The 280000-nt window shown below is 43.5% G+C and overlaps 9 protein-coding genes, 3 long non-coding RNA genes and 1 other non-coding gene across 66 annotated transcripts in view; 8 read left to right on the top strand and 5 right to left on the bottom strand.

Moving 5' to 3' along the window:
• Positions 1 to 5249, top strand: part of LOC118369045 (nesprin-1-like) — a 95586-nt gene extending 90337 nt beyond the window's left edge. For 12 of the 13 annotated variants that reach the window (XM_052496584.1, XM_052496582.1, XM_052496590.1 and 9 more), the window contains 3 exons: positions 109 to 207; positions 2055 to 2125; positions 3971 to 5249. In XM_052496584.1, the coding sequence (XP_052352544.1) occupies positions 109 to 207; positions 2055 to 2125; positions 3971 to 4214 (414 nt within the window). In that variant the 3' untranslated portion in view covers positions 4215 to 5249. The remainder of the gene's footprint in view (positions 1 to 108; positions 208 to 2054; positions 2126 to 3970) is intronic. The other variant, XM_052496588.1, reaches the window with a different exon arrangement.
• A 12809-nt stretch (positions 5250 to 18058) lies between these two features.
• Positions 18059 to 30725, top strand: rmnd1 (required for meiotic nuclear division 1 homolog). 2 transcript variants are annotated; one of them, XR_008092611.1, is made up of 12 exons: positions 18059 to 18240; positions 18686 to 19154; positions 19451 to 19556; positions 19674 to 19749; positions 20491 to 20530; positions 21352 to 21452; positions 21698 to 21804; positions 21954 to 22018; positions 22191 to 22267; positions 29039 to 29159; positions 29461 to 29605; positions 29775 to 29807. XR_008092611.1 is itself a non-coding variant. In XM_035751819.2 (12 exons), exons 2-12 carry the CDS (start codon positions 18699 to 18701, stop codon positions 29805 to 29807), a joined length of 1299 nt encoding a protein of 432 aa, XP_035607712.1. In that variant the 5' UTR covers positions 18060 to 18240; positions 18686 to 18698; the 3' UTR covers positions 29808 to 30725. The 2 variants fall into 2 exon arrangements, 1 of the variants encoding a protein (XP_035607712.1); XM_035751819.2 differs by having other exon boundaries at positions 18060 to 18240; positions 29489 to 29605; positions 29775 to 30725.
• LOC127915867 (uncharacterized) lies at positions 24843 to 29046 on the bottom strand. Of its 13 annotated transcripts, XR_008092619.1 has the most exons (7): positions 28929 to 29010; positions 28704 to 28883; positions 27514 to 27648; positions 27176 to 27265; positions 26906 to 26995; positions 26771 to 26860; positions 24843 to 26725 (listed from the first exon to the last, which is right to left on the bottom strand). It is a non-coding gene; the product is annotated as an uncharacterized LOC127915867 (long non-coding RNA). The 13 variants fall into 13 exon arrangements; XR_008092616.1 differs by having other exon boundaries at positions 26771 to 26995; positions 28704 to 28838; positions 28929 to 29046; XR_008092612.1 differs by having other exon boundaries at positions 26771 to 26995.
• Positions 30726 to 33713: 2988 nt separating the features above from the next.
• LOC118368070 (A-kinase anchor protein 12-like) lies at positions 33714 to 52814 on the bottom strand. The gene is made up of 4 exons (XM_035751817.2): positions 52351 to 52814; positions 41414 to 41513; positions 35070 to 41155; positions 33714 to 34958 (listed from the first exon to the last, which is right to left on the bottom strand). Exons 1-3 carry the CDS (start codon positions 52465 to 52467, stop codon positions 35109 to 35111), a joined length of 6264 nt encoding a protein of 2087 aa, XP_035607710.1. The 5' UTR covers positions 52468 to 52814; the 3' UTR covers positions 33714 to 34958; positions 35070 to 35108.
• A 21827-nt stretch (positions 52815 to 74641) lies between these two features.
• On the top strand, positions 74642 to 74914 carry LOC118368069 (syntaxin-11-like). Its single transcript, XM_035751816.2, has one exon. The coding sequence runs from the start codon at positions 74642 to 74644 to the stop codon at positions 74912 to 74914; it is 273 nt and encodes a 90-aa protein (XP_035607709.1).
• Positions 74915 to 75759: 845 nt separating this feature from the next.
• On the top strand, positions 75760 to 79127 carry LOC118368068 (syntaxin-11-like). Its single transcript, XM_035751815.2, has 2 exons — positions 75760 to 75923; positions 76815 to 79127. Exon 2 carries the CDS (start codon positions 76820 to 76822, stop codon positions 77693 to 77695), a length of 876 nt encoding a protein of 291 aa, XP_035607708.1. The 5' UTR covers positions 75760 to 75923; positions 76815 to 76819; the 3' UTR covers positions 77696 to 79127.
• Positions 79128 to 80927: 1800 nt separating this feature from the next.
• On the top strand, positions 80928 to 81010 carry trnal-uaa (transfer RNA leucine (anticodon UAA)). Its single transcript has one exon. It is a non-coding gene; the product is annotated as a tRNA-Leu (tRNA).
• A 7582-nt stretch (positions 81011 to 88592) lies between these two features.
• ddo (D-aspartate oxidase) lies at positions 88593 to 96208 on the top strand. Of its 14 annotated transcripts, none has more exons than XM_052496572.1 (8): positions 88593 to 88728; positions 90285 to 90356; positions 92982 to 93165; positions 94184 to 94292; positions 94513 to 94689; positions 94876 to 95035; positions 95129 to 95227; positions 95435 to 96208. In XM_052496572.1, the coding sequence occupies exons 2-8, from the start codon at positions 90348 to 90350 to the stop codon at positions 95735 to 95737; spliced, it is 1041 nt and encodes a 346-aa protein (XP_052352532.1). In that variant the 5' UTR covers positions 88593 to 88728; positions 90285 to 90347; the 3' UTR covers positions 95738 to 96208. The 14 variants fall into 14 exon arrangements, with proteins under 14 accessions (XP_052352532.1, XP_052352528.1, XP_052352534.1 ...); XM_052496568.1 differs by having other exon boundaries at positions 92979 to 93165; XM_052496571.1 differs by lacking the exon at positions 88593 to 88728 and adding an exon at positions 89601 to 89749.
• Positions 96209 to 96349: 141 nt separating this feature from the next.
• LOC118369043 (SAM and SH3 domain-containing protein 1-like) lies at positions 96350 to 185384 on the bottom strand. Of its 6 annotated transcripts, none has more exons than XM_052496556.1 (18): positions 184054 to 185384; positions 119297 to 119347; positions 118743 to 118798; positions 117116 to 117153; positions 116254 to 116343; positions 115837 to 115952; positions 114513 to 114614; positions 103895 to 104030; positions 103304 to 103591; positions 102868 to 103082; positions 102408 to 102482; positions 102153 to 102299; positions 101825 to 101963; positions 101467 to 101636; positions 101183 to 101389; positions 99471 to 99621; positions 99222 to 99332; positions 96350 to 97338 (listed from the first exon to the last, which is right to left on the bottom strand). In XM_052496556.1, exons 1-18 carry the CDS (start codon positions 184630 to 184632, stop codon positions 96761 to 96763), a joined length of 3249 nt encoding a protein of 1082 aa, XP_052352516.1. In that variant the 5' UTR covers positions 184633 to 185384; the 3' UTR covers positions 96350 to 96760. The 6 variants fall into 6 exon arrangements, with proteins under 6 accessions (XP_052352516.1, XP_052352518.1, XP_052352517.1 ...); XM_052496558.1 differs by having other exon boundaries at positions 102958 to 103082; XM_052496557.1 differs by having other exon boundaries at positions 103895 to 104027.
• An 11092-nt stretch (positions 185385 to 196476) lies between these two features.
• Positions 196477 to 196905, top strand: LOC127915866 (uncharacterized). The gene is made up of 3 exons (XR_008092609.1): positions 196477 to 196626; positions 196679 to 196752; positions 196793 to 196905. It is a non-coding gene; the product is annotated as an uncharacterized LOC127915866 (long non-coding RNA).
• A 16-nt stretch (positions 196906 to 196921) lies between these two features.
• Positions 196922 to 256960, bottom strand: LOC118369042 (syntaxin-binding protein 5-like). 4 transcript variants are annotated; one of them, XM_052496549.1, is made up of 29 exons: positions 256010 to 256960; positions 254813 to 254910; positions 238736 to 238817; positions 238034 to 238134; positions 237558 to 237692; positions 235814 to 235877; positions 235588 to 235671; positions 231260 to 231383; positions 230975 to 231053; positions 230720 to 230874; positions 229618 to 229690; positions 229251 to 229398; positions 229065 to 229132; positions 227325 to 227365; positions 226723 to 226949; positions 218451 to 218638; positions 218059 to 218184; positions 212368 to 212519; positions 208485 to 208574; positions 206710 to 206775; positions 206484 to 206543; positions 206314 to 206361; positions 204359 to 204409; positions 203333 to 203572; positions 202498 to 202849; positions 202209 to 202374; positions 197937 to 198048; positions 197468 to 197688; positions 196922 to 197218 (listed from the first exon to the last, which is right to left on the bottom strand). In XM_052496549.1, exons 1-29 carry the CDS (start codon positions 256145 to 256147, stop codon positions 197177 to 197179), a joined length of 3531 nt encoding a protein of 1176 aa, XP_052352509.1. In that variant the 5' UTR covers positions 256148 to 256960; the 3' UTR covers positions 196922 to 197176. The 4 variants fall into 4 exon arrangements, with proteins under 4 accessions (XP_052352509.1, XP_052352510.1, XP_052352511.1 ...); XM_052496550.1 differs by lacking the exon at positions 208485 to 208574 and having other exon boundaries at positions 256010 to 256770; XM_052496551.1 differs by lacking the exons at positions 206314 to 206361; positions 206484 to 206543 and having other exon boundaries at positions 256010 to 256766.
• LOC127915865 (uncharacterized) lies at positions 205352 to 206304 on the top strand. 6 transcript variants are annotated; one of them, XR_008092606.1, is made up of 4 exons: positions 205352 to 205927; positions 205976 to 206023; positions 206072 to 206119; positions 206168 to 206304. It is a non-coding gene; the product is annotated as an uncharacterized LOC127915865 (long non-coding RNA). The 6 variants fall into 6 exon arrangements; XR_008092607.1 differs by lacking the exon at positions 205976 to 206023; XR_008092605.1 differs by lacking the exon at positions 206072 to 206119.
• Positions 256961 to 272716: 15756 nt separating the features above from the next.
• Positions 272717 to 280000, bottom strand: part of LOC118368065 (metabotropic glutamate receptor 1-like) — a 38402-nt gene continuing 31118 nt past the window's right edge. For 2 of the 3 annotated variants that reach the window (XM_035751798.2, XM_052496547.1), the window contains exons 7-10: positions 279807 to 279933; positions 277548 to 277936; positions 276038 to 276564; positions 272717 to 275321 (exon numbers count right to left, since the gene is read on the bottom strand). In XM_035751798.2, coding sequence (XP_035607691.1) covers positions 274334 to 275321; positions 276038 to 276564; positions 277548 to 277936; positions 279807 to 279933 — 2031 coding nt within the window. In that variant the 3' untranslated portion in view covers positions 272717 to 274333. The remainder of the gene's footprint in view (positions 275322 to 276037; positions 276565 to 277547; positions 277937 to 279806; positions 279934 to 280000) is intronic. The other variant, XM_052496548.1, reaches the window with a different exon arrangement.

Below are 280000 nucleotides of genomic sequence, written 5' to 3'. Positions count from 1 at the left end.
TCCCTCTGTGTGTATCTCTCTCCCTCTCTCCCTCTCTCCCTCCCTCCCCCTTCTCATCCTCTTTCTCCCTCCCTCTTGTCTCTCTCTTTCTCTTCTCTTTCATCTCAGGATCTGTCTACGACGTGGTCGTCAGCTGATGAGCTAGACTCCACCTCTGGTTCCATAAGCCCGGTGTCGGGCAGGAGCACGCCAAGTCGCCGTCGATCGGTAACGTATAGTAATACTCCTGACATGGTTACATGGTGCCCTACCAGAAGGAAGGTGTTTGGCACTTCCTCCCTAAGACTGACAGTGCGTCACTTGTGCCCCTGAATGCAACGCCCAGTTTGCTCCAGTTTAAGGCCATGCAAAGTCACTCCCTCCCACCCTCCCAGGACCTCTCTTTCTCACCTCTTCTCTGTACACCTTCCTACATGTATATACATTCCACACACAACTCTGACTCTTTTTCCACACCTTTATTCTTTCATGTTATATCATCTCCCAGAGACAAACCGACCAGAGCACTTGAGACATCATTATACCCCCTCTTAAAAATATATATATATATTATCTTATTTTATTGATTGACTTTCCCCCTAAACTGCAACATCTACTTCTGGTTTCTCCTGACCAAATGTGTCCCATCTTTTTCTTCTTTTCTTTAGTCCTGTGGTTTTAGAGTCCTGTGGTTTTAGAGTCCTGTGGTTTTAGAGTCCTGTGGTTTTAGAGTCCTTTAGTTTTAGAGTCCTGTGGTTTTAGAGTCCTGTAGTTTTAGAGTCCTGTGGTTTTAGAGTCCTGTGGTTTTAGAGTCCTTTAGTTTTAGAGTCCTGTGGTTTTAGAGTCCTGTAGTTTTAGAGTCATGTGGTTTTAGAGTCTAGTGGTTTTAGAGTCCTGTAGTTTTAGAGTCCTGTGGTTTTAGAGTCCTGTGGTTTTAGAGTCCTGTGGTTTTAGAGTCCTGTAGTTTTAGAGTCATGTGGTTTTAGAGTCTAGTGGTTTTAGAGTCCTGTAGTTTTAGAGTCCTGTGGTTTTAGAGTCCTGTGGTTTTAGAGTCCTGTGGTTTTAGAGTCCTGTGGTTTTAGAGTCATGTGGTTTTAGAGTCTAGTGGTTTTAGAGTCCTGTAGTTTTAGAGTCCTGTGGTTTTAGAGTCCTGTGGTTTTAGAGTCCTTTAGTTTTAGAGTCTAGTGGTTTTAGAGTCCTGTAGTTTTAGAGTCCTGTGGTTTTAGAGTCCTGTGGTTTTAGAGTCCTGTAGTTTTAGAGTCCTGTAGTTTTAGAGTCATGTGGTTTTAGAGTCTAGTGGTTTTAGAGTCCTGTAGTTTTAGAGTCCTGTGGTTTTAGAGTCCTGTGGTTTTAGAGTCCTGTGGTTTTAGAGTCCTGTGGTTTTAGAGTCCTGTAGTTTTAGAGTCCTGTAGTTTTAGAGTCTAGTGGTTTTAGAGTCCTGTAGTTTTAGAGTCCTGTGGTTTTAGAGTCCTGTAGTTTTAGAGTCTCGTGGTTTTAGAGTCCTGTAGTTTTAGAGTCCTGTAGTTTTAGAGTCTAGTGGTTTTAGAGTCCTGTAGTTTTAGAGTCCTGTAGTTTTAGAGTCTAGTGGTTTTAGAGTCCTGTAGTTTTAGAGTGCTGTAGTTTAGTGCTCATGGAATATTGGCTCTTTAAAACCCTTGGTTTTTATCAATTAAATTCTATAGAAGTTATGTCTTGTCTTCACTTCAATCCCAATGGTTGATCTCAGTGATTTGAAGATGCAGTACATGTATATCTTACATTTGTTACATCTGTCTTCCACATAGCAAATCATGCATCATATCATACGTTGTGCTTCAGCAGCGAATGAATTCCCTTTGTTCCAAATACCAGCATGACCATCCAGCTGTAGCTGTTCAAAGTAGCTGTACACTTTGAAAAAAGCTAGTTTATTTATTTTCTCTAGCTGTCACCTTCCTTCACATGTTTGATTTGTTCTAAGATCACCTTCTATTCTTTTATTTTGGGGTATTTTCTTTTCATCGGTAGCTTTGTTCTTTATTTGCCTGGACTGAAACATACTCTCTTTCTTTTACCCCCGTGTTCATTGCAAACAGCAACGGGGCAAATGTAGTATGTCACAGCAGACCTCTGGACCCTCTGTGAGCAGTCCACACAGATCACACAGGTACCTTTCTCCTGGTTTGTAGAACACCCAGAAGACAATAGAACTCCTGGAACATGTTACACCTGTTCTGGAACCTTAGTCCGTTGTGCTGCACTGCACTGACAACACATACAGTACATTGCAACAACTGTATTGTAAAAGAAAAAATATAAAACCCTGAATACTGATTTTTACTTACTTCCAAAGGTTCATAAAAGTTTAATGAAAAATTAATTCCATCATCTTCTACCATTCTAGACACTATGTAGAGGCTATAGGGTTTAGCAGAAAATGTGGTTATAGCCCAAACATCCTTTACACTACAGTTCTGCAATAACTAAATATATAGGCCTCTTTGTTGCCAATGTCCTCGGCTGCTTGATTAACTACGCTACCCAGAATGCACCGTGAGTGCTTAACATCCTGTCAACAGTTTCTGTAATACCTCTTGGTAACTATAGAGCTCTACCGCTCCTTCTCTACTGCTAGTGAGCACACGCAGTTGTTCTCTTGAATTGCCAAGCCAGCAAGCATCTGCAAGGAACAATATGATGGCAGCAAGTCTATCTCTCTATTTCTTTCTTTCTCTTGTGTGTGACATCTATTTCATCTATTTCTTCTATTTCACATACCTAATCCACCATCTCCCCCTCACTCCCCTCAATCAGCCATCGCCCCTATCATGTCTCCATTTGTGGAATGTTAGGGGGAACTTTGATCACAGTCTAGACAGACAGACCTGAGGGTAAAACGAACATCACTGTTATCTAGCTATGCATACCATGATTTATCATTTTAGGATTCCCTTTGGTGTGTAAGCTAATTCAAATAGGCCCCATTGTCAGCTATGCCAGAGAAACAGCAGGTACCACATTGTCGTAAAGTGTTGTTAATCAGAACGCTATAATTGTGTTACTGTAGTGTTCATCCCTTACCTGAGAAATATGAGTTAAAAGTGAATAGTACAAAACATGTTATTTAGCATGTTAATAGATTTAGTCTGTCTTCTCAGTTTGACAGCAGCCCAGTCAGATGAGGGTATATTAAGATGGTTCTGCTGCTGACTAATGCTAGAGCAAGCTTCACCTAGCTACACCCTTTAAAACAGACTGCTCTATGCTGCTATGCTTCTGTCTTGGCATGCTTTGCATTCATCAGGATATAAACTCCTCACAGAGAGGTCTTGAAGGACTATCTAAAACATTTAAACTGCTACTTCCTGCATGCATTTTGCCTCCCGTCCTAACACCTTTACATCCTTTTACAAAGGAATGTCAGCTCAACATCCTGTATTTGTTTTATGGGTTTGAAATTCATTTCTTGAAAATGTTTGTCAGTGTTTGTCAAGTGTCATTCAACTGACTGTGGGTGTATTTATTACCAATATAAACTGGGTGGTTTGAGCCCTGAATGCTGATTGGCTGTCAGCCGTGGTATATCAGACCGTATACCACGGGTATGACCCCAACATTTTTTTTACTCATCTTATTACGTTGGTAACCAGTTTATAATAGCAATAAGGCACCTAGGGGGTTTGCGTTGCATCGTGCCTAAGAACAGCCCTTAGCTGTGGTATATTGGCCATATACCACACCCTTGGGCCTTATTGATTAAATATAGTTTGGTAATTTGATCATGGCTGTGTCAATACACAGTTCATCATTATACTTGTAGAGCAATAACATAGTTTCTGTCTTGTAAACTACAAAGGAAATAGATATTTGATTCTGTTGAATCCAATGACAAAATGGATAGTTGGATGGATGGTCTGGTCTGGATGCATGTCCTTAGCTGTACAGTAGGTGTCATAACCTAAGTCTGCTTGTTGTTGTGTTGTTGTGTGCTCTCCGTGTCGTATCCTATCAGGTTTCCCGTCGCTGGGTCCGCTTCCTCCCCTTCTGAGGGGAAATCATCACCGTCATCGTCACGTTTCCTGTACCAAGTCCTATGGGTGGCGGTGCCCCTCCAGTTGCTGTTCCTCTTGCTGCTGGTGGTCATGGTCTGCCTGGTACCAGTGTGTGAGGGGGATTTGGACTGCAGCCAGTCCAATAACTTTGCCCGTTCCTTCCACCCGATGCTACAATACACCAACGGGCCCCCTCCTGTATAGTCTTTCATGACAGACCAAACATTTAGTTCTGGGTGCCGAGCGAGATTACAGCCTGGCCCTGGTATGGAGACGAACCTGAGGAGGATAGTTGGGCTTTTTGAACTTCATGACTGTTGTGGATTTCAACTCTATGGGTCTCTCTCTTGAAGTTTTTCCCCCAATAACAGTGCGGGAACTGTTTCAATGCTCCGCTAGTTTGCAGCTTCCATGAAGAATAGAGATATGGCCTTCCGTCATTCTGCACCTTGTGTTACCGTGCATAAGCAAGCATCATAGGATGCCAAAACCTTAGTTAGATCTTCTTTGTTCTGTATGGATGAAGTACAGCAGCACTCTTGTCTTTTCACTCGTGTCTTCTTTTAGTTTTCTGTTATGTTGTATGTATAGACGAAGAAACGTCTTAGGGGCAGCAAATGTAAGAACCAAAAATGTTTGTGACGGCAGTCAGTGGATATCCCCTGGATACCTGTAAAGGTACAACACATGCCATGTGTTGTCATTTGTCCTCTAGTTCAATGCAGAGCATATACTCTGTGAATGTGCCTGTTGTAACAATTGAACACTTGTGAAATAACATTTTAAGATGACTTATATTGCAATCTTTTTTTTTTACATGTGTTTTGGCATGCGGTAATGATCTTGTCTTATGGGTGTGTCCGTGATGAATATTTGATTTTTAATCTGAATTATACCTGGGCGTAAGAATCTATTTAGTCTGAATTGTGTATTGAATGTGTATGTAAAAGAAAGGCCATAATGAAGAGTTATTTGCTATAAACTGTTTAAAAGCATAAGAAACATTGAAAATAATGAACACTCATTTTTATTTTTCTAGCTGAAAATATGGATTCTACAAACAAACTATTAATCAACAGTATAACAAATTATAAATCTGTATATTTTCTATGGCTCTGTGTGTTTAGTATTAAATGTACAACAGTCCAGGATTACTTAACATATTCTGTACATAATATAAATGTATAGCAATAATCTATATCTGACCCTAAATTACAAATATTGAATGCCAAATTCTCATTTTGATTCTGTCTTTTATTTAACATAATTTCTCTCTGTGGGAAGCAACATTTCTAACTCTTCTACTCTGTCAAGTCAATAACGCTGAATCAGTCTTTGAATCCTACTTTCCATACATCATAAACTCAATTCAAAGCACAATTTCAATGGTCCAAAAAAACATATGATACCTCTCAAATGTCATTCAGGTGCCTGTCTTGAGCAGAGTCCTTTGAGGAGATTATGCATAGATCAGTGCTACAGTGCGATTGACATTCAATTCCATGACACGGATTGAATCTAGCCCGTACGCTTCATTCACGGGGAGAGCCACAGGGTCAGTGGACCTGTGAGAGACAGCTGAGAGGGATCCGGTGGTGGGTAGGACAGGACCAGGTAGTGGTGGTGGTGTTGGAGGTCATGGTGGTGGGTAGGACATGACCAGGTGGTGGTGGTGGTGGAGGTCATGGTGGTGGGTAGGACATGACCAGGGATTGGTGGTGGTGGTGGTGGAGGTGATGGTGGTGGTGGGTAGGACAGGACCAGGTGGTGGTGGTGGTGGAGGTCATGGTGGTGGGTAGGACAGGACCAGGTAGTGGTGGTGGTGGTGGAGGTCATGATGGTGGGTAGGACAGGACCAGGTGGTGGTGGTGGTGGAGGTCATGGTGGTGGGTAGGACAGGACCAGGTAGTGGTGGTGGTGGTGGAGGTCATGGTGGTGGGTAGGACAGGACCAGGGAGTGGTGGTGGTGGAGGTCATGGTGGTGGGTAGGACAGGACCAGGTAGTGGTGGTGGTGGTGGTCATGGTGGTGGGTAGGACAGGACCAGGGAGTGGTGATGGTGGAGGTCATGGTGGTGGGTAGGACAGGACCAGGTAGTGGTGGTGGTAGTGGAGGTCATGATGGTGGATAGGACAGGACAAGGGAGTGGTGGTGGTGGTGGTGGTGGTGGAGGTGGGTAGGACAGGACCAGGTAGTGATGATGGTGGAGGTCATGGTGGCGGGTAGGACAGGACCAGGGAGTGGTGGTGGTGGTGGTGGACGTCATGGTGGTGGGTAGGACAGGACCAGGGAATGGTGGTGGTGGAGGTCATGGTGGTGGATAGGACAGGACCAGGTAGTGGTGGTGGTGGTGGTGGAGGTCATGGTGGTGGGTAGGACAGGACCAGGGAGTGGTGGTGGTGGAGGTCATGGTGGTGGGTAGGACAGGACCAGGGAGTAGTAATGGTGGAGGTCATGGTGGTGGGTAGGACAGGGCCAGGGAGTGGTGGTGGTGGAGGTCATGGTGGTGGATAGGACAGGGCCAGGTAGTGGTGGTGGTGATAGTAGAGGTCATGGTGGTGGGTAGGACAGGACCAGGGAGTGGTGGTGGTGGAGGTCATGGTGGTGGGTAGGACAGGACCAGGGAGTGGTGGTGGTGATAGTAGAGGTCATGGTGGTGGGTAGGACAGGGCCAGGTAGTGGTGGTGGTGATAGTAGAGGTCATGGTGGTGGGTAGGACAGGGCCAGGGAGTGATGATGGTGGAGGTCATGGTGGTGGGTAGGACAGGGCCAGGTAGTGGTGGTGGTGGTGGTGGTGGTGGTGGAGGTCATGGTGGTGGGTAGGACAGGGCCAGGTAGTGGTGGTGGTGGTGGACGTCATGGTGGTGAGTAGGACAGGAACAGGGAATGGTGGTGGTGGTGGTGGTGGAGGTGATGGTGGTGGGTAGGACAGGACCAGGTAGTGGTGGTGGTGATGGTAGAGGTCATGGTGGTGGGTAGGACAGGACCAGGGAGTGGTGGTGGTGGTGGTAAAGGTCATGGTGGTGGCGGTGGGGGTGAAGCAGGCACTCCAGTGATTTGATCATGTCGTAGTTTGGAAGGTTCAGGGCTGTGACTTCCAGACCTAACATCTGAGAGACCACCAGGGCTGTGACTTCCAGACCTAACATCTGAGAGACCACGAGGGCTGTGACTTCCAGACCTAACATCTGAGAGACCACCAGGGCTGTGACGTCCAGACCTAACATCTGAGAGACCACCAGGGCTGTGACTTCTAGACCTAACATCTGAGAGACCACCAGGGCTGTGACTTCCAGACCTAACATCTGAGAGACCACCAGGGCTGTGACTTCTAGACCTAACATCTGAGAGACCACGAGGGCTGTGACTTCCAGACCTAACATCTGAGAGACCACCAGGGCTGTGACTTCCAGACCTAACATCTGAGAGACCACCAGGGCTGTGACTTCTAGACCTAACATCTGAGAGACCACCAGGGCTGTGACTTCTAGACCTAACATCTGAGAGACCACCATTCAGGAAGTCCAACTGAAACAATAGAGCAGATACACCTCAAGTCAGGTTTCTGATGTTATTTTCTGTACTCCTCAATCAAATGCCATTCTGTTTGTATGTGTGTGTGTGCATGTGTGTTTCTGTCTTTCTATGAGAGCATCCATTTGTGCATGCATGCCTGTGCGTGTTAATACGACTATGTATCCATTCCACCACCTCTTTCTCACTGTGTGTGAGCTGGGCCAGAGTCTGTCTGAGGGTGGTAAGCTGCTGCTGAGCCTCCCTGGCCTGGTGCTCCTGGCTCTGTAGATCTTCCTGGCTGTGGTCAGCCTCTCCTCTACCTGGGCCTTCCCCTTCTCCAGCTCCTCCAGACTCTTACTCTGCTCCCCAATGGTCTGGCTTTGCTCCGGGACTTTGAGCTTAGATACAGCATTCCAAATTTGATAGGAATGCCCTTTAAGTTTCATCATATTACTTCACAAAAACATAACATTGCGACCAATGGTATGTTATAACAATGTTATGCAGAAGTAGAAATTATACTGTCAGTAAACAATTATCACAGTTTACATATAATACAAAGTGCCAATTAGTGTTAATAACCAACATTTTTAAACTACATTTGGAATCTTGTACAGGTATTTCACAGGCAGTTAGAGGAATCAGACAAAGAAGAGTAGGTAGGTGAAGTTCTATGACTCTAGAGGATGTGTGGGCTGTAAGCATCCTGCCCTCTACCTTCAGCTTGTTGGTATTTGACAGCTGGGCCTTGAGCTCTGTGATGGAGACCATACTGGAACCCAGTTCCCCCTGCAGTCGCTCCACCTTTTTCTGTAGACTATAATTAAATAGAACAGATGCATTAGATAGAATATAATACACTGCTCAAAAAAATAAAGGGAATACTAAAATAGCACATCCTAGATCTGAATGAATGAAATATTCTTATTAAATACTTTTTTCTTTACATAGTTGAATGTGCTGACAACAAAATCACACAAAAATAATGAATGGAAATCAAATTTATCAATCCATGGAGGTCTGGATTTGGAGTCACACTCAAAATTAAAGTGGAAAACCACACTACAGGCTGATCCAACTTTGATGTAATGTCCTTAAAACAAGTCAAAATGAGTCTCAGTAGTGTGTGTGGCGGATGGTCTCCTGAGGGATCTCCTCCCAGACCTGGACTAAAACATCCGCCAACTCCTGGACAGTCTGTGGTGCAACGTGGCGTTGGTGGATCGAGTGAGACATGATGTCCCAGATGTGCTCAATTGGATTCAGGTCTGGTGAACGGGCGGGCCAGTCCATAGCATCATTGCCTTCCTCTTGCAGAATCTGCTGACACACTCCAGCCACATGAGGTCTAGCATTGTCTTGCATTAGGAGGAACCCAGGGCCAACCGCACCAGCATATGGGGTCTGAGGATCTCGTCTCGGTACCTAATGGCAGTCAGGCTACCTCTGACATACGCGGGGGGGGGACTTTGTGGATACAGGCCCATGCAGTAATATCTCTGCTATTCCAGTAACATCAAAATGCATTTGCAGTAAATGTGCCTGTGCCACTTTAATAAGAGGATGCTAATGGGCCTGGACCAGAGTCCCTTGACAATTTGGTATTAAGAAAAGAAAAGCCTGTAGACCGTACGCTGCTCCCCTGCTTTATTCCTGTACCAACATACAGCGCAGGAGCAGCATTAACTGTGTGTGGACTTTTCTATATTCCCTTTTTGTTGGTCCAGCACCAGTGGAGAAATATTGGATGTGCTTGTCACCTTCTACACACTGTCATAAATACATATCTGCTATTCCAGGAACATCTAAACACGTTCACATTTTCATAAGAGGATGCTAAGATCCTTGTACCAGGGTTCATTTGCCAACGCACTCACATGGTGCATGTTATGACTCAGCCTGTCTCGGTGCACGTCTGCAGTCATCAGCTCACCCTCCAGGCCCTGCAGCCTGTCTCAGTCACTGTGGTGGAGCTCTGTCTGCCTGGACACCTCAGTGACCTGGGACAGCCTCCTCTCCATCTCCTTCATGGTCTGACAGGAAATAACAAGGCACACCTGTTAATTGAAATGCATTCCAGGTGACTACCTCATGAAGCTGGTTGAGAGAATTCCAAAATAAAATATCGGCGGATACAACTTGAAAGCATCCCGATAAAGAATATACAATGTGTGACTTCTGTACTAACTTTCCAGTTTTCTGTACTGCATCTATTATAGTGTGTTGTGTTTGTGTATTTGTATGCTGATGTCACAGAATTAATTTCCATGTAACTGGACAATCAAGTGTATCGTGTCGTATTGTAATGTGAATCCACTGTATAGTGCAAAGACTGCATCCCATTGTAGGCCATCGTTCAAACATTGTACCTCCACGATTATAAATCCTGATGGATTATCTATCAAACGAGCATTATTTCTGATTGACACACAACGTATTAACAATTTAGTAGCATAAGAACAGAAAAAAACACAGAGAATAGAACTCTACTGCTGTCATGGTCTCCTCTGTGGTGCAAAGGTCCCTGGGTGTCTGTAGTATTTTCTCATCAGTGGGCATGGAGAGATCCGGCTGCAGAAGAGCCCCTATCTCCCCCATGAGGGCCTGCAGTCTCCCCTGTAAATAGGGTCACAAAATTAAGGAAATGTTCTCAAAATTGAAATCCCAGTTTGGAGGACTCTCGGCATCAGGAGGGAATAACCAAGGGTTTGGTAAAGTTTCTGGTCTCTTTCCAACAGGATTCATGGGAAAACCAAAAGCAAAAAGCAAAATACTGTAGATAACCATTTACTGTACATAATGCATGTGTGAAGATTTAACACATTAATTGATTCTTATACACATAACACAGATCACAGATGACAGTAGTACCCTACTGAGCCAAGCCAATTCCAAGCTGTACTGCGCTGGAAAAAATATACACTACAAGACCAAAAGTATGTGGACACCTGCTTGTCAAACATCTCATTCCAAAATCATGGGCATTAACATGGAGTTGGTCCCTCTGCTGCTATGACAGCCTCCACTCCTCTGGAAAGGCTTTCCACTAGATGTTGGAACATTGCTGCGGGCACTTGCTTCCATTCAGCCACAAGAGCGTTAAGGAGGTCGGGCACTGATGTTGGGAGATTAGGCTTGGCCTCGCAGTCGGTGTTCAAATTCATCCCAAAGGTGTTCGATGGGGTTGAGGTCAGGGCTCTGTGTAGGCCATTACAGTTCCTCCAGACCGATCTCGGCAAACCATTTCTGTATGGACCTCGCTTGCTGGACAGCTGAAAAGAGCCTTCCCAAAACTGTTGCCACAAAGTTGGAAGCACAGAATCGTCTCGAATGTCATTGTATGCCTTAGAGTTAAGATCCAGACTAACAGTTCTTGTGCTGACGTTGCTTCCAGAGGCAGTTTGGAACTCGGTAGTGAGTGTTGCAACCAAGGACAGACCATTATTACGCACTACGCGATTCAGCATCGACGGTCCTGTTCGGTGAGCTTGCGTGGCCTACCTTGTCTCAGCTGAGCCATTGTTGCTCCTAGACGTTTCCACTTCACAATAACAGCACTTAGAGTTGACCAGGGCAGCTCTAGCAGGGCAGAAATTTGACGAACTGACTTGTTGGAAAGGTGGCATCCTATGACGGTGGCATGTTGAAAGTCACTGAACTCTTCAGTAAGGTCACTCTACTGGCAGTGTTTGTCTATGGAGATTGCATGGCTGTGTGCTCGATTTTCTGGGTGTGATTTGAGTGGGGAGGGAAAAACTGAAAACTAGATGTTATTGGCAGAGAGGTTATGAACTCTCTTTCTTATTGGTCTATGAACTAATTGAACACCTGGTGATGTCACCAGGCAGGCCAAAACTCCATTCCACCACAACAGGCTGACGTTTCAGGCAGTCTTTTCATACAGCTCTTACACTAAAAGGACATTATCATAATTTTCATAATTTCATACTATTATTCCAACCTCATAGTGTGGAAATATATCTAAAACACAAGAAAATCACATTTTTGACTGCACTTGGCCTTTAAAACGGTGCACGTATGGATGCCTATACCGATCGGATCAGATCCAGAGCCTCTGTACTGCTTGCAGTGTTCCTCCTCTCCCTTCCACTTCTGTCACCAGTCTCATCACGTCTACCTCGTAGGATCTCACACTCTCCTCCAACACAGAGACCCTCATCCTCAGCCTGGTCCTCTCAGGTAAAGGCTCCACCTGGGGGCACGTTATAGCAGGGCATGCACAATGTTGGGGAACGTGTTAAATATGTTGTGTTATGTTGTGTCATCCTTTTGAGCACAAAGGTTGTTTTTTTTTAAGAAGAGTATTTTCAACATCTTTTGTGATCAAAGGGATATTATGTAATGTTGTCTTATATTATGGCAAAAATAATTATGACCACCATAAATAACAATAACTGTACCAACCTTGTGTTTATAAACGTGGATATTGACTTCACCACTTCTGCACGGTTTTGTAGCACAGTCGATGCCACGCAGGGCTAATGGGCAAGAAAGTTGAGGGTTCGCCGACCACCACGGACAAGTCAGCTATTCCTTTATCGTGTGGGTTTAAATTGAAAATGGCTGGAGATTTCATTGATTTTCCAGTGCATTCGGAAAGTATTCAGACCATTTGACTTTCTCAACACTTTGTTACGTTACAGCCTTGTTCTAAAATAATTAAATACTTTTTTTCCTCGACAATCTAAACACAATACCCCATAGTGACAAAGTGAAAACAGGTTTTTAGAAATGTTTGCAAATGTATTCAAAAAATTCAACAGAAATACCTTATTTACATAAGTATACAGACCCTTTGCTATGTGACTCAAAATTGAGCTCAGGTGCATCCTTTTTCCATGGATCATCTTGAGAAGTTACTACAACTTTATTGGAGTACACCTGTGATAAATTCAATTGATTCGACATGATTTCAAAAGGCACACACCTGTCTATATAAGGTCCAACAGTTGACAGTGCAGGTCAGAGCAAAAACCAAGCCATGAGTTCGAAGGAAATGTCCATAGAGCTCAGAGACAGGATTGTGTCGAGGCACAGATCTGGGGAAGGGAACCAAAAAATGTCTGCAGAATTGAAGGTCCCCAAGAACACCGTGGCCTCCATTATTCTTAAATTGAAAAGTTTCTAACCACCAAGACTCGTCCTAGAGCTGGAGGCCTGGCCAAACGAAACAATCGGGCGAGAAGGGCCTTGGTCAGGGAGGTGACCAAGAACCCAATGGTCACTTTGACAGAGCTTCAGAGTTCCTCTGTGAAGAACCTTCTAGAAGGACAACCATCTCTGCAGTACTCCACCAATCAAACCTGTATGTTAGAGAGGCCAGATGGAAGCTACTCCTCAGTAAAAGGCACATGACCGCGCGCTTGGAGTTTGCCAAAGGGCACCTAAAGGACTCTGAGACCATGGGAAACAAGATTCTCTGGTCTGATGAAACCAAGATCAAACTCTTTGCCCTGAATGCCAAGTGACACGTTTGGAGGAAACCTGGTACCATCCCTACGGTGAAGCATGGTGGTGGCAACATCATGCTGTGGGGATGTTTTTCAGCGGCAGGGACTGGGAGACTAGTCAGGATCGGGGGAAAGATGAATGGAGCAAAGTGCAGAGAGATTCATGATGAAAACATGCTCCAGAGCACTCAGCACTTTACACTGGGGTGAAGGTTCACCTTCCAACGGGACAAGTACCCTAAGCACACAGCCAACACAAAGCAGGAGTGGCTTTGGGTCAGGTTTCTGAATGTCCCAGCCAGAGCCCAGACTCTAACCCTCTCTCTGGAGAGACCTAAAAATTACTGTGCAGTGACACTCCCCATCTGACAGAGCTTGAGAGGATCTGCAGAGAAGAATGGGAGAAACTCCCCAAATACAGGTGTGCCAAGCTTGTAGCTTCATACCCAAGAAGACTAGAGGCTGTAATCACTGCCAAAGGTGCTTCAACAACGTACTACGTAAAAGGGTCTGAAAACATGCAGTACCAGTCAAAGGTTTGGACTCACCTACTCATTCCAGGGTTTTTCTTTATTTTTTAAACTATTTTCTATATTGTAGAAAATAATCGTGAAGATATGAAAACTATGAAATAACACATATGGAATCATGAAGTAACCAAAAAAGTGTTAAACGAATAAAAATATTTTATATTTCAGATTCTTCAAAGTAGCCACCCTTTGCCTTGATGACAGCTTTGCACACTCTTGGCATTCTCTCAACCAGCTTCATGAGGAATGCTTTTCCAACAGTCTTGAAGGAGTTCCCACATGCTGAGCACTTGTTGGCTGCTTTTCCTTCACTCTGTGGAGCACCATCTCAATTGGGGTGAGGTCGGGTGATTATGGAGGCCAGGTCATCTGATGCAGCACTCCATCACTCTCCTTGTTCAAATAGCCCTTACACAGCCTGGAGGTGTGTTGTGAGTCATTGTCCTGTTGAAAAATAAATTATAGTCCCACTAAGCGCAAACCAGATGGGATGGCATATCGCTGCAGAATGCTGCGGTAGCCCTGCTGGTTAAGTGTGCCTTGAATTATAAATAAATCCCTGACCGTGTCACCAGCAAAGCACCATCACACCTCCTCCTCCATGCTTCGCTGTGGGAACCACACATGCAGTCCGTTCACCTACTCTGCGTCTCACAAAGACACGGCGGTTGGAACCAAAAATCTCAAATTTGGACTCATCAGACCAAAGGACAGATTTCTACCGGTCTAATTGATCGTGTTTCTTGGTCCAAGTAAGTCTCTTCTTATTATTGGTGTCCTTTAGTAGTGGTTTCTTTGCAGAAATTCGACCACGAAGGCCTGATTCACACAGTCTCCTCTGAACAGTTGATGTTGAGATGTCTGTTACTTGAACCCTGTGAAGCATTTATTTGGGCTGAAATCTGAGGTGCAGTTAATTGCCGATTTCTGAGGCTGGTAACTCTAATGAACTTATCCTCTTCAGCAGAGGTAACTCTGGGTCTTCCTTTCCTGTGGCGGTCCTCATGAGAGCCAGTTTCCTCATGATGCTTGATGGTTTTTAAGACTGCACTTGAAGAAACGTTCAAAGTTCTTGAAAATTTCCGGATTGACTGACCTTCATGTCTTAAGTAATAATGGACTGTCATTTGTCTTTGTTTATTTGAGCTGTTCTTGCCATAATATGGACTTGATCTTTTACCAAATTGGGCTATCTTCTGTATACCACCCCTACTGTACCTTGTCACAACACAACTGATTGGCTCAAACGCATTATGAAGGAAAGAAATTCCACAAATTAACTTTTAACAAGGCACATGTTAATTGAAATGCATTCCGGGTGACTACCTCATGAAGCTGGTTGAGAGAATGCCAAGAGCGTGCAAAGCTGTCATCAAGGCAAAGGGTGGCTACTTTGATGAATCTCAAATATTATATATATATATATATTGGTTACTACATGATTCCATATGTGTTATTTCATAGTTTTGATGTCTTCACTATTATTCACTATTATTCGGCAATGTAGAAAATAGTCCAAATAAAGACAAACCCTGAAATAAGTAGGTATGTCCAAACTTTTGACTGGTACTGTATATGCTTCTTTTTTTGTAATAAATTTGCAAAATTGTATAAAAAGTGTTTTTGGTTTTTGGATTGTATGCAGATTGATGAGATGGAAAAAAAACTATTTAATCAATTTTAGAATAAGTCTGTAACGTAACACAATGCGGAAAACCTTACTGATCTTGACAAAACGATCCCACTACCACTATTGTCACTATGGACAGAGGGCAGGATAGACAGTTGACTGGTATTGACTTGTTGTATAGAAAGCATGCAAAAAGTAAAGCGCATGAGGGAGGTACCAAAAAACACCTTGATAGGAGAGGCCATGCAAACAGATGAGGAAATATGGGTATATATAAGACATTATATAGTAAAACCTGCAAAATGATTAATGTAAATCTGGGGAAACTCCCCCCACAGTAAATTTCAAACTGTCCCTAAGTGGAACAAACATGCTTCCATGACAGGTAGAATAAAGTCAGTTCTATTCATGACAATTCTATTTGACCTTATCCAGTTATCTGCCTTCTGTTGCTGTGTCCATACTTTACATGGTCTTTCTGTGGGTTAGGTCGCCTTATGAATAGAACAGAATATCTACATTTGAAGTCAGAAGTTTACATACACCTCAGCCAAATACATTTAAACTCAGTTTTTCACAATTCCTGACATTTAATCCTAGTAAAAATTCCCTGTTTTAGGTCAGTTAGGATACCACTTTATTTTAAGAATGTGAAATGTGAGAATAATAGTAGAGAGAATGATTTATTTCAGCTTTTATTTCTTTCATCACATTCCCAGTGGGTCAGAAGTTTACATACACTCAATTAGTATTTGGTAGCATTGCCTTTAAATTGTTTAACTTGGGTCAAACGTTTTGGGTAGCCTTCCACAAGCTTCCCACAATAAGTTGTGTGAATTATGGCCCATTGCTTCTGACGGACCTGGTGTAATTGAGTCAGGTTTGTAGGCCTCCCTGCTCGCACACGCTTTTTCAATTCTGCCCACAAATTTTCTATACCATTGAGGTCAGGGCTTTGTGATGGCCACTCCAATACCTTGACTTTGTTGTCCTTAAGCCATTTTGCCACAACTTTGTAAGTATGCTTGGGGTCATTGTCCATTTGGAAGACCCATTTGCAACCAAGCTTTAACTTCCTGACTGATGTCTTGAGATGTTGGTTTCCACATAATTTCCCATCCTCGTGATGCCATCTATTTTGCCATCTATTTTGTGAAGTGCACCAGTCCCTCCTACAGCAAAAAAAAAACGGTTGGGATTGTGTTCTTCGGCTTGCAAGCCTTCCCTTTTTTATTACAAACATAACGATGGTCATTATGGCCAAACAGTCCAATTTTTGTTTCATCAGACCAGAGGACATTTCTCCAAAAAGTATGTTATTTTTTTCTGGAGGTTTTGGAGCACTGGCTTCTTCCTTGCTGGGCGGCCTTTCAGGTTATGTCCATATAGGACTTGTTTTACTGTGGCTATAGATAATTTTGTACCTGTTTCCTCCAGCGTCTTTACAAGGTCCTTTGTTGTTGTTCTGGGATTGATTTGCACATTTCGCACCAAAGTACATTAATCTCTAGGAGACAGAACGCGTCTCCTTCCTGAGCGGTATGACGGCTGCGTGGTCCCGTGGTGTTTATACTTGCGTACTATTGTATTTATCCTGTCTTATCCGGTGTCCTGTGTGAATTTAAGTGTGCTCTTTCTAATTCTCTCTCTCTTTCACTCTTTCTCTTTCTTTCTTTCTTTCTTTCTTTCTTTCTTTCTTTCTTTCTTTCTCTCGCTCTGAGGACCTGAACCCTAGAACCATGCCTCAGGACTACCTGGCATGATGACTCCTTGCCTTCCTCAGTCCACCTGGCCGTGCTGCTGGTCCAGTTTCAACTGTTCTGCCTGCGGCTATGTAACCCTGACCTGTTCACCGGACATGCTACGTGTCCTAGACCTGCTGTTTTCCACTCTCTAGCGACAGCAGGAGCGGTAGAGATACTCTGAAGGATCGGCTATGAAAAGCCAACTGACATTTAGTCTTGAGGTGCTGACTTGCTGCACCCTCGACAACCACTGTGATTATTATTTTTTGATCCTGCTGGTCATCTATGAACATTTAAAAAATGTGGCCATGTTCTGTTATAATCTCCACCCAGCACAGCCAGAAGAGGACTGGCCACCCCTCATAGCCTGGTTCCTCTCTAGGTTTCTTCCTAGGTTCTGGCCTTTCTAGGGAGTTTTTCACACCTGTATTGCTTGCTGTTTGGGGTTTTAGGCTGGGTTTCCATACAGCACTTTGTGACATACATTTGATTGATTGATACAGATGAACGTAGTATCTTCAGGCATTTGGAAATTCCTCCCAAGGATGAACCAGACATGTGGAGGTCTACAATATTTTTTCTGAGGTCTTGACTGATTTCTTTTGATTTTCCCATGATGTCAAGCAAAGAGGCACTGAGTTTGAAGGTAGGCCTTGAAATACATCCACAGGTACACCTCCAATTGACTCAAATTATGTCAATTAGCCTATCCAAAGCTTCTAAACATCACGACATAACTTTTTGGAATTTTCCAAGCTGTTTAAATGCACAGTCAACTTAGTGTATGTAAGCTTCTGACCCACTGGAATTGTGATACAGTTAATCATAAGTGAAATAATCTGTCTGTGAACAATTGTTGGAAAAATTACTTGTGTCATACACAAAGTGGATGTCCTAACCAACTTGCCAAAACTATAGTTTGTTAATAAGACATTTGTGGAGTGGTTGAAAAACTCGTTTTAATGACTCCAACCTACGTGTATGTAAACCTCCGACTTCAACTGTATAGGGGGGAGTTCTTGGTTGATGGTTTCAACCAAGTGCTTGCGATACAGTGCGGTTTCCAGGAGTTTCCAGGCAACAGAAAACGTTGTCTCTCCTTTCACCACAGGGAGTGCTGTTGTTCAAAATCCTCTAGTCGAGGATGACGCAAATTTGCGTCACCGCAACCAGGAAATGCAGTAGCTGTTCAAATTAAACTTTATGCACAACAAGGCTGCATTCAAACTGTCATGACCATCTAATGCACATGTTTCACACCGAGTTAGATGTGACTCAACGCAGATACTGTAGTTATTTTAACATGACAAGCATCTTCTTGTTTTAGTAGCCTGATTTGGTGAGTTATTTTCTTTAAGCTAGCTAGCTATAACTCTCATTGATTTGAAGCTAACTAGCTACCTTGCAAGTGCTTGTGCACGAGCCTTTGTTCATGGACGGGTTGATGTGGCATACATGCCTCGTGCTTTATTGTGACCATCAGGAACAGCTACATTCTAGTAACCAATGACCATAATGTCCGGGAACCTTTATTGTAATCTGGCTAGCTACTTAGCTATTGCATGCATTTCCATTCAACCAAGGTCAATTGCCCTGATACAAGAAATGCATGCACATAGCTAAAACGCTAGTAATGTACAGTCCATTATGCATTTCTTTGTGTGAAAGTATTCAAATTGGTTCCTCTTGAGTAGAATAAACCTCATAGATATGTTGGTTCCATGATTTAGCTAGTCAATACAGTATGCTTATGTTTTCTCATCTCTTCGCATTCCTGTGTATAGTCCAATCCATAACATGTTCTGGACACTGTTGTGCCGACTGAGGACCCAGAAGCCTTTGGGGAGTAGGACATGTGCCTATAGGTCCACCTCTGTCAATCTGTCAGACCCTATCAAGCCGCATGTACCATCTAGAACTCTACTAGCTCCCTGGACCCACACAGGCTCTGGTCATCATAGGACGTGTCACTCAAGCACACACGTCCAACACCATGGCTGGACTGTCAGACGAGATGTTTTATATGCGGCACAACATTTTAAAACCTGTGTTCAGTCACTATCAGCTGTCCCTGGTCAGCCCACCTCCACCAGACACTGGAGTTTCAGTATACAGAGAAGGTTTTATTCAACAGTTCCTGTTAAATCAGTGATGAAACCAGTGACCGTGCTTGGAAGTGGGAAAAAAATTCCTAAAGGCCCCAGGACCAAACAACCATCCAGAACCAATCAGCCGACCCCAAAGGAGGACAAGGTGAAGCCGTCCGTCCATCAATCAGATTAGGGGACTGGGAGATGCTTAATAAATTAACGAATGAATGGATGGATGGATGGTGGGCTGAATGGACGTGTGAATGGAATAGATTTTATTGATGCCTAGTGAGGAAATTGTATGAGGTACATACAGGGACAGTACAGACCCACACACGTCAGAGCATATAGACTTGAGCCCTATCTTAACATCTGATATCACCCAATTCTGATTCTTGATAATGTGGGGTTAAAATGTCATTAACAATGTTTAAATCAATGTTCTATCTGACCCCATAGGATATGATGCAGTGCATTGCCTATGCAACAGCAGACCAGTACCATCTGCCAACACTCTGCCATGACCTCATAGCCCATGGCTTCTACGAAGTAGATTTACCAAGAGGTAGGCCAACACCTTTTTACTTTACTTCATGGATACTGTAGGCTAATTGCTTACTCTTTTCATGGCTGTGCAATGTAACAAAAGACACATTTTGATTATAATATATTTTAATTTCAGATGCCTCAAATGCACTCGTAATATGCACTGACAATGCCCAAAAACCCAGTGATAATGCAACAATGTTCTTCTTCAGGTATGTCCTCTTTTTTTCTCTGTATGTTATTGTTATGTCTTTTACACAGCTTATTGTTATGTCTTTGTGTCTTTTACACAGCTTATTGTTATGTCTTTGTCTTTTACACAGCTTATTGTGATGTCTTTGTGTCTTTTACACAGCTTATTGTTATGTCTTTGTGTCTTTTACACAGCTTATTGTGATGTCTTTTACTCAGCTTATTGTTTTGTCTTTTACACAGCTTATTGTTATGTCTTTTACACAGCTTATTGTGATGTCTTTTACACAGCTTATTGTGATGTCTTTTACTCAGCTTATTGTGATGTCTTTTACACAGCTTATTGTTATGTCTTTTACACAGCTTATTGTTATGTCTTTTACACAGCTTATTGTGATGTCTTTTACACAGCTTATTGTGATGTCTTTTACACAGCTTATTGTGATGTCTTTTACACAGCTTATTGTGATGTCTTTTACACAGCTTATTGTGATGTCTTTTACACAGCTTATTGTGATGTCTTTTACACAGCTTATTGTGATGTCTTTTACACAGCTTATTGTGATGTCTTTTACACAGCTTATTGTGATGTCTTTTACACAGCTTATTGTGATGTCTTTTACACAGCTTATTGTTATGTCTGTCTTTTACACAGCTTATTGTTATGTCTGTCTTTTACACAGCTTATTGTTATGTCTGTCTTTTACACAGCTTATTGTTATGTCTTGAGTGTGAATTAATTAAGACATTTTTACTTCTAGGGAGGGATCAGTGGTCTTTTGGAATGTTGAAGAGAAAACCGTAAGAAGAATTCTGATCCTATTGCACATAAGAAGTCACAATAGTAATTATAGTTCTGATAATAACAAAAAAAAGATCACATTACACTCGCTTAAAAATCACTAAGGGAAGTTGTGGTTCTCTTGAACCAGGTAGTCTAACATGCTGACCAAACCGCATGGGCAAAAGTTGATTTTGTTCACCCACACCAGACACGATCAGGACACACAGGTTGAAATATCAAAAACTCTGAACCAATTATTTTAATTTGGTCAAAAAGCAATAAACATTTCTGGCAATTTAGTTAGCTAGCTTGCTGTTGCTAGCTAATTTGTCCAGGGATATACACATTGGGTTGTTATTTGAGCTGAAATGCACAAGCTCCTCTACTCCGACAATTAATCCACAGATAAAACGGTAAACCAAATTTAATTTCTCGTCATCTCTCCTCCTTCCTTCAGGCTTCTTTTTCTTCTTTGGACTTTATTTGATAGTTGGCAACCAACTTTATGGTGCATTACCACAAAAGATGAACTGAGTGCGGACGTCAGTTCACCTTTCAATCACCCATATGGGTATATGCTCATAAAAACCAATGAGGAGATGGGAGAGGCAGGACTTGGAGCGCTTTGAGCGTCACAAATAGAACCAAGCGCCTGGCCGCGCAGACGCTTGCGAGCAGTGTGTGCGCAATGATTGAATAACATGTATGTGTACATTTATTTTGCAACGCCAGCGGTGTGGTCAGCATGTTAGCAGGTGATTTGTAGAGGGAGCTGCAGATATTGTCAGTTACAGATCAATAATGACATTTCTTGCTATTGAACTGCTTTGTTTTTCAGATGAAGAAAGTGATGAGGCTCTTGGAGCGGCATGAAATTCATCCCTACGAGGTAGCTCTGGTCCACTGGGAAAATGAAGAGATCAACTACACTATTGGAGAGTACGTCACCTGATATGGTTGGTCGTTACAGATCAATTATTGCAGTTTCAATCATGTTATATGGATTACAGTAAAATGTAATTGTAGATTTCTGAAAAATAAATGACTTGATATGATATGTCTTTAACATTTATCGTTTATTTAGTTTTCATTTGGATGATAACAATTTTATTACTCTCCTGGGATAGGGCACAATTTGTTGTCAATTGTTGTCTTTAGTGATCAGTGTCTTTTGTTCAACCCAGGGGAAACTCAAAGCTACAACGTGGTAACTTCCTGCTGAACAGTGAAATAGATCCTGACGAGGCCGTGCTGGATAAATTTGCATTTTCAAATGCCCTTTCTTTGTCAGGTTAGCTGGAACCTTTTTCATGTTACTGTTTTTTGTTAATGTATGAAAAATAGCATTACTGTTAAACGGTCCAGGTGTATATACACTACTGTGGTGATTTATCCTTACAGTCTGATACTGCTCTCCCGTCTGTCTGGGTTTTGTTTCAGTGAAACTGGCCATATGGGAGGTGGCTTTGGATGACTTTGTGGAGTCGATTCAGTCAATTCCAGAGGTAGGTTAACAATAATCTGTGTACAGTTTGGATCTCTGCACTTGAGAAACAATAATCTCAAATCTTGAGTAGAGAATCACGTAAAATTATCATTACAAATTGTTTGTCGCTGTAAAAATCATTTGCCAGAGGTTCCTCCCAACTGACTAGATTATATGCACTTCCCATTCAGGTGCTGAAATCTGGAAATAAAATAAAGCTGTCCAGAGCAGAGGTTATGCAGAAGATCGGAGAACTCTTTTCTCTGAGGTAAAGTCAATTTAAAGCTGTGACTCTTATTTAGGGCTGTCCTGGACTAAAACGAATCTTGGTCGACCGAAAGCCGTCTGTTCCAATCAATTGGTAAACATTTTAAAACGTGTTTTTTTTCTCCATATATAGACACTGTGTTTTAATGAAATCAATTATGTATACATTGAGCTTGTCTGATGCTTTAAGCTCACTGTTTAATGAAGTAAGACAGAAATTGCTCAAGAGGGAGCCAGAGATCAAGATGACCAGAAGATAAAAACCTTAACCTGTCCCGACTATCCTCCTCCCGCTCCTACTGGCTTTCGCAGATTCTGCCACTACTCTCCTGAAGATGTCAGTAATAGGCTACATGTGGAGTCTGCAAACTTTTTCATGTGGAATGCCAATTTATCTTGCCATTTCTACTGATCTGCGTGCCAGTTATGGTTTTCATATGCACATTTTCGTGGAACAGTTTAATTTAATTTATAATAAGTCTTTGTTTCTCAAAATCATTGTCATGTGGTTAATCAAAATTCTATCCCAGCGTAAAATGATACAAACCTAAAAGTAACTTATATTGCCAACTATGTAAAAATTGCCTTGTCATTCTCAATTAATGTAAAAACAGACTTTGTTAGCTTGCTGTTTGAGGTGGGAAAAACATGACTTTGAGAAGCTCCGCAGCTCATTAGGGGTGGTGCTTTAAACCAATCAGAAATACTGAGATGCCCAAATGGGCACATTTATATGCCTACATTTGTGAGCAGGCCAGGTAGCCTATAGGCCTACTTTTATGCGTAATCAGGTTACTCAATATTGACAGGAGCCCTCCAAACAAAAGACAATGACTAAATTGACAATCTCCTAAATGGAATAAAATGAACCAAAACTTGTTTCTCACAAGTGTAGCATAGGTTGTGTGCTCTGCAAACCTATGTGTCCACTCACTCCGACAATGAGAACGGTAAAAGACTGGAATAATAACATGTATTAACAGACATTACCTACCGTAAGCTGACAAACATTGTAGATAACAGTACATGTACTACTGGTGATATATGTCATGGGGAATTGATAGACGCTAACAATCAAACGCAAACAATTCACACAATTGAAGTTATGAAACAATGAATGTGCACAAATTGGCAGGAGAGAGCGCATTCTGCAGAGAGACGTGCATCTTGCAGCCACACTCCCCTTTTTCTTGGTCTGTGCCATTCTTGCAGCCTCCGCAATGGATTAGTCTCAACCTCCTCAATGGATTAGTCTCAACCTCCTCAATGGATTAGTCTCAGCCTCTGCAATGGATTAGTCTCAGCCTCCGCAATGGATTAGTCTCAACCTCCTCAATGGATTAGTCTCAACCTCCTCAATGGATTAGTCTCAGCCTCCTCGATGGATTAGTCTCAGCCTCCGCGATGGATTAGTCTCAGCCTCCGCAATGGATTAGTCTCAGCCTCCGATGGATTAGTCTCAGCCTCCGCGATGGATTAGTCTCAACCTCCTCGATGGATTAGTCTCAGCCTCCGCAATGGATTAGTCTCAACCTCCTCGATGGATTAGTCTCAGCCTCCGCGATGGATTAGTCTCAGCCTCCGCAATGGATTAGTCTCAGCCTCCGCAATGGATTAGTCTCAGCCTCCGCAATGGGTTAGTCTCAGCCTCCGCGATGGGTTAGTCTCAGCCTCCTCGATGGATTAGTCTCAGCCTCCGCAATGGATTAGTCTCAGCCTCCGCAATGGATTAGTCTCAGCCTCCGCAATGGATTAGTCTCAGCCTCCGCAATGGATTAGTCTCAGCCTCCTCGATGGATTAGTCTCAGCCTCCGCAATGGATTAGTCTCAGCCTCCTCGATGGATTAGTCTCAGCCTCCGCAATGGATTAGTCTCAGCCTCCGCAATGGATTAGTCTCAGCCTCCGCAATGGATTAGTCTCAGCCTCCTCGATGGATTAGTCTCAGCCTCCGCAATGGATTAGTCTCACCTCCTCGATGGATTAGTCTCAGCCTCTGCAATGGATTAGTCTCAGCCTCTCGATGGATTAGTCTCAGCCTCCACGATGGATTAGTCTCAGCCTCCACGATGGATTAGTCTCAGCCTCCGCGATGGATTAGTCTCAGCCTCCACGATGGATTAGTCTCAGCCTCCACGATGGATTAGTCTCAGCCTCCGCGATGGATTAGTCTCAGCCTCCGCGATGGATTAGTCTCAGCCTCCACGATGGATTAGTCTCAGCCTCCACGATGGATTAGTCTCAGCCTCCACGATGGATTAGTCTCAGCCTCCACGATGGATTAGTCTCAGCCTCCGCGATGGATTAGTCTCAGCCTCCGCAATGGGTTCGTCTCAGCCTCCGCAATGGATTAATCTCAGCCTCCTCAATGGATTAGTCTCAGCCTCCGCAATGGATTAGTCTCAGCCTCCGCAATGGATTAGTCTCAGCCTCCGCAATGGATTAGTCTCAGCCTCCGCAATGGATTAGTCTCAGCCTCCTCGATGGATTAGTCTCAGCCTCCGCGATGGATTAGTCTCAACCTCCTCGATGGATTAGTCTCAGCCTCCCGATGGATTAGTCTCAACCTCCTCGATGGATTAGTCTCGGCCTCCACGATGGATTAGTCTCAGCCTCCACGATGGATTAGTCTCGGCCTCCACGATGGATTAGTCTCAGCCTCCACGATGGATTAGTCTCAGCCTCCACGATGGATTAGTCTCAGCCTCCGCGATGGATTAGTCTCAGCCTCCGCAATGGGTTCGTCTCAGCCTCCGCAATGGATTAGCAAATAAGACCGGTGTCTCATGTGCCATAAAAAAAAGATAGATAATGTACCAGTCAAAAGTTTGGACACACCTACTTATTCCAGGTTTTTACTTTATTTTTACTATTTTCTATATTGTAGAATAATAGTGAAGACATCAACTATGAAATGACACATGGAATCATGTAGTAACCAAAAAAAGTGTTAAACAAATCAACATTTATTTTATATTTGAGATTCTTCAAAGTAGCCACCCTTTGCCTTGATGACAGCTTTGCACACTCTTGGTATTCTCTCAACCAGCATCATGAGGTGGTCACCTGGAATGCATTTCAATTAACGGGTGTGCCTTAATGTGTTTTCAGCCAATCAGTTGTGTTGTGGCAAGATAGGGGTGGTATACAGAAGAGCCCAATTTGGTAAAATATCAAGTCCATATTATGGCAAGAGCAGCTCAAATAAGCAAAGAGAAATGACAGTCTACCATTACTTTAAGACATGGAGGTCAGTCAATGTGGAACATTTCAAGAACTTTGAATGTTTCTTCAATTGTAGTCTCAAAAACCATCATGCTCTATGATGAAACTGGCTCTCATGAGGACCACCACAGGAAAGGAAGACCCAGTGTTACCTCTGCTGCAGAGGATAAGTTAGAGTTACCAGCCTCAGAAGTCACCAATTAACTGCCTCAGATTGCAGCCCAAATAAATGCTTCACAGAGTTCAAGTAACAGACAAATCTCAACATCAACTGTTCAGAGGAGACTGTGTGAATCAGGCCTTCATGGTCGAATTCCTGCAAAGAAACAACTACTAATGGAGTAGGATGATCTCAGCATATGTGGTTCCCACCGTGAAGCATGGAGGAGGTGTGGGGGTGCATTGCTGGTGAAATTGTCAGTGATTTTATTTAGAATTCAAGGCACACTTAACCAGCATGCTACCACACCGATATGCCATCCCATCTGGATTGCGCTTAGTGGGACTATCATTTATTTTTCAACAGGAGAATGACCCAAAACACACCTCCAGGCTGTGTAAGGGCTATTTGACCATGAAGGAGAATAATGGAGTGCTGCATCAGATGACCTGGCCTTCACAATCACCCAACCTCAACCCAATTGAGATGGTTTGGGATGAGTTGGACTGCAGAGTGAAGGAAAAGCAGCCAACAAGGGCTCCGCATATGTGGGAACACCTTCAAGACTGTTGGAAAAGCATTCCTCGTGAAGCTGGTTGAAGAGTGTGCAAAGCTATCAAGGCAAAGGGTGGCTACTTTGAAGAATCTCAAATATAAAATATAAAACACTTTTTTTGGGTACTACATGATTCCATATGTGTTATTTCATAGTGTTGATGTCTTCACTATTATTCTATAATGTAGAAAATAGTAAAAATAAAGGTGTGTCCAAACTGTGTGTTTATTTATTTGCTACTGCTCGACTAAAAATAAATATATCGGTCGACCAACAGCCTATCAACCAGTCGAATATTTGGGTTCAGCCCGAACCCTTGTTATATAAAACATTTGAACAAACTGAGTTGTATTACATTTTACACTGTATCAACCTGAGCTCTGACCTGCTGTTATGTTGTTCCAGACACTGTATCAACCTGAGCTCTGACCTGTTGTTATGTTGTTCCAGACACTGTATCAACCTGAGCTCTGACCTGCTGTTATGTTGTTCCAGACACTGTATCAACCTGAGCTCTGACCTGCTGTTATGTTGTTCCAGACACTGTATCAACCTGAGCTCTGACCTGTTGTTATGTTGTTCCAGACACTGTATCAACCTGAGCTCTGACCTGCTGTTATGTTGTTCCAGACACTGTATCAACCTGAGCTCTGACCTGCTGTTATGTTGTTCCAGACACTGTATCAACCTGAGCTCTGACCTGTTGTTATGTTGTTCCAGACACTGTATCAACCTGAGCTCTGACCTGCTGTTATGTTGTTCCAGACACTGTATCAACCTGAGCTCTGACCTGCTGTTATGTTGTTCCAGACACTGTATCAACCTGAGCTCTGACCTGCTGTTATGTTGTTCCAGACACTGTATCAACCTGAGCTCTGACCTGCTGTTATGTTGTTCCAGACACTGTATCAACCTGAGCTCTGACCTGCTGTTATGTTGTTCCAGACACTGTATCAACCTGAGCTCTGACCTGTTGTTATGTTGTTCCAGACACTGTATCAACCTGAGCTCTGACCTGCTGTTATGTTGTTCCAGACACTGTATCAACCTGAGCTCTGACCTGCTGTTATGTTGTTCCAGACACTGTATCAGCTCTGACCTGTTCCAGCTCAACCTGAGCTCCTGTTGTTATGTTGTTCCAGACACTGTATCAACCTGAGCTCTGACCTGTTGTTATGTTGTTCCAGCTGTATCAACCTGACCTGACCTGTTATGTTGTTCCAGACACTGTATCAACCTGTTGTTATGTTGTTGAGCTCTGATCTGCTGTTATGTTGTTCCAGACACTGTACCAACCTGAGCTCTGACCTGCTGTTATGTTGTTCCAGACACTGTATCAACCTGAGCTCTGACCTGTTGTTATGTTGTTCCAGACACTGTATCAACCTGAGCTCTGACCTGCTGTTATGTTGTTCCAGACACTGTATCAACCTGAGCTCTGACCTGTTGTTATGTTGTTCCAGACACTGTATCAACCAGCTCTGACCTGAGCTCTGACCTGCTGTTATGTTGTTCCAGACACTGTATCAACCTGAGCTCTGACCTGCTGTTATGTTGTTCCAGACACTGTATCAACCTGAGCTCTGACCTGCTGTTATGTTGTTCCAGACACTGTATCAACCTGAGCTCTGACCTGCTGTTATGTTGTTCCAGACACTGTATCAACCTGAGCTCTGACCTGCTGTTATGTTGTTCCAGACACTGTATCAACCTGAGCTCTGACCTGCTGTTATGTTGTTCCAGACACTGTATCAACCTGAGCTCTGACCTGCTGTTATGTTGTTCCAGACACTGTATCAACCTGAGCTCTGACCTGCTGTTATGTTGTTCCAGACACTGTATCAACCTGAGCTCTGACCTGCTGTTATGTTGTTCCAGACACTGTATCAACCTGAGCTCTGACCTGCTGTTATGTTGTTCCAGACACTGTATCAACCTGAGCTCTGACCTGCTGTTATGTTGTTCCAGACACTGTATCAACCTGAGCTCTGACCTGCTGTTATGTTGTTCCAGACACTGTATCAACCTGAGCTCTGACCTGCTGTTATGTTGTTCCAGACACTGTATCAACCTGAGCTCTGACCTGCTGTTATGTTGTTCCAGACACTGTATCAACCTGAGCTCTGACCTGCTGTTATGTTGTTCCAGACACTGTATCAACCTGAGCTCTGACCTGCTGTTATGTTGTTCCAGACACTGTATCAACCTGAGCTCTGACCTGCTGTTATGTTGTTCCAGACACTGTATCAACCTGAGCTCTGACCTGTTGTTATGTTGTTCCAGACACTGTATCAAGCTCTGAGCTATGTTGTTGACCTGCTGCTTGATGTTGTTCCAGACACTGTATCAACCTGAGCTCTGACCTGCTGTTATGTTGTTCCAGACACTGTATCAACCTGAGCTCTGACCTGCTGTTATGTTGTTCCAGACACTGTATCAACCTGAGCTCTGACCTGCTGTTACGTTGTTCCAGACACTGTATCAACCTGAGCTCTGACCTGCTGTTATGTTGTTCCAGACACTGTATCAACCTGAGCTCTGACCTGCTGTTATGTTGTTCCAGACACTGTATCAACCTGAGCTCTGACCTGTTGTTATGTTGTTCCAGACACTGTATCAACCTGAGCTCTGACCTGCTGTTATGTTGTTCCAGACACTGTATCAACCTGAGCTCTGACCTGCTGTTATGTTGTTCCAGACACTGTATCAACCTGAGCTCTGACCTGTTGTTATGTTGTTCCAGACACTGTATCAACCTGAGCTCTGACCTGCTGTTATGTTGTTCCAGACACTGTATCAACCTGAGCTCTGACCTGTTGTTATGTTGTTCCAGACACTGTATCAACCTGAGCTCTGACCTGCTGATCACGCCAGACTTCTACTGGGACAGAGAGAACCTGGAGATGCTCTATGACAAGACGTGTCAGTTCCTCAACATCAACCGCCGGGTCAAGGTAGGGGGGGGCTACAATATAATAATAATTATATGTAATTTACCAGATTCTTTTATCCAAAGCGATTTACTGTCATGGGTGCATATATTTTACATATGGTCTGTGTCTTGTTCATCATTAGTATGAGTTTATGGATCATATTTGATAATATTTGATTTGGAAGCAGATGCAGTATTACTTGTAAATGTAGATATGTTGTTTATTCTGTGATATAGTCCACTTTAGTCATAGGCAGCAAACCTTAAAAAATGCTTGTCATTATGCAAGAAATGATAGTGGCATTGAAATCCATGTGCAGCAGTGGGGCCTGTTGTCCTATTGTTTTTCAGGTAGTGAATGAGAAACTGCAGCACTGCACTGAGCTGACAGACCTAATGAGGAACCACTTGAGTGAGAAGCACAGCTTGAGGCTGGAGTGGATGATCGTCATCCTCATCACTATCGAGGTCAGAAACCCTAACGCGCACAAACCTCTAACTACATGGTTTATGTTCTGGTGATGATGATGGTTATGATTTAAGATTATATTGTTTCTCGCATTATAAAGAACAAAATGTAGCCTTATCATGAAATGTTTTATATCCTCTCGCTAATCTTTTGGTTTGGTTTCTTCAGGTGTTGTTTGAAGTTGGCAGAATGATTTTCTGAAGAGCTTCATCAGCGATGCTAAAATACAGATTTAAGGAAAGAAAAAGACTAACAGATACCTATTTATGTAAGTACATTACATTATGATCATAATGAACAAGACATTGAAAAGAAGGCTAAGCTTTGACCCCAAAGAAGGTAACTTACTGAACATAAGAAGATGGCACAACTACGTTAGACTTCGTTAACACTTGCAACGATGGAATGGGATTTGATTGATTAGGATCCACATTAGCCAACAACAGCTGATCTTAAAGGGGTCTTACACATAACAAAAAATACTTTACAATTTACATAGAGGACCACACACACTATGTTCTTACATTTATCAGTTACACGTGCATGTCAGTACATACATACAAGTAGGTCACACGGGGGAAAGGAGTCGCGCGGTGAGGCGTTGCAAGAAGTAACACATTTTCAATGGAAGGACAGAGCCTTGATACAAATTGAGATATCACTGTAGAAGACAGGATTTTGGTTGGTGGAGCGAGGCTAAAAAGAAGTTCACAACTAAGTAAATCACGAGTGTCTGCGCCACAAAATGTAAATGAGGAAGGAAATGTCTCACTAGCTCACTTTGTAACGGTTGGATTTCTGTTCAAAATATGTATCCAAATGTACTCATTAATATATAAATGGTGTTTAGGGCTTTATATGCTTGAGTTTCTTTGTATTAAAGTTCAAATTGCCTATGTGTATTGATTAACTGTATTTATTTATTTGGAGACATACATTTCTGTTTTATGTCTTCATTCTAGCAAACTGTATGATAATTCAAACAACCAATCCAATGTCTCATGAACCCAGTGACTGGTCTGTAAGAAGCTGAGCCCTATTAGAGCTTCAGGTCAATAAGAAGATGCTAATTGTCTATGGTCTTACCATGTCAAATGTTATTCAGAAGATGCTAATTGTCTATGGCAGGGGTGTCAAACATACGGCCCGCGGGCCGAACCGCCCCCAAGGAGGTTCGATCAGGCCCGCAGGATAATTTGAAAGTGGAAAAAATGCATAAAAGACATGGAATTAATATTTTTAATTCGCTGCAATTCATGGATTATCCGCTAAGGGGCGCACTCTTTCCATCAGAGTAGAAGACAAGCCGCATCACTGAGACAGACTGAAAACAGCAGACGGTATCAATGCGCCATCTGCTGCTTGTTACGACGTTGTTAATACCTTGGTCTCTACCTCTCCGCTACACCCTCATTAGCCAAAATGTCGTTATCAAACGGAGAAAAGTAGATAAGGAGTGTAGAATTTTCAAAGAAAAATGGACCACGTCCTATTTATTTACAGAGATGCACGGAAAACCTTTGTGCTTGGTGTGTTTGCAACAAGTTTGTATTGAAGGAATATAATATTCGACGCCACTACGAGACTCATCACAGCGAAAAATATGACGGCTTGCAAGGACAACTGAGAAGAGATAAGATTAACGAATTGCTGGCGGGTCTGAGGAAACAGCAGTCAACTTTCATCCAGAGCCGAGAAGTCAGTGAAGCAGTGGTAAAAGCCAGCTACCTAATTGCTAGCGAAATACATTTAGATTTTATATGCGTATGTGTAAGTGGTTTAAAATTCCTTTCTTTAAAAGTCTCATTTTAAAGTGCATTACTATTTTTCAGTACAATTAAAGTTTTGTGCCTTTGTACAATCAGTGGGATCAGTTGCAATGCATATTTGTGAATGATAAAGTAAATTGCACATTTGTCTAAGGAAATATGAGGTGTTTCATGAAATGTTTTGTAAAAGGATAGTTCATTAAATTTCAATATTTTCCTAATGTTCTTGTGCTTCTTTACACCAAAACAAAGGAAAGACATGATATTTTGGTTATTTATAGCAGAGTATGGTATAATTTTAATGGTCCGGCCCACTTGACATCTCCCTAGGCCGTATGTGGCCCACGATGCGAAATGAGTTTGACACCCCTGGTCTATGGTCTTACCATGTCAAATGTTATTCAGAAGATGCTAATTGTCTATGGTCTTACCATGTCAAATGTTATTCAGGTTCACGATGTGATCCATGAAAATCAACAGCACTTAAATGTAGTGACAGCTGTCATCTCCTTTGTGAAATCTTTTGTGTGTTTTGATTTTTAAAATAAAGTGAAGTAAACTTAATTCCATATTGTAAGTACTGTACGTGTCTTGCTTTATTTACTATAGGTAGAAGCATAGTGACAGAACCATAACTTGTATGTAAGAAAGGCCCTGAGAGGCTCGGAGTGGTCCTTCAAGCTGTATGTAAACCCCTTTATCTGGCTCGGAGGACTGCTCGGGGTCCAGCCAATATCTACAGTTGAAGTCGGAAGTTTACATACACTCAGGTTGGAGTCATTAACTTGTTTTTCAACTACTCCACAAATTTCTTGTTAACAAACTATAGTTTTGGCAAGTCGGTTAGGACATCTACTTTGTGCATGACACAAGTCACTTTTCCAACAATTGTTTACAGATTATTTCACTTACAATGAATTATATCACAATTCCAGTGGGTCAAGTTTACATACACTAAGTTGACTGTGCCTTTAAACATCTTGGAAAATGCATGGCTTTAGAAGCTTCTGATAAGCTAATTGACATCATTTGAGTCAATTGGAGGTGTACCTGTGGATGTATTTCAAGGCCTACCTTCAAACTCAGTGCCTCTTTGCTTGACATCATGGGGAGAAAAAAAAATGGACCACAAGTCTGGTTCAACCTTGGGAGCAATTTCCAAACGCCTGAAGGTACCACGTTCATCTGTACAAACAATAGTATGCAAGTATAAACCCCATGGGACCACACAGCCATCATACTGCTCAGGAAGGAGACGCGTTCTGTCTCCTAGAGATGGACGTACTTTGGTGCGAAAAGTGCAAATCAATCCCAGAACAACAGCAAAGGACCTTGTGAAGATGCTGGAGGAAACGGGTACAAAAGTATCTATATCCACAGTAAAAAGGAGTCATATATCGACATAACCTGAAAGGCCGCTCAGCCAGGAAGAAGCCACTGCTCCAAAACTGCCATAAAAAAGCCAGACTACGGTTCGGAACTGCACATGGGGACAAAGATCATACTTTTTGGAGAAATGTCCTCTGGTCTGATGAAACAAAAACAGAACTGTTTGGGCATAATGACAGTCGTTATGTTTGGAGGAAAAATAGGAGGCGTGCAAGCCGAAGAACACCATCCCAACCTTGAAGCACCGGGGTGGCAGCATCACGTTGTGGAGGTGCTTTGCTGAAGAAGGGACGGATGCACTTCACAAAATAGATGGCATGAGGCTGGAAAAGTATGTGGATATATTGAAGCAACATCTCAAGACATCAGTCAGGAAGTTAAAGCTTGGTTGCAAATGGGTCTTCCAAATGGACAATGACCCCAAGCATACTTCCAAAGTTGTGGCGAAATGGCTTAAGGACCACAAAGTGAAGTTATTGGAGTGGCCATCACAAAGCCCTGACCTCAATTCTATAGAAAATGTGTGGGCAGAACTCAAAAAGCATGTGCAAGCAAGGAGGCCTACAACCTGACTCGGTTACACCAGCTCTGTCAGGAGGAATGGGCCATAATTCACCCAACTTATTGTGGGAAGCTTGTGGAAGGCTACCCGAAACGTTTGACCCAAGTTAAACAATTTAAAGGCAATGCTACCAAATACTAATTGAGTGTATCTAAACTTCTGACCCACTGGGAATGTGATGAAAGAAACAAAAGCTGAAATAAATCATTCTTTCTACTATTATTCTGACATTTCACATTCTTAAAGTAAGATGGTGATCCTAACTGACCTACATTTTTACTAGGATTAAATGTCCGGAATTCTGAAAAACTTTGTTTAAATGTATTTGGCTGAGGTGTATGTAAACTTCCGACTTTAACTGTATATGACAAAACAGTTGTGCAAATGTTTAACATCGTAATAAAAAGATTAGCATTTTATTTTATTAACAGCTTTGAAATATAAAAATGTTCATGCAACTCTTATGTTTTGCATTTAGATATTAGTTAATATTACATTAACTGGAATATATAATTTCTACAAAGGTTATCAGGTTTACATCATTTGTTACAAGAAGTAAAGAGAAAAACAATACACATACACACACATTGAAACTATTGCAAGGATAAAAACAAGCTGCCATCATGACATTGCATTAAGCATTCAATAAGGCTATGTTCTGCCATAGTTTTCAAATCTGAAATTAAACTTACCAAATATATTTGTAGTTATAGACAAACAAAGCCAGTTTGTGTGACTTGTTAACAAAATAGCTTTACATATATGTTCACAGGCAAAGAAATTAATACACAAATATAGTTTTGTCTTTCAGATGCAACTAGTGATAAAATATGCGTTTTGTATCAGTATTTTGGTCTGTGTCAACTAACCATTACAGTGCATAGTTTGCAAACTTTGCATATAGTAATTCAACTATATAATTCCATAAGATGATGAAGATCAATGGCAATGTTTTGAGGAATGATCTCATTCATGCAAATGCAATGTGATAAAAATTCTAGTCACTATACATCTCTGAGCAAATGTTATATTACCGGCATGTGCTGATTTGAGCAAACATTTATTGTCTGGCAGAAGACTGATAAAACACAGAAAGATCCCGAACAAATCTACATACCTGTGTATCTAATCACAGTTTGTCTTTGCATTCTTTTGGTGAGCAGTGGGTAAATATGTTCTGTGTTGAATGTAATGTGACGGTATTATATGTTTATACAAATAAATGTTAGACTACTGTTCAATCCACAAATTACAATTTGAGTAAAGAAAATTAAACTCAGATACGCTGTGTAAAATAAACTTATCTGATGCAAAGGGAAGGACAAATTGTCTTAATTCAAACATAAATAATAAATACATTATCATACCTCCAACTTCCGATAATGTGACATAAAAAGGAACAAGAATTGTATTCAAAGAGGTACAAGTACTTAACAGACATACCGATATAATAGCATTGCAACTAAAGTGAATGTATTCAAAGAGCTGAAGAAGGTCTCTAGATGCAAAGGTGTGCTTGGTAATGGAAGTCAGGATGGATGCAGCTTTACCTCCGTTGTGGGGGGTCATCATTCGTGTATGGACTTCTACCTTCTCTTTCAGGGGTTCCTTGGTAGTCCAGCACTCTTTCAGCTTGTTGAATGAAAAAGGACAGAAACAATTCAGGAGGACATTATTTCAGTATACTCCTTCAAGTACTTAAAACCAAAAGTAATATAACGAGAAATAAAAGGACTGACTTACCAGTTCATAATACATCCGTTTGTTGGAATGGCTGAAGTCTTATTTGTTTTCACTTATAGATTGAAAGCTCTGAGGCTCGAGTGCAATATCAAAGACCTCTTCACTGATCTGCAGCGTCTCCTCTACTCCTCCACCTATTGTGTTGCTCAGAACTTCTAAGACATGGGATTTTACTGTGCCAAAATCTTCCTCAGCATCGAGCCACACTTCTTGGTCATTCTCGTCCTCTGTGTGTAGGATAGACTCTTCTGCATTCATCATTACCTGTTCTGCTTCAGGGTTTGAGGAGCACACCACTAGTTCAGTTCGGGTATGCAGTGGTGCTGGAGTCGCAAGCAGTGGTGCTGGAGGGATATGCAGTGGTGCTGGAGTCGTATGCAGTGGCACTGGAGGGGTATGCAGTGGCACAGGAGGTGCAGTGTCATCTGTTTGCTCAATTTGACTGACTTCACAAAGTTGAGTACATTCCATTGATTCTGTTGGAACACAGTCAGTATTCACAGCACTTTTTCCAGTAGTACTTAAAATTTCTATTGATTCTTTCAGACAGATATCAGTGTTCACTGCACTAGTACTTGGAGGTGGCCAAATAGCAAGTGGTGGTGAATCCAATCCCGCAGACACCACTCCAGCGTCTCTGGGTTCAATGTGAAGATGGATATGGACATGGGATTCAATAGATAATCTCTTTTCAAATGATTCAACTGATTCCTTTGCTGATTGTACTACCATTCCAACCAGTTCTTTCTCATGCCCACTGGTAGAGTCTGAATCTACTTCGGACGCAATAATAAATTCAGCCTCCGTTGCATAAACTTCTTGCATATTTGACTGCAAACAGGACTCTACAAATGTATTGGGAACTATGTCATCTTTGTCAACCTCGAAAGTAGACTCTGCAAATGTCTCCGGAGTTGTTCTATCCTCACATACTGTATCAACTTTGAGAGAAATTGAGGGCTCAGTTTCTTTGTCTGAAGGTTTGTGCGCATTTCCCTGAGTATTAAGTTCTACGTAGTTTTCAAACAAGTGAATTTTATTTTGCACCTGTGCAGCTACACCTGTACATCCTTGAGCATCTGTAACTGCCACCACTGGTATACCCTCTGGTGATTTAGAAACTTCGGCTTCACTCGTTAATTCCATTTCAGCCTTTTCATTTGATTGTGGTACAACATTGGAGTCAGCTTCTGAGAAGTTCTGCTGTACATGTTGGAGTATTTCTTGAGTTATAATACTGCTTTCCTCTTCAAACATGGCCTCTCTAATATTCTCAATGGCATTCTCACCCTCTCCTTTGTCCTCCATTTTGTCACAAATGTCTATGACTTCCATAACATCGGTTGAAGAAACCACCTCAAGTGCTGTCTCCAGAATCGCTTCAGCTGTCCCAATCTCAGCATTTGCATCCGTCACTTGCACTTGGATCTCATGACCCTTGACATCAGTTAAGACCACAAAAACTGCATCAACAATTGCTTCGCATGATTCAATCACTACATCCATCTCTTGTACTTTGATCTCATGATCAGTGACATCAGTTAAGCCAACTTCAAGCACATTCTCAATAATTACTTGAGCAGACTTTATCTCTGCATCCGCCACTTGTACTGTGATCTCGTGATCATCAGTTGAGCCCAACTCAAGGGTTGTCTCAACATGTGCTTCAGCTGATTCAATCTCAGTGTTCACCTGTTGTACTAGAGTCTCGTGATGATTGACTTCAGTTGAGACTACCTCAAAAACTGCATCAACATTTGCTTCAGCTGATTCAATCTCAGCGTTCACCTGTTGTACTAGAGTCTCGTGATCGTTGACATCAGTTGAGCTAACTTCAAGCACTGTTTCAATAGTTTCTTCAGCTGACTTTATCTCTGCATCCGTCACTTGTACTCGGATCTCAAGACCATCAACAAACTGTGCTGATGGCACATTCTTCCTCACAACCATGTCCCCTTTCTTTAGTGTCTGAACCATAGAAGAGTCTACAAGTGGGCTTAGAGCACCCACACGATCCATTTTCTCTGGGGATTCTACTTCAGGTGCCACTATGCCAATCAAAGATTCCAAAACATTTGATGATTCTAACTTCAGAACGTCAGGCATTGCAGTAGCGACATCTTGAACATCACATGTGATTGTTTCTGCAACTGGTGCATTCTCCATGTCTGCAGAATCCTCCGAAACATCCATGAATTCCTCTTTTTCTTCTTTAAGAGTGATCTCCGTGAGAGCCTGTGTGAAAACAAGTTTGTCTGTAACCGACACTTCCAGGCACTCTGTATCAGGCTGTGGAGTGTCTTCTGCTATGGCCTTTCCTTCAACCTGAGCTACACCCTCTTCTGAATTAACAGTGGCTACAAGTACTGGTCTTACCTCTTCTAACTCGTTTACCAATTCTGTTTGTTGGTCCTTTTCAATTTCTATATGCATAATTGGAATTGATTCATCTTCAGTTTTGTGTACCTCATCTGTAGTGATTCTTGCAGCACCAGACTCTTCAGTTTCCTCAGGTGCCAACTCTGTGGGTACTACCTTTCTGACTTCTAATGGACACTCCACCACATGAGTCACTGGGCTTTCATCAACAGCATCTATTTGTTGCGACTCTTCACCTGTGCAGATTGTAACTGCGTCTGATTTTTCATGAGCTCTCAAAACTGTTGCTTCCGTCTCTTTTGGTGTCTGTAATATTTGTGGAGAAACTGAAACGGTAACTGCTTCCAAGTGCGGGTCTTTTGTAATTACCGATGAGAGAGTTGGGGTTCTGTTAATGGTTTCAACAGCCTCATGCAGAAGTACCTCTGTGTCTTTCAACTCGTATTCTGCAGGCACAGGCGTTGTGTTGCCTGATGTTTTGGGAGACTCCTCTGTCAGCTGTGACACTGCTGAAACCATTTCTGTTGATTCATCATCTAGAGGTTCTGGGGCAGTGACTGCTTCAGATGTCAACTCGATTAGGTCCTCGGCTATGGTATCGTCTCGAGTGGCTTCTTCAGCAGTGGACACTTGTGTGGCAATGGTCTCCTCTATTACGCCTTCCTCAGGTATATCACTGAGTTGCTGATGTTTACTTATGAATTCCGTAAGGTCCTCGAAGTCTTTTGTAGCAGTGGGGGATGTTGATGGGGCCAACTGCTCCACAGTATCTTTGGCTTGAGCCTTCTCTGCTTCAGTGGGCAGGGTGTCTTTGGGTATGGCCGATTCGGTGACCAGCCTAGAGACATCTGGGTGGGTTATTTCTTCTGTAATGTGTAATGGAGTTTCAATAACAGCCTCAGTTAATATTATGTGTTTCTCTCCTAGGTCTTCTGCATCAAACTCGGACATGGGGACCACTGCTGGTGTTTCAGAGTCCTCCTCATCATCCGATCCAACACCTTTATCTGCCTCGTCAGAAGATATTGGTTCCTGCTTTCCTCCATGCTTTTGCTTTTTGCGTCCAGGGATGAGTTTCTTTAGAGAAAATGAAGACTCCTCTTTGGTGATTTCGCTGTCAGATGCCACCTGCTCTGGTGAGCTAACTTTGCTGGCCTCCTCGGTTTTTGCCTTCCTATTTGAGGTGACCAGTTTTTTAAGGGATTTCCATGTTGACCCCCCTTCACTCCCTAAGGGACTTACAGCCTCTTCAGGGGAAGAGGTCAAATGTTCATAACCTCCCTCCTGAGAACTGTCCAGTGGAGACTCTACAGTGTTTCCAGGTTCACTTAGTGTTTCACCTTCATTCATGGGTGCTTCCTCTTCTGAGTCAGATGTTTTTCTTCCCCTCCTCTTTGCAGATCCACATAGGAGGGCCTCCCAAGAAACAGATATTTCTACTTTCTTTTTGGTCTCTTCTGTGAAACGTTCTAGTACCTGCTCTCCTTCAATTTGTTTTGGCTCCTCATGTGCTAACTCATCCTCACTCTCAGAAGATCTTTTGGGACATCTTGTGGGCGTCATTAGCTTTTTGAAAGAAGTCCAGGTGCCATCCTTTTTCCTTTCACCGTCAGAGGTTACATCACTATCTGATTCGTGGCTTGACCCTAACAGAGCAGACATTTTTACCTGCTCTGCTGCTAATTCTTCTGTTGAAGAGGCAGGATGTTCTCCTCTCTGATACTCCTCTGACTCTGTGGATGACAGTAAATCCTCAGTGACATGCTCACCAGACCTGGTCAACTCATCTGATTTCTTGCCTCTCCGCTTCCTAGAAAGCTTCTTCAAACCAGCCCCATATAAGAGCTTCCTGAGTGGACTTCCTTGGTTTTTAGCTTTCTCTTGTGAGCTAAGAAGTTCAGCTTCATTTGAGATAACTGTGTGGAATTCCAAAGAAGGAGACTGCTCTTCTTGGACGGGACTTCCTTGGCTTTTAGCTTTCTCTTGCGAGTCAAGATGTTTGGCTTCATTTGTTTCAGCTTCATTTGAGGTAACTGTCAGTAATACCTCAGGAGCTGGCTCCTCTTCAGGAACATGTTCTGTAACTGTGACGAATCCCCATGAATGAAACTGTCCTTCAAGACTTTCCTGGCTTTTAGCTTTCTCGTGAGAGCTAAGTTTGTCTTCATTTGTTTCAGCTTCATTTGTTAAAACGGTTAATAATCCCAAAGAAGGAGATTGCTCTTCAAGAATATCCTGGACTGAACTTCCTTGACTTGTAGCTTCCTCTTGAAAGCTAAGAAGTTCAGCTCTATTTGAGATAATTGTCTGTAATTCCTCAGTAGCTTGCTGTTCTTCAAGGACATCCTCTCTGTTGTCACTAGTTTTAGGGACATTACTCACCATCAGTTCAGGGACATTGGATGTCTCAGCCATCAGGGAATCTGTTCCTGTCTCTTGAACTTCATTCTCATTTTGTTTCCCCTCAATGACCGGTATTGTCTCAACATCTGGACTGATCTCGTCTTTTGTTTGTTCTTGCTCAAGACCAGCTTCCTCTGGTGTGTTTACATACTCCTGTTTGTCAATGCTTTGCAGTTCGTGTTCTTTCTCAACAGTTTCGTCTTTGGGCGTTTCCTCTCCTAAATGTGTTTTCTTTTTCTTTAAACCAGCGAAGATTCCCGTGGTGAAAAACTTCTTAATCGGGGATATAATTTCTTCTTCAACATCCGGAATGGTTGGTGCTGGTGTATCTGTCTCTTCAGTAGGGATGACTTCCTCCTTGACTTCGTCCTTGGGTTCCTCATCGACTTCTTCCTTGGTTTCTGTCATGGGTTCTTCCTTGACTTCTTCCTTGGGTTCCTCATTGACTTCTTCCTTGGGTTCTGTCTTGGGTTCTTCCTTGACTTCTTCCTTGGGTTCCTCATTGACTTCTTCCTTGGGTTCTTCCTTGACTTCTTCCATGACTTCCTCCTTAGGTTCCTCCTTGGATTGTTTCATGGGTTGCTTGACCTGCTTGTGTATTTTTCCTGTCAGGAAAAAACGTTTAAATGGAGACATTTCCTCAACTATAGGAATGGGTGTGGGTGGGGCCTCTCCCTCTGCCTGTGCCACTTCTTCAGGTGTTATTTCCTCCTTTGATTCTATCATTTCAGTGGTCTGTTCCTTGGTGGTTTCATTATGGAACTCTTCAAATGTGAGGTCCGTCATCGTAGGGTGAGAGGTAGAATCATCAGCCGGTTCCACTGGTGAATCAGCAACAACGTTGTTCGGTGCTTCGTCAATATTTGCTTCTATTGTATCATCTACAAGCTCTGGTGTATGGCCAGCACATTCTTTTATCGTATCATCAGTCAGATCCTCAGGTGTGCTCTGCCCAGTATTCTCCTCAGCATTATCTATAGTGGTCTCCTCTGTATCCTTGCTGTCTTCGGGAGTACGTGCTTCGCCCTCTTCTTTCATAGGGCTCACTTCTGGTATTGTGTCAGAGTCTTTTTTCAACGTGAATTTTAAACCAATTGAACTGAAGAACTTTTTAAAACTATCATTGACTTCATTCAATTTAACTTCTGTTTCAGTCTCATTTGTTGATGCTTCGTCGTCTACATCCGGTGATTCCTTGTCATCACTGTCTGTGTTTTCCAGAGGAGGTACCTCCTCTGTGAGAGTCTCTATCATCTCCGGAATGTCCTCTTTCTGAGAAACGATAGATGAATTTGCCTCATCAACTGTAATGAGAAACAAATATGCATTACTCAAAACTGTTCAATTGCGGGCTAATTGCCTGATTCATATGAACAGCTAATAATTATAAACTACTTAACTCTTTACAGCCCCCTATAAAGCTTAATGTGAAGTGTTAACCAATATCATAACATTGTAAAAACTTGAGGAAACAATTGAACTCTTTATCAAGAAACCAAAAGCAAATCCTTTCTCATACAGACACACACAAACTAACGCTCTTCCAAACTGTGATGACTCACCCTCTGCAACGACTCCATCGTCACACAGGACATTGACCTCCTCAGTCTTGTCCTCTGCTTTTTCACTCAGTCCGGAGATCTGTCCATTCTTTTGGAGTAACTAAAATGGAGAAGGGAACATTTTAGATATACCAGTGCATTTGGAAAGTATTCAGACTAGAGGTCGACCGATTATAATTTTTCAACGCCGATACCGATTATTGGAGGACCAAAAAAAACCAATACCGATTAATCGGACGATTTTTATATATATATTTGTAATAATGACAATTACAACAATACTGTATGAACACTTATTTTAACTTATTTTAACTTAATATAAATAAATTCAATTTGGTCTCAAATAAATAATGAATATGAATAATGGGAGTTGATAGGCTTGAAGTCATAAACAGCGCAATGCTTGAAGCACAGCGAAGAGCTGCTGGCAAATGCACGAAAGTGCAGTTTGAATGAATGCTTACTAGCCTGCTGCTGCCTACCACTGCTCAGTCAGACTGCTCTATCAAATCATAGACTTAATTATAATAACACACATAAATACGAACCTTAGTTCATTAATATGGTCATATCCGGATACTATCATTTAGAAAACAAAACGTTTATTATTTCAGTGAAATACGGAACCGTTACGTATTTTATCTAACGGGTGGCGTCCATAAGTCTAAATATTGCTACATTGCACAACCTTCAATATTATGTCATAATTATGTAAAATTCTGGCAAATTAATTACGGTCTTTGTTAGGAAGAAATGGTCTTCACACAGTTCGCAACGAGCCAGACGGCCCAAACTGCTGCATATACCCCGACTCTGCTTGCACAGATCACAAGTGACACAATTTCCCTAGTTAATTAAAATAAATTAATGTTAGCAGGCAATATTAACTAAATATGCAGGTTTAAAAATATATACTTGTTTATTGATTTTTAAAAAGGCATTGATGTTTATGGTTGGGTACACATTGGTGCAACGACAGTGCTTTTTCTGCGAATGCGCTTGTTAAATCACCCGTTTGGCGAAGTAGGCTGTGATTCAATGACAAAATAACAGGCACCGCATCGATTATATGCAACGCAGGACAAGCTAGATAAACTAGTAGTATCATCAACCATGTGTAGTTAACTAGTGATTATGTTAAGATTGATTGTTTTATATAAGATATGTTTAATGCTAGCTAACACCTTACCTTGGCTCCTTGCTGCACTCACATAACAGGTAGTCAGCCTGTCACGCAGTCTCCTTACGGAGTGCAATGCAATCAGCCATAATTGGTATCCAAAAATGCAGATTACCGATTGCTATGAAAACTTGAAATCAGCCCTAATTAATCGGCCATTCCGATTAGTCAGTTGGCCTCTAAATTCAGACCCCTTCCCCTTTTCCACATTTTGTTACGTTACAGCCTTATTCTGAGAAAAAATAAGAATCCCACACACTGCTCTTGGTAGTATCACTGCTCTTGATAGTATCACTGCTCTTTAATAAGCTTACATATCGGCCTCACAACCTTTGTCAGAGCTTTACATTGCAGCCTTATACTAAAATGTATTTTTTTTTAAACATTTCATCAATCTACACACAATACCACATAATGTCAGAGGTGAAAACAGGATTTTAGAATTTTTTGCAAATGTATTAAAAATAAAAAACAGATGCAGTCCACCTGTGGTAAATTCAATTGATTGGACATGATTTGGAAAGGCACACCTGTCTGTATAAGGTCCTACAGTTAACAACGCATATCAGAGCAAAAACCAAGCCATGAGGCCAAAGGAATTGTCCGTAGAGCTCCGAGACAGGATTGTGTTGAGGCACAGATCTGGAGAGGGGTACCAAAAAATTTCTGTACCAAAAAATGTCTGCAGCATTGAAGGTCCCCAAGAACTAAACTAAACTGAGCAATCGGGGGAGACGGGCCTTGGTCAAGAACCCGATGGTCATTCTGACAGAGCTGCAGAGTTCCTCTGTGGAGATGAGAAAACCCTCCAGAAGAGCAACCATCTCTGCAGCACTCCACTAATCATGCCTTTATGGTAGAGGGGCCAGATGAAAGATTAACGGAGGAAAGTACAGAGAGATCCTTGATGAAAACTTGCTTCAGAGGGCTCAGGACCTCAGACTGGGGTGAAGGTTCACCTTCCAACAGGACAATGACCCTAAGCACACAGCCAAGACAACGCAGGAGTCTCTGAATGTCCTTGAGTTGCCCATCCAGAATCTGGACTTGAACCGGATCGTACATGTCTGTTGCGGCCTGAAAATAGCTGTGCAGCGACGTTCCCCATCCAACCTGACAGAGCTTGAGAGGATCTGCAGATAAAAATGGGAGAAACTCCCTAAATACAGGTGTGCCAAGCTTGTAGCGTCATACCCAAGAAGACTCGAGACTGTAATCACTGTAAAGGGTCTGAATACTTATGTAAATGTGATATTTCTGTTTTTGGTTTGTCATTATGGAGTATTGTGTGTAGATGGATGCGGAAGGGAAAAAACTATTTAATAAATTTTTAGAATAAGGCTGTCATGTAACAAAATATGGACAACGTCAAAGGGTCTAAATACTTGTCAGGACGTTGCCGTCTGTGGATACAGCAAGCCCCATCCCCCTCTCCCTGTCTCCTACACACAGGCTGCTGTGGTCAGAGAGAGGTTGTAAATTCCAGGAGGAGATTATCCCCTCATGGCCACAGGATAGAGACAGAGTGAATTTTCATAGAGAACAAAGGAATTTCTTCCACCTCACAGAACGTGAGGTCCGAACAACATTTATGTTCCGGAGAAGGTGGGATATGCTTAACACCCCGGCAGTCCTACAATCTAAGCTAGATGCCCTCAATCTCACACAAATCATCAAGGAACCCACCAGGTACAACCCTAACTCTGTAAGCAAGGGCGCCCTCATAGACGTCATCCTGACCAACTGGCCCTCCAAATACACCTCCGCTGTCTTCAACCAGGATCTCAGCGACCACTGCCTCATTGCCTGTATCCGCTACGGTGCCGCAGTCAAACGACCACCCCTCATCACTGTCAAACGCTCCCTAAAACACTTCTGTGAGCAGGCCTTTCTAATCGACCTGGCCCGGGTATCCTGGAAGGACATTGACCTCATCCCGTCAGTTGAGGATGCCTGGTCATTCTTTAAGAGTAACTTCATCACCATTTTAGATAAGCATGCTCCGTTCAAAAAATGCAGAACTAAGAACAGATACAGCCCTTGGTTCACTCCAGACCTGACTGCCCTCGACCAGCACAAAAACATCCTGTGGCGGACTGCAATAGCATCGAACAGTCCCCGCGATATGTAACTGTTCAGAGAAGTCAGGAACCAATACACGCAGTCAGTCAGGAAAGCTAAGGCCAGCTTCTTCAGGCAGAAGTTTGCATCCTGTAGCTCCAACTCCAAAAAGTTCTGGGACACTGTGAAGTCCATGGAGAACAAGAACACCTCCTCCCAGCTGCCCACTGCACTGAGGCTAGGGAACACGGTCACCACCGACAAATCCATGATTATCGAAAACTTCAACAAGCATTTCTCAACGGCTGGCCATGCCTTCCGCCTGGCTACACCTACCTCGGCCAACAGCTCCGGCCCCACCGCAGCTCCTCGCCCAAGCCTCTCCAGGTTCTCCTTTACCCAAATCCAGATAACAGATGTTCTGAAAGAGCTGCAAAACCTGGACCCGTATAAATCAGCTGGGCTTGACAATCTGGACCCTCTATTTCTGAAACTATCTGCCGCCATTGTCGCAACCCCTATTACCAGCCTGTTCAACCTCTCTTTCATATCGTCTGAGATCCCCAAGGATTGGAAAGCTGCTGCAGTCATCCCCCTCTTCAAAGGGGGAGACACCCTGGACCCAAACTGTTACAGACCTATATCCATTCTGCCCTGCCTATCTAAGGTCTTCGAAAGCCAAGTCAACAAACAGGTCACTGACCATCTCGAATCCCACCGTACCTTCTCCGCTATGCAATCTGGTTTCCGAGCCGGTCACGGGTGCACCTCAGCCACACTCAAGGTACTAAACAACATCATAACCGCCATCGATAAAAGATAGTACTGTCCAGCCGTCTTCATCGACCTTGCCAAGGCTTTCGACTCTGTCAATCACCAGATTCTTATCGGCAGACTCAGTAGCCTCGGTTTTTCGGATGACTGCCTTGCCTGGTTCACCAATTATTTTGCAGACAGAGTTCAGTGTGTCAAATCGGAGGGCATGCTGTCCGGTACTCTGGTAGTCTCTATGGGGGTGCCACAGGGTTCAATTCTCGGGCCGACTCTTTTCTCTGTATATATCAATGCTGCGGGCGATTCCCTGATCCACCTCTACGCAGACGACACCATTCTATATACTTTCGGCCCGTCATTGGACACTGTGCTATCTAACCTCCAAACAAGCTTCAATGCCATACAACCCTCCTTCCGTGGCCTCCAACTGCTCTTAAACGCTAGTAAAACCAAATGCATGCTTTTCAACCGATCGCTGCCTGCACCCGCATGCCCGACTAGCATCACCACACTGGATGGTTCCGACCTTGAATATGTGGACACCTATAAGTACCTAGGTGTCTGGCTAGACTGCAAACTCTCCTTCCAGACCCATATCAAACATCTCCAACCGAAAATCAAATCAAGAGTCGGCTTTCTATTCCGCAACAAAGGCTCCTTCACTCACGCTGCCAAGCTTACCCTAGTAAAACTGACTATCCTACCGATCCTCGACATCGGCGATGTCATCTACAAAATCGCTTCCAACACTCTACTCAGCAAACTGGATGCAGTTTATCACAGTGCCATCCGTTTTGTCACTAAAGCACCTTATACTACCCACCACTGCGACTTGTATGCTCTAGTCGGCTGGCCCTCGCTACATATTCGTCGCCAGACCCACTGGCTCCAGGTCATCTACAAGGCCATGCTAGGTAAAGCTCCGCCTTATCTCAGTTCACTGGTCACGATGGCAACACCCATCCGTAGCACGCGCTCCAGCAGGTGTATCTCACTGATCATCCCTAAAGCCAACACCTCATTCGGCCGCCTTTCGTTCCAGTACTCTGCTGCCTGTGACTGGAACTAATTGCAAAAATCGCTGAAGTTGGAGACTTTTATCTCCCTCACCAACTTCAAACATCAGCTATCTGAGCAGCTAACCGATCGCTGCAGCTGTACATAATCTATTGGTAAATAGCCCACCCATTTTCACCTACCTCATCCCCACAGTTTTTATTTATTTACTTTTCTGCTCTTTTGCACACCAATATCTCTACATGATCATCTGATCATTTATCACTCCAGTGTTAATCTGCAATATTGTAATTATTCGCCTACCTCCTCATGTCTTTTGCACACATTGTATATAGACTCCCCTTTTTTTCTACTGTGTTATTGACTTGTTAATTGTTTACTCCATGTGTAACTCTGTGTTGTCTGTTCACACTGCTATGCTTTATCTTGGCCAGGTCGCAGTTGCAAATGAGAACTTGTTCCCAACTAGCCTACCTGGTTAAATAAACTGGGTGTTCCCAACTAGCCTACCTGGTTAAATAAAGGTGAAATAAAAAAAAAATAAAAAAGGTATAAACGATCGATGTGAGTGAGGATGATACTGTTTGCAAAATTTTAAAGTGATTTTGGACTGTTTAAGAATCCAGCTTCAGAACTGGTCTGTTTGGTACAGGCCCTTTTTGCAACTCCTGAATGCAACTCATGGGAGACAATACGACCACATTACCATAACGCTGCTTATATAATAGCCTCAGATATGAGGTTTACATCTATTTGTTGTATAAGATGAATGAGTGAGGATGATACTGTTTGCAAAATTGTGTAAAGTGATTTTGGACTGTTTAATGAAGGAAACTACAATTCCCTTTTGAGTTTAACTAAATCAGAGGACCGCCCATGAGCCCAGTAGGGTCGGGCATCCTGAGACAGGCCCTTTTCTGCAACTCCTGAATAAAACCCCAACTTTGAGAATTTCTCAACAGACCATGTTTCCCTAATTACGAGAGGACAAAGGTTGCAGACCAGACTGCTGAATCTTTTAACCATCCCACTTGGTTAAACACTTAGACTATCGATACTGACAGAATAAGATCAAGTCTTTGATATTAATTACTAGTCTGCAGCTAGGAATTCGGTATCATTGAACGCGAAGAACGACAACCGCCGACACATCTATCCATAATAACATGAATGAATGTCACTCTGAACTATCCATTCTAACCACGACAGAGAGGGAGGACAAACTCTCCAACAGAAACTAACTTTTCAGCAGAGACCCCGACGACACACTGAGCGTAAATATATATTTTGATTGCAATTGTTCGCGAATGAGTGAGCGTTCATGTGCAAAGGATTAGTATTTCAATTGTTATAATTATCAACTGTGTGTTGTATTATCTCAGTCGACCCCCACTTCCCTTTTGTACACCAAGCCGCCATGCCGGTTTAGGCCACTAGGGCACATTCCCCTATCATTTCTTTAACCATATTTACTTTGTTTGTTTGTGTGTGCACTTCTGTGATTCTTTAGTTAGTTAATAAATAAATGATTTAAGACAATTGATGTATGGATGACTCATAGTGAAGACTGGGTTCGTGCAGATAAACAACAATTTACGACGTTTGGACTGAGACTAACGTGAGATAAAATAAATAAATAATTAACTCAGAAGACTATTGATCAGATTTGAAAATATCTGGAAAGTTATATTAGGAAAATTATAACTTTGTAATCTGAATATTTTCCTTGGTCCCCCGACTTCCTAGTTAATTACAGTTACATGATTAATCAATTTAATCGAGTAATACTAATTACAGAGAATCTTTGATAAAAACTAAAAGTCTTCATTTAATGATAGTAAAGACACGACAACCTTATACACAACATAGCTTAAATGTATGAGAAGTCACTTTGCTCAGTCATATTTCCCTTGGGAGAAAGGGGGGACAGCATGTTATCTTGTAAAACGATGTATTGCTTTTAACTCAGGAACCAGGATGTCCTCCATGAAGTTTTGCATTCTAGAAATCTGATAATTTACCTCCTCAGACAAGTGATATTGGAAAATGTGGGTTACTAACGGGAACAACAGTAACTTTTGTGCTGTGTTGAGATTAATTTTGAGGAGACACCTACAGTATGATGCTCGCCATTCTATGACAGCTAGACAACGATGAACTAAGCAAATGTGCATGGGGGGTGTCATGGGGGGTGTCAAATTAAATTAAACAATGAAATGTTTCAGTCGCCATGTTGCATCACTGTTTGGGGATCCAGTCACTCAATTCATGCATTTGTTTTGACCTTGTTGTCCTGCTGACCTATAACATTATAATAACATTGTAATGAGAAAATATAACATTCATTTATTTCTATAATATGGTAATGTGTGATGCTTGCTACACTGTTTTTGGACCAATATGCATGAGACAAGGTGCAAAATAAACATTGCACATTGGTTCTTCATTTCATGACATTGCTTTTACATTGTGACATAATCGCGTGACTTTTACTGACAGACTGAACAACCCACAGCTACTTTCCCTGTTTTTGCCGTCAGTCTTCACTGAGTAAAGCAAAGTGAAACCTTCTACAGACTAAGTACCTCTTCAGGTTCTGTCCTAAATGGCACCCTCCTATTCCTTATTTAGTGTATTACTTTTGACCAGAGCCCTATGGGCCTTGGTCAAAACTAGTGCACTAAATATGGAATAGGGTGCCATTTGGGATGCATACATTGTCTATTTATAGAGAAATTTGGCTCAGTTGGCTGAATCATAGCTGCTGCTGACTCATGATTTTATCCATCCCTGCTGTGGAGTGATCCTCTAAAACAGCATATACTCACTCACACACAGAGAGAAAGAGAGAGAAACCCACTAAAATGCTCTTAGGACAAAACCTGCTGTCAGCAACAAAGCCGTTGCTGTTGTTTACATGTAATTCCTTAAAGAATATCGAAATTGGTCATCAAATCAAAACAAAAGAGAGTAGAAGTGATCATGTTCGGTAATAACTTATCGTGAATATGCATTGATTAACTATTTATCAGTGTTCACATACCAACCAAAAAAAAACAAGTATTGAATTATTTTATTTATCAACGTTTGTTAAGCATTTATAAGCATGCTCATTTACACATGCACATTTAGAGGAATTTATAACAGCTTAGTCACGAAAGTTACAAGGTGTAACAAAAGTATTTATTTATGAATTTGAGTCCCCAAAGGCACAGCTAACAGACTTCCTGCACATCCACAGCAGAGTTCATCATGTCTTGTTACAGTATGTAGATAATCAATGTAGCTCTACACAGAGTGCAGATAAGGTCAAATTATATATCTCTCCCTTCCGGGACCCAAGCTTAACTTAGATACATCTAAGAATTAAAGGTCATCATTCCACTAGTAGCGTTTTCTACTGGAATTCTATTATATGGTCTCCAGCAACTGAAACAATATGGTAGAAAAACTGGCCCATGATAATGCAAAAAATGTACTTTCCAATGACACAGAAGATGGTCTATCTCTTTACCAGGTTAGTCCCACTGAGGATGACATATTTATCCCAGGGAAGACCTGGCTAAGAGGCAACGTAATAATATCAACACACAATCAAAAGCCAAACATTAACTTGCAGAGAAGCGACAAAAAGGGTAGTGACACAATGTGTGATGGAATTACTTGTTCCTTTTATTTCTTATTCATATTCGTAATTTTTAAAAATGCATTGTTGGTTAGGGGCTTGTAAGTAAGCATTTCATCAGTAAGGTCTACACCTGTTGTATTCGGCGCACTGTGACTAATACAATTTGATTTGAATGTGAACAGTCAGGTCCCTTACAGAGCTGTAATGTATTCCCCTGTCTTTGACCAGGCCTATTGACTTGAAGTCATAGGTCGCCTAATAAGATCAATAAAAATAATCTATGGTCATAGAATTAGGAATTGGACTATTAGAATGGACATGAACCTTCTTATGATGGTATAAAGATCAGCCATTGTGGTCAGGGAGTTGGTCAACCATGGTTTGCCAGTGCTGTGATAAGATATTGTGTAAAATAACATAATAGCCCTACAGCTTTAGAGGAATGATTCCATAAATGTTTCAAATTAACTGCCAATATGCCAACATTCCATTCAAACAGTGCAGTCAATCCACAGCCACACACTGGGTCAAATACTATTTAATAGGATCTCTATGGTTATGATAGCCTATGTATTGTGAGCATTATATTGACTCCATGTTATTGGAGGTAGCCTAGGAATTAAGAAAGTCTATAGAAATAAACAAAAGAATAGCCTACGTGTACTATATCTAGTCATATCTAGAACCAAAAATAGAACACATTTTACAATGGAGATACACTACATGAATCAACGTTTGTGGACACCTGATCGTCGAACATCTCATTCCAAAATCATGGGCATTAATATGGAGTTGGTCCACCCTTTGCACTAGATGTTGGAAAATTGCTGCGGGGACTTGCTTCCAATCAGCCACAAGAGCATTAGTGAGGTCGGGCGATTAGGCCTGGCTCGCAGTCTGCGCTCCAAGTCATGCCAAGGTGTTCGATGAGGTTGAGGTCAGGGCTCTATGCAAGCCAGTACAGTTCTTCCACACCGATCTCGACAAACCATTTCTGTATGGACCTCACTTTTTTGCATGGGAGCATTGTAATTCTGAAAGAGAAAAGGGCCTTCCCCAAACTGTTGCCACAACGTTGGAAGCGCAGAATCGTCTAGTATGTAATTGTATGCTGTAGCATAAAGATTTCCCTTCACTGGAACTAAGGGGCCAGAACCATGAAAAACAGCCCCAGACCATTATTCCTCCTCCATCAAACTTTACTGTTTGCACTATGCAGTGAGGCAGGTAGTGTTCTCCTGGCATCCGCCAAACCCAGATTAGTCCGTCGGATAGCCAGATGGTGAAGCGTGATTCATCACTCCAGTGTGCTTGTGTGGCCTACCACTTCGCGGCAGAGCCGTTGTTGCTCCTAGATGTTTCCATTTCACAATAACAGTAACAACACTTAGAGTTGAACGGGGCAGCTCTAGCATGACGGTGCCACGTTGAAAGTCACTGAGCTCTTCAGTAAGGCCATTCTACTGCCAATGTTTGTCTATGGAGATTACATGGCTGTGCACGTCGATTTTATACACCTGTTAGCAACGGGTGTGGCTGAAATAGCCGAATCCACTCATTTGAAGGGGAGTCCACATACTTTTGTCTATATAGTGTATATTGTATAATCTCAGATTTTAAAACGTCTTCTCTTTTTAGTCATGGATATGGCCAATATGTATCCTGGAAACATAATAGTTGGATAGTTTCCAATCGTGAACCATTTAAACCTTTGCATTTTATATAGGCCTATTTCCTGTGTCCAAAATACAGTACTTTAATTAATTCAAATAATTTGGAATGCAGTGGAATACTTAGCAGATAAAACCAATACTGTATCAACTGCAACTGGTTGTGTTTTTGTTCAACTAAATATTTGGCACTGGGGCTCACTCACTTCAATCAACTGAATGACAAGCCTTATCACTGCAGCCCGACCAGAATAACACTTCACAGACAGTTGAGAAGCATCCCCTCATTATTGTTGTGGGTTTAATTATCGATAGAAGCCTTTCACTAAATACCAGGAGACATAAATACATTATCTGATTAAAATAGGCTAATAATGACCGACCATTTGATAAGAATAAATAATAAGATACATATATCATTAAATGAATGTAACAGTGTGTTGATTGTTTATGCAATCCTCTGTCCATTCCTTTAAAACACTCCAAAAATCCCACTGTTGCTATTTAGGGATATAAAGTCTACAAATTGATGATGCTGTAGATAAATAAATATGTTTCCCGTTGGTTAGTTATTAATACATCAGTCTGCTATAATTTATTGTATTACCTTCGCATCAATACTCTCGCCATCCTGGACATTGTTCGCACTTTCCTCATTCGCCACAGTGTCCCCGTCCTCGCTCTTGCTGCTACCCTCCGGCCGCGTAGATTCAGTCGCACCCATGATCAGAACTATAGCGGATCTCGCTCCTGTCCTGTGTGAGTTGATGCCGACGTCAATGACACTGAATATAGCCAAAAATGAAAACAGCAGCAAAAGCTGTTGGGTATGATAGCTCTGACGCTGTGGCTTTCAAATGGTGCAGTCCGGCCCTCTTGTAAACTATTTGAGAAAAACACCCTCCCCGTTAACACATGTAGCCTACGACTCAGTACGGCACGCCTTGCCTTGCTGCATCAAGTCTTATGAGTGCAGACAGACTGAGAATCTGTCCTGGGATGACTATTGCAACAAGCATATCGGGCACTGGCAGAGAGGGCCAATCGCACGCAGCTATCTTCCATTTAAGACGGGCTCTAATACTCAAATAAATTCAATCAAGAGCTCCATTTAAAGGTGAATATTTGAATCTGATTCATACACGTACCTCATCATTATAAACTAGGCCTATATACACTCCCCATTTAAAGGTGTCATTAGTATTTTCGACACTTGTATATTTATTAAAGTAGTCAAACGTTTCGTATTTGGTCCTATACTAGCACGCAATGGCGACATGAAGCTTTTGACTCTACACACTTGTTGGATGCATTGCAGTTTGTTTTGGTTGTGTTTCAGATGACGTTGTGCCCAATGGAAATGAATGGACAATAATGTTTTGTGTCACGTTGGAGTCACTTTTCTTGTAAATAAGAATATAATATGTTTCTGAACACTTCTACATTAATGGTGATGCTACCAAGATTGCAGATAATCATGATTGAATCGTGAATAATGAGTTAGAAAGTTACGGAGGCATAATGATCATACCCCACCCAACATTTAACACAACATGAACATGGACTGTCTGTTTTAGTAACATCAGAATTTGGAAACTGCAGTCACCATTGAGTATTTACGTTTTGAAGAAAATAACCTGTGTGGGTTTTTTTTCTTGAACATAAACTAGAAAAACTAGCTTTTCCTTAGAAATGGAAAGTGTGATATTTATATGGGACTGTTATTGACAACAAACCATTACATTTTCATGTGAAATGATTGTAATTTTGTAACAAAATTGTAGGATGGCATTGTGAATATTAATGTCATTGGTCCAAGTTACTTAAGAGAGCAATTCTAATTGAGTTGTCAGGTTGAAAAGCCAAATGGGAAGAATGGCAAGGGTCGACACATTCAGTAGAAAGACTCTGGTCCCATCCAGGACAGTCCTTCTTAATGGATGGTTTATCTGTCGAGGGAAGCTGACAGCTCTAGGATTATTCTCTCCTCTTAGTTTCATCCCAAACTAACATATTTAAATCATCTCTGCTCATTAGCTAACACAGCCATGATGATGCACTTGGAAAAAAACTTCAACGACAAAAGGACCGTGTGTAAAGAAATGGGTTTGTATCCCAATGGGAACTTATCCACTTTATAGGCCACTACTTTTGACCAGAGCCCTATGGATGCACTACATGGGATAAAGGGTGCCATTTAGCCACAGTCATAAAAAGAGTAAGAATTTTGCTCCTCTGAAAAAAAAGACGTAATCCAAATCAACTGACTGGTCAAGTGTTATTCTGGAGACGAAGGAACAAACTTCATAATGAGATTTTAGGATTAAACGGGCATGTGAATGGAGCACCACGAGCAAGCAGGGTAGTAAACAACCCAACCACACAGTAGAACAAGTTTGAAACGGTTCTCTCATTTCGCCTGCCTTCCAAGGACTTCTCAGATAATTCAATGTTCATGAGTCTAACTTCCTGAGCAGTGAATTTCAAACACAGATTCAACCACAAAGACCAGGGATGTTTTCCAATGTCTCGCAAAGAAGGGCACCTATTGGTATATGGGTAAAAAAAAAAAAAGCAGACATTGAATATCCCTTAGAGAATGGTGAAATGATTAATTACACTTTGGATGGTGTATCAATACACACAGTCTCTACAAAGATACAGGCGTCCCTCCTAACTCAGTTGCCAGAGAGGAAGGAAACCACTCAGGGATCTCACCATGAGGCTAATGGTGACTTTAAATCAGTTACAGAGTTTAATGGATCTGACAGGAGAAAACTAAGGACGGATCAACAACATTTACATTTTACATTACATTTGAGCTATTTAGCGGACGCTCTTCAGATAGCTAGATGGGACAACCACATACAGTATCACAGTCATAGTAAGTATATTTTTTCTCAATAAAGTAGTTATCACTACTACAAAATAAAGACATTTCAAAACATGCATCCTGTTTACAATAAGGCTCTAAAGTAAGACTGTAAAAAATGTGGCAAAGACAATAACTTTATGTCCTGGGTACAAACCGTTATGTTTGGGGCATATCCAACACAACACATTACCGAGTACCACTCTTCATATTTTCAAGCATGGTGGTGGCTGCATCATGTTATGGGTATGCTTGTTATCGGTAAGGATTAGGGAGTTTTTTTTGTATAAAAATATATGGAATAGAGCTAAGCACAGGCAAAATCCTAGAGGAAATCCTGGTTCAGTTTGCTATCCAACAGACACTGGGAGACAAACTCACCTTTCAGCAGGACAATAACCTAAAACCATTTTTAGACAGTTGCTAATCAAGGAAGTAATAATCATGTAATAACCATGAAACAAAGTTATAACCAATAGCCATGTGTTGAATGCAGCATAAAAGCAGTAGTCATCTCATCTTGAGCCATTTAGCGTTATTACACTGACTAACTATGGGAAGCTTCATTAAGAAAAGCAACAAATACACTTTTATAATGCAGAACAGAAGCCTTTGGAAAGTAGTGGAGCGCAGAGATTTCTCTGAACATATGACAAACCTAAACGTTAATTCAATAGAAGGTCCCAGAAACACACTGGTGTTGCTGTGCTGTAGATCCGCATGCTAAGCTAATGGGATGAGTTAATTAGCTTATAGCTAGCTTCAAGCTAACTGAAAACAGCTGATGTTTTCCCCACTGATTACAGCGTTATAACCACCTTACCTTTAGGGTGTCAAACTCAGAGGGCCATACTGAACATTTGTTATATTTTATCATCATCAAAATGTACAAAAAATAAACCCTCTTTCCATTGTTTTTGGAATTTTCTATGCTGCCTGTCAGTTTCAATTTGGTTTTAGTTTTTTAAATGTAGATTGAATTTGTTTTATTACTCAAACAACCCGCCGGCCGCATTGAATCAGCCCTCAATATATAGTACCTAAACACGTCTAACTATCCGTTGGATATTTGGAATAAGATTATGGTGTCACATACTTTCTCAACATCAGTGGATGCTGCTAAGGCTTCATTGCTTTACTGTGGTAGCTAGTAAAAGCATTTGTGATTGGCTTAATGCATTTATGTCTTTGAGAAATTCCCATAGAGGAGGCAGAGCCTATAGGCCATACAGTTTACTTAGCTTGAATATTTTGTTTTGTAACATCATCCATAAAAACCCATGATCAGAACATGATAATCTATAACTGAGTCATCCATAAATTCTTACTGGACGGACCGAACGGACCAGCTGTGGTTCATTCCCACAAGTAATTGTACTACCTAACCAGTTGCTGTAATCCAATTAATCTGAATGTCCTCTTCTGCTTTCTACATGAAGTAGATCTGCCAAATTCTTTAAAGCTGTTTTCAGTCATGGGTCTGTGTTCCAAATGGCAACCCTATTCCCTACATAGTGCACTACTTTTGAGTCAAATTAGTGCACTATATAAGGAATAGGGTGCCATTTGGGACACAGAACATTTCTGTGGGATAACAGGACTGAACGTGTTTACCAACAGAAGAAAATGGGCTAGTATGTAGAGGTGCTATGTAGGACTCAGTATGTTGGAGAAAATGTATGAACATGTAGAGGGTTGGTACTGTATCAACATGTAGAGGGTTTGTACTGTATCAACATGTAGAGGGTTGGTACTGTATCAACATGTAGAGGGTTTGTACTGTATCAACATGTAGAGGGTTGGTACTGTATCAACATGTAGAGGGTTTGTACTGTATCAACATGTAGAGGGTTTGTCCATGTAGAGGGTTTGTACTGTATCAACATGTAGAGGGTTTGTACTGTATCAACATGTAGAGGGTTGGTACTGTATCAACATGTAGAGGGTTGGTACTGTATCAACATGTAGAGGGTTGGTACATGTAGAGGGTTGGTACTGTATCAACATGTAGAGGGTTGGTACATGTAGAGGGTTGGTACTGTATCAACATGTAGAGGGTTGGTACATGTATCAGGGTTGGTACATGTAGAGGGGGTTCAACATGTACTGTATCAACATGTAGACGGGTACATGTAGAGGGTTGGTACTGTATCAACATGTAGACATGTAGAGGGTTGGTACTGTATCAGGGTTGGTACATGTAGATGTACTGTATCAGCATGGGTTGGTACTGTATCAACATGTAGAGGGTTGGTACTGTATCAACATGTAGAGTTGTACTGTATCAACATGTGGTACTGTATCAACATGTAGAGGGTTGGTACTGTATCAACATGTATCAGCAGGGTTGGTACTGTATCAACATGTAGAGGGTTGGTACTGTATCATGTAGAGGGTTGGTACTGTATCAACATGTAGAGGGTTGGTACATGTAGAGGGTTGGTACTGTATCAACATGTAGAGGGTTGGTACTGTATCAACATGTAGAGGGTTGGTACTGTATCAACATGTAGAGGGTTGGTACTGTATCAACATGTAGAGGGTTGGTACTGTATCAACATGTAGAGGGTTGGTACTGTATCAACATGTAGAGGGTTGGTACTGTATCAACATGTAGAGGGTTTGTACTGTATCAACATGTAGAGGGTTTGTACTGTATCAGCATGTAGACGGTTGGTACATGTAGAGGGTTGGTACATTATCAGCATGTAGACGGTTGGTACTGTATGAACAAGTTATGGGCCTTCGCTCCTGGTCCAAAGAGGGCCTATTCTCTGTCAGCTACTCTTCAAAGATATATATTATTATTATCCTAAAACACTTGTGAATGTTTAGATGATCTCAATACGATTATTGTCTCTTCTGATCACAACAAATTTCTGTTCCAGACAGACGTACATTTTTAATTGAACCTTTATTTAACTAGGCAAGACAGTTAAGAACAAATGACGGCCTACCCCGGCCTACCCGGTCTACCCCGGTCTACCCCGGCCTACCCCGGTCTACCCCGGCCTACCCCGGCCAAACCCTAACCTGGACGACGTTGTGCGCCGCCGTATGGGACATCCAATCACTGCCGGTTGTGATACAGCCTGTAATCGAACCAGGGTCTGTAGTGACGACTCTAGCACTGAGATGCAGTGCCTTAGACCACTGCACCACTCTCGTGACCATACATCAGACAAGGAAATTAAATTAAAATAGTAAGCAAATAATAGATTAAATCACCTCAGGACCAGTGATATATTCTATAATTTTTTCCTGAAAGTAAACCAAATTAATTGTTTTTACTATAAATTGGATTTTGTAATCACAAGGGTGAAATGACTCAAGGTCAGATAATGGTCAGCGGAATCCATGAAAATGGAATGTAGGAAGATAAATCGGCTAAAGCAGTACAACTACAGCCTGAACTATTGACCTCTCGTGAGGAGGGATGATGGTGGCCTCTGATACAGAGGGTGAATCACACCTCCCTCTGCAACTGGATCATGGACTTCCTGACGAGCCGCCCCCAGGTGGTGAGAGTAGGTAGCAACACATCTGCTACGCTGATCCTCAACACTGTTCTCTCAACTACCGCATGGCAAGCAGTACTGGAGTGCCACGTCTAGGACCAAAAGGCTTCTCAACAGCTTTTACCCCCAAGCCATAAGACTCCTGAACAGGTAATCAAATGGCTACCCAGACTACTTGCATTGTGTGCCCCCAACCCTCTTTTTATGCTGCTGCTACTCTCTGTCTATCATACATGCATAGTCACTTTAACTATACATTCATGTACATACTACCTCAATTGGGCTGACCAACCAGTGCTCCCACACATTGGCTAACCAGGCTATCTGCATTGTGTCCCGCCACCCACCACCCCTTCTTTAACACTACTGCTACTCTCTGTTCATCATATATGCATAGTCACTTTAACTATACATTCATGTACATACTACCTCAATCAGCCTGACTAACCGGTGTCTGTATGTAGCCTCACTACTTTTATAGCCTCGCTACTGTATATAGCCTGTCTACTGTATATAGCCTGTCTACTGTATATAGCCTGTCTACTGTATATAGCCTGTCTACTGTATATAGCCTGTCTACTGTATATAGCCTGTCTACTGTATATAGCCTGTCTTTTTACTGGTGTTTTATTTCTTTACCTACATATTGTTCACCTAATACATTTTTTTGCACTATTGGTTAGAGCCTGTAAGTAAGCATTTCACTGTAAGATCCTACACCTGTTGTATTCAGCGCACGTGACAAATAAACTTTGATTTGATTTGATTTGGAATTGTGTTTCCTTGATTCCTTTGTGTCCTCTCTCCTCGCCCTTTTTCTGAAAAGGCATTGAAGGAGAAGGTCAGAGGGGAGGAATCTTGGATTTTTAGAAGGATGTGAGGAGAGAGGACACAAAGGAATCAATAAAATACAATTGAGATTCACCCAGAGAAGAGATTTTAAAAATCCCACCAACTAGACAATCAACAGCTGAGACACAGTTCCACACATCACGGCTGTGGGCACAATATGACACATTCAATTGCTGAAACAATGTACCTATTTAAACTGTAATACAACATAGTATGTACCACTGCACAGCAGGCCAATGATGTTCGTTTTGTGGTCAGTGGTACTCAGTACCGTAGTAAAGTCATCTCTCATATAGACAACCTTATTTGAATGGAAAAGCACAAATGTGTAAAGTAATTTCTCATGATAAAATGGTAAACAAGCCCATGGGACCGCTCAGTAAACATTAATGCCAAAATAACCTTCTTATTGTAGGAGAGGATTGGGGTAAAGTGTCACTGAGAAACACAGCAGGTAACAGAGTTCACATGATCATAGCAGAAAGGCTGATATCCCAGGGGAAAGGAATTGGATATCTAACACTCGTGATGCAGGACTCAGGAACACCGGTTCCATCAATCAATAACATCATCAGTATCATCTGACTGAAAATAACTCATCTGATTTGGATTAAACCACCAGAGTGCATGTCAGTTGATTAATGCAATTAGATTAATTTATGCTCCTTGAGATATTAGAAGTTGTGAAAGTGCAGAGGAGAGGAAAGGGAGGGGGAGAGGAGGGAGACGAGAGAGAGGGAGGGGAGGAGAGGAAAAGGAGAGGGAGAGGAAGGAGGGGGGAAAGGAGAGGAGAGGAGGGAGAGGAGAGGGATGGAGGGATAGGAGAGGGGGGAGAGGAGGAGAGGAGGGAAGGGGAGAGGAGGGAGGGGAGAGGAGAGGGAGGGGAGGGAGGAGGGAGGGGGAGGGAAGGAGGAAAAGAGGGAGGGAGGAGAAGAGGGAGGGGGAGGGAGGGAGGGAGGGAGGAGAGGAGGGAGGGAGGGAGGGAGGGAGGGGGAGGGAGGGAGGGAGGGAGGGGGGAGGGAGGGAGGGAGGAGGGAGGAGGGAAGGAGGGAGGGAGGGGGTGAGGGAGAGGGAGGGGAGGAGAGGAGGGAGGGGGGAGAGGAGAGGAGGAACAGGAGAGGGAGGAGGGAGGGGAGGAGAAGAGGGAGGAGAGGAGAGGAGAGGAGGGGAGAGGAGAGGAGAGGAGAGGAGAGGAGGAGGGAGGGAGGGAGGGGAGGGAGGGAGGGAGGGAGGGAGGAGGGGAGGGAGGGAGGGAGGGAGGGGAGGGAGGGAGGGAGGGAGGGGAGGGAGGGAGGAGAGGAGAGGAGAGGGAGGGGGTAGAGGAGAGGAGAGGAGAGAGGAGGGAGAGGGAGAGGGGAGGAGAGGAGGGAGGGGGAGAGAGGAGAGGAAGGGGAGAGGGAGGGGGGAGGAGGAGAGGAGAGGGAGGAGGGAGGGAGGGAGGAGGGAGGGAGGGAGGGAGGGAGGGAGGGAGGGAGGGAGGGGAGGGAGGGGGGAGGGAGGGAGGGAGGGAGGGGGGAGAGAGAGAGGAGAGGAGGGAGGGGAGGGGTGAGAGAGGGGAGGAGAGGAGAGGAGGGAGAGGGAGGGAGAGAGAGGAGAGGAGAGGAGAGGAGAGGAGGAGAGGAGAGGAAGGGGATAGGGGAGAGGAGGGAGAGGGGAGAGGGAGGAGAGGAGGGAGGGGTGAGAGGGAGGAGAGGAGAGGATCTCTTTGTGCTCTTCCCAACTCCATTGCTCATTGGCATGACAAATGAGTGACAAGGAGTTTCTTGATAGCACAACCAGACTGGCACTCAGACTAGTTCAACATCTAGTTTTGATTTACATTTGGTTGAGTTGTTAACTAACGTGAATTCAATGTGAACTCAACAACAAAAAAATCGTCATGTAAATGGTTCTTTGTAAAAAACTGGGTAAAAATGCCCTTACATTGATGAATTTTTCCCGAACTTTTTTCAAGTTGAGTCCACGTCATCACATTGATTTTTGGGGTTGAAATTATGTGGAAACAACATTGATTCAACCAGTTTTGCCCAGTGGGCTGTGATTACATACATGGGTATAGAAATGTTTCAGTCAATCCTGCTGATATCAATTGTCAGCAATGAGAAGTTAGTCCTAAAAAATACATCAACATTAGCTTTGTTTTGAAATTACAGTTGAAAATGTATTTTAGCTTGGGGAAAAAGTTATGAATGCCACCCCTGTGCAGTTATGTAGACAAACAGTGCAATTAGTGCAACCAATGTCAATAATGAGGGGTGTGTCATAATTGTTAAGTTAATTAGAATGAATTTAGTGAAACTGTTAAAAAAACAATAATTTACAGCATATTGAATATATTAGGCTATTGTTATCATATGGAAACATAATTAAATATTGTAGATCATATTTCACATATATATTTAGTTTCCTATTTTATATATTTTTGGGTTACATGCAATCTTTTGGTTCAACCATAATGCATAATAAGCATCATCAACAGGCGGATCATATTGGCTGTTCGCTGATAAGCTGTACAAAGAATATATCCATTGATAAGACTTGTTCATGTTTTAAATTCCTCGGCGTACACATCACAGACAAACTATAATGGTCCACCCACACAGACAGTGTGGTGAAGAAGGCGCAACAGCGCATCTTCAACCTCAGGAAGCTGAAGAAATGTGGCTTGTTACCCAAAATCCTGACAAACTTTCACAGATGCACAATCGAGAGCATCCTGTCGGGCTGTATCACCGCCCGGTACGGCAACTGCACCGCCCTCAACCGCGAGGCTCTCCAGCGGGTAGTGAGGTCTGCACAACGCATCACCGGGGGCAAACTACCTGCCCTCCAGGACACCTACAACACCCGATGTCACAGGAAGGCCATAAAGATCATCAAGGACATCAACCACCCGAGCCACTGCCTGTTCATCCCGCTATCATCCAGAAGGCGAGGTCAGTACAGGTGCATCAAAGCTGGGACCGAGAGACTGAAATACAGCTTCTATCTCAAGGCCATCAGACTGTTAAACAGCAATGACTAACTGACTAACTGCTGCCCACATTGAGACCCAATCACTGCCCACTTTAATAAATGGATCACTAGTCACTTCATACAATGCCACTCTAAATAATACCACTTTAATATTAATCACGTTTACACATCTTACATTACTCATATTATAGGTATATAATGTATTTTATACCATCTATTGCACCTTGCCTATGCCGCTCATCTCTATACCTACATGTACATATTCTCATTCACCCCTTTAGATTTGTGTGTATTAGGTAGGTGTTGGGGAATTGTTAGATTACTTGTTAGATATTACTGCACTGTCGGAACTAGAAGCACAAGCATTTCGCTACACTCACATTAACACCTGCTAACCATGTGCATGTGACCAATACCATTTTATTTTACTTTATCTGAGAAGGGCCTGAGAGCAAGGTCAATATTCAGACCACTAGGGGTCACTGTTTTTATATAGGTTATCCAGTAAGCCTCCCTTTGTAGTAGTAGGATCTCAATTGACCTCCTCTTCTTGGTAGAGCAACATGCTCAATGCCTGTGTATTGGAAGGAGGAGATGGGATGGTTAGCTTCAACAAAGTGAGCCACTGAACAGTCAATGTTTAACAGCTGATTGAGCTGCGGTGTTCAGCTATGTGTTGTTTTAATTGTATTTTTGTTTGTCCTATGTAGGCTGCACATTTAAAAAAATATTTTCATCATTGCAGTAACCTCCAAGAGTTTTGTAACCTATGTAACCTCCATTTTTTTTTTAGCATTGCTTCAGGTTATTTGTTTAACCCTGCATAACTGTCTATATGGTAGACCATTCTTGAGGGGAAGGGGATGCATACATCAGTCTGCATGGTACATTAGAGTTATTCCGAGCTGTTGTTTAGAAGAGTTTGGAATTAATTTAGTTCCTGCTGACTTTCTTCCCAGAGCACAAAGACATCATCTATGTATCTCTTCCATAGGAGGATTTTAGAAAGTAGGGGGGTGTGTCTCTGTTTTGTGAAGGAGTGCTTCCTCAAATTGTCCCACATACAGGTTTGCATAGTTGGGGGTCAAAGGGAGCCCATGGCTACTTTGAAACAGATGTCCATATTAAAATTAGTTGGAGCTGATTTGCTGGTGTTTTTACAGTCTTCATTTTTTTGCTCAGAAAACTTGGGGGCCAATAATATCACTGCCAGTTGGGAACCCTGGTTTTAATGGTACAATTATTCTCTACACTCTACATTGCTTGTTTTGTAACATAAACTGAAATTAGGCAAACTATTACAAAATGTTCAACCAGGAAATGGTGGAGCGATTTCTGCATATTGCATCTTTAAGAACAGTCTCTTTTGGTAGGCCAATAATTACATACACAAAATACTGTTGCGATGGTAATCTATCTTCCCAAAACAAATACACTAATTTATTCACTAAAGTCAGGGTCATTGTGGGCCACAAGTTAGGTCACCTGAGGTGCATTCAGTTCACTTGAACATTTGCTACGTTGAACAGACCTTTTCTCCCATTTGTTGGATGTGGCAAAGTGTGGCTTGAAGCAACGAGTGAGGTATTTAAAGGACAGTGGGAGGACGGGCTCATGGTAATGGTTGGAGCGGAATCAGAGTAATGGTAGCAAATACATTGATCACATGGTTTCCATTCCATTCGCTCCATTCCAGCCATTATTATGAGCTAGCCTCCCTTCAGCAGCCTCCACTGAAAACAGCTCCCAGTGAATAAAACATTGTTGCTATTTGGTCCGCTTGAACACAATCCTAGTCCAACTGAACACAATCCTGGTCCAACTGAACACAATCCTAGTCCAACTGAACACAATCCTGGTCCAACTGAACACAATCCTGGTCCCTGTTCCTGGAGAGCTACCCTCCTGTAGATTTTCACTCCAACCCCAGTTGTATCTTACCCGAATCAGTTTCAGTGGTGTAAAAATACTTTGAAGTACTACTTAAGTAGTTTTTTGGGGTATCTGTGTAACGGATGTGAAACGGCTAGCTTAGTTAGTGGTGGTGCGCGCTAAATAGCGTTTCAATCGGTAACGTCACTTGCTCTGATACCTTGAAGTAGTAGTTCCCGATGCTTTGTGGGTGTCAGTTGTTTATGTGTGCAGAGGGTCCCTGGTTCGCGCCCGGGTATGGGTGAGGGGACGGTCTAAAGTCATAGTGTTATCTGTACATTACTTTTTTTTTTTTTTACAACTTTTACTTTTACTCCACTACATTCCTAAAGATAATAATGTACTTTTTACTACATACATTTTCCATGACACACAAAAGTACTTGTTACATTTATAATGCTCAAGCAGGACAGAATTATGGCACTGATCAATATAACACTTTGTCATCTCTACTGCATCTGATCTGGCGGACTCACAAAACACAGCTACTGTGTTTGCAAATTATGTCTGAGTTTTGGAGTGTGAGTTTTGGAGTGTGCCCCTTTCTGGCTGTAATTAAAATATAATATGAAAATAGTGCCGTCTATTTTGCTTAATATAAGGAATTTGATGTACAGCGTTTACTTTTACTTAAGTATGACAATTTAGTCTTTTTTGACCACTGTACTTAAGTACATTTAAAACCAGATACTTTTATACTTTTACTCAAGTAGTATTTTACTGGGTAACTTTCACTTTTACTTGAGTCATTTTCTATGAAGTTATTTGTACTTTAAACTCAAGTAGTATTTTACTGGGTAACTTTCACTTTTACTTGAGTAATTTTCGATTAAGTTATTTGTACTTTTACTCAAGTATGATAATTGAGAACTTTTCCCACCACTGTTCAGTTGATCAACCAGCTAATTATTAGTAGAATCATGTGTGTAATGTAGTTGTGCTGGATAAGGAGGATTGGAGTGAAAACCAATAGCACTGGTTTTCACGCCAACCCAAATCTAGCACACCTAGATTACACACATGATTCTAATAATAATTAGCTGGTTGATCAACTGAATTGGGTTAGCTAGGACTGTAGCTCTTCAGGAACAGGGTTGGAGAGCCCTGGCCTAGAGTAACAAGTTGGAAGGGGATCACTTTTTTCTTAAACCTAAAGCTTGATAAAAAGGCATTTTGAAATAATACATGAACACATATTCATTAAGGTAGAAGGACCATGATATATGTTTTCTTCTTTGTTCTATTCCCAGCAATGGCTTCCTCCAGCATTGTCCCGCTGAAGAGCACTCCACTGCTCTATCTGTCTGGATGTGTTCACTGAGCCCGTCTCCACCCCATGTGGACACAATTACTGCAAGTCCTGTATCAGAGGATACTGGGATAGCACTGACCTGCGCCAGTGTCCACTGTGTAAAAATATATTTGATAAGAGACCAGATTTCTTTGTCAATACTTTCATTTCTGAAATGGCTGCTCAGCTCAAGAAGTTAGCTCCAGTTGAAGCCACACCTATCACCCCGGGACAAACCCAAACCCTCTCCAAACCTGGAGCAGTGCCATGTGATGTCTGTACTAAGAGGGAGCACATGGCCTTGAAGTCCTGACTTGTGTGTCTGGCCTCTTACTCACCTGGAGCCTCATCAGAAAGTGGCTTCCTTCAAGAAACACAAGCTGATTGAACCTGTTCATTAGATGATCCAGGAGTGACTAAAGAAGTTTAAGGGGATCAAACAGGCAGTAGAGCTCAACAAGAGACATACAGAGAGAGTGGTAGCAGACTGTGTGCAGGTCTTCACTGCTCTTGTGCGTTCCATTGAGAGAAGCCAGGCGGAGCTTATTGGGGTGGTTGAAGAGAAGCAGAAAGCAGCTGAGAAACAGGCTGAAGGGCTCATTGAAGAGCTGGAGCATGAAATCACTGAGTTACAGAGAAGAAGCTGGAGCAGCTCTCAGATATTGAGGACCACCACCACCTCCAGAGCTCTCCATCCCTCTGTAACACTGTTCCACCTACCAAGAACTGGTCTGAGATCATTTTTCACACAGGTCTGGATGCGGGGGATGTAAGGAGAGCTGTGTCTCAGCCGGAGGAGACACTGAATAAAGAGATGGAGAAGTTTTCTGAAATCAAGTGGAAGGGGATGCAGCAGGGTGCAATGGATGTGACTCTACTATGAGATGCAGGTAAAAGGGAAGACTGTTTGGGCTTTAGAAGTGGCTGGAGAGTCCATCAACAGGAAGAGAGATAATCCACTGAGCCCTGTAAATGGATACTTGACTGTGGGGCTGTCGAAATGAAATGGAGCTCGCACAGTCTGGAGTCCCCCTCTCCCTGAGAGAGAAGCCCCAGAGGGTGGGGGTGTTTGTGGATTATGAGGAGGGTGAGGTCCCATATCTACTTTGTCACTGGCTGCAACTTCACTGAGAGACTATCCACTCTTCTCTACAGCCTGTGATCCTTCTGGTGATAACTCAGCTCCACTTATCATCTCTCCCATCAGGTCTGAATGAGTTTAGGTAACAAGGAAATCAGTCTCGAGCAAGCACATAAATGTGCCTCAATTAGTGTTGATATTTGCGATAGAGACTATTAGCGTTAGTATCAGTTGATCAGTTTTTATAATGAAGAATCATTCTCGTCCAAATACGGCATATTACAATGTAAATTAAAACAAGTTACTTGTGAGTCTGTGATGTTTTGTTTTTCTCTTGCGTTACATATGACTACTCCTACATACCATTTATTTCTCCTCTCACTTTAAGGTGTGTATCCCTTTTCAAACGCACAGCATATAAAGATAGTTCAGACGGTGTAATGCTACTGATGATGAGCCTTCACCAAGATTAAAGCTACTTGGACTTAACCAATCCAAGCTCTAGAACACAGGAGGCTGCTGAGGGGAGGACGGCTCATAATAATGTCTGGAACGGAGCAAATGGAATGGCATCAAACACCTGGAAAGCATGTGTTTGATTTACTGGATACCATTCCACGAGCCAGGTCTTCCCAATTAAGGTGCCACTAACCTCCTGTGCTCTAGGATAACCTATAATGTCCCATACAGTAATCCATAAAGTGGTGACTCACTCTGTCTCATGATTCTTAGTAGGACATAGTTGTTTTGGTAATCATCCCTATGAAGTCTACCTGCCACAACACATGAGTGAAAACAGTATGAAAGCTGTCACGGTGGTATTACAGGAAGACTTATTAGTGCTCTTGACCTGAGGAAGGGGTTCCACTGGAACAGTGGAAGCCGTGTTTTGGACACAAATCATTTGTTTATTAAGACATGGTTGAAATTAGGGTGATATGGGCAGACTGGAATCAATCTAAAAGGTTGGAGGTTAACAGTGAAATGTACAAAAGGCACTAAACATAATGTAATAGACGTCTTTCAAAACAATAGCTTTCAGATAGCATGTAGGCTTTGCCTGAAACCCACCCTCATTCCATGGAACCATGTGATGTGAGACAGTGACATGACTGGAATGTTGAGGATAGAATGGAATTTAACCTGGCCAATCAGAATAGCTCACCTGTTTCTTCCACTTTCATCACGGGACATATTTCACACAGTGACTTTAGCTGTGTTGGCAGATAGAGTATTATGCATTCTTGAGGACAGTTTACAGTGAAAGAGAAGGAAAGCAACCAAACATATTTGGCCACCATCCTTCATCATATTGAAAAGATAACCAAACTGAACTCATTCTGATTGAAATATGTTGATTTGGAATATTGTTTTGACTATTCAAAGCAGGTCAAATGTTGAGTCCTAGAGTTACATGAGCACAGTCATTGCTTTCATTCAATGATTACTTGTGATCCCTTTCCTTCCTCTATATATTAGGCTACTGTGAGAAAAGGTATATGATAATAATCTTTGACAAATAACTTCTCACGTCTTGTTAGTAGTAATTTGCATGCTCATAATGTGTGTTAAAGAACTAAGTGTGTTAAATAGTGTAAAAATGTGTTCATTTTGTGGTTAATTTGCATTAAAGCAACAATTTGCCAGCTTAAGTACGCTTTTGAAAATTCTCGTTATGATCACATCTTTGCATTTACTACAAACTTGTTTGGTGAGGTCATCAAATCAAATCAAATGTATTTATATAGCCCTTCGTACATCAGCTGATATCTCAAAGTGCTGTACAGAAACCCAGCCTAAAACCCCAAACAGCAAGCAATGCAGGTGTAGAAGCACGGTGGCTAGGAAAAACTCCCTAGAAAGGCCAAAACCTAGGAATAAACCTAGAGAGGAACCAGGCTATGTGGGGTGGCCAGTCCTCTTCTGGCTGTGCCGGGTGGAGATTATAACAGAACATGGCCAAGATGTTTAAATGTTCATAAATGACCAGCATGGTCAAATAATAGTAAGGCAGAACAGTTGAAACTGGAGCAGCAGCATGGCCAGGTGGACTGGGGACAGCAAGGAGTCATCATGTCAGGTAGTCCTGGGGCATGGTCCTAGGGCTCAGGTCCTCCGAGAGAGAGAAAGAAAGAAGGAGAGAATTAGAGAACACACACTTAGATTCACACAGGACACCGAATAGGACAGGAGAAGTACTCCAGATATAACAAACTGACCCTAGCCCACCGACACAAACTACTGCAGCATAAATACTGGAGGCTGAGACAGGAGGGGTCAGGTCATCTGCCTTTGGCCTAAAGAGCAGGAACTTCATCGAAGAAATTAGAAATACAGACATTGTCATCCTACAAGAAACATCGTATAGAGGAGACGGACCCACTGGTTGCCCTCTAGGTTACAGCGAGCTGGTAGTCCCATCCCACTACCATGTGTGAAACAGGGAAGAGACTCAGGGGGTATGCTAATTTGGTATAGAGCAGACTTAACCCACTCTTTTAAATTAGTCAAAACAGGAACATGTTACATCTGGCTAGAAATGAATAAGGAAATGATCTTAACAGAGAAAAATGTCCTCATGTGCGCTACCTAGATCCTCCCAGTAGAATCCCCATACTTTAATGATGACAGCTTCTCCATCCTAGAGGGGGAGATCAACCATTTCCAGGCCCAGGGACATGCAGTAGTCTGTGGCGATCTAAATGCCAGAACTGGACAAGAACCCGAAACCCTCAGCACACAGAGGGACAAACACCTACCCGGAGGTGACAGCATTCCCTCCCCCATATACCCCCCTAGACACAATTACAACAACATAACCAATAAAAACGGGTCACAATTCCTGCAGCTAAGTCGGACCCTGGGTATGTACATAGTCAATGGTAGGCTTCAAGGGGACCCATATGGTGGGTACACATATAGCTCATCTCTTGGCAGTAGTACTGTAAACTACTTAATCACTAACCTCAACCCATTGTCTCTTAGATCATTCACAGTCAGTCCACTGACACCTCTATCAGATCACAGCAAAATCACATTCTACTTGAACAGAGCTTTGCTCAATCATATATATATATATATATGATTGAATAGGGAATCGGGTTATATATGATTGAATCATGAATAGGGTTGCACATTTTGGGGAATATTCAGAGGTGGAAACTTTCTGTGCGAATTAACCCTGAATATATGGGAATTAACGGGAATAAAGGGGAATTAACAGATATATATGCAAATTAATATTAATACAATTTCAATGTAGATGTTTTTTTGCATTAGATATATTTAACATTATACGGAGACAGAAACATAAACATTTTACCTTCTTATAAGTAGACAGAATTGCAAATAATTAAATCCTTCCAATTGAAAAAAAATAAGTTAGTTACGAATTTAACTTTAATTAAATGAGTTGACTGTTCACATGGAATGATTTCACTGAACAACAAAATAAAGGGAATATTGAATGATCCATCACATTTTTCAAAAATGTTTTCAACATACATCTGTAAAATGATAGTCTAGAAACTAAAGCTTTGGTTGTCTTCCTCTCAGGCTTCCATGTCTTCTCTCTGGACCTGCTCAATGTCCAGCTCTTGAATATCAGACTCTGAGGCCTCATCTGGGGTTATATCATTCATGTTTGGCCCTGTCCGGGGGTATCATCGGATGGGGCCACAGTGTCTCCTGACCCCTCCTGTCTCAGCCTCCAGTATTTATGCTGCAGTAGTTTGTGTCGGGGGGCTAGGGTCAGTTTGTTATATCTGGAGTACTTCTCCTGTCTTATCCAGTGTCCTGTGTGAATTTAAGTATCAACTGAGTCAAAAAAACTTCTGATTCCAGGAAGACCATGAGCTGTTGCTATCGATAAGGTGTCTGATTTATAATTTTCACCTCGAATAGAAGTAGAGGGACTTTTGTCAGAGGTTGCTTGTGAGCACTGAGGGAACTTTATGAACTTGGCCAGATGATTCTGCATTTTTGTTGCATTCTTCACATATGATTTGGCACAGTGTTTGCAAATGTACACAGCTTTTACTTTTACATGAGCTGTATAGTGAAATGTCTCCACACATCAGATAGTGCCTGTGGCATTTTCCTGTAAAGATTAGAAAATAAATTGTAAAAAAACAACAAATCCAATTCCATGTACTAATAAATAGTTAAGCAGTTAGAGTAAAACAACTCCTTTGTAAGATAAATGTTTTAACATGTAACATGTATGGAAACAGGTGAAATAACACTCCTCAGTTAGCAGGCCCAAGCAAGCTAAAACCCACATGGTAGCAAAAACTTACTAGTAGAAATTGTTAACAAGTTAGAAATGATTTAAAACACACTTTGCTGTAGGCTACTATTTGCTAGTTAACCGAAAATAATGTATGTCATAAAATATATTCACTGCAGCCAGTATTGTAATCAAAACTTACCAGAAAGCATGTAGTCCTTGATTTAGACAGTGTAGTAGTGTGGGCTCAATAGCATCTCATTAGTGTGTTAGATCTTGAGAATCAGCTGTACATGTGATGGAATAAAGCACAGTGCATGCAGAGGGTTGCAATTCCATTCAATTGGGGATAGTTTAACCATAATATGCCACAAGACCTAGAATATCCTTATGTGTATCCCACAAAAAAAAGGTTCACTATTATAAGCTAATGTTTTTGACGAATTTAAATAAAATTCCCTAAATTCCCGGGCTTAACTTCCCACGGGAAATTTCCGGAATAAATTCTGAAAATTTACCGGAATGTTTCCCACCCTTTGAAACACTAAACATGAGGCATCAAAGCCAAAGGATGTAACTAATATTGAGAAATGCTACAGATGGAAGGAAAGCAGTATGAAAATCTACCAAAAAAAGAATTAGACAACACATTCCATCCCATCTAGACAATTTCCTGGACAAAATGTTTCACAGTAATAGTGAAGGTGTAAATTTGGCAGTAGAAAACCTAAACAGTATATTTGACTTCTCAGCTTCCCTATCAAATCTAAAAATATCAAGCAGACAAACTAAGAAAATGAACAACAATGACAAATGGTTTAATGAAGAATGCAAAAACCAAAGAAAGAAATTGAGAAACCTGTCCAACCAAAAACATAGAGACACAGAAAACTTGAGCCTACGCCTTCACTATGGTGAATCACTAAAACAATACAGAAATACACTATGGAAAAAGAAGGAACAGCACGTCAGAAATTGGCTCAATGTAATTGAAGAATCCATAGAATCTAACCACTTCTGGGAAAATTTGAAAATTCTAAGAAAAACAACACAAAGAATTATCTATCTAAAACGGAGATGGATGGATAAACCACTACTCCAATATTTTTGGCTCTATAACAAATAGCAAAAACATATACAGTACCCAGGGCTCTACACTGACCTTTTTTACAAGGAGCATGTGTGCGCCCAAGTTGAAAAATGTAGGAGGACAAAAATTAATTTAGGAGCACAATTAAAAATTGTAAAAAAATAATTAAAAAACAAGCCAGGTTCTTTGTAGTAATGGTGCAAGCATGACGGTCATGATAATATAATAATATAATATTCTGAGCTCAGTGTATTTTCCACAGCATTTGGGGGGAGGCGGTATAGTGCAGTAATCATTGCAACAATATCATCTGGGTTATTTTATCTTATGCTCCTACATTAAAATTCAAGGTTGCACAGCAAAATACTCAGGCGCATATGCAAGTAAAAACGGTCGCACTGTAGAGCCCTGACAGTACCAGTCAACAGTTTAGACACATGTACTCATTCCAGGGTTTTTCTACATTGGAGAATAATAGTGAAGACATCAAAACTATGAAATGACACATATGGAATCATGTAGTAACCATGTTTTTTTTTAAACAAATCAAAATATATTTTATATTTCAGATTCTTCAAAGAAGCCACCCTTTGCCTTGAAGACAGCTTTGCACAATCTTGGCATTCTCTCAACCAGCTTCATGCGGTAGTCAACTGGAACGCATTTCAATGAACAGGTACCTTGTTAAAAGTTAATTTGTGGAATTTCTTTCTTTCATAATACGTTTCACCAAATAGGGCAACCTTCTGTACACCACCCCTACCTTGTCACAACACAACTGATTGGCTCAAAGACCTAGTCCATATTATGGCAAGAACAGCTCAAATAAGCAAATAGAAACAACAACAATAGAAACAACATTACTTTAAGACAGAACTTTGAAAGTTTCTTCGAGTGCAGTCTCAAAAACCATGAAGCGCTATGATGAAACTGGCTCTCATGTGGACCGCCACAAGCCCAAATAAATGCTTCACCGAGTTCAAGTAACAGACACATCTCAACATCAACTGTTCAGAGGTGACTGTGTGAATCAGGCCTTCGTGGTTGAATTGCTGCAAAGAAACCACTACTAAAAGGACACCAACAATAAGAGACTTTAGCAATGGACAATAGACCAGTGGAAATCCGTCCTTTGGTCTGATGAGTCCAAATGTGAGATTTTTGGTCCCAACAGCCATGTCCTTGTGAGACGCAGAATCATTTTTTACTTTTTATTTGTTGTATTTAATCTTTATTTAACTAGGCAAGTCAGTTAAGAACAAATTCTTATTTACAATGACGGCCTAACCCGGACGACGCTGGGCCAATTGTGAGCCTCCCTACGGGACTCTCAATCATGGCCGGTTGTGAAACAGCCTGGAATCGAACCAGGGTTTGTAGTGACGCCTCTAGCAATGAGATGCAGCGCAACTCGGGAGTCCGTGATCAAATACAACACTTAGAATCAACTATTAAAGACTACCAGAACACACTGGATTATCCAATTAAATTGAATGAACTCCAGGACAAAATACAAACCCTCCAAACCAAAAAGGCCTGTGGGGTTGATGGTCTCCTCAATGAAATGATCAAATATATAGACCACAAATCCAAAATTGGCTACACTTAAACTCTTTAACATCATCTTCAGCTCTGGCATCTTCCCCAATATTTGGAACCAAGGTCCAATCCACAAAAGTGGAGACAAATTTGACCCTAATAACTGCCATGAGATATGCATCAATACCAACCTTGGGAAATTCCTTTGCATTATCATTAACAGCAAACTCGTATATTTCCTCAGTGAAAACAATGTACTGAGCAAATGTCAAATTGTCTTTTTACCTAATTACCGTACGACAGACCATGTATTCACCCTGCACACCCTAATTGACAAACAAACAAACCAAAACAAAGGCAACGTCTTCTCATACTTTGTTGATATCAAAAAAGCTTTTGACTCAATTTGGCATGAGGGTCTGCTATACAAATTGATGAAAAGTGGTGTTTGGGGAAAAACATGACATAATGAATCCATGTACACAAACAAGTGTGCGGTTAAAATTGGCAAAAAAATGTCTACTGTTTCCCTCTCTCCGTCTCCCACCACACTCTCTATTTCGCCCCGTCTCCCCCCTCACTAACTCCTCTCTCTCCCTGTCTCCCACCTCACACTCTATTTCCCATCTCACTAACTTCTCTCTCCCTGTCTCCCATCTCACCCTCTCTCCCTGTCTCCCACCTCACTCTCGATTTCCCATCTCACTAACTTCTCTCTCCCTGTCTCCCATCTCACCCTCTCTCCCTGTCTCCCACCTCACTCTCGATTTCCCATCTCACTAACTTCTCTCTCCCCGTCTCACCCTCTCTGTCTCCCACCTCACTCTCTATTTTTCTCTCTCCCACCTCACTCTCTATTTTTTTCTATCTCCACCCTCTGTCTCCCACCTCACTCTCTCCCCCCGTCTCCCATCTCACCCTCTCTATCTTTCTATCCATCTCCCACCTCACTCTCTATTTCTCTCTCCCACCTCACTCTCTATTTCTCTCTCTCCCACCTCACTCTGTCTCCTACCTCACTCTCTGTCTCCTACCTCACTCTCTGTCTCCTACCTCACGCTCTCCCTCTGTCTCCTACCTCACGCTCTCCCTCTGTCTCCTACCTCACGCTCTCCCTCTGTCTCCCACCTCCCTCTGTCTCCCATCTCACTCTCTATTTCTCTCTCTCTCCAGATGAAGGACAGATTCTGAAACTGCAGGATGCGCTCGATGAGCCTGGAGGAGGATGCCATACCAACGGGACCTTCAACACTGTGGACCTGGATGACCTGTCTGCCCATACGGGCAGTGAGCAGGCAGCAGCGACCCCTGACCTCGACCTGAAAAGCATTCTCCTGGAGACCCAGCATGTCTGACAGGAGATCCAATAGATCCAGGAAGACCGTGCCCAGCTCCCGGACCAGAACTACCACGTTTTGAACAACATTGTCGGACGACACCAGTGATGTGATCCGGGACGCCAACGGCATCGCAGCAGACATCAAGGCCAGAGGAGAGGCCTTCTTAGAGGCTACACAGGATGAACAGGGAGCTGGAGGTTCAGCGAGGTAGCATTGACCACGTGGTACACATTGCCCAGGAACAGTACACCAACCTGAGCACCACCTTCAGGGAGGTGATGTTCAGCTACAACGAGATGGAGCTAGTGCACAGGGAGAACTGTAAGAGACAGATCCAGAGATCCAGATTCAATGCCCTGGCTGATGGGAAGACGGCCCAGTCGGTGCTGACGCAGATCGCTAGTAGACACAAAGAGCTGCTGGACCTGGAAAAAAGGATCCAGGGGGTTTAGGAGTTTTTTCTGAATGTGCCTATTCTGACAGAGGAACAGGGAGACCAACAACATGGAGACCAACGTGCAAAAGACAGAGGCAAGTATCGAGGATGTCAGGGTCCAAATGGACAAAGCCAAGAGATATGACCAGAACAATCCCATAAATAAACTGTTCTGTGGCTGCTTTCCATGTTACAAATGATTGTATATCTGATACAATTGTGTATCTTGATTTGAACGTAAATTATACATTTATTTAGGAAAGAACACTTAAAAACAGCTTTGCACTGTCTGCAATGGGACAGGGAGGTACTATAGGTCTACAAATTAGGCCAGGTACACATAAACAACATGCAGAACCATTCCGAAGCATCAAATATCAATTTGTGATCCGTCTCAAGATATCTACCCATAGAACAAGCATTTATTGGAAACAAACAGAAATAATTCAGAGACTGGAAGTGGCTCTGGAAATCACACCGTGGTGCGCAGCAATAGTAGACCTACCTTCATTGAAAATGCGCAACGGCCCACGCACTACCTATAGTATCATATCACACCAATATCATTTAAATATATGAGCGGTATAAAGTACAAAAACAACAATTAAATAGCTGTTTCCGGTGACATAAAACAACCACAAGGTGAAGTGACTAATGTCAATAAAGTTTCGAGAGTTTTCAATATGAAAACGTGATCATATTCTTCTGCTTGTTACACCTGCTACTGTTGCCATGAATAAACTGCGGTGGGGAACTCCCTCCCAGGGATGCATTTACTAGGAATCAAACGGAACCAAACGGGGAGGGAGCTACCTGAATATGTCCAATAAGAAACGTTTTGCCACGGGTTTCTACAGTTTGCCCTAATGAATATACCCAATAAATTAGGTAGTGGGCTGGTTGGTTCCTGGCAGACGCAGCTAGATGACAACACAAAGCATAAAGGGGAAATGATTCTCTGACTTTTTGTCTGTTCTGTTTGAATGCCTTTGTTCTTATAGGGAAGTCTACGGAGGAGAAATCAGGTAAAGTTTTTTTCTGATTAAGTTTTACAATGATTCAGTCCTGTTGTAATGTTATCATAGAACTACGAACGTTTGATGAGATGCGTTTTGCTCAGCGAGTTGAGTTTGGGTTGTTGTGAGCAAGTGAAATTGTGGGCAGCATTATTTAATTTGAATGTTAATTATTCCTTAAATGTAATGTGTTGCTCTCTGTTGCAATAAATACTGTCGCCAATATTTGTGGTGAGATTACCTTCACATGTGCTTTGGCCAGACAATTTTGCCAAGTTCTGTTTCGGCACAAACAAACTTTACATTTTTAAAGAAACTGCTGACAGTAATTTTGCGTTCTGTTGACTGTAACAGTAAAACACATGTAGCAACATGAAATATATTATAGAGCGCTGATTAGTCATAACCTACGCCTATAATTAAATGTCTGTAAAGGGTTAAAGGGAGGTAATTAAACGCCACACATTTGCTCATCCATGTCTTTCAGTGATCAAATTATTGTGAAAATCGTCACTTGTTTTGTTAGAAATATCCTGTGAGTCATTGGCCTGTAATCTAATACGAACTGATGTGTGTGTGTACTAGGAAGTCTCCTCCGCCCAGTGTATGTTCACATTGTTCTATTGGTTTAGGGATGAGATCCTCAATAGGTGCCACTTCATTTCCTCTTGTAGGATGATAATTGCCTCCTTGTTTTCTCTGTTTTAAATCAGAAATATACTACACTTAGTTTATGTAGCTAGCTTTTTGAGGAAACAAAATATCAACTTAAAGTTTCTTGTATAACCATGAAAAATTAACTTTATTGCTTGTGTAGGATTTTGCACTACAATATAAATATGATGGTGATTTGGAGATGACTTACTGCAGTAAACCTCAAACCTTTTCCTCCCATTCCAGGTAGTATGAGAGACAGACTAGTTGACCTGCAGGGGGTGGCCCCCACTCCTCCAGACACAGATGAAAGGGGTCAGGGTAGCGAGGATGAGGGAGAGCTGGAGCAGCAGTCAGTGGTGTTTGAAAATGAAGATCGGATGGACAGCATCTTCACAGAAGCCCAGTCCATGAGGAAGGAGATTGCTCTGCTCCGGATGGAAGTGAAGCGCCTGGGCAAGCAAAACAGCCGATTCCTCACCTCTGTGCGGCGGATCAGCTCCATCAAACGAGACTCCAACACCCTGGCCAGGGGCATCAAGACCCGGGGGGAGGGCATCTACAGACGGCTGGAGAAGATCAGCATGCAGCACAAACAGCTGGAAGAAGAGAACGGGGCCAATTCTACCCTGGTCCGCATGGTGCGTTCTCAGTATGTTTCTCTCACCGGGGCCTTCCACGAGGCCATGTCTGAGTACAACCAAGCAGAGATGTGCCAGAGGGAGAACTGCAAGACCCGGATCCAGCGCCAGGCAGAGATCATGGGCAAGGAGGTGACCAGTGAACAGATCGAGGAGATGGTCGAGACGGGGAAGTGGAATGTGTTCTCTGATAACCTCCTGACGGACGGGCGGACGGCACGCTCAGCGCTCACAGAGATCGAGAAGCGGCACAAGGAACTGTTGGAGCTGGAGAGTCGAATCAAGGACATCCATGAGCTGTTCTTCCAGATGGCTCTGCTGGTGGAGGAACAGGGGGCCATGGTGGACAACATAGAGGCCAACGTGGCCGCCACTACAGACTTTGTGGGCAAGGCCCAGGTTCAGATCAAGAGGTGTGTGAGGTACCAGAAGAAGAGCCTCTGTAGGAGAATGTTCTGTTGTTGTTTCCCTTGCTGCAACAAGTGAGACCGACAGAGACAGTGTTGTTGTATTTCAAGTCCCTCTTAGAAAAAGGTTTCTTCAAAGGGTTCTCCCATGGGTACAGCCGAAGACCGCTTTTAGGTTCTAGATGGCACTTGTTTTTCTTCCTAAGTGTAGGCTGCCTTTTCCTATCAAGTGTTTTCATGGCCATGAAAATGTACTTGTTTACACAAGCGCACATGCATGTACTTGATGCTGAAGATTTTCAGATGTACAGTATGTTTGTTTCATACACTGATTGTACAAAACATTATTGATGTCACTTGTTATCCACTTCAATCAGTGTTGATGAATGGGAATAGACAGGTTAGAAGCGTTGATACATGGATTGTGCACGTGTGCCATTTAGAGGGTGAAAGGGTAAGACAAAAGATTTAAGTGCCTTTGAACGGCGTATGGTAGTAAGTGCCAGGTGCACTGGTTTGTGTGCCAAGAACTGCAACGCTGCTGTGTTTTTTCACAAGTGTATCAACAATGGTCAACAACCCAAAGGTCATGAAAGGTCTAGCCAACTTGACACAACTGTGGGCAGCATTGGAGTCAACATGGGCCAGCATCCCTGTGGAATGCTTTCTACACCTTGTAGAGTCAATGCCCCGATTGACTTGAAGGCAGTTCTTCGGGCAAAAGGGGTGCAACTAAATATTAGGCTGGTGTTCCTAAGGTTTTATGCACTCAGTGTGCATTTAAAAAAATCTATATTTATACTGTTTTTGAACGTGACATTTTGTATGTCATGCAGCCTTCACTTCCTCTCACTGTAGAAGACACAGTTGATATTAACACCCTTGCCTAGCTGATGTTAGGAGAAAATACTTGATATCTTGATGTCATACCGCAGACGCTAACATGCAAATGAATAGTGTGATGGGGTGTTCAATGTCTCTGTTGGAAAAAGCTATCTGATGCTACAGGCTTTCAGTTAAAATAATAGCGTGCAGTTCCAATGCTTGTTGCTCCCACTTAGATGCCCTGTAACTTTCAGCTGTATTGAATTTAGGATTTTACAAATTATTTATGTTTTATGAGAGGATATATATATAATTTTTTAAATAAATAATAAATTCTGTATAATGGCCCTTACATTTGTTTTATTGTTACATTTCAGTTCCTTTATTTACAATTTGAGACAACTGACTGCAACCTCAATGACTCAACTGTATTTTACATTGAGGAAACAAGACTATGCCTCTCAATGTAGTATATTGTCCTGTACAGCGCCTTCAGAAAGTTTTCATACCCCTTGACTTATTCCACATTTTGTTGTTACAGCCTGAATTCAAAATGAATTCAATTGATATACTTTCTCATCCATCTACACCCTGCCCCATTTAGGACAGTCAGAACATGTTTTTAGAGATTTGTGCAAATGTATTAAATAGAATGCAGAAATATCTCATTAACATAAGTATTCACACCCTTGAGTCAATACTTTTTAGAAGCACCTTTGACACCTTTTACATTCCAGTGTTGCTTAGGGTTATTGTACTGTTGGAATGTAAATCTTCCCACCAGTCTAAAGTTGTTTGAATTCTGAAGCAGGTTCTCATCAGGGATTTGTATTTGGCTGCATTCATTGTTCCCTCTATCCTTACCAGTCTCCCAGTCCCTGTTGCTGGAAAGCATCCCCATAGCATGATGCTGCCACCACCATGCTTCACAGTAGGGGTGGTGTTAGACAGGTGATGAGCTGTGCCTGGTTTTCTCCAGACATAACACTTTGCATTCAGGGCAAAGAGTAAAATGTGTGTCTCATCAGACCACAATATTTATCCTTAAGATCTGTCTTTCACGTGACTTTTTGCAAACTCCAGGTGCTTTTTATCCCCCCTCATGAATGGCCTTCTTGCCCAGTTTGATTGGACGGCCAGCTATGGTGGAGTCTGGGTAGTTCCATATTTTCTCAATTTCCCAGTGATGGAGACCAATGTGCTCTTGGAAACTTTCAACACAAATAGTTTTCTACCCTCCCCCAGATATATGCCTCATCACCATTCTATCTCAGAGATCTACTAACGGGTCCTTGGACTTCATTATATAGTTTCTGCTCTGACATGCACTGTCAACTGTACGACCTTATATAGACGGGTGTGTTTCTTTCTAAAAACCTGTCCAAATGGCCACAGGTCCGATCAAGTTGTAGTGAGCTCAGTATGGAGTGTCAGCAAAGGTATGTAAATACTTATGTAAATTAGATATTTCTGTATTTCATTTTCAATAAATTAGAAAACATTTCTACAAACATGTTTTCACTTGTGTGTAGATGGATGAAATTAAAAAAACATGTTAATCTAATTTTAATTCAGGCCGTAACACAACCAAATATGGAATAAGTCAAGGGATATGAGTACTTTCTGAAGGCAAGGTATATTATCCAAGAGGCCATTGCTATTTTTTGTGTCCAGAATGAGTTAAAAACAGAGTAATAGAGTCCTCCACAGATTGCATTGACAATTTTTAACATTGTGTTCCATAACCCCACCAGCAAGTGTGGCAGGCCTATCTCTGTGACAATCACCCAACTCTAAATCAACCACTGCCCCTTCCCCATAGATATGTAACGGCCCTGTGTCGACGTACAAGGATTGTATGTGTAAACTGTGTATAGTAATAATTACACTAGTCTGTGGCTACAGTATATCAGTATAGGGGCTACAGTATATAATATATAGCACTAAATTCAATTCCACAATGAACTGAAGCAATACATACAATGCTGCTGAAGCCTGTGTTTTTGGGATAGATATACTCTGTGTAGAACCCCGTTTAAATAGGCTTGGGCTCGGCTACGGGTAGGCTACCTCCCTCCTTGGTAGGCTAGTCACAAAGTTATCACCAATGAAATCATTTCCTATATGTTGACTTTAGATCAAGAGAAAATAAGACAAACTGCATCATTCAAATTACTGTATAATTGACTGTATTAGTTTGATAGAACACATTGTCAAACGTTTTATTTGCGACTGTCAATCATTTTTGTTAACAAATGTCAGGCTACAAAGTAAGCTACCATTATGGTCAATGAAATTGACAGTTGACTTGCAACATTGTTACAATAATGGAACGTCAGACGAGCTATCTGCTTTGATGATCACAGTGGTAGCCGCAGCGTAGACGTGATATCATTCGATTGTTGTTACGATGGATTGTTACATTGTTGCGGATAATAAAACAAAACAACATATATAACGTGTTATTTTGACATAAAGCTACGCCAACCAGGATGGCCGAGTGGTTAAGGCGTTGGACTTAAGATCCAATGGACATATGTCCGCGTGGGTTCGAACCCCACTCCTGGTATAGTGCATAACATTTTTATGAAATAGTTGATGATTGTCAACGTTCACACGAATTTAAACGTACTACTTAATGTGCGGAAAATGTATCAACAACCTGAAAGCTACAGCGTTTTGGATGACACGGCCGGACAGTAGATCAAGCCACGCCCCTCGACTGCAAAAAACCCTCTTACAAAAGTACCATACTATTATTCTCATTAATGTGCGCTGATGTAAGAGGTATTGAGTTGGAATTGTATTAGGTGGTACAGTTAAAAAAACAAAGCTGAACAATGCATTTATTAGACCCCAGAATATATTATTGGATGACATGACTATCTTCTAAATAACTGACATGGTCCATGCACACACAGTGTGGTGAAGAAGGCGCAATAGCGCCGCTTCTTCAACCTCAGGAGACTGAAAAAAAGTGGCTTGTCACCAAAAACCCTTACTAACTTTTACAGGTTCACATTTGAGAGCATCCTGCTGGGCTGTATCACTGCCTGGTACTGCAACTCTCCCAAGGGTGGTGCGGTCTGCACAACGCATCACCGGGGGCAAACTACAACCCCCGATGTCACAGGAAGGCAAAAAAAGATCATCAATGACAATAACCACCTGAGCCACTACCTGTTCACCCCGGCGAGGTCAGTACAGGTGCATCAAAGCTGGGACAGAGAGATTTTTTTAAAACAGCTTCTATCTCAAGGCCATCAGACTGTTAAACAGCCACCACTAGCACAGAGATATCATTGGCCACTTTAATAATGCCACTTTAAGAACGTTTACATATCTCACATTACTCATCTCATATGTATATACTGTATACTGTATCCATCACTATCTATTCTTTACTATCTATTGCATCTTAGCCGCTCTGTCGCTGCTCATCCATATATTTTATACTTATATATTCTCATCCCATTCCTTTACTAGATTGTATGCAATAGGTTGTTGTGGAATTTGTTAGATATCACCTGTTAGATACTGCTGCACTGTTGGATTTAGAAGCATAAACATTTTGCTACACTTGCAATAACATCTGCTATCCATTTGTTTGTGACAAATAAAAATGATTTGATTTAACTATTTTATTGTAGCCTGAAATAATAGGTCAGTGAGCTTTAATTTATTGACATCGTGTGAGCCAGAAGATGTCAGTGTTACACAGAATAACCTTCTAGTTGGAATCATATTTTCTCTACCTCAGACAGTGACATTTTAACATCAACATCCTGCATAACTTAACCATTGTGAGAAATGCCTTTTACATTCATTGTCCTGCCAACATGAATTTGAACTAAGGCAAAGTCAGTTATGTTGTGCCAGAAATGGTTCTCCAAATCAAATAAAATTTTATTTGTCACATACACATGGTTAGCAGATGTTAATGTGAGTGTAGCGAAATGCTTGTGCTTCTAGTTCCGACAATGCAGTGATAACCAACAAGTAATCTAACTAACAATTCCAAAACTACTGTCTTATACACAGTGTAAGGGGATAAAGAATATGTACATAAGGATATATGAATGAGTGATGGTACAGAGCAGCATACAGTAGATGGTATCGAGTACAGTATATACATATGAGATATGTAGACAAAGTAAACAAAGTGGCATAGTTAAAGTGGCTAGTGATACATGTATTACATAAGGATGCAGTCGATGATGTAGAGTACAGTATATACGTATGCATATGAGATGAATAATGTAGGGTAAGTAACATTATATAAGGTAGCATTGTTTAAAGTGGCTAGTGATATATTTACATCATTTCCCATCAATTCCCATTATTAAAGTGGCTGGAGTTGGGTCAGTGTCAATGACAGTGTGTTGGCAGCAGCCACTCAATGTTAGTGGTGGCTGTTTAACAGTCTGATGGCCTTGAGATAGAAGCTGTTTTTCAGTCTCTCGGTCCCAGCTTTGATGCACCTGTACTGACCTCGCCTTCTGAATGATAGCGGGGTGAACAGGCAGTGGCTCGGGTGGTTGATGTCCTTGATGATCTTTATGGCCTTCCTGTAACATCGGGTGGTGTAGGTGTCCTGGAGGGCAGGTAGTTTGCCCCCGGTGATGCGTTGTGCAGACCTCACTACCCTCTGGAGAGCCTTACGGTTGAGGGCGGAGCAGTTGCCGTACCAGGCGTGGTGATACAGCCCGCCAGGATGCTCTTGATTGTGCATCTGTAGAAGTTTGTGAGTGCTTTTGGTGACAAGCCAAATTTCTTCAGCTTCCTGAGGTTGAAGAGGCGCTGCTGCGCCTTCTTCACGATGCTGTCTGTGTGAGTGGACCAATTCAGTTTGTCTGTGATGTGTATGCCGAGGAACTTAAAACTTGCTACCCTCTCCACTACTGTTCCATCGATGTGGATAGGGGGGTGTTCCCTCTGCTGTTTCCTGAAGTCCACAATCATCTCCTTAGTTTTGTTGACGTTGAATGTGAGGTTATTTTCCTGACACCACACTCTGAGGGCCCTCACCTCCTCCCTGTAGGCCGTCTCGTCGTTGTTGGTAATCAAGCCTACCACTGTTGTGTCGTCCGCAAACTTGATGATTGAGTTGGAGGCGTGCGTGGCCACGCAGTCGTGGGTGAACAGGGAGTACAGGAGAGGGCTCAGAACGCACCCTTGTGGGGCCCCAGTGTTGAGGATCAGAGGGGAGGAGATGTTACCTACCCTCACCACCTGGGGGCGGCCCGTCAGGAAGTCCAGTACCCAGTTGCACAGGGCGGGGTCGAGACCCAGGGTCGTTGAATATTGTAAGAGCTTTCAATGTCTGCTTATAGGCCTCCTTTATTCATCCTATGGGTTCCAACTTGGTTTACAAGGAGAATACAGTAAGAATGGCCCATGTTCTGAATTATGTTTCTGTACATTTCAAAAGTGCCAAACAAGTAGTTACATTGACTACGTCTGTCCTAGCTCGCCAAACAAGTAGTTACATTGACTACGTCTGTCCTAGCTCGCCAAACAAGTAGTTACATTGACTACGTCTGTCCTAGCTCGCTTATTAATGTCATTAAGCCAATGTAGGCTAAATATCCCAAGCAGAGCTAAAGCAACTTCCAGAGTGTCCGGCTCTTGGGCTTTGCGCTGGTGGTCACTGATTTGGGTGTCCTCGGCAGAACGGTGTTGCCATAACGAAGTGGTCACATATGGTTCTGGGTTTCACTGCGCAAGAGTAGAGGACCCGCAAGAGTAGAGGTGGGTCCGTGGAGTTTTATGAACGTGAAGGCAGACGCATGGTAAATTAGGATTTTTTTCAATGCTTTGATTGGCCAAAGTGGTCAAGCCTCCGAAGCCCTCCGCAGAGCACACATGTAGCCGATATACACAGTGCCTTAAAAATATTTGCCCTCTTTCCGATTTTCTCTATTTTTGACACTGAACGTTATATTAGATAAAGGGAAGCCGAGTTTGCAAAAAACGGGAAAAAAAGTATACATATTTTATTTAATTAACAAAGTTACGCAACACCCAATTCGCCTGTGTTAAAAAAAATTGATGTGCATCAGTTCTAGCGTATTAATATGTTTTATGGAAAAAGGTGTCTCCATAATGAATCTAAATCGCCTACCTACATCTGGTAAAAAGGTGTGCCTCTCGCTTACGTGACTCTGTCAATAGCCGTAGTACTCGCTCAAGAAACACAAATATGGGGGGTGATAAGTGTCAGAATTAAGCTAATGATACCTCTCACCAAGTTACCTAACTTCTTCCTAGCAATAAAATACCGCCATGAGTTAACATGGACAATCAATGGAGATACGTTTTTTTCCTAAGGCATCAAACTGCCCGACGCGTCACGTGTCAGTTTGCTTGTAAGTTTATTGTGATGCCCTGGGTGCCCTGAAGCCTTCTTCACAACAATTGAACCGCTCTCCTTGAAGTTCTTGATGATCGATAAATGGTTAATTTAGGTGCAATCTTACTGGCAGAAATATCCTTGCCTGTGAAGCCATTTTTGTGCAAAGCAATGATGGTGGCACATGTTTCCTTGCAGGTAACCATGATTGACAGAGGGAGAACAATGACCCTCCTTTTGAAGCTTCCAGTCTGTTATTCAAACTCAATCAGCATGACAGAGTGATCTCCAGCCTTGTCAACACTCACACCTGTGTTAACGAGAGAATCACTGACATGATGTCAGCTGGTCCTTTTGTGGCAGGGCTGAAATGCAGTGGAAATATTTTGGGGGGATTCAGTTCATTTGCATGGCAAAAAGGGACTTTGCAATTAATGGCAATTTATCTGATCACTCTTCATAACATTCTGGAGTATATGCAAATTGCCACTATACAAACTGAGGCAGGAGACTGAAAATTAATATGTCATCCTCAACTTTTGGCCATGACTGTACATTTATTCACTCTGTGATAGGGTTGGATCCTACATGCTACTTTTATTGTCCTGTACATGGTTCAGTGCCTATAATTTAGGCTGTGTGTAGAATGAGGCATAAAGGAAATTACCTCTAATAATAAATTACTACTAGAATATAGCAATAAGGAAAACAGCATACAAATTTGGCTTGTGTATTCATTTGCCTTTAACTAATCATAATCCCATTAGTTTTACATTAAAAAGAGAATACCTCAAAATGAGAAGATCCTGCCATGGAGAAGACAACTGGGTGGCCATAAAGTGGAAAGGAGGGGAAATAACTCCCACCATGCAGCAGGACACCTTCAGCTGAGGAGTCTTTGTAATGCAGGTTTGATAGTTATATTTTCAATAATGAATGGTTAGCTGTTGTGACAATTATGTCAAATATTTTTATTTTTTTATTTGTTGGTGTAGATAGCCAAGGAAGTTGCACAGAACTTCCAACATCCCAAATTGATATGGAACCTTCAAAAACACATGGAGCAACTGCAAAAAGAAATGGCTGAGGATATACTAAAAATGTCTGGTATGGAATTACATTTAATTCAAAATAAATGTAAATTCTTTATAAATATGTAGTTGTGTGGGACAGCCATATGTTCAGTTCATGCCTATGATTTCAGAGTTCAACAAAGTCAACAACTGCTTCATTTGTGCCACTGATAAAGAACCTGGATGTGGCCCAAAAACAGACTGGGTTAGTAACTTTATTTAACATGTCTATAATCTTTTGACAACAGTGACAGCATGTAAGAAATTGTATGATATAACACAATGGATGGCTAATTGGTCATACTGCATTTGGTTTTGATTGAATGTTTTGCATGCCAACTGAGGATCCATGTGCTGTCCTAGGAGTGAAGACAACAGAGTTCAACAGAGTAAAGAACAAACTGGATGTGCAGTCTTGTTGAAAATGTATGCTGTACCCCATACACACTGAAGAGGCTCTGACATGTACATCAACCAGACAAAGTTAGCACTGTGAAATGTTTCATACTTAATTGAAGTGTCGGACATGTTGGAAAAGATGAAAGGTCTACAATTTGTTTAATTTGTCAATATTATATTTTTTATTAATTGATTTACTGGCCACCATTACTGTGGTTACATGTTCAGTATATGTATTGACCAACAAACACACTGCAGCCTACCTCACTCTCTCTCTGCTTTAGACAATTAAAAGCTTGACTCTCGTACTTTGCCCTTTATGGTTTATATTAACGACAAAATTAGATATTCCCTCTCTCTCTCCCCCCTATTGTGTACCACTTAAATACTGTGAAAAAAGGGAAATAAGTACTTAGAACTACCAATTATTGTAGATAAATATTAAAGAAAATGGTAGACACAACAATGGACTGAACCCCCTAATTGTCAAATTAATAATGTACAACAATATAGAAGATACATGACCAGAGGTTATGCAATATGGGTGTAAATCCACTGCATGCTTCTTAGGTGTGTAATTGACATGACCAAGGAGCTATTGCAAATTTGAAACTATGAAAAATGTACGTTACACTGCGTAATTTTACAGTACACAAACAAGTGTGCAATATAGAAGGGTAGTCAGCAGACATTAGGTCACATGACCAAGGAGCTATTGAAATTATAAATTTTGAAAAAATTAATGGAAAACCAAGTGAGATGAAAATGGACCAACTAAAAGGGTGTGCAATGTATAGGGCCACCGAGTGGACATTCTGAACCTTGTTTGAAGTGTCTAGGTCACATGACCAAGGAGCTATTGAAATTTGAATGTAAAGAAAGTTTGTACTTTGTTTACGCTCCCTAACTAATTCAACTAGGAATACAAAACGCTGCTCACATTTCCACATGTTTATTAGCTTTGGAAAGCAAATTCGTGTCTAAATCGTGAAAATAACACCTGTGCAATGTTGTGCGCAATTTTTCCAACATCATGACACTTATTTGGAGTCTGTGGCTCAAGTGGTTTGAAAGCGCGAATATCCATTGAAATTAGAATTTGAAACGGTCTTTACCTCGGTGTTAGACCGACGGTGATATTTCATTCACTTAGCGATCTATACAGTATGTGAAGATAGATAGCTAGCTAATTTGCGTGTCTGCCCTGTAGCTAGTTAGCAAATAATACATCGTTCTTTTTACTTACTTGGACAGATTCTTCCAGCCATGTGGACAATTGGAAATAGGGCAGCAAAGTTTCTCAACCAGAGCGTTTTAGAGGATATTACCATTGAACTTATGTATCAATTGAATAACCAGACCTTCATACAAATTTGCTATGCTGAATTCTTGCCGCACGAATTTGCTGCCAGCACGCCCACAAGCAAGTTATAATGGGCGGCCTAAATGGCAATTTACCGTAATCTAGTGTAGATTCAACGCCATCACACTCCCTCATCCGATTGGTCGCGTATGCGGACGTTTACGATTTTGTGGCTGTGGTAACGACCCTTCTCTCGCCTTCGTTCAGACTATCGCGAGACGGAGATTGTTCTGTTGCTTTACACCCCCCCGTCAATGGGACAGATATTTCACCGGATGTATAAATGTGAAGCATCCGGTTGGCGTTTCCACTAACTATCAAACATGCTAATGAGGGGAAGCCCATTGGCCGGCAGAGGGAAAATAAGGATCGAGGTGGCTTTTGTCCAACTATTTGTCCAACTTTTGTCCAATAGCTTTTGTCCAGCTATTTTTGTCATTGATGGAACATTTGATCTTCATACAGTTCTGTTTCCAAAACTATTATATGTAACAAACAGACTGGACTGCGTTTTGTAGACTTTTACCCCTTTTCCAAAGTAAAAAAAAGAAAGAAAAAACGTGTTGTTTGGAAGGAGCGCAAGGGCTAGGTGTTCCCTAACGAAATGATCGAATACATGTTAAAACAAGCCAATAGGACCTCACTAGCCCGTGCTTGGCTCTGCCTATATCATTGGTTATTCTGTCCACTATGATTAATTTGCTCCCATTGGAAACGACAGGTTCTGGTCTGTCTTGGGTCAGTTAAAAAAAACTTTGGTTAAAATCCTCCGCATGTGCACATGTGTTACTCCTTTAAAAGTCCTTCCCTTGAAAAACGAGAAGCGGCAAACTGTTTGTCCATCTTGAGACGCCGTAACTAGTAAACATTTTCTCAAAATAGTCCGAATTAATCGAAGAAAACAAAACAAATCTGTCATTCATTGACGTTTTTGTCCAGGTTATCTTTAGTCGCACACTTTTACATCTAAGAAGTTTGGTGCAGTATTTCTCAATCGAAAAAACATGGAATGAAAACGATTCCTCTCTCGTTGAATGACAAACACAAACGCCGAAAAATTGTGGTGTGCATGAACAGCAGAAAGAAAACATTGCCGAATGGTGCGTTTAAAACAACTGGGAACTCGATCTCCGATTTCCTTGTGTTCAATAGAACTGGGAACTCGGAAAAAAACTAGCTCCGATTTGGAAAAACATTTTTTCCTAGTTCCCAGTTGGATTTCGGGCTGGAAGGTCGAGGGTTCGAGACCTGTTCCCTGCCTGTTTCATTACATTAGTGTCAGAAGTGATCGGACCTTGTGTAACGGATGTGAAACGCTAGTTTAGTTAGCGGTGGTGCGCGCTAAATAGTGTTTCAATCGGTGATGTCACTTGCTCTGAGACCTTGAAGGAGTAGTTCCCCTTGCTCTGCAAGGGCCGCGGCTTTTGTGGAGCGATGGGTAAACGATGCTTCGTGGGTGACTGTTGTTGATGTGTGCCCTCGCCCGGGTATGGGCGAGGGGACGGTCTAAAGTTATACTGTTACACTTGCATCCACGACAATGCGTGTGCTTGACAGGTGTGCGCGTTCCTGTAAAACGTAGTCCCAAATTAGCGCGAGGACGCGCTCTTCGAAAAGAGGGAGAAGTGCAACGACCCTGGGTTTATAAACGCGGATATCAACTGCCGTACGAGCATGCGTGTTTTCATTACAATACACACAAACTGTCGTCAAATGGGAAACATGTTTCTAGTAGTTACTACTGTCAAAGTCAAAATGAGCAAAATTGTAATAATTCACGAAAATAATTGCTTTATGGTCTTAATTGAAGGTTAGGCACAAGGTTAGCAGTGTGGTTAAGGTTAGGTTTAAAATCAGATTCTAAAATGATGAAACGGTAGAAATGGGCGGGGTTTGTGATTTTGTGGCTGTAGTAAACTAGTGACGACCAGCATGCGGAGCTGGGTTTATCATAGACCAACAAGTGTACGCACACCAACAGCAGTGTTCTTGGATATTGGACCGTTGGCTTTTATACTTGTCGAAGTCTCAGCGCAGCTCAAGCAATTTCTCCAACTGTCAACACCTTCAAATGAACATTGGACGTGTACCCGAGACGCGTTGGTTGGGAATTGTGGGGAGGTGCGTGTTCGGGCAGTAGTAAGCAGTAGGCTCCCTGGGGCGGCAGGGGAGCCTAGTGGTTAGAGCGTTGGACTAGTAACCGGAAGGTTACAAATTCATATCCCCGAGTTGACAAAGTACAAATCTGTCGTTCTGCCCCTGAACACTGTTCCTAGGCCGACATTGAAAATTAGAATTTGTTCTTAACTGACTTGCCTAGTTAAATAAAGTATTGAGTGGCTTGTGGTCTCAGAGCCGCGTTCACGTGCTAGCCGTTACTCGGAAATGTTCGACTTGCTAACTGGTTGTTCATAAATGTCAGTCTCCTAGTTCCGACTGGTATTTCAAGGCAGTATGTGGCAATGGGACGCCGGGAAATTGCGTCTGTGGACTATGTATGAGTGTGCTTAAAATATCAGGCATGCGCAGCAGTGAGCCACTGATCATAATACGATCCTTTGTTGTTGTCTCGCAAACAACTGTTTTTGTAGTCACGTAATTGTTTGAAATTTAGTTCAGGTTCTTGTTTAATTGTAGGCGAATCTTTGTATTATAGGCGATATGACGTCTGCTCTCTAAGGTCAACTTGAAGAATGTTGGACAACCTTTTACAAGAGACATGCAGTCGGTTAGTAGCCTTTTTCTATGTCATAACTGTGTTTGTAGTTCTCCTACAGTACACTATGAACACTATGGTTATTAACAGATGATTAAAAAATACTTCACCGCTTCATAGAGCATCAGTAGTTGGCTGGATGCAAACTCATAAAGGCACACAGGATTTATTTGAATCCTTTCAGGATTCCGCAGAGTAGGGTGGTTGCCTCTAGACTGATCTTGGGTCAGTTTTGCATTTCCCCCACTGATGTTTTAAGGTTGGGGGAGGGGAACTGATCCTCTATCTGCGCATCCCACAGATACAAACTAGCCGGATGGAGAATTCTATTACATAATGATTTGGCTGTTCATTATGCAGAGTAGTAAGTTAGTTTGATACATTGTGACCTTGCACAGCCTGCAGGTAGGCCAAAACATTCGTTGGAGAAGTTCTGTTAGGCATCATAATAGAATATGGGCAAATAGCAGTGTTTTATGTAAATGCCCGTAAGAAAAAATATTGCAGTCAGAATGCGGTATAACAGCAGTATCCTGCAATTACTGCATCCCAAATACCACAGGCGACTGGTTACTGAAGCTTCAAAGGGGTGATTATAATATTTTTCAACTTGCTCTATTTCACTTCAAAATCCCAAGCAGTGTTGGATACATTTAATCCAGATAAATCAAAATGTTGATTAAAAAAGGTTGAATGTTTAACACTTGAGTCAAGTGGAGTGGTTAGTGTATGTACAAATAACCCATTGTCATTTAATTGACATTAACCAACCAACGTATCCTTAAACTTTAGCCCCATGTTATATATATATATATGTAACCTTTTAACTAGGCAAGTCAATAAAGAACAAATTCTTATTTACAATGATGGCCTACCAAGAGGCAAAAGGCCTGATGCAGCGACGTGGCTGGGATCAAAAATAAACACGTAGGACTGGAACACTGCAATGCTGTTTCAGTTGTTCTTCCATCCCTTTCTCCCCACACACCCTCCCCTTTCTCCCCCACACCCTCCCCTTTCTCTCCCCCACACACTCCCCTTTCTCCCCCACACCCTCCCCTTTCTCTCCCCCACACACTCCCCTTTCTCCCCCACACCCTCCCCTTTCTCTCCCCCACACACTCCCCTTTCTCCCCCACACCCTCCCCTTTCTCCCCCACACCCTCCCCTCTCTCCCCCACACCCTCCCCTCTCTCCCCCCACACCCTCCCCTTTCTCCCCTCACACCCTCCCCTTTCTCCCCTCACACCCTCCCCTTTCTCCCCTCACACCCTCCCCTTTCTCCCCCACACACTCCCCCTACACCCTCCCCTTTCTCCCCCTACACCCTCCCCTTTCTCCCCTACACCCTCCCCTTTCTCCCCCACACCCTCCCCTTTCTCCCCTACACCCTCCCCTTTCTCCCCCCACACACTCCCCTTTCTCCCCCCCCACACCCTCCCCTTTCTCCCCCCACACACCCTCCCCTTTCTCCCCCACACACTCCCCTTTCTCCCCCACACCCTCCCCTTCTCCCCCCACACTCCCCTTTCTCCCCCACACTCCCCTTTCTCCCCCAAACCCTCCCCTTTCTCCCCCACACTCTCCCCTACACCCTCCCCTTTCTCCCCTACACCCTCCCCTAACCCGGACAACGCTGGACCAATTGTGAGCCACCTCATGGGTCTCCCAGTCGCACTGCGACACTTGCACTGCTATTTTGATATGGATTTTGCATTTGATCATACTCCCCTTCCTGTATCACCTACAGGTGCTTTAACAAGGTAAACAGTGCCTTCGTAAACTAGTCAGACCCCTTGACTTTCCACATTTTGTTAGGTTACAACCTTGTTATAAAATGGATTAAATTGAGGCCAATCTTGGTTACATCAAATCAGATAATCTTGTTACTCATGGTCAGAGTCTTTAGGTGCCTTTCTGGCTAATTCCAAGCGGGCTGGCATGTGCTTTTTCCTGAAGAGTGGCTTCTGTCTGGCCAGTCTACCATAAAGGCCTGATTGGTGGAGTGCTGCCTTCTCCCATCTCCACATAGGAACTCCAGAGCTCTGTCAGAGTGACCATCAGGTTCTTGTTTACCTCCCTTACCAAGGCCCTTCTCCCCCAATTGCTTAGTTTGGCTGGGCGGCCAGGTCTAGGAAGAGTCTTGGTGGTTCAAAACTTCTTCCATTTAAGAATGATAGAGGCCACTGTGTTTTTGGGACCTTCAATGCTGCAGAAATGTTTTGGTACCCTTCCCCAGATCTGTGCCTCGACACAATCCTGTCTCGGAGCTCTACTGACTATTCCTTTGACTTGTTTTTTTCTCTGACATGCACTTATACCTTTTATATAGACAGGTGTGTGCCTTTCCAAATCATGTCCAATCAACTTCTAGAAACATCTCAAGGAGGATCAATGGAAACAGGATGCACCTGAGCTCAATTTCAAGTCTCATAGCAAAGGGTCTGAATACTTATGAGGTATTGTGAGTAGATTGCTGAGGAAATGATTTTGTTTAATCCATTTTAGAATAAGGCTGTAACATAACAAAATGTATAAAAAGTCAAGGGGTCTGAATACTTTCCAAAGGCACTGTATACACAGTATAACGCAGTACAAGTATTACAACTTTCCCTTATGACGTTTTTCTCCCAGCAGAATCATCCTATGATGAAGAGTATGACAGTCGTGGTGGTGGGTGGAGGTGTGGTTGGCTTCTCCACAGCTGTGTGCATTGCTGAGGCCCTCCCCTACTGCTCTGTGACCCTCATAGCTGACAGGTTTACCCCAGACACCACCAGCGACGTGGCTGCTGGGATCCTGATTTGCTCACCGTTCCCAGGTATGGGCATCTCTTTATCCAGTGAATTAAGTTCATGAACAGTCATTCTTTTTTCCCTCCCTCCCTCCCTCCCTCTGTCCCTCTCCCCCCCTTTCTCTCTCCCTTCCCACCCATTCCCTTCCTTTCTGCCTCCCATTCCCTCCCTCCATTCCGCTCTCTCCATTCCTCCCTCCCTTCCTTCCTCTCCCTTTCTCTCTTCCTCCATTAATTCCTCACTCCCTCCAATTCCCCTCCATCCATCCAATCTCCTCTCCCTCCATCCAATCTCCTCTCCCTCCCTCCCTCCATTCCCCTATTCCCTCCCTCCATTCCCCTATTCCCCTCTCCCTCCCTCCATTCCCCTATTCCCCTCTCCCTCCATTCCCCTATTCCCCTCTCCCTCCATTCCCCTATTCCCCTCTCCCTCCCTCCATTCCTCTATTCCCCTCTCCCTCCCTCCATTCCTCCATTCCCCTCTCCCTCCATTCCCCTCTCCCTCCATTCCCCTCTCCCTCCATTCCCCTCTCGCTCCTTCCATTCCCCTCTCGCCCCCCTCCATTCCTCTCTCACCCCCTCCATTCCTCTCGCCACCCCCCTCCATTCCTCTCGCCACCCCTCCCTCATTCCTCTCGCCACCCCCTCCATTCCTCTCGCCACCCCCCTCCATTCCTCTCGCCACCCCCCTCCATTCCTCTCGCCACCCCCCCCTCCATTCCTCTCGCCACCCCCTCCTCCATTCCTCCCGCCACCCCCCTCCATTCCTCCCGCCGCCCCCCTCCATTCCTCTCGCCGCCCCCCCTCCATTCCTCTCGCCGCCCCCTCCATTCCTCTCGCCCCCCTCCATTCCTCTCGCCGCCCCCCCTCTCCATTCATCTCGCCGCCCCCCTCCATTCCTCTCGCCACCCCTCCATTCCTCTCGCCACCCCTCCATTCCTCTCGCCACCCCCCCATTCATTCCTCTCGCTCTCTCCCTACATTCCTCTCTCCCTCCCCCCCTTACATTCCCCTCTCCCGCTCTACATCCCTCTTTCCCCCCCAGATATCCCTCTGGAACAGCAACAGAGGTGGTTCAAGGAGTCGATTGATCACCTGCTGGCTATTGCCCAATCAGAACAGGCATCAGAGGCTGGGGTGTTGCTCAGCTCAGGGTAAGGATCCTCAACCATAAAGGAATGGATTCTGTACAGTGCACTATTTTTGACCGGAGCCAGAAGAGAAGTGCACTATAGGGAATAGGGTGCCATATGAAACACAAGTTACAGCCAGTTCAATAGTTCTCTGACATTTATTCATAAGTTCTACTGGTTGAAAATGCTCACCACTGTGAAGGGGTTTGGTTATAACTGGTATTGATAATATATTTTTTAGTTGGCAAATACACAAGGAGCTCCCTGTGGATAAGGTGCCATTCTGGTCTGCATTTGTGCTGGGTTTCCGAATCATGACAGACCGTGAACTGAAACGGTTTCCTGATCACAAGTTTGGCCAGGCGTTCACCACAGTGAAATGTGAATGTTCCAACTACCTGCCATGGATGGAGAAGAGGTCAATTCTTGGTCTTAGCTTGTTTGTACTTCTATACTAGTCTTGTGTTAATCTCTTAACAGTTTTACTGTATCAAAAACATTAACAGCTACTCTATGTACTTCCTGAATTAAAATATAGATGGCTTTTGCTTTTTTTCCTCAGTTTCAAATCTTTTATGACTGACTTTAAAAAGTGTTGTTTTAGGTTTAGAAAAGCAGGAGGCCAGGTTGTGAAGCAGAAAGTAAACGACCTCCAGGAACTAAGCAGCCAGGGATACGACGTCATCGTCAACTGCTCCGGTCTGGGCGCCAAGTCTCTAGTAGGGGACTCTCAGGTCTACCCTGTCAGGGGGCAGGTCCTCAAAGTGTGTACACACACACACACACACACAAAGAGAGCTTGTAAATAAGCATTTCATTGTGCTGTATATGACCATAAACGTCCATATGATTTGAAGGTCCAGGCCCCTTGGCTCCAACACTTCATCAGGGATGGGGAAGGGCAGTCATATATCTACCCAGGGATGCACAGTGTGACAGTGGGCGGCACCAGGCAAGTCAAGTTTATTAGAAAACAGAATTGCGTCATGAAATAAGATGCTCTTTACCCGAGGAATACTCTGGAAAAACACATTACATAATGATAATGTAGAAAGTGGGATGCACGAATTACCACAAAACATCACATGTTCACTACAAGTTCAGTCTGTATGCTCTGTAGAACAGACTTATCTTTTTGTGTGGCTGATTGGCTCTGTAGGCAGGTGGACGACTGGCGCCTGGAGGTTGACCCAGAGGACAGCCAGGACATCCTGGAGCGCTGTAGCAGCCTGGAGCCGTCCCTGAGCAGGGCCAGGGTCCTGGGGGAGTCTGTGGGGCTGAGACCCAGTAGGAAGAACGTCCGGGTGGAGAGAGAGATGGTCCTCCTGGGGAGCCGACAGGTACCGGTGGTGCATAACTACGGCCATGGGGGCTGGGGGGTCAGTCTGAGCTGGGGTACAGCCCTGGAAGCACTGGGGCTGGTCAGGAAGTGTCTCCATGAGAGGCCCCCCAGGGCCAGGCTGTGAACACTACGCTGATACTCTGCCATAGAAATAATTTATGAATAACTTTGATATAATTACTTGATCTGCACTGTTTTTTCACACAATTAGTGATACCTGCTGCCATTGCACATTAATGAAATTAAAGAAAGCAATGCGATTTTGCTCACTTGATATGATGAAAATTATTTCATGAAATCTCCACAGTGAAAAGTTATTTTAATTGTCATCTGAATGTTATGGAAGATACCAAGATGAATGACATTGACTCTTCCGTTGTGGCAAAACCCCCGAGAGAAGGATATTTCAGACAAGAAATTGTTAATGGTTGAGGTAGAATAGTTAAAGTTACAGGGACTTGACATTTCACTAAGTATTGTCTTATGTTCAGATTTAATCAATTCTAACTTTACAGAAAAATAAAAATCAAGACCTTGTTTTTTGTATTGCTTTAATGACACTCAAATCTTAATAAAACAAATTCTGTCGTCCTCAGTCACAGTATTTCATATACAGTATTAACATAACTTACTGCTTGGCAATGTTCATACTAGTTTAGAATCAAACAGGGTTAAAGGTGAAATATGATTGGAAACCCAGTAAGCTGCAGTAAGATCTATTTTTGTCAGTTATCAGTCTGTGAACCTCCAGCTGTGGTCTTTGACACATCTGGTCCTTCTTAGTACTACCATAGTACTGTGTATGTGGTGAGAGCCCATTTATCTTGTCAGATATCTCCAGTCTTTCCTCCAGGATGGATCCCGACCTGACAGGTGTAGTTTTCCTTCCCACAGCAGGCTGAGTCCTTGTCGGCTTCAGACTAAGGAGGAGTGTCTGCACGGTCAGTCTGAGGTGCAGGGCTGGGTTGCTGCTTGTGTCATAACTACATACATTCTCCAAAGAGGTGCTGTCTAAAGACTAGTGTTCAGAGGCACAATCCTAGTAACTTGTCATTGCTGGGGGGTGATGATACACATGGGTTTGGGTTTGACAGGGAAGGCTTGGCAAAACAATGCTTGGGCCTACATCCCTGCGATGGAGGGGATACTAAGGTGTGTTAACCTGGGAACTTCTATGTTCAACTAACATACAAGACAGAACACTACAAGGTGTGTTGAGCAGTGGTTGTGAGGGTGGGTAGGGTCCTTCTGAGTGTCTTAGTAGGTGTGGTTGAGCCTCTTGTGTAGGTTCTCCCTGCACCCCGGCCTTGGACATGGTGGTATGAGCTGGCTCTAGGTCTTCCAGGGTGTGTTCAGTGGTGTGGAGGCTCAGGTCTGAGTGGAGCTCCCCCAGGGAGAGGCAAGGCCGCAGCAGCCCCAGGGCTGTGGGACTAGGCCTACCTCCCAGCCACAGCTCCTCACAGCTCCAGCTCCTCAGCGTGGCTATATGGGTGTCTCTGTGATGGCTCTGGCCCTGCTCTGGTCTCAGGTTGTAGCTGGTCATGGGGACTATTAGAGATGGTAAGGTAGAGGCCTGGTTCTCTGATCTGGTCTGTAGGGTGGTTTTGCTGGGGTGAGTCAGGGAGAGGCTGAAGGGGAGGCTGGGGTTCTCTGGTGAAGGGAGGTGACTGGACTCACAACCTGACGAGGACCTGCTCATGGAAGATGTCTTCTTGCCCCTCCCTCCTGAAACAAACAGGCATTGTTAATGGATTAAGATGCCAGCCTTTTCAGAGGAGCTGAAATACATGAATGGAAACAGAACTGTAAGAAGCACTTCTTGTATTGTGAAAGCTGACAGGAATATGAGGCATACGGTCCAGTAGAGATGACTGATAAGGGAAATAAGCAGGCAGACCAGTCTAGTAAACCACAGAGTAGTTTATTCCATTCTCGGGCTCTCACTATGCCAGTGGCACACTTTAGAACTGTTCGGTTAGAACGGTTATGTCAAAAATGGCGCACCATTCCCCAATGTAGTAATCGCACCATGTAGTGCACTATTGGTCTTGATCAAAAGCAGTGGACTACATATGGAATAGGGTTCCATTTGGGACAGACAGATATACCAGTATAACTCCTAGCATCAGAAGAGCTATGGGAAGAGCTGAGCTGTATGTAACACTGATTTTAAGGTATCGTCAGTTATAACACACAGCTTATCTTATAAACATTAGTCTTTTTTCCCCCAATCACAACTATGTCTTTTGATGCGCCCACAATTAGTGTACAAAAATGTTGCGGCACCATTTTAACCAGTAAATATTTTTTATTTTTTTTACCCCTTTGTCTCCCCAATTTCGTGATATGCAATTGGTAGTTACTCTTGTCCCATCGTTGTAACTTCCCGTACAGACTCGGGAGAGGCAAAGGTTGAAAGCCTTGTGTCCTCCGAAACACGACCCTGCCAAGTCACACTGCTCGCTTAACCCGGAAGCCAGCTGCACCAATGTGTCGGAGGAAACAATGTCCAACTGGTGACCGTGTCAGCGTGCATGCGCCCACAGGAGTCGCGGCCAGCTGCGACACAGCCCGGGATCTTTAATTGAACCATTTACTAACTCTGAATCTTGCATTAAGCATGTCTGTCTTTATGCACATCATATTGTTCTACATTACATGATTCTGAACTAGAAAAATATACACACAAAAGCAGCACATCTTGAGAAATATACAGGTGTGGAAAGTCCTCGTCATAAACTCTCCACCAGGGCTGATGACATTCACAACAGCCTTCATATATCACTGTAATTTTAAAGACCAAAACCAAAGCAAATAACCACAATAAGAAAGGTACAGTTATCAAATAAAGCTTCCATAGTAAATATATGTAAGTAGTACTGAAGTCTTTTTCTTTTTACTAAAGCAGTCATCATTTTCAGCCAATGCAAAGACAGATCTATTCCTGTGTAGGTCCAGAAGCGGCTCTACAGAACACATTGTACAGGTCTCTGGAGATAGTGGAGTGAGTGAGTGTAGGAGCATGAGAGTTAGCTCTCCTCCCCCTTCTACACAGGCAGAGCTAGATCGATACCCTTATCAGTTCTACTCTGTTTTGGTTGAATGAAAAAAGAGCCAGAAGAACAGGACCCGTATTAAAAGATAGTCTCAGAGTAGAAGTGCTGATCTAGGATCTGGTCCTCCCTGCTGTGTATTAAATCAGATCTAAATGTCAAAACTGATCCAATATCAGCAGTCCTACCCAGAGACACTGAATACAGGCCCAGATGACTAAAGATGCCTGCAGATGGAGGGCAGTAGAGTATAGAGTTGATGAGAAGAGAGTCCTTTACTCCCACTGTGCAGAGAAACAAAAGAAAGTCACATTGAAAAAAAATGAGCTACAGCCAAGTCTCTCTCTCAGGGGCCTTAGAACTCAGTTTGGAATGCTCAAGCTATGAATGGAGCCCATGGCATCCCTTAGAGGATAAAGAGGTTGTAGAAGACTCATGGCATCCCTTAGAGGATGAAGAGGCTGGAGAAGACTCATGGCATCCCTTAGTCATGGCAGCAAGAAGTGGATGAAGATGGGAAAGAGGAGAGTCAGAGTCGATTCAGGCTGCCGTTACCATTCTCCAGGTTCTCATTGCTCTCATAACAGCCAGAGTCTCGTGGGAAGTCCCCCAGTAGGCCGCTACGGTCCAGTAACAGCTTCTCCTGAGAACCCTGGTCGCTGCTACCTGTAGGATACAACACCCCCAGCAGAGGGACATCCGTCATACAACAAATTGTGTTTGTGGGGGTATGTGTGGGGGTGGGTGTGTGTGGGGGTGTGTGTGGGGGTGGGTGGGTGTGTGTGTGGGGGTGTGTGTACTAACCATCGTACTCCTGAATTAGCTCCACAGCGGTGAGCAGCACAGCTCTGTGTTGAGGGTCTCTGATGTTGAGCTCATCTAGATCTTCCTCTTCTAGAAGCTTCAAGGTGTCCAGGTCCTCATAGCCGTTAAACAGGAAGGTAGGCAGGTGCTCCTGGGGGAGGGGTGAGAAGGACAGAGGGGTGACAGGGTAGGCTTTGGTCACGTAGCCAACTTAAAATAAACATCAAAAGGAGGAGGAACTTAACGGCATTCAAGTGTGAACGTCTGTATATACATAGTCTAGTGCAAGTCGTCACTGACTTAGTCTAGACCAGTGGTTCCCTAACTTTTTATAGTCCCGTACCTCTTCAAACATTCAACCTCCAGCTGTGTACCCCCTCTAGCACCAGGGTCAGCACACCTAGTCTGTGCCTGTATTTAGTTTCATGCTAGTGAGGGCCGAGAATCCACTCTCACGTAGGTACGTGGTTGCAAAGGGCATCAGTGTGTTAACAGGGCGATTTGCCAAGGCAGGATACTCTGAGTGCAGCCCAATCCAGAGATCTGGCAGTGGCTTCTGATTAAATTACATTTTCACAGAACCGCTTGTTGCAATTTTTATGAGGCTCTCTTGTTCAGATATCGGTAAGTGGACTGGAGGCAGGGCATGAAAGGGATAACGAATCCAGTGGTTTGTGTCATCCGTTTCAGGAAAGTACCTGTGTAATTGTGTACCCAACTCACTCAGGTGCTTGGCTATATCACATTTGACATTGTCCGTAAGCTTGAGTTCATTTGCACACATAAATCATATAAATGATGGAAAGACCTGTGTCCTTGTTAATGCAGACAGAAAAGAGCTCCAACTTCTTAATCATAGCCTCAATTTTGTCCCGCACTTTGAATATAGTTGGAGAGTCCCTGTAATCCTAGATTCAGATCATTCAGGCGGGAAAAAACATCACCCAGATAGGCCAGTCGTGTTAGAAACTCGTCATCATGCAAGCGGTCAGACAAGTGAAAATTATGGTCATTAAAGAAAAAACTTTAAACTCATCTCTCAATTAAAAAAAATAAAAAGTGTCAATACTTTGCCAATGATAACCTGCACACTTCTGTATGTTGTGAAAGCATTACATGTCGCTGCCGATATCATTACATAGTGCAGAAAATACACGAGAGTTCAGGGGCCTTGCTTTAACAAAGTTAACCATTTTCACTGTAGTGTCAAAAGTCTTTCAAGCTGTCAGGCATTCCCTTGGCAGCAAGAGCCTCTCGGTGGATGCTGCAGTGACCAAAGTGGCGTCGGGAGCAACTGCTTGCATGCACATTACCTCTCCACTATGTCTCCCTGTCATGGCTTTTGCGCCATCAGTATAGATACCAACATGAGCAGCAGCTACGTTTGGCTACATACGGACCGTTAGTGGAATTCCCACGAGAGAGTAACGGTTGATGTGATTGGATGTTAATTATTTGACAAGGCTATCTGATTTGACATTGTGTTGTTATTTCGCCAAACACTAGATGGTATAATTTTTTTTTTTTCCGGCAGTGAAACGAGGCTATATATTATTTATAAAAATGAAGAGTGAATTACATTTTTATTTGGCATCCCCCCCGACGGCATTGCGCATACCCCAGTTTCTGAATACCTGTACTACTAGTCATGACTGAGTTAGTCTAGTTCTAGTCATGACTATGAGTTAGTCTAGTAGAAGTAAAGTCATTACTTTGAGGTTGATGCGCGCCAGCAGTTCCTCTACAGAGGTGGGTTTGGGCTGCCCTCCCTTCCTCCTACGTCGGGGGTGTTTAGGTTTGTCTTCCTCCTCAGCCAGAACGTCCACGTAGATGAACTTAAACGTCCCCACCTTATTGTTCAGCAGGCCCATCCACGTCCCCATTGGAGGCTTGCTGATGATGTCAATGACATCACCTCTCTGCAAATCAGGAACAGTCACTGTGATTCGTTCGTTTGGATAATGTGTGTGTACGTGCATGCGTACGTGCATTTTACCTTCAGTTTGAGAGAGTCAGTGTCGTAGGGGCTGGGGGTGGAGTCCGTGTGCACCATGGCTCGACCACAGAAGGGTCCTCTGTAGGGAGGCTCATCCTCCTCTCCATCCTCAGACTTCACACTCCCTATGTTGCTGTTAGAGGAGTCGGTGGTGCCCACCGTATGACCACCTGTACACAATAAGAAATGAGAGGAGCCATTCAAATGATCTCTAAACCACATTGAGATCTATAGTAAATGAACATGCGGTTGGTAGGGGGCTAGGTTTTCTGTTCTGCCTGCTGGTCACTGTAAATAACAGTTTCACTTTGGAATATAAGACAAGTGTGGACAACACAGACCCACACACAGTACTTACTTATGGAGCTCTGTCCACTGAGGGAGCTCCTCAGGCTCTCCACTGACCCTCCAGCCTTCAGCTTGGGTTTCTCCAGAGAGTCGCTGTCTGTGAGGCTGTGGGGGGACTGGGGCCCTCTGGAAATAGCATCTGGGCTTGACTGGAGGGGGTACAGAGACATGGTTATTACATGTTTACGATATATTTAGTCCAGCTTAATCTCTTGATGATCATCATGAACCAAGTTCAATGAATTGCCACCAGGGACACTAGCTAGAGAGTAGGTACGGTTTGACCACTGGAGCGTTTAGCATACATAGATAATTGAATTGCATAGAGTCTGACATACCTGCTCGGGGAGAGAGCAGTGGTATCTCTTGGAGATGTGCTTTCTCATGGTCTCTTTTACCGACTTCACTTTCTTGCCCAAAGAGATTTGAGGGTTTGTCGGTGGAGACTTGACTACATCTTTCACACTGGCATCCCCATCTTTAAACTAAAGTTAGTATGCAGTGTGGGGAGACAGAAAAGCTCCATGAAACGAAGGTACTGAAAAACAAAAAAATACCAATTCAATGAATCAAATGAATATTAACCTACTTACAGTGAGGTCAGGGTCACTGTTGACCATGTGCAGGGACCGGTTGGTCAGATCAAATCCTCCAAAGCTACAGGTTCTCTGTGAAACAAAGGGTGAAATCAATAAAAATCACCTTATAAATATCACTTTCAAATGACAAGACATATTGACAGGTTCATCAACCAAACATATAGGACTTTGTGGTTCTGTGTGAAGACAGTTTTGGACTGAGGGAACATCCAACCGCTCCTAGCCTGGTCCCAGATGCTAACTCAATTGCTGTCATTGTTGAGCAAAACATTAATATCAATAAGGAGTTGGCAAGGGAGCAGAACTAGACTAGTACCCAGGCTAGACTGGCCATGACTAAAGCTATAGACTACACAGTCCACACAAAGGCTTGCGTCCCAAATGGCACCCCATTCCCTATATAGTGCACTACTATTGACGGTCGCCATTTCCAAACCAGCTAAAGACTACTCACGCCATGGTAGCTGAGTGGGCTGAGTACTCTCCTGATCTCACCATCCGTGACCGACCGGGCCATCCTAGGTCCATCCCCTCTACCACCAACCTCTATCTCTGACATGGAGGAACCAGTACCGCCGGCCCCCGTCGCTCTCCCCTCTCCGCTGAGGCCAGTGTCCGGGTGGCTCCCTGGGCTACAGGCCGGGCTGGAGCTCCTGGGGCTGGATCCTCCTATACCGGGTACAGGGAGAGAACATGCGCAACTCTTATCATCTTGCTTATACAAATGTAGTGTGCTAAAAATAGATCACATCAAAAAATAAAATGAAAAAAACATCCAGCACTGGGATATAAGTAGCAATTAAAAGCTTTGTTTTAATAATCTCATAGCAACATCACGTCTGAAGAAAAACAATTTTCCTGAAGAAAAATTGTGTGACTTGCTTCTTCACCTGTCTTACTGAAGGCCCTGAAGAGCTGCTGGCTGGTGATGGAGACTGTATCCAGACTGTGGGTGTGTGTGGCACTGCTGCAAGCGTCCAAGGAGGAGGAGGAGGATGGGGAGGTGGTCAGGTTGTCGGAGTCTTGAAGGTCATAGGTCAGCTCGTTGTGCAGGGAGGAGGGCAGGGAGTCAACGTGGCGACACCCCCCAGACATAGGCTGTTTCTTCTCAACCCCAGAGTACAGGGGCAGAGAGGACATGGTATCACCCAGGATAGGCCCGTCCATGCTCAGAGATTCTGGGAGAGACAGGGGGGGTGGCAGGAGTAGTAAGGACAGGTTTGTGGCAGAGTCAGGGAATGTCAAGACAATGCGATGTGTAATGGATGACAACTCAACTTGTATTAGAAGTAGGTATTTTATTTTTCTCACACTAAGTGACCAACAAAACAGTTTTTTTGGTATAGTCTGTAGTTTATGTAAAGGCATCACATCTACGCCCTAATGGGACTTGTCCCAATCACATCTAATTTGAGATTCTTTATGTAATAAATAGCACTGTAGTTTAATAAATGAAAGACTACTGCAGTGATCCGTCTCACCCTCAGACCCAGGGTTCTTGGACTCGTCGATCCTGATGAGCTTCTTGCGCACCCTGCGACTGGAGGTGACCAGCTTATGGAGCCGTCTAAATGTCCCAGACTCCTCCTGTTCACTATCTGACTGCTCACACAACTGCTGGAGAAGAGAGACGAACCAGGTTAGAAGGCCAGCAGTGGGGAAGGAGAGGAGACCCAGTTAGAGGTAGAGGGGGCGGGGACCCAGTTAGAGGTAGAGGGGGCGGGGACCCAGTTAGAGGTAGAGGGGGCGGGGACCCAGTTAGAGGTAGAGGGGGCGGGGACCCAGTTAGAGGTAGAGGGGGCGGGGACCCAGTTAGAGGTAGAGGGGGCGGGGACCCAGTTAGAGGTAGAGGGGGCGGGGACCCAGTTAGAGGTAGAGGGGGCGGGGACCCAGTTAGAGGTAGAGGGGGCGGGGACCCAGTTAGAGGTAGAGGGGGCGGGGACCCAGTTAGAGGTAGAGGGGGCGGGGACCCAGATAGAGGTAGAGGGGGCAGATGATAATAGTAGTCAGTAGTTCTCAAGCCTTGAAATCTGTGAAAATAATGTTTATTTGGCTTGCTTATAAAGTTTGTATAAGTACAATATTTCACCCTTTTTGGGAAATGCACAATAAAATGTTTTATTTAACTAGGCAAGTCAGTTAAGAACACATTCTTAATTACAATGATGGCCTAGGAACAGGGGGGGTTAACTGCCTTGTTCAGGGGCAGAACGAAAGATGTTTACCTTGTCAGCTCAGGGATTCAACCTTTTGGTTACTGGCCCAATGCTCTAACCACTAGGCAAACCTAACTAACTATTATTGTTGAGGTAGAGACCACATGCAGCATATGAGCTCAATATAAGTACTGATGGGTCAAACCGGAGTGTAGACTTGCAGTCGATGTAAAGGCACGGGTCAGGTACGGATCAGGCACGGGTCAGGTACGGATCAGGCACGGGTCAGGCACGGGTTAGTCGATGTAAAAGCACAGGTCAGGTACGGGTCAGTCGATGTAAAGGCACTGGTTAGGCACGGGTCAGTCGATGTAAAGGCACGGGTCAGTCGATGTAAAGGCACGGGTCAGTCGATGTAAAGGCACGGGTCAGTCGATGTAAAGGCACTGGTCAGGTACGGGTCATTCGATGTAAAGGCACTGGTCAGGCACGGGTCAGTCGATGTAAAGGCACGGGTCAGGTATGGGTCAGGCACGGGTCAGTCGATGTAAAGGCACGGGTCAGGCACGGGTCAGTCGATGTAAAGACACTGGTCAGTCGATGTAAAGGTACTGGTCAGGCACGGGTCAGTCAATGAAAAGGCACGGGTCAGTCGATGTAAAGGCACTGGTCAGGCATGGGTCAGTCGATGTAAAGGCACGGGTCAGGCACGGGTCAGTCGATGTAGAGGCACGGGTCAGGCACGGGTCAGTCGATGTAAAGGCACGGGTCAGGCACGGGTCAGTCGATGTAAAGGCACGGGTCAGGTACGGGTCAGGCACGGTTCAGTCGAATTGTAAAGGCACGGGTCAGGCATGGGTCAGTCGATGTAAAGGCACGGGTCAGTCGATGTAAAGGCACGGGTCAGGTACGGGTCAGTCGATGTAAAGGCACTGGTCAGGCACGGGTGAGTCGATGTAAAGGCACGGGTCAGGCACGGGTCAGTCGATGTAAAGGCACGGGTCAGGTACGGGTCAGTCGATGTAAAGGCACGGGTCAGGCACGGGTCAGTCGATGTAAAGGCACGGGTCAGGTACGGATCAGTCGATGTAAAGGCACGGGTCAGGTACGGATCAGGCACGGTTCAGTCAATGTAAAGGCACAGGTCAGGTACGGGTCAGTCGATGTAAAGGCACGGGTCAGTTGATGTAAAGGCACTGGTTAGGCACGGGTCAGTCGATGTAAAGGCACGGGTCATTCGATGTAAAGGCACGGGTCAGTCGATGTAAAGGCACGGGTCAGGCACGGGTCAGTCGATGTAAAGGCACGGGTCAGGTACGGATCAGGCACGGTTCAGTCGATGTAAAGGCACAGGTCAGGTACGGGTCAGTTGATGTAAAGGCACGGGTCAGTTGATGTAAAGGCACTGGTTAGGCACGGGTCAGTCGATGTAAAGGCACGGGTCAGTCGATGTAAAGGCACGGGTCAGTCGATGTAAAGGCACGGGTCAGTCGATGTAAAGGCACTGGTCAGGTACGGGTCATTCGATGTAAAGGCACTGGTCAGGCACGGGTCAGTCGATGTAAAGGCACGGGTCAGGTATGGGTCAGGCACGGGTCAGTCGATGTAAAGGCACGGGTCAGGCGCGGGTCAGTCGATGTAAAGACACTGGTCAGGCACGGGTCAGTCGATGTAAAGGTACTGGTCAGGCACGGGTCAGTCAATGAAAAGGCACGGGTCAGTCGATGTAAAGGCACTGGTCAGGCACGGGTCAGTCGATGTAAAGGCACGGGTCAGGCACGGGTCAGTCGATGTAGAGGCACGGGTCAGGCACGGGTCAGTCGATGTAAAGGCACGGGTCAGGCACGGGTCAGTCGATGTAAAGGCACGGGTCAGGTACGGGTCAGGCACGGTTCAGTCGATGTAAAGGCACGGGTCAGGCATGGGTCAGTCGATGTAAAGGCACGGGTCAGTCGATGTAAAGGCACGGGTCAGGTACGGGTCAGTCGATGTAAAGGCACTGGTCAGGCACGGGTGAGTCGATGTAAAGGCACGGGTCAGGCACGGGTCAGTCGATGTAAAGGCACGGGTCAGGTACGGGTCAGTCGATGTAAAGGCACGGGTCAGGCACGGGTCAGTCGATGTAAAGGCACGGGTCAGGTACGGATCAGGCACGGTTCAGTCGATGTAAAGGCACGGGTCAGGTACGGATCAGGCACGGTTCAGTCAATGTAAAGGCACAGGTCAGGTACGGGTCAGTCGATGTAAAGGCACGGGTCAGTTGATGTAAAGGCACTGGTTAGGCACGGGTCAGTCGATGTAAAGGCACGGGTCATTCGATGTAAAGGCACGGGTCAGTCGATGTAAAGGCACGGGTCAGGCACGGGTCAGTCGATGTAAAGGCACGGGTCAGGTACGGATCAGGCACGGTTCAGTCGATGTAAAGGCACAGGTCAGGTATGGGTCAGTTGATGTAAAGGCACGGGTCAGTTGATGTAAAGGCACTGGTTAGGCACGGGTCAGTCGATGTAAAGGCACGGGTCAGTCGATGTAAAGGCACGGGTCAGTCGATGTAAAGGCACGGGTCAGTCGATGTAAAGGCACTGGTCAGGTACGGGTCATTCGATGTAAAGGCACTGGTCAGGCACGGGTCAGTCGATGTAAAGGCACGGGTCAGGTATGGGTCAGGCACGGGTCAGTCGATGTAAAGGCACGGGTCAGGCGCGGGTCAGTCGATGTAAAGACACTGGTCAGGCACGGGTCAGTCGATGTAAAGGTACTGGTCAGGCACGGGTCAGTCAATGAAAAGGCACGGGTCAGTCGATGTAAAGGCACTGGTCAGGCACGGGTCAGTCGATGTAAAGGCACGGGTCAGGCACGGGTCAGTCGATGTAGAGGCACGGGTCAGGCACGGGTCAGTCGATGTAAAGGCACGGGTCAGTCGATGTAAAGGCACGGGTCAGGTACGGGTCAGTCGATGTAAAGGCACTGGTCAGGCACGGGTGAGTCGATGTAAAGGCACGGGTCAGTCGATGTAAAGGCACGGGTCAGGTACGGGTCAGTCGATGTAAAGGCACGGGTCAGGCACGGGTCAGTCGATGTAAAGGCACGGGTCAGGTACGGATCAGGCACGGTTCAGTCGATGTAAAGGCACAGGTCAGGTACGGGTCAGTCGATGTAAAGGCACGGGTCAGTTGATGTAAAGGCACTGGTTAGGCACGGGTCAGTCGATGTAAAGGCACGGGTCATTCGATGTAAAGGCACGGGTCAGTCGATGTAAAGGCACGGGTCAGGCACGGGTCAGTCGATGTAAAGGCACGGGTCAGGTACGGATCAGGCACGGTTCAGTCGATGTAAAGGCACAGGTCAGGTACGGGTCAGTTGATGTAAAGGCACGGGTCAGTTGATGTAAAGGCACTGGTTAGGCACGGGTCAGTCGATGTAAAGGCACGGGTCATTCGATGTAAAGGCACTGGTCAGGCACGGGTCAGGTACGGGTCAGTCGATGTAAAAGCACGGGTCAGGTACGGGTCATTCGATGTAAAGGCACTGGTCAGGCACGGGTCAGTCGATGTAAAGGCACGGGTCAGGTATGGGTCAGGCACGGGTCAGTCGATGTAAAGGCACGGGTCAGGTACGGGTCAGGCACGGTTCAGTCGATGTAAAGGCACGGGTCAGGCATGGGTCAGTCGATGTAAAGGCACGGGTCAGTCGATGTAAAGGCACGGGTCAGGTACGGGTCAGTCGATGTAAAGGCACGGGTCAGGCACGGGTCAGTCGATGTAAAGGCACGGGTCAGGTACGGATCAGGCACGGTTCAGTCGATGTAAAGGCACAGGTCAGGTACGGGTCAGTCGATGTAAAGGCACGGGTCAGTTGATGTAAAGGCACTGGTTAGGCACGGGTCAGTCGATGTAAAGGCACGGGTCATTCGATGTAAAGGCACGGGTCAGTCGATGTAAAGGCACGGGTCAGGCACGGGTCAGTCGATGTAAAGGCACTGGTCAGGCACGGGTCAGGTACGGGTCAGTCGATGTAAAAGCATGGGTCAGGTACGGGTCAGTCGATGTAAAGGCACGGGTCAGTCGATGTAAAGGCACTGGTCAGGCACGGGTCAGTCGATGTAAAGGCACGGGTCAGTCGATGTAAAGGCACGGGTCAGGCACGGGTCAGTCGATGTAAAGGCACTGGTCAGGTACGGGTCATTCGATGTAAAGGCACTGGTCAGGCACGGGTCAGTCGATGTAAAGGCACGGGTCAGGCGCGGGTCAGTCGATGTAAAGACACTGGTCAGGCACGGGTCAGTCGATGTAAAGGCACGGGTCAGGTACGGGTCAGGCACGGGTCAGTCGATGTAAAGGCATGGGTCAGGCACGGGTCAGTCGATGTAAAGACACTGGTCAGGCACGGGTCAGTCGATGTAAAGACACTGGTCAGGCACGGGTCAGTCGATGTAAAGACACTGGTCAGGTACGGGTCAGTCGATGTAAAGGCACAGGTCAGTCGATGTAAAGGCACGGGTCAGTCGATGTAAAGGCACGGGTCAGGTACGGGTCAGGCACGGTTCAGTCGATGTAAAGGCACAGGTCAGTCGATGTAAAGGCACAGGTCAGTCGATGTAAAGGCACGGGTCAGTCGATGTAAAGGCACGGGTCAGGTACGGGTCAGGCACGGTTCAGTCGATGTAAAGGCACGGGTCAGGCATGGGTCAGTCGATGTAAAGGCACGAGTCAGGTACGGGTCAGGCACGGGTCAGTCGATGTAAAGACACTGGTCAGGTACGGGTCAGTCGATGTAAAGGCACTGGTCAGGCACGGGTCAGTCGATGTAAAGGCACGGGTCAGTCGATGTAAAGGCACGGGTCAGTCGATGTAAAGGCACGGGTCAGTCGATGTAAAGGCACTGGTCAGGTACGGGTCATTCGATGTAAAGGCACTGGTCAGGCACGGGTCAGTCGATGTAAAGGCACGGGTCAGGTATGGGTCAGGCACGGGTCAGTCGATGTAAAGGCACGGGTCAGGCGCGGGTCAGTCGATGTAAAGACACTGGTCAGGCACGGGTCAGTCGATGTAAAGGTACTGGTCAGGCACGGGTCAGTCAATGAAAAGGCACGGGTCAGTCGATGTAAAGGCACTGGTCAGGCACGGGTCAGTCGATGTAAAGGCACGGGTCAGGCACGGGTCAGTCGATGTAGAGGCACGGGTCAGGCACGGGTCAGTCGATGTAAAGGCACGGGTCAGGCACGGGTCAGTCGATGTAAAGGCACGGGTCAGGTACGGGTCAGGCACGGTTCAGTCGATGTAAAGGCACGGGTCAGGCATGGGTCAGTCGATGTAAAGGCACGGGTCAGTCGATGTAAAGGCACGGGTCAGGTACGGGTCAGTCGATGTAAAGGCACTGGTCAGGCACGGGTGAGTCGATGTAAAGGCACGGGTCAGGCACGGGTCAGTCGATGTAAAGGCACGGGTCAGGTACGGGTCAGTCGATGTAAAGGCACGGGTCAGGCACGGGTCAGTCGATGTAAAGGCACGGGTCAGGTACGGATCAGGCACGGTTCAGTCGATGTAAAGGCACGGGTCAGGTACGGATCAGGCACGGTTCAGTCAATGTAAAGGCACAGGTCAGGTACGGGTCAGTCGATGTAAAGGCACGGGTCAGTTGATGTAAAGGCACGGGTCAGTGGATGTAAAGGCACGGGTCAGGCACGGGTCAGTCGATGTAAAGGCACGGGTCAGGCACGGATCAGGCACGGTTCAGTCGATGTAAAGGCACAGGTCAGGTACGGGTCAGTTGATGTAAAGGCACGGGTCAGTTGATGTAAAGGCACTGGTTAGGCACGGGTCAGTCGATGTAAAGGCACGGGTCATTCGATGTAAAGGCACGGGTCAGTCGATGTAAAGGCACGGGTCAGGCACGGGTCAGTCGATGTAAAGGCACTGGTCAGGCACAGGTCAGGTACGGGTCAGTCGATGTAAAAGCACGGGTCAGGTACGGGTCATTCGATGTAAAGGCACTGGTCAGGCACGGGTCAGTCGATGTAAAGGCACGGGTCAGGTATGGGTCAGGCACGGGTCAGTCGATGTAAAGGCACGGGTCAGGCGCGGGTCAGTCGATGTAAAGACACTGGTCAGGCGATGTAAAGGTACTGGTCAGGCACGGGTCAGTCAATGAAAAGGCACGGGTCAGTCGATGTAAAGGCACTGGTCAGGCACGGGTCAGTCGATGTAAAGGCACGGGTCAGGCACGGGTCAGTCGATGTAGAGGCACGGGTCAGGCGATGTAAAGGCACGGGTCAGGCACGGGTCAGTCGATGTAAAGGCACGGGTCAGGTACGGGTCAGGCACGGTTCAGTCGATGTAAAGGCACGGGTCAGGCATGGGTCAGTCGATGTAAAGGCACGGGTCAGTCGATGTAAAGGCACGGGTCAGGTACGGGTCAGTCGATGTAAAGGCACTGGTCAGGCACGGGTCAGTCGATGTAAAGGCACGGGTCAGGCACGGGTCAGTCGATGTAAAGGCACGGGTCAGGTACGGGTCAGTCGATGTAAAGGCACGGGTCAGGCACGGGTCAGTCGATGTAAAGGTACGGATCAGGCACGGTTCAGTCGATGTAAAGGCACAGGTCAGGTACGGGTCAGTCGATGTAAAGGCACGGGTCAGTTGATGTAAAGGCACTGGTTAGGCACGGGTCAGTCGATGTAAAGGCACGGGTCAGTCGATGTAAAGGCACGGGTCATTCGATGTAAAGGCACGGGTCAATCGATGTAAAGTCATGGGTCAGGCACGGGTCAGTCGATGTAAAGGCACTGGTCAGGCACGGGTCAGGTACGGGTCAGTCGATGTAAAAGCACGGGTCAGGTACGGGTCAGTCGATGTAAAGGCACGGGTCAGTCGATGTAAAGGCACTGGTCAGGCACGGGTCAGTCGATGTAAAGGCACGGGTCAGTCGATGTAAAGGCACGGGTCAGGCACGGGTCAGTCGATGTAAAGGCACTGGTCAGGTACGGGTCATTCGATGTAAAGGCACTGGTCAGGCACGGGTCAGTCGATGTAAAGACACTGGTCAGGCACGGGTCAGTCGATGTAAAGGCACGGGTCAGGTATGGGTCAGTCAATGTAAAGGCACTGGTCAGGCACGGGTCAGTCGATGAAAAGGCACGGGTCAGTCGATGTAAAGGCACGGGTCAGGTACGGGTCAGGCACAGGTCAGTCGATGTAAAGGCATGGGTCAGGCACGGGTCAGTCGATGTAAAGACACTGGTCAGGCACGGGTCAGTCGATGTAAAGACACTGGTCAGGCACGGGTCAGTCGATGTAAAGACACTGGTCAGGCACGGGTCAGTCGATGTAAAGACACTGGTCAGGTACGGGTCAGTCGATGTAAAGGCACGGGTCAGGTACGGGTCAGTCGATGTAAAGGCACAGGTCAGTCGATGTAAAGGCACAGGTCAGTTGATGTAAAGGCACGGGTCAGTCGATGTAAAGGCACGGGTCAGGTATGGGTCAGGCACGGTTCAGTCGATGTAAAGGCACGGGTCAGGCATGGGTCAGTCGATGTAAAGGCACGAGTCAGGTACGGGTCAGTCGATGTAAAGGCACTGGTCAGGTACGGGTCAGGCACGGGTCAGTCGATGTAAAGACACTGGTCAGGTACGGGTCAGTCGATGTAAAGGCACTGGTCAGGCACGGGTCAGTCGATGTAAAGGCACGGGTCAGGTACGGGTCAGTCGATGTAAAGGCACGGGTCAGGCACGGGTCAGTCGATGTAAAGGCACGGGTCAGGCACGGGTCAGTCGATGTAAAGGCACGGGTCAGGCACGGGTCAGTCGATGTAAAGGCACGGGTCAGGCACGGGTCAGTCGATGTAAAGGCACGGGTCAGGTACGGGTCAGTCGATGTAAAGGCACGGGTCAGGCACGGGTCAGTCGATGTAAAGGCACGGGTCAGGTACGGGTCAGGCACGGTTCAGTCGATGTAAAGGCACGGGTCAGGCATGGGTCAGTCAATGTAAAGGCACTGGTCAGGTACGGGTCAGGCACGGGTCAGTCGATGTAAAGGCACGGGTCAGGCACGGGTCAGTCAATGTAAAGGCATGGGTCAGGTATGGGTCAGTCGATGTAAAGGCACGGGTCAGGTATGGGTCAGTCGATGTAAAGGCACGGGTCAGGTACGGGTCAGTCGATGTAAAGGCACGGGTCAGGTACGGGTCAGTCGATGTAAAGGCACGGGTCAGGCACGGGTCAGTCGATGTAAAGGCACGGGTCAAGCACTGACTAACAGTTGTGCGCCAGAAAACGAAAGGTTTGCAAACTGGAATTTCCCATTAAATGAATAGATGTCAGAGTAGGCCACAGCAGATATGAACTAATTTGGTCTCATATTTAGGATCTGTAGCATTGGTCAGAAAAAAAACACATTTGCTCACAGTGGATCAACAGTTTATGTACTACACCACAGCTATAAGATCAGAAGCTTTTCCACATCTGTCTTTTTCATGCTCATGATGACATGTGCTAAAGCTAGCCATAGTTACAGAGAAATAAACCATATGTAAAAGCTACAATTGTGGACCAGAGGAGAAATAGAAACCATAGCTATGAGTTCTTAAAATATAGCCAAGCAGACATCTGACCACGAGCGCTCATCTTGTAATCTTGTCACAGTAGAGCGAGACTCTGGGTCTTGGTGAGCTGTGAGCACTTAATGTCCACCTCATTCACTGGTTTTATACTGGCTACATCATAGTATGCATAGCATCTTGAACCATTAAATATTATGCCTATTCTGCATAAGAGGTACAGCAACGTCTTGAGCATGCAGGTTTCGTCTTGGTAAAAATAAACGAGAGTTAAGATTCTAATGATTATGAGAGTAATTCTTTACAGCACTATAGTTGTGTAGTGCTGTTGTTCTTGAGTGTGTGCAAAGAAAGGGAATTGCGCACAATATAGTCTTACGTAATCACTGGAAGATTATGTTGACGTTAGAAGCCGCAGATACACGGAGCCAAGAACTAGCAGGAAAATAACCGATGCCGCCAGGAACATCTGCATCAATTTCAAAAGATCGATTCATAGCTCCTAAACACTGTTTTTTGGAGAGCATGTGGTCAAAAAGAAGGGTAACAGTGGGAGGATGGATAGAACGACTGGAGAAATGACGAGAGAGAAACCGAATGAGGCCATCCAGATTAAATCTGAAATATGTTTGCTGGACCGGAACCCCCTAATCACTGCAACCCCCTAATCGCAACCATGCAGAAAAGAGCTGTGGCCGGCATAATGCAGCACAATAGGGGTTAGCAGGCGCTTTGACTGGGATGAATAGCGGTCTGCCTGGATGGCATGCCTGCTGGGAGAGAGGGAGAGAGGGGAGAAGGCGGGTGAGAGAGGGGAGAAGGAGGGTGAGAGAGGGGAGAAGGAGGGTGAGAGAGGGGAGAAGGAGGGTGAGAGAGGGGAGAAGGAGGGTGAGAGAGGGGAGAAGGAGGGTGAGAGAGGGGAGAAGGAGGGTGAGTGAGGGGGAGAAGGAGGGTGAGTGAGGGAAAGGAGGGTGAGTGAGGGAAAGGAGGGTGAGTGAGGGAAAGGAGGGTGAGTGAGGGAAAGGAGGGTGAGTGAGGGAAAGGAGGGTGAGAGTGGGAAAGGAGGGTGAGAGTGGGAAAGGAGGGTGAGAGGGAGAGAGTGGGAAAGGAGGGTGAGAGGGAGGGAGCGAGAGGGAGGGAGCGAGGGGGGGTGAGAGGGAGGGAGCGAGAGGGGGTGAGAGGGAGGAGCGAGGGGGTGAGAGGGAGGAGCGACGTGGGGGGGGTGAGAGGGAGGGAGCGAGGGGGGTGAGAGGGAGGGAGCGAGGGGGTGGGTGGGAGCGTGAGGGTGAGAGGGAGGGAGGGGGTACGGAGATACTCATACTATACATATCATAAACCAAAGAATAGAGAGCGACACTTATATCAACGAGTTTATATCAACACTTACATTGCTGGTGGAGGACTCATTCAAGGTCGGACTGGGAGCATCAGACCATTCTGTAAGATCAGTCCTGCAGGTCTGTCTGCTCTGGGTCTCAAACTCCTTCAGCTGTGAGGAGGAGAGGAAAGGGGAGGAGAGGAAAGGAGAGAGGAGGAAAGGAGAGAGGGGGAAAGGAAAGGAGAGAGGAGGAAAGGAGCAAGAAGAGAGGAGAGGAGGAAATTCAGTTTAAGCTAGAGTTATGTTTTTTTCTACATTTGGATGCATCTCAATCCACCACATCCGCGGTGAAAGGTGGCAGAGCTAGAGCGAAAATCGGTCTTCTCAGGAAAATACCTGTAGCATCGGAACGGTTCGACTTACAGGCGTCACTGGACTGAATGGAAGTCTGAAGGTAGTTTTGTGCCTACGTGGTACCTCGTTTAAACCCCTGCAGTACCTCGTTTAACCCCCTGCAGTACCTCGTTTAACCCCCTGCAGTACTACTTTGAGAACCCCTGCTATATAGTATACAGTATAGAGTATGACATACGGTTATCAATGATTTGTGACGCCTTTACTTTACGGATGCTCCAATGACGCCTTTACGGATGCTCCAATGACGCCTTTACGGATGCTCCAATGACGCCTTTACGGATGCTCCAATGACGCCTTTACGGATGCTCCGATGACGCCTTTACGGATGCTCCAATGACGCCTTTACGGATGCTCCATTGACGCCTTTACGGATGCTCCAATGACGCCTTTACGGATGCTCCATGACGCCTTTACGGATGCTCCAATGACGCCTTTACGGATGCTCCATGACGCCTTTACGGATGCTCCATGACGCCTTTACGGATGCTCCAATGACGCCTTTACGGATGCTCCATGACGCCTTTACGGATGCTCCAATGACGCCTTTACGGATGCTCCAATGACGCCTTTACGGATGCTCCATGACGCCTTTACGGATGCTCCATGACGCCTTTACGGATGCTCCATGACGCCTTTACGGATGCTCCATGACGCCTTTACGGATGCTCCATGACGCCTTTACGGATGCTCCATGACGCCTTTACGGATGCTCCATGACGCCTTTACGGATGCTCCAATGACGCCTTTACGGATGCTCCAATGACGCCTTTACGGATGCTCCATGACGCCTTTACGGATGCTCCATGACGCCTTTACGGATGCTCCATGACGCCTTTACGGATGCTCCAACGACGCCTTTATGGATGCTCCAACGACGCCTTTATAAGTTGTACTTTGTTTGAAGTGGGACCGTACATTCTGAGAAGAGAGTATGTGGAAGAAAACACAAACTGTTGGAAGACAGGAAGTGACATACCCTTGCGAGGGCCTCCTCCACGCTGATCATCTTCTCTTTCACCATCATCATCAGCTGGATACGCTCTTCATCACTCATAGTGATGTCACTGGCCACAAAGCCTATGTCCTCGCCGCCTGGGGAACAGCAGTATCATAGCAGTGGAGGGTTAGATAGCGGGACAGATAAGATAGAAAGCCACTGCCCACCCAGGACATCATGCCTGTGTGGGATCGAATCCCAGTTCCACCTCTCGTCTATACATTATCGCTTCTATCCGTCTTCCTTTCAATAAGCACATGGAAAATACTAAAGATACATTGAGACTAAGACTGTTTCAGTGGAGTGGGATGCTGTGCGGCTTGGACACAGTTTCCTGATTTGTGCGATCAGAAATATGTTGGGTAGAGAGAGAATATTTACAAAACAAAAACATACCTTTTGAGTTCTGACGCATGACATCTTTCTGCGACTTCCGAAAATTCTGCCAGAAAGACTTGTTTTTATGTCTCTTTTCATCCCATTTTCCTGAACAAGCACATACAGTAGGGCTGAATGAAACATGACATCCAATATAACATCAAATTGTAACTCAATTGTGATAAGAACAAAACTGGCTAAATTCAAATCTTCAAATGAGGTACTAGTTAATTTGTAATAACACAATAACAACCGTTACTGTGTATGTAGTTACACATACATTTCAGAGTCAGGCCCAGCCAATCAGTATGAGTTTTCCCCCACAAAAGGGCTTAATTATAGACAGAAATACTCCTCAGTTTCATCAGCTGTCCGGGTGGCTGGTGTGAGACAATCCCGCAGGTTACGAAGCCAGAGGGAGGTTCCTGGGCTGGCATGGATACACGTGGTCTGTGGTTGTGAGGCCGGTTGGACCTACTGCCAAAGTCTCTAAAACGACGTTGTGGTGGCTTATGGTAGAGAAATTAACATTAAATTCTCTGGCAACAGCTTTGTCGGTTGGACGTACTGCCAAATTATCTAAAACGACCGCAGACCACATGTATTCCTGCAGTCAGCATGATAATTGCACGCTCCCTCAAAACTTGTGGCATTGTGTTGTGACACAATCGCACATTTTAGAGTGGCCTTTTATTGTCCCCAGCACAAGGTACACCTGTGTAATGACCATGCTGTTTAATCAGCTTCTTGGATATGCCACACCTGTCAGGTCGATGGATTATATTTTTGTTCAGTATATATGTGACCAAGCACACTATACCTCGTAATATTTAGACCAATCAAATTACAGAACTGATGATTATTTAATTTTTTTACTTACCCCCTGATCCATCATCAGATGATTTATGCATGGCCAACCTACAAATCAACCAAGAATCAAAAACAAAAAAACAACCCAAGAAATAGAAGATGCAGAGTCTGGTAAGATAACAGACAAATCTCACCTGTTTTCTGATGCAATTCTCTTCATTGTACTGCTGTTATCCTACTGTACCATCTTTGACAAAACACCACTTTATCCACCCTGAGTTCTCTCTCCAAGAATTACAGATGTGTACTGTCCCCCTCACAAACATGCACGGTCCCCAACAAACCAAACGTGCACTGTCCCCCTTACCACCAGGCCAGTATAGTGTTAGTGGGGACCGTTCCCAGTAGTCAGTAAGTCCAGATGGTAAAACATGCTGCTGGACAGAGGTCAGACCACAGTGGCTATCTTAACAACAATAGGGGCTTTTCACACCCTGACTGCACTCACTGCAACATCGTCGCTCCTCACGTGGCCTTTGTTTCTCTCCCCACTCCCTCTCATTTTCCCTAGTCTCTCTCCTCTGACATCAGCTGATAGTTGTTGCTGATGCTAGCGACTAACATCCCCCACTGACACATTTCTACACGTGGCCACAAGGGGGCACCCTGCCTAGTCACTGCCAGCCCAGTACTCTACTACTAACCATGCTGACGGAAAGGTTGTAGTAGAGGCTTGTGTTCTTCTGAAAGGAACCAACTCTCAGAGGTGGCTACCCAAGACCAGCATATTGTATGAAGTCATGTGACTTTGAGGTGACTTGGGCTTGATTTTTAGAGCACACTAACAGGAGGTACTACTTCTCCCATTGTTTTAGACTGGACAATGACAAAGCTAAGGTGTAAACAAACCTAAATCTTGTGTCGCCGACACCCCGCTGACTCAGTGTATAGTACCATGTTTACTCATGACCAAGATTCCTCCCTTATTCTCCTTTGTTTACAATATGACCATTCATCCTTCCAAACTCACAATCGGGGGAAGGAGAGGAAGTGTTAAATTGGTTTACTAGTAGAGGAAGTGTTCCGTTGGTAGACTAGTAGACGAAGTGTACCTGGTCAAAAGTAGTGCACTAAATAGGGAATAGGGTGCTATTTAATAGGGTGGCATTTGACACGCACACTTGGAGAAGATGTATGGAAGTGCTATGACTGTCCCACTCACTGTCCTACCTAAACCCAGGAGTTCAACCATTTATAGTTACGCAATAAGGCACGAGGGGGTGTGGTATATGGCCAGTATACCACGGCTAAGGGCTGTTATTGGGCACGACACAACGCGGAGTGCCTGGATACAGTGCTTAGCCGTTGTATATTGGCAATATACCACAAACCCCGGAGGTGCCTTATTGCTATTATAAACTGCTTACCCACGTAATAAATGTTTTATTGTTTTGTCATACCCAATCAGCATTCAGGGCTCAAACCACCCTGTTTATAATAAGATAACTTTCACTAGGACAGGAAAACAATGTATGGAACTGCTATGACTGTCCACCTTCCACCAATTGAACTACATATAAGAACATCACATTACAATATAGTCCACAATACACTCCACACAAAGGGGAGATGATGCCGGTGACAGATCAAGAATAACAACAGTTTAAGTGTAACATACAGCATCTCTATGGTCTTACCTTCTCTCAGTCTCGGGAGTGGACGCTGCGTTACTGCAACTCAGCCCTAGCGACTCCTGTAGAGAACAGAACACTGGAGTCAGACAGGCAGGCAATGGAATCTGACAAACACACTTGGAGAACTACATTCTAGCGCACAGACAGGCAAGTTGGTTTGGAACTCCTAATGTGCATCTCATTGACCACAAAAGGCTACAGTAGACATTCCTCAGTCAAAATTTTTTTAACCATTTTTCCAGGACACACATTATAACACCATGTATTACAAAATCACAAGGCCACAGTCTCCACTATAGACAGTGAAACGTGACTTTGTAGCATTAAAACAGCTCTCCTTGAGACCCCAATAACAGAGCAGTGTTCTGACTCACAGCTGCTCTATGATGTCTGTGATGCAGAGGGAATCCGTCCTCCCAGAGAGTAAACATACAATAGGGGAGGCGTGTGTGTCTGTACTCACTCACCTGGATCTGAGCTGGGGGAATCAGTCCTCCCAGAGAGTAAACATACAATAGGGGAGGGGCGTACGTCTGTGTGCGGAAACATTCACTCACCTGGATCTGAGAGCGAAGCTGCAGTGATGTCGGGACTAAGTCCACCTTTTCCTGAAAGCCCAGAAGGCACAAGTGAAGCAGTAAGAAATAGAACTATATCCAGAACCATCACTCTGTACTGATGTTAAATAGTGATGCAGGACGTCACGCTGTACTGATGTTAAATACAACGTCACACTGTTACTGATGAAGGACAACGTCACACTACTGATGAAGGACAACGTCACACTGTACTGATGAAGGACAACGTCACACTGTACTGATGAAGGACAATGTCACACTGTACTGATGAAGGACAATGTCACACTGTACTGATGAAGGACAATGTCACACTGTACTGATGAAGGACAATGTCACACTGTACTGATGAAGGACAATGTCACACTGTACTGATGAAGGACAATGTCACACTGTACTGATGAAGGACAATGTCACACTGTACTGATGAAGGACAATGTCACACTGTACTGATGAAGGACAATGTCACACTGTACTGATGAAGGACAATGTCACACTGTACTGATGAAGGACAGTGTCACACTGTACTGATGAAGGACAACATCACACTGTACTGATGTTAAATAGTAATGAAGGACAACATCACACTGTACTGATGAAGGACAATGTCACACTGTACTGATGAAGGACAGTGTCACACTGTACTGATGTTAAATACAACGTCACACTGTACTAATGTTAAATACAACGTCACACTGTACTGATGAAGGACAACGTCACACTGTACTGATGATGAAGGACAACGTCACACTGTACTGATGTTAAATACAACGTCACACTGTTACTGATGAAGGACAACGTCACACTGCTGTACTGATGAAGGACAACGTCACACTGTACTGATGTTAAATAGTGACGAAGGACAATGTCACACTGTACTGATGTTAAATACAACGTCACACTGTACTGATGAAGGACAACGTCACACTGTACTGATGTTAAATACAACGTCACACTGTACTGATGAAGGACAACGTCACACTGTACTGATGTTAAATACAACGTCACACTGTACTGATGAAGGACAACGTCACACTGTACTGATGAAGGACAACGTCACACTGTACTGATGAAGGACAACGTCACACTGTACTGATGAAGGACAACGTCACACTGTACTGATGAAGGACAACGTCACACTGTACTGATGAAGGACAACGTCACACTGTTACTGATGAAGGACAACGTCACACTGTTACTGATGAAGGACAACGTCACACTGTTACTGATGAAGGACAACGTCACACTGTTACTGATGAAGGACAACGTCACACTGTTACTGATGAAGGACAACGTCACACTGTTACTGATGAAGGACAACGTCACACTGTTACTGATGAAGGACAACGTCACACTGTTACTGATGAAGGACAACGTCACACTGTTACTGATGAAGGACAACGTCACACTGTTACTGATGAAGGACAACGTCACACTGTTACTGATGAAGGACAACGTCACACTGTTACTGATGAAGGACAACGTCACACTGTTACTGATGAAGGACAACGTCACACTGCTGACTAGTGTGACTAGTGTGTGTGTGTGTGTGTGTGTGTGTGTGTGTGTGTGTGTGTGTGTGTGTGTGTGTGTGTGTGTGTGTGTGTGTGTGTGTGTGTGGGTGTGTCTGAGCTACTGGCTTTCCCTCTCCACCAGTAATACAATGCCTACATACTCTCCAGACCTCCTCAGGAGTCACCCCAGAAGCATCGTATGTACAGTCATCTTTGACCTGACCACTGTCAACAGTATCAACTTGAGAAGTTTTGGTACAAGTACACAGCTCATTGTACCAGAAATAACCAGGAATACTAGTGAGATGGCTTTTCCTCAATAGAAACCCAGGATCTCCAGACCTACAGAACACTGCAGAGACATCCTACTATTGTGTTCTTTAGTGCCCTTTGTTGTGTGGGCTGAAGAAAATTAAAAAGATAGGAAAAGGTTCAGGACTTTTGCAGACTCATCTCCTGCAAATGTCTTCAAAGTAGTGCTGATGATTTTCCTCTCGCAAACTGGAAATACAAAATAAATAATAGTGATATCTGTCCTGTCCTACAGAGCCGGGCTGACACCATTTAGTCTACAGCCATGTTCCTCTCTGTAATCTGATATGACATTGTACTCTTCCTTTATGTTTACATGACAGGGACTAGGTGAGGGCTTCATGGATATCGACTACGCTGCTGAATCACATGTTGATATCCCCATATCAGTACTGTTATGGGGACACTCACGAGTTTTCGCAGAGCTGCCTGGAGAACATGCTTAGTCACTGTTTTTCTTCCAAAGAGAAAATAATTATACGAAACATTGGCAGATCAGCTGTAACCTTGAGCTTCTCACTGATAAGCAGTTTGTGCTGAAGAAGAATGTCTGAGTCAGTGAAATTAAACACCAGGGATGTATCCCAAAGTACACCTTATTCCCTTTATAGTGCCCTACTTTTGACCAGGGCCTATAGGGTTCTGATCAAATGGTGTACCCTATATAGCGAAATAGGGTACCATTTGAGATGCATCCCTGGTGTTTAATTTCACTGACTCAGACATTCTTCAATATTTCATATCATTATTTTCTCTTTGGAAGAAAAACAGTGATTAAACATGGTCCCCAGCTCTGCAAAGATTCTGAGGAATGCAAAGCTGACAAGCAGCTGCTGTTACAGTTGAAGTCAGAAGTTTACATACACTTAGGGTGTAGTCATTAAAACTTGTTTTTCAACCGCTCCACGTACGTCTTGTTAACAAACTGTAGTTTTGGCAAGTCATTTAGGACATCTACTTTGTGCATGACAAGTCATTTTTCCAACAAATGTTTACAGACAGATTATTTCACTTAATTCACTGTATTATAATTTTTTCACATAATTCACTGTATTACAATTCCAGTGGATCAGAAGTTTACATACACTAAGATGACTGTGCATTTAAACAGCTTGGAAAATTCCAGAAAATAATGTCATGGCTTTAGAAGCTTCTGATAGGCTAATTGACATCATTTGAGTAAATTGGAGGTGTACCTGTGGATGTATTTCAAGGCCTACCTTCAAACTCAGTGCCTCTTTGCTTGACATCATTGGAAAATCAAAAGAAATCAGCCAAGACCTCAGAAAATAATTGTAGACCTCCACAAGTCTGGTTCATCCTTGGGAGCAATTTCCAACCGTCTGAAGGTACCACGTTCATCTGTACAAACAATAGTACGCAAGTATAAACACCATGGGACCACGCAGCCATCATACTGCTCAGGAAGGAGACGCGTTCTGTCTCCTGGAGATGAACGTACCTTGGTGCGTAAAGTGCAAATCAATCCCAGAACAACAGCGAAGGACCTTGTGAAGATGCTGGATGAAACAGGTACGAAAGTATCTATATCCACAGTAAAACAAATCCGAGAGGACTTTTTGATGTACAAACACATTTTCTAAAACGACATTTGAGGCAACTTATGGTAGAGAAATCAACATTCAATTCTCTGACGACAGCTCTGGTGGACATTCCTGCAGTCAGCATGCCAATTGCATGCTCCCTCAAAACTTCACATTTGTGGCATGGTGTTTTGTGAGAAGACAATACATTTTAGGAGTGGCCTTTTATTGTCCCTAGCACAAGGTGCACTTGTGTACTGATCATGTAGTTTTATCAGCTTCTTGATATGCCACACCTGTCAGGTGGATGGATTATCTTTGCAAAGGAGAAATGCTCACTAACAGGGATGTAAACAAATTTGTGCATCAAATCGGAGAGAATTAAGCTGTTTGTGCATCAAATCGGAGAGAATTAAGCTTTTTGTGCATCAAATCGGAGAGAATGAAGCTTTTTGTGCATATGGAACACTTCAGGGATCTTTCATTTCAGCTCATGAAACATGAGACCAACACTCTACATGTTGCATTGTTTTTGTTCAGTATATATTATTTTTTTAATTTAAAAGGATAATGTAGTACTATAGTTTAATAATAATAATAATAATAAGCCATTTAGCAGACGCTTTTATCCAAAGCGACTTACAGTCATGTGTGCATACATTCTACGTATGGGTGGTCCCGGGAATCGAACCCACTACCCTGGCGTTACAAGCGCCATGCTCTACCAACTGAGCTACAGAAGGACCACCTAATGTTAGACTTCAAAGTAATATTTCATGCAGTTAGCGGAAGTTCCTAACTGTACGTACAATATGTCCTCTTTAGGATCACAAAGTTTTACATTACATGTAACATCTAATGGGGCTGTTAATGTCATCAGCCAGAACAGAATATTTATTTTTATTTGTCACACGCGCCGAATACAACAGTTGCAGACCTTACAGTGAAATGCTACGATGCAAAAAAACGCGATCTCAGCCCTAAGAAGTTAACGGGATCGATATGACAACAGTCAGTGAAAGTGCAGGGCGCCAAATTCAAAACAACAGAAATCTCATAATTACAACTCCTCAAGCATACAAGTATTTTATACCATTTTTAAAAGGTAATCTCGTTGTTAATCCCACCACAGTTTCCGATTTCAAATAGTCTTTACAGCGAAAGCACCACAAACGATTATGTTAGGTCAGAGCCAAGTCACAGAAAAACACAGCCATTTTTCCAGCCAAAGAGTGGAGACACACAAATCAGAAATAGAGATTAATTCTATCAATTACCGTTGATGATCTTTATCAGATGACACTCATAGGACTTCATGTTACACAATACATGTATGTTTTGTTCGATAAAGTTCATATTTATATAAAAAATGTGCAGTATACATTGGCGCGTTATGTTCAGTAGTTCCAAAACATCCAGTGATTTTGCAGAGAGCCACATCAATTTACAGACATACTCATTATAAATGTTGATGAAAATACAAGTGTTACGCATGGAACTTTAGATAATGCAACCGCTGTGTCAAATTTCAAAAAAGCTTTACGGAAAAAGCAAACCATGCAATGAGTGAGTGAGTATTGCACCATGAGTGAGTACTGCACTCAGAGACCCAACAAGCCAAAAAGATGTCCACCATATTGTGCAGTCAACAGAAGTCAGAAATAACATTATAAATATTCACTTACTTTTGATGATCTTCATCAGAATGCACTCCCAGGAATCCCAGTTACACAATAAATGTTTGATTTGTTCGATAATGTCCATCATTTATGTCCAAATAACTACTTTTGTTAGCGCATTTTGTAAACAAATCCAAAGTCACGAAGGGCGTTCACTAGGAGCAGACGAAATGTCAAAAAGTTCCATTACAGTCCGTAGAAACAGGTTAAACGATGTATAGAATCAATCTTTAGGATGTTTTTTTAACATAACACTTCAATGATGTTCCAACAGGAGAATTCCTTTGTCTGTAGAAAAGCAATGGAGCGCGAGCTACCTCTCATGTGAATGCGCGTGACCAGTTCGTGGCAATCTGCCAGACCACTGCCTCAAAGAGACCTTATGAGCCCCTCCTTTACAGTAGAAGCCTCAAACAAGTTTCTAAAGACGGTTGACATCTAGTGGAAGCCTTAGGAGGTGCAATATCCCACTGTATCTTCAATAGGGAATGAGTTGAAAAATCGACCAACCTCAGATTTCCCACTTCCTGGTTGGATTTTTTCTCAGGTTTTTGCCTGCCATATGAGTTCTGTTATACTCACAGACATCATTCAAAGAGTTTTAGAAACTTCAGTGTTTTCTATCCAAATAATATGCATTTATTAGCAACTGGGACTGAGGAGCAGGCAGTTTATTCTGGGCACCTTATTCATCCAAGCTACTCAATACTGCCCCCAGCCATAAGAAGTTTTAAGAGCCAATAAAACAACAGCCATTCTCTCCGGCACCATCTTCCATATATCTCCTGTACTAAGCTATCCCATACACTGCCGGTCAAAAGTTTTAGAACACCCACTCATGCAACGATTTTTCTTATTTTTTTTTTACTATTGTCTACATTGTAGAATAATAGTGAAGACATCAAAACTATGAAATAACACATGGAATCATGTGGTAAAAAAAAAGTGTTAAACAAATCAAAATATATTTATATTTGAGGTTCTTCGTTGCCTTGATGACAGCTTTGCACAATCTTGGCATTCAAATCAAATTTATTTATATAGCCCTTCGTACATCAGCTGATATCTCAAAGTGCTGTACAGAAACCCAGCCTAAAACCCCAAACAGCAAGCAATGCAGGTGTAGAAGCATTCTCTCAACCAGCTTCATGAGGTCGTACAATTTATTTAAATAATGACAATTACAACAATACTGAATGAACACTTATTTTAACTTAATATAATACATCAATAAAATCAATTTAGCCTCAAGTAAAAAATGAAATGTTCAATTTGGTTTAAATAATGCAAAAACAAAGTGTTGGAGAAGAAAGCAAAAGTGCAATATGTGCTATGCAAGAAAGCTAACGTTTCAGTTCCTTGCTCAGAACATGAGAACATATGAAAGCTGGTGGTTCCTTTAAACATGAGTCTTCAATATTCCCAGGTAAGAAGTTTTAGGTTGTAGTTATTCTAGTAATTATAGGACTATTTCCCTCTATACCATTTGTATTTCATTAACCTTTGACTATTGGATGTTCTTATAGGCACTTTAGTATTGCCAGTGAAACAGTATAGCTTCAGTCCCTCTAGTTAGCGCAAGCTAACTAGCTAGCCATTTCACTTCGGTTACACCAGCCTCATCTCGGGAGTTGATAGGCTTGAAGTCAAACAGCGCAATGCTTGACGCACAACGAAGAGCTGCTGGCAAAACGCAACAATGTGCTGTTTGAATGAATGTTTACGCGCCTGCTTCTGCCTACCACCACTCAGTCAGATACTTGTATGCTTGTATGCTCAGTCAGATTATATGCAACGCAGGACACGCTAGATAATATCAACCATGTGTAGTTAACTAGTGAAACTAGTTAACTAAAAAAAATTGATTTGATTTAGTGATTATGATTGATTGTTTTTTTACAAGATAAGTTTAAATGCTAGCTAGCAACTTACCTTGACTTACTGCATTCGCTTAATAGGCAGTCTCCTTGTGGAGTGCAACGAGAGAGAGGCAAGTCGTTATTGTGTTGGACAAGTTAACTGTACGGTTGCAAGATTGGATCCCCTGAGCTGACAAGATGAAAATCTGTCATTCTGCCCCTGAACAAAGCAGTTAACCCACCATTCCTAGGCCATCATTGAAAATAAGAATGTGTTCTTAACTGACTTGCCTAGTTAAATAAAGGTATAAAAAATACATTTTTTTTTGTCTAATCGGCGCCCCAAAATACCGATTTCCGATTGTTATGAAAACTTGAAATCGGCCCGAATTACTCGGCCATTCCGATTAATCAGTCGACATCTAATACAAACTGAGGCAGCAGACTTTGTGAAAATTAATATTTGTGTCATTCTCAAAACCTTTGGCCACGACTGTAGAATATGGCAAGAACAGCCCAAATAAGCAAAGAGAAACAGTCCATTGCTTTCAGACATGAAGGTCGGTCAATACGGAAATATTTCAAGAACGTTGAAAGTTTATTCAAGTGCAGTCGCAAAAACGATCAAGCATTATGATGAACTGGCTCTCACGAAGACCGCCACAGGAATGGAAGACCCAGAGTTAGCTCTGCTGCAGAGGATGAGTTCATTAGAGTTACCAGCCTCAGAAATTGCAGCCCAAATAAATGCTTCAGAGTCCAAGTAACAGACACATCTCAACATCAACTCTTCAGAAGAGTCTGTGTGAATCAGGCCTTCGTGGTCGAATTGCTGCAAAGAAACCACTACTAAAGACCACCAATAATAAGAAGAGACTTGCTTGGGCCAACAAACATGAGCAATAGACATTAGACCGGTGGAAATTTGTCCTTTGGTCTGGAGTCCAAATTGTAGATTTTTTGGTTCCAACCGCAGTGTTTTTGTGAGACGCGGTGTGGTTGAATGGATGATCTCTGCATGTTTATTTCCCACCGTAATACATGGAGAACGAGGTGTTATGCTGTGAGAGTGCTTTACTGGTGACAATGTCTGATTTATTTAGAATTCAAGGCACACTTAACCGGCATGGCTACCACAGCATTCTGCAGCGATACACCATCCCATCTGGATTGGATTTAGTGAGACTATCATTTGTTTTTCAACAGGACAATGACCCAATACACCTCCAGGCTGTGTAAGGGCTATTTTACCAAGAAGGAGAGTGATGGAGTGCTGCATCAGATGACCTGCCCTCCACAATCCCCCGACCTCAGCCAAATTGAGATGGTTTGGGATGAGTCGGACCGCAGAGTGAAGGAAAAGCAGGCAACAGGTGCTCAGCGTGTGGGAATCCAAGACTGTTGGAAAAGCATTCCAGGTGAAGCTGGTTGAGAGAATGCCCAGAGGGTGCAAAGCTGTCATCAAGGCGAAGTTTGGCTATTTGAAGAATCTCAAATATATTGATTTATTTAACTTTTTTGGTTACTAAATGATTCCATACGTGTTATTTCATAGTTTTAATGTCTTCACTATTATTATACAATGTAGAAAATAGTACAAATAAAATAAAACCCTTGAATGAGTAGATGTTCTAAAACTTTTGACCGGTCGTGTAAATCTCCCATACATGCTATACTCCAACTGCCTCTTTACCCCAAACCTACAACCAAAGCATGCAGACAACATAAATAAAGCTGAAAATATTACATCTGTTATTATGAATCATTTAAAAAGAGTATGCATCCCTCACACTAATCATTTGAGTGGATTTAAAATGTCTGTACTCTGCCTAACCTCTCGAAACTAAATCAGAAATGTTCAACACATTATGTTATAATGAATTTAAAAAGGGTATGTATTCTAGTGTCTTTTCCCCAAACAATCTTGAGTTGTGACCAGTAACTGAAGGCTCACTGGTCTCCTCCTTGTGGTATGATATTAACACTAACCCTCGTGGTAGGATGCTGTGACCAGTAACTGAAGGCCCACTGGTCTCCTCCTTGTGGTATGGTACTAACCCTAACCCTCGTGGTATGATGCTGTGACCAGTAACTGAAGGCTCACTGGTCTCCTCCTTGTGGTATGGTACTAACCTTAACCCTCGTGGTATGATGCTGTGACCAGTAACTGAAGGCTCACTGGTCTCCTCCTTGTGGTATGATACTTACCCTAACCCTCGTGGTATGATGCTGTGACCAGTAACTGAAGGCTCACTGGTCTCCTCCTTGTGGTATGATACTAACCCTAACCCTCGTGGTATGATGCTGTGACCAGTAACTGAAGGCTCACTGGTCTCCTCCTTGTGGTATGATGCTGTGACTGACTGGCTCAAGTGTCCAGAAAAAAAGAACCATTCATTCGGTTAAATGACATGATGCCCCGGAGGTCAGAAACAGTCAAATCTAGATGCTTGGCTGCATGCATCCCAAATGGTACCCCATTCCTTATGAAGTGTATTACTTTTCACCAGGTCCCGTTGACCAGTAGTGCACTATATAGGGAACAGGGTGCAATTTGGGACACAGACCTTTTCATTTCAACCGTCGAGTTGAGAAATGAATGAACAAATGATCTAGACTGTTGCCCATTGAGAGGCATAGCACTGTCAGACCACAGACAGATTGCCACTGCGTGCTTCTCATAAACATTCCATTGTGGGGTGACCACATGATATCTCATGCCTCCCAGCGCTTATTTTGCATGGTATGTTCAACACAACACGTCCTACGTCATTGTAAGCTGCTATGAAAAACAGCTGTCATGATGTCTTCACTTATATGAAAAATACCTTCTTACATTATTATGCTCGTGAATGTAATGGCCATAGTTACATTCCCCATCCAAGATCCTGCATAATACTTCACTTTGTATACAACCGTCTGATGCTCATCAGACAGAGTAGAGGGAAAGCCACAACCAGGCACCTTTGTTACACTATGACCCTCAGACAAACGGAACAGATGGGTTGCAGATGCCCTGTGTACGTCCTGACAGGGGGAATCTCCATTGAAACTACTGAACCATAGCATCAGTGCTTCTCTCCCTCTCTAAGCAGTAACTGAGGCAGTCCCCTGTAACAGGTCTCACCAGATCAGAGGAGTAAAGGACAGTCACATTACCAGTTGACAATTGGTCCGGATGGTATCTGAAGACAAAACATCTTCCTCGTCTCGTGTCCTGAGGCCTCTGTATGTCTGGTGATAAGAGATCTGTCTTAAGGTGCTCCTTTCAGAAACAATGCTACAGTGGATAATTCACCTGACTGCTTATGGTGGAGCTGGAGCTATCTGGGGATGCTCTCACTAACACACACACTTCAGATGAAGCATTGCATATAACGGTCAAATATAGGCTTGAGCGGTATCCACATTTTTATATTGTCATACCATCCTCTCATCCTTGGATTTATGCCATTACCTGGTTTGGTACACAAGGGGGCAGAAAAGTACACAAAAACCACAGAAAAGCCCATTGCGTGTCTATTACCAGAATGCTAACAAAAATTCCACAAGTTATATAGAATTTACATCCACAACCATATGTAGGAGCTACTGAATGTCAAGATAGCAGTGGCAGCTGTACGGAGAGCTCATCAAAAGGGCTTTGTCTTTGACACAGCAAAGCTAACAATGATGCCCCGTCTAGTTATTAATTCAGCCACTTCGATGCAGTGCATTCGGGAAAGTATTCAGACCCCTTGACTTTTTCCACATTGTTAATTTACAGCCTTATCTAAAATTGATTAAATTGTTTTTCCTCATCAATCTACACACAATACCCCATAATGACAAAGTGAAAACAGTTTTAGACATGTTTGCAAATGTATTAAAAAGAAAAATGAATACCTTTACATAAGTATTCAGACCCTTTGCTATGAGATTTGAAAATGAGCTCAGGTTCATCCTGTTTCCATTGACCATCCTTGAGATGTCTCTACAACTTGATTGGAGTTCACCTGTGGTAAATTCAATTGATTGAACATGATTTGGAAAGGCACACAATTGACAGTGAATGTCAGAGTAAAAACCAAGCCATGAGGTCGAAGGACTTGTCCGTAGAGCTCCGAGACAGGATTGTGTCGAGGCACACATCTGGGGAAGGGTACCAAAACAATGTCTGCAGCATTGAAGATTCCCAAGAACACAGTGGCCTCCATCATTCTTAAATGGAAGAAGTTTGGAACCACCAAGACTCTTCCTAGAGCTGGCCGCCCGGCCAAACTGAGCAATCGAGGGAGAAGAGCCTTGGTCAGGTGACGAAGAACCTAATGGTCACTCTGACAGAGCTCCAGAGTTCCTCTGTGGAGATGGGAGAACATTGCAAAAGGACAACCATCTCTGCAGCACTCCACCAATCAGGCCTTTTTTGTAGAGTGGCCAGACAGAAGCCACTCCTCAGTAAAAGGCACATCAGCCCACTTGGAGTTTGCCAAAAGGCACCTAAAGGACTCTCGGACCATGAGAAACAAGATTCTCTGGTCTGATGAAACCGAGATTGAACTCTTTGACCTGAATGCCAAGCCTCATGTCTGGAGGAAACCTGGCACCATCCCTACGGTGAAGTATGGTGGTGGCAGAATCAGAACAGAGAGATCCTTGATGAAAACCTGCTGAAGAGCGCTCAGGACCTCAGACTGGGGGAGAAGGTTCACCTTCTAACAGGACAAGAACCCTAAGCACACAGCCAAGACAACGCAGGAGTCTCTAAATGTCCTTAAGTGTCCCAGCCAGGACTGGGACTTGAACCCGATCGAAAATCTATGGAGAAACCTGAAAATAGCTGTGCAGCATTGCTCCCTATCCAACCTAAAAGAGCATGAGATGATCTGCAGAGAAGAATGGGTTAAACTCCCCAAATACAGGTGTGCCAAGCTTGTAGCGTCATACCCAAGAAAACAAGAAAACAATACTGTAATTGCTGCCAAAGGTGCTTCAAAAGGGTCTGAATGTGATATTTGTTTTTTTTATACATCTGCAAAAATGTAGCTTTGTCTTTATGGGGTATTGTATGTAGATGGATAAAAAAATATATATAATTTGCATCAATTTTAGAATAAGGCTGTAAGGTAACAATGTGGAAAAAGTCAAGGGGTCTGAATACTTTCCAAATGCACTGTCACTAGCAAGTTAAACTTAGGGGTCCCGTTCTGTGATTTTCACGCAGGAAAAATATAAAATGCAGAAATATTATTTTGCAAACACAGCTCTAAAATTGTTATTGTAATTTCTGCTCGGCAACAGACAAATTTTATGCTTCAGTTGCACTTCTCCACTCGGATGAGAATTCCCGAAGCGGCATTCTAACAGCAGACAGCGCTCTGACTGACGGGTAGCTACTTATCGCGGTGTAGCCAGCCTAATTCTTTGTAAAAATGCAAGATTAACTTTAAGCAAAAAAAATTGAAATGTAGCTGGCTACAATCTTTCTATGATAAACATGATGGCCACACACCGTAATTTTAAAAAACAAAACACAAAAAAAACCAATCAATTCCATTGTTGTCATCTGATGAAAATGAAGCTATTTTCTGCCAGGTGTGTTGCACTGTGTATTTTCTGTGAAGGAAAACTACAGTTGCACGTCCCTGATCACTCTACCGAAGCAAACAAAAAACACTTGACTTTGAATATAAAACACGACCCCTGTAAATACAGTGCTGGACTCACCTGCTCCTGCTTTCTCCCGTTGTGCTTTTTAACAAACAAAACACATGTGACTGGCTCGTCTGCATAATGATGCTAAGTAATGTGACAGGTGAAATTAACACGATCTGCTTTATCGCCTAACGTATTGCACAAGTTGACTGCAGACATTTACTTAAATTGATACAAATATTCACATTTATTGAACAACTTTAAAGAAATAGTTTCAACGGTATTGACAGTATTGAAAAACCATCCCGTGGCTATTTCCAAATACCTCGGTTTACCGCCAAAAGCTAGTCAAATAGGGGGCACTTATATTTGTCCTGTTTCACCCATGTACAACCTCTTAATCTGTACAATTATGGTGAAATGGACATTTAGTTTTTTTGCATATCCCTCCCCATGAGACACCCTCAGAAAGTGTGGTCATGGCCAGGGATCAACCATTATTAACGGAGACCCTGGAGCCATTAGGGTTAAGTGCCTTGCTCAAGAGCAGGGATCGAACAAGCAACCTTTCAGTTACTGGCCCAACGCTAACCACTAGGCTACCTGCCGCCAATATAGAGATACAAATCCGCACATCTCTTATCTCCTCAGATCGCTCCTCTATATCAATTCCTATTTCTGTGTCAATCATCTCAGCCTAATAATAGTTAGCAAACACATAGGCCTTCACATTCACTCCTTCAGTCGGACAACTATCAACCATTCAGCAGACACCCATTATGTGCAACAGGCCTGCTACAGTACATATCCCTTTGTCATGCATCAGCACAGTCTAACAACAGGGGACTGGGTCATATCATACATCATAGCTATCATGTCCATCACAACAATCTCTTAGCAGGGTCATACTGTACACACACACGGCTTGGTGAAAACAGGACGACACTAAAGGGGAGGAACCAGAGACACAGCAAATAACAGCAGATCAATTATTATGATAAAACTTCTCCACAGCCACGAAAGAGGTCTATTATTACAGAACAATGTTGTTGATCCTATGAAAGAAGGCCAACATCAGCAAACCAACACTAAACTAACAGGCATTAGTTCACCAGGTCCTCCAGTTGAGCGTGAGGGTAACAGGAAAAGTAAAGATCTTTTACAATTCTCACCACAAGTTGGCAGCCTGTTTCTTATGTCTCCTCCTCCTCCTCCTCCTCCTCCTCCTCCCCGGGCTTGACAGGAGGAACGACAGTCCGGTTCCACGTTGTCTTTTCAAACTTGACTGACTTACTCCTCAGAACACTCAGTGGAGAACAATGCAACTTCAACTCAAAGGAGAAGGAGTGTCCAGCAAACATAAATATAGCCAGGGCTACTGTGAGGGTAGGGCTGTGTGTTACCAGCTGGGTCTTTCTGCTCACTACCACACACACACTGACTAACTGTTCATTCACTAGATAACATAAACCACTCTCTGCTGAGTGTTAGGGTGTGTGTGTGTGTGTGTAACACACCGTTTCACAAGTTTGAACCACGAAAGTTTGTTCAAGCATGAATATGGAATTGATACCACAAATAGGTGACGCTCAATGAGTATGGGGCTAAATCAACTTAGACACAGAAGGAGCAAGGTTTAGTGATGATCATTCAGCCCAACGTCTCACTGACTACCAGCAGAGGGCAGCAAAAGGCAAGTGAACTAGCCCATCCATACATTCTCCCCTTCTTGGTTCACAGAGGGTGAAGGAGACTGAGGGAATCCTAAAAAGTTCATTTATATTAGGTATTCTAACAAAAACATACTATCCATGATGACAAGGCGTCCTGTGTCTTCATAAGATCTTGGACAATCTACTCATGGTCAATATTTACAAAGGGTAGCCATCTGAAACTCCCAATCCTCCTAAAACAATCCTAATCAAATGAACGTGTACATGTAAACACAGTCCCATGATTCTGGAAATGAACAATAATGCCCCCCCCCCATGGACTAAATTCAAAATGTTTTAACAGAACAAAAATGCAGCTCTTCGTCTGACCTTTGACTGGCCCCAATATAAACCCACTCGCCCTAGTATGAGATTAGGGTGGTCAAATCCTGTGTCTGTCTCCTAATATTAACCTCATTGTCTCCAGTGTACAGAGCTATGGCAGGGCAGCCAGGAACACTATCATTAGATCAGTGGTAGTGCTTCTAGTGCAGGGGCAGATGGATGAGTGAGGTAGGCATGTGCTGCACCCCCCCCTGGGGGGGACTGGGGATGAACAGGAGGAGGAGGTGTGCTGTCTGTCTGGGTCTGCCAGTTCCTCCTGAATATGATCATAACAGACAGCTACACACACACACTGAGTAATCGTTCAATCTGACCTTGTTTGGAATTACATTAAAAACGGCATCCCTCTCCTCCCAAGATGATTATAATTGTGGCTTTAAATTAAAAGCTGCAATATGCAACTTTTTGGGTGGTCAAACCAAATTCATTCTCATAGACTTGCTTTCAAAGTGGTAGATCTGTTCTGTGTGTGCTATTTCTATGCTTCTCGTTCTTAAATTTCGTTTTTGCGTCTTTTACTTTCGGTTTTGTACAACAGTTTCAGAAGAGCTGAAAATACAATGTTTTTGGTTATGGAAAATACATTTCACACCGGTTAAGATGGTACAATGATTCTCTATACTAATATACTTGTTTGTTTTGTCACATACTGAAATTGGGCGAACTATTATAACTTTAGCAACAAGCAAACATTTATATTTCGTTTTTATATTTACGAAGTAAAACAGTAACAATTTCCGCAACAACTAGGAGGATGGAAGCGCGAGGCTAAACTTCCCCACTGTTAAGGTCCCATTAGCTACCATGTTGTAGCAGTATGAAGCGCACATGTGCAGACACTCTGTGACTGTGTGAGCACAAAGTCTTGCATCAAACTCATCTCAAATGGGCCGTTCCTCTGCTCAGACGTAAGATCTGAGCAACACCTGGATAGGTATTTTAGGTATCAGCTAACCACATCAACGTGGTGTTCCCCTTAATTGATTTTGCATGCATCCACCAATGGTTGGGTGCCACGTCATTAACAGGTTTGTTAATTATTTTATTTCCGTTTACAAAATAGCTTCTTCATGATTCGTTTTGATTTACTTTACTATAATAACCTTGGCTCACACCCTCCTATCTCCCCTTCCTTCCCTCTATTTATTGACCGACAACAGACCATCATTACCACACAGAAGAACAGTAAACTAGACCTAATGTTGAGACGTGTGCCACTGATGCTCTCTCCTGCGTGAGCTTCCCCGCATAGAGACTGTTGCTATAAGGAAGTGGAAGAGGCTAAACTAAACCGATCGACCACATCATGAACGCCGCAGAGCGGGTGTCTGCTCAGACATTTATTATGTAATATAATTGATTTCTAAGATTCACGGATTAAACGGAACGGCGTTATAAAGGATCTGAATGACACTTTAAAAGAGGATGGGAATAATCAGAACGAACGCCGAGAATTTATCTTTATCAGTAGGCTAACTGCCCTAGCCCAGGGGATTGGGACATTGACCTTAAATCCATTAGCAGGGACTTTCATAGCAGGCTGACAAACGCCCCCCACAAAAATAAATAAATAAATCTCCAGACAAGAAGAGATCCCCTTTACAATTCAACAGCAAAGAGCTAGGGGGAGATGGGGAGAGACAGACAGTGAGAGATAGCAACCAAGAGGGAGTGATGAAAGAGACCGAGGGAGATGATCACCTTTTTTTTTTAAGATGGAGAGAGCAAGAGAGTGACAGGAGAGGGGGTCGTTTTCCCTCTATGGTTGAGGAGCCTGTCTGTCGATTGTTCCTGGCCCCTGAAGCATGTTTAATTCAGAGATTCTGAAATAATTACATCAAGCTTCATGCATTGGTAATTAACCCACATGGCGTCTCCACATGACACACTGATCCCCATGTTGGGCACTACGTTTGACCAGGGAAGACGTCAATCATGGAACAACATGATAGATTTTAGGACTGCTGAATGGGGTGGGAGAAAATGGAAAAACATTTTCATAAAGATTCAATGACACCTGCATTGAATTAATAAATGATTGTGCTTTAAACATACAACATATTATACATTTGCTTCCTCTCGGTTGTAAAAAATAATGTCTGATTACTCTCCAGTTTTGTCACAAACCACCTGTGAAGCAGAAGCAGTGGATTGGACAGTGAGGAGACAGACAGGATCTTCTGGTACCGGATGAGACAGGTGCAGGACCAATTGGCCAATAAACTTAATACAGAAAATAACAAACAGGACTTTGACAAATACTTGAATAAATCAAAGATATGCTCAGTATAAATTATTCCGGTAACAACAGTCTATAGCCAAACACAGGTGTAACTCTACTCTAGCCAACTTGTTACCTGCCCAGCCTGCTCTCGCTCAGGCAAAGGCCAACTGACCACCTAAATACTCTATCCAGGAACTCTTGGCCGCTATGAATGTCCCATCATGATAGCCCCAAAACACATATCTACCATAAATGCGTAATTTCCCATGGACATGTACCATAAAACAACAGTTTTACATAAACACACACTTCAATAAATTGCACAATAATGCATCAGGTAGGTTAAATTAAATGATTATTCTCTAGCAACACTTTAATCGTTATTCTAATAATATATTTCACATTGCTAGAGCATGTATGTTTAAAATGGCCAGCTTTATACACAGTAGAAACATGGTTAACAAGTGACATTGTTTTAGTAACTGGCGTGCACAACTAACAATTGACTTTGGCACCTTATGTCAATGTATGGTTGGCAAATGGAATGCGCAACCCTATCCAACATTCTCTTCTGTTTCAGGATTCTTGACTATACCTTGAATAGAAACAGAGTTTCTCCAACCAATCATTTGTTTCAGGATCACGGTCATGCGCTCCATGACACCACCCCTCTGAAAGATGTGAGGCTCCCTTAAATATTACAGTGTATATGGAAACTGTGTACAATACAATTGTGTTTTATTTTCTAGTTTCTTAGCTACCAGACTCAAGATATTGCTCATAAATCCTCAAACTTTGAAATGACTGACTGTTCCTCATCAAAACTTCACTTACTTCACTTAGAGCCATTAAATGTGTATTTGATACAAGCTGTGCCATACTTGGAGGAATATGACTTATAATTCATGACTAATTATTACATTTTCAAAGTATTTCTGCTTAAATCCTTTTGGTTTAACCATTCTGCATTATTCAGGTCAAGATTATTTTTTCATAACCTGGTCACTGAGTTATATCTTATCCAGCTCGTTTGGAAACATTATGGTCCTCATCTATGCATGTATGTGAAGCACCATCTGCACAGCATTTCACTCTATGAAATGTGCCACATAAATAACATTTAAATTGGATTTGATCATGGAAATATGAAATGGAATGCATCTCACTGAATCCTCCTTTGAGCCTCAATCTCAACCAACACTAACTGGACACATAGCAGGAGACTGGTGTGGCGTCTGTGCATTCAGGTGGCTGAACACAAATTGACAGGGCTGAGAAACGTGGTCATGAGGGTGTTAAAACCACTCCATGTGTGAGTTGCCCACACAGAGAGTAAGGCTAGATATTGACTGAAAGAATCAATGGGATTCACAGTGCATATTGAAATCGCTACAACAGTATTCTGTTCTCTTATTTCTTCTGCATGATGTTCTGCCCTTTGCCAATGTGCTCAGAATTATTTTTAAGCGTACAAAATATGCCGGTTTCAATGGGCATGAGTACAGAGCTCAACTGCCCTAGGAGGCTCTATTAGCGGGCCTGTGAGCTGCAGTTAGTGGGAGAAGGATCAGACAGGTTCAATGCTCCATACTGGAATGTAAAAGGTCAATAGTAGCCGATCAGACTCTCACCTGACAGAGTGGCAGACTAGGTACAATACAGATACAGTATAAAACATAACACCTTGTCCTCTGTGATTTATTGTGAAACCATAACCAGTGTTCAAAGTCACTCTGGATTCTCATGCAATTCTTCTGATAGAAGTAAGAGAATGCTGCTAGCTTGGCTAATTGCTTTAATGACTCCCCTCCACAGTGGAATCAGTATTGGATCATGTAGCTAAGGATGTCCTTGGAAGGAGGGACAGACTGAGGAGATGGGGAGTTTGAGTCAAAGTACACTGAAGAACTAAATGAAGTCAGACAGAAGACAATGTTCCCAGCGCTGTAGTGATGTCTGTGGGTGCTTTGGGTTGTCAAGTGTAATTAGTGGAGAGATAGTGTAGAGAGGGTGGAGTAGTTGGTAGAGGTTAGAGAGGAACATTTGAAGTACATGAGCAGTTTGTTAGATTCAGTCTCTTGAAAAGATTATCTCCCATAGAGCAGAGACAGGCCATCACTCAGAACACTCCCACTGTTAAGAACCCTTAGAACAAAAATAAAAGAACACTTAGAACAGCTCATTTTCAATCACTATGAGCGCCACGCTCTCTTTCTCCTTCACACTACAGCCAAAAGCACCGAGCGCTTTACATTTACTTCAGTCAGTTAATGCTCTACTTAGACAATAGGCTTTTAGTGATGAGGGCTCTGTTAAAACAAGTCATTTTGTCTCTGGTGCAACAAACCACTCAAATGGCCCCTCTCTCTAGTTCTCAGCACACCTACCTGTGTGTCACCAATGACACCCTATTCACTATATTATTGCACTACTTTGACCAGAGCCCTATGGGCCCAGGTAAAAAGTAGGTAAGGGAATAGGGCGCAATTTTGGAAGGCGCCATTGTATAGCTTCAATGGAATTTAGGGACCACAAAGGAAATACTGTAGATATTTTTTTGGTGATATCCCAGTCACGTTGATAACATTCACTGTGAGTATGTTTTTTATTTGATTTTTTAAACTGGCAAATAAAATCAAAAAGGCCACAGTTAGTATCTCTGTCCTGATTGATATCTCCATCACCTGTTTGTCTTCATGTGCTACCCTGTCTCTTAACATCCCCACTCACTGTCTCTCGCTTCCCTTTCTTCCATCCCTCCGGCTCACTTTTCCCCCCTCATCTCTGGATCTCTCTCTCCTCCGGAATATTTCTTTATCCCTGTCAGGCATCTCCCCAACTGTTTCCAAGAATAGACAAAATAGGTCCTTTACATCAGAAAACACAGCAAGTGAAGTAAAAATAAGGAATGGAATGCATGAATAAATACTAATGTAGACTAATGGCCTTAAATGGAGGTTGTGACTCAGTCACAGATGTTTCAGCACTGTGGCTAGAAGCATGTCAGACACAGATGTTTCAGCACTGTGGCTAGAAGCATGTCAGTCACAGATGTTTCAGCACTGTGGCTAGAAGCATGTCAGTCAGCGAGAGAGGTCACGTATAGCACAGTGCACACATTCTCAGTATGTGTAGGTTATCCCTGCGGGAATTAAACCCACAACCTTCGATTGGCTAGAGCCATGCTCTTACTAACTGAACCAAAGAGGTAGAAAGCCCCCTCAGTTTAAAAAAAAAAGCACCAGATTAAAAAAAGAGGAAACAGAGGATTTATTTGCTGTACCCCATCCTGTAAAATGAAACTAATTCAGGAGAGGAGCAGATAGGGGAAATCCCTGGGCCCTAGCCTTAAAAAGGTGCAATCTGCAATATCCCTCAGTTTTACAGCAGGGATGCATGCAGTTTCTCTGAAAAACGAATTACATACTGTAGCTTTAAAGCAAATCAGATTAAAGGAGGAAGTGGAGGATTTATTAGCAGTGTCTCATCCTGCAGGGAGGGACAGGTTAACACTGTACCTGTCCACCCATTTCCTCTCATTCCTCATAAAACATTCTGCACATCCTGCATTTCCCCTATCTGAGCTATCATTATGGACACCCACCCACCCTTCCTGTTTATATGCTGACTGGCTGGGACACCAGTGCACATGACGTAGAAGATGCATTTCTGGTTTGATTGTGGGTTTACAGTCCTAATAAATATATAAGAAATAAAAACAATGGTAAGAATAAGATGATCAAGACAAAAGGTAGACAGAAAGAGTCATTATGCTGCTCTTCATTAGACAAACTACTGAGGCCAAAGTAAAGAGCATCTCTAAGACCAATTTACAGTGTTTGTTACCCAGTGTAGTAGAGCTCAATAGTAGTAGATACTTGTGAATTTTACATTTTTTAATTTGACCTTTATTTAACTAGGCAAGTCAGTTAAGAACAAATTCTTATTTTCAATGACGGACTAGGAACAGTGCCTGTTCAGGGGCAGAACGACAGATGTGTACCTTGTCAGCTCTGGGATTTGAACTTGCAACCTTCCGGTTACTAGCCCAACGCTCTAACCACTAGGCTACCCTGCCGCCCCGTGAATGAGTCAGACAAGGACACACTGCTCCCATGGACGACATGTATTGTAGAACAGCTATGGGAAGTCATCTCTCACTCACTGACCAAAAGCCATCAAAGCAATAGCAGATTCTGTCTATTCTGTGTATGATCTTCTGTAGCTCAGTTAGTAGAGTAGGGCGCTTGCAACGCCAGGATATTGGGTTCGATCCCTGACTAAGTGACTTTGGGTAAAAGCGTCTGCTACATGGAATTCTCCCCACCCCCTTTTTTAAACTATTAATAGTAGCTTTCCAACAAACATCAAGCATCACTCTGATATGGCCCACCCAACTACCTCATCCCCATAGTTATTTTTTCTCATATTCTTTTTGCACCCCAGTATCTCTACTTGCACATCATCATCTGCACATCTATCGCTCCAGTGTTAATGCTACATTTTTATTATTTCGCCACTATGGCCTATTTATTGCCTTACCATCCTAATCTTACTACATTTGCACACACTGTGTATATTATTTTCTATTGTGTTATTGACTGTACCTTTGTTTATTCCATGTGTAACTCTGGTGTTTTGTCGCAATGCTTTGCTTTATCTTGGCCAGGTCGCAGTTGTAAATGAGAACTTGTTCTCAACTGTCCTACCTGGTTAAATAAAAGGTGAAATAAAATAAATAAAACTGACTAACAGTGCAGGAAGATTAGTGTCTGGCAATAGATGGCCAAACCACCCAAGTGCATCCATCTATCCACACGAAAGCATAAAGACTGCTGTCTGAAAATCAAACAATAGCCTGAGTACTTAACCCAGACATACCGAAACCAGAAACGCTAGACGACTTAACCCAGACATACCGAAACCAGAAACGCTAGACGACTTAACCCAGACATACCGAAACCAGAAACGCTAGACGACTTAACACCTGAAACCCCACCTCTTCAAGGAATACCAGATAGGTAGTAATCCTTCTAACCCAGACAGATTTAGATGCACAGAAAGTGGCTGTTCCACTGGATGTCATAAGGTGTATGCACTACTTAACCCAGACGCTCTGGATAAACCAGAAACGCTAGACAACTTAACTTAAATACCGAAAACCAGAAACACTAGACAATTAACCCAGACATACCGAAACACCAAAAGACCGCATACCACTTATCCTAGCATACCACTTAACCCATACCACATCCTACCGCATACCACTTACCAGCATACCACTTAAATACCACTTATCCTACCGCATACCACTTATCCTACCGCATACCACTTATCCTACCGCATACCACCTATCCTACCACATACCACTTTGGGTAAAAGAGCCACAACCGCTGTTGTTTGAGCCTCTTCTACTATGGTACTATATGGATTAAAACTGGAAGAGCTGGTAGATGTGCTTGTGCTGCATTATAGTGTACATTCACAGGATCACCTCAGGATAAGATGAATGTAGTACACACGCACGCAGAAACTTTAACAGTGTTATTCATTTGCAAGAATCTCCTCCACTGCAAACAGAAATCTCCACTGCAGTAGTATCTCGATAGAGGCCCACGGTGTAATAAACACACACTACTACCACCATCCACCCCAACATGCCCATCCAACACTTTATAATTCACAGGGGAGTCTTTTGACCTTGAGTGTTAATTGTTCTGCTGTCTTTTGGGTGGTGTGTGTGTGTCACTTGTTAAGTGCTCCTCTCCAGGCTGTGATGGTATTACTTCAGGGGGAGATGACAGGGAGACCCAGATTAGTCTTGATAGCACTTGAGCTTTACTATGTCCTATACCTAGAAACTGCCCTATTACTAATATACATATATTCAGGGCCACTGTTCTTGTTTCTTTCAAGGACTGAACATACTGCAGCCCACAGATATATTGACCTAGAGATATTGGACATTATGCTATACATACCAGTCCCAAAAGTTTGGACACCTACTCATTCAAGTTTTTTTTTGTACATGTTTAACTATTTTCTACATTGTAGAATAATAGTAGAGACATCAAAACTATGAAATACCACATGTGAAATCATATAGTAACCAATAAAATGTGTTTAACAAATCAAAATATATTTTATATTTGAGACTCTTTAAAATAGCCACCCTTTGCCTTGATTACAGCTTTGCACACTCTTAGCATTCTCTCAACCAGCTTCACGAGGAATGCTTTTTCAAGTCTTGAAGTTCCCACATATGCTGAGTAATTGGTGGCTGCATTCTGCAGTCCAACTCATCCCAAACCACCTCAATTGGGTTGAGGTCGGGTAATTGTGGGGGCCAAGTCATCTGATACAGCCCTTCATCACGCTCCTTGGTCAAATAGCCCTTACACAGCCTGGAGGTGTGTTTGGGGTCATTGTCCTGTTGAAAAACAAATGATAGTGGGACTAAGCGCAAACCAGATGGGATGATGTATCGCTGCAGAATGCTGTGGTAGCCATGCTGGTTAAGTGTGCCTTGAACTCTAAATAAATCAGACTCACCAGCAAAACACCCCCACACCTCCTCCATGCTTCACAGTGGGAACCACACATGCAGAGGTCATCTGTTTACCTACTCGGCTTCTCACAAAGACACGGTGGTTGGAACCAAAAATGTCAAATTTAGACTCATCAGACCAAAGGACAGATTTCCACCGGTCTAATGTCCATTGCTTGTGTTTCTTGGCCCAAGCAAGTCTTATTATTATTGGTGTCCTTTAGTAGTGCTTTCTTTGCAGCAATTTGACCATGAAGGCCTGATTCACACAGTCTCCTCTGAACAGTTGCTGTTGAGATGCGTCCTTTACTTGAACTCTGAAGCATTTATTTGGGCTGCAATTTCTGAGACTGGAACTCTAATAAACTTATACTCTGCAGTAGAGGTAACTCTGGATCTTCCTTTCCTGTGGCGGTCCTCATGAGAGCCAGTTTCATCATAGCACTTGATGACTTTTGCAACTGCACTTGAAGAAACTTTCAAAGTTCTTAGTTTTCCGGCCTTGACTGACCTTCATGTCTTAAAGTAATGTTGGACTGTCGTTTCTCTTTGCTTATTTGAACTGTTCTTGCCATAATATGGACTTGGTCTTTTACCAAATAGGGCTATCTTCTGTATACCACCCCTATCTTGTCATAACACATCGGATTGGCTCAAACGCATTAACGAAAGAAATTCCACAAATTAACAAGGCACACCTGTTAATTGAAATGCATTCCAGGTGACTTCCTCATGAAGCTGGTTGAGAGAATGCCAAGAGTGTGCAAAGCTGTCAAGGCAAGGCAAAGGGTGGCTATTTGAAGAATCTCAAATATAACATGTATTTGGATTTGTTTAACACTTTTTTGGTTACTACATGATTCCAAGTGTTACTTTGTTTTCATGTCTTCACTATTATTCTTCAAATGTAGAAATTAGTAAAAATAACAACGTGGAATGAGTACTGTAGGTGTAACTTTGACTGGTACTGTATATTGACCTAGAGATAGACAGGCCTAGACTACAAACATTGACTTGTACTAACAATATATTAAGCTAGACCAAAGATATTGACCTACAGGAAATATATTGACACGCCATCTCCATCAAAAATGATTGATCTCATGAAGCAAGCAATCTTTATTGTAGAGTGTTTTTGAAAGAAGTATGCTCAACTGTCTAGAATGCATGAACATTGGCACTGTAGCAAAGCCAGTGAAGAAATCTCTCAAACTCATGTTTGAATCGATTTGTTGTCTACCCTGTAACAGTTTTTTCTACTTTGAATCAATGTTTCTGCTAGGCTGAATCTAGCGAGACGGACGAATCTGTAAAAAAAGCTACCAGCTAAATGTCAACGAGTTAGACATCACATCTCTCTCTGTTCTGCTCCTCTGGGCTCACCCTTTATTCACGGTAAATAGATTTTGTGTGGAAGAAGAATGTTCTATAACTTTTCTGAATCTCTTCCTGACCTGAGGTATAGTGCATCAAGACAAACCTTTCATATTTTTCAAATCAACTTGGTCACAATAAATCTTTTTGCACACAAATGTCAAAATGTGTCAACAGAAAAATGCAATGTAAAGAATTTCACAGGAGAGAGTCAATCATACATGGGCATCACTGGGCATGATGTCAAACAACACTAAAAGGAGAGTGAGATGGAGAGAGGGATGACACCAAATTTAACACACCTGCTCCCCATTCACACCTGAGACCTTGTGACTCGTTAGTGTTTACATGACACCGGGGAGGGAAAATGGCTAATTGGGCCCAATTTGGACATTTTCACTTAGGGGTGTACTCACTTTTGTTGCCAGCGGTTTAGACATTAATGGCTGTGTGTTGAGTTATTTTGAGGGGACAGCAAATTTACACTGTTATACAAGCTGTACACTCACTACTTTACATTGTAGCAAAGTGTCATTTCTTCAGTGTTGTCACATGAAAAGATACACAAAAACTGAAATGTGAGGGGTGGACTCACGTTTGTGATATACTGTATATCTCGCTCTTTTGTCCTAAAAAAACTAATGAAGGAGTGGGCACACTCACTACAGAAAGCTGAGAAAACCATTAGAGTTGAAAATGCGATGGAAACCTTAAGAAAAAAAGCTGTTTCCAGCTACAATAGTCATTTACAACATTAACAATGTCTACACTATATTTCTGATCAATTTGATATTTTAAATGGACAAAAAAAAAATCATGCTGGAGGGTCATGTCAGGATGAGCAGGAAGAGTACCACGAGAGAGGAGGATGTCTTCCCTGTAACGCACAACGTTGAGATTGCCTGCAATGACAACAAGCTCAGTCCGATGATGCTGTGACACTCCGCCCCAGACCATGACGGACCCTCCACCTCAATCCCGCTCCAAAGTACAGGCCTCGGTGTAACGCTCATTCCTTCGACGATAAACGCGAATCCGACCATCACCCATGGTGAGACAAAACCGCGACTCGTCAGTGAAGAGCACTTTTTGCCAGTCCTGTCTGGTCCAGCGACGGTGGGTTTGAACCCATAGGCAACGTTGTTGCCGGTGATGTAAGGCAGGTCCTCAACAGACAACAGGCCTACAAGCCCTCAGTCCAGCCTCTCTCAGCCTATTGCGGACAGTCTGAGCACTGATGGAGAGATTGTGCGTTCCTCGTGTAACAGGTACAGTTGTTGCCATCCTGTCCCGCAGGTGTGATGTTCAGATGTACTGATCCTGTGCAGGTGTTGTTACACGTGATCTGCCACTGCAAGGACGATCATCTGTCTCCCTGTAGCGCTGTCTTCGGCATCTCACAGTCCTGACATGACCCTCCAGCATGACAATGCCACCAGCCATATTGCTCGTTCTGTGCGCGATTTCCTGCAAGAAAGGAATGTCAGTGTTCTGCCATGGCCAGCGAAGAGCCCAGATCTCAATCCCATTGAGCACGTCTGGGACTTGTTGGATTGGAGGGTGAGGGCAAGGGCCATTCCCCCCAGAAATGTCCGGGAACTTGCAGGTGCCTTGGTGGAAGAGTGGGGTAACATCTCACAGCAAGAACTGGCTGTCTCCAGCCTTATTATTATTCAACCATGCTGGTCATTTATGAACATTTGAACATCTTGGCCATGTTCTGTTATAATCTCCACCCGGCACAGCCAGAAGAGGACTGGTCACCCCACATAGCCTGGTTCCTCTCTAGGTTTCTTCCTAGGTTTTGGCCTTTCTAGGGAGTTTTTCCTAGCCACCGTGCATCTACACCTGCATTGCTTGCTGTTTGGGGTTTTAGGCTGGGTTTCTGTACAGCACTTTGAGATATCAGCTGATGTACGAAGGGCTATATAAATAAATTTGATTTGATTTGAACTGGCAAATCTGGTGCAGTCCATGAGGAGATGCACTGCAATCCAGCTGGTGGCCACACCAGATACTGACTTACTTTTGATTTTGAAACCCCCTTTGTTCAGGGACACTATTCCATTTATGTTAGTCACATGCCTGTGGAACTTGTTCAGTTTATGTTTGTTGTTGAATCTTATGTTCATACAAATATTTACACGTTAAGTTTGTTGAAAATAAAACGCAGTTGACAGAGAGGACGTTTCTTTTTTTGATGAGTTAATTTGGAGGCACCATGTGGATGACTTGGGTGCGCCACGTCGGCCTAATTGTGCCATTAGGACATCTAGACTAATTACTGTACAGTATGGGGTGTACCAACCCTTTAACCTGCTGGTGCAGAGGTGAGCCCCAGGCAGGGTTTACCCAGGCAGGCAGCAGCTGTCAGGTCCAGGCCAGACAAGTCCTTGACATCTCAGCCCCTCACGTCTCAGCCCCTCAGCCCAGTAGGCAGCCAAGCAGCATAGTCCACTGAGGCCAGTGTCCGTCTGGTGGCACAGAGCTGCTTCTGGTGACAGGGGAGTGAAAGGACACAGCATGGGGCCCAGAGCCCGGGGCCCACCAGTCTGGCTGCTCAAACACACACCACCTTCCTGCTGTGTCACTGAGCTAATGACTACCCACAATGCACCAATCAAAACACCAGAGGAGCAGTGCAGTGTTCAGAATACTACCAGAAAGACTGGTAAAGAACAAAAGTCCCTTCTTTAAAAAGGCCATCACTATTACTACTAACATTACACTGGAATAGAGGCTCAGCTCAGCATTGCTTTAGGCCTACAGATTTCAATTTACCATCTTTACTGATGAGATTCAGAAGTACCCAAAACTGTTATGTTAGCTTGCTTTTCTATTATGTCGCTATCGGAGGTAGTTGATAAAAGTTGGATGAATGATGTCATACGGATGTAATCGTCTATTGAACGTGGGGGAAAAGGGATGGGTAAAAAGGTGGGGACTGTCCATTACACCATGAATAATATAAACAGTGGTCCATCCCATTAGCAGAGGTGTAATAACATTAGGGCTGGCACAATACAAATTATATATATATATATTTTAAAAATTATAATATATAAACAAGTTTTAATATACAGCTGACTAAAGACAGGACAGTCAGGCATTCGCGTGGTTGAGTCAGTTTCTGTGGTACCGGACTCTTAAAGTGATGAAACTTTGTTTCTCCTTGCTGAAACAAGGTGTTGTAGCAAACAAGCAAAGAAAAGGTGCAAGCAAGGTGCAACTGTACACAGAAAAATAAATCTATGGCAACACATGCAGTCAGGAGAACAAGAGGACAAAAATGTGTCTATTCAAACAGTTATTACGGAGACCACGGTCATTTGGCTGGCAAATTACAGTCATCCAAACTTCCATGACCGTCAAAGCCCTAAATAACATCAATAAATATAGCTGCGAGCAGCAATGAACGGGGTTCACATAGGGGACAATGACTGTCCCCTCTTATTGAAGCCACTGCGGTACTGCAGGGCTTGTTAGCAGAAAACAGGATCCCCCTTACAGTGAATGGAAATATATATTTTCTAACAATCATGGTACCAATAATTGCTTCTAATACAGAAGATTTAAAATATATATATATATATATATATATATCACACATTTTTGTTATTCTGAATTCAAAATGTATTATACTGATTAAAATGTTCTCACCATCTACACAGAATACCCCATAATAACAAATTGGAAACATGTTCAGACATGCTTGCAAATGTAATGAAAATTAAGAAGGAAAAAAAATCCAATTCACATAAGTGTTCCCACCCCATAGCCAATACATGTCAGAAACCACCTTTTGCAGCCATTACTGCTGTGAGTCTTTCTAGGTAAGTCTAAGAGCTTTGCACACCTGGATTATACAATATTTGCAGATAATTCTTGTAAAAATGATTCAAGCTGGTTGTTGATCATTGTTAGACAGCCATTCAAGTCTCGCAGTCGATTTAAGTAACAATTGTAAATAGGAACATTCAATGTCGTCTTGGTAAGTAACTCCAATGTATTAGGTTACTGTCCTGGTGAAAGGAGAGTTTGTCTCCCAGTGTCTGTTGGAAAGCAGACTGAACCAGGTTTTTCTTTCGGATTTTCCCTTGGAGAATTGTTTCTTTTTATCCCCCAAATCTTCCAAGTGCTTGCCAATGACAAGCATACACATAACATGATGCAACCTCCACCATGCTTGAAAATATTTAGACTGGTACTCTGATGTGCTTTCCCCAAATAACACTTTGTATTCTGGACATTTCTTTGCCACATTTGTAGCAGTTTTACTTTAGGTGCCTTTTTGCAAACAGGATTTTGGAAATATTTGTATTATGTTTATGCTTCCTTTCTTCCACTCTGTCATAGGTTAATATTGTGGATGAACTACAATGTTGTTGATCCATCCTCAGTTCTCCTGTCACAGCCAATAAACTAACTTTTTAAAGTCAACATTGGCCTAATTGTGAAATGCCTGAGTGGTTTCCTTCCTCTCCGGAAACTGAGTTAGGAACGAGGCCTGCATCTGTGTAGTGACTGGGTGTATTGATACAGCATCCAAATTGTAATTTATAACTTTACCATGGTAGAAGGGCTATTCAATATCAGCTTTTTTGTTTACCCTTCTACCAATAGGTGCCCTTCTTTGCAAGGCATTGGAAAACCTCCCTGGTCTTTGTAGTTGAACCTGTGTTTGAAATGCAATGCTCGAACAGGGACCTTAGATAATTGCATTGATAAAGACATTTCATCTTTTAATTTGTAAAAATAATTAACATAATTCCGCTTTGACATTATGGGGGTAGTGTGTGTACACCAGTGACAAAATCTCAATTTAATCCATTTTAAATTCAGGCTGTAACAAAATGTGGAAAAGGTCAAGGTGTGTGAATACTTTCTGAAGGCACCGTTTGTCCTTGAACACACACAAACATTACCGGTAAAACGTTTTAGAACACCTACTCAGTCAAGTGTTATACTTAATTTTTTTAAACTACTTTCTACATTGTAGAATCATAGTGAAGACATCAAAACCATGAAATAACATATGGAATCATGTAGTAACCAGAAAGTGTTAAACAAATCAAACTATATTTTAAGATTCTAAAATGGTTTATTGTGTATTGGGTATAACGCTTCAAGCTTGGCACAGCTGTAGTTGCGGAGTTTTCCCATTCTCTGCAGATCCTCAAACTCTTTCAGGTTGCATGGGGAGCTGCTGCCACCACCATGCTTTACCGTTGGGATAGTATTGGCCAGGTGATGAGCGGTGCCTGGTTTGCGTCAGATGTGACGCTTGGCATTCAGGCCAAAGAGTTCAATTTTGGTTTCATCAGACAAGAGAATCTTGTTTCTCATGATCTGAGAGTCTTTAGGTGCCTTTTGGCAAACTTCAAGGGGGCTGTCATGTGCCTTTTACTGAGGAGTGGCTTCTTTCTGGCCACTACCATAAAGGCCTGATTGGTAGAGTGCTGCAGAGACAGTTGTCCTCTGGAAATTCTTCCCATCTCCACATAGGAACTCTAGAGCTCTGTCTGAGTGACCATCGGGTTCTTGGTCACCTCCCTGACCAAGGCCCTTCTCCCCCGATTGCTCAGTTTGGCTGGGCGACCAGCTCTAGGAAGAGTCTTGGTGGTTCCAAACTTCTTCCATTTAAGAATGATGGAGGCCACTGTGTTCTTGGGGCCTTCAATGCTGCAGACATGTTTTGGTACCCTTCCCCAGATCTGTGCCTCAACACAATCCTGTCTTGGAGCTCTATGGACAATTCCTTAGACCTCATTGCTTGGTTTTTGCTCTGACATGCACTGTCAACTGTGGGACCTTACATAGACATCTAGAACTAGCATCTCCGTTTGGTCCGAGTTTAAAAAGTTCATTGGCCGCCATCCACCTTCTTATGTCTGAAACAGACTTCCAGGGTAGGCAATTTTGGGGCTACAATGTTTCAATGAAATGTACAGCAATGTGTCTGCAGAGCTGTGAAAAATTGAAATTGCGTTTCAGAATGAAATCACCAAGAGGTAGAATACGGTGGATTTGGAAAGTCTTTTTTTTTCCTAGCCACCATGCTTCTACATCTGCATTGTTTGCTGTTTGGGGTTTTAGTCTCAGTTTCTGTATAAGCACTTTGACAACTGCTGATATAAAAAGGTGCTTAATAAAAACATTTGATAAGATCTTCCCAGACACCCTAGACTCACTCCAACTTGCATACTGCCCCAACAAATCTTTTCCCATGGGGAAATGTTGTTGCAGTGTCAAGTACACGTTTAAAGTGTTATTTTAAATACAAAACAAATTAACAACACAACTTTCATAATAGTTACATACCAATAAAAAGAGACAAGCCTGTTGGCCTTACTGGGTCGTTAGGAACATTAGCCAGAGCCATTTAGGAGCGATATCAAACCTGGCACAAATTATTGTCTAGTTGTGTTTTTCCTGCCGAGGGGTGCCCTATACCTGCACCCAGAGGGGAGTAGTTTAAAGTCCGGGTACAGAGGGTGACTTGGGTCTAAAATGATTGTGAGCTGCGGAGGCCCCCAACCTTAAAGATCTTATCCAGGCCTGTCTGTTTGACTCCAAGTACCTTGCTTGCTGTAGTGATAATCCTTCTCAGCATATTTATCTGGCTGACAGTGGCATTGCCAAACCAACAAACAATACAAAATCTGAAAATACTCTCAATGAAAGATTTGTTCAACAGAGTCACTATCGTACAGTCAACATTAAAACGATCCCAGCTTGAGAAAGTACAGTCTCTTGACTCTTTTTGTAGATCAGGTCTGTGCATTTACTCTACTGATGCTTATTGTCCAAGAGGACACACAGACAGTTGTATTCCTCTATAATCTCTATGTTCTGACTTCTGATAGATGTTGCAGAGGTACAGTTGAAGTCAGAAGTTTACATACACCTTAGCCAAACAAATTTAACTCAATTTTTCACAATTCCTGGCATATAATCCTAGTAGAAATTCCCTGTCTTAGGTCAGTTAGGATACCACTTTATTTTAAGAATGTGCAATGTCAGAATAATAGTAGAGTGATTTAGTTCAGCTTTTATTTCTTTCATCACATTCCCAGTGGGTCAGAAGTTTACATACACTCAATTAGTATTTGGTAGCATTGCCTTTAAAATTGTTTAACTTGGGTCAAACGTTTCAGGTATCCTTCCACAAGCTTCCCACAATAAGTTGGGTGAATTTTGGCCCATTCATCCTGACAGAGCTGGTGTAACTGAGTCAGGTTTTTAGGCCTCCTTGCTCGCACACGCTTTTTCAGTTCTGCCCACACATTTTCTATGGGATTGAGGTCAGGGCTTTGTGATGGCCATTTTGCCACAACTTTGGAAATATGCTTGGGGTCACTGTCCATTTGGAAGACCCATTTGCGACCAAGCTTAAACTTCCTGACAGATGTCTTGAGATGTTGCTTCAATATATCCACATAATTTTCCATCCTTATGATGCCATCTATTTTGTGAAGTGCACCAGTCCCTCCTGAAGCAATGCACCCCCACAACGTGATGCTGCCATCCCCGTGCTTCACATTTGGGATGGTGTTCTTCGGCTTGCAAGCCTCCCCCTTTTTCCTCCAAACACAATGATGGTCATTATGGCCAAACAGTTCTATTTTTGTTTCATCAGACCAGAGGACATTTCTCCAAAAGTATGATTATTGTCCCCATATGCAGTTGCAAACCGTAGTCTGGCTTTATGGCAGTTTTGGAGCAGAGGCTTCTTCATTGCTGAGCGGCCTTTCAGGTTATGTCAATGTAGGACTTGTTTTACTGTAGATATAATTTTGTACCCGTTTCCTCCAGTATCTTCACAAGGTCCTTTGCTGTTGTTCTGAGATTGATTTGCACTTTTCGCACCAAAGTATTTTCATCTCTAGGAGACTGAACGCATCTCCTTCCTGAGTGGTAAAGCCATGAAATCATTTTCTGGAAATTTCCAAGCTGTTTAAAGGCACAGTCACCTTAGTGTATGTAAACTTCTGACCCACTGGAATTGTGATACAGACAGATTTCACTTATAATTCACTGTAAACAATTGTTGGAAAAATGACTTGTGTCATGCACAAAGTAGATGTCCTAACAGACTTGCTAAAACTATAGTTTGTTAACAAGACATTTGTGGAGTGGTTGAAAAACAAGTTTTAATGACACTAACCTAAGTGTATGTAAACTTCTGACTTCAACGGTAGGTATTGTACAGTATTGTTCCTGAAGTCTATGCACATCTCTTTGATCTGGTTGGTATTGACGACTAAGTGTGATTCGTCACACCACTCTACAAAGTCCTTTAGGACCGGGCCATGACATTCCTTGTCATCATGCAACAGGCTGATTAAGGCAGTGTCATTAGCTAAACGAGGTGTCTGTTAGGATGGAAACTAGTACAGGAATGGGGACAAAACACATCCCTGAGGAGAGACTGTGTTGGTGGTGCGCATGTCCAACACATTTCATACCCAAACCACGTCCATGCGACTGAAGTAGCCCCTCTTTTAGGCACAAACTCCGTGTCTCTGTGCTCTGTGTCACGTTCACTCTCCTCCATGTTTGCTTGTGTTGCAAATTTCCTTCCACACGGCATGTTTTTCTATCGTCACACGATCTATATATCGTCATATTTTCCAGCCCTAACAGAGGGTGGTGGGGCCGAGCTCCCTGCCATCCAAGACCTCTATATCAGGCGGTGGCCCGAAAGATAGTTAAATACTCCAGCCACCCAAACCATTGACTGTTCTCTCGGCTTCAGCACAGCAAGTGGTACCGGTGCAGCAAGTCTCACATCAACAGGCTCCGGAACAGCTTCTATCCTCAAGCCATAATACTGCTAGATAGCTAACAGAATGGCAACATGCACCGGGTTGACCCTTGTATTTTATTTTTGCACTGTCTATGTACTCACAGGACTCTACACACACACACACACTATTTACGCTGCTGCTACTCATTTTATCATATATCCTGATGCCTAGTCACCTTACCTCTCACTACACACAGTACTGTATCTACCTATATCACTCCAGTATCCGTCACTCCCTGCGAATTGTAAATATGGTCTTTGAACTGACCATGTATAGAGCTTCTTACGTTCTTGTTTTCTTATTTTTCATTTGTGTGTTTTTGTTCTACCTTATGTTATTTTTAGTGGTATATTGATATTGACCACTGCAGTGTTGGGTTTGGAGCTTGCAAGAAAGGCATTTCACTGTACTTGTGCACCTGACATTAAAACTTTGAGTAGCTCAAACCGCATGTTACATCTCCATGAGACGCCATCTTAAGTTGGGATATGCAAAGAAATACATTTCCATTTCACACCTCACACTCGTACAGGTTAGCCACTTGTACTTTAAATGAAACAGGAGAAATATAAACAACCCCTATTTGACCTAGGAATGAACGGTGTCACATGACCAATGGCTTTTGTTCATTGATTTATACAGTCGTTGGGTTCCGAGGATGACAGAAAGGACAGGATCAGTTGGATAACAAAGCAAGCACTCACGGTGGAGTGGATTTACAGTGGTTTAAAATGGACATGCAAAATCAGATTTTGGATTTGTCAATAATTCTGCCATCTTTTCAATCCCTTATCTTTTCTCAAAGTTTAGACATCTACCATGGGCCTATTTGGTCCTATGGTTCATCATAACATTTTTGAAATATTTTTTTATATTTTAGCATTAGTGTATTAGATTCTCTGGCAAAAATGATGATTTAGTCCACAAACATGTTCCTATAGGAGGAGGAATTAAACGGACTTAAAAAGGAATTAAAACTGATGGGGGGAAAAGTATATTTTCAATCTGGAAGAGATATATTGACTAAGCCTATAGGTCTACTGTACGGTATGACTCCACAGCGGGACAGTGTTGGAATAGACGGATTAGAACAATGAGCCATGGCCACCAGTAGGAGAGGTCAAGTGGTTCCAGCACTATACATCTCAATATATACAGCATCCCAAATTGGTCCTTAATCCTTAAAGACCACTACTTTGACCGGGGCCCATAAGTATTTTTACTTATTTAACTGGGCATGTCAGTTAAGAACAAATTCTTATTTACAATGACGGCCGACACTGGCCAAACCCGGACAACGCTGGGCCAACTGTGCTCTGCCCTATGGGACTCCCAATCACCGCCGGTTGTGATACAGCCTGGAATCGAACCAGGGTCTGTAGTGACACCTCTTGCACCGAGATGCTACGCCACTCGGGATTATTTCACTATATAGGGACTAGCGAGCAATTTAGGACGCACCCATAGGTTTCATCCCACTCCACTTACCGTCAACAGACATTATGTTGGGTGTTTATAACCGCTATATTACCAAGTTTTTCCACCGGTGCTGGGACTTCCCCTCGACTACGGTACTGTACTTTTGTATCTGGGGAATGACCAATAGATGGACACCAGAGTGAGTGTGGAGAGATCCCAAAAGCGAAATGGGAAGAGCTTAGGATGGCCAGAGGGAGCAGTGAAGGAAATGCTCATACTATCTTGGATAAGGTTGAATGACTTGCCAAGAGACGGAGAGACGCCAAATAACATGGTTTTCTAAGATGACCAGTGTTTCCCCTTAAGATTTTTATCAGCAACAGTAGCGGGGGGTAGTGGGCATAGCCAATGGCACCGTTTGAGGCCGCACAGATGATTTTGTCGTTTTAACAGCTAATTTCCTGCAATTCTACACATTTTGCCATGGCTTATGATGTGTTATCATGCTCTGGCACAAACGGCACACTGAGCCCGTTCCCACACTACACTGAGCACGTTCCCACACACGTTACACTGAGGCCGTTCCCACACACACACACACACACACACACTACACTGAGCCCCCCCCACCCCCTACACACACTACACTGAGCCCGTGTGGTGCAGGGACAACAACCTCTCCCTCAACGTGATCAATGTGACTACAGGAAAAGGAGGACCGAGCACGCCCCCATTCATCGGCAGGGCTGTAGTGGAGTAGGTTGACAGCTTCAAGTTCCTTGGCATCCACATCAACAAACTAACGTGGTCCAACCACACCAAGAAAGTTGTGAAGGCACAACAAAACCTATTTTCCCTCAGGAGACTGAAAAGATTTGGCATGGGTCCTCAGATCCTCAAAAGGTTCTACAGCTGCAACATCGAGAGCATCCTGATGGGTTGCATCACTGCCTGGTACGGCAACTGCTCAGCCTCCGACCCAAAGGCACTACAGAGGGTAATGCGTACGGCCCAGTACATCACTGAGGCCAAGCTTCCTGTCATCCAGGACCTCTATACAAGGCAGTGTCAGAGGAAGGCCCCAAAAAAAATTGTCAAAGATTCCTGTCACGCTAGTCAGACTGTTCTCTCTACTACCGCATGGCAAGCGGTACCGGGGCGCCAAGTCTAGTTCCAAAAGGCTACTTAACAGCTTCTACCCCCAAGTCATAAGACTCCTGAACAGCTAATCAAATGGCTACCCAGACTATTTGCATTGTGTGCCCTCCCCCCCCAACCCCTCTTTTTACACTGCTGCTACTCTTTGTTTATCATATATGCATGGTCACTTTAACTATACATTCATATACATACTACCTCATACTACCTGCAGGTCTGCTTGAAACATGTTGGTATTACAGACCAGGGACAAGTTGAAAATGTCAGTGAAGACACCTGCCAGTTGGTCAGCACATGCCCGGAGCACACGTCCTGGTAATCCGTCTGGTCCCGCAGCCTTGTGTATGTTGACCGGTTTAAAGGTCTTACTCACGTCGGCTACGTAGAACGTGATCACACAGTCGTCCGGAACAGCTGATGCTCTCATGCATGCCTCAGTGTTGCTTGCCTCGAAGCGAGCATAGAAGTGAATTAGCTCGTCTGGTAGGCTCTTGTCACAGGGCAGCAAGTAGCTGTGCTTCCCTTTGTAGGCTGTAATAGTTTGCAAATTAATACTGGCGTGATAGATTGGCAGATGGTGAGGTGCAAGTAGAAATACTGGTCTGCAAAAAACATTATGGGGATGAGGTAGGTAGATTGGGCGAGCTATTTACAGATGGGCTATGTACAGCTGCAGCGATCGGTTAGCTGCTCAGATAGCTGATGTTTAAAGTTAGAATGGCTCTGTGGTGTGTGGGGATGGGATGGGTTAACAGAATGTCTCTGTGGTGTTGTGGGGATGGGATGGGTTAACAGAATGGCTCTGTGGTGTTGTGGGGATGGGTTAACAGAATGGCTCTGTGGTGTTGTGGGGATGGGTTAACATTTTTTTTTTTTTTTTTAACCAGGTAGGCCAGTTTACAATTGTGAGCTGGTCAAGATAAAGCAAAGTAGAGCGACACAAACACAGAGTTACACATGGGATAAACAAACGTACAGTCAAATACACAATAGTGTATATAGCGTGTGCGGAAATGTAGTAAGATTAGGGAGGTAAGGCAATAAATGGGCCGTAGTGTCGAAAAAATTACAATTTAGCAATTAAACACTGGAGTGATAGATGTGGAGAAGATGAATGTGCAAGTGGAGATACTGGTGGTGCAAAGGAGCAAAAAAATAAATAACAATATGGGAAGGAGGTAGTTGGGTGGGATATCTACAGATGGGCTGTGTACAGGTGCAATGATCGGTTAGCTGCTCTGACAGCTGATGCTTAAAAGATAGTGAGGGAGATGCAAAAATCACTGAAGCTGGAGATGTACAATTCGTTCCAGTCATTGGCAGCAGAGAACTGGAAGGAAAGGCCGGCCAAAGTAGGAGTTGGCTTTGGGGGTGACCAGTGAAATATACCTGCTGGAGCGCGTGCTAACGGGTGGGTGCTGCTATGGTGACCAGTGAGCTGAGATAAGGCGGAGCTTTACCTTGCAAAGACTTAGATGACCTGGAGCCAGTGGGTTTGGCGATGAATATGAAGCGAGGGCCAGCCAACGAGCGCATACAGGTCGCAGTGGTGGGTAGTATATGGGGCTTTGGTGACATAACGGATGACACTGTGATACACTGCATCCAATTTGCTGAGTAGTGTTGGAGGCTATTTTGTAAATGCCATCGCTGAAGTCAAGGATAGTCAGTTTTACGAGGATATGTTTGGCAGCATGAGTGAAGGATGCTTTGCTGTGAAATAGGAAGCCGATTCCAGAAATAATTTTGGATTGGAGATGCTTAATGCGAGTCTGGAAGGAGAGTTTACAGTCTAACCAGACACCTAGGTATTTGTAGTTGTCCACATATTCTAAGTCAGAACCATCCAGAGTAGTGATGCTAGACGGGCGGGCAGCGATTGGTTGAAGAGCATGCATTTAGTTTTACTAGCATTTAAGAGCAGTTGGGAGGCCACAGAAGGAGAGTTGTTTGGCATTGAAGCTCGTCTGGAGGTTTCTTAACACAATGGTTCTGTTGTTGTGGGGATGTGACACGTTAACAGAATGGCTGTATGGTGTTGTGGGGATGGGACTAAAGGGTTTATAAAACTATGGATGTATGTTGTAGTGGGGATGGATTAGATGGCATTCAGGGAGCTAACATAGCAGCTGTTCACCAATGGTATGTAATGTCAGTCTGCCTGAGGATTTACACTGTTATACACCATGTAAACACAACATGTACTAAATTCAGAAAAAAAAAAGAAACGTCCCTTTTTCAAGACCATGTCTTTCAAAGATAATTCGTAAAAATCCAAATAACTTTACAGACCTTCATTGTAAAGGGTTTAAAAACACTTTCCCATGCTTGTTCAATGAACCATAAACAATTAATGAACATGCACCTGTGGAACAGTCGTTAAGACACGAACAGCTTACAGACGGTAGGCAATTAAGGTTCCAGTTATGAAAACTTAGGACACTAAAGAGGCCTTTCTACTGACTCTGAAAAACACCAAAAGAAAGATGCCCAGGGTCCCTGCTAATCTGCGTGAACATGCCTTAGGCATGCTGCAAGGAGGCATAAAGACTACAGATGTGGCCAGGGCAATAAATTGCAATGTCCATACTGTGAGATGCCTAAGACAGCTCTACAGGGAGACAGGACGGACAGCTGATCATCCTCGCAGTGGCGACCATGTGTAACACCTGCACAGGTTAGGTACATCCGAACATCACACCTGCGGGACAGGTACAGGATGGCAACAACAACTGCCCAAGTTACACCAGGAACGCACAATCCCTCCATCAGTGCTCAGACTGTCCGCAATAGGCTGAGAGAGGCTGGACTTAGGGCTTGTAGGCCTGTTGTAAGGCAAGGCCTCACTAGCACAAACCCACCATCGCTGGACCAGACAGGACTGGCAAAAAGTGCTCTTCACTGACAAGTCGCAGTTGTCTCACCAGGGGTGATGGTCGGATTTGCATTTAACGTTTAAGGAAACAGCATTACACAGAGCCCTGTAATTTGGAGCGGGATCGATATGGAGGTGGAGGGCCCGTCATGGTCTGGGGCGGTGTGTCACAGCATCATCGGACTGAGCTTGTTGTCATTGCAGGCAATCTCAGTGCTGTGAGTTACAGGGAAGACATCCTCTTCCCTCATGTGGTACCCTTTCTGAAGGCTCATCCTGACATGACCCTCCAGCAATGACAATGCCACCAGCTATACTGCTTGTTCCCTGCGTGATTTCCTGCAAGACAGGAATGTCAGTGTTCTGCCATGGCCAGCGAAGAGCCCGGATCTCAATCCCATTGAGCACGTCTGGGACCTGACTAACCAGTGTCTGTATGTAGCCTTGCTACTGTATATAGCCTGTCTTTTTATTTCTTTACTTACCCATTGTTCACCTAATACATTTTTTGCACTATTGGTTACGGCCTGTAAGTAAGCATTTCACTCAAAGGTCTACACCTGTTGTATTCGGCGCACATGACAAATAAACTTTCATTTGATGGATCGGAGGGTGAGGGCTAGGGCCAATCCCCCCCAGAAATGTCCGGGAACTTGCAGGTGCCTTGGTGGAATAGTGGGGTAACCTCTCACAGCAAGAACTGGCAAATCTGGTGCAGTCCATGAGGAGGAGATGCACTGCAGTAGTTAATGCAGCTGGTGGCCACACCAGATACTGACTGTTACTTTTGATTTTGCCCCCCCCTTTGTTCAGGGACACATTATTAAATTTCTCTTAAGTCACATGTCTGTGGAACTTGTTCAGTTTATGTCTCAGTTGTTGAATCTGATTTTCTTCATGTTTTTGTTCATAACCGGCCGCAACCGGGAGGTCCATAGGGCGACGCACAATTGGCCTTGCGTCGTCCGGGTTAGGGAGGGCTTGGTCGGTAGGGATGTCCTTGTCTCATCGCGCACCAGCGACTCCTGTGGCGGGCTGAGCGCAGTGCGCGCTAACCAAGGTTGCCAGGAGCACGGTGTCTCCTCCGACACATTGGTGTGGCTGGCTTCCGGGTTGGATGCGCGCTGTGTTAAGAAGCAGTGCGGCTAGGTTGGGTTGTGTATCGGAGGACGCATGACTTTCAACCTTCGTCTCTCCCGAGCCCGTACGGTGAGACAAGATAGTAGCTACTACAACAATTAGACACCATGAAATTGGGGAGGAAAAGGAAGAAGAAGCTCAGCTTATGAAAAGTGTTTGCCCTTTGCCCTTCTTTAAGTGACAACGTTATGGTTTGCATATTTCATTTTGCAACTATGAATAGCCACCATATTGCTTAGTACGCATGTCAGAATGAACCCAATAGATAAAACACACGCATTGTAAGGCGCAGCCTACAGCCTAGCCTCAGTTTACAGTTCATTACACGTGGATCTACACTGCTGTATCCAGCAAGTGTCATACAACTTGTCATGGTAAATTTAAAAACATGGAAGAAGCGCCAGAGTGTTCCAGCTGTGTGGAGAAGGATGTGTAGACTAAAAGACCGAAGGGGTCTGTCCAAAACAGTACCATATTGCCTATATGGTGCACTACTTTTGACGAAGGCCCATAGGACTCTGGTCAAAAGTAGTGCACTATATAGGGAATAGGAAGCCATTTCAGACACAGCTTCCGAAAAACATTAAAGTAGGTCACAATAATATGATGCATTTTATGCACAAGGGATCTCTGACATTTTTGCTTTCAGCTTGTGTAATTGGCCATGTGGTGCCTGAGGCTGTGGGAGTGATGTTATTACAGCATAAAAGCTGGTCTTGGAAGCACCTCCAGTTATGTTGACAGACCCTCTCAGTCCATTTAAGTAGGCAAGACCAACTACACAATTATGACCGAGTGCCCGTTTTAAGATCCATCCAACGACCCTCTGGTCTCAACGACCTCTTCAGATCTGCTCTATCCAAGAGACTATGGCTCTGTGCGTGGGGGAGCCTCTGACAGCACATTGGGACTGATGGAATTAGCTGGAGAAGACATTGTTCAACTCAAACATTTGTTTTGTACCTTTATTTAACTAGGCAAGACAGACAAACATACAGTACTCTGTATTTAACTAATGTCAGTGTAAACTGCCATTGGTTAAATAAAATGGACAGTCAATGTGCAAAGTTTAAAGTTCAGAGAATCAAAGATTAACACAGTGGCATAGAGATATAATCCATACTGTATGCCCTGCAGTGGAACAGACTAAAAGTGCCAGCATATCACACAGATGGGATGAGCAACACAGAGATAATCTCCTATACAGTAAGTAACATTCTGAAGCATCTGTTTGGCTTTATGACATCTTCACTCAACATGTCTCTCTTATCTATTCACTAGCTCACAGCCAAATCCGGCACTATATTTACACATATACAGTATCCATGTCTTGCTGCGCTCTTTTACTTGCCCAAAATGCAAAGGATTGGAGGCTGCTTAGCAGTGTATCAAGAAAGGGGCTATGGTGAAATAGCCCCCAATCTAATGACAATATTATCTTCCCACAGTCGCTCTAGCTTGGGTAGAGAGTAGTTTCCGCTTGCCCAGTGCCCTTGGCAGAGCTTACACATTAGGACCAATGGGGTTGTCTAAAATATGCTAACTTCTCCCACCCAGTGCCTCAGGAAAGCTAAAGCGAATGCACCGAATTACAAAACAGGGTTATTAGCGCTATACCATACAACATTTGACAGATCCGTCGATTCATGTTTAGACCATATTACTTTACCATGTCTGTCGTACTTTCCAATGTCAATGTAAACTGTGCCTGGAGCAACGCATCAGAGAAGACAGAGATTATCTTCCATTGTGTTCGAGTCACAACGCCACTAGAAAGATCTCCTGGTACATTTTATATTCATTAGACGGCTTCATAGTGATGGCTGGACAGGACTGAATGGAGCTGTAATCAAACTCAAAACACATGGTTTCCATGTGTTTTATACCACTTCATTCCAGACATTATTATGAGCCTTCATCCCCTCAGCAGCCTCCTGTGATATTTAATGTATTGGCTATAAACCCAACGTGACCTATTTTTCCAGAACTGACAAACAAAAGGCACTATACAAAACAGACGTTATAGTTCATAAATCTACATCGCAAATCAAAGTGGACAAATCTCCTAGGCAAATCCAAGCCAAAAGGAAAATACAGTTATTTAATTGGGATTCACCTCAGAATCGGTGATGATTTGTTGTTGAATTGGGGAGTATATATTAAAAATGGTTCTTTTTTGGAAGAAAAACAATTACTAAAAGAGCCTTCATATGACCAGTAGTAGTTTGAGGCTAATACTTTGTGCTAGCCCCTGAACACATCTGCAAATATATGGTAGCCTAGCTCCACTCAGAATTTACATTTGCCATGATATCCCCATGGGCTTTCTACAAAACGCTGTCATCATCATCAGAGGATACCAGCCAGTGCTTGACTTGGGCAGGATCTCACTAGAGCAGAGTACTGGCACCTCACATTTTCTCCTGCTTGAGCTCCCGTTCCTCTTATAGAATATTAGCTTAAAAGTATTGTGGAGCTCCTGCAACTTAAATTTAAACAGTACAGGCATCCAAAAAGAGCACAGGTGACCAAACTCCAATGTACTGATAGAGGATAAACCAATTTTCTTGGAGAATGTATAAGGTTTCACGTTTATGAATTACATTGTAAACAACGACGGTAAAATGGTCATTTAACCATTTAATTCAGGTGTGTGGAGATGTATGCTCAATACAAAATTATAACCAACTCATTGCAGCGCTGCCACAATGACAATGGAAAAGGCAATTACTTAATTCAGAGAAAGGAATGAATTAGTTTGTCAGCCACCAAATAAAAAATCATAAATGACTAATATCAATAGTAAAACGTGTCAATTTCACTTACGATCAAGAGTGTTGACAACTATTCCACATAAAATTAAACAGATTGCGATGTCCCAATAAATACCATGGCATCAGGATTATGAACTGAAACACAAAACAATCGATGCATAGATGTTATTTTCAATTTAAACTTTATGTAAAATTCTAGCTACAAAATGAATGCTCAGTATTTGTGATATTCAACAACAGTCAGACAGACCGGTGCAGACAGTCTTGCAGAACCAGAATCAATAGAGCATCTCTTTAGGCGCACGTCGCTGGCTTGTTTTTGGAGTCAGGTCCAAGTGTGGTTGTTATGCCATAATATCAGGGTGAGGTTGGACATGTAAAAACTGTATTGCTGGGGGACTTGAAGAACCACATTAATTTTAAAAGAAAACATCATTGTGTTCTTGAATAAGCCGTTTATTTAAGGGGACATTTGGGCAAAAATGTTGCAGATGGGGAGGTTCAAGTCCCTAGTGAGACATGGGAGAATGGAGGGTATTGTGAGAAAGAAAAATGGTGGAATGATGATTTATTTAGAAAGACGGATTGATCTGTGGCTGTCTGAAGGGTGAAATTGAGGAGTGTTGGAATAATTATATACACAAAATGCACAGTATACATTTATGCGGTCCTCCAATCAGGGGTGAGGGTGGGGATGGGATTATTGCATGTTTTGTGTTTCACCATTTATGTTTTGTGGTTTGGATTCATGCTGTGATTGGTGTGTGCTGCCCCTGGTAGTTATGGGTAGTGTCATGCTGTGAGCGGTGTGTGTGCTGCCCCTGGTAGTTATGGGTAGTGTCATGCTGTGAGCGGTGTGTGTGCTGCCCCTGGTAGTTATGGGTAATGTCATGCTGTGAGCGGTGTGTGTGCTGCCCCTGGTAGTTATGGGTAGTGTCATGCTGTGAGCGGTGTGTGTGCTGCCCCTGGTAGTTATGGGTAGTGTCATGCTGTGAGCGGTGTGTGTGCTGCCCCTGGTAGTTATGGGTAGTTTCATGCCGTGATCGGTGTGTGTGCTGCCCTGGTAGTTATGGGTAGTTTCATGCTGTGATCGGTGTGTGCTGCCCCTGGTAGTTATGGGTAGTTTCATGCTGTGAGCGGTGTGTGTGCTGCCCCTGGTAGTTATGGGTAGTGTCATGCTGTGAGCGGTGTGTGCTGCCCCTGGTAGTTATGGGTAGTTTCATGCTGTGATCGGTGTGTGTGCTGCCCCTGGTAGTTATGGGTAGTTTCATGCTGTGAGCGGTGTGTGTGCTGCCCCTGGTAGTTATGGGTAGTGTCATGCTGTGATCGGTGTGTGTGCTGCCCCTGGTAGTTATGGGTAGTGTCATGCTGTGATCGGTGTGTGCTGCCCCTGGTAGTTATGGGTAGTGTCATGCTGTGAGCGGTGTGTGTGCTGCCCCTGGTAGTTATGGGTAGTTTCATACTGTGATCGGTGTGTGTGCTGCCCCTGGTAGTTATGGGTAGTGTCATGCTGTGATCGGTGTGTGCTGCCCCTGGTAGTTATGGGTAGTTTCATGCTGTGAGCGGTGTGTGTGCTGCCCCTGGTAGTTATGGGTAGTGTCATGCTGTGATCGGTGTGTGCTGCCCCTGGTAGTTATGGGTAGTGTCATGCTGTGAGCGGTGTGTGTGCTGCCCCTGGTAGTTATGGGTAGTTTCATACTGTGATGCCCCTGGTAGGTGTGTGCTGCGGTGTGTGTGCCCTGGTAGTTATGGGTAGTGTCATGCTGTGATCGGTGTGTGCTGCCCCTGGTAGTTATGGGTAGTGTCATGCTGTGAGCGGTGTGTGTGCTGCCCCTGGTAGTTATGGGTAGTGTCATGCTGTGAGCGGTGTGTGTGCTGCCCCTGGTAGTTATGGGTAGTGTCATGCTGTGAGCGGTGTGTGTGCTGCCCCTGGTAGTTATGGGTAGTTTCATGCTGTGAGCGGTGTGTGTGCTGCCCCTGGTAGTTATGGGTAGTGTCATGCTGTGATCGGTGTGTGCTGCCCCTGGTAGTTATGGGTAGTTTCATGCTGTGATCGGTGTGTGCTGCCCCTGGTAGTTATGGGTAGTTTCATGCTGTGATCGGTGTGTGCTGCCCCTGGTAGTTATGGGTAGTTTCATGCTGTGAGCGGTGTGTGTGCTGCCCCCTGGTAGTTATGGGTAGTTTCATGCTGTGAGCGGTGTGTGCTGTCCCTGGTAGTTATGGGTAGTTTCATGCTGTGATCGTGTGTGTGCTGCCCTGGTAGTTATGGGTAGTTTCATGCTGTGAGCGGTGTGTGTGCTGCCCCTGGTAGTTATGGGTTGTGTCATGCTGTGAGCGGTGTGTGTGCTGCCCCTGGTAGTTATGGGTAGTGTCATGCTGTGAGCGGTGTGTGCTGCCCCTGGTAGTTATGGGTAGTGTCATGCTGTGAGCGGTGTGTGTGCTGCCCCTGGTAGTTATGGGTAGTGTCATGCTGTGATCGGTGTGTGCTGCCCCTGGTAGTTATGGGTAGTGTCATGCTGTGATCGGTGTGTGCTGCCCCTGGTAGTTATGGGTAGTGTCATGCTGTGATCGGTGTGTGCTGCCCCTGGTAGTTATGGGTAGTGTCATGCTGTGAGCGGTGTGTGTGCTGCCCCTGGTAGTTATGGGTAGTTTCATGCTGTGAGCGGTGTGTGTGCTGCCCCTGGTAGTTATGGGTAGTGTCATGCTGTGAGCGGTGTGTGTGCTGCCCCTGGTAGTTATGGGTAGTTTCATGCTGTGAGCGGTGTGTGTGCTGCCCCTGGTAGTTATGGGTAGTGTCATGCTGTGAGCGGTGTGTGTGCTGCCCCTGGTAGTTATGGGTAGTTTCATACTGTGATCGGTGTGTGTGCTGCCCCTGGTAGTTATGGGTAGTGTCATGCTGTGATCGGTGTGTTCTGCCCCTGGTAGTTATGGGTAGTTTCATGCTGTGAGCGGTGTGTGTGCTGCTCCTGGTAGTTATGGGTGCACTCGCTTACATGCTCTGGTTTTTCTCGCCCTTGGAAAATCTATTTGGGCAGGGGGCAGGCCTGGCCGGCCTCTCAGGGCGGGTGCACCCACTGACCAGACGAGTCATTTGTATTGTATTGGTTTAAAATAAAATAAAATAAAAAATCAAAGGCATAATCACAAATCATTCTGTAACCACAATTTGCATCTGCACTGTTCAAGTAAATGTGTTTTTGTGAAAGGTTCAGTGGGAAATGGTTAAAAGTTGTCCTTGTGTATAGAGTTACAGATAATCATTGGTTTTGCTTTGACATAGGCCTAAATTTTAACATGAAAAATCAGTCTGTGCATCACTCTGATACCGTGGAATTGACTATTGAACAAGATAGAAGCGTTTCAGTGTCATGTTAGTTCATGTAAAAAAAACATGACTCATCTATCCACTTAAACAATGATGCTTACATACCGGAATCTATTTTGCTTATTCAGTATAAAACAAATACACGCCAAGATTCAACTCCCCCCAATAATTCAATACCTTATGAAATATACATAGTATAAATAAATGAAAACAAAACCAATGTGTGGAAACGGATGAGTGCAGTCTGGATTCCAGTAATGGTGCTTGATCTGCAGTATGGCCCCTGGCTGTATTAGAGGCTGCTTTCTGCTCCACTGACTGAAAACACTCTACTATATCCACTCTCTAACCCTGCTAAAACGGCCCATCTCAAACCTAATAAATATATCTCTGGAGGGAAGTAGGAGAGAGAAAGAGAAGAGAGGGGAAGAGAAGAGAGACTCCATTATTAGTGAGTAGTTGGAACTTCACCAAGGTCATTGTAGCAGGCCTCAGACACCATCAGGCAGAAGGTCATTGTAGCAGGCTTCAGACACCATCAGGCAGAAGGTCATTGTAGCAGGCTTCAGACACCATCAGGCAGAAGGTCATTGTAGCAGGCTTCAGACACCATCAGACAGAAGGTCATTGTAGCAGGCTTCAGACACCATCAGACAGAAGGTCATTGTAGCAGGCTTCAGACACCATCAGGCAGAAGGTCATTGTAGCAGGCTTCAGACACCATTACATAGAGGCTGCATGGCAAGGTTGCACCCCACCCCACATTGTGCACTATTTTTGCTGTTAAATTCATGTATCAAGACTTGTCTGTTTGCCAGATGGGTACAGTCTCACAATACACAAACTACACTATCAGCTGAGCAGATGCAGAAAGGGGATTACAGTCAAGAGGAGGCCGAGGAATTATAGTCATAATGCGTAATTTACTTAAAAACCTGACCTCCAGTGTACTCGTTAGACAGAAATACACATTAACATATTTGTCTTTACAATATTATATACTAGGTCTACTTATAACTGTATTTTTTATTTTTTTATTTTACCTTTATTTAACTAGGCAAGTCAGTTACGAACAAATTCTTATTTTCAATGACGGTCTAGGAACAGTGGGTAGAACAGGGGCAGAACGACAGATTTGTACCTTGTCGGGGGTTTGAACTTGCAACCTTCCGGTTACTAGTCCAACGCTCAAACCACTAGGCTACGCTGCCGCCCCTACAGGGATAGTAATTAAAACAAAACTATTGCACTGATGGTGTCGGGTGATTGACAGGGGGCGCTGTATTGAAACCACTGCACAGCTATCTGGGTACACTTCCACTGTAAAATATGTATTAATGTCAACATTCGTTTTCTACATGTATGTTCCATCACAGACACCTTAATGCATACTTTTAAATATTATGTGAGCCGAATATAAAAACAGTTTCCTGAAAGTATTGTCTTGGAAGGACTACCTCTGCTGGTTCTTTGGTTATTTTCCCTTACTGTACCTCTTGGAATGTTATGTTACTGTCACTACTACGTCAACAACAACATGTCATTTTTGTCCTAAACTATTGTAGAATTCCCTTCATTCCTATGGAGGACTGCTGCATCAGAGACCCGGCAGGAAACTTACTGTGCTGCAGACCCAAACACCCACGTCAAGGGTTTATGATAGTTTGGGATTCAATCCAATGCAGATTAATGACCCGCACACAGAGAGAGATATTTTCCCAGACAATTTTAAAGACAATTTGTCAGGACATTTGCGGAGAGCACATTTACTGCAGGGGACGTAGGCTCAAAAATCCTGACCACATGCCAAGAGATACAGTAAGGAAAAGGAACCAAAGAACCAGCAGAGGTAGTCCTTCCAAGCCATTGTGTCGGAGCATTTTGCTTAATGCTACATTACTACACAGCTGCTTTCAGAGATGCCCAAGGACTGGGCATATTTCTAGATGCTGTCAGAATTCTACTTACATTATGCAAGACTAAGAATCAAAGTCACTGATCTATATCTGTGCATTGAACAGACTATGAAGGTATATTCAGAAAGGATTCACAATCCTTAACCAACCATTTATTAGAATTATTCTATTTTTTAAATCAGCTTGAAAATGATTGTCTAGCAATGATCAACAATCACTGCCAGAGGTGATTCTAACATGTATTGACTCAGGGGGTTGTGAAGGTGGTAAATTACATTTTAATGGCATCGGACCGAGGCTCTGCATCTGTCCTCGTGCTCCTAGACCTTAGTGCTGCTTTTGATACCATCGATTACCACATTCTTTTGGAGAGATTGGAAACCCAAATTGGTCTACACGGACAAGTTCTGGCCTGGTTTAGATCTTATCTGTCAGAAAGCTATCAGTTTGTCTCTGAATGGTTTGTCCTCTGACAAATCAACTGTAAATTTCGGTGTTCCTCAAGGTTCCGTTTTAGGACCACTATTGTTTTCACTATATATTTTACCTCTTGGGGATGTTATTCGAAAACATAATGTTAACTTTCACTGCAATGCGGATGACACACAGCTGTACATTTCAATGAAATATGGTGAAGCCCCAAAATTGCCCTTGCTAGAAGCATGTGTTTCAGACATAAGGAAGTGGATGGCTGCAAACGTTCTACTTTTAAACTCGGACAAAACAGAGATGCTTGTTCTAGGTCCTAAGAAACAAAGAGATATTCTGTTGAATCTGACAATTAATCTTAATGGTTGTACAGTCATCTCAAATAAAACTGAAGGACCTCTGTGTTACTCTGGACCCTGATCTCTCTTTTGAAGAACATATCAAGACCATTTCAAGGACAGCTTTTTTCCATCTACGTAACATTGCAAAAATCTGAAACTTTCTGTCCAAAAATTATGCAGAAAAATGTATCCATGCTTTTGTCACTTCTAGGTTAGACTACTGCAATGCTCTATTTTCCGGCTACCCGGATAAAGCACTAAATAAACTTCAGTTAGTGCTAAATACGGCTGCTAGAATCCTGACTAGAACCAAAAAAATTGATCATATTACTCCAGTGCTAGCCTCTCTACACTGGCTTCCTGTCAAAGCAAGGGCTGATTTCAAGGTTTTACTGCTAACCTACAAAGCATTACATGGGCTTGCTCCTACCCATCTCTCTGATTGGGTCCTGCCGTACATACCTACACTTACGCTACGGTCACAAGACGCAGGCCTCCTAATTGTCCCTAGAATTTCTAAGCAAACAGCTGGAGGCAGGGCTTTCTCCCTATAGAGCTCAATTTTTATGGAACGGTCTGCCTACCCATGTCAGAGACGCAAACTCGGTCTCAACCTTTAAGTCTTTACTGAAGACTCATCTCTTCAGTGGGTCATACGATTGAGTGTAGTCTGGCCCAGGAGCGGGAAGGTGAACGTAAAGGATCTGGAGCAACGAACCGCTCTTGCTGTATCTGCCTGGCCGGTTCCCCTCTTTCCACTGGGATTCTCTGCCTCTCACCCTATTACAGGGGCTGAGTCACTGGCTTACTGGGGCTCTCTCATGCCGTCCCTGGAAGGGGTGCGTCACCTGAGTGGGTTGATTCACTGATGTGGACCGTTCCAAGATGTACAGAGTAATTTAAAACACTATACTGTATTAGTATCATTTGAATGGTTTTTTTGTTTTTGTTGTTCAAATGTGATCTTTTGGTAGTTTCATTTTGGATATACTGAAGGCTCAAGGACAAAGAGTTTGTATAGAGCCTAGGGCTCTATACTGCCCCCGTTGGAGAAAGTGAATATTTATAATAATATAATAATAATATAATAATATTTACATATTCAAGAGTTGTTTTTATTATTATAATTTTTATACAAATGTTAGAATTAGTTTCACTTTGACAGAATATTTAGTGTTGACAAAAAAAGTCAATTTGATCCATGTTAATCCCACTTTGTAACAACATGTAGAAATAGTCAAGGGGTGTGAATACTTTCTAAAGCACTCAGACTACAGAATGTGCATGTGTAACAGTATTGCTTCCGTCCCTCTCCTCGCCCCCTCTGCACACATCAACAACTGCCTCCCACGAAGCATCGTTACCCATCGCGCCACAAAAGCCGCGGCGCTTCAGGCCTACTTCAAGGCCTGAGAGCGAGTGACGTCATCGCTTGAAACTAGCTAGCCACTTCACATCAGTTACACGTGGGGTTTTAGATATAATCATGAAAACATTGTTAAAGATTTTATATATAACTCAATTTCTGTCATTTGGGATTGAAATGATTTTGTTCTGTACCATCCGATGTAAAAACACATAATATATACACACACACACACACACACACACACACACACACACACACACACACACACACATATATTTGCTGTTTAAGAGAGCCAAGAAAACACAACTTTTCAAATGATAAATTGTATTTAATCTAATGTGATACACTTTCCAGCCTGTTCCCTGTCTGTGGGTGTTTCTTCATGGTGCAACAATGCTAACCAGGCCTTTAGAACAAGCTTCCCAAACACACATTAATCAGGGCAGAAGAAAAGCTAGACTACTGCCATTCACTCATAAGACATTGAATTGAGAAAGGAGGAGAAGTGCACTAAGAGGTTGGTCTTTAATGGGAGATGGAATTCTTCTGAATGCTGTTTTAGGGGTGCCTCTAGATGTAGAGACTCAGGGTGTATATTTTAAATATCACCAGGGTTTAGGAGGAAACAGTCTCCTACCTGCAGGTTTTGCTGAATGGGATGTTAATATTCTTTGCTGTATGAAGAAGAGGCTTGTGATATTTGGTAAATGTGATTAAGCTTCCTTTGGATCAAGCACCTAGGCTGCGACTCAAATGGCAACCTATTTTCTACTTAGTGCACTACTTTTGCCCTGAGGCTGATGTTGTTCAATAGAAGACTAGTGCTCAGGCATTAAACTACTTTTTTTTTTTTTTTTACAACTAATTGACCGACTTTGGTTAAAATTATTTGAATATCCATTTGGTTCTGTATTTTTCTGTGAGCTCAATGCAGGTTCTCTACAGATAAATGAGATAAAGCTAAATCTGTACGATGTAGTAGAATTGTAGTTTCCAACAGGAGAATATTATTCATAGTTTAGTGCAGAAGACATGGTAATTAACTGCAATTAAAATGATCCATTGCTTGCCTACTTGTCCAGTGTCCTATGACTGTAACCATAGTGTCCTATGACTGTAACCATAGTGTCCTATGACTGTAACCATAGTGTCCTATGACTGTAACCATAGTGTCCTATGACTGTAACCATAGTGTCCTATGACTGTAACCATAGTGTCCTATGACTGTAACCATAGTGTCCTATGACTGTAACCATAGTGTCCTATGACTGTAACCATAGTGTCCTATGACTGTAACCATAGTGTCCTATGACTGTAACCATAGTGTCCTATGACTGTAACCATAGTGTCCTATGACTGTAACCACAGTGTTCTATTACTGTAACCACAGTGTTCTATTACTGTAACCACAGTGTTCTATTACTGTAACCACAGTGTTCTATTACTGTAACCACAGTGTTCTATGACTGTAACCACCAGTGTCCTATGACTGTCAACCAGTGTTCTATGACTGTAACTCAACCAGTGTTCTATGACTGTAACTCACCAGTGTTCTATGACTGTAACTCAACCAGTGTTCTATGACTGTAACTCAACCAGTGTTCTATGACTAACTCAACCAGTGTTCTATGACTGTAACTCACCAGTGTTCTATGACTGTAACTCACCAGTGTTCTATTACTGTAACTCACCAGTGTTCTATGACTGTAACCACCAGTGTTCTATTACTGTAACTCAACCAGTGTTCTATTACTGTAACTCAACCAGTGTTCTATGACTGTAACTCAACCAGTGTTCTATGACTGTAACTCAACCAGTGTTCTATGACTGTAACTCAACCAGTGTTCTATGACTGTAACTCAACCACTATGACTAACTCAACCAGTGTTCTATTACTGTAACTCAACCAGTGTTCTATGACTGTAACTCAACCAGTGTTCTATGACTGTAACTCAACCAGTGTTCTATAAACCATAGTGTTCTATGATAACTCAACCAGTGTCCTATGACTGTAACCACAGTGTTCTATTACTGTAACCACAGTGTTCTATTACTGTAACCACAGTGTTCTATTACTGTAACCACAGTGTTCTATTACTGTAACCACAGTGTTCTATTACTGTAACCACAGTGTTCTATTACTGTAACCACAGTGTTCTATTACTGTAACCATAGTGTTCTATTACTGTAACTAAACCATAGTGTTCTATTACTGTAACTAAACCATAGTGTTCTATTACTGTAACTAAACCATAGTGTTCTATTCCTGCATCTCAACCATAGTGTTCTATTACTGTAACCACAGTGTTCTATTACTGTAACCACAGTGTTCTATTACTGTAACCACAGTGTTCTATTACTGTAACCATAGTGTTCTATTACTGTAACTAAACCATAGTGTTCTATTACTGTAACTAAACCATAGTGTTCTATTACTGTAACTAAACCATAGTGTTCTATTACTGTAACTAAACCATAGTGTTCTATTACTGTAACTAAACCATAGTGTTCTATTCCTGCATCTCAACCACAGTGTTCTATTACTGCAACTAAACCATAGTGTTCTATTACTGTAACTAAACCATAGTGTTCTATTACTGCAACTAAACCATAGTGTTCTATTACTGCAACTAAACCATAGTGTTCTATTACTGTAACTAAACCATAGTGTTCTATTACTGCAACTAAACCATAGTGTTCTATTACTGCAACTAAACCATAGTGTTCTATTACTGTAACTAAACCATAGTGTTCTATTACTGTAACTAAACCATAGTGTTCTATTACTGTAACTAAACCAAAATGTTCTATTTCTGTAACTAAACCATAGTGTTCTATTACTGTAACTAAACCATAGTGTTCTATTACTGTAACTAAACCATAGTGTTCTATTACTGTAACTAAACCATAGTGTTCTATTACTGTAACTAAACCATAGTGTTCTATTCATTGCATCTCAACCATAGTGTTCTATTACTGTAACCACAGTGTTCTATTACTGCAACTAAACCATAGTGTTCTATTACTGTAACCACTGTTCTATTACTGTAACTAAACCATAGTGTTCTATTACTGTAACTAAACCATAGTGTTCTATTCCTGCATCTCAACCATAGTGTTCTATTACTGTAACCACAGTGTTCTATTACTGTAACTAAACCATAGTGTTCTATTACTGCAACTAAACCATAGTGTTCTATTTCTGTAACTAAACCATAGTGTTCTATTACTGTAACTAAACCATAGTGTTCTATTACTGTAACTAAACCATAGTGTTCTATTACTGTAACTAAACCATAGTGTTCTATTTCTGTAACTAAACCATAGTGTTCTATTACTGTAACTAAACCATAGTGTTCTATTACTGTGACTAAACCATAGTGTTCTATTACTGCAACTAAACCATAGTGTTCTATTACTGCAACTAAACCATAGTGTTCTATTTCTGTAACTAAACCATGGTGTTCTTACATATTGCTATTTATTTTATGGAGTCAGATTAAGCAATTAGCCCAAGAAATGAATTACCTTCATCTTATTACAAGTCTCATGTGATGTATATATATAATATACTGTATATTCACATAACATATTACTGCCCACTACACAACTTGTATATTTTATTAAAGTAAAGGGAATACATGATGGTTAAGTGATAAGCATTAATAGGCAGTCACTACCATCTTGTATTGAATGGTATTGTTTTATTCTGTGTTGTTACAGCATTCAACCTACATAATGCATTTGTAATCTAACCAGACCGACCTCACAAAAGCACTAAATCGCTCAGCACTACTAAGCAGTGAATATAATTCCTTTATCTACTCTGTGATTGCAATCCCTTGTTCTACATCTGCTCAGTTGATAGTGCAGTTTGTGTATCATGTGGGACTGTACCAGACGACATCTTTAGGGGCCCACCTCCAGAGAGACTAGTGAGTACCATACCATCTAGTGGGACTGTGCCAATATGTGACAAAATGCACTGATTCACCTCAAATAAAAAAAAACCTGGAAAGGAATGGGAGGGGGGGGGTTATCCCCGCAGGAGGGCATGTACCTGAACAAGATGTGATTGGTGGCATGACGAATAATCATCAAAAAACAGGCCCAAAACCATAAAAGCACAAGGCCAGGTATGACTTGTATACAGACTGACTAATGCACTGTGATGGGATGTAGCCTTCTGGCTATACACAGGACACACGTGCACATACTCTCTGCGTTGCCATGGTTACATGTTATGTACACGTTGCACAACATGAGAAACACAGGAATGGCTTCCTGTCACGAGCAGCTCAATCAGAGCAGGTGCATTGGTTGGTCTGGCAGAAAGTCTAAAGGCTGCTATTCAGCTATGGGTCCTTCCGTAACTAAAACACATCAGACAATCAACAGAGGTAGGCTACATTATGTATGGCAGGCTATAGGCCTACTGGTAGGGAGGTACAGAGTTAGGCTACATTATGTATGGCAGGCTATAGGCCTACTGGTAGGGAGGTACAGATGTAGTGTATATTATAAATGTCTGGCAGGCTATAGGCCTACTGGTAGGGAGGTACAGAGGTAGGCTACATTATGTATGGCAGGCTATAGGCCTACTGGTAGGGAGGTACTGAGGTAGGCTACATTATGTATGGCAGGCTATAGGCCTACTGGTAGGGAGGTACAGAGGTAGGCTACATTATGTATGGCAGGCTATAGGTCTACTGGTAGGGAGGTACAGAGGTAGGCTACATTATGTATGGCAGGCTATAGGCCTACTGGTAGGGAGGTACAGATGTAGTGTATATTATAAATGTCTGGCAGGCTATAGGCCTACTGGTAGGCAGGTACAGAGGTAGGCTACATTATGTCTGGCAGGCTATAGGTCTACTGGTAGGGAGGTACAGAGGTAGGCTACATTATGTATGGCAGGCTATAGGCCTACTGGTAGGCAGGTACAGAGGTAGGCTACATTATGTCTGGCAGGCTATAGACCTACTAGTAGGGAGGTACAGATGTAGTGTATATTATAAATGTCTGGCAGGCTATAGGTCTACTGGTAGGGAGGTACAGAGGTAGGCTACATTATGTATGGCAGGCTATAGGCCTACTGGTAGGGAGGTACAGAGGTAGGCTACATTATAAATGTCTGGCAGGCTATAGGCCTACTGGTAGGCAGGTACAGAGGTAGGCTACATTATGTATGGCAGGCTATAGGTCTACTGGTAAGGAGGTACAGAGGTAGGCTACATTATGTCTGGCAGGCTATAGGCCTACTGGTAGGCAGGTACAGAGGTAGGCTACATTATGTATGGCAGGCTATAGGTCTACTGGTAGGGAGGTACAGAGGTCTACATTATGTATGGCAGGCTATAGGTCTACTGGTAGGGAGGTACAGAGGTAGGCTACATTATAAATGTCTGGCAGGCTATAGGTCTACTGGTAGGGAGGTACAGAGGTAGGCTACATTATGTCTGGCAGGCTATAGGCCTACTGGTAGGGAGGTACAGAGGTAGGCTACATTATGTCTGGCAGGCTATAGGCCTACTGGTAGGCAGGTACAGAGGTAGGCTACATTATGTATGGCAGGCTATAGGTCTACTGGTAAGGAGGTACAGAGGTAGGCTACATTATGTCTGGCAGGCTATAGGCCTACTGGTAGGGAGGTACAGAGGTAGGCTACATTATAAATGTCTGGCAGGCTATAGGCTAGAGACAGAAATACTGAGTGAATTGGCAGTTATACAGTAGTGTATATTTAGACTAAACACTTAGAGCAGTTCTGTTAGTTTGAGTTCAGCCAGGTCTGGCCTGAGGGACATGAGTGTGAGAGCAGAGTTGTACACAGATACTCCATTGTCATTCCAAGCCAAACTTGTGTTAGAAGCAGTGGGAAAATGTGGAAATAACTGTTTGACACACACCATTTGACAGATGCGCAAGTTCTATGAGATTCCCATGAGAAGCTATGGAAGCAAGTTCACCTTTGGTCAGATGAGTTCATTTAAACATGCACAACTCTTTACTTCTGTATCTGACAATGGATACAAAGGCTCTCACAAAGAGCACAGTATAACCCAGTAGCCAACACCTGTTTTAAGAAACACATGCATTTTAAACAAGACCAACAAAAAAAATGTAATCCTGTATTTGTTTTGTAACAAAGACATCTGTCTGTCGGTTTCTATAGCGCTGTGTGTTTGTGAGGTCCTATTCAGCCAGACTATCTTGGGCCAAAATGTCTAAAAAGAGCCTGCTGGTTTTGTTTGTGCTCGAGAGCCTCAAGGCCAAAACAGCCCTACCCCTTTCTGGAGGAAGGCTTTAGAATTTATACAACTCATTCCAATTCTATGGTAGAACTGTTGTTAGCCATTATGTTCTAAGAATGTGCCAGAGTACCAGTCCAGGTTCTGGGCTAGAGGTCTGGTGGGACAAACAACTTCCCATATGCAGCCTCACAAATGAAATGACAAACAGCAAATATTTCCATGTCAATTAAATCTGAGAAATGTCATTATGTACACTGTTAAGTCCTCACAAAACCCCAACAAAACACCAGGTTCTCTACCATGCCTGCCTGCATGTAGAGAACTAAAAGGTTTGAATGGAGTAGATGGAATGAAATCAGGTAAACATCAACAAGGTCGCTTTATTGCAAATTTCAACTAAAACAAACTGCATGGGCTATATTTACATGAGCTCTTAGTTCTCAAAGTCTTGTCTTTGTCAAAAGAATGATAAAAACCTAAACAAAAGCATTTCTACAGATTAACTGCACTGTGGGAAAGTGGAACCAGAGGCTGCGGTCGTATAATTTCGACCGAGATTACAGCTATATTTGAATAGCCTCCCTAATGATCGTCATTTTCTGTAAGACACGTTGTCCATTCCAGACACCGGGCAGTAGTTAGGTCATTTACAAGGGTATTTAATCGTATTAATTGTTTTCCCTCCAAAAGTAAATAATAGGTTGGCTGCCTGGACATGTGAACTGACCAATGGCTGCAGAACAGAATGTCCGCATTCCAAATGGCATCCTATTCCCTTTATAGTGCACTAATTTTGACCATGGCCCACAGGGCTCTGATCAAAACTATAGCACTATATAGAGAATAGGGTGCCATTTGGAGAGTAGACAAGCACCAAATTACAGGGCTCAGTTAGGATTGATTGTACTATGCTGCTATTGAACACATCAGAACAAGCCAACGGTTAGGAATTACAGCACACATCCATTTTTCATTGATCCAATTAGGACATCAAAAACAGCAGCATGGACTTTATAATGCTGTCAGATAGTAATAAATCTAAATCTTGGGGCGGCAGGGTAGCCTAGTGGTTAGAGCGTTGGACTAGTAACCGAAAGGTTCATATCCCCAAGCTGACAAGGTACAAATCTGTCGTTCTGCCCCTGAACAGGCAGTTAACCCACTGTTCCTAGGCAGTCATTGAAAATAAGAATTTGTTCTTAACTGACTTGACTAGTTAAAGCTAAAATAAAAATTACAAGCCTATGCAATAACAAATGCAGATTATTTTTGCACAAACACTAGCTGTTACCATGCTGAAGTCTAACAAAATATATTATTTGAACTAAACAGTTCTGATTGATCACATTATCCCCTTCCATAGAATTAGAATTAATGTAATTCTACGATTCACAGCATTTTAATTTGGTGGTCCTTTCTCTGGTTGTGGAAACTGGCCTGTAGCCTATAACTGCATCAACTAACTTAATGGAATACCCTGGTCTTTTGTCCTGGTTTCCCGAAGAATCCCCAAATTAAACTGCTGACTCTGTTCCAAAATGCTGTAATCAGAACATGGATCACTCTCTCTGTGACTGTGTCCTTTTCCAAGTACCAGTTAGCCGTCTGATATCAGCAGGCAGATATGAAAGAGCAAACAATGCCAGATTCCTAACAATAAAGGTTATCAGAGACCAAACCAAATAAGTTAGGGTAGCATCACATTAGGCCGACCGAGTAAACCACAAATGGTGTGATTATGGCAGACATCTTTTTGACCTAGTTTTCTGCCTCCATTTCTCCACTATTTTCCTGTTTTGCTCTTCTTTTTAACGTCTCGTTTTAAAACTCTCTATGGAATCTATGATCTCTGCCAATGATCGGGCTGACTAAACCATCTGTGCAGCAACTCCACACCAGCTTAGCCCATACATTCTCAAATAGAAATTTCATTGCAAAGACGTTTGACATTATTTGTATCACAAACCATTTATTTGAAAAACATGATGAAAGTGGCCATTTTATGCGCTTTGTAGACCTATACATGCCTCCTGCAAGACCATATGATCTATGAACCATCCATGACAGACAGCATCCTGATGTAATTATACTCCATAGTGTATAGCTCTAACATATGGAATATATCTAGATTCTGAAACACAAATGTTCATATTTACAGTGGGGAGAACAAGGTGGGGAGAACAAGTATTTGATAACCTGCAAAATCGGCAGTGTTTCCTACTTACAAAGCATGTAGAGGTCTGTAATTTTTATCATAGGTACACTTCAACTGTGAGAGACCGAATCTAAAACAAAACTCCAGTAAATCACATTGTATGATTAAGTAATTAATTTGCATTTTATTGCATGACATAAATATTTGATGCATCAGAAAAGCAGAACTTAATATTTGGTACAGAAACCTGTGTTTGCAATTACAGAGATCATACGTTTCCTGTAGTTCTTGACCAGGTTTGCACACACTGCAGCAGGGATTTTGGCCCACTCCTTCGTACAGACCGTCTCCAGATCCTTGAGGTTTCGGGGCTGTCTCTGGGCAATACCTACTTTCAGCTCCCTCCAAAGATTTTCTATTGGGTTCAGGTCTGGAGACTGGCTAGGCCACGCCAGGACCTTGAGATGCTTCTTACGGAGCCACTCCGTAGTTGCCCTGGCTGTGTGTTTTGGGTCATTGTCATGCTGGAAGACCCAGCCACGACCCATCTTCAATGCTCTTACTGAGGGAAGGAGGTTGTTGGCCAAGATCTCGCGATACATGGCCCCATCCATCCTCCCCTCAATACGGTGCAGTTGTCCTGTCCCCTTTGCAGAAAAGCATCCCCAAAGAATGACGTTTCCACCTCCATGCTTCACGGTTGGGATGGTGTTCTTGGAGTTGTACTCATCCTTCTTCTTCCTCCAAACGCGGCGAGTGGAGTTTAGACCAAAAAGCTCTATTTTTGTCTCATCAGACCACATATGCGTGGTAATAACTACAGTGCATGTATTTAGGGCTTGCATAATTCGCACAATACAGTTATTATATTCTACTCAATCATTAGGTTTCATTAATGCCATTCAGACTTGAAGTTGATACAACAACTATGACAGCTGAGGTTCATAGATTGGTATGAATATTAGTTCAGAACCTATAGTTTTAAGGTCCATACACAGATTGGCAACATACTGTAGCTAGCTACACATCCATAGGCATGCAGTTATTTTTATCCTCCACTACACAATAAGCAAGTAAATAGTTAGTCATCTATGTTTCGTTAGCTGCATGGCAAGGCAAGCTTACACAATTGTACATTCAATTTGCAGTAAATGTTTTAGCTAGATAGATTCTTTACATCCACTGTTTCCCAAGATGACAGCCTGGTTTGCTGGTTCTCAGGAGGCCCTAAAACAATAAACACCAATTAATGTCATACTCACATTATAACACCTGCTAGCTAGCTGGCTAATGTTATCTAGTCAGCTAACTTGCTAAATAGCGATTTTCAAAAAAAATCAACTTTGACAAAAAAATATGCAAACTCGTTTGTCTCTACATTAACTAACATATTCCTCTCAATTGAACAGGTTTTGCTTGACTCGTTATGACGTTATAATTACATACATTTGCTTCCACCGTAATGTTTTGTCAGCCATCTTTGCTGAAGAAAGTCACCAGGGATGGGTGGCTTGCATCAAATTAGTCATTGGAACCACTCGATATGATTGGTCATATAAAAACAGTGAGACCCAAATGTATAATGAGTGCTCTACCTCCCCCTTGTGGAGGGTTGGAGCAATGAAGCAATGACGCTGGGTACCTCTAAGTTCCGCGGTGTAAGCTCGCAACTTTTGAAGGAGGCACCACTGTATTTAATCGCTCCCTATCCCAGTTTGTTGTTCCCACATGCTTCAAGATGGCTACCATTGTTCCTGAACCCAAGAAGGCAAAGATAACTAAATTACTACCACCCCATAGCACTCACTTGTCATCATGAAGTGCTTTGAGAGACTAGTCAAGGCTCATATCACCTCCACCTTACTGGCCACCCTAGACCCACTTCAGTTTGCATACCACCCCAACAGGTCAACAGACGATGCAATCGCTATCACACTGCCTTACCCCACCTGAAAAGGAATACCTATGTAAGAATGCTGTTCATTGACAACAGCTCAGCATTCAACACCATAGCACCCTCCAAGCTCATCATCAAGCTGGAGGCCCTGGGTCTCAACCCAGCCCTAGGAAATTGGGTCCTGGACTTCCTGACAGGCCGCCCCCAAGTGGTGAAGGTAGGAAACAACATCTCCACTTCACTGACCGTCAACACTGGGGCCCCACAAAGGTGCGTGCTCAGCCCACTCCTGTACTCCCTGTTCACCCATGCACACCTCCAACTTGATCATCAAGTTTGCAACAGTAATAGGCCTGATTACCAACAATGACAAGACAGCCTACAGTGAAGAGGTAAGGGCCCTGGGATTGTGGTGCCAAGAAAATAACCTCTCACTCATCATCAACAAAACAAAAGGAGATGATCGTGGACTTCAGGAAACAGCAGAGGGAGCACCCTCCTATCCACATGAAAGGGTGGAGAAGGTGGAAAGTTTTAAGTTCCTCAGCATACTCATCACAGACAAACTGAAATGGTCCACTCAGACAGTGTGGTGAAGGCGCAACAGCACCTCTTCAACCTCAGGAGGCTGAAGAAAATGTGCCTTGTCACCCAAAACCCTGACAAACTTTTAACAGATGCACAATCAAGATCATCCTGTCGGGCTGCCCTCCATGACATATAACACCCGATGTCACATGAAGGCAAAAAACATCATCAAGGACATCAACCACCCAGACCACTGCCTGTTCACACTGCTACCATCCAGAAGGCGAGGTCAGTACAGGTGCATCAAAGCTGTGACTGAGAGACTGAAAACAGCTTCTATCTCAAGGCCATAGGACTGCTAAACAGCAATTGACTAACTCAGAGAGGCTGCTGCCTACATTGAGACCCAATCACTTGTCACTTTATACAATGCACTCTAAATTATGCCACTTTAATATTAATCATGTTAACATATCTTACATTTCTCGTATCCCATGTATATACTGTATTTTATAACATTTATTGCACCTCGCCTATGCCGCTCGGCCATCGCTCATCCATATACATATTCTCACTCAACCCCTTAGATTTGTGTGAATTAGGTAGTTGTTGGGGAATTGTTAAATTACTTGTTAGATATACTGCACTGTCTGAACTAGAAGCACAAGCATGTGTATGTGACAAATAAAATTTGATTTGACCACTTAATTGGTAAACTATAGAGTAATGTAAATGTTGTCTTCTTAATGATCCAATACATAATGTGGTACACTTTTCATAATTTGGTTTGAGTTCAGAGAGGCTAGATAAATTATCTAGACCCTCCACTGTGCAGTGATCAAGATGGTGGACTTTGGGAAGTCTCAAGTCATCGGCATACATTGACAACCTAGTTTAACTCCTCTTGACAGTTCAATACTTGAAGTAACCTTTATTTAATATTTTACACCTGGGGTTACTATACATACTGTATCTAACCCGTTGAATAACAGATTCTCCCAAATTAAAATAGTCCAGGCATTTATATAAAAATTCTAGTCATAACTAAACAAAAGGCCTTTTCTAAATCTGCTATGAAGACCAGGTCTGGTTTCTTTGGTGTTTCATAGTGTTCTATTTGTTTCAAGTAATATTATCTCCAATGTTTCATCCATGTAAAAAAAATATATATAAAAACTGATCAGGATGAATAATAAATATCTGATAAACCTCTCATTCTATGACCGATGCATTTTGACAGGATTTTTGTAAAAGGGGATTCTAGGGGTTGCACAGATTTTGATACAGCACTGAAATTAGTGTCAACATAACCACCTATTGTTTCACTAAAATGGATCAGCGGCTGATCATTAGAATACATTTTGATTTCCTACAGAATGGATTTGAATCTGTGGCAAGGTTTTTCATACATTTTTGGGAAAGGAGAAATGTGATTTGTTGTTTATGCGTCTGAATGAGATGCGCAGCAGCAGGCTGCTTCGGTTCAGTGGCTCCTCTTGGGTGGGTGTGTAAGAGTTAAAGAATTAGCTATGTCCATTCAGATAGTTTCACAAAATAAGCCTTTCTGGACTTCATCTCTTTAAATAAATCCATCATGATGGTCAGCATGTGCGAGGAACGACAACAGGTGCCAGTTTTGCATTTCCTAGCCCGAGGATGAATAGCCTATCGTAATATTCCGTAGCATAGGATTCTCATTACTTCATCCTCTCTAGCCCCTTTGAACATTTTGCCACAGAGAATGACCGCACCAGCGCTGGTGACATTATGAATTTATTTGGTAAAAGTAGAGGGAAAAACAGTGTGTGACTGTAGCCAGAGACTGTAGCCCGAGACTGTAGCCCAAACATGCAGCCCAAACACGCAGCCCTAGACTGTAGCCCAAACACGCAGCCCGAGACTGTAGCCTAAACACGCAGCCCGAGACTGTAGCCTAAACACGCAGCCCGAGACTGTAGCCTAAACACGCAGCCCGAGACTGTAGCCCAAACACGCAGCCCGAGACTGTAGCCCAAACACGCAGCCCGAGACTGTAGCCTAAACACGCAGCCCGAGACTGTAGCCTAAACACACAGCCCGAGACTGTAGCCTAAACACGCAGCCCGAGACTGTAGCCTAAACACGCAGCCCGAGACTGTAGCCTAAACACGCAGCCCAAGACTGTAGCCCGAGACTAGCCTAAACACGCAGCCCAAGACTGTAGCCCGAGACTAGCCTAAACACACAGCCCGAGACTATAGCCTAAACACGCAGCCCGAGACTGTAGCCTAAACACGCAGCCCGAGACTGTAGCCTAAACACGCAGCCCAAGACTGTAGCCCGAGACTAGCCTAAACACACAGCCCGAGACTATAGCCTAAACACGCAGCCTAAGCAGGTATTCTTCATCTGTTGCAACATCTCAGCTCCAATAAGACTTCGTGGAAAGGCAGAGCCATTTTTGACAGCCATGTCTGGCTCACAGAGTCAGGAAATCAAATTCATACGGTATAGGTCTAACCACTATCCACTGACACAGAACCAATTTTAGAACACCACGAGACAGCAACCCAAATCAAAAATCTGCTCAACCCCATACTGGAGAATAGGAGTTGGCCTTTGCTGTAATGTGGTGCTGATTCCAATGACTAAATAGACCTGTATACGTTACGCCACAATGAAGGTTAAAGCCAATACTACAGTCTGCAACTGCAGACCCTGCCTAGCTCTCTGACCGTGAATAAGCATTAATCTGAGGGGATGTACACAGAGCATCTGTACCATATGTGATGTCATCAGACCTGGTTTCTTTGGCGTTTCATCGTGTTCTATTGTTTCAAGTAATTGTCTTACATTATCTCCAATGTATCATCCATGTAAAACACCCATCTGATCAGGATGAATAATATCTGATAAAACCTTTATTCTATGTGCTATGCATTTTGCGTCACAACAGTAAAGTGACGCCATACTCCGTAAAACAACTGTCAGAGCAGAGGGATGGAATGAGAGGTAGACAGATACACTGTCTGAATACTCTGTGTTCATTCCAAATGGCAATCAAATGGAAACTAATCCCTATTTAGTGCACTACTTTTGACCAGGGCCCATAGGGTTCTGGTAAAAATGAGTGTACTGTGTAGGGAATAGGGTGCCAATTGGAATGCACACTATGTCTCCAACGCTACAGTGACAGACAATGGAAGCTATCAGATTAACCAACAGTAAGATACAGTTAAGTAACAATGATATAGCTGTTAGCTCAGAAAGTATGAAAGATCTGAACTCATTAACCTAGCCAGGTCAATAATGTGTCCCATAGGAATTATCAATTAAATGGACTCTCACAACAGAGCATGTCAGACCTATAGACCCAAAATCACTTCTGAGTAGATACATTTCTAAATGTGTGTGTGTATTAAAGTCCATGACTGCCCATAAGGCCTCGAGCAGTAGTCATCCTGACTCTGAAAGTGTCAGAGCACAATTGCTGGTATACAGCAACATCAAAGAAATTGACCATACTAGTCATCACAGCGGACACAGAGGGAAGAGTGTAATTGAATGTGACAGTCTATGAACAAGCATTCTAATTATCAACATCAATAAATGACATAGGAGCCTACCTTGTGGGTGTATGGCGGCTCACTGAGGTCGATTCCATCTTTCACAAGTTTATCCCTGATCAAGAGCTTCAGTTTCAGTTTTGGGTAAGTCACCAACTCTTTACAATCAGTGAAACTCAAATTGTTGTTTTTAGGACATGATGACTCTTGGTGAAATCTTTGGTGAGCCCCAATTCCAACTTCCTCCTGGTTGGATTCTGTCCATGAACTTGACCCCTGGAGGTCATTCTCGCACTCTGTGATGTGCATTATGTTGGTGCCCAAGGAGGGTCTACAGGAAGAGGGGTACAGGGGATTCAGGGGCTCGAGGGTGAAGTAAAGACCCGGAGATTTTCCCTTCTCCTGCTCTCTCAACCTCTTCACTGCGTCGAGCAATTTTTGTCGGTGGTGCTGGACGTGGACCCCTATGGCGTCCAGATCGGGGTCACCAATTTGTTTACAAACTTCGAGATCATCGTATCCATTGTCCACAAATCCCTCCAAGTATTGAGGCAGTTTAAGATTCTGTAGCCACTCATAGACAAGGCCGGGGCCGGTGCGCATCATTTTGACATACGATGAGCAATGTTTTCCATGCATAGGCTGTGTTAGAAATGGTTCCGTTATCTCCAAAATGTAAACCTCAGGAGCGCCGGTATCTTTGACACATTTTTACACCCGCCGCGGCCTCGGTCATTCTTATTGGATCCAAAATTACAAACGCATGCAGAGGTTATTAAACTGATGAAGAATACAAAACGAAATCTAAAAAGAGCCGAGTCTACTACTGTTACAATAAAATAAAGGTAATGTTAAACGCTGCAATATTGGTGTTCCCAAAATTCTGGATAACAAACAATGCAAATATTTTATTATGAATAGACCATGGCGTCCAAAAATCCAACCTGGTAGGTGTGGTCTGGTCATCAATTAATCCAAGCAGGTGAGAGAAAGAGAAGGCATGATATCCAACCAAAGAAACACAACATATACATGAGATAAACAAAACTGAAGGAATTGTGCATTAAGTGTCCACGAGCTGAATTTCAAACATTCTTTGTTCCTCACCGCTTTTGTTTGTTTTATTGCTGCGGTTTCGAAAAGGGCTCCTGGCGCGCGCGGCAACGTCCAAATATCGGTGTTTTTAATCACTCAGTACTGCAAACTTCAGAGTGGCGCTAAATACGAGATGAAACGCTTTTCGCTGCTTCTTCTCTGTATGCCTAGGTCCGAATACACTTGTTGTAGCACATGGAACAAAGCACCCTCTCTCCCCGGAATTAACTTTGTCTCTCTGGTCTAGAGTTGGTCCAGAGTGCCATTCCATCTAAGCGAATTCTGCTTCGCGTTTGTTAAAAAAAAGAAGGCAATTGAGCATTATCTGTACTCTGGCGCCCTCTGTTCAACATATACCACAATTGACTGATTGAGTACATGTCAGATCAATCAACGCTGTATTTGTCAGCCACTGAAGTGAATCGATTCCAGTAGCTCTCTCGGACCAGTACTGTAGCTCTCTCCAGGAGGACTGTTGGACCAGTAACTCTCTCCAGGAGGACAGTTGGACCAGTAACTCTCTGATTTTGTTGTCAGCACATTCAACTATGTAAAGAAAAAAGTATTTAAGAATATTTCATTCATTCATATCTAGGATGTGTTATTTTGGATTATATAAAGGATTGTTCCCTTTATTTTTTTGAGCAGTATATATATATATATATATAAACGGAACAGAAAAATCAAACGCAAGATGCATCAATTCCAAAGATTTTAGTGAGTTACAGTTCATAGAAGGAAATCCGTCAATTGAAATACATTCATTAGGCCCTAATCTATGGATTTGATATGACTGAGCAGGGGTGCAGCCATGGGTGGGTCTGGGAGGCCAAATGCTCACCCACTTGGGAGCCAGGTCCACCCACTTGGGAGCCAGGTCCACCCACTTGGGAGCCAGGTCCACCCACTTGGGAGCCAGGTCCACCCACTGGGGAGCCAGGTCCACCCACTGGGTAGCCAGGTCCACCCACTGGGTAGCCAGGTCCACCCACTGGGTAGCCAGGTCCACCCACTGGGTAGCCAGGTCCACCCACTGGGTAGCCAGGTCCACCCACTGGGTAGCCAGGTCCACCCACTGGGTAGCCAGGTCCACCCACTGGGTAGCCAGACCCTGTCAATCAGAATGAGTTTTTCTCCACAAAAGGGCTTTATTACAGACAACAACCCCCCTGACCAAGGCCCTTCTCCCCAAATTGTTGTTTGGCCAGGCGGTCAGCTCTAGGAAGAGTCTTGGTGGTTCCAAACTTCCATTTCCATTTAAGAATGATGGAGGCCACGGTGTTCTTGGGGAACTTCAATGATGCAGAAATGTTTTGGTACCCTTCCCCAGATCTGTGCCTCGACACAATCCTGTCTCGGAGCTCTACAGACAATTCCTTTGACCTCATGGCTTGGTTTTTGCTCTGACATGCACTGTCAACTGTGGGACCTTATATAGACAGGTGTGTGCCTTTCCAAATCATGTCCAATCAATGGAATTTACCACAGGTGGACTCCACAATAACTTTGTAGAAACATCTCAAGGATGATCAATGGAAACAGGATGCACCGGAGCTCAATTGAGTCTCATAGCAAAGGGTCTCAATACTACTATAAATAAGGTATCAGTTTTTTACTTTTAATACATTTGCAAAAATGTCTACAAACCTGTTTTTGCTTTGTCATTATGGGGTATATGTTGAAACCTGACTGAATGGCTTCTAGTGAATTCAAATATACCGGGAGCTCATTCAACAGACAATCTCCAAAAATGTGATATATATATAGCTGAATCTGAGATGCACACATTAAATATACCACCAGAAATGTTTATTTTCATGTTTGTATAATGGGCATTATGTACAAGCATTGTTTTGGAGACATCTTAAAATGCACAATTCTATTCTTCTTAAATTATACATTAAAAGTATTTATTTGCAATATATTTAAATTAAAATGATATACTTTCTTCTGAAATATATAAATAGAATATCATTAATGGGCAATGAAAACCAAATCTGAAAATGAAGCCAGTCAGTATATTACTGGCGTATCACACAGTTAACATGTCCAACATGTTTTTGTACTTCAGAGAAATAAACAAGAAAAAGGAAAAAATATAAACAACAAACTTAAACTGACAAAAGTGATTCAAGGAAGAAAAAATAGTGCAAAAACAGCTAACAAGTCCGTAGTATGAGTAAGGTCAAATCCGCACAACTGAAAATCCAATGTCCTAGGTCTTCTGGATAAAGCAGTGACAAGGATGGAGAAGCTTTTCCACCATTTCTCACACTGTATGATCAGGCCTATAGAGTTATGTAGTTATCATCACATCCAGACAGACGGTCATTTCTCACACTGTATGATCAGGCCTATAGAGTTATGTAGTTATCATCACATCCAGACAGACGGTCATTTCTCACACTGTATGATCAGGCCTATAGAGTTATGTAGTTATCATCACATCTAGACAGACGGTCATTTCTCACACTGTATGATCAGGCCTATAGAGTTATCATCACATCCAGACAGACGGTCATTTCTCACACTGTATGATCAGGCCTATAGAGTTATGTAGTTATCATCACATCCAGACAGACGGTCATTTCTCACACTGTATGATCAGGCCTATAGAGTTATGTAGTTATCATCACATCCAGACAGACGGTCATTTCTCACACTGTATGATCAGGCCTATAGAGTTATGTAGTTATCATCACATCTAGACAGACGGTCATTTCTCACACTGTATGATCAGGCCTATAGAGTTATGTAGTTATCATCACATCCAGACAGACGGTCATTTCTCACACTGTATGATCAGGCCTATAGAGTTATGTAGTTATCATCACATCCAGACAGACGGTCATTTCTCACACTGTATGATCAGGCCTATAGAGTTATGTAGTTATCATCACATCCAGACAGACGGTCATTTCTCACACTGTATGATCAGGCCTATAGAGTTATGTAGTTATCATCACATCCAGACAGACGGTCATTTCTCACACTGTATGATCAGGCCTATAGAGTTATGTAGTTATCATCACATCCAGACAGACGGTCATTTCTCACACTGTATGATCAGGCCTATAGAGTTATGTAGTTATCATCACATCCAGACAGACGGTCATTTCTCACACTGTATGATCAGGCCTATAGAGTTATGTAGTTATCATCACATCTAGACAGACGGTCATTTCTCACACTGTATGATCAGGCCTATAGAGTTATGTAGTTATCATCACATCCAGACAGACGGTCATTTCTCACACTGTATGATCAGGCCTATGGAGTTATGTAGTTATCATCACATCTAGACAGACGGTCGGAGATTGGTCAATCAAGACGACAGTTTATAAAATGAAGGATCCCAAATGGCACCTTATTCCCAGAGTATGTAGTGCACTACTTTTGAATAAGGTGTAATTTGGGATCGTCACTTTGCCAAACCAGCACTATCAGATTTGCCTCCAGTTGTCTTGTCCCACTACTTGTTTATATACAGCTGTTGGCAGCCACCTGGAGTGAAAACATAACCTTCAGTTACCATAAATTACTCTACCTCAACACAAATGGCAGCATCTCCTTGCACGTCGAAAAAAACAACATGAAATCAAATAGTCGCACTGAAAAACACCATTAAGGAAGAAAATAAAAAAATCTCTACACATCTTTTGAAATATACTGCATCTATGGCTTCAAATATAAATACATGTGCCCATACACATATTCCTGAATATATGGATGTTGACAAACACAGATACACACATAAATAGGTAGAGGTTAGCATATATGCATCATGATAAGCAAAGGCAGAAGAGAGTTAGTTGTCTGTTAAGATAGTGGTTGATTCAGAAAATAATGACCAATTAATGTTTTACTGAACATTACATGGCACTTGGTCACTTCTTCTGCTGACACTACGAATACAAAGACAGCTTTATATGTTTGCTTGTGCTATAAGAGACATGCTTTCTTCTCTAAACATTCAAAACGATTTTAAATGAATAAGCCATGAGAAAATTGTATTAGAATCACTATGGAAGGATTGTGAGAAGACTAAGAGAGTAACCTAACCTGTAACGTAATATTACCACATTGTTCGGTAGGTGGAGGTAAAGATTTGAATGTCTTCACGTTTCCCCTAGGTACAGATCTAGGATCAGCTATAATCCCCTCCCCCAATCCTAACCTTAACCATTAGTGAGGACAATGCAAAACTGAACCAAGGTGAATGTCCAGGGGTATCTTCACCTTAGTCTGTTGTACATAACTCTCAACTCTATCTCTGAGCCAATCATAACCCAGAAGATTAACCTCAACGCTATGTCTCAGCCAATCGGAGCTGAGAACAAAATAGAAAACTGGCCCTGACATCATCTATGACCATCACTCTATAACCTCGTAAGAGAGAACTATATTTAAGCTGCACAGTGTTTCCAACATACTAACAACCTTTCAGGTTTTGATTATATCCATGTTTGTAGCCGTATTTTTGGCTAAACATTTCCTGCACATGCCTGTCAAGTGTGTTCAGTTTAGTGGATACTGTAGTAAGAGCCCGTAATGTATACACTGACAACACAACTGAAATTACATGATAAACAATACAACAAAAAAAGGAAGAACTTTCAGTAAACAAACAAGGGAACTGTGCTCTATTTGACTTCTTGCTTCAAAACAAATATGATGTGCAAACTGACCGTATGAATGATACGTGATAATAGTGTCTAATAATAATAATATAATATATGCCATTTAGCAGACGCTTTTATCCAAAGCGACTTACAGTCATGCGTGCATACATTCTACGTATGGGTGGTCCCGGGAATCGAACCCACTACCCTGGCGTTACAAGCTCCATGATCTACCAACTGAGCTACAGAAGGACCACAGGCTGTCTAGCCAGGCCTACTGTTCAAACTGACCATATGAATGATAAGTGATAGTGTATAGCCAGGCCTACTGTTCAAACTGACCATATGAATGATAAGTGATAGTGTCTAGCCAGGCCTACTGTTCAAACTGACCATATGAATGATATGTGATAATAGTGTCTAGCCAGGCCTACTGTTCAAACTGACCATATGAATGATAAGTGATAATAGTGTCAAGCCAGGCCTACTGTTCAAACTGACCATATGAATGATAAGTGATAATAGTGTCTAGCCAGGCCTACTGTTCAAACTGACCATATGAATGATATGTGATAATAGTGTCTAGCCAGGCCTACTGTTCAAACTGACCATATGAATGATATGTGATAATAGTGTCTAGCCAGGCCTACTGTTCAAACTGACCATATGAATGATATGTGATAATAGTGTCTAGCCAGGCCTACTGTTCAAACTGACCATATGAATGATATGTGATAATAGTGTCTAGCCAGGCCTACTGTTCAAACTGACCATATGAATGATATGTGATAATAGTGTCTAGCCAGGCCTACTGTTCAAACTGACCATATGAATGATATGTGATAATAGTGTCTAGCCAGGCCTACTGTTCAAACTGACCATATGAATGATATGTGATAATAGTGTCTAGCCAGGCCTACTGTTCAAACTGACCATATGAATGATATGTGATAATAGTGTCTAGCCAGGCCTACTGTTCAAACTGACCATATGAATGATATGTGATAATAGTGTCTAGCCAGGCCTACTGTTCAAACTGACCATATGAATGATATGTGATAATAGTGTCTAGCCAGGCCTACTGTTCAAACTGACCATATGAATGATAAGTGATAATAGTGTATAGCCAGGCCTACTGTTCAAACTGACCATATGAATGATATGTGATAATAGTGTCTAGCCAGGCCTACTGTTCAAACTGACCATATGAATGATATGTGATAATAGTGTCTAGCCAGGCCTACTGTTCAAACTGACCATATGAATGATATGTGATAATAGTGTATAGCCAGGCCTACTGTTCAAACTGACCATATGAATGATATGTGATAATAGTGTCTAGCCAGGCCTACTGTTCAAACTGACCATATGAATGATATGTGATAATAGTGTCTAGCCAGGCCTACTGTTCAAACTGACCATATGAATGATATGTGATAATAGTGTCTAGCCAGGCCTACTGTTCAAACTGACCATATGAATGATAAGTGATAATAGTGTCTGTTCAAAGCCAGGCCTACTGTTCAAACTGACCATATGAATGATAAGTGATAATAGTGTCTAGCCAGGCCTACTGTTCAAACTGACCATCTGAATGATATGTGATAATATGTGATAATAGTTAGCCAGGCCTACTGTTCAAACTGACCATCTGTTCAAATGATATGAATGTGATAATAGTGTCAAGCCAGGCCTACTGTTCAAACTGACCATCTGAATGATATGTGATAATAGTGTCTAGCCAGGCCTACTGTTCAAACTGACCATATGAATGATATGTGATAATAGTGTCTAGCCAGGCCTACTGTTCAAACTGACCATATGAATGATATGTGATAATAGTGTCTAGCCAGGCCTACTGTTCAAACTGACCATATGAATGATATGTGATAATAGTGTCTAGCCAGGCCTACTGTTCAAACTGACCATATGAATGATAAGTGATAATAGTGTCTAGCCAGGCCTACTGTTCAAACTGACCATCTGAATGATATGTGATAATAGTGTCTAGCCAGGCCTACTGTTCAAACTGACCATATGAATGTTCAAATATGAATGATATGTGATAATAGTGTCTAGCCAGGCCTACTGTTCAAACTGACCATATGAATGATATGTGATAATAGTGTCTAGCCAGGCCTACTGTTCAAACTGACCATATGAATGATAAGTGATAATAGTGTCTAGCCAGGCCTACTGTTCAAACTGACCATATGAATGATATGTGATAATAGTGTCTAGCCAGGCCTACTGTTCAAACTGACCATATGAATGATAAGTGATAATAGTGTCTAGCCAGGCCTACTGTTCAAACTGACCATATGAATGATAAGTGATAATAGTGTATAGCCAGGCCTACTGTTCAAACTGACCATATGAATGATATGTGATAATAGTGTATAGCCAGGCCTACTGTTCAAACTGACCATATGAATGATAAGTGATAATAGTGTCTAGCCAGGCCTACTGTTCAAACTGACCATATGAATGATAAGTGATAATAGTGTCAAGCCAGGCCTACTGTTCAAACTGACCATATGAATGATATGTGATAATAGTGTCTAGCCAGGCCTACTGTTCAAACTGACCATCTGAATGATAAGTGATAATAGTGTCAAGCCAGGCCTACTGTTCAAACTGACCATATGAATGATATGTGATAATAGTGTCTAGCCAGGCCTACTGTTCAAACTGACCATCTGAATGATATGTGATAATAGTGTCTAGCCAGGCCTACTGTTCAAACTGACCATATGAATGATAGTGATAATAGTGTCTAGCCAGGCCTACTGTTCATGAATGATAAGTGATAATAGTGAGCCAGGCCTACTGTTCAAACTGAATGATATGTGATAATAGTGTCTAGCCAGGCCTACTGTTCAAACTGACCATATGAATGATATGTGATAATAGTGTCTAGCCAGGCCTACTGTTCAAACTGACCATGACCATATGAATGATATGTGATAATAGTGTCTAGCCAGGCCTACTGTTCAAACTGACCATATGAATGATATGTGATAATAGTGTCAAGCCAGGCCTACTGTTCAAACTGACCATATGAATGATATGTGATAATAGTGTCTAGCCAGGCCTACTGTTCAAACTGACCATCTGAATGATATGTGATAATAGTGTCTAGCCAGGCCTACTGTTCAAACTGACCATATGAATGATATGTGATAATAGTGTCTAGCCAGGCCTACTGTTCAAACTGACCATCTGAATGATATGTGATAATAGTGTCTAGCCAGGCCTACTGTTCAAACTGACCATATGAATGATATGTGATAATAGTGTCTAGCCAGGCCTACTGTTCAAACTGACCATATGAATGATATGTGATAATAGTGTCTAGCCAGGCCTACTGTTCAAACTGACCATATGAATGATATGTGATAATAGTGTATAGCCAGGCCTACTGTTCAAACTGACCATATGAATGATATGTGATAATAGTGTCTAGCCAGGCCTACTGTTCAAACTGACCATATGAATGATAAGTGATAATAGTGTATAGCCAGGCCTACTGTTCAAACTGACCATATGAATGATATGTGATAATAGTGTCTAGCCAGGCCTACTGTTCAAACTGACCATATGAATGATAAGTGATAATAGTGTCTAGCCAGGCCTACTGTTCAAACTGACCATATGAATGATATGTGATAATAGTGTCTAGCCAGGCCTACTGTTCAAACTGACCATATGAATGATATGTGATAATAGTGTCTAGCCAGGCCTACTGTTCAAACTGACCATATGAATGATATGTGATAATAGTGTCTAGCCAGGCCTACTGTTCAAACTGACCATATGAATGATATGTGATAATAGTGTCTAGCCAGGCCTACTGTTCAAACTGACCATGAATGATAATGATATAGCCAGGCCTACTGTTCAAACTGAATGAATAGTAGCCAGGCCTACTGTTATAGTGCCAGGCCTACTGTTCAAACTGACCTTATGAATGATATGTGATAATAGTGTCTAGCCAGGCCTACTGTTCAAACTGACCAGGCCTACTGTTGAATGATATGTGATAATAGTGTATAGCCAGGCCTACTGTTCAAACTGACCATATGAATGATATGTGATAATAGTGTCTAGCCAGGCCTACTGTTCAAACTGACCATATGAATGATATGTGATAATAGTGTATAGCCAGGCCTACTGTTCAAACTGACCATATGAATGATATGTGATAATAGTGTCTAGCCAGGCCTACTGTTCAAACTGACCATATGAATGATATGTGATAATAGTGTCTAGCCAGGCCTACTGTTCAAACTGACCATCTGAATGATATGTGATAATAGTGTCTAGCCAGGCCTACTGTTCAAACTGACCATATGAATGATAAGTGATAATAGTGTAGTGTATAGCCAGGCCTACTGTTCAAACTGACCATATGAATGATAAGTGATAATAGTGTCTAGCCAGGCCTACTGTTCAAACTGACCATCTGAATGATATGTGATAATAGTGTCTAGCCAGGCCTACTGTTCAAACTGACCATATGAATGATATGTGATAATAGTGTCTAGCCAGGCCTACTGTTCAAACTGACCATCTGAATGATATGTGATAATAGTGTCTAGCCAGGCCTACTGTTCAAACTGACCATATGAATGATATGTGATAATAGTGTCTAGCCAGGCCTACTGTTCAAACTGACCATATGAATGATATGTGATAATAGTGTATAGCCAGGCCTACTGTTCAAACTGACCATATGAATGATATGTGATAATAGTGTATAGCCAGGCCTACTGTTCAAACTGACCATATGAATGATATGTGATAATAGTGTCTAGCCAGGCCTACTGTTCAAACTGACCATATGAATGATATGTGATAATAGTGTATAGCCAGGCCTACTGTTCAAACTGACCATATGAATGATATGTGATAATAGTGTCTAGCCAGGCCTACTGTTCAAACTGACCATATGAATGATATGTGATAATAGTGTATAGCCAGGCCTACTGTTCAAACTGACCATCTGAATGATATGTGATAATAGTGTCTAGCCAGGCCTACTGTTCAAACTGACCATATGAATGATATGTGATAATAGTGTATAGCCAGGCCTACTGTTCAAACTGACCATATGAATGATATGTGATAATAGTGCCAGGCCTAGCCAGGCCTACTGTTCAAACTGACCATATGAATGATATGTGATAATAGTGTCTAGCCAGGCCTACTGTTCAAACTGACCATATGAATGATATGTGATAATAGTGTCTAGCCAGGCCTACTGTTCAAACTGACCGTATGAATGATATGTGATAATAGTGTATAGCCAGGCCTACTGTTCAAACTGACCATATGAATGATATGTGATAATAGTGTCATAGCCAGGCCTACTGTTCAAACTGACCATATGAATGATATGTGATAATAGTGTCTAGCCAGGCCTACTGTTCAAACTGACCATCTGAATGATATGTGATAATAGTGTCTAGCCAGGCCTACTGTTCAAACTGACCATATGAATGATATGTGATAATAGTGTATAGCCAGGCCTACTGTTCAAACTGACCATATGAATGATATGTGATAATAGTGTATAGCCAGGCCTACTGTTCAAACTGACCATATGAATGATATGTGATAATAGTGTATAGCCAGGCCTACTGTTCAAACTGACCATATGAATGATATGTGATAATAGTGTATAGCCAGGCCTACTGTTCAAACTGACCTTATGAATGATATGTGATAATAGTGTATAGCCAGGCCTACTGTTCAAACTGACCTTATGAATGATATGTGATAATAGTGTCTAGCCAGGCCTACTGTAGCAGTAGTAAAAAATATGGAAAAAAGTTATTCATCACACCATCATTATGACTCATCAATAAACATATGTTTAATTAATTAAGTGCTTGGATGGAATTTCTTGAAAAACAAAAAACAGCAAATAAAGATGACAAATAAAGATGACAAATATAGATGACAAATATAGATGTAAATCCAACATAAGAAAGAAAGAAATGGAGAAACCAGAGATAAAACACAGAGGGGATGAATCAATCGTTGATACATTATAACCATTGCTATAGATATTAGGACATCAGGAGCAGAGATGGTTCCACTGGCTGGTTTACATGGAGTTTTCCTCCACACACAGGAGACTCCCCTTAGAGGTCCATTGTGATTGGTTGACACTGTGAAGAGTAGACAACACCTCACCTGGCCCCTGCACAGGTAACCTCACAGGTAACCTCTAACAGTACTCATTGTGTATAGTTATCTTACCTCTTGGAGAACCAAACAGCTGAACAGATAAGAGCATGACTGATGAAACACAGGATCAGTCCCCTTAACCCAGAGGAGAGGGACTAAGGGAATGAGCATCATCTCCTCAGATGACATAGAAAGAAAGATCCAGAATAACTCTTCCTCCTCCGTCCGTCCGAGTCGGCCTGTCTGTGTCAGTCAATCTGTTTCAGTCAGTCTGTCTGTTTCAGTCAGTCTGTCTGTGTCAGTCAATCTGTTTCAGTCAGTCTGTCTGTTTCAGTCAGTCAGTCTGTGTCAGTCAGCCAGCCAGTCGGTCTGTGTCAGTCAGTCAGCCAGTCGGTCTGTGTCAGTCAGTCAGCCAGTCGGTCTGTGTCAGTCAGTCAGCCAGTCGGTCTGTGTCAGTCAGTCAGCCAGTCGGTCTGTGTCAGTCAGTCAGCCAGTCAGTCAGTCAGCCAGTCGGTCTGTGTCAGTCAGTCAGCCAGTCGGTCTGTGTCAGTCAGTCAGCCAGTCGGTCTGTGTCAGTCAGTCAGCCAGTCGGTCTGTGTCAGTCAGTCAGCCAGTCGGTCTGTGTCAGTCAGTCAGCCAGTCGGTCTGTGTCAGTCAGTCAGCCAGTCGGTCTGTGTCAGTCAGTCAGCCAGTCGGTCTGTGTCAGTCAGTCAGTCAGTAGGTCTGTGTCAGTCAGTCAGTCAGTCGGTCTGTGTCAGTCAGTCAGTCAGTAGGTCTGTGTCAGTCAGTCAGTCAGTAGGTCTGTGTCAGTCAGTCAGTCAGTAGGTCTGTGTCAGTCAGTCAGTAGGTCTGTGTCAGTCAGTCAGTAGGTCTGTGTCAGTCAGTAGGTCTGTGTCAGTCAGTCTTCATCAGTCAGTCAGTTTCAGTCAGTCCTCATCAGTCAGTCAGCTTCAGTCAGTCAGCTTCAGTCAGTCAGCTTCAGTCAGTCAGTCAGTTTCAGCTTCAGTCAGTTCAGTTTCAGTCAGTCAGCTTCAGTCAGTCAGTCAGTCAGTTTCAGTCAGTCTGCTTCAGTCAGTCTGCGGTAACCAGGTGACTGAGGTAATGCAGTGTTGTATTGTGCTGCTAGGAAGAAAGCCTCTCAGTCTGTCATACAACACCTCTTCCTCCTGCAGAGAGATGAAGGAGAAGAGGAGGAGGAGGAGCTGCATCTCCTGTAGATAATAAAGTGGTGCAACAAAACAACTGCGTCCCACTGTCTCCCCTCGCTGCCATCAGAGCTGGTACCACTTCTTATCTTTGTACTTCAGCATCATCTGAGAAAGGGAAGGAAGTGAGAGAAGACGATGAGACAGTACACGACTCATAGACAACACCTGGGTTCAGGTAGTATTCATTTTCTTTCAAATACATGAGTCGTGCTCGATTTAGCCCAAAAGTGCAAACTCTGTCCATCATGCACTCGAGGCAGGCTCAATCAAACAATGAAAGTATTTTGGGGAAACAAATACTAGTTGATCCCAGGTTTGCACCTCACAGATGACCTGGTAGAGCATTGGCCTTACATCATGAGCATGTTTAGAGAAGGAGTCAGCGCTGGCCATCATGGCTGCGGTTCTGTCCTCCAGCTCGCCCAGTTTCTGCCCCCTCTCATCCAGGGCTATCCTGGCACGGGCAAGGTCCCCCACCACCCCAGAGGCTGCTCCCTTCATACCCTCCATGCCCTGGGGCCCGGGGATGTGCTGCGCCAGACTACGAGATGCCTTACCCGCCGCAGTCTCACCAACTGTAGAGGACAGAGGGAGAGAAACCAAGATGTGCCACAAGAACAGGCTTTATAACTGCAACGCCATTATCGCTGTGTCCAAGAACACTGCGTCATTAGTAATCATATGCCAAGCATATTGTACGGCATTATCTGTGTCCAAATAAGTCAGATGTGTCCTCAAAATGCTCTAGAATGTCAGTCACAGTTAAATAGAACACGGTTCTATAGCTACTGAAGGAGAGGTGTATTGTGGGAATGATACTCACACAGATCTTCTCTATCCAGCGACTGAGCTCCTCCCCCAAACAGGCCCTTGAAGAAACCTCTATTAGGAGCTTCAGGTGTCTCTAACGGTGTAAACAGCTCTCCCATCATCTCCTAAAGATTCAGATGTAGCACCATATGTCAAAAATAACTTCAGTATTTATCATACCCACAAACACAAAATGTGATATCTCTCTCTCTCTCACACAGACACACACAGCACAAGCGCACACATACACACACGGGCTGGGCGATATGGCCAAGATATCATATTACAATATTTGTTCCTTTTTTATTTTTTTATAGTAACTTTACTGTATTTGACTGTATTTTATGATTTTTAATAATACAAGTTCTGACTAAGCTTTATGAATAGTGTGTGACTAAGGTGGCAACATACATTCGAAGTGATTTCAATGGGTCTTGATTGTTTTTTATACTGTTCAATTTAACTTCAACCCAAAATCATTTTCTGCATTTTCATCAATTGCTGTACTAATTTGTTATCCTTTCTACACTGTGCTACATAGGGCAGCATGATTATGGACAACAACAAAAAAAATCTAGGCTCAATTGCAATTTATTTTTGAAGAAATATTGCGATTGGGCTTGAGATTTAGGTCAAAACACTTGGGTAAACTGTTGCAATCATGGAAATACAGACATGCTGAAATGGGTTGGTACACTTCCTGAAAAGAGATGACATTAAAAGCTAGTTTATCATGTATACTTGCATGCCTTTGGTATGTCATAGAATAAAGCAAAGAAGCTGTGAAAATAGATTAATTATTGCTTATTCTACAAAGATATTCTAAAATGGCCTGGAAACATTTGTTAGTACCCCTTAGAAAATATAATAAATACTTGGATTATAGTGATATTTCAAACTAATAGTTTATTTAATTAGTATCACATGTCTCCAATCTTGTAATCAGTCATTCAGCCTATTTAAATGGAGAAAAGTAGTCACTGTGCTGTTTGGTGTCATTGTGGTCACCACACTGAACATGGACCAGAGTAAAGTAGTCACTGTGCTGTTTGGTATCATTGTGGTCACCACACTGAACATGGACCAGAGTAAAGTAGTCACTGTGCTGTTTGGTATCATTGTGGTCACCACACTGAACATGGACCAGAGTAAAGTAGTCACTGTGCTGTTTGGTATCATTGTGGTCACCACACTGAACATGGACCAGAGTAAAGTAGTCACTGTGCTGTTTGGTATCATTGTGGTCACCACACTGAACATGGACCAGAGTAAAGTAGTCACTGTGCTGTTTGGTATCATTGTGGTCACCACACTGAACATGGACCAGAGTAAAGTAGTCACTGTGCTGTTTGGTATCATTGTGTTGCACCACACTGAACATGGACCAGAGTAAAGTAGTCACTGTGCTGTTTGGTATCATTGTGGTCACCACACTGAACATGGACCAGAGTAAAGTAGTCACTGTGCTGTTTGGTATCATTGTGGTCACCACACTGAACATGGACCAGAGTAAAGTAGTCACTGTGCTGTTTGGTATCATTGTGTTGCACCACACTGAACATGGACCAGAGTAAAGTAGTCACTGTGCTGTTTGGTATCATTGTGTTGCACCACACTGAACATGGACCAGAGTAAAGTAGTCACTGTGCTGTTTGGTATCATTGTGGTCACCACACTGAACATGGACCAGAGTAAAGTAGTCACTGTGCTGTTTGGTATCATTGTGGTCACCACACTGAACATGGACCAGAGTAAAGTAGTCACTGTGCTGTTTGGTATCATTGTGTGCACCACACTGAACATGGACCAGAGTAAAGTAGTCACTGTGCTGTTTGGTATCATTGTGGTCACCACACTGAACATGGACCAGAGTAAAGTAGTCACTGTGCTGTTTGGTATCATTGTGGTCACCACACTGAACATGGACCAGAGTAAAGTAGTCACTGTGCTGTTTGGTATCATTGTGGTCACCACACTGAACATGGACCAGAGTAAAGTAGTCACTGTGCTGTTTGGTATCATTGTGGTCACCACACTGAACATGGACCAGAGTAAAGTAGTCACTGTGCTGTTTGGTATCATTGTGTTGCACCACACTGAACATGGACCAGAGTAAAGTAGTCACTGTGCTGTTTGGTATCATTGTGGTCACCACACTGAACATGGACCAGAGTAAAGTAGTCACTGTGCTGTTTGGTATCATTGTGGTCACCACACTGAACATGGACCAGAGTAAAGTAGTCACTGTGCTGTTTGGTATCATTGTGGTCACCACACTGAACATGGACCAGAGTAAAGTAGTCACTGTGCTGTTTGGTATCATTGTGGTCACCACACTGAACATGGACCAGAGTAAAGTAGTCACTGTGCTGTTTGGTATCATTGTGGTCACCACACTGAACATGGACCAGAGTAAAGTAGTCACTGTGCTGTTTGGTATCATTGTGTGCACCACACTGAACATGGACCAGAGTAAAGTAGTCACTGTGCTGTTTGGTATCATTGTGGTCACCACACTGAACATGGACCAGAGAAATCAAAGGAGAGATTTGTCTGAGGAGATCAGAAAGAAAATAACAGACAGGCATGGTAAAGGTCAAGGCTACAGGACCATCTCCAAGCAGCTTGATGTTCCTGTGACAACAGTTGCAAATATTATTAAGAAGTTTAAGGTCCATGGAACTGTAGCCAACCTTCCTGGGCGCAGCCGCAACAGGAAAATCAACCCCAGGTTGAACAGAAGGAGAGTGTGAATGGTAGAAAAAGAACGCAGGATACAAGCTGAACTCCAAGGTGAAGGTACGTCAGTTTCTGATCGCACCATCCATCAATCATCAACCGCAAGCCTCTCCAGAGGGTAGTGGGGTCTGCACAACGCATCACTGGGGGCAAACTACCTGCCCTTCAGGACACCTACACCACCCGATGTCACAGGAAGGCCATAAAGATCATCAAGGACAACAACCACCCGAGCCACTGCCTGTTCACCCCGCTATCATCCAGAAGGCGAGGTCAGTACAGGTGCATCAAAGCTGGGACCGAGAGACTGAAAAACAGCTTCTATCTCAAGGCCATCAGACTGTTAAAACAGCCATCACTAACATTGAGTGGCTGCTGCCAACATACTGACTCAAATCTCTAGCCACTTTAATAATTCAATATTGGATGTAATAAATGTATCACTAGCCACTTTATATAATGTTTACATCCCTACATTACTCATCTCATATATACGGTACTCTATACCATCTACTCCATCTTGCCTATGCCGTTCGGCCATCACTCGTCCATATATTTATATGTACATATTCTTATTCATTCCTTTACACTTGTGTGTATAAGGTAGTTGTTGTGAAATTGTTAGATTACTTGTTAGATATTACTGCATGGTCGGAACTAGAAGCACAAGCATTTCGCTACACTCGCATTAACATCTGCTAACCATGTGTATGTGACAAATAAAATTTGATTTGAGTGTCCATGATTGAGTCTTTGAATGAAGAGATTGAGATAAAACTGTCCAGTTTGAGTGTTTGTCGCAGCTCGTTCCAGTCGCTACTGAAAAGACGAGCGACCCAAGGATGTGTGTGCTTTGGGGACGTTTAACAGAATGTGACTGGCAGAACGGGTGTTGTATGTGGAGGATGAGGGCTGCAGAAAATATCTCAGATAGGGGGGAGTGGGGACTAAGAGGGTTTAGCTAGCGAGCCAGCTAACTAGCGATTAGCATTAACACGTTTTATTTTAGCCACAACTTGCTAAGACACGGTCAGCAAACAGCTACTGTAAGATACACAAACTAATATTGTAACTATAGAATAATAATATAATAATAATAATATATGCCATTTAGCAGACGCTTTTATCCAAAGCGACTTACAGTCATGTGTGCATACATTCTACGTATGGGTGGTCCCGGGGATCGAACCCACTACCCTGGCGTTACAAGCGCCATGCTCTACCAACTGAGCTACAGAAGGACCACAGAACACTTGTGGATTTATATTAAGAAGCAAAGTGGCATCATTGTCACCAACATCTTGTTGTTTCTGACCATGCAGACAGAGTGAACAGCAACTGTTCGTGACTCCGGAGGCGGAGGGAGGAAAATGACTAGCAAGTAGCAAACAGAGTAAACTATAAAAATAGATGTTACACGTGGCGTATCACATGTAACAAACCATACATTGAAATACCGTTTATAGAAGTTCAAGTTTAAAAAACGAAGTGGTATATAGTAAAATACAGTATCCCGCCCAGCCCTAACACAGAGACACGCGCACACCTGCAGATTGTCGCAGGTCTCCTGGCTGTATGTGATTCTCTGTATCTCGGTGGGGGAGGTGAGGTACATGGCCTGGCCCAGGTTGGAGAAGCAGAAGGTCCGGGCTATCCTCATGTCTGTCAGGGGAAGGTAGTTCACATCCAGGAGTGGTCTGAGACTGGGTAGACTGGGAGAGGGGAGAGAGACACAAACAGTATGAATGAAGTAGGCACTGTGTAGTATTACAGACTGGGCCTTTCAGAGTATCTCAGAGTAACTACAGTACCACAGACTGGACCTTTCAGAGTACCTCAGAGTCATGATGTGTCCATTAGCACAGAAGCAGGCGAGGCAGAGTCCAGCGGCCATCTGCACCACGTCAGCTCTCAGCACGAAAGAGCTCTCTGTGATGTTGTGTTTGAAGAAGCAGGACTGGGAGGGCAGACCCACCACCTTGGCCTGTTTCTCTGAGCACACCACAGCGTACTGGCTGTCCTGACCCTCGTGGGTGGGGGGTGGGGAGGCCGGCCTGCGCCTCCTCGTCTTCTCCTCGTCTGGAGCGTTGAGCTCGGACCATGGCTCGTAGGAAGGGGGTAGGACCGCCCCAAGGGAGTCCAGGAAGGCCATAGTCAGGATACCTCCTTTTAGTCTGACCAGAGTACCTGGAGGACATAGAAAGAGACATGTTAGACCTCTTGCTTCATTATAAACACATTTATAAGGCCTTATACTGGATCTCTCTCTCTCATTAATAATATATAGGTTTGCTGTCAACCTTCAGTAAACATGCAGATGACTAGTGCTTCTCGAACCACAGTTCGGGAACCACTGCTTTAATGCAAAGAAACTAATACATATTTGGAACATTTGTGAGAGTATATGTCGCCGCAAACTATTTCTTCCAGTTCCATCCAGATTCAGCCACCACAGTCAAGGTGGTGGTACTTCTGCTGTCACAGAGATGGGTCAGTGAACCGGCTAACCTTGTCCGAGACCTAAAATGTTGAATGGGCTCCACTGTGTCATTTATTGTTATTAAGGTTACCATGGCTGCCCTATGGGCCCTGGTCAAAAGTAGTACACTACATAGGGAATAGGGTTCAATTTGGGACGCAAACCTAACTCATATCAGCAATCACACTTACCACAGGAAGAGACTCCGACAGGTTGCTGCAGCCTCTGGTCCCCTGTAGGTGGCAGGCTGAGGGAGAGGACCAGGACAGTGCCCTGGGTAGTACCCAACCACAGGCTGGGGCTGGGGCTGCTGTCCGTCTTCCTGGGGAAACTCTCACTGAGGTGGATGGAGGAGATGGCTTCGCGGGACTCCCGCTCTATACTGGTCACACTGGAACTCCTCGAGCGGCTGAACGAACTGTCCTTGGCATCTGGATGGTATTGAGAGAGGACAAATAGAGAGAGAGGAGAAGTGAGGGATAATATGAAAGTGGATGCTTTGATAAAGTTGGAAAAGGAAAGGAAAATAGGATTAGTTAATAACCCAAAGGAAGGTTAGACCTGTGTACTTTCATGTAGACACTGAAATTCAGGAGAAGTCCTGCATTGTCTCATGAGCAAGTTAGTTATGCAAAGGTATATCCAAGCTAGAGAAAAAAACATCACATTTCTTCACAATGCACACAAGGAGCAGCACATGAAACACCCATCTTAAGAACTACAGTACCACCAAATAAAGGTAATTCCAGAAGAACCACATGGTGTTTCATCACTGAGAGATCACATGAGATCTGGTGTTAATTTAGTTTTCAAAACGACAAATAAGTTTAGCACCTAATTCACATACAGTAGGACCATGCACCTCTTATATGGGAGAGAGCGCTGCTGTCGCACCCTCTCCTCTGCTTATGGAGAGGACGAGGCCAAACAGAGAATACATGTGTCTCAGTTTACAAGATAACAGAATTTGAATTTTACACATTCAGTGACACGTCTTTCTTACAGGTGGAACCAGCCTGATCGTGAGATAGCACACAATTCTGATGCACAATGGAGAACACAGCTATTAGGCTGGTACCACCAGGCTAGGGCTACACTCTCACAAACAAACATTGAAACTGTAAGGAAAGTTTGGTTTAATTAGGAAGTGGGAATAGAACCTGAAAGGTAAAAGGGCTACTATGGAATGTAATCAACACAAAGTGATAAGGGCTTACCCAGGCCTGTCTTTTGCTCTGTAGGTGAGCTAATTTTCTTTGACATCTTGGCTGCAAGGAAAATAAATACAAATAAATAAATTAAATAAAACATGCCCTCTTTACAAATTACTACTTTGGAATCAAGCAAAATTAATGTCAAATACAATGATCTCCATTAAAACGCTACTTGTTTTGATCACTTTCAGCAATTTGTGTCATCCATCATTCATTGGCAAAAAGTTTGAGGAGACTGTAGAATTAGAATGTAGAATTAGAAGGTAGAATTAGCATTTGAATGTAGAATTAGAATGTAGAATTAGAATGTAGAATTAGAATGTAGAATTAGCATTAGAATGTAGAATTAGAATGTAGAATTAGCATTGAGACTCAGAGGCAGCCGGTCATTGAGTGCATCACACACGTACAAAGCAAGAGGTAGACTAGAAAAAGAGATTGATTATTGGTTATTTTTTCAAAAAATGACTGGGGAGGAATGCGAGGGAAAATCATTAAAGTGAATAATCAAGTATCAAAGCTCTGTTATAAAAATGTTTTTTTTTAGTTGGTCAAACCGAATCTTGCGTTATTCTACTGATGAACATTCCCAATACCTCAATTTGTTAGAAATTAGTTAAGAGATTAATGGTCAGAGTTAGTATACATTTGAACCAGTGAAAACATACACCACTTTTAGATGGGTGATAAAATAAAATAAAATGTTTTTAGTGTCTTTATTTGACATTATATTCCCTCTAGAAAGAACAGGTACAACAATGCAAAAAAGCATAATACATTTGGTCCTAAGAGATACAAATGGATACCCCTCTATCAATCATGCATTTGACAAAGTGCAGAGGATCACTTTAATAGACATCAGCAACCTTGTGATTGACAAAAACAACCCACAGATTGAGTACGTTTCTTCTCCATCACCTTCATTAGCACATGATGCATAGGCGGCCATGTTGGATTGGGGCACAACCTCTTGTTTAGAAACCCAGTGAGGTCGGCCATGTTGGATTAGGGCATAGCCTGGGTTAGAAGCCCAGTGATGTCGGTAAGAGACCATGTTGGATTAGGGCACAGCCTTGTTTAGAAACCCAGTGAGGTCGGCCATGTTGGTTAGGGCATAGCCTTGGTTAGAAGCCCAGTGAGGTCGGCCATGTTGGATTAGGGCACAGCCTTGTTTAGAAACCCAGTGAGGTCGGCCATGTTGGATTAGGGCACAGCCTTGTTTAGAAACCCAGTGAGGTCGGCCATGTTGGATTAGGGCACAGCCTTGTTTAGAAACCCAGTGAGGTCGGCCATGTTGGATTAGGGCACAGCCTTGTTTAGAAACCCAGTGAGGTCGGCCATGTTGGATTAGGGCATAGCCGTGGTTAGAAGCCCAGTGAGGTCGGCCATGTTGGATTAGGGCACAGCCTTGTTTAGAAACCCAGTGAGGTCGGCCATGTTGGATTAGGGCACAGCCTTGTTTAGAAACCCAGTGAGGTCGGCCATGTTGGATTAGGGCACAGCCTTGTTTAGAAACCCAGTGAGGTCGGCCATGTTGGATTAGGGCATAGCCTTGGTTAGAAGCCCAGTGAGGTCGGCCATGTTGGATTAGGGCATAGCATTGGTTAGAAGCCCAGTGAGGTCGGCCATGTTGGATTAGGGCATAGCCTTGGTTAGAAGCCCAGTGAGGTCGGCCATGTTGGATTAGGGCACAGCCTTGTTTAGAAGCCCAGTGAGGTCGGCCATGTTGGATTAGGGCATAGCCTTGGTTAGAAGCCCAGTGAGGTCGGCCATGTTGGATTAGGGCATAGCATTGGTTAGAAGCCCAGTGAGGTCGGCCATGTTGGATTAGGGCATAGCCTTGGTTAGAAGCCCAGTGAGGTCGGCCATGTTGGATTAGGGCATAGCCGTGGTTTGAAACCCAGTGAGGTCGGTGAGAGAAAGAAAGCAGAGTTTATAACACAGGGATCATACACTACCAAAGTCATTGGCAACCGTCTTGGAAAAGCGCCTGCTTTTGGACTTCACTGCAAATGTGTTTTAAAAAGACAAAGGCAAATGTAAAATTGCATTGCATTTCTGACGGCCAGAACGTTTGGGAAGAATGAAGCTCTGTAGATGTTGTTGATTTATCAGTGTTATACAGTACCCATTTCTATAAACCTTTTCTGTTTGTGTTCATCGTCTGAATTGGTGGGTGTCGTAGAGCCTGGTAACAAGAACACTTCAGTGGACATCAACTCATTCAACACTCCTTGATACTGAAAAGCAGCTAAATGGATAAACATGTATATCGAACATGTCCTTCTCGTACTTTCTCAAGAAAAAGGTAGATTGCGTTTTGTATTATGCAGTAATGGAGAATTAAATGTTACCTGATGTTGGTGATTTGCTGCTTTTCTCCTCTGAAATGTTGTTTCCATCGCTGTTATCACTGAGAGCTGTGAAGAACAGACATGTCTTAGACCAATGTGATATTATCACAGAGATGTGGAGAACAGACATGTCTTAGACCAATGTGATATTATCACAGAGATGTGAAGAACAGACATGTCTTAGACCAATGTGATATTATCACAGAGCTGTGGAGAACAGACATGTCTTAGACCAATGTGATATTATCACAGAGATGTGGAGAACAGACATGTCTTAGACCAATGTGATATTATCACAGAGATGTGAAGAACAGACATGTCTTAGACCAATGTGATATTATCACAGAGCTGTGGAGAACAGACATGTCTTAGACCAATGTGATATTATCACAGAGATGTGGAGAACAGACATGTCTTAGACCAATGTGATATTATCACAGAGCTGTGGAGAACAGACATGTCTTAGACCAATGTGATATTATCACAGAGCTGTGGAGAACAGACATGTCTTAGACCAATGTGATATTATCACAGAGATGTGGAGAACAGACATGTCTTAGACCAATGTTATATTATCACAGAGATGTGGAGAACAGACATGTCTTAGACCAATGTGATATTATCACAGAGCTGTGGAGAACAGACATGTCTTAGACCAATGTGATATTATCACAGAGATGTGGAGAACAGACATGTCTTAGACCAATGTGATATTATCACAGAGATGTGGAGAACAGACATGTCTTAGACCAATGTGATATTATCACAGAGATGTGGAGAACAGACATGTCTTAGACCAATGTGATATTATCACAGAGATGTGGAGAACAGACATGTCTTAGACCAATGTGATATTATCACAGAGATGTGGAGAACAGACATGTCTTAGACCAATGTGATATTATCACAGAGATGTGGAGAACAGACATGTCTTAGACCAATGTGATATTATCACAGAGATGTGGAGAACAGACATGTCTTAGACCAATGTGATATTATCACAGAGATGTGGAGAACAGACATGTCTTAGACCAATGTGATATTATCACAGAGATGTGGAGAACAGACATGTCTTAGACCAATGTGATATTATCACAGAGATGTGGAGAACAGACATGTCTTAGACCAATGTGATATTATCACAGAGATGTGGAGAACAGACATGTCTTAGACCAATGTGATATTATCACAGAGATGTGGAGAACAGACATGTCTTAGACCAATGTGATATTATCACAGAGATGTGGAGAACAGACATGTCTTAGACCAATGTGATATTATCACAGAGATGTGAAGAACAGACATGTCTTAGACCAATGTGATATTATCACAGAGATGTGGAGAACAGACATGTCTTAGACCAATGTGATATTATCACAGAGATGTGGAGAACAGACATGTCTTAGACCAATGTGATATTATCACAGAGATGTGGAGAACAGACATGTCTTAGACCAATGTGATATTATCACAGAGATGTGGAGAACAGACATGTCTTAGACCAATGTGATATTATCACAGAGATGTGGAGAACAGACATGTCTTAGACCAATGTGATATTATCACAGAGATGTGGAGAACAGACATGTCTTAGACCAATGTGATATTATCACAGAGATGTGGAGAACAGACATGTCTTAGACCAATGTGATATTATCACAGAGATGTGGAGAACAGGCACGAAATAGACAGTGAGAGGAATCTGCATTGACAGAAAAGGCAGATTGAAGAGAAAGAGAGAAGACAAAGATTGTGATAAACATGAGATGACTTACGGGAGTTAGAAGTATGATAGGTCTTTTTCATAGACGTATAAAATATAGAAAGGCGGGACATGCAAGATGTCACAGGCGGAATGTCTTTGTCTTTACAAGTCCATAGAGAGAGATCAACACAGGAAAATAGGTGAGACAAAACAATGAGAGTGAATCAGAACAGAAAAACAGCAAACTCAATGAGGCTAGCAACTGAATTCGCTCCAATAGTACTGCAGATCAGTATGTATGGGTTTAAAAACAATACCACCATTTTTGAGACTAATTAATTAAATATAAATTAACTCTCATACATTTTTACAGTAAATCAAATGATGACAAGATAACTCGATTTGTGAGTGAATTGAAATTGTAGGCTTAGTTATCCACATTTGAGTCCAGGCATGACTGAAGAGCACTATTGAACCCAGTCCTGCTGAGCCCCTGGAGGCTCACTAAGCCAAGGATGACATGACCACAATGAGAAACATGAGTGGTAGGACGACAAGATAAAGAAAGAGCATAAGAGGAAGTATGGCAAGACAGAGAGAGATAGCATGTATTGGTGACAGAAATGACATGGCAGTCAGAAGCGGTGGTCCTTCTGTGGCACAGTTGGTAGAGCATGGCGCTTGTAACGCCAGGGTAGTGGGTTCGATTCCCGGGACCACCCATACGTAGAATGTATGCACACATGACTGTAAGTCGCTTTGGATAAAAGCGTCTGCTAAATGGCATATATTATTATTATTATTATTAGAAGCAACAACAAGCGTGAAGCCCTACTCAAATGTGTTTGTGTACAGTGCTCCAAAATGTACATTTAATTTCGACCAGCGGACGCAAAAGGCAGGGCACTCCAAACACGGCACAGACAGAACCCAGTCATGATGAGCATGTTTCTCTGTGGCTTCTATAGTGGCACTGAACAGATGGACAGTCCACCAGGGATGCCTCCTGTTGAGAGACAAATGCTATGCTCTGTGTACACATGCTGCTCTTCCTTCTCTATTCTTCTCCTCTATGCTCTGTGTACACATGCTGCTCTTCCTTCTCTATTCTTCTCCTCTATGCTCTGTGTACACATGCTGCTCTTCCTTCTCTATTCTTCTCCTCTATGCTCTGTGTACACATGCTGCTCTTCCTTCTCTATTCTTCTCCTCTATGCTCTGTGTACACATGCTGCTCTTCCTTCTCTATTCTTCTCCTCTATGCTCTGTGTACACATGCTGCTCTTCCTTCTCTATTCTTCTCCTCTATGCTCTGTGTACACATGCTGCTCTTCCTTCTCTATTCTTCTCCTCTATGCTCTGTGTACACATGCTGCTCTTCCTTCTCCCCTATGCGTCGTGTACACATGCTGCTCTTCCTTCTCCCCTATGCTCTGTGTACACATGCTGCTCTTCCTTCTCCCCTATGCTCTGTGTACACATGCTGCTCTTCCTTCTCCTCTATGCTCTGTGTACACATGCTGCTCTTCCTTCTCCCCTATGCTCTGTGTACACATGCTGCTCTTCCTTCTCTATTCTTCTCCTCTATGCTCTGTGTACACATGCTGCTCTTCCTTCTCTATTCTTCTCCTCTATGCTCTGTGTACACATGCTGCTCTTCCTTCTCTATTCTTCTCCTCTATGCTCTGTGTACACATGCTGCTCTTCCTTCTCCTCTATGCTCTGTGTACACATGCTGCTCTTCCTTCTCCCCTATGCTCTGTGTACACATGCTGCTCTTCCTTCTCCCCTATGCGTCGTGTACACATGCTGCTCTTCCTTCTCCTCTATGCGTCGTGTACACATGCTGCTCTTCCTTCTCCCCTATGCGTCGTGTACACATGCTGCTCTTCCTTCTCCCCTATGCTCTGTGTACACATGCTGCTCTTCCTTCTCCCCTATGCGTCGTGTACACATGCTGCTCTTCCTTCTCCTCTATGCGTCGTGTACACATGCTGCTCTTCCTTCTCCTCTATGCTCTGTGTACACATGCTGCTCTTCCTTCTCCCCTATGCTCTGTGTACACATGCTGCTCTTCCTTCTCCCCTATGCTCTGTGTACACATGCTGCTCTTCCTTCTCCCCTATGCTCTGTGTACACATGCTGCTCTTCCTTCTCCCCTATGCGTCGTGTACACATGCTGCTCTTCCTTCTCCTCTATGCTCTGTGTACACATGCTGCTCTTCCTTCTCCTCTATGCGTCGTGTACACATGCTGCTCTTCCTTCTCCCCTATGCGTCGTGTACACATGCTGCTCTTCCTTCTCCTCTATGCTCTGTGTACACATGCTGCTCTTCCTTCTCCTCTATGCGTCGTGTACACATGCTGCTCTTCCTTCTCCCCTATGCGTCGTGTACACATGCTGCTCTTCCTTCTCCCCTATGCGTCGTGTACACATGCTGCTCTTCCTTCTCCCCTATGCTCTGTGTACACATGCTGCTCTTCCTTCTCCTCTATGCTCTGTGTACACATGCTGCTCTTCCTTCTCCTCTATGCTCTGTGTACACATGCTGCTCTTCCTTCTCCCCTATGCGTCGTGTACACATGCTGCTCTTCCTTCTCCTCTATGCTCCATGTACACATGCTGCTCTTCCTTCTCCCCTATGCTCTGTGTACACATGCTGCTCTTCCTTCTCCTCTATGCGTCGTGTACACATGCTGCTCTTCCTTCTCCCCTATGCGTCGTGTACACATGCTGCTCTTCCTTCTCCTCTATGCTCCGTGTACACATGCTGCTCTTCCTTCTCCCCTATGCGTCGTGTACACATGCTGCTCTTCCTTCTCCTCTATGCGTCGTGTACACATGCTGCTCTTCCTTCTCCTCTATGCGTCGTGTACACATGCTGCTCTTCCTTCTCCCCTATGCGTCGTGTACACATGCTGCTCTTCCTTCTCCTCTATGCTCCGTGTACACATGCTGCTCTTCCTTCTCCTCTATGCTCCGTGTACACATGCTGCTCTTCCTTCTCCTCTATGCTCCGTGTACACATGCTGCTCTTCCTTCTCCTCTATGCGTCGTGTACACATGCTGCTCTTCCTTCTCCTCTATGCTCTGTGTACACATGCTGCTCTTCCTTCTCCCCTATGCGTCGTGTACACATGCTGCTCTTCCTTCTCCCCTATGCTCTGTGTACACATGCTGCTCTTCCTTCTCCTCTATGCGTCGTGTACACATGCTGCTCTTCCTTCTCCTCTATGCGTCGTGTACACATGCTGCTCTTCCTTCAACAAAGCATGCATCACCTCTTCGTTCATTTGCACCGTTTATCTCGTTCACTTTCGCTTGTAAATGTCAACAGTCAATGAAACTGACATTTGGTAGTGCTACTAGCTATGCTTGTATAACTTTATGAGCTGGATTTGCCGGTCTTTAAAATTAGTTTGCTTGTTTTCACTCGTTAGCATTTATGCGATTTCTCTAGTAGTTTGTGCAAATTTTTTCAGCATTCTGGTAATAGAGGACCAATGGGCTTTTCTTGCATTTTTATCACCCCCTTGTGTGCTTTGTCGGTAGTATTGTAAATCCCGGGATGAGAGAATAACTGTATGACGAAATGAAAATCTGGTTACCGTCCAAGCCTAGTGTGAGGCCTGCTCCTCTCGCTAGCTTACTGGCTTTAATAGGTCAGGCATACACTGGACCACAGAGATCTCCGTTATATACAGTAGTTGTGTTCTCATTCTATACTCTGGACTATCAATACCTTTCAGTCCAAACTACAACTCACTTGACAACACACTACTACACTAATCACTTTCATGACACTATCAGGTAGGGGTTCTAGAGAACATACTTAAGTTTGGGGGGGGGGGGACATTTTGTGTGAACATACTTCCTTTAATTTCTGTGAACATAGCTACATGCCGTAGCCTACTCAACTGAACAGTAAGATGCGAACGCATGCTCCCTTCACCTCCAGATGGCTGGCGTGTCTTCCGAGGCGACCGAGGCTGTCTCTGGTAGGGGTCTGAGGGACTGTACAGCTCTGACGTGCTCATGTTCAGGAGGAGGCTCTTCTGAAGGTAGTCCACGACAGCCAGACCGCTGCTGTTGCCAAACACCACACTGTGGGAGGAAAATAAAAGGTTCATCATTTTTACTGAACTCGGGTCACCTGCAGTTTTAGAAACAACACAAACTGTTTTAATCCCAACATACAACCAATAAAGCCTTTGATTCAGTTACAGCAGGGCCTAAAATTAACACCCGCCACCTGCAGGTAGATCTAGGCAATTTGTGGGTAAAATGTCTATTTCACCAGCCATGTTGCCTTGTGGTCAGGGCTCCACAGTGCGAGCATTTCACTCACATTTGTTAATAAAAAATATTTAAAAATAGTCAAGTACGATCACATTTATAGTAAAATAAATGCTGCAGTAGCTGTTTTCAAATGATTTCTGCCGTTTTGTTTCATAGCTGGTAAATTAATCGCACAAAGTCAAATAACTAAAAATCCTATTTAGTCTAATTCCACCTCTCCCTGTAACACTGCCTGGCTGGGGGAAGTGTATGGAGCGAGATCGCTGACAAAAAGGTTGAACATACGCTTCGTTAGGATCGTAAAAAACATCCAGAAGTAAATTGTAAGAAAAGCCAAACTAAACGTAAATGTTGAATTAGATTTGTAAACACCCTTTACTTCTCCCTTCACTTGGTTACAGATCTTTTTTATATGCACAAACCTTTGTCAGTGATGTGGCATCTGCAACGGACATAAACCGAACGTTGCTAGTCTATCGAGCAACTCTAACCCAGACGTTAGTGTTGCTATGCAGCTTCAGGTTTAATTTCCAAAATAAAAGTCTAGAGCTTGTTTTAGAACTGCATTCAATAACGCCGTTATACAAGTACATGGCGTAGTATAGGTTTGGGCCTTCAGCAAATGACTTGTGTGAGAATGATAAAGTCACAGAAGAGCCTTGTCTAGAATAACTGCCTGCGCTGGGCCTATTCCACTATCTAAATATACCATGCTGTGTTGCGTGTTATTTAATGGCCATATTTCAGAATTAATTTTTATAGCCACGTGCGGCGACTGTGGTGATCATGTAACCTAATGAATCACACTTTTCCCAGTATTTGGGAGCACGGACTGTAGACCTTATACTAGGCCTTTTGACTGTTGTATTTGTAAATTCCACTCTGCATGGAGGCTTGTTATAGCCATTTACGTTGCACAACCCCATCACGTAGAGGCTATATCCATATCAATAAATGAGACAAAACAACATATTGGTAAGTCTTGGCTGTAACCTGTCCTGAGCGAACTAGCCAAGGGGTCCCAATGGTCAAGACGATCTATAGCCTATTCAAGGAGCGGCAGGTAGCCTAGTGGTTAGAGCGTTGGACTAGAAACCGAAAGGTTGCGAGATCGAATCCCCGAGCTGACAAGGTAAAAACCTGTTGTTCTGCCCCTGAACAAGGCAGTTAACTCCAAAAAGGCCTATTTTGTATTTGGATAGGCCTAAATTAAACATTGAATTATGAAAGAACTTTGGAGAATTTAGATACATTTTGAATACACACACTGATTTCAATAAACAAAAGAATAAGACTGTTCTGTTCTCTTGAATTTAGTTCTTATTGCAACTCGGACAAATTACTGAATGGATGACAGACTGAAGATTGAATGAAATGTTCAAATATGTTGGAATGACGAGTTGCACGCATCATGCATGCTAGGCACTTTATTTGGCTAGTCGGCAAATAGGCCTGGAGACTACCTAAGACCACCGCAACAGAGTTATTGTAAAGTGTGGGAGGAAGCTTATGCTAGACTTAGCCTACGTTTAACCTCTTGTTCATTTCAAAGTCCATATGTTCATGACCCTGTTCATATAAATCATGTCAAATTATTTTACATTCATATTTACCTCTCCTACAGAATTTGAAAGATTGAGTGATTAAATAAATATCAAAATATTCTATAAAAAGTGGCGATGACTCCAGTGGTCATACATCATTAATAGATTCACCAAACAGCTATTACTATGATTCATTATTCCTGTTAGATACTATTACTATGATTCATTATTCCCGTTAGATACTACTGGTTATGATTAATTATTCCTGTTAGATACTATTACTATGATTCATTATTCCTGTTGGATACTTACTACTGGTTATGATTCATTATTCCCGTTAGATACTATTACTATGATTCATTATTCCTGTTAGATACTACTGGTTATGATTAATTATTCCTGTTAGATACTATTACTATGATTCATTATTCCTGTTGGATACTACTGGTTATGATTCATTATTCCTGTTAGATACTACTGGTTATGATTCATTATTCCTGTTAGATACTACTGGTTATGATTAATTATTCCTGTTAGATACTACTGGTTATGATTAATTATTCCTGTTAGATACTACTACTGGTTATGATTCATTATTCCTGTTAGATACTACTGGTTATGATTAATTATTCCTGTTAGATACTACTGGTTATGATTAATTATTCCTGTTAGATACTACTACTGGTTATGATTCATTATTCCTGTTAGATACTACTGGTTATGATTAATTATTCCTGTTAGATACTACTACTGGTTATGATTAATTATTCCTGTTAGATACTACTGGTTATGATTCATTATTCCTGTTAGATACTACTGGTTATGATTCATTATTCCTGTTAGATACTACTGGTTATGATTCATTATTCCTGTTAGATACTACTGGTTATGATTCATTATTCCTGTTAGATACTACTGGTTATGATTCATTATTCCTGTTAGATACTATTACTATGATTCATTATTCCTGTTAGATACTACTGGTTATGATTCATTATTCCTGTTAGACACTATTACTATGATTCATTATTCCTGTTGGATACTACTGGTTATGATTCATTATTCCTGTTAGATACTACTACTGGTTATGATTCATTATTCCTGTTGGATACTACTGGTTATGATTCATTATTCCTGTTAGATACTACTGGTTATGATTCATTATTCCTGTTAGATACTACTGGTTATGATTCATTATTCCTGTTAGATACTATTACTATGATTAATTATTCCTGTTAGATACTACTGGTTATGATTCATTATTCCTGTTAGATACTACTGGTTATGATTCATTATTCCTGTTAGATACTACTGGTTATGATTCATTATTCCTGTTAGATACTATTACTATGATTCATTATTCCTGTTAGATACTACTGGTTATGATTCATTATTCCTGTTAGATACTACTGGTTATGATTCATTATTCCTGTTAGATACTATTACTATGATTAATTATTCCTGTTAGATACTACTGGTTATGATTCATTATTCCTGTTAGATACTATTACTATGATTCATTATTCCTGTTAGATACTACTGGTTATGATTCATTATTCCTGGTGGATACTATTACTATGATTCATTATTCCTGTTAGATACTACTGGTTATGATTCATTATTCCTGTTAGATACTACTGGTTATGATTCATTATTCCTGTTGGATACTACTGGTTATGATTCATTATTCCCGGTAGATACTACTGGTTATGATTCATTATTCCTGTTAGATACTACTGGTTATGATTCATTATTCCTGTTAGATACTACTGGTTATGATTCATTATTCCTGTTAAATACTACTGGTTATGATTCATTATTCCCGTTAGTAATAGTATCTAACGGGAATAATGAATCATAACCAGTAGTATTTAACAGGAATAATGAATCATAACCAGTAGTATCTAACAGGAATAATGAATCATAACCAGTAGTATCTTTATTCCTGTTAGATACTACTGGTTATGATTCATTATTCCTGTTAGATACTACTGGTTATGGTTCATTATTCCTGTTAGATACTTCTGGTTATGATTCATTATTCCTGTTAGATACTACTGGTTATGGTTCATTATTCCTGTTAGATTCTACTGGTTATGATTGCAGACAGACCCCAGAGAATGGGATGGTGTGATACTGAGTCATATTTTGATAAGGTGCATGAGGATGTCCACGTCGCCCAGAGATATGTCCATGCTGTAGAGATACAACTAGCAGACTAAATCTTAACTGTCGGCATAATACAGCTAGTGCTATCTAGACTTGCGCTGGTAAACAAATCCATTACATTAGCAACCTAAATGTGAAGTAAACTCAACTGAAGAGTACGAGAGAACGGAGACTTAACTTGAAAACGTGCAAGATGCCTCTTTCCGGTTTCCCTTATTTCTATACAGGCCGTTTGTGTACATTTTGTTTGTTGGTGAGATGAAACTGCCAAAACTCTGAAAGGTATTATTGTACGGCAGAATTGCAACACTAGATTTGTTCAAGTCTAAAATGTTCTTCCGTAATCGTAACCTGGTGTTCGTATGTTCACAGATTCAATTTCATGTTTACGTTTCACACATGGCTTTTCTTACGATCCTAACATTTTCCGTATTAATTTTCTTACTATCCTATCCCAACCTTTTGGCAGGTATCTCGCTCCAGAGCTGTGCGCAGCATGTGAAGAGCTGAGTGAAAGATTCATTTAGAAGTGCTAGCGCAGGCATAAAAGTTGGTCTAATTTACTTGAAACCAAAGTCTACTGAAGTGAGACTTTGTCCTGGTGTTTCTTGGCTAGTTTCATTGTTTTGTTCACAAGCTAAATCGTATTTCTATGTTTGAGTTTCAACTGCTAGGGGAAGAGAAGACAACGCCTCTATTAGTCAGACTCAATCTCACAGGCACAAACATGACTGAAGTCGCGCTACCGCGGTAAACTCACGCCCGTAAAGGGGCAGGTGAACATTTTTGTCTCACATGATATTTTGGTTAATAAAAATGTAATTAAACAATATAACATTACTTCTTACTAGTAATACATGCATTGCGCCAGCAGCATACCAGCCACTGCTGGCTTGCTTCTGAAGCTAAGCAGGGTTGGTCCTGGTCATTCCCTGGATGGGAAACCAGATGCTGCTGGAAGTGGTGTTGGAGGGCCAGTAGGAGGCACTCTTTCCTCTGGTCTAAAAAATATCCCAATGCCCCAGGGCAGTGATTGGGGACACTGCCGGGTGTAGGGTGCCGTCTTTCGGATGGGACGTTAAACGGGTGTCCTGACTCTCTGAGGTCATTAAAGATCCTATGGCACTTATCGTAAGAGTAGGGGTGTTAACCCCGGTGTCCTGGCTAAATTCCCAATCTGACCCTCAAACCATCACGGTCACCTAATAATCCCCAGTTTACAATTGGCTCATTCATCCCCCTCCTCTCCCCTGTAACTATTCCTCAGGTCGTTGCTGTAAATGAGAATGTGTTCTCAGTCAACTTATCTGGTAAAAAAATGTGGGAAAAATCCCTATCTGGCCCTCAAACCATCACGGTCACCTAACATTACAAAGCATGCTCATCCTTTTGTGTGTGTTTTGTTGGTGTAATTTTAGCAGGAAAATAACATTTTGGCTAGTAAAACATCTGAGTGGCTGGTAGATTTGTCCTGATTGACCAAAAAGTAAATGATATGCCCTGAGTTCCAGTATATTCCATTTGTCTGTGATCTCTGCTCACTGCAGCTGTAGGTGATGTGTCTCATGTACACCTTGACCATCAAGAGAGCAGAGGTTCATGCTGACAGATGGACGGACAGGCGGACTTACAGTCCGTCTGACGAGCTGACGGCCAGGCTGGTGATCTGCTGCGGCGGCTCACCACTAACCCAGACCAGTTGAATGACTAGCTCCACCTGGTAACCAGGAGACTGCTTCAGAGGGGCGCTCCAGACCCTGCAGACACGACACATCAGACAACATGAGTGAACAGTCCTTACTGTACCTAGATTCAATGCTACACAATCACCTATTGTTCACGGTTTATAATGCATTTGTACGTGCATTAATCTTACATACAAATAGCCTACTTATCATGATCTTGTCTTTTCTTCATGGATGACACTTCTTGTAATAAAACAGAATACTGGAGTTTTGAAGACTACAATAGAAAATGTCAATGCCTGGCAGGAGAAGAACATGCACTGTCTGGTGGTCCATACTTAAGGTCTGGTACGTTATCCCTGGGCCGGTCATCAGAGGTGAAGGGCTGGGCCTCAGGGGGCTCTCCCTCCTGGGTAGGGCTGGAGGAGGAGGGGGGTACTGGGGTAGAGGGGGTGGGAGGATGGTCTCCTGCTGGGTCTGGAGAATCCACATCGTTCAGCTCACCCTGCATACGCACCTCCAACAGCTGAGGAGAGAGAGTAATAATACCTAGAAACAGAAAGACGAATAGCTGGGAAACATCTGGAAAACGATAATAAAAGGCATATCAAATAAATTAGGAATTTATTTTTTAAATTATTTATCACATTGCTCACATTGCTGGTATACATCCTCACATTGCTGGTATAGTATACAGCCTCACGTTGCTGGTATAGTATACAGCCTCACGTTGCTGGTATAGTATACAGCCTCACATTGCTGGTATAGTATACAGCCTCACATTGCTGGTATAGTATACATCCTCACATTTCTGGTATAGTATACAGCCTCACATTGCTGGTATACAGCCTCACATTGCTGGTATACAGCCTCACATTGCTGGTATAGTATACATCCTCACATTGCTGTTATAGTATACAGCCTCACATTGCTGGTATAGTATACATCCTCACATTGCTGGTATACATCCTCACATTGCTGGTATACAGCCTCACATTGCTGGTATAGTATACAGCCTCACATTGCTGGTATACAGCCTCACATTGCTGGTATAGTATACAGCCTCACATTGCTGGTATACAGCCTCACATTGCTGGTATACATCCTCACATTGCTGGTATAGTATACATCCTCACATTGCTGGTATACAGCCTCACATTGCTGGTATAGTATACAGCCTCACATTGCTGGTATACAGCCTCACATTGCTGGTATAGTATACAGCCTCACATTGCTGGTATACATCCTCACATTGCTGGTATACAGCCTCACATTGCTGGTATAGTATACAGCCTCACATTGCTGGTATACAGCCTCACATTGCTGGTATAGTATACAGCCTCACATTGCTGGTATACAGCCTCACATTGCTGGTATAGTATACAGCCTCACATTGCTGGGTATACAGCCTCACATTGCTGGTATAGTATACATCCTCACATTGCTGGTATAGTATATCACATTGCTGGTATAGTATACAGCCTCACATTGCTGGTATACAGCCTCACATTGCTGGTATAGTATACATCCTCACATTGCTGGTATAGTATACATCCTCACATTGCTGGTATAGTATACAGCCTCACATTGCTGGTATAGTATACATCCTCACATTGCTGGTATAGTATACAGCCTCACATTGCTGGTATAGTATACAGCCTCACATTGCTGGTATAGTATACATCCTCACATTGCTGGTATAGTATACAGCCTCACATTGCTGGTATAGTATACAGCCCCACATTGCTGGTATACAGCCTCACATTGCTGGTATAGTATACATCCTCACATTGCTGGTATAGTATACATCCTCACATTGCTGGTATAGTATACATCCTCACATTGCTGGTATACAGCCTCACATTGCTGGTATAGTATACAGCCTCACATTGCTGGTATAGTATACAGCCTCACATTGCTGGTATAGTATACAGCCTCACATTGCTGGTATAGTATACAGCCTCACATTGCTGGTATAGTATACAGCCTCACATTGCTGGTATAGTATACAGCCTCACATTGCTGGTATAGTATACATCCTCACATTGCTGGTATAGTATACATCCTCACATTGCTGGTATAGTATACATCCTCACATTGCTGGTATAGTATACAGCCTCACATTGCTGGTATAGTATACAGCCTCACATTGCTGGTATAGTATACAGCCTCACATTGCTGGTATAGTATACAGCCTCACATTGCTGGTATAGTATACATCCTCACATTGCTGGTATAGTATACAGCCTCACATTGCTGGTATAGTATACAGCCTCACATTGCTGGTATAGTATACAGCCTCACATTGCTGGTATAGTATACAGCCTCACATTGCTGGTATAGTATACAGCCTCACATTGCTGGTATAGTATACAGCCTCACATTGCTGGTATAGTATACAGCCTCACATTGCTGGTATAGTATACAGCCTCACATTGCTGGTATAGTATACATCCTCACATTGCTGGTATAGTATACAGCCTCACATTGCTGGTATAGTATACAGCCTCACATTGCTGGTATACATCCTCACATTGCTGGTATAGTATACATCCTCACATTGCTGGTATAGTATCCTCACAGTATACATCCTCACATTGCTGGTATAGTATACATCCTCACATTGCTGGTATACAGCCTCACATTGCTGGTATAGTATACATCCTCACATTGCTGGTATAGTATACAGCCTCACATTGCTGGTATACAGCCTCACATTGCTGGTATAGTATACAGCCTCACATTGCTGGTATAGTATACAGCCTCACATTGCTGGTATAGTATACAGCCTCACATTGCTGGTATAGTATACAGCCTCACATTGCTGGTATAGTATACAGCCTCACATTGCTGGTATAGTATACAGCCTCACATTGCTGGTATAGTATACATCCTCACATTGCTGGTATAGTATACAGCCTCACGTTGCTGGTATAGTATACAGCCCCACATTGCTGGTATACAGCCTCACATTGCTGGTATAGTATACATCCTCACATTGCTGGTATAGTATACATCCTCACATTGCTGGTATAGTATACAGCCTCACATTGCTGGTATAGTATACAGCCTCACATTGCTGGTATAGTATACAGCCTCACATTGCTGGTATAGTATACAGCCTCACATTGCTGGTATAGTATACAGCCTCACATTGCTGGTATAGTATACATCCTCACATTGCTGGTATAGTATACATCCTCACATTGCTGGTATAGTATACAGCCTCACATTGCTGGTATAGTATACATCCTCACATTGCTGGTATAGTATACAGCCTCACATTGCTGGTATACAGCCTCACATTGCTGGTATACAGCCTCACATTGCTGGTATAGTATACATCCTCACATTGCTGGTATACAGCCTCACATTGCTGGTATAGTATACAGCCTCACATTGCTGGTATAGTATACAGCCTCACATTGCTGGTATACAGCCTCACATTGCTGGTATACAGCCTCACATTGCTGGTATAGTATACATCCTCACATTGCTGGTATACAGCCTCACATTGCTGGTATAGTATACAGCCTCACATTGCTGGTATACATTCTCACATTGCTGGTATACAGCCTCACATTGCTGGTATACAGCCTCACATTGCTGGTATAGTATACAGCCTCACATTGCTGGTATACAGTCTCACTTTGCTGGTATAGTATACATCCTCACATTGCTGGTATAGTATACAGCCTCACATTGCTGGTATAGTATACAGCCTCACATTGCTGGTATACAGCCTCACATTGCTGGTATAGTATACAGCCTCACATTGCTGGTATACAGCCTCACATTGCTGGTATACAGCCTCACATTGCTGGTATACAGCCTCACATTGCTGGTATAGTATACAGCCTCACATTGCTGGTATACAGCCTCACATTGCTGGTATAGTATACATCCTCACATTGCTGGTATAGTATACAGCCTCACATTGCTGGTATAGTATACAGCCTCACATTGCTGGTATAGTATACAGCCTCACATTGCTGGTATAGTATACAGCCTCACATTGCTGGCATAGTATACAGCCTCACATTGCTGGCATAGTATACAGCCTCACATTGCTGGCATAGTATACAGCCTCACATTGCTGGTATAGTATACAGCCTCACATTGCTGGTATAGTATACAGCCTCACATTGCTGGTATAGTATACAGCCTCACATTGCTGGTATAGTATACAGCCTCACATTGCTGGTATAGTATACAGCCTCACATTGCTGGTATAGTATACAGCCTCACATTGCTGGTATACATCCTCACATTGCTGGTATAGTATACAGCCTCACATTGCTGGTATAGTATACAGCCTCACATTGCTGGTATAGTATACAGCCTCACATTGCTGGTATAGTATACAGCCTCACATTGCTGGTATGGTATACAGCCTCACATTGCTGGTATGGTATACAGCCTCACATTGCTGGTATAGTATACAGCCTCACATTGCTGGTATACATTCTCACATTGCTGGTATACAGCCTCACATTGCTGGTATACAACCTCACATTGCTGGTATAGTATACAGTCTCACATTGCTGGTATAGTATACAGCCTCACATTGCTGGTATACAGTCTCACATTGCTGGTATAGTATACATCCTCACATTGCTGGTATACAGCCTCACATTTCTGGTATAGTATACATCCTCACATTGCTGGTATACAGCCTCACATTGCTGGTATACAGCCTCACATTGCTGGTATAGTATACAGCCTCACATTGCTGGTATAGTATACAGCCTCACATTGCTGGTATACAGCCTCACATTGCTGGTATACAGCCTCACATTGCTGGTATACAGCCTCACATTGCTGGTATACAGCCTCACATTGCTGGTATAGTATACAGCCTCACATTGCTGGTATACAGGCTCACATTGCTGGTATAGTATACATCCTCACATTGCTGGTATAGTATACAGCCTCACATTGCTGGTATAGTATACAGCCTCACATTGCTGGTATAGTATACAGCCTCACATTGCTGGTATAGTATACAGCCTCACATTGCTGGTATAGTATACAGCCTCACATTGCTGGTATAGTATACAGCCTCACATTGCTGGTATAGTATACAGCCTCACATTGCTGGTATACATCCTCACATTGCTGGTATACATCCTCACATTGCTGGTATAGTATACAGCCTCACATTGCTGGTATAGTATACAGCCTCACATTGCTGGTATAGTATACAGCCTCACATTGCTGGTATAGTATACATCCTCACATTGCTGGTATAGTATACAGCCTCACATTGCTGGTATAGTATACAGCCTCACATTGCTGGTATAGTATACAGCCTCACATTGCTGGTATAGTATACATCCTCACATTGCTGGTATAGTATACATCCTCACATTGCTGGTATAGTATACATCCTCACATTGCTGGTATACAGCCTCACATTGCTGGTATAGTATACAGCCTCACATTGCTGGTATACATTCTCACATTGCTGGTATACAGCCTCACATTGCTGGTATACAGCCTCACATTGCTGGTATACAGCCTCACATTGCTGGTATAGTATACAGCCTCACATTGCTGGTATACATTCTCACATTGCTGGTATACAGCCTCACATTGCTGGTATACAACCTCACATTGCTGGTATAGTATACAGCCTCACATTGCTGGTATAGTATACAGCCTCACATTGCTGGTATACAGTCTCACATTGCTGGTATAGTATACATCCTCACATTGCTGGTATACAGCCTCACATTGCTGGTATAGTATACAGCCTCACATTGCTGGTATACAGCCTCACATTGCTGGTATAGTATACATCCTCACATTGCTGGTATAGTATACAGCCTCACATTGCTGGTATAGTATACAGCCTCACATTGCTGGTATACAGCCTCACATTGCTGGTATACAGCCTCACATTGCTGGTATACAGCCTCACATTGCTGGTATACAGCCTCACATTGCTGGTATAGTATACAGCCTCACATTGCTGGTATACAGGCTCACATTGCTGGTATAGTATACATCCTCACATTGCTGGTATAGTATACAGCCTCACATTGCTGGTATAGTATACAGCCTCACATTGCTGGTATAGTATACAGCCTCACATTGCTGGCATAGTATACAGCCTCACATTGCTGGTATAGTATACAGCCTCACATTGCTGGTATAGTATACAGCCTCACATTGCTGGTATAGTATACAGCCTCACATTGCTGGTATAGTATACAGCCTCACATTGCTGGTATATAGCTGGTATACATCCTCACATTGCTGGTATAGTATACAGCCTCACATTGCTGGTATAGTATACAGCCTCACATTGCTGGTATAGTATACAGTCTCACATTGCTGGTATAGTATACATCCTCACATTGCTGGTATAGTATACATCCTCACATTGCTGGTATAGTATACAGCCTCACATTGCTGGTATAGTATACAGCCTCACATTGCTGGTATAGTATACAGCCTCACATTGCTGGTATAGTATACATCCTCACATTGCTGGTATAGTATACATCCTCACATTGCTGGTATGGTATACAGCCTCACATTGCTGGTATCACATTGCTGGTATACAGCCTCACATTGCTGGTATACAGCCTCACATTGCTGGTATACAGCCTCACATTGCTGGTATAGTATACAGCCTCACATTGCTGGTATAGTATACAGCCTCACATTGCTGGTATACAGTCTCACATTGCTGGTATAGTATACATCCTCACATTGCTGGTATACAGCCTCACATTTCTGGTATAGTATACATCCTCACATTGCTGGTATACAGCCTCACATTGCTGGTATACAGCCTCACATTGCTGGTATAGTATACATCCTCACATTGCTGGTATAGTATACAGCCTCACATTGCTGGTATAGTATACAGCCTCACATTGCTGGTATACAGCCTCACATTGCTGGTATAGTATACAGCCTCACATTGCTGGTATACAGCCTCACATTGCTGGTATACATCACAGTATACAGCCTCACATTGCTGGTATAGTATACAGCCTCACATTGCTGGTATACAGCCTCACATTGCTGGTATAGTATACATCCTCACATTGCTGGTATAGTATACAGCCTCACATTGCTGGTATAGTATACAGCCTCACATTGCTGGTATAGTATACAGCCTCACATTGCTGGCATAGTATACAGCCTCACATTGCTGGTATAGTATACAGCCTCACATTGCTGGTATAGTATACAGCCTCACATTGCTGGTATAGTATACAGCCTCACATTGCTGGTATAGTATACAGCCTCACATTGCTGGTATAGTATACAGCCTCACATTGCTGGTATAGTATACAGCCTCACATTGCTGGTATAGTATACAGCCTCACATTGCTGGTATAGTATACAGCCTCACATTGCTGGTATAGTATACAGCCTCACATTGCTGGTATAGTATACAGCCTCACATTGCTGGTATAGTATACAGCCTCACATTGCTGGTATAGTATACATCCTCACATTGCTGGTATAGTATACAGCCTCACATTGCTGGTATAGTATACATCCTCACATTGCTGGTATAGTATACAGCCTCACATTGCTGGTATAGTATACATCCTCACATTGCTGGTATAGTATACAGCCTCACATTGCTGGTATAGTATACAGCCTCACATTGCTGGTATAGTATACAGCCTCACATTGCTGGTATAGTATACATCCTCACATTGCTGGTATAGTATACATCCTCACATTGCTGGTATAGTATACATCCTCACATTGCTGGTATAGTATACATCCTCACATTGCTGGTATAGTATACAGCCTCACATTGCTGGTATAGTATACAGCCTCACATTGCTGGTATAGTATACAGCCTCACATTGCTGGTATAGAATACAGCCTCACATTGCTGGTATAGTATACAGCCTCACATTGCTGGTATAGTATACACCCTCACATTACTGGTATAGTATACAGCCTAACATTGCTGGTATAGTATACAGCCTAACATTGCTGGTATAGTATACAGCCTCACATTGCTGGTATACACCCTCACATCACTGGTACACACCCTCACATTGCTGGTATACAATACACTGAGTGTACAAAACATCAGGAACACCTTGCTAAAATTGAGTTGCGCACCCCATACCCCCCACCCCCCTTTGCCCTCAAAACAGCCTTGCCCATGTTTACTCCAATGCTTCCCACATTTGTGTCAAGTTGGCTCGATGTCCTTTAGGTGGAGGACCATTCTTGATACACACAGGAAACTGTTGAGAGTGAAAAACTCAGCAGAGTTGCAGTTCTTGACACAAACCGGTGCGCCTGGCACCTACTACCATATCCCATTCAAAGACACATCTTCACACTCTGTAAGGCACATCCATGGCTCAATTGTCTCAAGGCTTAAATATTATTTTAATGTTATTTAACCGGTCTCCTCCCCATCGACACTGACTGAAGTGCATTTAACAAGTGACATCAATACGGGATCATAGCTTCCACCTGGTCAGTCTAAGTCATGGAAAGAGCAGGTGTTCATAATGTTTTTATATAATATTGAGAAACTGTTTACATTATAATACGGTACAGATATTATATAAAACACTGCATAAACAGAATATTGAAACTGGTTGCTATGGTTACCTGCACCACCTCTGTGGTTATTTCCTGTTTGCTGAACCTATAGATGATGACGTGGGCGGAGACTCCGGCCACACACAGCATTCTGCTCTCTGGGCACCACGACAAAGTCTGGATGGCAAAGGGATCCTCATCCACTATCTCTGTGCTCGGCTTCTCCTCCTTACCGCCCTTTAGAGCCTTCTCAAACACCTTGGCAGTCTTCAGCTTGTACAGTACTTGGAGCATTACTTGGACAGAGGAAGGGAGACAATGGGGGTGGCAGTTAGTCTAGTGTGGTTAAAAGCATTGGGCAAGTAACTGAAAGGGTCGCCGTTTCAAATCCCAGAGATGACTATGTGAAAAATCTGTCCATGTGCCCTTGAGCAAAGCACTTAGCCCTAATTGTTCCTGTAAGTCGCTCTGGATAAGAGCATCTGCTAAATGAATAAAATGTCGTGTTAACATATATTATAATGAACTATGAGCATTTATCTACAGGTATCATTGGCTCTACATACTGTATACAAATGAATTACATTTCTTCACAAAAGGGACGAACCGTTGTGGTATTCTTATTTCATCCAATTATATATCGAAGAAATCAAATTAAAAAGCATACTCACTTGCAGAAGCATCCCAAAACTTGATTGATCCGTCAGCATGTCTGTTCATGGCAAAGAAGGAAAATGGGATCAGCTGTGTTGGTAAACTCCGATGGTAAATACAGTGCCTTCGGAAAGTATTCGGAACGCTAGACCTTTTCCACATTGTTACGTTACAGCCGTTTTCTAAAAATGTATTAAATCTCCCCCCCATCAATCAACACACATAATGACAAAGCAAAAATAGGTTTTTAGAAAATGTTGCTAATAAATGTCACAACTACAAATAAAAAACTGAAACATTACATTTACATAAATATTCAGACCCTTTAGTCAGTACTTTGTTGAAGCACCGTTGGCAGCGATTACAGCCTCTAGTCTTCTTGAGTATGACGCTGAAAGCTTGGCACAACTATATTTGGAGAGTTTCCCCCATTCTTCTCTGCAGATCCTCTCAGGCTCTGTCAGGTTGGATGGGGAGTGTTGCTGCACAACTATTTTCAGGTCTCTCCAGAGATGTTCGATCGGGTTCAAGTCCGGGCTCTGGCTGGGCCACTCAAGGACATTTAGCCACTCTTGTGTTGTCTTGGCTGTGTGCTTAGGGTTGTTGTCCTGTTGTGGACTTTTGCCCCAGTCCAGTCTGAGGTCCTGAGTGCTCTGGATCAGGTTTTCATCAAGGATCTCTCTGTACTTTGCTCCATTAACCTTTGCCTCGATCCTGACCAGTCTCCCAGTCCCTGCCGCTTCAGCGTAAGGACGGTGCCAGGTTTCCTCCAGATGTGACGCTTGGCATTCAGGCCAAAGAATTCAACCTTGGTTTCATCAGACCAGAGAATCTTGTTTCTCATGGTCTGAGTCTTTAGGTGCCATTTGACAAACTCCAAGTGGGCTGTCATGTGTCTTTTGCAGAGGATTGGCTTCCATCTGGCCACTTTACAATAAAGGCCTGATTGGTGGCGTGCTGCAGAGATGGTTGTCCTTCTGGATAGAGGAACTCTAGAGCTCTGTCAGAATGACCATCAGGTTCTTGGTCACCTCTCTGACCAAGGCTCTTCTCCCCAGATCAGTTTGCCAGGGTAGTCAGTTCTAGGAAGAGAATTGGTGGTTCCAAACTTCTTCCATTTAAGAATGATGGAGGCTACTGTGTTCTTGGGGGTCTTCAATGTTGCAGAAATGTTTTTGTACCCTTCCCCAGATCTGTGCCTTGACACAATCACGTCTTGGAGCTCTACGGACAATTCCGTCGACCTCATGGCTTGGTTTTTTGTTCTGACAAGCACGGTCAACTGTCAACAACCTTATATAGACAGGGGCATGCTTTCCAAATCCTATCTAATCAATTTAATGTAACACAGGTGGACTCCAATCAAGTTGTAGGATAATCAATGGAAACAGGATGCACCTGAGCCTAACTTTAAGTCTCATAGCAAAGGGTCTACTTATGGAAATAAGGTATCTGTTCTTTTTTAAAATATATTTGCTAAAATCTCTAAAAACCTGTTTTCGCTTTGTCATTATGGGGTATTGTGTGTAGATTGCTGAGGATTTCTTTTTTGTTTAATCCATTTTAGAATAAGGCTGTAACGTAGCAAAATGTGGAAAAAGTCAAGGGGTCTGAATACTTTCCGAAGGGACTGTACATCATTGTAATACAGTTTGTTAGGTAAGTGTTGTGCACACTCCTAAAGACTTACGTATAGAAGTGCATTTTACAATCTCTATGGTTGTGTTTCAGCCCTCAGGTGTTCGGTAGGTACTCACCCAGTGACGATGATCTCAGGGTAGCTCAGTGTGCCTTGGCCCCAGTTACCACCACTTATAGGCCATTCCTGGAAATACAAAAAAATGCCTTTACTACACAACAATAACCGTGTGACCATATAGATACAACCAAAATATAGAACTACTTACTCTAGAACAGTTTTTTTTTTAAGTGGGACACATTACCTTCTTACTGTAGCCCTGTCTCTTTTGCCGGGAGCCCACAGAGTAAAGTGCAGGTATGAGTTCAGGAGGGCAGTCAGCAAAGTACTCCACGCACGTCACTGGAGACTCGTGGATCGACAGAGGGTACGGGTTCTCAAATATTGGGTACCTGTCAATCAAAAGGGGGAAAAAGCTGTGGTTGTAAGACCCAGATTCAGAAGATGACTTTATTGTCTAACGTACGCTGATGTCCAATAGAAACTTGTCTTCTGCTTTTATTCCAACCCCTCTACCCTACTACTGAAGTTAGCTAACAGCAGGACATTGTTCCATGTATTGTGCCAGCATTAGTAAGCAAAATGTAGCATATTGTCACTACAAGACTCACCCAATTTGTTCAAGGTCGATGACAACTAAATCCTTTTCCAAGAGGACAACTACAGCATAAGGCTCCTGGAAATCTGTGATGAAGCAGCAAAAACAACATTCAACTGTCTTCATAAAAAAATAAAAAATCCTTATGACAGTGTTAGATATGGAAGCATAAGCTGCCAAAATGTATCACTATCCAATTTGTATTTCAAACTTAATTTCCCATTAGGATATGGTGCTTCCGTAACAGTGCTATAATACTGTAACTCACCATTAGGATATGGTGCTTCCGTAACAGTGCTATAATACTGTAACTTACCATTAGGATATGGTGCTTCCGTAACAGTGCTATAATACTGTAACTTACCATTAGGATATGGTGCTTCCGTAACAGTGCTATAATACTGTAACTTACCATTAGGATATGGTGCTTCCCGTAACAGTGCTATAATACTGTACTTACCATTAGGATACTAACAGTGCCTGTAACTTACCATTAGGATATGGTGCTTCCGTAACAGTGCTATAATACTGTAACTTACCATTAGGATATGGTGCTTCCGTAACAGTGCTATAATACTGTAACTTACCATTAGGATATGGTGCTTCCGTAACAGTGCTATAATACTGTAACTTACCATTAGGATATGGTGCTTCCGTAACAGTACTATAATACTGTAACTTACCATTAGGATATGGTGCTTCCGTAACAGTGCTATAATACTGTAACTTACCATTAGGATATGGTGCTTCCGTAACAGTGCTATAATACTGTAACTTACCATTAGGATATGGTGCTTCCGTAACAGTGCTATAATACTGTAACTTACCATTAGGATATGGTGCTTCCGTAACAGTGCTATAATACTGTAACTCACCGTTAGGATATGGTGCTTCCGTAACAGTGCTATAATACTGTAACTCACCGTTAGGATATGGTGCTTCCGTAACAGTGCTATAATATTGTAACTCACCATTAGGATATGGTGCTTCCGTAACAGTGCTATAATACTGCAAATTACCATTAGGATATGGTGCTTCCGTAACAGTACTATAATACTGTAACTTACCATTAGGATATGGTGCTTCCGTAACAGTACTATAATACTGTAACTTACCATTAGGATATGGTGTTTCGCAGAGCGTGAGGAAGTCTACGATGGGATAGTCCATCTCCAGGACAGCAGTACTCTTCCCATGCATCACCGTCAGACAGGACCTCCTGCACCCCGTGTCATAGGACAGGCCTCCAGACATGACCACGAAGGCGTCCCTGGATATGAAATAAAGACATTCATTCAATAAATGACCTAGACAGATCACATGGTCAAGACTTTATGGATGATTGTTTGTCCTCGTAAACAATCACTCACCCAGCTCTAGTCGTTTTATACTCCACTTTGAGGATAGGTTTACATGGTTCTGGCTTCTTTCCATCCTTGGGCTGCTTACCTGGGAGGGAATTTTACAGAGAAAAAAAACTCAATTTTCTGTACACTGATAAATACAACTGTACTAAGCACGTGCGATTAAAAGCACACATTAACATATTGTACCATAGCCTATTATCTGACTGATTTGGGCATGCTTTCGTATGTTTTCCATCCATCTTTTGTCTTCCTGAGGCCATTGTTGTCTGTGTGTGCATCAGAACCTACCGTGTGGTGTGATGGTGATTGTAGGCTTGGCGGGGACACGTACGTTCCATGTGGTCAGAGTTCCATCTGAGTGGCTGCAGGTGAACTGTTTTCCCTCATGGTGCCAGGCTACAGAGTGGATGGCCTGGAGGAGGGGAGGATACTAAGGGTTGACACGGGTCTTCTGGCAGGAATGGGAGTGAAGTTCTAGAGTCAAGTGCAGAACAGAACGGGACAGGATCGACAGTCCACAGGAATGGGCAGCAGTACACAAATAATTCTGAACTGAGTATTTTTGGGGGGGGGGTAGAAATGTGTAATGTGTGTAGGATTTCATCAAAATAAAATACACTGTGTGTAGGCCTATTATAGTTCATTAAAATCTATTTGAAAAAATATGGTGATTTCTCCCCTTCCGTTGGCTCACTCTCTCTCCAGTTGTAGCCAGTCACTACTTTACAGATGCCAACGTACATCAGTGAATGATGATTCCTTCAAGAGAGGAATTGCAACGTCTTGTTACAGTCAAGGACCCATCAATAACATTAAAGCCAATAAAAAGAAAGAGCAATGTTGTAACAAAATGTATTAGAGTTGTCTTTGGCATGAAGGAACCGGGTACGCGGCAGCGGTTTAATCAAATACCAACCGGAGAGCGGGACACGCGCCCTGAAGCGGCATAGCTAGCTGTTCTACAACAAACAATGTTACTGTTTAGGCCTAGATGTTCCTTCAAAATGCACTCGAAGACAGTACCAGTTAAGTTTGAACACACCTACTCACAGGAGTTTTTCTTTATTTTGACTATTTTCTACATTGTAGAATAATAGTAGTAACACATATGGAATCATGTAGTAACCAAAAAAGTGTTAAATCAAAATATATTTTAGAATTTAGATTCTTCAAAGTAGCCACCCTTTGCCTTGATGACAGCTTTGCACACTCTTGGCATTCTCTCAACCAGCTTCATGAGGTAGTCACCTGGAATGCATTTCAATTAACAGGTGTGCCTTGTTAAAAGTTAATTTGTGGAATTTCTTTCCTTCTTAATGCATTTGGGCCAATCAGTTGTATTGTGACAAGATAGGGGTGGTATACAGAAGATAGCCCTATTTGGTTAAAGACCAAGTCCATATTATGGCAAGAACAGCTCAAGAGAAATGACAGTCCATCATTACTATAAGACATGAAGTTCAGTCAATCCGGAAAACTTGTGCAGTCTCAAAAACCATCAAACGCTATGATGAAACTGGCTCTCATGAGGACCGCCACAGGAATAGAAGACCCAGAGTCACCTTTGCTGCAGAGGACAAGTTCGTTCGAGTTAACAATCTCAGAAATTGCAGCCGAACTAAATGCTTCACAGAGTTCAAGTAACAAACACATCTCAACATCAACTGTTCAGAGGAGACTGCGTGAATCAGACCTTCATGGTCGAATTACTGCAAAGAAACCACACTAATAAGAAGAAGAGACTTGCTTGGGCCAAGAAACACGAGCAATGGACATTAGACTGGTGGAAATCTGTTCTTTAGTCTGATGAGTCCAAATTTGAGATTTTTGGATCCAACCACTGTGTCTTTGTGAGACGCAGAGTAGGTGAACGAATGATCTCTACATGTGTGCTTCCCACCGTGAAGCATGGAGGAGGAGGTGTGATGGTGCTTTGCTGGTGGCACTGCACACTTAACCAGAATGATTACCACAGCATTCTGCAGCGATCCGCCATCCCATCTGGTTTGCGCTTAGTGGGACTATAATTTGTTTTTCAACAAGACACCTCCAGGCTGTGTAAGGGCTATTTGACCAAGGAGAGTGATGGAGTGCTGCATCAGATGACCTGGACTCCACAATCACCCAACATCATAGTGAAGGACCACAGAGCGAAGAAAAAGCAGCCAACAAGTGCTCAGCATATCTGGGAACTCCTTCAAGACTGTTGGAAAACCATTCCAGGTGAAGCTAGTTGAGAAAATACCAAGAATGTGCAAAGCTGTCATCAAGTCAAAGGGTGGCTACTTTGAAGTATCTCAAATATATTTTGATTTGTTTAACACTGTTTTGGTTACTACATGATTCCAAAAGTGTTATTTCATAGTTTTGTCTTCTATTATTCTAGAAATCTAAAAAATAGTAAAAAATAAAGAAACACCCTTGAATGAGTAGGTGTGTCCAAACATTGACTGGTACATTGACTGGTACTGTACACATGTCCATATCATGAGTTCATCTGCCTCTGAGTAAGCAGAAGAGGCCTGCCTTCATGGCCAAAATCTGGTAATGTTGTTGTTATCAGCTGTGTGTTCGGGGCAGGCTACTGTCTGGTGATTAGTGAGCAGCAGCCAAACAGAGCAGTTGCTATGGTTACTCACATGCAGAGCGGGGGACAGACAGACGAGCAGCTAACGGAATAAGTTATTTCTGCACGTAAAAATCAGCACAGGAGGGGAGTGATTTTTATCGGGACAGGACAGGAAAGTTCCGGGGTTATAGAACTGTTGCGGGATCAGGACAGAACGGGAAAAATGCTGACAGGACAAGACCGATTTGAATTTTCATTCCCGTGTCAACCTGTAGTCCTTTAGCGGATACACAGAGAGAAGAAGAAACACAGTGTGTACTGAGTGGATAGCCTGGAGGGTAAAGATACACAGAGAGAAGAAGAAACACAGTGTGTACTGAGTGGATAGCCTGGAGGGTAAAGATACACAGAGCAGAGAGAAGAAGAAACACAGTGTGTACTGAGTGGATAGCCTGGAGGGTAAAGATACACAGAGAGAAGAAGAAACACAGTGTGTACTGAGTGGATAGCCTGGAGGGTAAAGATACACAGAGAGAAGAAGAAACACAGTGTGTACTGAGTGGATAGCCTGGAGGATAAAGATACACAGAGAGAAGAAGAAACACAGTGTGTACTGAGTGGATAGCCTGGAGGATAAAGATACACAGAGAGAAGAAGAAACACAGTGTGTACTGAGTGGATAGCCTGGAGGATAAAGATACACAGAGAGAAGAAGAAACACAGTGTGTACTGAGTGGATAGCCTGGAGGATAAAGATACACAGAGAGAAGAAGAAACACAGTGTGTACTGAGTGGATAGCCTGGAGGATAAAGATACAGAGAGAAGAAGAAACACAGTGTGTACTGAGTGGATAGCCTGGAGGGTAAAGATACACAGAGAGAAGAAGAAACACAGTGTGTACTGAGTGGATAGCCTGGAGGGTAAAGATACACAGAGAGAAGAAGAAACACAGTGTGTACTGAGTGGATAGCCTGGAGGGTAAAGATACACAGAGAGAAGAAGAAACACAGTGTGTACTGAGTGGATAGCCTGGAGGGTAAAGATACACAGAGAGAAGAAGAAACACAGTGTGTACTGAGTGGATAGCCTGGAGGATAAAGATACACAGAGAGAAGAAGAAACACAGTGTGTACTGAGTGGATAGCCTGGAGGGTAAAGATACACAGAGAGAAGAAGAAGCACAGTGTGTACTGAGTGGATAGCCTGAGGATAAAGATACACAGAGAGAAGAAGAAACACAGTGTGTACTGAGTGGATAGCCTGGAGGATAAAGATACACAGAGAGAAGAAGAAACACAGTGTGTACTGAGTGGATAGCCTGGAGGATAAAGATACACAGAGAGAAGAAGAAACACAGTGTGTACTGAGTGGATAGCCTGGAGGGTAAAGATACACAGAGAGAAGAAGAAACACAGTGTGTACTGAGTGGATAGCCTGGAGGATAAAGATACACAGAGAGAAGAAGAAACACAGTGTGTACTGAGTGGATAGCCTGGAGGATAAAGATACACAGAGAGAATAAGAAACACAGTGTGTACTGAGTGGATAGCCTGGAGGATAAAGATACACAGAGAGAAGAAGAAACACAGTGTGTACTGAGTGGATAGCCTGGAGGATAAAGATACACAGAGAGAAGAAGAAACACAGTGTGTACTGAGTGGATAGCCTGGAGGATAAAGATACACAGAGAGAAGAAGAAACACAGTGTGTACTGAGTGGCTGCTTCATAGTGGATCAGGAAACTCATAACAGCAAGTTGTGATGTGGATCTGAAGACTTTCAGACAAGGAGATCTCTTAACACATTATTTTTCCAACAGAGTGTTACATAAATCAGTCTGAATCCACAATAATATCCATTGCTTACAAATGCATTGATACATTTCCAATGTATATGCTGAATTGCAATGTCTTGCAGTGAAGATTGATAGAGTCGTATGTCAAATCATGAACATAATTGTTCACCGTGTATTTAATTTCTAAATGCAAGTCCCCCTCTCCCCAGTCAGTCCCCACAGGAACTAACAGCCACAGAAAGATGCCTTACCTCATCATGATTGTAGCGGTAGTCAGCTTTTTTGCATTTCAGATCCCACAACACCACGGTCCCACATTCAAATCCAATCAAAATCTGCCACAATAACAAGCAACATGATTATTTTCCTTTTTGAGAATTGGATTTTTAGAAGCAGGTTGTAAATAATCAGCAATGTTCTGAAGCTCTGGAATGAATGAATAATTGATTGATTGATGGTTCTTTGGAAAGTTCCTACCTTTCCCTCATCCATGGGGTTATCACTGATGTGGACCACAGGCCCAGGGTGTGACTTGGAGGACCTGAGGGGGAATGGGGAGATGGAGGGAACAGCCTCACTCTTAACATTCTTAGTTCTACCGTCTGTGTGAATCAAACAATGCAATATTCTTATGTCCTTAACTTCTTCTTCCTGGTTTCTATACCAACTTCCCAAGGGCATAGCACAAGGGCATAGCACAAGGGCATAGCACAAGGGCATAGCACAGCAGAATAATAAACACCATCTTTGACAGACTTCTAACTAAGACATTGTACATTTTAGTTTTTTAGCAGACGCTCTTATCGAGAGACTCATAGTAAGTAGTGAGTCATTTAGCACTCATCGAGTGGACTTAGCCTGTAGTGAGTAAAGATAGAAGAGTCATTTAGCAGATAGCCATCGAGAGACTGTATAGTAATAGTGAGTCATTTAGCAGGCATCGAGAGCTGTATAGTAAGTAGTGAGTCATTTAGCACAGCTCTTATCGAGAGATATAGTAAGTAGTGACATTTAGCATCTTTGACTCAGTGAGTCATTTAGCAGACGCTCTTATAACATAGTAAAGTGACATTGCTCTTACGAGAGACTCATAGTAAGTAGTGAGTCATTTAGCAGACGCTCTTATCGAGAGACTCATAGTAAGTAGTGAGTCATTTAGCAGACGCTCTTATCGAGAGACTCATAGTAAGTAGTGAGTCATTTAGCAGACGCTCTTATCGAGAGACTCATAGTAAGTAGTGAGTCATTTAGCAGACGCTCTTATCGAGAGACTCATAGTAAGTAGTGAGTCATTTAGCAGACGCTCTTATCGAGAGACTCATAGTAAGTAGTGAGTCATTTAGCAGACGCTCTTATCGAGAGACTCATAGTAAGTAGTGAGTCATTTAGCAGACGCTCTTATCGAGAGACTTATAGTAAGTAGTGAGTCATTTAGCAGACGCTCTTATCGAGAGACTTATAGTAAGTAGTGAGTCATTTAGCAGACGCTCTTATCGAGAGACTCATAGTAAGTAGTGAGTCATTTAGCAGACGCTCTTATCGAGAGACTCATAGTAAGTAGTGAGTCATTTAGCAGACGCTCTTATCGAGAGACTCATAGTAAGTAGTGAGTCATTTAGGAGACACTCTTATCGAGAGACTTATAGTAAGTAGTGAGTCATTTAGCAGACGCTCTTATCGAGAGACTATAGTAAGTAGTGAGTCATTTAGCAGACGCTCTAATCCAGAGACACTTACAGTCGTGAGTCATTTAGCAGACGCTCTAATCCAGAGACACTTACAGTCGTGAGTCATTTAGCAGACGCTCTAATCCAGAGACACTTACAGTCGTGAGTCATTTAGCAGACGCTCTTATCGAGAGACTTATAGTAAGTAGTGAGTCATTTAGCAGACACTCTTATCGAGAGACTCATAGTAAGTAGTGAGTCATTTAGCAGACGCTCTTATCGAGAGACTCATAGTAAGTAGTGAGTCATTTAGCAGACGCTCTAATCCAGAGACACTTACAGTCGTGAGTCATTTAGCAGACGCTCTAATCCAGAGACACTTACAGTCGTGAGTCATTTAGCAGACGCTCTAATCCAGAGACACTTACAGTAGTGAGTCATTTAGCAGACGCTCTAATCCAGAGACTTACAGTAGGAACAGTAATGGGGTATTATTTGGGATGTACACATACTGTAGAAACCCAAGCAGTTATAAGGCAGACAGGCAGACTCACAGTTCGATGGCTTTGTTCCACATAATGACGTAGCCTGACAGTGTGAAGGACTCAACGTTGACGATGTGGATGTTTCCTTTCTCTGTGCCGATGTACAGCCATTTACTCTGGAAGGGCAGGTGACAAAACGTGATCCTGTAGGGGCAAAAAGGGAGATGAATCAATCAAGAGGTGCCTCTCAAATGACTTAGTGTGTATATAGTGCATTACTTTTGACCAGGGACCATAAGGCTCTAGTCAAAAGTGGTGCACTACATTGGGAATAGGGTGCCATTTTGGATGCAGATATGATGATTATTTATTTATTTTATAAACTTTTTTTTCTCTCAAGTAGCCCATTCCCCAATGGTGACCAGAGTTCAACCATTTTCTCACAAAAATGAAAAGAAGAATAGAATAAAAATAAGCACGAGGCACAATCTCAACACCACAATGAACCTCAACACAACACCACTGTTTACATTATCCCTACGTACCTCTCCCGATTGAATTTGAGAGTGTGCAGGATAGCTGGTTGCTTCTGCCGCAGGTTCCACAGGTGAACGCTGTCATCAGCTAAGGCACTCACCAGCGCCCCCTGTTGACGGGGATTATAATAGGGTTATAAGACCTCAACACAAGTAATACTATAAGAAACAGCAGTAAACATGGTAACAGGACAGGTCAGAGATGGGGTGGATTAAGAGATAATCAGGTCCATAAAATAAAGAACCACGTTTAGAGAGTCTTGCTTCCACAAAGCCTACATTAGTGTTTAATCAATGTGTTCACTAAAAGCACATTTCAAACAGATGGTTAACATAATGTCTGACTGTAGTGCATGCTAGTGAGATGATAAGACAGACCTATACGGAGAGGAACCTGGCTGAGGGATAGACCACTAAGGATGAAGCGAAAAGGCAATGATACAATCCAGGACTTTCTCAATAGTATTTCCTCGACTCCATAATGTCTGGCTTTCTCGATTACTTCTCAAAACGCAGAAGAATCTTCCCCTCTGACGTTCTTCTTGAATGCGTTTTGAGAAGGAGGCGAGAACAAAGAGAGGACACAAGGAATCAAGTAAAGACTGTTGAGACACAGGGGAGTGTTACTGGGGAGGGGGACCATAGAGTTGGATATAGGGTGAACAAAAATGCAAAAATGTGCCCTCTATCAACTTTACCAGTGGGACTCACCTCGTTGACCAGAAACTGAAGCTGGATTACAGCTGCACCACTGTCATGCTGACAGTAACACTCCACACCCGCACGGCCAAAACTAAACAGTTCAGTCAAGGAAGACACCATGCTACAGAGATGGACAGTGTGTACATTTATCATCAGCAGACTGATTTGAATAGGCTAAACTGTATCAATCACACAAGGGGACATTGGTTTTGTCACCAGCAAGACACATACAGCATTGCACCAGGCCAGCAATAATGTAAATATTCCAAATACAATCCTTTCTGGCAGAGGCCCAAGTAAACCATGAGATCAATGCAGATATACAGTGATTGACGTGAGGCATGGTAGGACTGTATCTGACTTGGCACATGAGGCAGGGATCCTCCTATCCTTACTGTCCATGTTGCTTTTAACTTCAGCAATGAGTCTGTATTATCTCTTTTCCCTGAGCCCAAGAGTAAAGAGCTTTAAGAGAGACATTGGTAGAGCCACACCCACCACCTTATCAAATGATCCCATCTACAGAATTTCGAAAGGCATTCAAAACAAGGCATTCACTTGTCTCCCGCCCTCAGATTTCAAAACACTGACCGACTCTGCTCCACACAACAACTAAATCTATTCATACAGTCCAGTCGGCCTCCACCACAGTTGCGGTCCGGTCGGCTTTAAACACAGTTGCGGTCCCGTCGGCCTTCGCCACAGTTGCGGTCCCGTCGGCCTTCGCCAAAGTTGCGGTCCGGTCGGCCTTCGCCACAGTTGCGGTCCGGTCGGCCTTCGCCACAGTTGCGGTCCGGTCGGCCTTCGCCACAGTTGCGGTCCGGTCGGCCTTCGCCACAGTTGCGGTCCGGTCGGCCTTCGCCACAGTTGCGGTCCGGTCGGCCTTCGCCACAGTTGCGGTCCGGTCGGCCTTCGCCACAGTTGCGGTCCGGTCGGCCTTCGCCACAGTTACGGTCCAGTCAGCTTTAACCAGTTACGGTCCAGTCAGCTTTAACCAGTTACGGTCCAGTCAGCTTTAACCAGTTACGGTCCAGTCAGCTTTAACCAGTTACGGTCCAGTCAGCTTTAACCAGTTACGGTCCAGTCAGCTTTAACCAGTTACGGTCCAGTCAGCTTTAACCAGTTACGGTCCAGTCAGCTTTAACCAGTTACGGTCCGGTCAGCTTTAACCAGTTACGGTCCGGTCAGCTTTAACCAGTTACGGTCCAGTCAGCTTTAACCAGTTACGGTCCAGTCAGCTTTAACCAGTTACGGTCCAGTCAGCTTTAACCAGTTACGGTCCAGTCAGCTTTAACCAGTTACGGTCCAGTCAGCTTTAACCAGTTACGGTCCAGTCAGCTTTAACCAGTTACGGTCCAGTCAGCTTTAACCAGTTACGGTCCAGTCAGCTTTAACCAGTTGCGGTCCAGTCAGCTTTAACCAGTTACGGTCCAGTCAGCTTTAACCAGTTACGGTCCAGTCAGCTTTAACCAGTTACGGTGCAGTCAGCTTTAACCAGTTACGGTCCAGTCAGCTTTAACCAGTTACGGTCCAGTCGACCTTCACCACAATTGGCACAACATTTGAGTTGGGGAGTTATAAATAAAAACCAGTGGACAATGACTGTTATTTATTCATAACCATGCACCAGTCAGCATGGAAGCCAGGCAGGCAGGAAGCCAGGCAGGAAGCCAGGCAGGAAGCCAGGCAGGAAGCCAGGAATGCCTCCGTCCTCTTGACATTCTGTAGATGGGATCATTTAATAAGGTGGTGGGTGCTGCTCTACCAATGTCTCTTTTTGCAGGCAGGCAGCAGAGAGCTACTGTGGAGTCACCGCTCTTTCTCTGGCTGAATCCAAAATGGCCCCCTTTTCACTAGAAAGAAAGATGGATAGAAAGCTGATTTCACAGAACAGAATAATGATACCGTTCCAATGAAAGGAGGAGCAGGTGCCGTGTGACAGGTGTGAAGTGGACAGCGGAATGAGGAAATTAGTGGAAGTAACATTACCTGGGTACACAGTTGTTTCAGGAAGTAAACCTAAATACTCTGGAGTCACCAGAGGATAACATGTCTATACAACGAACACAGAAGAACAAGACCCGGGACAACACCTTGACTACTCTTCCGTCAACTGTTTTTGATCCTGTATTAGTCTATAAGGTTGTTAACTTATCAAAGCTAATGAGCCAAATTATTTTGTAGTTCCGAATTAGTCCAGTCTGAATATGTATACAACTCAACCTTATTTCAAGATGGAGTTTCACTGCACCCAAAGAAATGTTGGACAAAGAGTAAGGCAACCTAAAAAGAAACATTAAAATCATAGACAGAGAGCCAGTCAAAAAGATGACAGCTGGCCCAACAGGCAGACCAGTAGGAACACAAAAGCACCCTGACTGCCAGCCTCAGCCTTACTGTACCTGGCAGTGAATATGATAAGCAAATGGAAAGCAGCAGATGGCAGACACGCTCAGAGATGAGGCCTTCTATGCATGCTAGTGCTACAGTATCCAGTTAGCTTGGATCTGACAGGCACACCGAAATAACATCTGTATGTCTGAACAGGATTAACAAAGCTGTTATCAAACAACCTCTGAATGCCTTGAACAAACTAGGGTGGGGTTACATTACAGCCCAACATACTTCCATTAACCTGGCTCAACTGTGTGTGGGCATCACAATATCGTTTAATCAGAGGGCCATAACGTCACTTCATCAAATTGGCCGTGCTTATATTTGTCCTGTTTCACACAAGTCCCTGTTCAAGTGTGTGTGGTGTGAAATGGAAATGTGTTTTTTTTTTTGTTGCATATCCCACTTCCCCTGAGACACCCTTGGAGAGTGGGGTCTATTCGGGTTAAGTGCCTTGCTCAAGAGAAGATTGACGGATTTCACCTAATCGACTCAGGATTAGAGCTCTAACCAGTAAGCTATCTGCCGCCCTGATGACCAGTGGAGGAAAAAGTACCCAATTGTCATAGTTGAGTAAAAATGTAAAAAGACACCTTCATAGAAAGGTATCGCAGCCGGCCGCGACCGGAAGACCCATGGGACGGCGCACAATAGGCCCAGCATCTTCCGCGTTAGGGGAGGGTTTGGCCGGCAGGGATGACCTTGTCCCATCGCGCACTAGTGACTCCTGTGACGGGCCGGGCGCAGTGCACACTGACACGGTAGCCAGGTGTAGCGGTGCTGACACCGACACATTGGTGCGGCTGGCTTCCGGGTTAAGTGGGCATTGTGTCAAGAAGCAGTGCAGCTTGGTTGGGTTGTGTTTCGGAGGACGCACGGCTCTCGAACTTCGCCTCTCCTGAGTTCATACGGAAGTTGCAACGATGAGACAAGACTAACTACCAATTGGATACCACGAAATTGGAGGAGAAAACGGGTTCAAAATAAAATTATAAAAATGTAAAGTATAAATCATTTGAAACGGCTTATAATAAGAAGATCAGACGACACAATTTTCTTCAATTGTTTTATTTATTTATTTACGGATAGTCAGGGGCACACTACCACACGCAGACATGATTTACAAACAAAGCATTTGTGTAATGAGTAGTCCACATCAGAGGCAGTAGAGATGACCAGGGATGTTTTCTTGACAAGTGAGTGAATTGGACCACATACCTTGCTGCTAAGCATTGAAAATTACTTATGGGTGTCAGGGACAATGCATAGAGTAAAAGTGCATCATTTTATTTAGGAATGTAGTGAAGTAAAAGTAATTTAAAAAATATGAATAGTAAAGTACAGATACCTAAACAAACTACTTAAGTAGTACTTGAACATATTTTTACTTAAGTCCTTTACACCACCACAAACAAAACTGTGGAAATTCCTCATTGCTATTTTATGCAGTTATAAAAGGGATGTCATCTCAATTCTCTACACAATACTTGTCATCAAGTGAGTGGTGTTAATTCTTCCAAGTCCAAAAGCACTTCATGTTGATTGTCTAGGCCCTAGTAGGCTAAACGCTAAAGCTGGATGGATACTACACAACTTTCAAAATCCTAACATCATTGAGCCTCTCACATTAGAACAACCATCTTTCTTGACATGTTTTACTACAAGATTCTTCACCTGGTCGTGAGGATCCTCATTGCCATTCTGTCTTGCGAAAACCATGATGTGATTAGATTGTTACGTGGCTAGTCAGACATTCCCGCTTGCCATACAGAGTTGAAATACCTAGCCAACATACTACAAAAGTACAAACGCATACTAGTATTTCATCGAGTCAATACATTCTGGGTGATTCTGGCTAAAAGAAAAAAAGCTCTAACTGGCTATTGCTGATCACCTTTCTCAAAACTTGTCGTTGTGCGTTTCACACTACAAGAGCATTGCAGATTGAGTGCCGGATTTCAGGACGATTGGGCCTGCTCAAAGACGAGATCGGTAACCCTCAGATTCTGTCTTTGACCAGCTCACATTAAACGAGCGTCGGTGACAGCCGCGCGCCCCGAGTAGTCAACGACGTGGGAATTGTGTCTCCGATATCAAAAACTTGTCTGGGACGGCTAAATTGCAGCCAAAATCATGTAGTGTACACCCTGTTTATAAAGACTCCAGCTAACATAGCTGCTGCTTGTGCTGCTGACAAGAATATGTACTATTCATCACCACGCAATCAACTTATCCAATTAGTTAATGTGCTCCACTTCTCATGAAACACATTCTTGTAGCATGACATGGCACAGGATGCTGAGTCACACGTAGCACCCTGGTCCCCATGATAGCATCAGCAACACTTAACTATTCTTAGTAGACAGACCTGGATTCAACTACTATTTGATAAAATTTCAAATCTGCAATGATTGAGTTTGCCTGGCTTAATTGGATGAATAGAATAGTCCCAAAACTGTAAACCCCACACATCTGGCACTCCAGGCAGGCTAGAGCAAACACTAAAAGTTTTTTAAAGATTTCAACCAGTATTTGAACCCAGGTCTGCTCAGTGAAACAGCACTACAGAGAGAGAGAGAAGGATGCTGACTGATAAGACACTTCCTCATCGGTAAACCACAGCAGTTGGCCTTGCAACATTTCATAACAGCAAGAGGGTTCATATCAGATGACAGTCATAATTTGGTATTTATTAGGATCCCCATTAGAAGCTGCAAAAGAATCAGCTACTCTTCTTGGGGTCCACATGAAACATGACACACTGCATACTACAAAACATTATTAGTCAAGTACTGAAATACTTACATCTAAAACATCACACGTAGCCTAGAATATCTAGGTCTAATACATACGCAGTGCAAATTACAATACACATATGTCTGTCTCTTCACAGTCCCCTTTGTCAGTGAGGTGTCCTTTTATCTGTTTTTTTTACTGTTTTTATTGCTCGCTTGAGTTACCTGGGTGGCAGAGAGTTCCATGTAGTCATGGCGATATTTAATAGTGTGCAGTTCCCAGCCTCTGTTCTGCGGACTGTGAAGAGACCTCTGGTTGCAACGATAAGTGTCCGAGCTGTGTGCCAACTGCTTGGACAGTTTGGTACCTTCAACACATCAATACCTTACACAAAGACCAACAGTGATGCAGTCAATCTCTCTTCAACTTTGAGCCAGGAGACTGACATGCATGTTACTGACATCTACGTGCTGCTTGGTTCTGAACCAACTGAAATTTACCTATGTCCTTCTTTGCCACACAGCTGGGCATTAGTCCAGGTGTGACAAAACTAGGGCCTGTAGGTCTGTCTGCCCGACATATGTCAAGAAGGCATAACAACGCCCTATCGTGGCCAGACCTCTTCCCATTTTAGCAACCATTGAGTCTATATGTTCTGACCATGAAAGCTTGCTATCTAGAGTTACACCCAGCAATTCAGTCTCCTCAACTTGCTCAATAACCACATTATTCAATGATAAATCTAAAAACAAGGTATAGTATTGAGTGAGTGATTAGTCCCAAAAATAATGCTTTTAGTTTTTAGAGATATTTAGCACCAGCATATTGCTAGTTACCCATTCTAAAACTGGACTGCAGTGAATAAAGCCTGTATAAGGTCATTTGTAAAAACAGAAAACAATGGCCCTACCCGGCTACCCTGCGGTACCACACTCAAATGAATTTGCATTGAGAGGCTTCCATGAACTAAAACCCTCTGTCCCAATCATATGAACATGTCTCAAATATGTGTTCTGTTGACAAACAACAATGTGCTTCAATATAAAACAGACCGCTTACAATATAAAACACAACAGAGAACTGGCTCATCTGCCTTTTGATATTTGTGCAAGAATATCTAATGAATATTCACTCAATCCATCACCTCAGTTATACGCCTGAACACCAAGTACTTATTAGCATTGAGTACTGGAGAGGATCAGGGATTTAAAAATAAGAAACAGCAATTAACAGAGAGAAACCAGTGATTGGACTGATTTTTAAAGAATGTAACTACAAAAATATAGTTTTTGTTAGGCAATAGGTTAAATGAGCTTCCTCCAAACGACTGTATTAGTCAACCACTACTAAAGTGTTCCTATAATGGCCAAGAGCCATAGGAATACATGGATTAGATTAGTGGAAAAATCCATGAAAGAGAGATAAAAACACTGTAGTAGTAGAGACAGATCTTGTAAAAGTAGACTTTTATAGTTTGTAGACAAGTTTACATCTGGTGAGCTGTGGCTGCATTATACAACTCTGGGGCCATTGAGGGGGATCGATACTGCCACTCTCATGAAAAACGGACCAATTGCCTTCAACGGCAGTATCCCCATTAGGTCAGCCACTATTAGGACATGGAGGTGTGTGTGTTAATGATGCACGGGTTGACTCATAACCCGCAGTCCCCACGGTTTATCTGCGTGGCAAGGGTTTATAGTCATGAAATAAAGAAAAAAACAATACATTATTTTTGTGCAATTCATATACAACGAGTATACTAATGGCCTGGCACCTACTACTATACCCCGTTCAAAGGCACTTACATCTTTTGTCTTGCCTATTCACCCTCTGAATGGCACACATACACAATCCATATGTCATTAGTGCGTAGCATAAGCCTAAGCTTTTAGGGCCTAACTGTATGCTCGCCAATTATTTGCCAATTGCCGAATGCTTTTGTGAACTTGGGCAGAAAAAGTTCAAGTCAATCGACTGAGACAAAAAGGACAATGTCAGAGTTGAATTCAATAAGAGAAAGTTGCGAGTTGAAAATAACCAGAAGGGAGGGCCAGAACAGTAGACTAAAGTTTAGGAAAGACTTGGTGAAGTGGTAAAAGAGGATGGCAGCAGTGCCGTCTATATTATCTGTGATGATTGTGAGGTGCTATACAAATTCAACAGTCACAAGACGGGGACTTCAACATGGCACGTCAAAGGAACTATAGGCTAGGCCTACCTACTGCTTGGATGGGTTAAATGGAATAGCAGACAAACTGAAATCTGGAAACTGACTGTAGGTTTATAATCGCTCACATAATTTAATAATGATTAAGCAGTTCTTGCCGTAAAATAATACACCAAATGTACGTTTTGACTTTGGAACAGGAGTGGAGAAATATGATTTATTTATTTCAGCATCTTGAGAGAATGAATGCGTGGGTAGGGACCGTCTGAAAAGGAGCCATCTTTATCAGCTTAATAAAAGCTGATAGTATCTCAACCACATAAAATATGCATCCAAGCCGAACAAAAATCTTATCAGAAACATGGGTCGTTTTAACAGCTTTAAAATGTCCTTAAAAACCAGTCAAACTGATGTAATCTGGAAATTTTGCACAGAAAATCATTCCCCTGTTTTACCGATGTCAACTAGATTGAAGCATTCATTCTATTGATTTATGACATTCTGGTGTGCTAGGGTTTATTTAGTCTTCTAGGACAACAACTAATGACAGAAGAGAAGCTGCATGTTTCTAATTATAGACAAGTTGACTGACTACAAACAGCCTACCAAAATGTCTGAAATTATAGAAGAATCATAGGCTTGCTGGGCCTGCCGAGTGGCGCAGCGGTATAAGGCACTGCAGTGCTAGCTGTGGCACTAGAGATTCTGGGTTCGAGTCAAGGCTCTGTCAAAGCCGGCCGCGACCGGGAGACCCATGGGACGGCACACAATAGGCCCAGCGTTGTCCGGGTTAGGGGAGGGTTTGGCTGGCAAGGATGTTCTTGTCCCATTGCGCACTAGCGACTCCTGTGGCTGGCTGGGCGCAGTGCACGCTGACACTGTCGCCAGGTGTACGGTGTTTACTCCGACACATTGGTGAAGCTGGATTCCGGGTTAAGTGGGAATTGTGTCAAGTGCGGCTTAGGGTTGTGTTTCGGTGGCACATGGCACTCGACCTTCGCCTCTCTCGAGTCCGTACGGGAGTTGCGGGGGGGAGAACAGGGTGTCGTTCTACCACTCGTGCAGCACATCTGCAGGTGCAGGCCTTAGATTTTTACTTTGTCACATATAGTCAGGCAGTTGCGGGTGGGTGAAAAAACAGCTGACATTATTTTATTTAACTAGGCAAGTCAGTTAAGAACAAATTCTTATTTACAATGACAGCCTACCGGGGAATAGTGGCTTGAACAACAAGTTTTTACCTCGTCAGCTTGGGGATTCGATCCAGCAATCTTTTGTTTAATGGCCCAAAGCTCTAACCACTAGGCTACATGCCGCCCCATTATTAGTGTGTGTGTGTGGGTGTTCTTTAGGAAGTATAAAAGAAATAGAGCCCACACACTCATAAGCTCCACCATGTACCTTTATTAATAAACAAAGTGTTTATATCCTGCAAGGATCTTCAGCAGGTCAACTTCTTTAAGAGTTGGCTTATAACCAAACAATAACGTCCTTAAAGGACTAGGATATGATTAGTGAAGCTTAAACCAAGTTTATTCACCCATTGGGTCATACAGCTCCCTCACTAAACCACATCTCTCCACCCTTATCAGTGCCTGCCAAAAAACAGCAATACCTTATTGACATAAGTATGCAGACCCTTTTGATGTGAGAATTTAAATTGAGGTCAGGTGCATCCTGTTTCCATTGATCAACCTTGAGATGTGGGGATCAGATCTGGGGAAGATTACCTAAACATTTCTGCAGCATTGAAAGTCCCCAAGAACACAGTGGCCTCAATCATTCTTAAATGGAAGTAGTTTGGAACCACCAAGTCTCTTCCTAAAGCTAGCCCCCTGGACAAACTGAGCAATCGGGTGAGAAGGGCCTTGGTCAGGGAGATGACCAAGAACCCAATGGTCACTCTGACAAAGCTCCAGAGTTCCTCTGTGGCGATGGGAGAAACTTTCAGGACAACCATCCTTGTAGCACTCCACCAATCAGGCCTCTATAGTAGAGTGGCCAGACGGATGCCACTCCTCAGTAAAAGGCACATGAAAGCCAGCTTGGAGTTCGCTGGTCTGATGAAACCAAGATTGAACTCTTTGGACTGAATGCCAAGTGTCACGTCTATTGGAAACCTGGCACCATCCCTACAGTGAAGCATGGTGGTGGCAGCATCATGCTGTGGAGATGTTTTTCAGCGGCAGGGACTGGGAGACTAGTCAGAATCAAGGGAAAGATGAAAGGAGCAAAGTAGAGAGAGATCCTTGATGAAAACCTGCTCCAGAGCATTCAGGACCTCAGACTGGGGGGAATGTTCAGCTTCCAACAGGACAACAACCCTATGCACACAGCAAAGACAATGCAGGAGAGGCTTCGGAACAAGTCCCTGAACGTCCCTGAGTGGCCCAGCCAGAGCCCGGACTTGAACCCGACCGAACATCTCTGGAGAGACCTGAAAATAGCTGTGCAGCAACACTCTCCATCCAACCTGACAGAGCTTGAGATGATGTGCAGAGAAGAATGGGAGAAACTGCCCAAATACAGGTGTGCCAAGCTTGTTGTGTCATTTCCAAGAAGACAAGGCTGTAATCGCTGCCAAAGGTGCTTCAACAAAGTACTGAGTAAAGGGTCTGAATATTTATGTAAATGTGATATATAGGGTTTTTTTGCAATAAATTTGCAAGCATTTCTAAAAACTTGTTTCTGCTTTGTCATTATGGGGGTTGTGTTTAGATTGATGGGGGAAAAACAATTTAATCCATGTTAGAATAAGGCTGTAACGTAACAATGTTGAAAAGTTAAGGGGCCTGAATACTTCTGAATGCACTGTATATCACCCATCCCTATAGATCACTGCTATATGGTAGATCACCCATCCCTATAGGTCACTGCTATATGCTAGATGACCCATCCCTATAGATCACTGCTATATGGTAGATCACCCATCCCTATAGATCACTGCTATATGGTAGATCACCCATCCCTATATATCACTGCTCTATGCTAGATCACCCATCCCTATAGATCACTACTCTATGCTAGATCACCCATCCCTATAGATCACTGCTATATGCTAGATCACCCATCCCTATAGATCACTTCTATATGGTAGATCACTGATATATGGTAGATCACCCATCCCTATAGATCACTGCTCTATGGTCAATCACCCATCCCTATAGATCACTGCTATATGCTAGATCACCCATCCCTATAGATCACTGATAATAATAATAATATCATATTATTTAAGTAGGTAAATTAATTGGAGACATATTTTACAATAATCACCAGACCAAGAAGGAACAATGAAAAACACCTAAATTACAGAGAACGACATGATGCAAAAACAATATTCTCTGTTCTGGGAACGATATAAACTGGTGACATGCGTTTGCATGACCTTCAAAGGCATACGTTTTTTGCCTATCAACACGTGGTGGCGCTGTGTTTTCTGGGAAAAGACTGGGCGAGTTCGATTTGCATGTCTCGGTACCCCAGGCAGGCGGAGACGTCTCCTTAGGAGGACCAATGGAACGGTCAAAAACGTGCAAACCCAGTCCACCCGGCGCACTGTGCAATGCAAAACGATCCCCAGACAACACAGTGTCTTTGGCAGTAGCTTGATGTGCAATGCTCAAATGGATCGGGAACTCAAATAGCTACTCTCGTGAAAATGGCCTTCCGTAAAGTTGCTCAACAATCAGATGGCCAGGATATTGATTACATCCAACACTACCTACAAATTCTGTGAAATGTCAAACGTGAGACTGTGCCTGGTGCTGTTGGTGACGGTGAGTTGGTTACACTAGCTAGCAAGCTATATTATTTGATACCTCAAACAAGTAGGAAGATGTTGTCAAACAAGTGTCTCATTAAACACATTCCAGACACTGGTTCTTGCTACCGTGGCATAACTGTGATTTGACAGAGAAATATCAGCTAGCTATTAGATGGGACGGCAGGGTAGCCTAGATAATTGTGTAGTCTAGACCGATTTCCTAGGTTAGCTAGCCAGCTATTGTCGTTCTTTTAACTCAACGTAACGTAAACAACACTGCTAGCTAGCCAGCTAGCCCCCGAATAGCAGCACTGTAGAATTATTACACTCAACGGAACGACTTGATTAGTGTAGTGTCAACAACGCAGCTACTGCCAGCTAGCCTACTTTAGCAGTACTGTATCATTTTAGTCAATAAGATTCTTGCTACGTAAGCTTAACTTTCTGAACATTCGAGACGTGTAGTCCGCTTGTCATTCCAATTTCCTTGCATTAGCGTAGCCTTTTCTGTAGCCTGTCAACTATGTGTCTGTCTATCCCTGTTCTCTCCTCTCTGCACAGACCATACAAACGCTCCACACCGCGTGGCCGCGACCACCCTAACCTGGTGGTCCCAGCGCGTACGACCCACGTGGAGTTCCAGGTCTCTGGTAGCCTCTGGAACTGCCAATCTGCGGCCAACAAGGCAGAGTTCATCTCAGCCTATGCCTCCCTCCAGTCCCTTGACTTCTTGGCACTGACGGAAACATGGATCACCACAGATAACACTGCTACTGCTGCTCTCTCCTCGTCCGCCCACGTGTTCTCGCACACCCCGAGAGCTTCTGGTCAGCGGGGTGGTGGCACCGGGATCCTCATCTCTCCCAAGTGGTCTTTCTCTCTTTCTCCCCTTACCCATCTGTCTATTGCCTCCTTTGAATTCCATGCTGTCACAGTTACCAGCCCTTTCAAGCTTAACATCCTTATCATTTATCGCCCTCCAGGTTCCCTCGGAGAGTTCATCAATGAGCTTGATGCCTTGATAAGCTCCTTTCCTGAGGACGGCTCACCTCTCACAGTTCTGGGCGACTTTAACCTCCCCACGTCTACCTTTGACTCATTCCTCTCTGCCTCCTTCTTTCCACTCCTCTCCTCTTTTGACCTCACCCTCTCACCTTCCCCCTACTCACAAGGCAGGCAATACGCTTGACCTCATCTTTACTAGATGCTGTTCTTCCACTAACCTCATTGCAACTCCCCTCCAAGTCTCCGACCACTACCTTGTATCCTTTTCCCTCTCGCTCTCATCCAACACTTCCCACACTGCCCCTACTCGGATGGTATCGCGCCGTCCCAACCTTCGCTCTCTCTCCCCGCTACTCTCTCCTCTTCCATCCTATCTTCTCTTCCCTCTGCTCAAACTTTCTCCAACCTATCTCCTGATTCTGCCTCCTCAACCCTCCTCTCCTCCCTTACTGCATCCTTTGACTCCCTATGTCCCCTATCCTCCAGGCCGGCTCGGTCCTCCCCTCCCGCTCCGTGGCTCGACGACTCATTGCGAGCTCACAGAACAGGGCTCCGGGCAGCCGAGCGGAAATGGAGGAAAACTCGCCTCCCTGCGGACCTGGCATCCTTTCACTCCCTCCTCTCTACATTTTCCTCCTCTGTCTCTGCTGCTAAAGCCACTTTCTACCATTCTAAATTCCAAGCATCTGCCTCTAACCCTAGGAAGCTCTTTGCCACCTTCTCCTCCCTCCTGAATCCTCCCTCCCCCCTCCCTCCTCCCTCTCTGCAGATGACTTCGTCAACCATTTTGAAAAGAAGGTCGATGACATCCGATCCTCGTTTGCTAAGTCAAACGACACCGCTGGTTCTGCTCACACTGCCCTACCCTATGCTCTGACCTCTTTCTCCCCTCTCTCTCCAGATGAAATCTCGCGTCTTGTGACGGCCGGCCGCCCAACAACCTGCCCGCTTGACCCTATCCCCTCCTCTCTTCTCCAGACCATTTCCGGAGACCTTCTCCCTTACCTCACCTCGCTCATCAACTCATCCCTGACCGCTGGCTACGTCCCTCCCGTCTTCAAGAGAGCGAGAGTTGCACCCCTTCTGAAAAAACCTACACTCGATCCCTCCGATGTCAACAACTACAGACCAGTATCCCTTCTCTCTTTTCTCTCCAAAACTCTTGAGCGTGCCGTCCTTGGCCAGCTCTACCGCTATCTCTCTCAGAATGACCTTCTTGATCCAAATCAGTCAGGTTTCAAGACTAGTCATTCAACTGAGACTGCTCTTCTCTGTATCACGGAGGCGCTCCGCACTGCTAAAGCTAACTCTCTCTCCTCTGCTCTCATCCTTCTAGACCTATCGGCTGCCTTCGATACTGTGAACCATCAGATCCTCCTCTCCACCCTCTCCGAGTTGGGCATCTCCGGCGCGGCCCACGCTTGGATTGCGTCCTACCTGACAGGTCGCTCCTACCAGGTGGCGTGGCGAGAATCTGTCTCCTCACCACGCGCTCTCACCACTGGTGTCCCCCAGGGCTCTGTTCTAGGCCCTCTCTTATTCTCGCTATACACCAAGTCACTTGGCTCTGTCATAACCTCACATGGTCTCTCCTATCATTGCTATGCAGACGACACACAATTAATCTTCTCCTTTCCCCTTCTGATGACCAGGTGGCGAATCGCATCTCTGCATGTCTGGCAGACATATCAGTGTGGATGACGGATCACCACCTCAAGCTGAACCTCAGCAAGACGGAGCTCCTCTTCCTCCCGGGAAGGACTGCCCGTTCCATGATCTCGCCATCACGGTTGACAACTCCATTGTGTCCTCCTCCCAGAGCGCTAAGAACCTTGGCGTGATCCTGGACAACACCCTGACGTTCTCAACTAACATCAAGGCGGTGTCCCGTTCCTGTAGGTTCATGCTCTACAACATCCGCAGAGTACGACCCTGCCTCACACAGGAAGCGGCGCAGGTCCTAATCCAGGCACTTGTCATCTCCCGTCTTGATTACTGCAACTCGCTGTTGGCTGGGCTCCCTGCCTGTGCCATTAAACCCCTACAACTCATCCAGAACGCCGCAGCCCGTCTGGTGTTCAACCTTCCCAAGTTCTCTCACGTCACCCCGCTCCTCCGCTCTCTCCACTGGCTTCCAGTTGAAGCTCGCATCCGCTACAAGACCATGGTGCTCGCCTACGGAGCTGTGAGGGGAACGGCACCTCAGTACCTCCAGGCTCTGATCAGGCCCTACACCCAAACAAGGGCACTGCGTTCATCCACCTCTGGCCTGCTCGCCTCCCTACCACTGAGGAAGTACAGTTCCCGCTCAGCCCAGTCAAAACTGTTCGCTGCTCTGGCCCCCAATGGTGGAACAAACTCCCTCACGACGCCAGGACAGCGGAGTCAATCACCACCTTCCGGAGACACCTGAAACCCCACCTCTTCAAGGAATACCTAGGATAGGGTAAGTAAGGGTAAGTAATCCTTCTCACCCCCCAACAAGATTTAGATGCAAGTGGCTGTTCCACTGGTTGTCATAAGGTGTATGCACCAATTTGTAAGTCGCTCTGGATAAGAGCGTCTGCTAAATGACTTAAATGTAATGTAAATGTAAATGTAGTGGTTAGAGTGTTGGACTGACTAGTAACCGGAAGGTTGCAAGTTCAAACCCCCGAGCTGACATGGAACTAATCTGTCGTTCTGCCCCTGAACAGGCAGTTAACCCACTAGGGGTTCATTGGCCGTCATTGAAAATAAGATTTTGTTCTTAACTGACTTGCCTGGTTAAATAAAGGTAAAATAAAAAAAGATAGCTATCCCCCAAGCTATGCTAACCAGCTGCAGATAGCTATCGCCCTCAAGCTATGCTAACTACCAGCTTAAAGCTTGGCTAAACACAAGGTCAGCGCTGGTCAACTTACCAGGATTCAAATGTAGCTTACAGACACTGTGTGTACAAAACATTTGGAAAACCTTCCTAAATGTTGAGTTGCACCCCCTTGTGCCCTCAGAATAGCCTCAATTTGTCAGGGCATGGACTCTACAAGGTGTTGAAAGTGTTCCACAGGGATCCTGGCCAATGTTGACTCCAATGCTTCCCACAGTTGTGTCAAGTTGGCTGGATGTCCTTTGGTTAGAGGACCATTATTGATACACACAGGAAACTGTTGAGTGTGAAAAACCCAGCAGCGCTGCAGTTCTTGACACAATCATACCGGTGCGTCTGACACCTACTACCATACCACGTTCAAAGGCACTTTAATCTTTTGTCTTGCCCCTTTCACCCTCTGAATGACACACATGCACAATCGATGTCTCAAGGCTTAAAAATTCTTCTTTCTCCTGTCCCCTCCCCTTCATCTACACTGATTGAAGAGGATTTAACAAGTGACATCAATAAGGGATCATAGACTGAACAAGTGAATCCAGGTGAAAGCTATGTCATGGAAAGAGCAGGTGGTCTTAATGTTGTGTATAATAGAATAATATGCAATTTAGTAGAAGCTTTTATCCAAAGCGACAGAGTCATGCCTGCATTTTTAGTATAGTGACCCTGGGAAAATAACCCACAATACTTGTGTTGTAAGCGCCATGCCCTACCAACTGAGCTATACAACCTGCTAATGTATAGCTATACAACTGAGCTATATATTTGTATTTGATAACATAAACTTGCTTCACCACGGCTCTGGTCAAAAGTAATACACTATATAGGGAATAGGGTGCCATTTGGGACACAACCCGACTCTGCTGCTCAGACATACAGATAGTAATAGTGTTTGATCCTCTATAACCCCAGTTTCCTCCATTAACTGTATATGATGATCTTCATAGAAGCCAATATAAGGTCATATCAACTCTACCAACATAGAATCTCCATTGAGCATGCTTTTAAGTCAAGGACTAAACAAAGACTTACGCCATTGTCTGGGAAATTGGTCCTAAAGCAATCATCTGTATTGTTTTGGGCACTGCACTGGGACTGTCAATATTGGTAGTTTAGTTTCCTTCCTATTAAAAGAAAAAAGGATACAGTCTCACAGCTCCGCTCTGAGTCCCGATGGCCAGAATTTTTTGCACAGGGTCAAAGGCCATGGAGGAGGGCTGGTAGGGAAAGCCATGGCGCACAGTCTGGAGGAGAGAAGAACACAATCTGCATTAGCTAGCTGCTAGATTACATCCAGATGCACTATTTTACAGACAGTTAAGTACGGTTATGTCATCTCATGTTTTATATAACCAGGAAACTGTCCAACATTGAGAGGCATTAATCTTCATTTAAATACCAACGATTTATGCTCAGTTTAAATCAATATCTAGCCGAGTGTGTCGCTTTTTCTCAGAACCAAAAAAGCCAAAGATTTCTAGTACGGTAGCTATCTTGACAACAAGTTATGTTCTTTCACTGTCAGATCACTGGACAGCTGCTGTAGTTTGTTAGCTAGCTAGCCAATGTCTGGATGACCTAGCTATCTATTTATAATCCAGAGAAACTGGATTATTCAGATTTAATTTATGGCTGGCTGTTGTGGACACTAATAGTCACTAGCCTGGGGGTGGGTATAATTTGTGGAACTTTCCAACAGGAATCTGTTCCAAAAACTTCGTAAATAACAAGGTTTCCAACAAACAACGCGTACAAAGTTGTATTGCGGTCGAATAAGATACCGGTTAGGGAGTGGGCTATTTCATTGTGTTTAACTCACCACGTTTATTCCTAAAAATGTCTGTCCTCACTCTGGTAGCCTATGGACAAACATTAAGAATAAACTGCGTGGTGAGTTGATGCCTATTCGTTAGCAAGGTTAATTAGTCGTGCTACATTATATGCGTTATTTGTTGGCAACGAAGTTTTTGGAACATATTCCTGTTAGAACGTTCCACAAATTATACCCACCCCCAGCCTGGGTCATTTAGCTAACTAGTTAGGCAGCTATGAAGCTATGGCAAATGGCAATATCAGAAACGGGGACCGTGGGAGGCAGTCAGTTGATTAGCAATACATTCCTCTGCAGGTTTGACAACTAGCAACACTAGTAGCTAACTGGATGGCTACCCCCTAGCTACGAGATCCACACCAATGCAATATCAGCATAGACACAAAAATACAAACTACTATTGCCACACAGAAAACTGACTAGCCGACGTCGACGTTTTAGAAATCACGCGCTGTTATCTTCAATGATTCCCAGCAAAACAATCGTCGCCGGCTTAGTTGATCGTAGCCCACCTTGCAGAGCTGGAAATGCTCCGATTGTAGCGTCTCTTGGATCACATCGTTTTGATTAGTTCCTGGTTGTGGAGATGCAGTGCCAGAGGAAGAAGCAGTCAAGCCGTCCAGCACTTTTCTGATATTGAACTTCTTCATTTTCCACCAATACAGACGAGGACAAAACACAAAAAATTGATCAACGAAGCCACCATAAATGTTATATAGCGGTAACAGTTACCTAGATAACGTAAACTGCTCTTAAGACGCACACTTGGCTAATATCTTGTTTTGATAATATCGCATGTTACGGACGGTGTAGTCACCGCACTTTCCATAGCATAATTCACAAGTACACAGTTTATGAACATTAATGCATTGTCGAAAATATTTGTTTTATCCATCGATACAATATCCAGTCGGAGTCGATCGTAGGCTCTCCTGACGACAGCCACTATCAGCTAGCCAGCCCAGCTAACACGGAAACGCAGTGAACCGCAGTGACGAGTCTGCGCGGTAGAGGCAGCAACACGGATGTAAGTTACACATTGGAGCCAGTAAAGTACAAATCTAAATAAATCTGTATTTTTGGAAACCTATTTTGGAAAACAAATTACGAATCACTGAATAAGAGAGTAACATTCGTCAATTGTGTTATCCATCGAGCTTACTAGACAAAGTCACAAACCAAGCGCTCATTCACAGACAGTACATTATGAAGATAGGCTAAAACTGATTCACAGACAGTACAGTATGAAGATAGGCTCAAACTGAAATACTTATAGGCGCTGTCATGGCGACGTTGGATAAGTAGGCTCATGAGTACAAACACGTCATCGGGTCTAACGGTCGTCTCGCGCCGAACTACGCGTGTGCTGGCCGTCAAATCAAAGGCACACCTTCGATATAAAGTTGTTTTTGACGAAAATTGGTTGGTCACCTTTAGGAGGTTGGAGTAATAACATGTTCAACTACTTGACATTGTTTTGAATCTAGATTGAGCCTTTATGTTTCGAGAAAACAACTACGGAAGAATGTTTCATTTCTCTCAAACCCCCAAAAACGGCCAAGTCTGTTTGGTCTGTTTCGCGTTCCCGGAAGTCTTGCAATGTTGCAACTCTGGGTTTAGAAACTCTGTGGCTCATCATTAAAAGTATCACAACATCGCATATGTATACCATTGGCGTACGACGGACCAGTTATACCATAAGTAAAGTGACAAATTCAGACATGGTTTTCTTGTCATGGTCCTTAGTTTATAAGTATAATTTTCTCCACACAGATATTATATATGGAAAAGTCGGGCCATATTGTAAGTCGCTCTGGATAAGAGCGTCTGCTAAATGACTTAAATGTAAATGTAAATATTGTATAAAAATACTGCCTTGATTTTAGAATATATCCTATTGGTGAGCCAACTTGTAAATTCAGAGGGTCTTTTAGTTCATTTTAAGGAATTATTATCACTTTACAAGGTCCCTGTAACACCTAAATATTTTACAATTGTTTTAGATGCCATTCCCTCAGGTGTTTCTTCATTATTCAGGAACTTGTCAAGACCTGACCCTCAGGACATACCGACGATTACCCCTGTTGACACATCAGTAGAAAGATTTGTTTTTCTTTTAGCAACAACAGTAGGGCTCTACAAGCCTTGTTTCAACAGGATGTTGGATCTATACCTTATGTCATGCCTTATTGAAATGGTTTTATTGATAATATGTGTTGGGAAAAAGTTTGGATGTACCTACATTCCCACTTATTAACAAAATTAAGGACGTTTCTTTGAAAATTATTCATAAATATTATCCTACCAACCACTATACGAAGAAGTAAAAGAAAAACATAAATTCAAATTGTACCTTTAGTAATGACCACCCAGAAACAGTGTTGCATCTTTTTTTTGTTGCTTTGTATTCATGTAAGGAATCTGTGGCAAGACATCAATCAGTAGATATATAATTGAACACATTTATGAAGATGTTACATTATTGTGGAGAGATGTGCTGCTTGGATTCTTTACCTACAATAGAAATAAGTTGAAATAATTTTATGATGTTCATTTCATCATTCTTTTTGCCAAATTTCATATTCACAAATGTACATTTACAAACAACACACCACATTTTATTACCTTGCAAAAATAAATGTAATGGTATTTTAAGACAATTAAATACTCTGCCAACAAAAAAAACTGTTAGAATTATAAATGTCTGTATGTCCCTTAAGGTCCTTGTGTAATGTGATATTGTACCCCCTAGCCCCGCCCCTAGTCCAGCCCCGCCCCTAGTCCAGCCCCGCCCCTAGCCCAATTGTCCTTGGTGTATTCTTTATATATCCTTGTTTCCCCAGGTACTTTTTGTATTGATTTGTTGTTACTAAAAATGTTTAAAAAAGGGGAAGAAAAAAAAGGATAAAAGTGCCAAATTCCTACCATCTTGTGTCTGCATCTCATGACCAGAGGACCGTTTTACTGATGTTCAGAGACATGCAGTAGAAGAAAAAATATATATTCTTGTTTCATTGTTATCGGCGTTGTTTTTTTTATAAGTATGAAACACTATTTAACATTAAAACAGACAATTACTCATGACAGAATTCATTATATAATTATTACATTGGTCAAATATTGCTACTGGAGGTGGCTAATAGCTATTACCTATGAGGTCAGAGTGAGAAAAGGATAGCCTGGTCCCTCTGTAGATGTTCTTGCCAACTCCATTGCTCAAGCCAATGTTTGGCATGTGAGTGACAAGGAGTTGGCATGATAGCACATACAGCCTGGTGCTCAGGCTATGGAAAATGTACACTAGATGGCACAATTTACCAACATTGCTACCCAGCAGTCACTCTCACAGAGTTACCGACATGGAAGGAACAACTAGAAAACGAAGAAAAGACATTGGTGATGTCGATGGGAATTGGCAATATCTATCAGAAATATTGAACACGGGGTTTCAATCTCTCTCCACATCCCCCTCTCCTCACCATCTCCCTCTCCTCAACCTGTCCTTCTCTCCTACTGAGGACCGACAGAGTGTTTTAGATCTGAGTGTATAGAAATCAGCACCATGGACAGTGACACATGGACCAGTTGAGGGGTTTATTGTTATGTTTTCTATGAATATCAAATCACTGAAAATCTCAATATATTATGGTCAGTGGTAGAAAAAGTACTAAATTGTCATACTTGAGTAAAAGTAAAGATACCTTAATAGAAAATGACTCAAGTAAAAGTTAAAGTCACCCAGTAAAATACTACTTGAGTAAAAGTCTAAAGTATTTGGTTTTAAAAATACTTAAGTATCAAAAGCAAATGGAATTGCTGAAATGTATATACGTATCAAAAGTAAAAGTGTAAATCATTTCACATTCATTTTATGAAGCAAACCAGACAGCACAATTTATTTATATTTTTTATTGACGGATAGCCAGAGGCACACTCAGACATAATTTACAAATAAAGCATTTGTATTGAGTGAGTCTGCCAGATCAGATGCAGTAGGGATGACCAGGGATGTTCTTTTGATAAGTGTGTGAATTGGACCATTTTCCTGTCAAAATGTAACAAGTACTTTTGGGTGTCAGGGAAAATGTATGGAGTACAAAGTACATTCTTTTATTTTGGAATGTAGTGAAGTAAAAGTAAAAGTTGCCAAAAATATAAATAGTAAAGTACAGATACCCCAAAAAAAAAAAAAAAAAAAAATACTATTTTTACTTAAGTAATTTACGCCACTGATTATGGTTGCCTGGCTACACACACTCCTTGCTCTGGCCAAACGCTATGCCACACCCACATACATTAATTTCTTCTCTGCATTGAGTCTGGATCTGAGTACTTCCCACGACTCTTCACCGAATGCGAACAGATTCGGGGCCGTGTGATTGGTCCAGAAACCGATGGGTTGGGCCAGAGCCAGAACACACATGGGTAAAGCAGCAAAAATGTGTCATTGGTTTTGATAATCTGATTGGTTAGAGATTATCCAATCGCTGATGACGTTGTTTTGTACAACACCTCTCTTGTCCCTCGTCACCACAAACAACTTCAGTGATGTTAAAGTACGTAACAAACGACAGAGCAGTTTTAGTTAAAGCCCACTGGTTGGTGCACAAGATGCAGTACAAGAGAAAGAAGAGCCAGATAACAGAAAGTGGGTCTGCTTCGTATTCCCAAAATGGTGCACTTCCCTATGGGCCCTGGTCAATAGTAGGGCTGGGATGATACCAGTATCGCAGACCTTCAGTGGCAATTCAATAAACAACATAAAGTAGTATCTGGTGCTAGCTACTACACATGCTTCCCAATTCAATAAACAGTTTGGCTCATCAGAATTCTTTATAACATTATAACAGAAGAGGTCAATAGAATTGATCCCTGAGAAAGAGCGAATGAAAAGAGGGGAATTGAAAAAGCATTAGAACGGGTTGAATTTGTGATGGGGATGGCACTGCTGTGGATAGTGGCCGTTTTACGAAAAGCTGTACCATCGAGAACATCTTGACTGGCTGCATCACCCTTAGCATGGCAACTGCTTGGCATTGGACCGCAAGTCGCCATAGAGCATGGTGCATACGGCCCAGTACATCATTGGGGCCGAGCTCACTGCCATCCAGGACCTTTATAGCAGGCGGTGTAAGAGGAAGGCCTAAAAATGGTCATAGACTCCAGCCACCCAAGTCATAGACCGTTCTCTCTGCTACCGCACGGTTAGCAATACAGATGCACCAAGTTTGGGACCAACAGGATTCTGAACAGCTTCTACCTCCAAGCCATAAGACTGCTAAATAGTGTGTGAAATAGTTAACCAGATAGTTACCCGGTCTATCTGCATTGATCCTTTTTGCACTAACTCTTTTGACTCATCACATATGCTGCTGCTACTGTTTATTATCTATCCTGTTGCCTCGTCACTTTATCCCTATCTATATGTCCTGTACATAATTACCTCAATTACCTTGTACCCCGTGTATAAACATAGTTATCATTACTCATTGTGTATTTATTCTTCGTGTTATTATTTTTCTATTATTTCTCTATTTTTCTCTCTGCATTTTTGGGAAGGGCCCGTAATTAAGCATTTCACTGTTAGTCTATACCTATTGTTTACGAAGCATGTGACAAATACAATTTGATTTGAATAAAGGGTCTTTAATTAAAAATGTCACATTTCTGAGCATATAATCAATAATGGAAAAGTTATTAATGTGTTATTAATGAGATATTATGTGTTTGTCCAGAGTGTAACAGTATTTGGGGCAACATCTCAGCTTGATTCCTGAATCTAGGTCTCTCCTGTATCTAGGACGTAAATCCATATTTAGAAGTTGTGTTCCTTCTTCTCAGTCACTTTCCCTCAGGCACAATTAATTACCACAGGAGGTAAACTAAAAACGCAATGGATGACCATAATCATGACTGTCGTGCTGCACCAAACCTGGCCATGGTTAATATACAGTAATATACAGTATCAGCTATTAGGGTGCTGTCAGATTCACAGTTTTCAAGATGAAGTTAATTTGAAGATATAGGGTCGGTTTCTTGGACACAGATTAAGCCCAGTCCTGGACTAAACACATGCTCAGTGGAGCATCTTCATTGAAAGGGCTTTTTAATCCAGGAGCAGGCTTAACCTTTGTCGGGAAACCAGCCCATATGTTATAGAGACAGAAACCTGAATGTGGTTGAGTGCTACAGAGTGAAGGCAGTGTATAGCACAGCAGCCCATAGCGTATATGGAACAGATCCCTAGACACACAATGAAGATTCTGAGGACACGGCAAAGTAAAACTACAGGATAGCAAAGAACAGATATGTGGTAAAAATAACCTGTCTCTAAATCACGACATGCCAGCAAATATACGGGTCAAGGTTTCACTTTTTTCAATTAATATTCAATTAATAAACAACAAAATATAATGTGTGGGAAAAGAATCACTCCGAACTGGGAAATTAATTCAAGCAGACATACATAAGGCTGTGTCACAGGCGGCCGCGACCGGGAGACCCCTGTTGGCCCAACGTCGTCCGGCTTAGGGAAGGGTTTGGTCGGCCGGGATGTCCTTGTGTCACGACTTCTTCCGAAGTCGGTCCCTCTCCTTGTTCGGGCGGCGTTCGGCAGTCGACGTCACCTGTCTTCTCGCCATCGCTGATCCACCTTTAATTTTCCATTTGTTTTGTCTTTGTTTTCTACACACCTGGTTTCATTCCCCAATTACATGTTCATGTATTTAACCCTCTGTTTCCCCCATGTTTTTGTGCGTGATTGTTTCTTGTTCATTCGGGACGTTATGGCTGGATTTCGACAGGTGCTGTTTTCACCCGTGCGTAATTGATTACCGTTTATTGTTGGTAAAGTGTATTGTTACCTTGTGCCTTTATTTTGAGTAAAGTATGTTGCTTACTCATTCTGCTCTCCTGCGCCTGACTTCATGCACCAGCTACACTGACCTTCTGACAGAATCACGCACCCGACCATATGGAGTCAGCAGGAGCAGACACCCACATATTTGGGGTCAAGGATCGCGTCAGGCAGCATGTGGCCATGCTACAACATCTCGGCACCGCCATGGATCGCGTCCGGCAGACTATGGATCGCTGGGAGAGAAGAGGAGTTCCTCCAGTGCCTCCACCAGAACCACCAAGGGCACCACTACTCACCCCTCCTTCACCCGGTCCCAGTGGGATTCGGCTCTCTCTTCCGAGGGAGTAGGATGGGATGGCTGCGGGATGTCAGGGGTTCCTACTCCAGCTGGAGCTCTACCTGGCAACCGTCCACCCGGCTCCTTCGGGCCGTGAGAGCGTGTCAGCCCTTGTCTCCTGTCTCTCAGGGAAAGCCCTGGAGTGTGCCAACGCCGTATGGGAGGAAGGAGAAGCGGTGTTGGACCAATTCAAGGATTTCACGTCTCGTACACCTTAGGCAGGGGACGAGGAGCGCACAGGAGTTCGCTTTGGACTTTCGGACCCTGGCCGCCGGCGCAGGATGGAACGACAGGGCGCTGATCGATCACTACCGTTGTAGTTTGCTCGAGGAAGTCCGTCGAGAGTTGGCCTGCAGGGACACCACTGGTGGACCTGTCCATCTGGTTGGATAACCTGCTGGCTACCAGCGGACGTCCAGATTGGGGTCTGTCGATTCCATCCCCCAGCACCACCGCTCCTACGCCCATGGAGCTGGAAGGTGCTGCACTTAGGGAGACCGGAGGAGGAGCCGGTCCATGCACCATCTGTGGCCGCCTAGGGCACACTGCCGGTCGGTGCTGGGGAGGTTCCTTTGGGAGTCGAGGCAGCAGAGGGCACACTGCCGGTCGGTGCTGGGGAGGTTCCTTTGGGAGTCGAGGCAGCAGGCAGGGCACTCTCGTGTCACCCCAGGTGAGTCGGCACCAGGCTCACCCAGAGCCCTCTGTTGCACACCTGTTTTTGTATATTAATTTTCCTGAGTTTTCCCCGCATTCCCAGCATAAGGCACTCGTAGATTCAGGCGCAGCAGGGAACTTTATTGACAGATCATTTGCCCATAATTTAGGGATCCCTATTGTTCCAGTGGATTTGCCCTTCCCGGTTCACGCCCTAGATAGTCAACCATTAGGGTCAGGGCTAATTAGGGAGGCCACCGCTCCACTGGGAATGGTGACGCAGGAGGGTCACAAGGAGAGAATCAGTCTGTTCCTTATTGATTCTCCTGCGTTTCCTGTGGTGCTGGGCCTACCCTGGTTGGCCTGTCATCACCCCACTATTCCGTGGCAACAGAGGGTTATCACGGGGTGGTCACGAAAGTGCTCGGGGAGGTGTTTAGGGGTTTCCGTTGGTGCGACTACGGTGGAAAGTTCAGACCAGGTCTAGACTGTGCGCATCCCCTCTGAATATGCCGATTTGGCTCGAGCCTTCTGTAAGAAGAGGGTGACTCAATTACCACCCCATCGACGGGGGGATTGTGCGATAATTCTCCTGGTAGATGCAGCACTTCCCAGGAGTCAGGTGTATCCCCTGTCACAGGAGGAGACGGTGGCTATAGAAACATATGTCTCCAAATCCCTGGGGCAGGGATACATTCGGCCCTCCACTTCACCTGCCTCCTCAAGTTTCTATTTTGTGAAGAAGAAGTATGCAGTTCTGCGCCTGTGTATTGACTATCGAGGTATCAACCAGATCACTGTTAGGTACAGTTACCCGCTACCTCTCATAGCCAGTGCGATTGAGTCAATGCACGGGGCGAGCTTCTTCACCAAATTGGATCTCAGGAGCGCTTACACCCTGGTGCATATCCAGGAGGGAGACGAGTGGAAGACGGCGTTCAGTACCACCTCAGGGCACTATGAGTACCACGTCATGCCGTACGGGTTGATGAATGCTCCATCAGTCTTCCAGTCCTTTGTAGACAAGATTTTCAGGGACCTGCACGGGCAGGGTGTAGTGGTGTATATTGATGACATCCTGATATACTCCGCTACACGCGCTGAGCATGTGTCCCTGGTGTGAAGGGTGCTTGGTCGACTGTTGGAGCATAACCAGTATGTCAAGGCTGAGAAATGTCTGTTCTTCCAACAGTCCGTCTCCTTGCGAGGGTACCGGATCCGGTGCTCTGCGTCTGGTGCTCCCCAGGGAGTACGATGGAACGGCGGCTGGGTGCCAGGGGTTCTTACTACAGCTGGAGCTGTACCTGGCTACCATTCGTCCGACTCCCTCGGGGGAGGAGAGTGGGAGCGTCCTCGTCTCCTGTCTGGTGCGTCGAGCCCTGGAGTGGGCCAACGCAGTGTGGAATGGCCCAGACTCGGCGAGGGATCACTACCCCAAGTTCACCCGGGTGAACGGCTGTTTCACCTGCAACAGGAGACGAGGAGCGCGCAGGACTTTGCGTTGGAGTTCTGGACCTTGGCAGCTGGGGCGGGGTGGAATGACAGGGCCCTGATGGACCACTATCACTGTAGCCTCCAGGAGGACGTCCACAGGGAGCTCGCTTGTCGGGACGCCACCCTCTCCCTCAACGAACTTATTGACATGTCCATCCGACTAGACAACCTGCTGGCTGCCCGCAGGCGTCCAGAACAGGCCTTGTTGGTTCCACCTCCAGGCCCTCCTGCTCCAATTCCCATGGAGTTAGGAGGGGCCGCATCGAGGGGGACAGGTGTGCTCGGAGAGGACACACTGCCGATCGGTGCTGGAGGAGCTCGTATGGGAGTCGGGATGGCAGGCAGAGCACTCCTCGTTCACCCCAGGTGAGTCAGCACCAGACTCACCCAGAGCTCCCTGTTTTTTTATTTTATTTTTTTATTTCACCTTTATTTAACCAGGTAGGCTAGTTGAGAACAAGTTCTCATTTGCAACTGCGACCTGGCCAAGATAAAGCATAGCAGTGTGAACAGACAACACAGAGTTACACATGGAGTAAACAATTAGCAAGTCAATAACACAGTAGAAAAAAATGGGCAGTCTATATACAATGTGTGCAAAAGGCATGAGGAGGTAGGCGAATAATACAATTTTGCAGATTAACACTGGAGTGATAAATGATCAGATGGGCATGTACAGGTAGAGATATTGGTGTGCAAAAGAGCAGAAAAGTAAATAAATAAAAACAGTATAAAAACAGTATGGGAATGAGGTAGGTGAAAAAGGGTGAGCTATTTACCTATAGACTATGTACAGCTGCAGCGATCGGTTAGCTGCTCGGATAGCTGATGTTTGAAGTTGGTGAGGGGAGATAAAAGTCTCCAACTTCAGCGATTTTGGTCGTTCCAGTCACAGGCAGCAGAGTACTGGAACGAAAGGCGGCCAAATGAGGTGTTGGCTTTAGGCATGATCAGTGAGATACACCTGCTGGAGCGCGTGCTACGGATGGGTGTTGCCATCGTGACCAGTGAACTGAGATAAGGCGGAGCTTTACCTAGCATGGACTTGTAGATGACCTGGAGCCAGTGGGTCTGGCGACGAATATGTAGTGAGGGCCAGCCGACTAGAGCATACAAGTCGCAGTGGTGGGTGGTGTAAGGTGCTTTAGTGACAAATGGATGGCACTGTGATAGACTGCATCCAGTTTGCTGGTAGAGTGTTGGAAGCCATTTTGTAGATGACACGAAGTCGAGGATCGGTAGGATAGTCAGTTTTACTAGGGTAAGCTTGGCAGCGTGAGTGAAGGAGGCTTTGTTGCGGAATAGAAAGCCGACTCTGGATTTGATTTTTGATTGGAGATGTTTGATGTGAGTCTGGAAGGAGAGTTTGCAGTCTAGCCAGACACCTAGGTACTTATAGATGTCCACATATTCAAGGTTGGAACCATCCAGGGTGGTGATGCTAGTCGGGCATGCGGGTGCAGGCAGCGATCGGTTGAAAAGCATGCATTTGGTTTTACTCGCGTTTAAGAGCAGTTGGAGGCCACGGAAGGAGTGCTGTATGGCATTGAAGCTCGTTTGGAGGTTTGATAGCACAGTGTCCAATGACGGGCCGAAAGTATATAGAATGGTGTCGTCTGCGTAGAGGTGGATCAGGGAATCGCCCGCAGCAAGAGCAACATCATTGATATATACAGAGAAAAGAGTCGGCCCGAGAATTGAACCCTGTGGCACCCCCATAGAGACTGCCAGAGGACCGGACAGCATGCCCTCTGATTTGACACACTGAACTCTGTCTGCAAAGTAATTGGTGAACCAGGCAAGGCAGTCATCCGAAAAACCAAGGCTGTTGAGTCTGCCGATAAGAATTTGGTGATTGACAGAGTCGGCCTTGGCGAGGTCGATGGACGGCTGCACAGTACTGTCTTTTATCGATGGCGGTTATGATATCATTTAGTACCTTGAGTGTGGCTGAGGTGCACCCGTGACCGGCTCGGAAACCAGATTGCACAGCGGAGAAGGTACGGTGGGATTCGAGATGGTCAGTGACCTGTTTGTTGACTTGGCTTTCGAAGACCTTAGATAGGCAGGGCAGGATGGATATAGGTCTATAGCAGTTTGGGTCCAGGGTGTCTCCCCCTTTGAAGAGGGGATGACTGCGGCAGCTTTCCAATCCTTGGGGATCTCAGACGATATGAAAGAGAGGTTGAACAGGCTGGTAATAGGGGTTGCGACAATGGCGGCAGATAGTTTCAGAAATAGCGGGTCCAGATTGTCAAGCCCAGCCGGGTCCAGGTTTTGCAGCTCTTTCAGAACATCTGCTATCTGGATTTGGGTAAAGGAGAACCTGGAGAGGCTTGGGTGAGGAACTACGGGGCCGAGGTTGTAGCCAGGCGGAAGGCATGGCCAGCCGGAAGTGGGAAGTTTTCGATAATCATGGATTTATCGGTGGAGACCGTGTTTCCTAGCCTCAGTGCAGTGGGCAGCTGGGAGGAGGTGCTCTTGTTCTCCATGGACTTCACAGTGTCCCAGAACTTTTTGGAGTTGGAGCTACAGGATGCAAACTTCTGCCTGAAGAAGCTGGCCTTAGCTTTCCTGACTGACTGCGTGTATTGGTTCCTGACTTCCCTGAACAGTTGCATATCACGGGGCTATTCGATGCTATTGCAGTCCGCCACAGGATGTTTTTGTGCTGGTCGAGGGCAGTCAGGTCTGGAGTGAACCAAGGGCTGTATCTGTTCTTGGTTCTGCATTTTTGAACGGAGCATGCTTATCCAAAATGGTGAGGAAGTTACTTTTAAAGAATGACCAGGCATCCTCAACTGACGGGATGAGGTCAATGTCCTTCCAGGATACACGGGCCAGGTCGATTAGAAAGGCCTGCTCACAGAAGTGTTTTAGGGAGCGTTTGACAGTGATGAGGGGTGGTCGTTTGACTGCGGCTCCGTGGCGGATACAGGCGATGAGGCAGTGATCGCTGAGATCCGCTGAGATCCTTGGTCATATGTTCCTACTAATTTATTTTTCTGAGTTTTCTCCCTCTCTACAGCATAAGGCGCTAGTCAATTCAGGCGCAGCTGGGAACTTTATGGATCGTGAGCTCGCGTTAAAGCTAGGGATTCCGCTGGTGTCGTTAGACCAACATTTCCCCGTGCACTGACTAGATAGCCGACCATTAGGGTCAGGGCTGGTCGGGGACATGGTAACGCTGGGGGATCATAAGGAGCGGATTAGTCTCTTCCTTATTGATTCACCTGCATTTCCAGTGGTGCTGGGGATTCCCTGGCTGACTAATCACAATCCTGAGATTTCATGGAGGCAGGGGGCTCTCCGAGGGTGGTCAGGGGAGTGTTCAGGTAGGTGCATAGGAGTTTCCATTGGTGCGACGACGGTGGAGAGTCCAGACCAGGTTTCCTCTGAAAATGCCGATTTGGCTATTCCTTCTGTAAGAAGTGGGTGACCCAATTACCACCTCATCGACGAGGGGATTGCGCAATAAACCTCCTGGTAAACGCTGCACTTCCCAGGAGTCACGTGTATCCGTTGTCCCAGGAGGAGACAGTGGCTATGGAGACATATGTCACTGAATCTCTGGGACCGGGGTACATTCGGCTCTCCACATCACCCGTCTTCTCGAGCTTATTTTCTATGAAGAAAAAGGAGGGAGGTCTGCGTCCATGCATTGATTATAGAGGTCTAAATTCAATCACAGTGGGGTTTAGTTACCCGCTACCTCTCATCGCCACGGCGGTGGAATCATTTCACGGGGCGCGTTTCTTCACAAAACTGGACCTTAGGAGTGCGTATAATTTGGTGTGTATCCGGGAGGGAGATGAGTGGAAGAATGAGTTTAGTACCACATCTGGCCATTATGAGTACCTCGTCATGCCATATGGGCTGAGAAATGTTTGTTCTCTAAACATGCTGTTTCCTTCCTGGGTTATCGCATTTCCACCTCTGGGGTGGTGATGGAGTGTGACCGCATTACAGCCATGCGTAATTGGCCGACTCTGACCACAGTAAACGAGGTGCAGCGGTTTTTAGGGTTTATCCGGAGGTTTATCCAGGGTTTTGGTCAGGTGGCTGCTCCCATTACTTCACTGCTGAAGGGGGGCCGGCGCGCTTGCGCTGGTCAGCAGAGGCGGGCACAGCCTTCAGTCACCTGAAGGAGCTGTTTGCCGACACTCCCGTGCTGGCTCATCCGGACCCCTCTTTGGCGTTCATAGTGGAGGTGGACGCGTCCACCAAAGCTCCGCCCCTGAGCTTTCTTCTCGAGGAAGCTCGGTCCGGCGGAGTGGAACTATGACGTGAGGGACCGGGAGTTCTCGAGTATATCCGGGCAGCGCGGAGATTGAATCCGCGTCAGGCCAGGTGGGCCATGTTTTTTACCCGATATCGTTTTACGATCTCCTATAGGCCAGGCTACCTTAATACGAATGCCGACGCACTGTCCCGCCTATATGACACCGAGGAGCGGCCCATCGATCCGACTCCCATCCTTCCAGCTTCATGTCTGGTAGCACCGGTGGTATGGGAGGTGGACACGGAGATCGAGCGGGCGTTACGGTTGAAACCTGCACCCCCCAGTGTCCAGCAGGTGTTCAGTATGTGCCACTTGGTGTCCGTGATCGGTTGATTCGATGGGCCCATACACTGCCCTCTTCAGTTCATCCTGGTATCGAGTGGACAGTGCGGAGTCTTAGGGAGAGGTACTGGTGGCCCACTTTGGTCAACGACGTGAGGTTTTATGTATCCTCCTGCTCGGTGTGCGCTCAGAGCAAGGCTCCTCGACACCTGCCTAGAGGGAAGTTACAGCCCCTCCCCGTTCCACAACGGCCACGGTCGCATTTGTCGGTGAATTTTCTCACCGACCTTCCCCCGTCTCAGGGAAACACCACGATCCTGGTCGTTGTGGATCGGTTTTCTAAGTCCTGCCGTCTCCTCCCTTTGCCCGGTCTCCCTATGGCTCTACAGACTGCGGACGCCCTGTTTACATGCGTCTCCCGGCACTACAGGGTGCCCGAGGACATCGTTTCTGATCGTGGTCCCCAGTTCACGTCCAGAGTTTGGAGGGCGTTCATGGAACGGCTGGGGGTCTCGATCAGCCTGACCTAGGGTTTTCACCCCGAGAGTAATGGGCAGGTGGAGACAGTGAACCAGGATGTGGGTAGGTTTCTGCAGTTGTATTGCCGGGACCAGACTGGTGAATGGGCGAGGTACGTCCCATGGGCGGAGGTGGCTCAGAATTCCCTCCGCCACTCCTCTACTAACATGTCACCATTCCAGTGCGTGTTGGGCTACCAGTCGGTCCTGGCTCCATGGCATCAGAGCCAGACTGAAGCTCCTGCGGTGGAGGAATGGGTGCAGCGCTCGAAGGACACCTGGAGAGCCGTCTAGGAATCATTCAAACAAACTAGTGTATGGCAGAAGAGGAGCGCTGACCAGCACTGCAGTGAGGCCCACGTGTTCGCACCGGGGGACCGGGTCTGGCTCTCGGTGACAGCTTTGCAAAAAACAGGAGACACTAGGCCCTCCATGGAATGAGTTTGACGCCTCTAGTGAAAAGTGAGTATCACAGCCATAGAAATATAATAATATTCTATTCCTTATTCATTATATTTCTATTGTCTCAGTAAGCCATTTCATGGTGGTGTGCTATATAGCCAGGAGACTGTACACACTTAGAAAAAAAGGAACTATCTAGAACCTAAAACGGTTCTTCAGCTGTCCCCATAGGATAACTCTTTGAAGAACCCTTTTTGGTTAAAGGTAGAAGAAACCCCCAAAGGGGTTCTATGTGGAACCAAAATGTGTTCTCCCCAGAACCAAAAAAGGGTTCTCCTATGGGGACAGCTGAAGAAACCTTTTGTTACCATTTTTTCTAAGAGTGTACTAGAATGTATGTTACAGTGGAATGCTGTAGCCAGTAGACTGTGTAGCAGGCTGTATGTCACAGTGGGGTGCTGTAGCCAGTAGACTGTGTAGCAGGCTGTATGTCACAGTGGGGTGCTGTAGCCAGTAGACTGTGTAGCAGATAGATATTCCATTAAAAATCAGCCGTTTCCAGCTACAATAGTCACTTACAACATTAACAATGTCTACACTGTATTTCTGATCAATTTCATGTTATTATAATGGACAAAAAAATTTCTTTCAAAAACAAGGACATTTCTAAGTGACCACAAACTTTTGAACGGCAGAGTATATATTTAAGAATGTTGAAACGTAACCCCTTTTAGTCAGATTCAGTATCAGATTTGTATCAGTTTTTCGTTAAATTACAAAATCCATTAGTCCCCAAACCTTTAATGAGAGTGAAGTGAGCTTTTACTAACAGAGTGAGGCCAAATGGTTGTTGCGCTGACAGCCAATGCAATACATGTTTGCCTTGCACAGCTTCTTTAAACCACAGTAAAGCACTGCTACTATAGTATGAACGTTAAAGTGAATGTGTACACACCGTAAACCTTTATGAGTACATTGTTACCGTGTTAAAGTTAAACAATTAACATCAGGTGACTTCCTTCCATAACTGATATCTCCCTCACCTTTGCTGACGTGTCAAACCACCCCAGAAAGCCTTCTTCTTCACAGTAGTTGTTAGACAGGGCAGACAGCTCCTTGTTCTCCTCTTTCTGGTCACACTTGGACAGCAAGGATAGGGGCTTCCACTGTGGATAGGGGTCTCACTTTGCTATCTAGGTCATGATTCCACTGTGTGGCAGTCTCTAATGTCTCCATCTTCGTCACGTCAAAGACTATGAACGCCCCCATGGCCTCCTTGTAGTGCACTCTGGACATGTTCCTAATCCACTCCTAACCTTCAGGAGTAGAGAAAAACACAGTGTGTCCCTATAGACCTGGTGAAAAGCAGTGCACTATCAAGAGAATATGGTGTCTTTTGGGACATTACGATACAGGTTGTTATCTGCTTTGCTTTCTTAAATCCTTCTTAACTTTGATTGGAAAGCTGTTCCCTACATACATATTAATCTGGCTGTACAACTTGGAAAGCTTAATGTTTGTCTACAATCCATGGGGAGATAACCTAGTAAACCTGACCAGGAGAACGCTACAACACCAGAGTGTGATCCAATGTCAGGAGACAGCAGAGGGAGCATGCACCTATCCACATCGATGGGACCCTAGCAGAGAACGTGAAAAGCTTCAAGTTCCTCGGCTCACTGACAATCTGAAATGACCCACCCACACAGACAAATCCAATCAAATCAAATCGTATCGGTCACATACACATGATTATCAGATGTTCGTTCCATTATTTTACTTTTAGACTTGTGTGAATTGTTAGACACTACTGCACTGTTGGAGTCAGGAACACAAGCATTTTGCTACACCCGCAATAACATCTGCTAAATATGTGTATGTGACCAATAACATTTCATTTAATTTATCCCAAGCAGAGAAACACAGAACTGTGAAGATTATCATATTGTCAACCAACTCCACAGTGAAATATATGTGCTCTTGAGTATTCACTCTAATAGGCTTTATTGAGTTGGTTCGATAATTTTATTGCTCTTCCTAGGCATAATTGTTTTATGACTGAGAAAGAAACTGGAAACATCCGTTGATAATATTTCAGCTGTGTGTCCTATAAACCTGCTTTCTTTACATCCCAAAGCTAAAGTCTCACCACGGTCTCATCGTCCCATTCAGTCGTTTTCAATGCGAAGTTAACTCCGTTCCTTGAAACGCATGTGGACGTAACGCGAGACGAAGCTGGTTTTCCCAACTCCTCGCTCTCCAATTACCACTTTAAATGTATACTCTGTACATGTCGTGATATAAACCAGAGAATGGCTCTACTTTATTTTTACTGCATGTGACCAATACAGACAGGCGTCATGAATGAATGACTCCGTACACATGTTTTTTATTTAAATGGTATTTATTCTAACAAAACATATATCTTTCAGAATCTAAAGGACAATGACTTTGTTCTGCACTGCTATATTAATTACATGTTTTAAACAGAAAACCTATTCAACTCTATGAAGCCATTTCTATCAAACAGCCTATTCATATTACTGATGATAATACCCATTGTTTATTACATTGTATATAGTGAGATCTTAACAATTGTGAAAAGTAAGAATAATGTTGTACAAACCCAACAGTCACAATAAACAACACATTTATAAATAGTTAAATAAACTTTACATCGTAATGCCTTTAGTAAACTAATCTGAATCGTTACCAAAATAGGATGGATACTACATACAGTTCATTCACAAAACCAATGACGATCAAATGACATTATATTACATTTTTGGCAATCATATTATATTCTAAACTGGATGGTTTGAGTCCTGAATGCTGATTGGCTGAAAGCTGTGATATATCAGACCGTATACCACAGGTATGACAAAACATTTATTTTTACTCTTCTAATTAGGTTGGTAACCAGTTGATAATAGCAATAAGGCTCCTCAGGGGTTTGTGGTATATGGCCAATATACCACAGCTAAGGGCTGTTGCGTTGTGTGTAAGAACAGCCCTTAGCCGTGGTATATTGGCCACATACCACACCCCCTCGGGCCTTATTGCTTAAATAGAAACTGTTGCAAGTATGGGTTTAGAGGGCTGTTTATAAAATATACAAACTTGCAATTGAAATGAGAGACATAAAAAAATATATATTTTGTGTAAATGGAAGCATACAGGATACATGGCACTTGAAAATCATTCTGGTTTTGTTTGCGACATTCTTACAGTAGTTATTGAATCAGTATCATAAGTTCATTCTGATGTTATCTGATGAGAACAGAGGCGGAAATAATCTTCGTTCTTTTTTCAAAATAAATACACACTTGATATGAGCAAAACAACAAAACACATTCATCTAGAATATTTTACATTTACAGGCTATTGTTCTATTGGTAAACACAGGCCTACACAGAGCATATATCATTTATACACATATTTGTGTGAACTACAGGTGGGATAGTCTGGTAGCATTATAATTGATAAACCATCTAATTTCAAGCGGTGGAAGTTTGCCTTTATGAAGACAAGCAACAAACACAATCATTATTGTAATACCTGATGATGCTGAAATGTACACTGTATTGTACCCTGAATAACTTCTACATAAATCACTTCAATAGGTAGGACTATCTTATCTTTTTGTTTTCCTAATAAGCACAAAGCCTAGAGCAAGTTCGATGCTTTTCATCTCTTGCATAAACATGGAAATGCATTTTGCGACGGTTAAATCTTTCAGTCTTTTCTCCATGATATTTAATATACAACAAAAATACCTTTTTAAAAGTGTGCCTTCAGTGTTTTTGCTCACTTTTGTCCATGTAAACACAAACACTTTCACTCATAGATTTCATGAGTCAACCAATATTGTCCAGTCAGCCACTCAATAACTTATACAAGACATTGTTTCCATTTCTTACTGGTCATTAAATGGAACACAAACAATATGCTACAAGTCATCAGCTACAAAATGGCTTTATCTTATTCTACTATATCTACAGTACTCGTTTACAGAGTTGAGGAGCTTTCTTTATAGTCCTTCAAAATGACAGAGGCGTAGTTCGGAGGGGTGCACAATATGGACTCGGACACGGGTGAGGTGTTGTGGAAAGGGCTCCCCATGCTCGCTGTATCACGGAACGGGGAGGGGGGCATCAGGGCCATAGAATCCTCCATGGCTGATTTGATATGAACAACGTCGTCCTCTTCTTCTTCGTGAATCAGGCCGTTGTCATACATGTATCCATGGAGGAGGCCAAACTGTTCCTCCTCCACCTCTACCTCCTCCTCCTCAATCTCCTCAATCTCCTCCTCAATCTCCTCCTCCTCTTCTATCTCTAGGGTGGAGGTGGGTTCCTCATCATCAAAGGGGCCAAGTTCTAGTTGCAGGGGCAGGATTGCATGCTGCTGGATGAGATGAGCCTGGTGGTACACAGGCCTGCCATGACTGCTCCCAGACCGGCCCCCAAAACCACCAGCGCCCCCACCAGCCATAGGGCCAGGGCTGGGCAGACTGATCATGTCCATATCATTGAGCTCAGGGATGATGAAATCACTGTTGTACTGTAACAGTAGGTGGTCTGTGATGACCCTCTGTTGGGGGATCACTCTGCTCTGTGGCAGGGGCATGTGCTCAACAGGGGGATAATATTCAACCACCTCATCCACCTCTTTCATCGGCCCACCGATGGAGGGCATTATCTGCCCGTGGGCCATCATGTGGGGACTAAGGGGAGGGTTGTATCTGACTAGGTCGCACTCGTCCTCCTCGGCTACGTTGTACAGAGTTTTGGTGCTGAGGTCAGAGAACTCCATGGCCATGCTGCTGCCTGTGTTATGGTAGGTGTTAGTTAAGGGTCTGATGACAGCCATCTGATTGGAGCATCCTGCTTCCTGTCTCTTCACGTGCACAGACAGTCTGTGCCAATTGTGCTCCCCTTTTGGAGGATGATGTCTTGCACCTGGTTCAGACCATGACACAGACTTTCCATTAGAACTATAAACAGAATAAAGATGGCTGTTAGCTCTTTCACAGGAACTCAGAAAAGTGAAGACAACAACAGCATTTCTGGTTCATGTAAAAATACATTTTTTTTAAACGAACGTTAAAACGTTTTTTAAATGAACGTTAAAATCAGATCAATTCTATGTTGATGGTGACGTTTTGGGTTGAACTATACCTTACTGAGGACTGTATATCTTTATTTATCTATTCAGATTCATGTATTTCCAATGTACTATAAATCATTATGCTGTGGTACAGTGTATCCTGATAGTACTCATGAGTATGCTGGTTTTCATTATATTCAGCAACAGATTTAATGTTAAGGTGTTTTTTAATTGAACATTTGACCTGGATCTGGCATAATATACTCTCTCTGTGTCCCAAATGGCACCATATTCCTTACATAGTGCAATACCTTTGGGGCCTGGTCAAAAGTAGAGAACTAACCTACATATGGTATAGGGTGCCATGTGGGACAAAGAATCTGAGAGTTAATTACTGTAAGACAAAATCAGCATCCCAGTGGTACCTCAGGAGAAAGGTCTGTACTCTCAAAGCGTCTCAGAGTACGAATTCTGATCTAGGATCCGGTCCCACCTGTCCGTGTAATCCTATTCATTATGATCTAAAAGGCTAAACTGATCCTAAATCAACACTCCTACTCTGATACTCTTTGTGAATATGGACCCAGGATTACATCAACCTACTTCTCAGAGTTCTTCTTCCGTTTGAACATGTTGAGCAGGCTGTTGCTCCGGCAAGTGCCGTCGCCCACGTGCATGCGCACGGCATCCGAGGTGGTGAAAGCGCTGCGCACGTTACGCTCCGGCTTGGCGAGGATGATGTACATCTTGGGCGAGAACATACAGCCCAACGCCACGGTGACGCTCAGGCTCACGGAGAACGACGTGGTGATGATCTTATAGTTGGAGCCGAAGTAGATGGGGACAAACGCCAGCCAGATGATACAGGTGGTGTACATGGTGAAGGCGATATACTTGGCCTCATTGAAGTTGGCCGGGACGTTGCGCGTCTTGAAGGCGTAGTAGGTGCAGCTCAGGATGAGCAGGCCGTTGTAGCCCAGGGGCGCCACCATGCCCAGCGTACTGGTGTTGCAGATGAGGTACACCTCCCTGATGCTGGGGTAGGACTTGACGGGCATGGGCGGCTCCAGGATGATCAGAGTAACCTCCAGGGTAAGCTGGACACTGACTAGGAGGCCAGCGATCACCAGCTGATTATACAAAATAAGAAGAAGACAGGTTTTATATGCCGTTTTTCAGACAAAAAAAATGATGCGTCTGGAATAACATTATATTCCTTGTAGTACTCTACTTTTGACCAGAGCCCTGAGAAGGCCCTAGAGCCCTGAGCATGCCCTAGTGCCCTGAGAAGGCCCTAGAGCCCTGAGCATGCCCTAGAGCCCTGAGAAGGCCCTAGAGCCCTGAGAAGGCCCTAGAGCCCAGAGCATGCCCTAGTGCCCTGAGAAGGCCCTAGAGCCCTGAGAATGCCCTAGAGCCCTGAGCATGCCCTAGAGCCCTGAGAAGGCCCTAGAGCCCTGAGCATGCCCTAGAGCCCTGAGAAGGCCCTAGAGCCCTGAGCATGCCCCAGAGCCCTGAGCATGCCCTAGAGCCCTGAGAAGGCCCTAGAGCCCTGAGAAGGCCCTAGAGCCCTGAGCATGTCCTAGAGCCCTGAGAAGGCCCTAGAGCCCTGAGCATGTCCTAGAGCCCTGAGAAGGCCCTAGAGCCCTGAGCATGTCCTAGAGCCCTGAGAAGGCCCTAGAGCCCTGAGCATGCCCTAGAGCCCTGAGAAGGCCCTAGAGCCCTGAGAAGGCCCTAGAGCCCTGAGCATGTCCTAGAGCCCTGAGAAGGCCATAGGGCCCTGAGAAGGCCCTAGAGCCCTGAGAAGGCCCTAGAGCCCTGAGAAGGCCCTAGAGCCCTGAGCATGCCCTAGAGCCATGAGAATTCACCAGAGCCCTGAGAAGGCCCTAGAGCCCTGAGCATGCCCTAGAGCCATGAGAATTCACCAGAGCCATGAGAAGGCCCTAGAGCCCTGAGCATGCCCTAGAGCCATGAGAATTCACCAGAGCCCTGAGAAGGCCTTGGTCAAAAGTAGTGCACTGTTTATGGAATGTGGTGTCATTTCGAACGCATACAAAATCAAAACCAAACAGATTAATACAAAAAAAGAGACTAAGGAATAAGTCTATATAATCACCTGGGCCCAGGCGCTCATAAAACGCGGCTTCCTGGTACAGATCTTCTTCTTGCTGCCTGCCAGAATACGTGCGATGCGGTTGGTCTTGGTGACTAACGCTGAGTAGCACATGGCGGCCGAGAGGCCCACTAGGAGGCGCTGCAGGTAGCAGGAGACCACGGTGGGCCGGGCGATCAGGGTAAAGGGGCAGATGTAGCCCAGGAAGATGCCGGCCAGGATGATGTAACAGAGCTCACGGCTGGAGGACTTGACCACGGGCGTGTCTCGGAACAGGACAAAGATGAAAGTGACGAAGGAGGTGACTAGGATGCCCAGACAGGCAAACACCACCTGGACGATGGACTCCGGGTTCCCCCACTCCAGGTACCGCAAGGTGATGGGCTCACAACCTGGGGAGAAGACACAGATAAAGAGAAAATGTGTGAGACCTTGCTCTGAAGATGTTTCACTAGAAACAAAGGAAAAAGGCTCTAATGTAATAGGCTAATGGGTTGATTCGTTGATGAGTTGATTGGTTGATTTAACCTAGGTCCTAGTCCAATATCTTTCATAGTATGTCTTACCTGACACTTCTTAATAATTCAATATTAGGAAAATGACCCAAAATCACAAAGGTAGAAACCAATAGTGGGTCGAAATTAGAATGCTGCCCAGCTGCCCAGAATGAATGCTGCCCATGCTGCCCAGAATGAATGCTGCCCACGCTGCCCAGAATGAATGCTGCCCAGTTGCCCAGAATGAATGCTGCCCATGCTGCCCAGAATGAATGCTGCCCATGTTGCCCAGAATGAATGCTGCCCATGTTGCCCAGAATGAATGCTGCCCATGTTGCCCAGAATGAATGCTGCCCATGTTGCCCAGAATGAATGCTGCCCAGTTGCCAGAATGAATGCTGCCCATGTTGCCCAGAATGAATGCTGCCCATGTTGCCCAGAATGAATGCTGCCCATGTTGCCCAGAATGAATGCTGCCCATGTTGCCCAGAATGCTGCCCAAAATAATATTAATTAAACATGGGTAGCCTATAGAATTTTACTTTCACCAAATCAACCACCAAAAAGCCTGTGTGACCGCTGTCTCCAGTTTGAAAACACACCAAGAATTAAAGTAGGTTTTTAGCTCAACTATAAATAAACCCCTTTTCTCTACATAGGGAGGGCTAGTGCACAGCATAGCTAGCCATGGGGAGGGGAGGTAGAGACAGGCTGGAGTACAGAGCATAACCATGGGAGGGAAGGGGAAAGGACAGGACTGTAGCAGGACTCATTAAATCACTGCAACTTATCACCAGTCCATCCAACATCACAACAGTGTCCGTTCACAGACAAACCTAACTGATGCCAAACATTTTACCAATTTTATATTATGACATCAAACTGCAAACACAAAATAATCACATAAAGGTCATTAAGTAGTTTGTGTTATGATAGTTCAAATAATTTCTATCTAAACAAAACATTTATTTTCACAAAGTTGTTGACAATTATTTTTGAGGATAGTGTTGTCGTTTCATGTCTAATGCCTCTGGCGTCAAAGTAAGAAATGTGAATGAATTTAAAGGAGCTCGTCTGAAGGGCTTGAAAGCCGTTTGAAAGTAGAACGTGTAAGCAGCAGCGGCAGGAGGGGGGAGTAGGGCTGTCTGCAACACGTTGAACATGATTAATGGTGCTCTGGAGCCATGGGGACACCTTTGAAAATAGGACAGCAGTATAGGACAGGTGGGTGATATAGTGCTGCTACTAACCATTATGGATGAATAAACTCTGTTATGCTGAAATGAAGTGTTGTCCTGTGAAGGTTTAAGGGAACTGAACGTCAAAATAAGGGCGTAATACCCCTGGGGGAATGGAGCTTCCCCTGTGAATAAGATATCTGCTCTGATCTCGAAAATAATATGCTATTATAGAGCTGAACAGAAACGCAGAGCGAAACACGTGAGCAAGGAACTCCATCTAAATACTGCAAATAGCCAATACGCTGTAGGCCTACTATAATTTCAGGTAATAATACACAAGATAAATACAATGGTAGAAGATAATATATGTCATATAATCCTCTGATGTACTGTAACCAGGTGTATTTTGGCCCTCCTTAGCTGTGTATATGTTGCTGAAGGCACCTCTACAAAGACAAGAAAAGCTGAAACCAAACAGCATACCCTCCTAACAAAAACAACAGCATGATGGCACTGTTCTGTACCCTTTCGTTTGTTCTCATTTAGTCATAATTCTGTAGATATGGAAGAGGGAATGGCTGTACCTTCCAGTTCGGGGTCCGGCCACCAGCCCAGCTCGCAGGTCCTGCAGGTGAACTCATCCTGGACGATCTCGTTGTCTTTACAGGGCGTACAGATCCAGCAACAGCTCACCTCTCCCTTCCTGATCACCTGTATCCATCAAACACATTGAGTGATTGTATGTATTAGATCATTAAAAACACCTACAGACAGGATG

The sequence above is a fragment of the Oncorhynchus keta genome, chromosome 35 (assembly GCF_023373465.1).
Source record: "Oncorhynchus keta strain PuntledgeMale-10-30-2019 chromosome 35, Oket_V2, whole genome shotgun sequence".
Classification (NCBI taxonomy): domain Eukaryota; kingdom Metazoa; phylum Chordata; class Actinopteri; order Salmoniformes; family Salmonidae; genus Oncorhynchus; species Oncorhynchus keta.
This window is presented reverse-complemented; position numbering and strand designations above follow the sequence as displayed.

Bases quoted from the DNA above. Each gene is read 5' to 3' on its own strand.
- LOC118369042 (XM_052496549.1), bottom strand. From the start codon at position 256,147: ATGAAGAAGTTCAATATCAGAAAAGTGCTGGACGGCTTGACTGCTTCT. The intron at 230,875-230,974 runs GTGAGTGATTGT...TTTCATATCCAG, and splicing joins TATAAAACGACTAGAGCTGG to GGACGCCTTCGTGGTCATGT. The intron at 226,950-227,324 runs GTGAGTATGCTT...CCTCTGTCCAAG, and splicing joins GTTTTGGGATGCTTCTGCAA to TAATGCTCCAAGTACTGTAC.
- ddo (XM_052496563.1), top strand. From the start codon at position 89,561: ATGCGGAGCTGGGTTTATCATAGACCAACAAGTGTACGCACACCAACA. The intron at 94,293-94,512 runs GTAAGGATCCTC...TATATTTTTTAG, and splicing joins GGGGTGTTGCTCAGCTCAGG to TTGGCAAATACACAAGGAGC. The intron at 95,228-95,434 runs GTCAAGTTTATT...CTCTGTAGGCAG, and splicing joins CAGTGGGCGGCACCAGGCAA to GTGGACGACTGGCGCCTGGA.
- LOC118368068 (XM_035751815.2), top strand. From the start codon at position 76,820: ATGAGAGACAGACTAGTTGACCTGCAGGGGGTGGCCCCCACTCCTCCA.
- LOC118368070 (XM_035751817.2), bottom strand. From the start codon at position 52,467: ATGGGTGCGACTGAATCTACGCGGCCGGAGGGTAGCAGCAAGAGCGAG. The intron at 41,514-52,350 runs GTAATACAATAA...TCTCCATTTTAG, and splicing joins GCGAGAGTATTGATGCGAAG to TTACTCCAAAAGAATGGACA. The intron at 41,156-41,413 runs GTGAGTCATCAC...TTCTCATTACAG, and splicing joins CGATGGAGTCGTTGCAGAGG to TTGATGAGGCAAATTCATCT.
- LOC118369043 (XM_052496556.1), bottom strand. From the start codon at position 184,632: ATGCATGGAAAACATTGCTCATCGTATGTCAAAATGATGCGCACCGGC. The intron at 101,964-102,152 runs GTATGTCAGACT...TACCCCCTCCAG, and splicing joins ACTGCTCTCTCCCCGAGCAG to TCAAGCCCAGATGCTATTTC. The intron at 97,339-99,221 runs GTAACGGCAGCC...TGTTTGTTTCAG, and splicing joins CAATGAGAACCTGGAGAATG to GAGGGAGGGGCAAGAAGACA.
- LOC118368069 (XM_035751816.2), top strand. From the start codon at position 74,642: ATGAACAGGGAGCTGGAGGTTCAGCGAGGTAGCATTGACCACGTGGTA.
- rmnd1 (XM_035751819.2), top strand. From the start codon at position 18,699: ATGTTCTGGACACTGTTGTGCCGACTGAGGACCCAGAAGCCTTTGGGG. The intron at 19,155-19,450 runs GTGAAGCCGTCC...CTGACCCCATAG, and splicing joins CGACCCCAAAGGAGGACAAG to GATATGATGCAGTGCATTGC. The intron at 29,160-29,488 runs GTAGGGGGGGGC...ATTGTTTTTCAG, and splicing joins ACATCAACCGCCGGGTCAAG to GTAGTGAATGAGAAACTGCA.